The sequence below is a fragment of the Neoarius graeffei genome, chromosome 11, assembly GCF_027579695.1.
Source record: "Neoarius graeffei isolate fNeoGra1 chromosome 11, fNeoGra1.pri, whole genome shotgun sequence".
Lineage (NCBI taxonomy): Eukaryota > Metazoa > Chordata > Actinopteri > Siluriformes > Ariidae > Neoarius > Neoarius graeffei.
In genome coordinates this window covers 56,329,426-56,617,783 of record NC_083579.1, presented here as the reverse complement: position 1 = coordinate 56,617,783, position 288,358 = coordinate 56,329,426, and the positions used below count along the sequence as shown (strand labels likewise).

General features: G+C 40.5%; 3 protein-coding genes across 9 annotated transcripts; 1 reads left to right on the top strand and 2 right to left on the bottom strand.

Moving 5' to 3' along the window:
• Positions 1 to 39,837: 39,837 nt before the first annotated feature.
• On the bottom strand, positions 39,838 to 41,253 carry nkx2.4a (NK2 homeobox 4a). 2 transcript variants are annotated; one of them, XM_060933080.1, is made up of 3 exons: positions 40,884 to 41,253; positions 40,094 to 40,523; positions 39,838 to 40,000 (listed from the first exon to the last, which is right to left on the bottom strand). In XM_060933080.1, exons 1-3 carry the CDS (start codon positions 41,251 to 41,253, stop codon positions 39,838 to 39,840), a joined length of 963 nt encoding a protein of 320 aa, XP_060789063.1. The 2 variants fall into 2 exon arrangements, with proteins under 2 accessions (XP_060789063.1, XP_060789062.1); XM_060933079.1 differs by having other exon boundaries at positions 39,838 to 40,523.
• A 38,898-nt stretch (positions 41,254 to 80,151) lies between these two features.
• nkx2.2a (NK2 homeobox 2a) lies at positions 80,152 to 201,759 on the bottom strand. Of its 6 annotated transcripts, none has more exons than XM_060934300.1 (8): positions 200,323 to 201,759; positions 91,495 to 91,582; positions 91,082 to 91,364; positions 90,814 to 90,893; positions 88,939 to 89,100; positions 87,159 to 87,391; positions 82,145 to 82,459; positions 80,152 to 81,567 (listed from the first exon to the last, which is right to left on the bottom strand). In XM_060934300.1, exons 7-8 carry the CDS (start codon positions 82,398 to 82,400, stop codon positions 81,017 to 81,019), a joined length of 807 nt encoding a protein of 268 aa, XP_060790283.1. In that variant the 5' UTR covers positions 82,401 to 82,459; positions 87,159 to 87,391; positions 88,939 to 89,100; positions 90,814 to 90,893; positions 91,082 to 91,364; positions 91,495 to 91,582; positions 200,323 to 201,759; the 3' UTR covers positions 80,152 to 81,016. The 6 variants fall into 6 exon arrangements, with proteins under 6 accessions (XP_060790283.1, XP_060790286.1, XP_060790285.1 ...); XM_060934303.1 differs by having other exon boundaries at positions 91,534 to 91,582; XM_060934302.1 differs by lacking the exon at positions 91,495 to 91,582 and having other exon boundaries at positions 200,323 to 200,688; positions 201,519 to 201,759.
• Positions 201,622 to 206,289, top strand: pax1a (paired box 1a). Its single transcript, XM_060934297.1, has 5 exons — positions 201,622 to 202,121; positions 202,550 to 203,179; positions 204,004 to 204,137; positions 204,374 to 204,566; positions 205,705 to 206,289. The coding sequence occupies exons 1-5, from the start codon at positions 202,118 to 202,120 to the stop codon at positions 205,794 to 205,796; spliced, it is 1,053 nt and encodes a 350-aa protein (XP_060790280.1). The 5' UTR covers positions 201,622 to 202,117; the 3' UTR covers positions 205,797 to 206,289.
• The last annotated feature ends 82,069 nt before the right edge of the window (positions 206,290 to 288,358 follow it).

Below are 288,358 nucleotides of genomic sequence, written 5' to 3'. Positions count from 1 at the left end.
CTCCCTTCCTCTGCTCTCCCTCTCCTCTTATAGGGTGCAGTCACTGGGGAAGACACACAAACACAGGTTAATTCCCATCAGGTGCAGTGATTCTGCCACTTACCTTCCCTGACTCCGCCCTCCATTCACAGACCGCCGCTTGACCATGCCCCCGCTGCCACAGTGTACAAATGACGTTTTGCATGTTTTAGGGATTCAGTCTAATTTAATTGTCATGTAGTGACCGGGGAAGAATACAGGGTAAAGCCCTAATTGATTTTCAACCCCTTTGGCATAGATTTTTACACCCGATGCCCTTCCTGACGCAGCCCTTCCTGACGCAACCCTCCCCAGCCTTTCTGGGCTTGGGACCAGCACTAAGTATGCACTGGCTTGTGCAACCCCGGTGGCTGGGTATTTTTACCTAATCTGCATGTCTTGGACTGTAGGGGAAACCGGAGCACCCGGAGGAAACCCACACAGACACGGTGAGAACATGCAAACTCCACACAGAAAGGCCCCTGTTGGCCGTGGGGTTCAAACCCAGAACCTGTGAGACGACAGTGCTTACCAGTATACCACCATGTCACCCAAATCTGTTCATGGTCCTCTCTCCAGGATTGAAAACCAGCCTTGAAGAGTTGATGATGAAAAGTAGTCTAATCGAGAGGTTGTATATTTCATCATTTATTATAGATTATTTATGTAGGCTATTAAATAGTAACATAAATGCCTATGCTGTGAGTGATAAGCTCAATGTACCAGTAATTTTCAGATTCAGAAATGTACATTTATAATACAAGAGAAATATTAACAGCTAATCCAACAGTGTGTTATATTTGTATACTAGTTTTTTTTTTCCCTTTCCCCTCCTGAGCCTGCTAATCAGTGATAATAACTGCAGCCGTTTTAATGGACCTGAAATAACAGTACACACTAATCACCACATATTGATATCCGGAACAGTTTCCACTACCATCAATATTCATCACCTGTGACTTGCATCTGCATGAGTAGGATTGTTGCCTGCTTCGCAATATGTCTCTGTCTCCAAGTTAATTTGGTCTTGTGTTAATATAATTAGCATACGCAAAGGCTTAGAATCCTATAATAATATAAAAGCACTGGCATTCAGTCCATCAGTAGGATTCCATTAGTCAGGTTTTAGATGACCTTATGATGCTGAACCTGCTAAAGTAGGACTCCACACTCATTAGCAGTAATGGCTGTAGGTAGCCTTGACCCTTGAGTACTGCACATACCAAAACCTGCATGCATCATTTGGAGTTTGCCAAAAAGCTCCCCTCACATAATATCTGAGTTAAGGATCATGTCAACAGATACTTATGTGCTGAAAGATAGCACTGGGTGAGAGTAACATTGTGCTGATCTCTAAAAACACAATCAGCTCTTTTTAATGGACCTTTCCCTCCAAGCAGTTTAGTCTTCATTTGCTATAACCTTCCTCCACTGAACAGTTGCAACAGACACAAGGATAAATTTATGATTGTGCTGATCAAATTAAGTTGTTTTTAGTATCATCGATATACATCAGCATTTTTGTGAGCCCTTGTAGAGCCCAAAACCCAGGGCTAGTATGGATCTATTCTCTAATGTATTTGTTTGTGAATCCGTTGACTACATTTATTTTTGTTTCATAATGACAAATTATTCATTCCTACTATACCTTTTTACTGCTTATGGGAACTGAAGATGAAAAGGAATCAGGGATGCTAATTTTACCAGAAGCACAGTTGCCAAGAATGTACAAATCAATGTCCGATAGCTAGTGAGCTAGCCTACATGCTATAAAGTGAGTGTGGAGTCTTCAGGATCTATTTCTACTAGCAGAGCAAAAATAAACAGAACATTTGGCCATATTGTGTCACTTTGCCTGAAATGTCACAAAATATTAATTTATTAGATTAGATTAGATTAGATTAGATAGAACTTTATTGATCCCTTTGGGCGGGTTCCCTCAGGGAAATTAAAAATTAAAATGTCTTCGTAAGAAGAGCAGAAAAGTAAAAAGGTGGAAAAAAGAGGTTTAAAGAGCTAAAAACTACAGAGCTACTGGAGAGGCAGCCGTCTCACACAGCGCCACACTACTACCTTCCTTCTTGTTTATAGAACTGTTGTATGAAAGCAATATTTCACATGCAATTGTGCTATTAGACTGAATATCAGGCATGGTATGCCTACTTCACTCAGCCTGCAGGCTTATTCCTATTGCCAAATCATAGCCATGTCGATATTCAGTATAACTGTACTCTTGCTTATGTGATATTGCTAAACTATTTTATAAATACAGCTGACCCAGTGTCATCTGTCTCCATCCATAATGTTTTACTGACACTGTTGTACATTTGGACCTTAGGTTGTCTGTTAATATAAATTAAACAGTGGTATAGATGGAACGCGTGCTATGTGGATCACTATGTGTGTGGTCACTATATATTTACACAACGTCGCTGGTTTGAAGTCTGGGTAATTTAATAATTTGTTACTTGCTGTTTCACTGTTCATTTATTTAATTCTCAATTAAAACCTGTTTACGCATTTCTCAGGACCTCATGTATTTGATATGTGGTGTGTTTGATGTTATATTTGTAAAAACATCTTCAAAGATTCTTTCAAGGTTCACTGGATCATTAAGGCCTTCCAAAAAGGATTCTACTCTGAACCCTTTCTCAAGCGTTCTGTAGTGGTGCTTGAAATGTGTAAGCCTTTTAGATTTTTCTATATTTCTGCATAAATATAACCTAAAACATTAGATTTTCGCACAATTTCTAAAAGTAAATAAAGAGAACCCAGTTAAACAAATGGGAAAATTGTATCCTTGGTCATTTATTTATTGAGGAAAATGATCCAATATTACATATTTATGGGTGGAAAAGGTTTGTGAACCTCTAGGATTAGGAGTTATTTTGAAGGTAAAATTAGAACCTGATGTTTTCAATTGATGGGATCACTATCGGGTGCAAGTGGACGCCCTGTTTTATTTAAAGAACAGGGAACTATAATTTCCACATGTTTGTGGAAATGTATCATGGCACAAACAAAGGAGATTTCTGAGGACCTCAGAAAAAGGCTGGAAAGTTTACAAAACCATTTCTAAAGAGTATGGATTCCACCAATCCGTAGTCAGACAGATTGTGTACAAATGGATGAAATTCAAGACCATTGTTATCCTCCTGAGGAGTGGTCGACCAACAAAGATCATTCCAAGAGCAAAGTGTATAATAGATCTGGTTCCCCCCTTTTTTTATAACCCTGTGTAGCGAGAATAGCGTGTGGGTGGAGCACAGAGGACGGCAGGACAGAGATCAAGGTTTACAGAAGGCTTTATTGCCGAACTTTTCAGTCTAACAATATCAACTGACAGTCAGAGACACGCACACACACACACTATCGTCTCTGCTCGGGAAGAAGCTCCCTTCCGCTCTCCCTTTCCCTCCTTAAGTAGGGCGCGGTTTACTGGGGAAAACACACACAAAACACAGGTTAATTACCCTCAGGTGTCGCGATTCTGCCACTTACCTTCCCCGACTCGGCCCCCCTGTCACAGAGCGGCGCTTGACCACGCCCCCGCTGCCACATACCCCCACCGCCCGACTCAGGCCGGGCGCCTGTCCGGCCTGCAGCCGACTCCCCCCCCCCCCCCCTTGACGGGAGAGGAAGTCCGCCACGACCATCTGCGCCCCCGGCCTGTGGACCACCTTGAAGTTGAAGGGTTGGAGTGCCAGATACCAACGGGTGATCCGCGCGTTGGCATCCTTCATGCGGTGGAGCCACTGGAGGGGTGCGTGGTCCGAACAGAGGGTGAAAGAGCGCCCCAGCAGGTAGTAACGGAGGGCGAGGACCGCCCACTTGATCGCCAGGCACTCTTTCTCAATGGTGCTGTAGCGCCCCTCACACACTGACAGCTTTCGGCTGATGTATAAGACGGGGCGATCCTCTCCCTCCACCTGCTGGGACAAAACGGCTCCCAGCCCTCTGTCCGACGCATCCGTCTGCAACAAAAAAGGGAGAGAGAAGTCAGGGGAGTGCAAAAGTGGCCCCCCACACAGTGCAGCCTTTACCTCAGAGAAAGCCCGCTGGCACTGCTCCGTCCACTGGACCGGATCTGGCGCCCCCTTTTTAGTGAGGTCAGTCAGCGGGCTGGTGACGTCCGAATAATTAGGTATAAACCTACGATAATAGCCAGCCAGCCCCAGGAACTGTCTCACCCCCTTTTTGGTCTTGGGCCTCGGGCAGGCCGCAATCGCTGCTGTCTTATTAATTTGGGGACGCACCTGCCCGTTACCCAAGTGGAAGCCCAGATACCGTACTTCCACCCGTCCAATCGCACACTTCTTCGGGTTGGCAGTGAGCCCCGCCCGCCTCAGCGACCTAAGGATGGCCCTCAGGTGTTGCAGGTGCCGCTGCCAGTCATTACTATAAATAATGATGTCGTCTAGGTAAGCGGCCGCGTAGGTGGCGTGGGGCCGGAGGACCCGGTCCATCAGCCGCTGAAACGTAGCGGGCGCCCCAAACAGCCCAAACGGAAGTGTGACGAACTGGTGTAAGCCGAACGGTGTGGAAAAGGCCGTTTTTTCCCGGGATAATGGAGTTAAGGGGATCTGCCAATATCCCTTCGTCAAATCCAATGTCGAGTAAAAGCGAGCCGTGCCTAGTCGATCGAGCAGTTCATCAATACGAGGCATTGGGTACGCGTCGAATTTAGACACCGCGTTGACTTTTCTATAGTCCACACAGAACCGGACAGAGCCGTCGGCCTTAGGAACCAAGACCACCGGGCTGCTCCAGTCACTGTGGGACTCCTCGACGATGCCCATTTCGAGCATGGCCTGAAGTTCTTCCCGAACCACCTTTTTTTGTGTTTGGGTAATCTATAAGGACGGCTGCGCACTACCACCCCCGGGGGCGTCTCTATGTGGTGTTCTATGAGGTTAGTGCGACCGGGCAGGGGCGAGAACACATCTGAAAACTCGGCCTGCAACTGGGCGACCTTCGTGAGTTGGGTCGGGGAGAGGTGGTCTCCACAGGGGACCGGAGAGGTACGAGATGCCAATGTCCCTTTTTGGACCTCCGGCCCCAGCTCCGCCTTCTCCGGAACTACCGACACCAATGCCACGGGGACCTCCTCGTTCCAGAGTTTTAGCAGATTGAGGTGGTAGATCTGTAGTGCCCCCTCCCTGTCCGTTTGCCTAACCTCATAGTCGACGTCCCCCACTCGCCGTGTGACCTCAAAGGGTCCTTGCCACTTGGCGATTAATTTGGAGCTTGACGTGGGCAACAGGACGAGTACCTTATCTCCCGGAGTGAACTCTCTAAGGCGCGTGCCCTTGTTGTACAGGCGGGTTTGCCATTCCTGGGCCTGCCGCAAATTCTCCTGAGTTAGGTGGGTGAGCGTGTGGAGTTTTGCGCGCAGATCCATAACGTACTGAATCTCGTTTTTGCTCTGTGAAGGTCCCTCCTCCCAATTTTCCCGCAGTACATCTAAGATGCCACGCGGCTTACGCCCATATAATAATTCAAACGGGGAGAACCCCGTGGAGGCTTGGGGGACCTCTCGCACTGCAAACAGCAAGGGTTCGAGCTACTTATCCCAGTTACGTGCGTCCTCACTTACGAATTTTTTGATAATATTCTTGAGGGTGCGATTGAACTGTTCAATTAAACCGTCCGTCTGTGGGTGATAAACGCTGGTGCGGATCGGCTTAATACCCAGTAGCCCATACAGTTCGCTCAGTGTTCGTGACATAAACGAGGTGCCCTGGTCAGTCAGAATCTCTTTCGGGATTCCAATCCAGGAGATGACGTGGAAGAGGGCCTCTGCAATACTGCGTGCTGAGATATTGCGAAGAGGCACCGCTTCCAGGTATCGCGTTGCATAGTCCACCAGAACCAATATAAAGCGGTACCCTCGTGTTGACCGGTCTAATGGCCCGACGAGATCCATCCCAATTCTTTCGAACGGGGTCTCGATTAATGGTAGGGGGCGCAAGGGCGCTTTTGGAATGGCCGCTGGATTTACTAACTGGCATTCGCGGCACGCCGTACACCACTTACGGATGTCGCTGCGAATCCCCGGCCAATAGAATCGGGCCATTATCCGGGCGAGTGTCTTATCCTGCCCGAGGTGTCCAGCCATGGGATTAAAGTGAGCCGCCTGGAATACCAATTCCCGGCGGCTCTTTGGAATTAACAACTGGGTGACCCGCTCTTTCGTCTGAGTGTCCTGCGTCACTCGGTATAACCTATCCTTCAAAATAGAAAAATAGGGGAAGGATGGGGTGGCGTTCGGCTGGAGCGTTTGACCATCGATTACTCTCACTTGGTCAAACGCGTGTCGCAGAGTCTCGTCTCACGATTGTTCCAGTGGGAAATCTGCGAGGGATTCCCCAATAGAAAGAGGAGGGGCCGGGGGCTCCTCACTCTGTCGCGGAGATGACGTAGACGGCTCTGCGACCGCAGCTCCAGCCAAAGCAACACCGGGACCCTCCCCTATCAACCGGCAGGACCCACTCTTTACTAGACGTGCCATCAAACCCCGAAATCCCGGCCAATCAGTCCCCAAGATCAAAGAGTGGGTAAGGCGAGGATTAACCGCCGCCTTCACTATTGATTTTTCCCCTCTGAAATGTATGTGGACCGACACCAACGGGTAGCTGTGAAGATCCCCGTGCACACACAACACCTTCACCCCTTGTGCTCCCCCCAATGCCTCGTCTTGCACCAGGCTTTGGCGGATCGAGGTCTGATTGCAGCCTGAATCCACCAACGCCTGATATGTAGCCCCTTGTACACTTACCGGTATGCGATACGCTCCGGCCCGATTGAGGGTAGCCTCTGGCGCGTCGGGGATCCGCACCCCCACCCCCACCTCCATCGCTGCACACTGTTGCTGCAGGTAGCCCGGTTCCCCGCCGCGCCAGCAAACCGGCCCGGGCCTTCCGTCTGCAGCTGTGTTCTGAGGCTCACTCACCTGAGGGGGGGGAGAGACAGACACAGAAGGATGAAACGGGAGGGCACCACGGGTGCAGCGGGCCGGCTGGGGTGGAGCCGGCCCCCGCCTCCGTGGTGGGGGAATGGGGCGAGGACGGGAGGAGGGGGGGGAGAAAGAGAGAGAGGAGAGAGAAGACGATGTCGTTGGTTGTCCTGCCGCCGGAACAGCCGCCAGATGATCCTCCGCCAGTCCTACGGCCTGATCCAGCGACGCCGGGCGGTGGCACTGGACCCACTCCGCGGTTCCGACTGGTAAGCGGGTGATGAACTGTTCCAGCGCCACCTGGTCGATGATTCCCTCGGCGTCGCGATCTTCAGCCCTCAGCCACCGCCAGCAGGCGTCCCGGAGCTGCTGGCCGAACGCGAACGGGCTGCCGACTTCCTCCATCTGCAGCGTGCAGAAGCGCTGGCGCTGCTGCTCCGGCGTGCGCCCCACGCGCTGGAGGACAGCCCGGCGAAGGTCGGCGTAGGCGGGGATCGGCGGGGAGCTGTAGTGCGGCCAGCTGCGCCTCTCCCGTCAGGAGGGGGAGGAGGCGCACCGCGCGCTGCTCCATCGGCCACCCCGAGGCTTCGGCGACCTGCTCGAACAACGTGATGAAAGCCTCGGGGTCGTCCTGCGGGCCCATCTTAGTTAAGGTGAGGGGAGACGGGCCCGCGGCCGGGGCGCTGGTGGACCCCGCCGACGCGAGGAGATGCCGGAACGCCTCTCGATCTTCCTGCTGAGCCCGCACCAGGGCTTCGAAGCGGCGCTCCTGCTCTTTCCGGAGCGTGACGAGTGCCTGGTGCTGGCTCTGCTAAGCCGTGGCGAGGGCGTGGACCAAGTCCGCGAACGGGGAGGATTCCATGGGGCTGCAGGACTGATGCTCCACCTTCCCGGGTTTCAGCACCACTGTAGCGAGAATAGCGTGTGGGTGGAGCACAGAGGACGGCAGGACAGAGATCAAGGTTTACAGAAGGCTTTATTGCCGAACTTTTCAGTCTAACAATATCAACCGCCAGTCAGAGACACACACGCACGCACACACACCATCGTCTCTGCTCGGGAAGAAGCTCCCTTCCGCCCTCCCTTTCCCTCCTTAAGTAGGGCGCGGTTTACTGGGGAAAACACACACAAAACACAGGTTAATTACCCTCAGGTGTCGCGATTCTGCCACTTACCTTCCCCGACTCCGCCCCCCGTCACAGAGCGGCGCTTGACCACGCCCCCGCTGCCACACCCTGATTCCAAAAAAGTTGGGACACTGTGTAAAACATATAAATAAAAACAGAATGTGAAGATTTGCAAATCATGGAAACCCTATATTTCACTGAAAATAGTACAAAGACAACATAAATGTTGAAACTGAGAAATTTTACTTGGTTAATTGGCAACAGGTCAGTAACATGATTGGGTATAAAAAGAGCATCCCAGAGAAACGGAGTCTCTCAGAAGTAAAGATGGGGAGCGGTTCACCACTCTGTGAAAGACTGCTTGGGCAAACAGTTCAACAATTTAAGAATAAGTTCCTCAATGTAATATTGTAAAGAATGTGGGGCTCATATGATCTATGGTATATCATTAAAAGATTCAGAGAATCTGGAAAAATCTCTGTGTGCAAGAGACAAGGCTGAAACCTGACACTGGATACCTGTGATCTTCAGGCCCTCAGGCAATACTGCATTAAAAGCAGATATGTCTGTAGTGGAAATCACCATATGGGCTCAGGAACACTTCAGAAAACCATCATCTGTGAAAACAGTTCATTACTGAGTCCACAAATGCAAGTTAAAACCAGATATAAACAATATCCAGAAACACCGCCAACCTCTCTGGGCCCGAGCTCTTTTATGATGGACTGAGGCGAAGTGGAAAATTGTCCTGAGGTCTGACGAATCAAAAGTAGAAATTCTTTTTAGAAATCATGGACATCACGTCCTCCAGGCTAAAGAGGAGAGGGACCATCCAGCTTGTTATCAGTGCACAGTTCAAAAGCCAGCATCTGTGATGGTATGAAGGTGCATTAGTGCACATGACATGGGTAGCTTGTACACCTGGGAAGGTATCATTAATGCTGAATGATCGATATACATTTCAGAGTAATATGCTGCCATCCAAGCAAAATCGTTTTCAGAGAAGGCCTTCCTTCTTTCAGCAAGACAATGCCAAACCGCTTTCTGCACATATTAAAACTGCATGGCTCTGCAGTAAGAGTCCGGATGTTAAACTGGCCTGCCTGCAGTCCAGACCTGTCTTCCATTTAAAACATTTGGTGCATTATGAAGTGCAAAATACGACAAAGGAGACCCCACACTGTTGAGCAAATGAAATTGTATATCAGGCAAGAATGGGACAACATTTCACTTTCAAAACTACAGAAACTGGTCTCCTCAGTTCCCAAATGTTTAGTGTTGATAAAAGTAGAGGTGATGCAACACAGTGGTAAACGTACCCCTGTCGCAACTTTTTTGAAACGTGTTGCTGACATCAAATTCAAAACGAGCATATATTTTTCAAAAAACAAAATTTCTCAGTTTCAACATTTGATATGTTGTCTTTGTACTATTTTCAATGAAATATAGTGTTTCCTTGATTTGCAAATTATCGTACTCTGTTTTTATTTACAGTTTACACAGTGTCCCAACTTTTTTGGAATTGGGGTTGTAGTTAGGTCAATCAGTGTGCTAATGATATCCAAAAAAATTAGGAACAAACCTCCTCTAATAGCCAGCCAGCCCCAAGAACTGCCTCAGCCCCTTTCTGATCTTTGGTCTCAGACAGGTTGCAATCACTACAGTCTTATCAATTTGGGGACGCACCTGCCTGTGAGCCAAGTGGAAACCCAGATAACATATTTACACCCACCCAGTTGCACACTTGCTTGGGTTTGCTGTGAGTCCTACTCATCTCAATAATAATAATAATAATAATAATAATAATGTATTTACATAGGGAAAGGTGGGGGAAGCAGATTAATCAATAAAAGAGGAAGAGTAGTGTTCATGGAAGAAAAAAGTCTTTTATTCAGACTTGAATGTAGAGAAAGAAGAGCAGCCACCGAGAGTTTGAAGAAGAGAATTCCAGAGTTTGGAGCCATAGAAGAAGAACAACAACTTTATTCATCACACATACACTTGTGAAATTCCTCTCTGCATTTAACCCATCTGAAGTAGTGAACACACACATGCACGCGTGTGCACACACATACCCAGAGCAGTGGGCAGCTATGCTACAGTGCTGGGGAAGCAGTCACTCAAGGGCACCTCAGCCCAAGGCTGCCTCATGTTAACCTAACCACATGTCTTTGAACTGTGGGGGGAAACTGGAGGAAACCCACATAGACACAGGGAGAACATGCAAACTCCACATGGAAAGGCCCCCATCGGCTGCTGGGCTTGAACCTTCTTGCTGTGAGGCGACAGTGCTAACCATGACACCACCGTGCTGCCTCAATAGCACTGAAGGACTCCCCTGCCTCCCAGTTTGGAAAGTCTGGTGTGTGGGACAGCAAAGAGATTACTGGTAGAAGATCTGAGAAAGCAATGGGCACAGTGAGGGGTCAGGAGCTCACTCAGGTAGAGAGGAGCAAGCTTATACAGGGCTTTGAAGGTGAGAAGCAAGATTTTGAACTTAATATGGGACTAAACTGGTAGCCAGAGTAATTGAGAGAGGATGGGAGTGAAGGAAGCAGAGCACTTGGTATAGGTGAGAACTCTAGCTGTCTCAGGACAGCCCTCAGATGCTGTAAATGCTGCTGCCAATCATTACTGTAAATGATGTCATCTAAATAGGCAGCAGCATATGCACTATGTCGGCGCTGGATTCTATCCATGAGTTGTTGAAATGTCTCTGGAGCTCCAAACAGAAGGGTGACAAACTGGTGTAACCCAAAGAGAGTGGAAAAAGCTGTTCCCCCCCCCCAGGACAGTGGAGTCAAGGGAATCTGCCAATATCCCTTAGTGACATCCAGTGTCAAAAGTGTGCCACACCTAACAAATTGAGCAGTTCATCAATGTGAGGCATCAGATACATGTCAAATTTAGACACCACATTGAAATTTTTTCTAAAGTCCACACAGAACCGGACCAACTTGTCTGTTTTGAGGACTAAAACCACTGGGCTGCTCCAATCGTAGTGTGACTCCTTGATTTACCCCCATGTTGAGCATAGTTTTAAGTTCATCTCAAACTACATTTTTTTTTGTTTGTGTGTGTGTGTTCAGGGAGTATGGGCGGCTGTGTGCAAAGAGCAAAAAGTAAGAACATATCAGAAAATTTCTCCTGCAACCTGTGCTTTCTGGGATGGTGAGAGGTAGTCTCCACAGGGGACCAGGGTAAATTGGGCCACACTTTTTGGACTTGCCTGCAGTCCCAGCTCTTCCCTCTCGGGAATCACTGTTGCCAGAGCCACAGGCATCTCCTCAAGTTTCCATGGTTTTAGGAGATTGAGGTGGTAAATTTGAAGTGCATCGCTTCTTTCTGTTCAACTGACTTCATAGTCAGTGTCTCTGACTTGCCATGTGACCTCAAAGGGTCCTTGCCACTTTGCAAGTAATTTGGACCTCAATGTAGATAGTAAAATGAGCACTTTATCTCCCCTTGCAAATTCCTGTACCCGAGCCCTCTTATTATACAGCTGGGAAATTATTATTATTATTATTATTATTATTATTATTATTATGTATGTTCTGCTGGGAAACCTTGGGTCCTTGCTTTCATGTGGCTGTTACTTTGACATGTACCACCTACCTGAACATTGTTGCAGACCAGGTATACCCTTCCATGGCAACAGCATTCCCTAATGGCAGTGGCCTCTTTCAGCAGGATAATGCCACACTGCAAAAATTGTTCAGAAATGGTTTGAGGAACATGAAAAAGAGTTCAAGCTGTTGACTTGGCCTCCAAATTCCCCAGATCTCAATCTGATCAAGCATCTGTGGGATGTGCTGGACAAGCAAATCCGATTCATGGAGGCCCACCTCACAATTTATAGGACTTAAAGGATCCGCTACTAACGTCTTGGCGCCAGATACCACAGTACACCTTCAGAGGTCTTGTGGAGTCCATGCTTCAATGGGTCAGAGCTGTTTTGTCGACACAAGGGGCACACTACTCGATATTAGGCAGGTGGTTTTAATGTTATAGTTGATTGGTGTAGAATAAAGCCTTAAAGGTATATTGTTGGTCCTTAAAATCCAACTTTAAATTGCTTTTAATGGTATACATCTCATCATCTCATTATCTCTAGCTGCTTTATCCTGTTCTACAGGGTCGCAGGCAAGCTGGAGCCTATCCCAGCTGACTACGGGCGAAAGGCGGGGTACACCCTGGACAAGTCGCCAGGTCATCACAGGGCTGACGCATAGACACAGACAACCATTCACATTCACACCTACGGTCAATTTAGAGTCACCAGTTAACCTAACCTGCATGTCTTTGGACTGTGGGGGAAACCGGAGCACCCGGAGGAAACCCACGCGGACATGGGGAGAACATGCAAACTCCGCACAGAAAGGCCCTCGCCGGCCACGGGGCTCGAACCCGGACCTTCTTGCTGTGAGGCGACAGCGCTAACCACTACACCACCATGCCGCCCTAATGGTATACAATTTTTGTGTTTTCAGGTGAAAGATAGATACTCCAGTTAGAAAAGATGGTACAACCCCAGCAACGTGGAAAAAGTACAAATTGGTATTTCTAAGAGTGTATTTGTATATAAATAGCCAAATAGATCGTGTTGGCTTATATAAGATGTTTATTTTTTTAATGATTTTTTTTGGCTTATATGCTTGTGTAAATGTGTGCTCCACATATGCAAAATTACCAAACATTAATCCAGCCTTGACGTATGTCGAGGGCTTGACTGGTGGGAAGAAAGGATGACAGATATACGCTGGGGCTCATATGATAACGACAAATTTTAATTCAAATTTGATAGCATCTCTGCTGCATGCACTCCTTTGTGTCCCTTTCCAATGAAACCCAAGCATTCTGGTCTTTAGCAGCAGCAAGTCATCCAATAAAGAAAGGAAGACCCAGATGAAAGCAAGTAGAGAAGTTAAACACGCTCATTAACAATAATATGCCAGCATTGTGCTTTTGCATATTGCATGTTTATGTAATTTATTCTCGCTTGTTGGGCAAGTTGAAGTTTGAAGTGTGTACCTTCCATTCTTCCCCTCTCTACTTTTATTATTTTTTTTTTTACCAAGGAATAATGATTTAAAACAAGGTCATTTGATCTTCTGTTTCAATGGGCCTTAATTAAGTATTCATTCATGCAGCTATGGTTTCTCTGACAGTGTTTCTGATGGAGTGTAGTGAAGACATAAAAGCATAGCTTTTTGTTATTCAAGTCCTTATGAGGTTTTGGTCGACTCAGACACGTAGACAGGAAAACGGTTCCCTTCACAAACGTAAGTCATACTCTGAAAATTTTGCTAAGTCGGATGATTTGATGTAATGACTTAATGAATGGTTTTGGTTGCTCAGAGGTATTTCCTCATTTGCTGCTTATTTTTAATCACGTTTACAAGAATGCATATGCTCATTTTACTCATTACTTATATATTCTATGATATTCTATAAAGACAATGAGATCTGGTTTTAAAGAAGTAGCATTCAGACCTGGGGTGAGACTGGTGCATAAGGATAGAAGACTAAAAAGATGAACCAAAAAGATGAGAGAATATTTTGGAGAATATTCTAGCCTTCGTAAGTTGTGTAAGCTGTGTAATATTCTAGCGTGTGTACGCTGTCTAAGTGTAGTCTATGCACCATAATTAAGACACTATGTCCAATCGCAGATCCAGCCAGTAAAATATTACTTGATTCGGGAAGAATCTGAACAAGCCAGAGGACAATGGGTACATTTGCACATGAATGTTTCATGTGAAAGCAGAGTGAGGGTGGAGGAAGGCCTGCATGGTCTCTGTGTCTGCTCTATTCTATGTCTAGGTGAGACTCCAAGGACACGCTGTGAGCCGCGATTCAGTACACATGCTGATTATGGACATGGTTGAGACTTTCTTACCCAGAGAAGGCACACAAACCACCTGATGCCCCATATTCTAACATAATCATGTTTAGTGTACAGCTACATTAATTATTTCATTCATTCATTCAAGTACATTCACTTTCCACTTTATTAGGAACACCTGCTCATTTATGCAGTTATCCAATCTGCCAATAATGTGGCTGTAGTTTAATGCATATAATCATGCAAATACAGGTCAAGAGCATCAATTAATGTACACATCAAACAGAATAGTAGAAAAATGTGATCTCAGTTATTTTTACGATGGCATGGTTGTTGGTGCCAGATGGACGGATCTGAGTATTTCAGAAACTCCTGATCTCCTGGGAGTTTTACACACAATGGTGCAATGCAAAGTCTCTAGAATTTACATAATAGTGTAAAAAACATACAAACAAAACAACGTATAGTGAGAGGCAGTTCTGCTGGCACAAAATCCTTGTTAATGGGAGAATTGAGTACAGAATGGCCTTACTGGTTCGAGCCAACAGGACGTGTACAATGACCACTCACTCATTGTAACCTTGATGGAGGTGAACATTAAAGCACCTCAGAATGCCCAGTACACCAAACTTCGAAGCAAATCGCATTTGGTTCAGTTTCTATTGGCCAAGAATAGGAATCTGAGGCTACAATGGGCACAGGTTGACCAAATCCACCTGAAAAAAATCTCTATGGTCTGAATAAGAGATTTCACTATGGACCAAGCTCTAATTTTCAGCAAGTTGCAAAGATAAACTGTGAGTCCAAGCAAATGGTTTGTGATTACTCACATTGCATAGATCATGTAAGGTAGCTCCACTCTACACCTCTGGGCCCCTGTGTTTAATGCACAAAATCAAATTATAATTAACCACATTTAAGTTGGAGCAGCAAGTCCCTCCTTATAGGTTTTCCTGTGATCTCTCCATGTTTTTCCCTCTCATGCCCATGGAGTAATTAATATGGGGAGGCATCATGCTCAGCAAATTCCTATGAGATGGGCTTGCGAAAGCTGTTAAGGCCAAGAGGCTGAATTAGTATTCATGCAGGTTTCCTGCTACAAGTCTCCTCTCCCACTGGGACTGTGGGCTAGATTGGGTAGACAGACAGTGTTCATCCTTGATTATGTGAGCAGAATGCCACTGAGCAGCATGAACATGGAGGGGGAAAACATTTCTTGGGCAGCAAATCAATTTCTGTGATATGCTAAATGGAACAGTAGTGTAATTTTGTTTTTAAACCCACAGACATCGGGGAAAGATGAGAGACAGTGTGGCTATTTGCCTTCAGTAAAGTTTGTGTGTGTGTGTGTGTATATATAATATCCTGTGTATGTGTGTATATATATACCCACACCCTGCCTACCCCCCCCCCCCCCCCCCCAAAAAAAAAGTAGCCATTTGGATTTATGTAAGCAAATACTTAAGAGCCTTAATATGTTTCAGCTGTCAACAATTCTTTTAATTCTAACTGATGCAGTGAGTAGCTTCTCGTTTCTTTAACAACCATGTTGGAAGATGTATCCCATGGTTGTAGAAAAAATGCTGCTGTGTTTCAGAAGGGCCAAATTATTGGCCTGCATCAAGCAAAGAAAACAACAAAGGAGATTGCTGAAATTACTAGAATTGGTGGGTTGCATTCGACATCACATCTGCCTTATTAGATATGCAAGACATGAAGTGGTGGTCAGCTAAGCTCACTGTTCATAAAGCGTTACTATCGCTGGGGTGCCTTGCTAGTCGTTAAAATGCCCTATGTTTGCGTTGTTTTGGGCTGCTCGAATTGAACAAACTGTGAAACTGATAAGTTTTATTCTGGGTTCCATGTGAAGAGAAAAAGGGTGAAAGAGCAAATAATTTTTACTGAAAGATGACAAGAAAGGTGGCTCTTGAACCTTTCACTGCTATCAAAGGGAGCCAAGTTGAAGAACATTCAAGTTTGCAGTGATCACTTTGTGAAAGGTTTGTAAATTCCTCTGATTTATTTCCTATGGATTCACAAATCACTTTTCTCGCCTTTTTCTGTTATTTCATGATGTTTTGAAGTTCGGAAGATGCTTAAGTCCTTGGATGTTTTTTTTTTGTTTGTTTGCTGTTTGTTTGATTGTATTCGCCATATTGTAAACTAACATATATGTTTTCACTTTATCAGGATGTCTTAGAAATCTTTTCAAGGGCAATGATGTAGATTGGGCTCATACACTGAACTAGATATATAAGATAATTGACATGATCCATGTTAGCACAAAATCAGAGCTCACAAGGTAACAGCACGAAACTGCTTACTCGGCCATGCAGTTACAGTGAACTGTGATAACTTCTCTGTCCTTTTTCACCAATACCCAGGTCTTTAAAGGGGTTTCTTTGTGAATTATTTACCTGGAAGAGAAGAGCAGGGAGGAACAAGAATCGAGTGGCTGTGGTTCGTTTGCACCCGATACTAAAACTTGTGTCCTAGCAACCATCACAAAGACGTGTACAAAAAGCCCAAAAATGCCTCCTGACCCGGGCATAAACGATACGGGATTTATCTTGTAGTGTCTTGATCCCCAGGTCTTTAACCCAGCCATGTATTTTTAAAAAAAAATTTACGCTTCCATGCTCTTCCAGGTTTTCATCCGTTTGTCCGTGTAGAACGATGTCTGCAGCACCAGGTAGTTTGAGATATCACGGAACTCAATGGATGGATAATTTGCCAACTCATAGTAAAAATCCTTTTTTGATAATGTGTAAGGATCTATCCCATTGCAAAGATCAACTTTCTGAAGGTATCTTGACCATGCATTGGCCTCTAAACTGCATAAATAATCGGGGATGGTTTCACTAGTTCTTTGCGTAACGGCAGGCAAATTGGTTTGCCTGACCACCATGTCATTCATTGGAAGTAAACTCGCAAGCAAAAGTCACATGACTGAATAGGACCTATTGGGTTAAGAAATTTCCAATGCATTATGCAAAACCTGGAAGGCTAGTGGTGAACTGTCAACATTGAGTAAGAAATGTGGTCAGAAAAAAATCTTGACTGACCATGATCCGAGACCACTTAAACACTTGAAGTCGAACTGTAAAAAAAAAAAAAAAAATTGACAGTAGAAATCATGGCTACATTTAATAGTGAAAGTAGGCGCATTTCCACGCACACAATGCAACAAGAACTCGCAGGATTGGGAATAAACAGCTGTGTGTCCATAGGAAAACCATTGCTAGTGAGGCTAATTGGATGAAAAGGCTTCAATTTGTTAGGGAGCATAAAGATTGGACACGAGAGGAATAGAAAAAGGTCATGTGGTCTTATGAGTCTAGATTTACCCTATTCCAGAGTGATGGATATGTCAGGGTAAGAAGGGAAGCACATCATGTGATGCACCCATCATGCATAGTGGCCACTGTACGCGCCTCTGGAGGCAGCGTTATGATCAGTGGCTGCTTCAGTTGGTCAGCTCGAGGCTCAGCAACATGAGGGGGCAATAAAATGAAGTCAGCTGGCAACCTGAATGTACTGAATGACCAGGTATTCCTTCAATACTCTTTTTCTTTTTTTTTCCCCCTTGATGGTACAAGCATAAAATTAGGGCTCAGATTGTGAAAGAGTGATTCAGGAAGCAAGAGGAATCATTTTCACACATGAATTGGCCACCACATAGTCATGACCTTAATCTCAGTGAAAGTCTTTGGGATGTGCTGGAGAAGACTTTAGACTTGCTGAATTGAACAGTGAATGAATGCCATAAACAAAGCTAAAGGTGGTCCAACAAAATATTAGTGCATGTATGACTTTTTTTTGGCCCGGGTGTGTGTGTGTATATCGTCTCATCTCATCATCTAAGGGACATACATTCACACCTATATATGTAGGTGTGAATGTATGTTTGTCTCTATGTGTCAGCCCTGCAATGATTTGGCGACTTGTCCAGGGTGTACCCCGCCTCTCGCCCATAGTCAGCTGGGATAGGCTCCAGCTTGCCCACAACCTTGCACAGGATCAGTGATTACAGATAATATATGTATGTATATGTGTGTGTGCGTGTGTTATGCTTTTCAGGTAATAATTGATAGCTTTAATGTATATTTATTCTGGAAATTATTTGAAACCATGTACAACCCCGATTCCAAAAAAGTTGGGACAAAGTACAAATTGTAAATAAAAATGGAATGCAATAATTTACAAATCTCAAAAACTGATATTGTATTCACAATAGAACATAACATATCAAATGTCGAAAGTGAGACATTTTGAAATTTCATGCCAAATATTGGCTCATTTGAAATTTCATGACAGCAACACATCTCAAAAAAGTTTGGACAGGGGCAATAAGAGGCTGGAAAAGTTAAAGGTACAAAAAAGGAACAGCTGGAGGACCAAATTGCAACTCATTAGCTCAATTGGCAATAGGTCATTAACATGACTGGGTATAAAAAGAGCATCTTGGAGTGGCAGCGGCTCTCAGAAGTAAAGATGGGAAGAGGATCACCAATCCCCCTAATTCTGCGCCGACAAATAATGGAGCAGTATCAGAAAGGAGTTTAGACAGTGTAAAATTGCAAAGAGTTTGAACATATCATCTACAGTGCATAATATCATCAAAAGATTCAGAGAATCTGGAAGAATCTCTGTGCGTAAGGGTCAAGGCCGGAAAACCATACTGGGTGCCTGTGATCTTCGGGCCCTTAGACGGCACTGCATCACATACAGGCATGCTTTTGTATTGGAAATCACAAAATGGGCTCAGGAATATTTCCAGAGAACATTATCTGTGAACACAATTCACCGTGCCATCCGCCGTTGCCAGCTAAAACTCTATAGTTCAAAGAAGAAGCCGCATCTAAACATGATCCAGAAGCGCAGACGTCTTCTCTGGGCCAAGGCTCATTTAAAATGGACTGTGGCAAAGTGGAAAACTGTTCTGTGGTCAGACGAATCAAAATTTGAAGTTCTTTATGGAAATCAGGGACGCCGTGTCATTCAGACTAAAGAGGAGAAGGACGACCCAAGTTGTTATCAGCGCTCAGTTCAGAAGCCTGCATCTCTGATGGTATGGAGTTGCATTAGTGTGCATGGGCATGGGCAGCTTACACATCTGGAAAGACACCATCAATGCTGAAAGGTATATCCAGGTTCTAGAGCAACATATGCTTCCATCCAGATGACATCTCTTTCAGGGAAGACCTTGCATTTTCCAACATGACAATGCCAAACCACATACTGCATCAATTACAGCATCATGGCTGCGTAGAAGAAGGGTCCGGGTACTGAACTGGCCAGCCTGCAGTCCAGATCTTTCACCCATAGAAAACATTTGGCGCATCATAAAACGGAAGATACGACAAAAAAGACCTAAGACAGTTGAGCAACTAGAATCCTACATTAGACAAGAATGGGTTAACATTCCTATCCCTAAACTTGAGCAACTTGTCTCCTCAGTCCCCAGACGTTTACAGACTGTTGTAAAGAGAAAAGGGGATGTCTCACAGTGGTAAACATGGCCTTGTCCCAACTTTTTTGAGATGTGGTGTTGTCATGAAATTTAAAATCACCTAATTTTTCTCTTTAAATGATACATTTTCTCAGTTTAAACATTTGATATGTCATCTATGTTCTATTCTGAATAAACTATGGAATTTTGAAACTTCCACATCATTGCATTCAGTTTTTATTTACAATTTGTACTTTGTCCCAACTTTTTTGGAATCGGGGTTGTAATATAACGTTGCACATGAGAAATGCCGTGGTGTACCAAAAACTTTTGTTTACAAACTGACAGCTGAGTGTACTATACTATAGCATTTGCTGTTTATGATGAGTTTCACTTCATCTTTATGCAACAAGAGCATATATGCTGTGATTTAATGTATACTACTGCACACTCTCCATTTATATGTGCCTGCAATTCTATCTGTTTGAAATATGTAGCTTTTAAATTTCATACCTTATTATATTAATGTGATTATATTAATAGGTTGTATGTGAACCTACATTGTTCACATACCTTAGGTGCTCACTTTGCTTGTTTACTAGAAAAAACTGCCGAGTTGTGCCCATGGACTTCTACTTATTATACAAAGTATACAATGCAGACAGAGAAAATCTGAAAATGGCCAAAATACCCAACTGCTGTAGTTCTCTGGGCCATTTTGAATTATAGCTTCAGCTGTAACTAATCCTTTACTGTGGTATAATTTTGGTATATACGTGTGGTTTTAACAAGTTTCATGATTATATATTAGAACTTAATTAGGGCGCTGTAGCATGACTGCCCACTGCTCTGGGTGTATGTGTGTGCTTATTGCTCACGCATGTATGTATGTGTGTTCACTGCTTCACACAGGTTAAATGCAGAGAGGAATTTCACAAGTGTACGTGTGATGAATAAACAACTACTTCTTCTTAATACAACTGCTTGAAGACTGCAGGCTGACCTAAACAAGTTACAGTGTCTTCTCAAATTCTCTTCTACGAGCATTGTTTTTCATTTGACCCTAGGTGCTGTCCTGTCAAGAAGCCCAGCTCCAGATCATGAGTTTTGACTTGCCATCAAATAATTAAGCCAGTGCAGTGCCTTATTCGAGCCTGTTCGGCAGTCTGTCAGAAACTAATTCGCTACTCGGTGCACACAGGGCCACAGCACTGGCACCTTATGCTCTATGATTGAAGGCAATCTCAAGGGATGGACAGAATTATTCATCATCTCATCCTGCGGATAGAGGCAAAATCATCTGTCTTGTTTCTCTCTGGCTGCCACAGATCCACTGACTCACTGCTTAAACAGCATTAAAATGATCAGGAGTGGTCATGCTTTTCACCCAGAAGACAAGCCCAATCTGTTTTTGTCTACTCTTCAATGCCTGTGTGTGTCTATCTCCTCTTTCCTCCCATTTCCTATATGTGCCTATCTCCTTTTACCCCCTGTGTCTGTTTCCCTAATCTACATGTTCGCATATTCAAACCCAGTTCATAACCTGCTGTTACCTCCATAACATTTCACTTCATCCCACTTTGTCTGTCTTGCCTCCGGGAATACAAATGTTTATAGACTGTTGGCTGCAGGCTCCATCTGGGCCAGCAGAAGTCACATTACGGTAATCTCTGCCTGGATTAAATCTGTTGTTCATGGAGATGTTAACAAAGGTGATAAAACAAGATTAGTCAAGACACACAGTGTGGGAATTGTAGAGTGTGTTCTTATTAGCATGCACTGTGCTCTGAAGAGGAGAGCAGGCACAGAGCTCCTCATGGGGGGAACAGGGTTCAGCCATTAGCATGAATGGGAAATGCTAATGCTGAGCCTTAGACACCTGCTCCCCAACAGCAGCCCTGTTTAGGTACTGATGAGGCAAGGGAAGACAGTCCAACTCAGATCAACACTAGGATATAAATAAAGCCGTACTGATATTTAAAGCAGCAGATGACATTTTGGCAACTGCAACAATTTACTCAGTTGACTTAAAAAGGCTATGCTTAATTACTGAACTTTAAAATCCCAAGTCATGTTTTATTGTTGATACAAAGTATAGAATCAGTCACGGGAATTTGGTCACACTTTACAATAAGATTCATTGTTAAACCAGAATCTGTACAAAATCAAATCATGAGTAAATGTACATTTATTCATTTATCCATTTACATTTATTAATTTGGCATCTTTATCCAAACTGACTTGCAATTGAGCTGAGCACAGGAGAGTCAAGGGCCCAGCAATGACACCTTGCCAGTACTGGGAGTCAAACTCACACACTTCCAATCACTGTAAACGTTTTGAAATAAATAACATTTTATGCTTTATTACTAATAAATAGAAGATTGTTCACCATTTCCTCCATTGGACCTGGAATTTTTTTTAAAACATGATAGTAATTTTGCAAGAATAATTTTGCATTGTATTTTCAAAATCTTAACCATCACTAACTGACAGTACTTATTTCACAGATCATTACACGTCCAGTTTACAGTAGCAGTCAAAAGTTTAGACACCCCTACTCATTCAGAGGTTTTTGTGTATTTTGACAGTTTTCTACATTGTAGAACAATACTGAAGACATCAAAATGATAAAATAATATATGGAATTATCTGGTAAACAAAAAAAAGTGTTAAAAAGAACAAAATATCTTTCACATTTTAGATTCTTCCCAATAGCCACCGTTTAGCTTGATGATGCTTTGCACACTATTGGCATTATCTTAACCAGCTTCATGAGGTAGTCACCTGGAATGCTTTTCAATTAATAGGTGTGTCTCGTCAAAAGTTAATTAGTGCAATTTCTTGCCTTCTTAATGAGTTTGAGATCAAAGAGTAAACAGTAAATACTAAAAATACAGTAAATAGCCCTATTCCACAACTGTAATAATCCATATTATGTCAAGAACCGCTCAACTAAGTAAAAAAGAAACAACTTCCATCATTACCTTAAGACATGAAGTGTCTTTTAATTAATTGAAATAAAGAAAAAACATTGAATTAGAAGGTATATCAAAACTTTTGACTGGTACTGTACATTCGCAAGGCTTTGGTTCCTTTCTAGCCTGAAATTAACTATGTCTTATTCTGTGAGTAAAACATCAGATTTTGCTTCATGTCATTGCACCTAGGACAGATTATGTGGTCAGTTGATTTTGGTGACTGATATCCATTATTTTTTTTATCAGTTGACCAAGTCAGATTAATCTTTCTGTATAGAGTCACCAAATGGACTGGCATGCACATAGCAGCAATATGTGACATGAAAGAAAAGCCATTTACAAAAAAAATGTCAGCAAATTCAAATCCTGCAGGAGCAAAAAGTAACAAACTACGTTTACAACACTGACTTCACTAAAGAATTCTACATGCAGCAGAAAAGCATTTGCCCTATCATCTGGACTTTATGAGTTTGAATTGATGCCACAGTTATCCATACCCAGGAGTCCAAGAGAGAAAACTGGCCATGTTCTCTGAGTGGGAATAATGGCATACTCTTCCCCTGTCAGTGACAGAGACACGAGCCAATCATGGGTGTCTGGGGGCTCGTGCATATGCATGCGGATGAGGGAAAATATGTTACACCTCCCCGTGACATAGTATGAGCAGCACTTCGAAAAGGTGTGATTGGCTGGCTTCACATGTCTCAGAGGAAGCATGGCAGCTTTCTTAAGATAGATATTTAGGCACTGCCTAAAAGTGGAGCTCCTGATGAATTTACAAGCAAAATATTTACAAGGGCACAAAATCAACCTGAATAGAATCAGGATATTATAGCATATGAACCATTGAGTTGTGTAGTGTAGTGTATTTCATGTTAATAAATTGCTGCATTGTCTTGTGACAGTGATACTAATAATGAGATACGCATCACAGTTATGAATACATGTTTATTCCTTTCTTTGACACCGCATGCCATGCGCCAGAAACAACACCGTGGCATTTATTATGGTGTGACTCTACTTGGTGCCTGGTGTTCAGCAGTAAACCAGCACTTTCTCTTTATATCTTTACTATATAGTTACGACCAAATATCAAACTTGATATGTCAACAGTTGTCTGGTTACATCTTTCACATGTTGGAGCTCGGAGCGCGCAGCCGCAGATTGCAAAGTGCGTGCACCTGTTCCTGATTAGAGTGCAATCACAGCATATACATTTAAGGACTCTCAGTAACACACAGACTTTGCGAAAGCCTTGTATTTTGTATCACTTTTCTGTTTTTGACCCTGTTTGTGGTTTTGGACTTTAAGTATTGTATTCCCTCTGATATCCTGTCTGTGCCTCACTGGCCCATTGCCTGTTTTTCGACTCTGCCTTTGTCTACGTTTTAGATGTTTGTTAGGTTGCTTTCAATAAAACTCCTCCTGCACTTACATCCATCTACCACCCTTACATGACAGAAACTGTCAACTGTCCAACAAGCTAGTGAACTAATAAAACTGTTTTTATTAGTTTCATATGAAACTGTCATGAATATTTTTCGTAAAATGTCTTAGTAAATAATCTCACATTATTTTTAAAAGTAAATTAAAAATAACCAATGGATAAAACCCCTCCATTTTATGTAAATAAAGATACAAATTTTGTTGTCCAGTGGTCAAGTGTTTATGAGATAGCCTTGCACTTACAGTCGGGTTCCCAGTGGTGGTATATCGTTCATCATTCATACATACGTATTTAAAGATGTCATACAGTCAAAGCCACCAAAAATCAGGTCAGTGCATTTCTACAAGTATGGGGCTCCATGCACGCAAGGAGCTCCTCTATGATAGGCAAGGCTTGACTGAGGTTTATTACATTTAGAAATTCCAGTACCATGGTTCAAGCAAGCCTGCAAGCTATAAATAAAATTTTACATACAGGACTTTTATATTAATGAGTAAGTTTTATGGCTTTTCAATTCCCAACATCTTATAAAATTCAAAAATTTGGTGTGATCACTTGTAAAGATATAATAATTTGTTTACGTAATTTCTTTGCAATCCTGCTCTTAAATAAAGAGCTACATGAAGGCTTCGTTCCTAGCCCTAATTAAGCACCACTGTGTCAACTGAAGTATCCAGGAGGAGAAACTAATCTGTATATGTGATAAGTAGCTCTTTAGAAAGAGGCTGGTAGTAACTGGTATCAGATTCTGATGAAAAAAAAAAAAACCAGACAATTTGATTATCAGTATTTTTTTTATATCCTTGTACATAATACTACACTGTTCTCCTTGTCCTCAGTAGGACATCCATATATCATTCCCTTAAGAGAGGCAATAAGACTCCTTCTGGAGGAAATTGATGGCTTTTCTATCTTATGTGGAGTATGAGAAGTTGACAAAACACTAATTATCCAAACAGTTTATATACCATACATTCAGACTGCTATGAAACTTGAGAGCACTTGTTCCCCTTTTTGAAAGCACAATACAGCAAAACAGCATGGCAGGCTGTGGAGTGGTCACATGCTCTTCACACACCTTTATGAGTGAGTTTTCCCCTTTTGATGAACAAAGTCTCTAAGTCAACAGGGAGCAGGGTCAATGACTACATTGCTTTATAATGCAACACAAGAGGTGGGATAGGAGAGTAGCTCTTAAAGAACAACAGCAAAACCTCCATCACCCATGTGTATAGCTTACAGTAGCTGTGATTATCATGATGCCTGGCTAGTTAGATGCCCTCGAACAACATTACGTAAAGCAAAAAGGTATAAAATTATATGTATACACAATTAACAAAACCTGATACATCAAGAAATATCAATGATCTACAGTACCAGACAAAAGTCTGGACACACCTTCTAATTCAGTGGTTTTTCATTATTTTTGTTCATTAAAAGACACTTCATTTCTTAAAGTAATGATGGCTGTCGTTTCTCTTTACTTAGTTGGGTGGTTCTTGATATAATATGGATCACTAAAGTTGTGGAATAGGGCTATTTATTGTATTTTTATTATTTATTACTTACTGTTTGATCTCAAACACATTAAGGAGGCAAGAAATTGCACTAATAAACTTTTGATGAGGCAATTGAAAAACATTCCAGGTGACAAACTCATGAAGCTGGTTAAGATAATGCCAATAGTGTGCAAAGTGCCATCAAGATAAACGCTGGCTACTCTGAAGAATCTAAAATATGAAACATTTTGGGTTTCTTTAACACGTTTTTGTTTACCGCGTAATTCCATATATGTTCCATTTGTTATTTCATATTTTTTTATATCTTCAATATTGTTGTACAATGTAGAAAATAATCAAAATGCAGAAAACCCTATGAATGAGTAGGTGTGTCCAAACTTTTGACTGGTACATTTCCCAGAAGTCATTGCGGTGCTTGTTGATCAGTGTTGTCACAGAGTGAACCGTGACCTTTATGAGCTGTGCACCTAGTGCGCAGTCAGTCATCTGCTGGCACTTTAACATCTAAGCTGACTTGCTGCTAGTGTCGCTGCTCAACGTCATGGAATGAACTGTGACCAGTGTTTACCTGGTTTTAAAAAAAATCATTTAATATTGGCACAGTAATTTCTCAAAATCAAATGGCAATCCAAGCCCAAGCTTCCATAAACCACTGAGACATTCAAAATACTATGGATTTGCTTTAATTGGCTAATGTAGACTATGATTTATTTTTGTTTACATGTGAAACAGTGTTATACAGCCATGAACATGCAGTAATAGTGGAGATTTAGAAATCTAGTTGCATTTGATAGACAAATCAAAAATATCAAAGACACCAACCATAAAACAAAGAGAGTACAGATATTATATATGTACTATTAGCATTGGGTGTTGTTAAGAATGGTCAAACAGGTAAAGAACCATGTTTCCATTGAGATAAAATCATAGACCTTATTCTTATGATCCATGAAAAAAAAAATCTATCTCCCTCTAACCCAAAATTTTATTGATTGACTGGCTGAATTAAATATACAATTGTTTGAAATGAACAGCATGTAAGATTTGAAAGTTCCGTCAGTACTGTGGATGGGAAAAGCGGAATTAGAGAATCATTCTAATTTGAGACAAATTGCTCCGTTCATTCATCTGCCACCCCATCTACATAAAACTGCTCCAAGGCCACTCATTTTGATCTGTAATGCATGTTTATATTGTGCTGGGTGTCGTAGAGTGCAGTGTTTTGAAGCGCTTCCTTTATGACCGGTGCTGAATAGAGACTCGTATGGTTTATTTTACTTGGCAGTGAGAAAAAAATTGGGAATAGCTTGGTCCTCAAGTGTGAGTGTCTGTCTGTTCATGCAAGCATCTCCACCTTTTATTAATGTAGGACACATTTACAAGTGCAGCAATATGTGCTATTCAGCTGATTCAAAAGACCATCAAGCGATGTTGAAGCAAAGGAAGGCCAAACCACATTCATTTAGTTGCTACTCTGACTACCTGCTGTACAGATCTCTACATAATATAGGATTAATCTCTTTCAACACTTTGTGTGTGTTTGCATGGTGTAAAAACTGAACACCTTCTCTCTTTTTCATTTTGCCTTCTTTTTTTTTTATTTTAACTCGGCGACCTGATACTTTGTTCGAAACTTAGCAAAGTGCTCTTTTCCTTGAACCCCTTAATGAACTTAATCAGTCTTAACAGAGACTCTCAGATTTCCTCAGATGTCTTAACGGAGGAAACTATGTGAACCTATGTGAGGAAGAGATGGGTGGAATTAATGACATTCTGCACTGGTATCCGAAGTTCCCTAAAGGCCACAATGTCTCATCTCATCTCATTATCTCTAGCCGCTTTATCCTTCTACAGGGTCGCAGGCAAGCTGGAGCCTATCCCAGCTGACCACGGGCGAAAGGCGGGGTACACCCTGGACAAGTCGCCAGGTCATCACAGGGCTGACACATAGACACAGACAACCATTCACACTCACATTCACACATACGGTCAATTTAGAGTCACCTGTTAACCTAACCTGCATGTCTTTGGACTGTGGGGGAAACCGGAGCACCCGGAGGAAACCCACGCGGACACGGGGAGAACATGCAAACTCCACACAGAAAGGCCCTCGCCGGCCCCGGGGCTCGAACCCAGGACCTTCTTGCTGTGAGGCGACAGCGCTAACCACTACACCACCGTGCCGCCCAGGCCACAATGTGACTATGATTTATTTTTGTTTACATGTGAGACAGTGTTATACAGCCATGAACATGCAGTAATAGTAGAGATTTAGAAATCTAGTTGCATTTGATAGACAAATCAAAAATATCAAAGACACCAACCATAAAACAAAGAGAGTACAGATATTATATATGTACTATTAGCATTGGGTGTTGTTAAGAATGGTCAAACAGGTAAAGAACCACGTTTCCATTGAGATAAAATCATAGACCTTATTCTTATGATCCATGAAAAAAAAATCTATCTCCCTCTAACCCAAAATTTTATTGATTGACTGGCTGAATTAAATATACAATTGTTTGAAATGAACAGCATGTAAGATTTGAAAGTTCCGTCAGTGCTGTGGATGACTACATGGGAAAAGCGGAATTAGAGAATCATTCTAATTTGAGACAAATTGCTCCGTTCATTCATCTGCCACCCCATCTACATAAAACTGCTCCAAGGCCACTCATTTTGATCTGTAATGCATGTTTATATTGTGCTGGGTGTCGTAGAGTGCAGTGTTTTGAAGCGCTTCCTTTATGACCGGTGCTGAATAGAGACTCGTATGGTTTATTTTACTTGGCAGTGAGAAAAAAATTGGGAATAGCTTGGTCCTCAAGTGTGAGTGTCTGTCTGTTCATGCAAGCATCTCCACCTTTTATTAATGTAGGACACATTTACAAGTGCAGCAATGTGTGCTATTCAGCTGATTCAAAAGACCATCAAGCGATGTTGAAGCAAAGGAAGGCACATTCATTTAGTTGCTACTCTGACTACCTGCTGTACAGATCTCTACATAATATAGGATTAATCTCTTTCAACACTTTGTGTGTGTGTGTTTGCATGGTGTAAAAACTGAACACCTTCTTTCTTTTTCATTTTGCCTTCTTTTTTTTTTTAATTTTAACTCGGCGACCTGATACTTTGTTCGAAACTTAGCAAAGTGCTCTTTTCCTTGAACCCCTTAATGAACTTAATCAGTCTTAACAGAGACTCTCAGATTTCCTCAGATGTCTTAACGGAGGAAACTATGTGAACCTATGTGAGGAAGAGATGGGTGGAATTAATGACATTCTGCACTGGTATCTGAAGTTCCCTAAAGGCCACAATGTGAATTCAATCTTGAACATTCCTGATCTGTGAATAATCAACACAATGTTTTTACTATTGGGAGTGTAGCGGTCTGGGCAACCAGAAATCACATTTTGTCATCTTCATCTCATCTCATTATCTCTAGCTGCTTTATCCTGTTCTACAGGGTCGCAGGCAAGCTGGAGCCTATCCCAGCTGACTACGGGCGAAAGGCGGGGTACACCCTGGACAAGTCGCCAGGTCATCACAGGGCTGACACATAGACACAGACAACCATTCACACTCACATTCACACCTACGGTCAATTTAGAGTCACCAGTTAACCTAGCCTGCATGTCTTTGGACTGTGGGGGAAACCGGAGCACCCGGAGGAAACCCACGCGGACACGGGGAGAACATGCAAACTCCACACAGAAAGGCCCTCGCCGGCCACGGGGCTCGAACCCGGACCTTCTTGCTGTGAGGCGACAGCGCTAACCACTACACCACCGTGCCGCCCATTTTGTCATCTTGTAAAATGTAAAATTCCTCTGCACTACATAACTTCTTATATACTATGGTATCTACATAAAAATAAAGCATGCCTTTGTGTCTATTAAGTAATGTACTACTGTTTCTGACTGATTTTCTCTCTACATTTTCACACTTGAATTCAAGTCATACTGGTATATCTCCCAAAACCACACTTTTCTTGAGTTATGAATTTGTTGAGCTGTCCAAACCTCCTGATGTGCCATTATGTCTTGATTTCATGAGACCAGAGGGAAAAGCCAAATTCCATTTATCTACCTAAATGGCCATTATCTTAGTTTAGCACTTCTCCAGAGGTCAGATCAGGCTCAGTGGGGAATTAAATATGGTAATGTGGGCAATGGCTCTGGAAGGGCAATGCGGTCAATCAAAGGCTACCTTACATCTCTCAGCGCCGACATTGGGTGTTCCTCTCCATAATTCCCTGATTTGACTTTGATGTGGCAATTTGTGCCTGATGAATAATTGTCTGGTTTGCTGATAACTTGTGGGAGTCAAGAGCATTCTGGTGGCACTCAATGCAAATGGGATTTTTGGGGTAAGCGAATCATGACAGTGTTCTCCATATATCTGCCATGTGATTCTGTGGATAAACTTACCAATTAGAGCTGTTTGAAGAAGCCATTTTTGATTAGTGCAATCAGTAAACAGCATAGTCTCTCCATGATTGTCCTTGTGATTAGATGAGTTGTCACTTGAGAAGTTGCTGGAGATTTTAATTTACGGCCTTACAGTCTTGAAAAGTACAGTAATTACCTTATGTGTATTCTGCAGCTCCGATTAGCTGCAAAAAAAAATTAGAAGAAGAAGAAGAGGACTAGAAGAAGGATGCAAGACCTTTTTTTGCATGTGGTGATGAGAAAAAGAAAATATTAATATTAATGTTCATATTTTTTACACTAGTAATTTAATATACTGCATAACACAGCCAACTGTAGTCTTTTGTGTAAATTAAGGATGTACATTCAATGTACCTGAGATACACATAATTCTGTAAATTAAGGTTCTTATAGAAGTAGAATTAATACACAAAGTTCCATGAAAATGCTTTAAAAAGAAAGAAAAACAAATAGCATGTGGACCCTAATCCCGAAATAGTTCCACGTTTGTTACCAAAAAACTGTGATTCACTTAAAATTCAGTGTTGCAAAGCAGCATGATTTCCTCAAATAATTTTTTTACGCTAATTCTCAAGTAGAATCATGAAAGGTGAGAAGAACTGGAATGGTAAGCAATAATGACACTCTCAGCACCATTTGATCAGGTAAAATGTTCAGTTTTCATGAGGGATTTACAATCAGTGAGCACCCAACACCTACTGCTGATTGAGTCTAATCAATACTGTTAGGGACTGTGTGTCTTGTGAAAGTAAGGGAGAGTGAACAAGAGCACAGATCCAGGATTAGGACTGGCTGATTAGGGCGGCTTTAATGTGCTGTTGTGATTATGTTGCTGCCTAAAGGATGCTAATTAACCATGAAGTGTGGCTGGACTGAGGACTTTTGGGAAATATGAGGAACTAGCTGCAATGTATCTTGCCCCTGTTTCCCTGCATTTTCATCTAACTCTACCAATGGTTCCAGGAAGGATGTCATGAAGAGGGAAGTAAATGTAAGTTAACTTTCTCTGTCAGAGACCCCTTGTGGAGCAGGATGAATGTGTCCTTTCTCCCTCTTGCCAGAACTAACCTCTGTGACCAGCGGCTTAAATCAGGCCAAACAAACACTCCAGCGTCTGCTGTGACCAAGAGGCCAGCCGGCTGTAACACACCTTTGTCCCATGCGCCTTCCTGGCCTAATTGGTTACATTTGCATGATGTACATGCATCATATTAAGCAGATTATGTATAATACTTCAGGGAACAGGCCTGAAAAATGATACGGAGGACCAAGTGCACAGACATGAAATTCAGGCAAACATGAAAAGGCAGACACCTACAACTGTGTACATGATAGATGGACAGATAGAAGGACTGACAGACAGATAGACAAATACATAGATAGATAGATGTGAACTCAGAATATACCAAATAGTGCACTGTCTCTTCAAGTCTATTGCACACATACTATCTCTGAGTGTCTGACCCCCTGGTAACACAGGAGGGGTAGCAGGAGCAAGAACGTGGGATTTGGGGTGTAATCCTGTTTGTCTTCGGGGGGGAACATGGACCGCAGGCTATTGATTCTAAGCAACAGTCTAGAAATTTATTAAGATGAACAACAGGCATCTAATTGTAATGCCTTCTTTGGAGTACCATGTCTATTGATGAGTGGTTAAGAGGAGACAGGTTGCCACAAGATGATAATTGGAAAGAAAGTGGGTGGTCTTTCTCTGCTCTTTGGGTTTGTGTAGTACGTGTATTCGGTTTGCTCTGCCTAGTTTGTACAGGGATAGCACAATGACAAACGTGCTGAAATGCTTAGGTTCATCTGCGCTTAATGAAGCAAGTGTTTGTCACTTAATTTTTCAGTCTTAATTAGGCTGATTAAACATATTAGTGGACTGATCCCTTGGGTAAACGTAAGGACATTACTGTGATATTAACAATGTTATGCCGAAGCTAATATAAATATGTTCACGAACCAAATTGATATAATGAGCAGGGAAAAATGTTTTTTTTTTTTTTTTGCTATCCTCTCCATAATCTTTCATTATGACAATATTTTTCATGCAGTTGTTTCACATTTCTGTACTGGTATTTGTATATCAGGTTATAAATATTGGTGCTTCAATAGACATGACATTTTTAGCATTGTTTCTGCAAATGTTTGTAATTGCGCACACACACACACACACACACACACACACACATATATATATATATATATATATATATATATATATATATATATATATATATATATATATATATATTAGGGTGCGGCGGCACGGTGGTGTAGTGGTTAGCGCTGTCGCCTCACAGCAAGAAGGTCCGGGTTCGAGCCCCATGGCCGGCGAGGGCCTTTCTGTGCGGAGTTTGCATGTTCTCCCTGTGTCCGCGTGGGTTTCCTCCGGGTGCTCCGGTTTCCCCCACAGTCCAAAGACATGCAGGTTAGGTTAACTGGTGACTCTAAATTGACCGTAGGTGTGAATGTGAGTGTGAATGGTTGTCTGTGTCTATGTGTCAGCCCTGTGATGACCTGGCGACTTGTCCAGGGTGTACCCCGCCTCTCGCCCGTAGTCAGCTGGGATAGGCTCCAGCTTGCCTGCGACCCTGTAGAAGGATAAAGCGGCTAGAGATAATGAGATGAGATGAGATGAGATGAGATGAGATATTAGGGTGCATCAGTTGCCCCCTAAAAATGAAAAGTTCCTCTGATCATGATGCATTTTTGTTTTTATGTTCCTTTTGGTAAGAAAACACACTGGGTGAAATATTTTGACAAAATTCAAAAGTTTAATGGTGGCACCAGGAGCTCAAAGTTATGGAAAAAGCTGCTATTTTATGACTTTTATCACAAAATTTCAATCACTTTTCATGAAACATTATGGCACCTTATAGAGTATACCAAATATCTTAGATACTGTAGTAGACAGTATGTCTAGAATGTCTAAAAATATTTGGAGGTTTATTTTAGGGTGTCATTAGCATTATCTATCAATGTTATAACCCTGGTTTTAAGCTTGCCGCCTATGCGTATGCTAGCCCCTATTCAATGCAAATGTTCTTAACATGATCTCTGGGTCACAAGAAATCAATAAATGAAGTCCAACATTGTGATTCAAACCTTACACAAAAACATAAAATAAGCGTTTTTTGGCAAAAAAAAATTAACCTCATGGTGCCACCATTAGACTTTTGAATATGGTCAAAAAATTTTACAGGATGTCTTTATTGGTGAAAAGGAGCACCCAAACAAAAATGCATCAGATTTTATGAAAGTGAGAGCAACTGATGCACCCTAATAGTGTCTGTCTGTCTGTATGTATATAATGTGTGTGTTTTGTGACTGTGAAAGTGTGCATCTGTGAGCGTGTCCCAGCAAGCACCTACGCGTGGATATATAATGGGTTCACATAATGAAGCAGAACCTGAACATATGCAACTTCATTCATTTCTCTCACATGTCTGAAGTGGTCACACACAAACAATCCATGCTATTGGCTGGATCCATTTGAACCACCATCCAGCCTGGCTCCTATAAACAAACAAGACCCAGCCTTGCAGCTGGCCATTGCCTTGGCAACATGAGATTGGGACAGAGCTGTGGACTAGTTAGAAAATGTAGCATTGTGAAAGCATAGCAGAGACCTGAAATACTTGAGCACTTTACAATACAGCCCATTCAAGGCCGATTTCAATTTTGGGGAGTGAATACAACTTAGACACTTGTGTCTCTTGAGAATGCTATTGTTATCTGGGACATTTCAAGGTTGTCAAATGTTCCTGGCTGTTTTATTAAAATTGAATGCAAAGCCTGTGCATAGATATCAAAGGTAAATGGCTTTTAAAATATGTTGCTCTTTAGTTGAAAACCAGTTAGAAAGAAATGGAATGGTAATAACACTCTTTAATGGGAAGCTTATGGTATAAATAAAACCAAACGCTGCATGTAACCAGAAACTTGGAGGGGTTTTTTTTTTGCATGTTTGTTTGTTTCAGAGCATCCTTCTACTTTGCGGTGTGATTTGTAGTTTGCAGAATGATTGGAAAAATATATATTCTACATCAACTTTTCTGCTATCGCTCGATCTTTAAAAACACAGCTACATCCGCTATCTGCATTTTTTAAACCAGGTGTGCAGTTACTGATGAATTTTGGTCAGAAATGTAGGCCTACTTTTGGAAATTACTGTATTAAAGTTAGGCTATGGGTTCTTGAAATCGCACAAAAACTGAAAAATAAGGTCATTAACTGGTTATTAACCTTATTTGTTAAAACGTTTTCACTCTGGAACAATTTAAATTGATTTTGTTTGCGTAGTTATTATGTTCTGTGAAAAATTTCCTCACTATTTGATTTTCAATTTTGCTCCCTGTCATGATATAATGAACAGGGAAAATCTGACTTTTTTTTTGCTATCTTCTCCATAATCTTTCATTATGACAATATTTTTCATGCAGTTGTTTCGCTGAATGAAAACTGATTAACAACATGATTAGCTAAAGCCAAAGGTCTGTGCTTCTGACTGTGTGTTTCTTGGACTATTATGGTAAGCAACTGAATTCTTCATCTTTCTCAAAAAGCAATGTTGTATTAATATCTGGTACACAGGAATATAATATATACTCCCATTATCCTATTTCATTCAAACAAACATTGTGGCATTGTGAAATTCTTGTATTTCCATTGTTGGTTCATTAATGTACTGTAAGTTGTTCAGTTGCAAATGAGCTGAAAAAAGAAAAGAAGAGAAACAGGACACTGCTCAAAAATGATGTGTGCAAACCTACATGCATAGACCAAAATACCAAACACGAGTGAAGTAACAAATAGTCTGCTGAAAAAACAAATTTCTAAAATGTAGCACTTCGCAAAATATTCCTAAACGATCGCTAAGCTATTCACTCACTGTGCCTCTTCCATGTAGGTCCAATATGGTCCCTAATATACTTTATATTGGTTGTTTAAAGGTAAACAAATTTCTCTTAAGGGATGTTTGCTAAACATAATGAGGCATAAGTAATGGTGTACAGCCATAATTATAGCTAGCCAAAACCCAGCAGGTAGGGACAGACCAGCCATTGATTCTTGCTGCAGACCTCTTCAAGTACTAATCAGCTTCTTTGGTTTGGCAACTCAGGCCCTGCAAAGCCATTGTGGGCTTGTGTCACTCTAGGTCAGTAGTTATTAGTGGCAACTGAAAACAGTTTCTTTAACTACTTACGGGATGCCTGAATAAGATGCATGGGGAGCTTGGAGGGGGGATTACAGGCTGGCCAGTGCAGTGCAGGCAAGCACTGAGAAGAATGTGACATGGTTTGGTAATAAGGGATGCTTCTCTCTCTCTCTCTCTCTCTCTCTCTCTCTCTCTCTCTCTCTCTCTCTTTCATATTGTAAATGTGAAGGAGTACAGACTAAAGGAGTTTGAACTGCCTTCACAATATTGCAGAATTATACAGTTGGAGCTTTGGACAAGTGTGATTGTGTGTGTGTGTGTGTGTGTGTGTGTGTGTGTGTGTGTGTGTGTGTGTGTGTGTGTGTGTGTGTGTGTGTCCTATAGTTCTCACCAATGACATGCCTCCATTTACTTATTTTTATGGAAATCTATTAGAGTGAAGATTACTGTCTGAGTCCTCTGACATTCTTCAAATATTTTTCATTCTGCTGGCGGATGATTATTTGCTGGTCATTTCCACTAGGTTTAAATAACTAGAATTAGAAAAGTTTGTTTTACATGGCATACAATCTCATCATCTTATGGCTTCTCATAACCTCATGATAAAATGACCTTACACACAACGGAACAACAGTGCCATATATTGCGCATGGTTTAGCACAAAACTGCCTCACATAAAATCTGTTGGCGAGGTGGCGGTGTGGTATAATTACAATTATCAAAGGATCTTGAAGAAAAATAAACTGCAGTGGAGGGAGAAGTTAACAGTAATCACTTCTGGTATTTAGAAAACAAAAAACAAACAAACAAAAACCCTTAACAACTTCAACAACAATTAAAAATGATTAACAACATTAACAGATTGTTAACAGCAGTTTTATAGTTCATGTATGACCTAGGCTGATTTAGGCAGCTCAGAATTCAAATATCTTTTAGCTATAAATATCTTCAGACCTTCTCAATTGGTGGTAACAGAAGTGGCTCTTACGTTTGGGAACGTAGAGCCTCTGGCCTGCTTCAGTGAGTTTGTGGGGGTGGGGAGGTTTATGCTTGCTTATTCTTGCTTAGGAAAAAAAAAGAAACCTGTCAAATTATGACAAACGACTCAGTGTCTCAGTCAGCGATTTTATATAAAATAATTGCAGACATGAAAACAAAATGGCTCAGATGTATTTAATTGTGTAATAACACCTGCTAAGAAGTAATTCAGCATTGTAGTATGCTTAATTCACTTCTGATAGAATATTCCAATTTGCAAAACAAAATAAGCAATTATGATAATGAAAAATCAATGGCCCGTTTCTGTCATACATCTTTTACCTTTTTATGAGAATAGGCTCCTTGTATTTCAAGCTTGCATAGAACCTATAGCATTCATTATCCACAAACTATATGTAATAGATGTCTACAGTTTCTGTTTTATTCTCTAGATTGTCTTGTTGTTTTGCCTATAAATAATATGGAATCATTGTTCCTATCATTTTGAAAATTATTTCATGAGCTTTGCATTTGTTCCCACAAAAACTGTAATGCTGACATCAGGCAGCCTACTCCAATTAGTGCTGGCCAGGTTGCTAGGTCACCATCGTCAATTGAAAGACACATCAATAGAACTTGAAAAGGTTTCTCTGCGATCAGACCTTCTGACATATTAAGTAGAATAATGGCAGGAAAAAAATACACACAAGGCCTCCAGCCTGGATTCAAATTACTCGCTGTTAAGAATTCGTTTGGATCCTGCAATTAGCAGCAAAGAATGGCAGAAAAAAATTCTAGGGCAGAGTAGAAATGGAGAGTAGAAATAGTCTCTTTGAACCTTTATATTTGTATTTTTCAAGTGTTGGAAAAATCATTTAAAAAAAATCCCTTGCACTTATGTCATAGACATCTACACTGTATGATAGTAAAATTGTGATATGTATAATTTTTACTCATCTTCTGTAAGATGTCTAAGTCCTTCTGCAGGTTGTAAATGTTTTAGTGACTGTTAGGATGATGACCAGAGAATTCAGTCTTCAGCCATTACGGTGAACTCAGAATACACAATATAATATCGTTTTGAAATTAATCGGATATAATTACTGTTTATCAGATGTAATATTTATTAATATAGAATATAGGTAACAATTAAAAGTCTGCATTACATAGTTGCAAATTCAGCATTAATTACAACAGGAGTAAAACTTTCTTTTGTATATTGCTGTTATTATTATCATTACCAAAGTATCCTATTAGCAATCACGATAGTGTGATTTATAAAACAATAATGACAAATGCTATGAAAATGGGCTGGTGAAATCAATGGTTTACTACAAATATCACAAGCGTGGCATTATACGTTGATGTCTCAAGATTCGTCACTGTTTAGAGGGTTTTGAGAGTCCTTATACCATGCCACTAAAGATTCAGAATAATGAGGCCAGAACAAGGTCATAATCTATCATTTAAATCCAGCCACTGTCCTCAGCACCATATTATTTGGACACAATTTGTACATGCATTCAATCTTCCAAAGCCCACTTAAAGGAATATCATAATCAGGTGGCAACAGGTTAAAACATGATTTTAAAATACGTTGGACAACAGAACCATTACCACACAGCAGCACTGTCTATATAACCTTTACTAACCTGTTACTAATAATGACAGCATAACCTTGTGACAGCAATAGTTTTCTATCAGGAGAAAGCGAGATGTCCTGTAATAATTTCCTAATGGGTGATAATCATTCTCAAAACATTCTCAGTAATAACTGAGCTTCAGGGCTGTAGTCAAGGCTGAATAGAGCCTTGCATGATAATTGGTTAAAAACAAACAAACAAACAAACAAACAAACAAACAAACAAACAATAATAATAATAATAATAATTATTATTATTATTATTATTATTATTATTATTATTACGTAATTAACTGAAATATTATGAGTTATCTAATAAGGTTATTTAGAATTATGTTGCATTATAATTTATAATAAGTATGAAAACGTTCACGATGTGCTAGCTGCACATTGTTCAGAACATTACAGTACAGTAAAAATGATCTGTGCTGAATAAACACTTGAACTGCTGAAATTAACACCTACAATGTTTATGAAAAACATCCAGCTGGACAGGACCACTATTATTATAAATGAATACCTGTCTTTTTAATAGTCTGGGCCCTTCGACCGAGGATACTCTTCTCTACTCTTCATTCACAATAACTGTTCAGTAGTTATAGTAGTGATCATGCTAGTTCAATAGTCTAAATGAAAGGCCTTTTGCTATTGATAAAAAGCCTTTACAGCAATGCCTGTCTGCAAACAGCCTTCTGTATTAATTCCTCGGTCATTTTAATTTCGCTCCTGTTTCGCTCTAAATGGCAAAGTAATTTGACCATCCGTGAGAACACAGCGTGAAAACAGGGGAGATAAAACACAATAAATAGACTTAGCAAAAAAAAAAAAAATAATAATAATAATAAATAAATAAATAAAATTTCCTCCATCCTCTTCACATAACTCTATAACATTACAATTAAAACCAGCAAGCAAAAATAGCCTGTCTTTTTGTGTCAGGTGTGTCATATCCACGCTTTTATTAATAACAAAAATAAAAATGAGCCTCGATCATACTCCCATATACTGTGGACAGGGTTCATATAGATAAAAAGAAATAATGTAAAATGAGTGCGGTTATTCTGGCTCCTGGCAATATATTTTTGTGTCACTTAAAAAAAAAGAGATGTTATAGACAATAATATCGTATTGTGAAATAAAAGTGAGACATTTCAAGTCAGTTCAACAGCCTGAACAATCCTCATACTGGTTAAAAAAGCGATGCAGTCTTTAAAAAGAATGAGGGGAAAAATGAAATTGCATGAAGTATATATATATATATATATATATATATATATATATATATATATATATATATATATATATATATATATATATAAACCCGACTATTAATTTGTCGCATTTTTTCACAATTCAACTGAGTTTTAATCTTTTTAATTTGATTTCTGAAAACAGCTTATGTCGCAATTGTTTTTGTAAAAAAAAAAAAAACCCGAGACGTACATGGACATGTTAAATCATGTTTAAAACGCAAATCCTTAGAAAGCTTAGAAAGTACATTGCAGCTATAAGCTCATACCATATTATACTACTGTAAATGATGTGACACGTCCATCGACCCTACTGTCCGTCCTGCTGATGCTCAGTGTTAACATGGGCCTCATGAAAACTCACTCCAAATTAATTCCCGGAGAATGACTTGTACTTCAATCGATTTATTGTCAACGTTCAATTGGTTTGAAACATATACAGCAGCCATAGTGTATGTGTTTGTCTTAACTTACAAAAAGGAAATAAAATAAACAGCCAAACAAAATTGTAATTTATATTACAGGTAAACAGAAAATTAAGTGTTAGCCAAATATACAGTCCCTACTTTTCATTAATCTAAAAGGATACATTAGCTTACAATAGTCATATCAGGTTGAGTTCAATTGTTCATCGCAGGAGGTTCGTTGTAAAGATCAGGTCACTCGGGGATCTTGTGTAGATCATAAGTTCGTACCTGACGCCCATTTTCTGTTTTTGTCCCACTGCTGTGCGGCGACCTTGTTCAACAACAGGTAGGTACTCTTCTACATCGATTATAAAGGGGTGTCAAAACCACACAGAATAAGGCTAGAAATGACATCTTGTCCTTCATTGGCAGAAGTGTTTAATGTAGAAAAAAATCATGCCCTGGGTAAAAGAAAAGGTGGCTTGACCCAAAGCCTTGTTTTATCCACATTCTCACACCGATGTCTACTTTTGGCCTCGTGTTCACGTCAAAGATAGAGTTTGTATATTTAAAAAAAAAATAAAATAAAATGATGAATCAGTCCTACCACGTCCTGCCATAAAGCAGGTTTGATGTGACCATGTTGCTAGTGTAATCTACAGACGTGTCTATCTGTCCCATGTTGTTTAGTGAGGAGTGGAGGGATGGAGGACTGGGTGACATTTCCTCAAGGTCTTGGGCCTGTACCAGGGCTCCCACCTGCTGACTCTGGTGCTGATTTATAGAGTTACTTGTGGCAGGAAGTACGACCCCAGAGCTGTTCTGTTGTTGCTGATGTTGTTGCTGCTGCTGCATTTGCTGTTGGCTGGGTGTCGGAGTGTTAGAGCCGTTCTGGCATGGCTTGCCATCCTTGACCAGCACGGGTACAGCCACCCGCCTGGGTGACTGCTGCTGCTGGCACATGTTATTCTCCTGCTGCAGCTGCTGCGCCGCCTTGTCCTTGGCCTGCCGCTTCATTTTGTAGCGGTGGTTCTGAAACCAGATCTTCACTTGAGTGGGAGTCAGGTGGATCATACTGGCCAGATGCTCCCGTTCGGGTGCTGATAGGTACTTCTGCTGTTTAAACCTTCTCTCGAGCTCGTAGACTTGGGCTTGAGAGAAGAGGACACGTCGCTTCCGCCTGGGCGCCGCGTGCAGCGGGGTCATGGCTTTGGTCGCATCCGCCATGCCGCTCAGCGTTCCCATTCCGCTCATGTTCATACCTGTGGAAGGTCCCATGAATCTAGAAACTTAAACATATACATAAACACGTACGGCCGTTCAGTCACCAATAGAACCAGGATAAATGTCATTTTAAATTGGCTATCGTTGCCTATTTAACTTAATGCAATATAAATACAGAATAAATAAATACGTGGACATTTATATTTAATAAGTACCTCATCAAGTGCAATTCATGACATATTTTGTAATAGCTGAAAAAAATGCCAATGGGGCGATATATCACAATATAAATCGAAATTACGTTTGTGCGTAAAACTCATCCATAGTCTAAAAGCGCGAGTCAACTTGTATATGGTTCAAAAATATAGTGTTTATTTAATCTAACAAGTCAATTGATTTCTCAAGGAAAAAAAAAAGCTACTTACTTGTTGAATATCTTGGGTCGGGGTTGGCGCCGTACCACCCGGTTGCCGCCGCACTGCTCCTCATAGTTTCTTGGTAAGAGGGCAGATCGCCCATGTTGGCAATGCTTCCGTTGCAGTAGCTGCCCATGGCGCTGTGGGAGAACTGGGAGACGGTATGGGGCATGTGGTAGGTACTGGCCATCGTGGCGTTGTGGCCCATCGAGTGTTGTTGCATGCCCGTCTGGGACACCTGAGGTTGCCGGTAAGCTCCCAACGGAGACGCCAGGTTCCCAGATCCCTCCATGCCACTAAACTTCTTGTACGTCTCTTCTATGGGGCTGAGAATGTCTGTCACTGAGAAAGGTGTCGTGTGCTTTGGGCTCAGCGACATGGTTCAGAAAAGCGAGGCGGGGATGCGCGTGGTGGAGCCGCTCGGCCGCGTCGTTCTCGCGCGCGTCGACGTAAGAGAGCGCTCGCAGTAGTTGCCTGAGATCCGATTGATCGCCTTCGAGGAGGAGGCGAGCCCTGGCCACTCTCATCTTGGGTTTATTGTAGCCAGGCGCCAGGTTTACGACAAACACGAGGGGCGGAGCGATGGCCCGCACCAGCAAACAATAGTCATTGACATCTCGGCTAGATAATTGAAGGGAAAAAATGCTTTTAGTTTCATATTAAGTTAAGCCTCCTGCGTTGGTTAAAATGTCTCCCCTTCCCACAATTCCTTTTTTTTTTGTAGCAGCAGTATCATCATTTAAATGAGTGTTCCCTTCTCTGAGCTTCTGTTTTCATTCCACCAAGCGGATCAGCACTACTTTTTCCCGACGCTTAGTTGCTCGGCGTCAACAGGGAATTCCATACTTTTCCCCCCAAGTTTGAGAGCACTTTGACGAGACATAAGCGCCACCGAGCACTAGCAAAGAGGCACAATGAAGGCCTCTCCATTGTATGACCTAATTTATGCGCCTTGAGCATCATTTTGCACCACCAGAGAGGGGCTCTTCCAAATTAGCTCAAGGTAAAAAAAAAAAAGAAGAAGAAGAAAAAACATAATAATAAAAAATTCTGATCACAAAAAAGCGGCACTGGAAATCATATGTAAGATACTTTCTATACACACAATTTCTGCTAAGCACACTGAACACTGACTTTAGAGTTTTCTAGATTTATGAAGTTTATCACTCACAGTTCTGTCACTGCAATCCGATATGATGGGCTACTGGGCCTATATTCTTCACTGCAATGCATGTCTTCTTTAGAAAACTGCATTTATTTATTTCCAGTGTCTTTTGCTGGCAAATGTAATGAATGTGTTGTTTTATTTATGTTGTTTATATAGTCGAAATCAGCCTTGAGTGAGAAACGAATAAAAATGTATGTAGAGCAGTTTGCACTGCTCTGTGTAACTGTGTAAACTGCACTATTTATTTTTAATTATTTTAGGTGGCGTATGTATATTCTACAGGAGGAATGAAAGACAATTTATATTTAAAAAAAAAAAAGCCACGCTGGATGTTTTATAGGGGTCAGGGAGAAGTATAAATTCATACATAACCAGTCTTTTAACCAAAACGTTTGTAAAAGCCAACATTAATGAAAATAGTTTGTCTTAATCAAAGAATTTGCTTTAATTTTTAAAAGTTACTATTTTAGATGAAAAGGTTTAAATATATAGCAACAAAGCAAAGATTTTAACAGATAAGTAATGCATGCACGATAGATTTATGTTTAAAGGTCAGATGTGCAGTTTGATTTGCATATTATGGCTCAAGACAAAAACAAACAAACAAACAAACAAACAAACAAACAAACAAACAAACAAACAAACAAACAAACAAACAAACAAACAAACTTTAACACCGCAATGCGCAGACCAGACGGACGCGTTGATATATATATATATATATATATATATATATATATATATATATATATATATATATATATATATATATATATATATATATATTTGACACACACTGTCAGAAAGAAAGAAAGAAAGAAAGAAAGAAAGAAAGAAAGAAAGAAAGAAAGAAAGAAAGAAAGAAAAAGAAGCTAAAACTTAGCTCTTAACATATCAATCAAATACTTTAAAAGCAGTATTTCCTACTCATATATTTGACTTGTGAAAGTTTAAGCCCCCCCAGTATGCCAGCTTTCAAACACATTAAAACAGCATTTGGCGATTATCCGATGTGTTTTGTTAGGTCGTAGCCTAATTTAAGACACCAACTAGCCTTGTTAGACTGCACTGATGTTGCGTAGTCGCTTGCTGAAACTTGGCTGGCATGTGTGTGCCTCCGCCATTAGGTAAATGAGGCCGGCCACTCAACCTTGTGCAATATTAAGACAGAGAGCGCGACCGCGGGCCAAGCGCGCGCGCCTCACTGCAGCTCACCAGGAAGACACCAGTGGTGAGCGATCAGGATTTGGACTCTGCTTAAGAAAAAAAGTTCCTACTTCATTCAGGACCAGATCTCCCGAATAAAGAAAAGCAGAAAGGACTGGAATGTTAGAGGATCACGTTATCAGAGGTATTCAAACAAATTGGTTTGTCATGTTGTCCCTGTCATATAGAGATCTCTTAGAGAAAAAAAAAAGAAAAAGAAACGATAACTAACCTGTCGGAAATGACCTGCTTTGTATTCAAGCACAGGTTTCTTGATGGTTCATGGACTGCTCTGTAGACTATGACCTTGCCTATGCGTGGGTGTATCTGTGTGTGGGGGTGTGCGTGAGCGTGCTGTATGCGTGAAGATAGTTGCAATGGAAACACACTCCTGAACAGAAACCTACACACACATACATATACATATATTCGTGTTTAGCTTAAAGACTGTAACTTCATACTGTAAAATCGATTCACGTCTGTGCGGCGCTTAATTTCAGTATTGTGAGATGTGTGGATAAGACTTTGGTGAAGACAGTCCTGGGTGGCAGAATTATGTGTTTATAAATCAGTGTGATAGGCCTGTTTCTTTACCTAAAGCTTATTAATTAAAGTGTAACTTGTAGTTGCCTAGTATATGTAGTCAAACTTAAGTTATGCACTGATGTAGTCCTGATTCAGTGCCTCATTTAGCAGGATTAAAAGGAGTATGTGAAACCACTAAGATTGACTTTATTAATCTGGCTATAGGTTCAAACCAGTAAATAGAGGCTACTAAAACAGCATGTTTACTTTGGAGACGCGAAAAAAGCTATCCGTGGATTTCCTGAGAGAGCTGTTTGGTTTGACCTTGAGGTGGTTATCGAGATATTGTATGATCGTCTCAAGATCCTTTCCCTTCCAAAGCTCACAAAGGCGGCAGAAATGTTAAGCGCTATTGGCCAGACATCAAAATAAAAGTGTCGTATTCATCAAATATGCTCTTTTTTATCCGAGATGCACTTAGTCTTTGATAGTGGATGTCTGACAGATCACAACGTAATGCATTCACAGTTAAAAAAAAAAAAGTCTCGTTTTAAGGAAAGTCAGCAATATGCTGCAGAGAGAAAGGGCGAACTCGCGTGTTCTCTGGAGTGCCTGATGTGGCTTTAACAGGCGGATGAAGCACTGAGGGGTCCCTGAGGGCCAAGAGCTCCGAGTGAGAGCGCAGCTCCTCAGCCACCATTTCACCCAGTCAGCGCGGAACAAAGTGGCCGGAGAGACGGAATCGGGTTACTGACAGCGCAGGAGCCTCAACTACCAGAGAAGCCTGTAGTGTGTAAACATCAGTGAGCAAACGGATGGCACAGAAAAGTGCGACTGAATATACTGTGTGCGGTTACATTCTGGAGAGAATGTGCGTAAAATTCAACTTTTAAACAGCTCGAGCTCTCCAAGGCGCATCACGGGTCGCTTAACAGAGCGTAAGCCATGACTCTAACAGCGATGATTAATTCTTCCTCCTCGTTTAAGCAGAACACCCACGACATACAATAACTTTTCAAGATGTACTTCTTCGATTTTAATTACACAATCGTGCACCGAACCACGAAGGCGCACGTTCAAGGGCTAGCATGCAATTTGTGCCAAGCGCAACGAGGATGCGGAACCAAAGATCCAGCCAACACACGGGCTCTTTGTTCTGTTCATTTAGAGAACAATTTACATAAATTAAGATCATCATATCAAATATGTTACCTTTGTAATTGCAGGAAAGCCGTAGGATGCCAGGTCCCGTTGGGTGGAAGGCTAAAGTTGCCTACTTGGAGTGTTTTAAAAAAATAATAAAAATCCGCATTTATCTTGTTAAGCGCCTTAATGTAAACAGCTCGAGGAACATTTGCCCACAGATCAGGTTAAAATGGTGCAGCTCTGGAGACATTGATGTTTAATGTAGACACTTTATTGGTAAAAACAGTAAACACACCACCATTATTATTATTATTAGCAGTAGTAGTAGTAACACATTGTTATATATATATATATATATATATATATATATATATATATATATATATATATATATATATATATATATATATGTGTGTGTGTGTGTGTGTGTGTGTGTGTGTGTGTGTGTAAGGTATGTGTATATTGGTTATAAATGCAGATTATTTAACAATAGCATCACAATTTACTCTAAATGTTATCCGTCTAATATAATCACAGGCCTGGATGTACCAAAATGACATCCAGAACACAAAACACTCGCATCAGGATATCGGTACATTGAGTTTTGAAATTGTTCAGAAATCAATCCTTTCTGGCTTAATAAACATCGCAGGTTTAAATATTACAATAGTCTAATACATTTGGATTTGTAAAGGTCACCTTTGTTCTTAATTATGTTTATTTCAGCCTGTTTCTTATATGCAAAGCGACAAATAACTAACTCTTAATAATAATAATAATAATAATAATAATAATAATAATAATAATAATAATAAACTGAGATCTGTTTTGAACACAGCTCTTTTATTTATAACCTAGGTATGTTTTTCTCTCTTTTTTTTAGTTTAATTAATGTTAGCGACCATTACGCTTATATTAACAGCACTCTTCAAATTAAGCGCAGAATGATCTATTAGAGCTAAAGAGCATGTGTATAGATATACATTCCTCAACTTGACGTCTTATTTAATATTTTATCCATTTTACAGTGAATTCAAGTGTGAGATTGTGTTTGGTTCTTTGGCATGCTCACAGATGCATGTGATGCAGTAACGGCAGTGAGCAGGACACATGTGTTTAAAGACAACCCCATGAGTAGCTCTTCTTTTCCTCCAGCTCTTCTTTCTCATCGCCCATCATGTTTACTTCACGTTTGTAAACAGGTTTTAATACACAGTGTTCCATGCGCAGAAGGTATCTCTACACCAGTTTGCAAATAAATCCATCTGAAGAGACTCTCGGTTATTTAAGTATTTTTTTTAAATGCAAAATTCTTTCTTTTAACTGGCTTTTCCTCAGAGAATATTTCTGATGAAGCCAATGCTCACAGATTATTTGTGACCCATTTGGGGCCAGAGCCTGCAGGTGCTTGTCGCAGCTCCTTAAGCGCTACATACCCGCTGTGAAGAAGGTGAAAGGTCCCTCCAAGAGCACTAAGTATCTGACAGGCCTCTCCAAAACCGTATTCTTCAGCCCAAGTTTTCATTCACATGCAATTAATGGAGCTCGATAGACGAAATGATGCTAATAGGTAGCAAAAACACAGCGATCTACAGGAAGGAGCATCTAAAGCAGCGTTTAGTTTTTATCTGTTTTTGTGTGCGTGTCTTACTGCATGATAGCTTTCCGTGAAATGTGAAGCAAACGGAATCTGAGAATGGATTTTGTGATTCTTTTCTTATTGCGAGGAGGGAAGTGTATTAACCATGATGGCGAATTTGAGAGGAATGTGTATGAGCCTTTACTCGGATGCTGTGAATGAATGTGAGTATTGAAACTTAATGACGAACAAACAGGGAAAAAAGAGGAAAATAGATACAGTAGTGATAACCATCCATACGCTATTTTAAAACAATGCGATAATAAAATATCTGATAATATTATCATCATTGCACAGCTAGGATATCTCTTAGAGTATATGACTTAGATGATTTTGGTCTATATGTTAATTATGAGAGTCATTCGGAGTTTAAACTGGAAAATTATATCTACAGCAAACTTTGTGTGTGGTGTGTGTGTGTGTGTGTGGGGGGGGGGGGGGGGGGGGCAACTGATGATTACTTTAAGGAGAACTAACATATTCCTTTAATCCGGTTCAGTAAAACCAGCGAGAAAAGTTTATTATTATTATTATTATTATTATTATTATTATTATTATTATTATTATTATTCCTTTAGTCCCATTGATATACGATATCTTTCCTGCCAGAGAGTCCTGGTCAGATCAGCTTTGAATACTATTATAGTAAGAGACATAAAGAAGTCCAGCATGTGTTTAAATTGAAGAACATCAAATTAAAACATGCTAAGTTTCCTATAAATAACGCAACACTCACAGAGATCTGGACATAAATCAGATCATTATTATTTTTATTCTCAGTCTCTGAAAGCAGACTGTTTTAGAAAAGAGAAGATTAAAAAAAAACTTTACAAGAGACTCACAAGAGACATTTTCCCCTTCATTACACAATCAATCACAAATTCTCCAAGACAAATACTGATTTACAAACTTAACTACCATGTTAATAACTTCCCTTACAGGATATCTGTTTAATATCTGAGCACTGTACATAAAGAAAGTCTTTCTTTCTTTCTTTCTTTCTTTCTTTCTTTCTTTCTTTCTTTCTTTCTTTCTTTCTTTCTTGATCACTATCACTTCTAGACCAGTTTGAAGGAAAATAAATGCTAAATTAAGGAGTTTCTCACAATCATTTAGGAACATTTGAGTATTATTGTCCTCCCCTCACCAATTTGTACTCAAGGTGTGACAATTTTATAAAATCAGAAAGAAAGGATTGAATGTGATATAATAATTCCAAGATATGTTTGAAGCTTCATAAACCCCCCAATATGCCTGTTTGATTTATGAACAGTGAATGTTCTTTGAACAAAAATAGTTTTGCTAGTGCTTATCATGTCTGATGAAAAATCCCTTCTCTGATTCACTCATTAGGATCAGCAAGTTTAACATTTTGAGCAACCAAGTAAGAAAATCATCTGCTGCTGCGATTAGCCTGCTGCTTCTGCTGGACATTTTGCCCAACAGGATAATTAGCTCTCCTCTTTGTTATAGTCTTAATCCAAATACTTCAGGAACAAAAAGAAAATGCAGGGGTCAGGATTTGATTTAAATTTGTATTTAAAAATAGGCCCAAAAGCAATAACAGTGTAATGCTAGCACATAAAATATTATGTATGTTTGTTTATAACTGATTTTTGTCTGCTGAGTGTTTTAACCTTATAATAAGCTAAACATTGAGAATGAGATGTCATATTTTACAGTAATATTGTATATATGCTTGAAATTAAATTTATATTCTGACCACAACTTTTACACTTTTAACCTTTTGCATCATGTAATACACAAGAGATAAAGTCCTATAAATTATGGGTTGTCTCATAAAATATCGAAAATATACAAAAATGATACAATCAATTTAACAACAATTTCTTATGTAAGTCTTAAAGACGTATAAAATATGCACACTGTTTTTCTAAATCATGATCCTAATAATAAACACCAGAAATGATTATACACTGACACTGACTACATAATTCTCTGTAGAATACTTTAGAGCCTTGAAAATTGAGGAACAATATGATCATCACTTGTATTGTCCTGTTAAAGAGAATACTGGGGATGAAAGGAGCAATATATAACCTAAGCAATTTGACAAAGTGGTATAGCCAGATCTTTTGCACCCCCTCTCTTTTCATCTGATCTGATCTGATTACCCAGTAATTTCCCTCCGTATTATCTTCTGCACAGACACATTTCTGCTAATTGTATGGCTCTTTTGTTTTAGTTAAAGATGAGCTCTGAAATAAATGTAGAAGAATGGACAACAAAAAGAAGATGCTTATTGTTTCACAAGACAAGTACGTGCGAGTAACTGTTGCAGAATTACCACATCTGCCCCAGCATTCGAGCTAAACAGTACATGGACGATATAGAAATATTAGTGGTTGCAATCATGTAGGGTTTTTTTTTTAACATAATGGATGCATTCCCAAAACAAATACATAAATGAATGAATGCATCATTATTATTTGTTTACTAATAGCTATAAGGTGTGATTCAAGCATGGTGAGGTAGATAAATAGAAAAACAAATAAACATTTGCTATTTTAAAGAGGGAAAGCATTACGATTTCACCAAGTGGGAATATAGAGGATCAGATATATGGCATCTCAATCACAATGGTTGCTATTATAAGTTATATTATCCTTTAGAAGATCTTTTGTATAAATTACATTTAATTTTAAATCAGTCCAGGAAATGATGAGAAATGTGACTGCAGCACTGAATAAGTAGCCACAGGAGTAGGCTAAATAGTGGAAGCTGTTTCAATTCCCTGCACACTATGTGAGATAGAAGTAAAATTAATAATTGCGGTAGCAGTAATTACAGGCAGTTATGGTGCTTATTACATTAATAATGGACCAATATTACTTGCACTACAAATGCTATGTAATACAAGCAAGTCATGGATAATGTAATCAGTTCCTTAAACTCTCACCGCTCATCAGTGGATCCAGTCTCACATTCCTCACTCTCAGTATGATATCTTTTTCCAAGTTTTCAATAAAGAATTCATAGCAGTTAGTGAATAATATACTTGAAGATGCAAAAACCAAATAAACTGGAACTTAAATGAGTTTGATGAAGTTATTATACAGGGGGCTGCAAAAGTAGGTATACAGTAATGGAAAACAAAACATTAGTATTAAATGAAACCTAGCACCACTATTATAATACTAGTAATACTGGAATAATCCTTACTGTATACCTACTTTTGCAGCCCCCTGTATTCTAATTTGTGCTACAAATACCAAGTTCTCCCAACTCAATCAAATACAATGCAAAATAAATAAAATGTTTTGGTGTCATCAGATTTGATTTTATCATTTGCACTTTATAATTTGAATCATGGAAAATATTTCCACATTATTTGCTGAAAGCCCACAAAAACCCAATATGGTTATTGACCTAACATCATTATAATAATCAGTATGTAATGTAATATTTTGCTAGAATTAATTGAGTTTTAGTATGTAGTGGTATCTGCTAGGTGTTCTCCTCCCCTCAGACCAAAGTGATCAGTTTGAACAAACTCTCCAAAGCAAAGAAATATGCTTTGCAAATTAGTGACAAAATGTACGATGTTATATTAAAAAGTTGGAAGAATATCATTAAGATTTTTAAAGAAATTATGCTCACACTGCTGCATCAAGTATAATAATAATAATAATAATAATAATAATAATAATAATAATAATAATAATAATAAATACAGTAGAAATGTAGCTTGTATTGTCACTGTGCAACTTAATAGCAAAGTTGTTGAGAGTCCTGTGATGTTTAATCAACCATTCAGTACAGTCTGAGCACGGTATAAACATTTATTTTACCTGTGCTGCTTATATTTGATATTCTGCATTGATTTAGTGCCAAACCAAAACTGATTGCAGTGGTTTTATAACCACTTTTATACAAAACTAAATTTTAATTATGCTTAGCTTCATTGAAATTTAACAGGCTAAACTCTCACAGAGAAATAACTAAGAAGCATTCAGTGACAGAGTTAAAACAACTTAACAACTTAAAATCAGTTGCTTATCAAAATGATACCATATGATCAGTGACAGGTATGTAAAGCTCATCACTTACCTGATAAAACAGTATATATTAAAAATTAAGTAAAATATACATGCAATTAATTTTATAACTGCGCTACATAAAACAACCAATGATGTCATTATGTATTAACAAAAGTGTTTTATTTCTTTGCTGTTATTTTGTTACTTTAATTTGCACCATATTAACTTCATCTCGACAGATGCAGGTGTTACAAAACAGAGCAGCATATAAACCCTTTTTCACAGCTTTCTCTCTTGTTTTTCTGTAAACAGATTTTCTCTATTTGTTGTGTATTGTAAGTCCTAATAAACTTTTAAGTGCATGGTAATTGTCATAACTAAGAGATAAAAATGAATATTTTTTCATGCTTTGATTTTCTAGAAAGATGTTATTTTGGTAGAAAAAGCGGTGTTATGCACTTGTGAAAGAATGAGTTGTAATTCAGTGTGTGTGTGTGTGTGTGTGTGTGTGCATGAGAGAGAGAGAGACTCTAGGTCATTTTTAAATTTTTAAAATTCACTGTATGTTTGAACTAATGATTCCTTAAATAAATGCTTTGAAGACTAGAAGGATTGGGGGGGGGGGTTGTTAATCAGTGTAATGTATTATGAAAGATCACAGTTATGCACTTAAATTACAGGAATTATGGAGAACTATACCGTTCCTAAAAATGAGCAAAACTGATTGCATAAAATAAGCATTACATGCAATAATTCAAAATGAATAGATGATGCTCCTTCTCATTAGAGCTCACTCGCTCAATTTCAGTAACAATTTTATCCTGATCAGGGTCACAGTGGGTCTGAAGCCTATCCCAGGAATACTGGGATGAGGTGGTAATACATCCTGGATCGCAGGGCACCATGCACACACCTATCTTAACCAATCCATTTACCAACCTGCTTTTCGGCACTGGGAGGAAACCGGAGAACCCAGTGGAACCCACATAAACACGGACAGAATATACACAGAAACTCCACGCAGACAATAACCTGAGCTCAGGATCAAACCTGGGACCCTGGAGTTGTGAGGTGGCAATGGTACACTCTCAGTAACTGTGTGCTCCATCAGTAGAGCTACTTTTTAAAAATAATAGTATTATCTCTCAAAACTATATGTGACAAAATTAAACAGGTCCCTAAGAAACATATTCAATAAATTCAGACAAATTGTCTTTCATGAAAAGCATATGATATTTCATTTGTTCTCAGACACCATGAATTCTCTCGCTCCATTTAGTCATGTCCAGTTTGGGGTATAAATATAGGGTATACCCCCTTTACATAACCATGGGGAAAGCTAGAGACATGTCACAAAAGGGAAACAGATCTAGCCTACGTAACCAGGTTAAAAAAAAAAATAATTTAGCAGAATTTGGACCCTAACCAAAAGTTTCACTTGTCGGAAACGGAAATTTGCCAAGAAGTGGATCCATGAACACACCATCTTGCCACACAGTGAGAAGTAAGGAGATGGAAGGAAAACAGATGATCACAGCATTTAAATTACATAGTTTAGTTAATTATTATGATATTTTAGTTTAAAAATCAACTGTGGAAAAAAAATTCATAACAACTAGCTGTTTGGAAGGTTTGTAAGAAAGAAGCTCCTTCCTGAGAGCATCTTGGAAAGCACCTGTTCTTCAACAAGCATCATTACAACTACAATTGGCGTTGTGTGTTGAGGTCAGATGAGACCAAAATCTGAGGTCATGGAGCGCATCAGCATGTTTGGTGATAAAAAGGGATTGTGTACAAGAAAGAGCACCTGATACCCAATGTAATATATGGCTCTTGTCTTTTTTTTTTATAGCATCATGAATTGCAGTTAAAAAGCTGACTACTTCTGCCAAGAGGTTCAGACATAGAGCTTTCAACTAGAGGAACCAAACACACTCCCAAATTAACCCAGAAAGAATTAGAGAAAAACATACATATAGTATCTCAATCTCTGGATTTGAACCCGACTGAAAACCTGTGGCCTTGTGCAAGTCCATATGCACAAACCTGTGAATCTAATAGAGCTTAAAAATAGTGCATGGAGGAATGGACCAAAATCCCTCTACAAGTTTGTCTAACATTTCAGGAAGAGATATGGTGCTATTGTTCTCTCCAAAACAGGCATCACACAATATTAATTGTAAGGGTGCCTACTTACGTTTAAATACAACTACACAGAGTATCCCTGTATATGTGAGCTCAAATGTCACTCACTGCATGTGTTATTTCTTCTGTAGGTTATTTTTTTTAAATGTTAAACAATATGAAAACCTACATTAATACATAAATCATATTCTGACGGCACCAACCCCATTGTTAGAACTGGTCACGTACATTCACTGGCCACTTTATTAGAAATACCTCTGCACCTGTTTGTGTAGCCAATCATCAGCCAATCATGTTGCAGCAGCACAGTGTATAAAATCACACAGATGAAGGTCAAAAACTTCAGTTAATGGTCACATCAGATGGAGAAAAAAGTGATTTCCTGCTAGATGTAGATGTAGGTTTGAGTATTTCAGAAACTGTTCTCCTGCTGAGATTTTTATGCACAGTATATACAGTTTACCCAGAAAGGTTAAAAAAAAAAAAAACATCCAGCAACTCTGTGGGTGGAAATGCCTTGTTAATGAGAGAGGTCAGAGTAGAATGGCCAGGGTTGTTACAGCTGATAGGAAGGTTTTGGCAGGGGTGAGGGATATGATAAAAATATAATATAGTAATACTTGAAGGCATTTCTATGATAGACTATATGCATCACAGGATACAAGCTTGCTCACAAACTGCCAACAGTACAGTAGAGTATTGCATTTAAAAGCTGTTTGCTAGCACTTTATTTGCCTACAAAAATGTCCCATCTTTATAACAAACAAAATAATAAATAGATAAGTAGGAAAAACAAATAAACGGTAACTGTAAACTGTAGTAAGCAGAAAAGAATCTGAGAACACACAACATGCTGAACTTTGAGGCAGATAGGCTAAGAGCAGAAGACCACATCTGGTTCCACCACTGTCAGCCAAGAACAGGAATGTGAAGCTACAGTCAGTGTTGTAGTCGAGTCACTGAACCTTGAGTCCAAGTCCAGTCTCGAGTCCTCAGTGTTCAAGTCCAAGTCAAGTCCAAGTGATTAAAGAAAATTTTGAGTCGAATCGAGTCCACTATTGATCTGAGTTGAGTCTGAGAACAAGATTCCAACGGCACCATTTGACGGTGGCTGTTGCTGCCTTTATATGAAATTGTCTCTGCTACCATGTTGTACTAACGTTACTGCTCAACTGCCCCATTTTAGTTAATAGGCTACAGATAAAAAGCTTGTTCATCACTCAGCAAACCCCACTATCAACAGGGCAAATAACAGGAGAGAGGGTTAACACTCTCTAGTTCATCAGTCAGCAACCAAGCCCCGCTATCAACAGAGCAATGAACACAGCTTGTCACTTACTTCTCTGGGTGGAGTCTTGCCAAATGATGATTGAAGTTCGAGGTTGTCCCTGTCTTCTCCTCGATAGTTCTTCTATATATGGAACACATAGCAGTGCATTTTTTCCCACTGCACGAGAAGCCTGTATAAGCAAAGAGGACAATCCTAGGGGCTTCTCTCCAGGCATTTTAGCACCATTAACGTTAGTTTGTTCCTGAACATGACGTATGAACAGGTGAATGTGCATTCTTTGCATGAAATTAGTATAAGAATTAATGTAGATATAAATATCTGATGCTAAATTATTATGGCATGTTACAAAAAATAAAGAAAAAATTTGAGTCCTCGTCTCCAATTTATGAGTCTGAATGCAGTTAATGCACGAGTCCGAGTCATTAGTGCTCAAGTCCAAGTCAAGTCATGAGTCCTTAAAAGTAGGGCATAAGTCGGACTGGTGTCCCAGTCCTGGACTCAAGTACTACAAGCCTGGCTACAGTGGGCACAGACTCCATGAAACTGGAAAGGTGAAGATTGGAAAAGATCAGGCAATGCTTTGTGTTCATCTTCATGATTTTATGCATTGTGCTGTTGCTACATGATTGGCTAAACAGATAATTGCATGAATGAGTCAGTGTACAAGTAGTCATAAAGTAGTTAGTGATATTTTACACACACACACACACACACACACACACACACACACACACACACACACACACACACACACACACACCTCAAACAATTAGAATATCTTGAAAAACTTCAGTATTTACCATCAATTATTTATGAAAGTGAAATTTTAATATATTCTAGACTCATTACATGTTAGCTAAAATGTTTCAAGCATGTTTTCTATTTTAACTTTCATAATTATGGCCTAGAGTCCAAAAAATTTAAAAACATGTCAAATTATTCACATATTTCATTTCGAGTTTGAGTAAAGCAGTATAAATACCATGTATCTCTCCATCTAGTTCAGTACCCACAGCCACAATCATGGGGAAGACTGCTGATTTGACAGCTGTCCAGAAGACAATCATCGACACCCTCCACAAGGATGGTAAGCCACAGAAGGTCACTGCTGAAAAGGCTGGCTGGAAAAGGTGCACAAGCAACAGGGATGACCGCAGCCTTGAGAGGATTGTCAAGAAAAGTTGATTCAAGAACTTGGAAGAGCTTCAGAAGGAGTGGACTGAGGCTGGTGTCAGTGAATCAAGCACTACCAAGCACAGACATCTTCAGGAAAGGGGCTACAACTGTCACAAAGTGGTCCAAGGAAGGACAACCAGTGAACCGACAACAGGGTCATGGGGGTCAAAGGCTCACTGATTCCCATGGGGCACGAAGGCTAGCCCATATCGTCCAATCCTACAGACCAACTACTGTAGCACTAACTGCTGAAAAAGTTAATACTGGCTAAAACAGCAAAGTGTCAACATGAACTTTTTCAGCAGTTTGTGCTACAGTAGCTCTTCTGTGGGACTGAATCATATGGACTAGCCTTCGTGCTCCATGAGAATCACTGAGCCTTCGACACCCATGACCCTGTCGCCAGTTCACTGGTTGTCCTTGAACCACTTTTGGTAGGTACTAACCACTGCATACCGGGAACACCCCACAAGATGTACCATTTTGGAGATGCACAGACCCAGTCATCTGGTCATCACAATTTGGTCCTTGTAAAATTTGCTCAGATCCTTACACCTGCCCATTTTTCCTGCTTCCAACACATCAACTTCAAGAACTGACTGTTCTCTTGCTGCCTAATATATCTCATCCCTTGACAGGTGCCACTGTAATGAGATAATCAGGTGTTATTTACATCACATTTCAGTGGTCAAAATATTATGGCTGATCGGTGCATGTATTATTGCATACATATGTGCATATGGGGTGGCATGATGCAGTGGGTAGTATTGCCACCTCAGAGCTCCAGGGTTCAAAATTTGATGCATTATGCTGAAACTCATAGATGTTTTACATACGTATATCCAAGCAGGGCCAGCTGATGTAGATGGGCTAGTAGGGCTAAACCCACCATCTGTGTGTGTGTGTGTGTGTGTGTGTGTGTGTGTGTGTTGGGGGGGAGTTGGGGGCATAAAAAAAATGAAGCCTTTTATTTCCTTTCAACAACTGGCTTAAAGTGGCTTAATTTTTTAAAAACATTATTTACTTTTGGGAAACCAAGAACAACTGCACCACCAACAGTTGTGAATAAAAATACACAGAATGTCATAAAGTAGAAGCTGTGGTTGATTCTTTCTAATTAAGCCTGTAGATTCACCCAACCTATCATGCACAAAGGTGCTAAATTATTACACTTGACTAACAACACCTAGTTTTGTCTCATCTCATCTCATTATCTCTAGCCGCTTTATCCTGTTCTACAGGGTCGCAGGCAAGCTGGAGCTTATCCCAGCTGACTATGGGCGAAAGGCGGGGTACACCCTGGACAAGTCGCCAGGTCATCACAGGGCTGACACATAGACACAGACAACCATTCACACTCACATTCACACCTACGGTCAATTTAGAGTCACCAGTTAACCTAACCTGCATGTCTTTGGACTGTGGGGGAAACCGGAGCACCCAGAGGAAACCCATGCGGACACGGGGAGAACATGCAAACTCCGCACAGAAAGGCCCTCGCTGGCCACAGGGCTTGAACCCGGACCATCTTGCTGTGAGGTGACAGTGCTAACCACTACACCACCGTGCCGCCTCAGTTTTGTCTGGATTTTGGTTTATTTATTTTAGACCAAGCAATGTTTGAGAGGGTACACATGAAATTCAACAGTGGGTGTAATACACTGATCAGCCATAACAATAAAACCACCTGCTCAATATTGTTTAGGACTCCCTTGTGCTGGCAAAACAAAACAACTCCAACCCCTCAACCCATGCAGTCCACAAGATCTCTGAAGGTATGCTGTGGTATCCAGCACAGACCTTAGCAGTAGGTCCTTTAAATCCTGCAAGTTGTGATGTGGACATCCACATGAAAGCTGAAACCCAAGGTTTCCCAGCAGAATATTGCCCAAAGCATCACACTGCTTCTGCTGGCTTGCTTTCTTCCCATAGTGCATCTTGGTGCCATCTCTTCTCCAGATAAGTGATGTGCATGCACCCAACTGTCCAGATGATGTAAAGGAAAATGTGATTATTCAGACCAGACCACATTCTTTCATTGCTCCATGGACCAGTTCTGATGCTCACATGCCCAGTGTAGGCATTTCGAACATATCTAGTTTCCGAACATATCTTGGTTTTCAACATATCTAGTTTCCGTTCAAGGGTGGTGGTGGTCTTCCAATATTCTGACTTGGAGAGCAGGATGCTCAGGATATTGCTCTTGAAGAGCCTGACCTTGATATTGATACTGAGATAGGCTGATCTCCAGACAGCTTGCATTATTCCAAAAGCTTGGTTGGCTTTGCTGATCCTGCTGTGGACTTCTGATGAGCAGTCTCCATCTGCAGTTATCTTGCTTCTCTGGTAGACAAATCCCTCCATGTTCTTCATTGTTGTCTGTCGCTGGGTCCTCTGCTCTGCTGGTCATTCTCATCACCTAGGTTTTCTCTGTGTTGATTTTCAGGCCTATGGAGCTTGGGGTTTCTGCAGGACATCTGTTATGCTCTATAGTATAATGCAGCTGAAAACTTTGCTGGAGAGGGAGAGAAGAGTGATTTCACTTCAGTTGGTGCCGTTGCTCAGGTCTCCTTTCTTTGACAGCTTAATGATAATGCTGGTCTTCCAGTGTTTTGGAAATTCTTCAATTTCCCATATCACTAGAAAATTCTTGCAAATAATCTCTGCTGTTGTTTGATCTTCTGCCTTCAGCATCCCGGCACAAACTCTGTCCTCTCCAGGTGTCTTGCCATTCTCAAGTTAGGTGATGGCTTATTTTACTTGTTGTATGGTAAATTGATCTCTAAATTGATGTCCCAGGTCTTCCTCAGCTTCAGGGATATCCACCAATGCAATCTTTCAGTTTCTTGGTGATCTGGTACAGTCTTCATATCACTCTTTTCTGCAACTGTTTCTGCTGTTACTACTAACTGTTTTACAAACTGTCTGTTTTCCTTTTGTGCTAATGATTTCACTTTTCTATCTTTTTTCTCTGTAGTCATTTGCTATCCTCTCTTTCAGTCATGGAGATTTGGTGTCAAGCATCATCATCTTTATCTGTCTTCTCTATTCTATTGTCTCCCAGGCGATCTGAGAGCTTCACTCAGCTTTCTTACTCTTTCTATAGCCAAGAATCTTCTCCCTTGCTTCTTTCTGTGTAGTGTTGAAGTTGTCAATGGAGAGCGCAGTTTTTACTTGAACAATGCTGAATTTGTTGAGTTCCAGATTGAGCTGTTGCTTGATCCTGGGGTTTGCCAGCTTGCTGAGATCCAGGCACTGGTTCTTTCTATCCCCAAGATGTGCTGTACACAGTTTTATGGTGATCTTGGCCACCAGAATGTTGTGATCACTGCCAAAATCAGCATGTCACTTCGCTCATACATCTTGCAGGGAGTGCCTCCACTTGCCATTGATGATGTTGTGGTAAATCTGGCTCTGGGTTCTGCCATCTGGTGAAGTCCATGTAAGCTTGTGGATGTCCTTCTGAGGGAACAGGACACCACCAATTCACACAGATTGATCAGCCTCTCTCCATTGTCAGCAATGCTTCCCATTCCATGTCTCCCCATGCTCCTCTCTCTTCTTATGTTGTCTTTTCCTATGCTGGTATTGAAGTTCCCAGTCAGGAATAATACATATTGTGTGGGTGTTTCTCTGATGGTTGCCTGGAGAATTACATAGAAAATATCCTTTTCTTCTTTTTCAATGCCTTCTATAGGGACCTGGCCTCCAATGACTGACATCTTAAAGCCAAACAAAACCCAAAAAGTAAACTCATTCACACTGACAGATAATATCCATACAAGACATGTTTGAGTATTTACTTGTTCATATTTGTACCTGTATACTGTGTACAGATTTTATTTTAAAAGAAAAATAATGTCTCTGGGTACTGCCATCTTACTCTATCTGAGATTCAAATATTGGGCTTAGAGTACAAATCATGACATCACCTACACACTACATGACTTACCGAGGCTAGTGGATCTCATAGACACATCGCTTCTAAATTGCTGTAAACAACCCTAAAGATATCTGAATGTCAAGCATTTGGGTGTAAAAATAAGCCTGATCATTTTATGTGGCATGCTTTTGTTGGTTTTTATTCACTGAGAAAAGCAATCTTTTTAGATGGCAAGAATTGTGTTGCTATGGCAATGTGAATGTTTATTAGTATCAGTGTCGGTACTGCATACACATTATCTAGCAGTGAGATTTAAACTTCATAAAAGTGAAGTCGGTTGATTCGTGTATTTTCTTATCAGTAAAAATCACATGGCTACAGAATATTTCTGATTAGATTTTTAGAATTAGAAGGCTTTATTTGTCACATATACATTACAGCACAGTGAAATTATTTCTCTGTATTTAACCCATCTGAAGCAGTGAAAATGCACACACACACACACACACACACACACACACACACACACACACACACACACACACACACACACACACACAGAGAGAGAGAGAGAGAGAGAGAGAGCACAGTGGCACCCGGCAATCTTTTTAGAATTAGAAGCCTTTATTTGATGGCTCTGTGTAATGAAGGTAAATGGTGTTCTTGTGTGCCGTTAACATCATGACTGGATATCTGGTTTCAGTGCAAATGGTTGCAGCCAGGGAAGCCTATTTTTAGCAATATCATAACTTTTAAAATGAATAAATTGCTGTTATAAAGTTTTATTTTTTATTTAAATGTGTGGAAGGCGCATCAGGGCACTTGCTGTGATTGGCAAACGGTGTTTATTTTTGGGTTTTGCTTGACTTTAATGAATCTTGAGTTGAATCTTGCATCATACAGATTTTTTTTAACTGGTTTTCAGTGGTGGATGGTGTTAGTTTTGCTCTTGTTGACAATAAGACCTTCTCCTTCTCAATGATTGTTCTCTTGTCTACTGGATCAGATATCAATTTCACCGCAGTTCAGTTTCTTACCGACACCAGTCTATCATGCCTCTGTCACACCAAGGAAGCTCAGGTTGTACTGGTTCTGCTCGCTGATTGCTTGTACCAGCTTTCCTGTCTGGAACAAGGTACTGAAATTCCAGCATCAAACTCTGGTCCAGGATCTTGGTGTCAGGAGGTCCACTGTCAGATTGGAAATGCCCTTACAGCTTACATCCTTCATAATCCAGTTGCCTGATCTGTTTCACTCCTATTCCCAAGGCTTGTACCTTGCTCCCTTCTTGTCATTTCCATAGCAGTGTAGGTTTTATGGGATGGGATTGCTAGCCCCATGCCCGCCTCCTTTATCTTGACATAGCCCTCAAGGGCATCACTGGTGGAGTTCCTTTCTATTATAGCCAGCATTAATTTTTTCAGCAATTTGTCATCAGTACATTCACTCTTCTGTGGGATTGGACCAATCGAGCTAGCCTTAGTTCCTCACACACATAAGTGAACCTTGGCTGCTCATGACCCCATCACTGTTTTATAAGTTGTCCTTCCTTGGACCACTTTTGGTAGGTACTAACCACTGCATACGAGGAATACCCCACAAGACCTGACATTTTGGAGATGCTCATTTAGCCATCACAATCTGGCCCTTGTCAAAATTGCTAGATCCTTACACTTGCTCTTTTTTTCTGCTTCCAACACATCAGCTTCAAGAACTGACTGTTCACTTGCTGCCTAATATATGCCACTTCTTGGGAGGTGCCACTTTAATGAGATCATCAATGTTACTAACTTCACCTGTCAGTGGTTGTAATGCTATGGCTGCTATGCGTATACAGTACATGAATGAAGTAATGAGACTATCAGGAATTTTTCAAAATTTCTTGGGAGGAACTAGAATACTCTAAATATTTAGTATATTTAGAGTATTTCTAGTTCCTCCAACGGAAATTTGAAAAATCCCAAAAAGCAAATGCAAACACTGTTGTATCAACGCATAAATTACAAAGGTGTGACACACAAGTTTTGTGTAATTTGAAGATAGAACTAATGACAAGTACAGCTTTTCTGTTTAAAAAACTTGCTACTGGGAAAAGACACAGGATGATTATAATCTTAACACTTAAAAAAGCATTTATGAATGGTACTGCCTAACTAGCTTTCAATGAGTGTTCCGGCGTGCATGTTCAATAGTTTTATGCACACAAGACCCTGTGATATACAGTAAGGGTCAACTAAATGGTTTCATTATAGCAATGAAGAGTTAGTAATGAAGTAATTATAATACAACAAAACTCTTTACATTATTCATACATCATAATAATTTAATAATAAATGATTGGTAGTAGTAGAGGGTGGCACAGTGGTTAGTACTTTTGCCTCACAGCAAGAAAATTCTGGGTTCGAGCCCAGCGGCTGATGGGGACCTTTCTGTGTGGAGTTTGCATGTTCTCCCCGTGTCCGCGTGAGTTTCCTCCGGGTGCTCCAGTTTCCCCCACAGTCCAAAGACATGCAGGTTAGGCTAATTGGTGGCTCTAAATTGACCATAGATGTGAATGTAAGTGTGAATGGCTGTTTGTCTCTGTGTGTCAGCCCTGTGATGACCGGGCAACCTGTCCAGGGTGAACCCCACCTCTCGCCCATACACTCTAAAAAATAAAGGTGCTTCAGTGGTTCTTCAAATCTCTGGATGGTTCCACGGAGAGTCAAAACTCTGTGATGAACCATTACATTATGTGGAAGGTTCTTCACATTGGAAATGGTTCTTCAGAGCCTGGCATTCTCTTACCATTTGCTGGTCAATGCACATAGGCTATGTTTACACAAATCTGTCTTCACTGCTCAAACCAATGGTTTAAATGGTTCTTTAAAGAACTGTTGCATGAACGGTTCTTTGAAGCCCTGAAAAAAGGTTCTTCTATGGCATTGCCCTGAAGAACCGGTACTGGCCCCATTATTTTTTAGAGTGTAGTCAGCTGGGATAGGCTCCAGCTTGCTCGCGACCCTGCACAGGATAAACAGCTACAGATAATGGATAGATGGAGTTGCTGATAGCTAAGTAGGATTTGTAGCCACCCTATTCAATATCTCACACAAAAAAAGTTGACTCTTGTGGAGTGATACATGCTATTTAACTCAATGGGAGAAGAAATATTACTATAACACTGTTTTACCACAGTGTAGATATTGATTTTGTTTTTAAAGCAACTTGAGTAAAATTGACTGCATTGCAGGGCTATAGACACCCATGTAGGATTAAAAAGTTAAAACACATTAACCCCCCCCCACACACACACACACAATGCTCACTTTGCACTTGTCTTGTCCTCTTGTAATATCCTGGTAAAACTTGAACTCTTCAATTTGAACTGCATTCTGTATTTTTACACTAAAAATGTATTTTTGCACTAAAATGAACATTTGCATATCATTGCGCAATGCCCCTTTGCACCTGTCTTTGTCTTGTCATTTAACTTAGATAGCTATATGTTTAGATAGCTAAATGTCTACTTTTATTTATATATATATATATATATATATATATATATATATATATATATATATATATATATATATATATACCTTGTTTTGCAATTTTCTACTTTCTCTATAAAAGCACCATGGGGACCCTGAAGGAAACAGCATTTCAATGCACTGTATACTTGTATATGGATGTACTGATAAAGCTCTCTTGAATCTTGAAGGTAATAAAATTTATAAACTATTTATAAAATAAATATATTCTTGCCTTTGTTTTTGTGTATGTATGATGAAGCATACTGTTTGAAGCCTTTCTCCAGCTTGCTAGAAGGGGCTTTGTGAGTATTCTTGTGTATCTGATGAATGCCATCAATGTTCATCTTTGGGAACTCATGCAGACATTGACTGTAAATTAGTGACATTGGAAGTGCAGTGAAAGAATCAGAAATGCAGGAATAGTATAAAGAAAAAGAATGCAGACATGTTTGTGCAACGAGCCCATTACTCATTGGAGATCCATCCAGGAGTATGTCCTTTGAAATCAATTCCTCCTCTTCTGTAAAAGCTGTGACAAAATACTTCATCCTATGTGTGATGTAGGTATCATGCCGCCATTTTATCTCTTTAAGAAACTACATTTCCCATCAGCCTACTTCCGCGTTGACCTACGTCACGCCGGGGCGGGATCATCTACGTCATCATACAAGGAAGCATAAAACAGTGGGACAACGCCGCCATCTTTGTCTCTCGCGTCCGGACTTCAACGAGTCTAGATGCACAAAAGGGACGCTCTCCACCAGAAAGACGTCTTCTTTCTTGCAAGAGCCATCACTCAGCGCGATTTTCTTTCTTACCCTTGGCAAAGGTAAACTCTAGAGTCGCACGATCTTTAAACTCAACCTGAGTTACAACCGGTTTACTTGCCTTAGAAGTGACGTCACGACTGCAGCCCAGGCAGTTAAAAGTTAAGAAGCGATTGAATCCTTTTTAACTCAAAAGCGCTGTGCATCTTATTCTGATCAGAGACTTTTCCTCACGAACGCTGAGGTTCGGACCAAGAATCCTCTGCTTTCCACGGGAACCACCCAAGTGCTCCGCTGGACCCGAAAGTTTCTACGCCTCCATCACGAGCGGCTCACGTGCTCCCACGGCGAGGCCCGAGACTACACCGGCGAATAGTTCTTCATATCTTGCTAAAGGCAGGATTAAGTAAGATTTTGGCATTTGGGCATAATTAGGATAGTCTTAGGAATTTGCTTTTTATTTGAAATAGTGTGAATTTAAACCCAGGTTTATCTGTTACACTGTTAGACACGCAGCGTGTTGATTTATTTTGGTTCTATGTTCTCTAAATTGTTTAATAGATAGGCTGTGCATGCTTCTCTCACTCTCTTATTCTGACTAACACTAATTTCTTTATCATACATTTTGACCTTATCAAGGTTTCAGTGAGTTTGGTAATGTTATGAGTGTGGAATCTTTTTGTTACTGAGAAAACACGTGCTCAACAGGCCTGACCAGGCCTGATACACTTTAGATAGCTTCCCTTTGTCTTTAGCAACACGTGCTCAGTAGGCCTCATAAGGCCTAACAAACACACTTTAGCTAGGCCATAGGGCCTTTAGCAAACACACACTAGCAACACAAGGCTAATCTAGGCCTCCACCACGTGTAGTTAGCTACACGAGGCTAAACACATGGTCAAGTCCTACACACACACACACACACACACACAAGTAAAGATTAGCAACAGAGCTAACCTATTGTTCTACTTGGATAACATTCCTTTGTTTTAGCTAGCAACAAGCTAGGCCGTACACACACCACACATAAACACACATGTATATACACCTCACTGCTTGTATATATTGATTATCCATTTTTATCTTTGTATAATAAATTCATTTATCAAAGCTGTGTGTATTCATCTTGTTGGTGAACAATATGTGAAGTCCCCAATCTTCTCAAAGAATTCAAAAGGGTGCATATGTTATGTAATATGGTAAGTGATCTTAACAATTTGGAAATATACCATAATTTAGCTGTTTGGTAATTTATTATTAAGCACCAGGATTAATGGTATGATTCACTAAACGATTCATTGAACGATTCACTAAATGATTCATTGAACGATTCACTAAATGATTCACTGAACGATTCATTGAACGATTCACTGAATGAGACTGATTCTATGGTATGATTCAATTCAAACGAGTCAAATTAAACGATTCAATGGGATTGATTCATTTCAATTATCACATCACATCACATTATCTCTAGCCGCTTTATCCTTCTACAGGGTCGCAGGCAAGCTGGAGCCTATCCCAGCTGACTACGGGCGAAAGGCGGGGTACACCCTGGACAAGTCGCCAGGTCATCACAGGGCTGACACATAGACACAGACAACCATTCACACTCACATTCACACCTACGGTCAATTTAGAGTCACCAGTTAACCTAACCTGCATGTCTTTGGACTGTGGGGGAAACCGGAGCACCCGGAGGAAACCCACGCGGACACGGGGAGAACATGCAAACTCCGCACAGAAAGGCCCTCGCCGGCCCCAGGGCTCGAACCCAGGACCTTCTTGCTGTGAGGCGACAGCGCTAACCACTACACCACCGTGCCGCCCCATTTCAATTATTGACCTTCAAAATTTAATGAGACTGATTTAACGAGATTGATCACTTAATAGCTATAATTAACTGATTGCACCCACAGTGAGCTTATAGCAGCCCAACATTACATAACTTACTGTAAACCATAAATTTAATATAATCTTTAAAATGTTCTTACAAATGACGCTATTTGTCATTTATTACAAAAAGCCATCTAAAGCCATATTTTCACCACATAATGCCAGCTAGCATACTTTTTGTCAACTGGCTAACACTATCAAACCAAATAAGAAACATGATAAATAATAATTACTTATATAATGTCTGGTTAATGCAGAAATATAATTTTGAAAACATTAGTATGAATAAATTTATAAATTGACATAAATGTGAAAAAAAACCTTACATTTTTGGAAGCCTGTGCTGAATTTTTAAAATGTATTTATTTTATTTTATTTTTTGTTACTTCAGACTTTTGCTGTTTGCCACTCTGTGTCAACAACTGTAATGGAAAATTTGAGAAAATGAATGCTGATGCAATGTGCCTGCTCCATTTTAGGTCCACATCCCAAACCAGCATAAGGATTTACCCCATTTGAGTAGGACTCAACTAGCCAACAAGTTAAACCCAGCAACTGAGTTGTAAAGATAACCCAGCATTTTTAGAGTGTAGGCCTGATGTGAAGGTGTGATTTGCTCATTTAATCTATTTGGGAAAAAAAACAATCAAGCGTTCCCAGCTCACAAGTTTTGGTTCTCAGATTTGCATTCTGGGAGCATATAATTTTGGTTCCTGAATTTTTCTGGGAATCAATTAAGTCCTTGTTTAGTTTCTTAGGAAAGTTTTCTTTTTGGACTTCTAAACTTCATGCTTCCTTGTGTATTATGCTTCACAGACTGTTCCCCAAAGATTCACATAAGTTTTAAATAGCCTTCTGGTAATGCGCCGTAGTGCTGAGAATATTCCCCTAAAGTTCAGGTAATATTTAAATAATTTGAACCTTTCTGGAATCTTGACAGATAGTTTGGAGAATGTTGTGTTTTAAATTTCCTAAAATATTTAGGAATTTGTGTCTGAATCCACCAAGCAAGTGGTGCTGCTGGAGCTAACAGTCGCATGGGAAGATTGCTTAGATGAAGGCTTCAAAAGGAAGCTCTCCAAGTACATGAAACTGGTCAGCAATTGTGAGCAGTCAGGATGGAGAGCCAGGTGTCTCCCAGTGAAATTCAGCTGCAGGGGATTCATGGCCTGTTCTCTAGCCAGAGCCTTCAATAGTTTGGGCATTGAAAGCGACAGGAAGAAGAGAACTATCTGCAGGACCATCAAAGCAGCTGAGAGAGCCTCAAGATGGCTGTGGATCAAAAGAGGAGAGTCATGGGGACAGAGTAACTACACAGCAAATTCCTCAGTGTTGAATTAACACTTTCAGAGTTAATTTGGGTCCAATTGGACCTATATAAACACTCTGGGTGTTAATTCAACACTGGGGATTTTGCTGTGTAGAGCTGTCTGGACATATGCTGGGGTCTGATCAACCCTGGTGGGGTCACCTGGAGGAGAGCATATGATGTTGAAAGACCTGAAACACCTGATGATCCCAGGGACATCACTGAAGGTGTGTCTGAGACATCAGCAGATGTATGTTTACTACATGGGAACAGTGCTTAACCAAAATACAGATGTTCCTGGAATGTTGTGAAATGGTTCCCCAAAAAATAAGCAAAGGGAAACAAAATGTTAATGTTAGGGAAATGTTCTGTGTTTGCTGGATTCATTTAGGAATGTTTGTACAATAACACAAAACCATGCACTGTATATTCAATTTCAGCAGTGGATTATGACCATAGCTTTTGGTGTGGCAGGACAACATAAATAACCACATATAATTCCCCAGAAAAAGAACAGTTCAAAGAAATCCTTGAAAGTCCAATAATGAGTGTATGTAAACTTCTGACTGCAACTGTAGCCTGAAAACAAAACAAATGATTTAGACATACCTTTGTGCAACTGTTTCGATACAGCAAGTGTGATTCCTGTCACCAGTGAGGCACACAGAAGAGGTGAGATCATTAACAAGTGTTGCCAGATTTCAGCAGATTACAAGCCCAACTATATATGAAAAACCACACAAGACTTGAAACTAGCTCAAAAAATTCCAGCAGTATAAAAGGGAGAGGTTTTTCATCTTTTTCTCAGCCTTTGTGTCAGAAACAAGGATACCATGGTGCATACAGTATGCATTTCTAATGTACAAGTATTACCCATGCCATAATTCCACTTACCTTCTTAGAATCTTTGCGATATACATTAAATGGCCAAAAGTTTGTGGACACCTGACCATTGTATTCATATGTACTAGTTGAACATCCCACTCCAGATTTAGTTTAATGCCCCCTTTGATGCTATAATAACCTCCAGTCTTCTGGGAAGGTTTTTACTAAATTTTGGAGCATTGCTGTGGGATTTGCACATTCAGCCAAAAGAGCATTAGTGAGGTTGGATACTGATGTCAAGTGTGGAGGCCTAGGGCACAGTTAGCATTCCAGTTCATCCTAAAGATGTTCAGTGGGGTTGAGGTCAGTGTTCTGTACAGACCACTTAATTTTTTCCACACCAACTTTAGCAAACCATATCTTTATTGACTTCACATTGTGCACAGGGACATTGTCATGCTGGAACCTATTTGGGCCGTTTAGTTCCAGTGAAGGGAAACTGTGATACCACACCATACAAAAACATTCTGTACAATTGTGTGCTTCCAACTTTGTGGCATAGTTTGGGGGACTGCCCATATGATGATGTTTGATAAGCAGGTCTCTACAAACATTTGACCAGATAGTGTAAGACTTTCCATCACATGACAGTGACTAAACAATGAAGATGGAGGGAACACATGCTGCCTCTGAAACATGCAAAGCCAGCCTGTACATGCTTTTAAAGGAACAGTCCACCGTACTTCCATAATGAAATATGCTCTTATCTGAATTGAGACGAGCTGCTCCGTACCTGTCCGAGCTTTGCGCGACCTCCCAGTCAGTCAGATGCAGTCAGACGCGCTGTCACTCCTGTTAGCAATGTAGCTAGGCTCAGTATGGCCAATGGTATTTTTTGGGGCTGTAGTTAGATGCAACCAAACTCTTCCACGTTTTTCCTGTTTACATAGGTTTATATGACCAGTGACATGAAACAAGTTCAGTTACACAAATTGAAACGTAGCGATTTTCTATGCTATGGAAAGTCCGCACTATAATGACAGGCGTACTAACACCTTCTGCGCGCTTTGGCAGCGCATTGATATCTGAGCTCCGTATCAATGCACTGCCGAAGCGCGCAGAAGGTGTTAGTACACCTGTCATTATAGTGCGGACTTTCCATAGCATAGAAAATCGCTACGTTTCAATTTTTTTTAACTGAACTTGTTTCATATCACTGGTCATATAAACCTATGTAAACAGGAAAAACGCGGAAGAGTTTGGTCGCATCTAACTACAGCCCCAAAAAATACCATTGGCCATACTGAGCCTAGCTACATTGCTAACAGGAGTGACAGCGCGTCTGACTGCGTCTGACTGACTGGGAGGTCGCGCAAAGCTCGGACAGGTACGGAGCAGCTCGTCTCAATTCAGATAAGAGCATATTTCATTATGGAAGTACGGTGGACTGTTCCTTTAAGCTTCTACTCATGCCATGATACAGGACTGCATAAAATACTCAGAGGAAAGTGCAATCTTCCCTGTTCAGCATCCATGAGCTTACAGATGGCTATAGGTAATGTTGCACTGACCAACATTGTTATTTTGACTACTGGCCAAGAATAGCTGTTGTGAATAGAATAGCTGTTGTGAATGAGGACTTTATAGAGAGGAACAATAGTTGAATGGCTGATATTATCCCTATGGACAAGCTTCCACTGGGGCATATATTAGTAAACTGTGATATTTCACCAGGTAGATTCCAATCCAGTTGACTAATGCTACTAATACCTGTATGTAGAGCCATGTGTAATGGTAAGGTAAGGATAATGAAACTTATTTGATTCCAGGTCATCACAGGGCTAACACATAGAGACAACCAGCCATTCACACTCACACCTACGGTCAATTTAGAGTCACCAGTTAACCTAACCTGCATGCCTTTGGGAGGAAACCGGAACACCCAGAGGAAACCCACACAGACACAAGGAGAACATGCAAAGTCCACACAGAATGGACCTCATTGGCTGCTGGGCTCAAACCCAGGACCTTCTTGCTCGGCGGCGACAGTGCTAACCACTACACCACCGTGCTGCCCTCCCCTGTGCACAGAGAGAGCTAAATAAAGACATGAGTTCTTCCACATGGCAAACTAAGTGGCCCAAGCACTAACCTCAACCCCACCAAACACCTTTAGAATGAATTGAAATGCCAGCTGTGGACAAAAACTTCTGGTCTCATCAGTGCCCAACATCAATAATGCTTTTGTGGCTGAATGGGTACAAATCCACATGGCCACTTTCCAAATCTAGTGGAAAACGTTCTCAGAAGAGTGGAGGCTGTTTAACAGCAATTGGGGGTTTCAACTCTGTGTTAATGTCCATGATTTTAGAATGGGGACATATGGATGTGATGGCCAGATGTCCACATACTTTTGGTCATAGTATATATTTGTCACAATATATGATTTTTCTTTTTTATTTGTCATGCAGTTACATAGAACAAGTCTAACTGAATTCTTTGAAACTGTTATTTTCAAGCAGTCAATTGGTATTAGTCTGAACTCAAATAAACATTTTAGAAATCCATTGACTGCGATGACCTGGTGACTTGTCCAGGGTGTACCCCGCCGCTCGCCCACAGTCAGCTGGGATAGGCTCCAGCTTGCCTGCGACCCTGTACAGGATAAGTGGCTACAGAAGATAGATGAATGGATGGAAATCTATTGGCACCAACAATAGTGGTGAATGAAACTTCAACATACAAAATGACTGTGTGCATGAGGGTTTCATTTTCAGAAATGAAAAGGATTTCAAGAGAAATGCAACATGGCAAAGCAAAATTGTGCAGATTTTATAAGTGCACTTTATTAGTGGCCAGCATTAAAATAATCTACAGTGGTGCTTGAAAGTCTGTGAACCCTTTAGAATTTTCTATATTTCTGCATTAATATGACCTAAAGCATCATCAGATTTTCACACAAGTCCTAAAAGTAGATCAAGAGAACCCAGTTAAACAAATGAGACAAAAATATCATACTTGGTCATTTATTTATTGAGGAAAATGATCCAATATTACATATCTGTGAGTGGCAAAAGTATGTGAACCTTTGCTTTCGGTATCTGGTGTGATCCTCTTGTGCAGCAATAACTGTAACTAAATGTTTCTGGTAACTGTTGATCAGTCCTGCACACCAGCTTGGAGGAATTTTAGCCCATTCCTCCGTACAGAACAGCTTCAAGTCTGGGATGTTGGTGGGTTTCCTCACATGAACTGCTCGCTTCAGGTCCTTCCACAACATTTCGATTGGATTAAGGTCAGGACTTTGACTTGGCCATTCCAAAACATTAACTTTATTCTTCTTTAACCATTCTTTGGTAGAGCAACTTGTGTGCTTAGGCTCGTTGTCTTGCTGCATGACCAACCTTCTCTTGAGATTCAGTTCATGGACAGATGTCCTGACATTTTCCTTTAGAATTCGCTGGTATAATTCAGAATTCATTGTTCCATCAATGATGGCAAGCCATCCTGGCCCAGATGCAGCAAAACAGGCCCAAACCATGATACTACCACCACCATGTTTCACAGATTGGATAAGTTTCTTATGCTGGAATGCAGTGTTTTCCTTTCTCCAAACATAACGCTTCTCATTTAAACCAAAAAGTTCTATTTTGGTCTCATCTGTCCACAAAACATTTTTCCAATAGCCTTCTGGCTTGTCCACATGATCTTTAGCAACCTGCAGACGAGCAGCAATGTTCTTTTTGGAGAGCAGTGGCTTTCTCCTTGCAACCCTGCCATGCACACCATTGTTGTTCAGTGTTCTCCTGATGGTGGACTCATGAACATTAACATTAACCAATGTGAGAAAGGCCTTCAGTTGCTTAGAAGTTACCCTGGGGCCCTTTGTGACCTTGCCGACAATGATACGCCTTACTCTTGGAGTGATCTTTGTTGGTGGACCACTCCTGGGGAGGGTAACAATGGTCTTGAATTTCCTCCATTTGTACACAATCTGTCTGACTGTGGATTGGTGGAGTCCAAACTCTTTAGAGATGGTTTTGTAACCTTTTCCAGCCTGATGAGCATCAACAACGCTTTTTCTGAGGTCCTTAGAAATCTTCTTTGTTGGTGGCATGATACACTTCCACAAACATCTGTTGTGAAGATCAGACTTTGATAGATCCCTGTTCTTGAAATAAAACAGGGTGCCCACTCACACCTGATTGTCATCCCATTAATTGAAAACATCTGACTCTAATTTCACCTTCAAATTAACTGCTAATCCTAGAGGTTCACATACTTTTGCCACTCACAGATATGTAATATTGGATCATTTTCCTCAATAAATAAATGACCAAGTATAATATTTTTGTCTCATTTGTTTAACTGGGTTCTCTTGATCTACTTTTAGGACTTGTGTGAAAATCTGATGATGTTTTAGGTCATATTTATGCAGAAATATAGAAAATTCTAAAGGGTTCACAAACTTTCAAGCACCACTGTAACTGCATTCAGAGTATTTCTATGAACATGACCTTTAGAGCTTAAACAATAAACATCTTTCAACAACCTATGCCATTTCTGTGCGTAATTGAAATAAGTCTTTTTACATGAGAGTAAAATAGAAAAATCACTGTCAGTGAAACATCAGACTTACCTCTGTATTGGAGTTCAGATCTACAGATACAGAAGTTTCTTCTCATTTTCATGGCTAGTGTGGTCTTGAGTCATTCGCTGAGTCACTTGTTTGATCATATACAGGTGGGTAACAAATTAAAAGGAAAACTGGGGATATATTATGTTGTCATGAGCATTTTGCTGGCATGGTTTTTGTCCACATGTCCTCTTAGAAAGAAAGGTCACTGCAAAAGCACACAAGATCATGACCAAGGTTTCATTGAATGGTTTGGTGAGTATGAATCGCCTGAGCTTGATCATCTGGGCTCAGTGCAAATGAATACCTCACATCACACACATCACATTATCTCTAGCCGCTTTTATCCTTCTACAGGGTCGCAGGCAAGCTGGAGCCTATCCCAGCTGACTACGGGCGAAAGGCGGGGTACACCCTGGACAAGTCGCCAGGTCATCACAGGGCTGACACATAGACACAGACAACCATTCACACTCACATTCACACCTACGGTCAATTTAGAGTCACCAGTTAACCTAAGCTGCATGTCTTTGGACTGTGGGGGAAACCGGAGCACCCGGAGGAAACCCACGCGGACACGGGGAGAACATGCAAACTCCACACAGAAAGGCCCTCGCCGGCCCCGGGGCTCGAACCCAGGACCTTCTTGCTGTGAGGCGACAGCGCTAACCACTACACCACCGTGCCGCCCCAAATGAATACCTATGGGAGATTTTTGATCTTCGTGTGAGACAGTGTCTTCATCACCATCATCAAAACCCCACTGATGGAATATCTTTTGGAAGAACAGTTTTCATCCCTCCAGTACACTTCCAGGGAATCTATGCCAAGATGTACTACAGCTGTTCTGGCAGCTCCTGGTGGTCCAACATCTTAAGACACTTTATGTTGTTTTTTTCTCCTTTATCACTTGTCTGTATGCACCTTTGTACATCCATGTACAGTATATGCCTCAAATATAAACTAATGTAAAAAAAATAATTTATGCATTTCTAAAGAGTACTTCTCTTCCAGACAGGTTAAATGAAGCTGATCTGGGAATTTTCCAAAAGCATTGCAGCACAAAGATCATCACATTGAACACTTTCTCTACCAGTTAAGAGCATCATAATATTATGATGCTTCTACAACTGAATGTACCACCCAAAATTGATGAAACTCATTATACATGCAGAATACAATGAAAAGACATAAAAAGACAATAATATGGAAGGATAGTGTTCTGTGAGATAATGCCTTTGAGTTTTCTAAGCATTTTAGCACTCACAACACAAGCAGATTACAAATGAAGAGCTGGTAGAAAATGCAAACCATATTATCTACCAGTGACTGGTCTATGGTTTAATCCATCCATCCATCATCCATAACCGCTTATCCTGTGCAGGGTCATGGGCAAGCTGGAGCCTATCCCAGCTGACTATGGGCAAGAGGCGGGGTACACCCTGGACAGGTCACCAAATCATCGCAGGGCTGTCTACGGTTTAATCTTTATTAATATTATAAGGTTATTATATTGAAATTTTATTTATATTATTCAATTTGAAACTATTACTTCAAGTCTCTAACCATGAACTTACAACTGATTTTTTATAAAATCTATGAAAAGTTATGATATGACAAATAGCAAAAGCAGACAGATTGGAACAAAGGTGTGAGGCTGGAAAGACTGTGATATAAGGAGAACCAGAGATGGGTGAGATGAGAGAATGGAATTGGTAACGAACCCCTGTTAATGTGCACAGGATAATTTGTAAGACATTTCTAATATTTTGTCAAATAAACTTTCTCATTAATTCTCAAACATTCAGCTATCCATTATCTATACTGCTTATCTGTCAGGATTTCAGGGGAAGCTGGAACAAATCCCAACTGACTTCGGGCGAGAGGCAAGGTACATCCTGGGCAGATCGCCAATCTATTGCAGGGCTAACAGAGAGACAAACAACCTTTCACACTCGCATTCACACCGATGTTATATACTGTATTTTACAAGCACCATGAGTCCCAGTTCTACAAACCATGGACCAAATCAGTTCTGAGTCAGATGAGGTTCACAATCAGGATCAGGAAGGGGTTAGTGTTATTTTTTTAACCACTCAAGCCTTTATTCATTGCTGATCCAAATAAATTTTATACACTTAATCTTCTGGCTAAACTCCATCAGATACCCACATCAAAGTGGATATTAGTAAACCATCCTGGTTAATATACATCAGGATTAAATAAGGATAAAAATGGCTGGACTGATGAACTGTTGAGAATATCCATTACCAGCTCAACACCAGTTTGAACAAAATAAAACAAAACAAAAGTGGCCATGCATGAGCAATAGTCAGTTACAACTGCCATTTTTAAAAGTTGTAGATTCTCATCCAAAGGGACCTTTTTCAGTGAATTGCAGGTTAACCTTAATGTTTCTCTCTTATAAAGAAAAACTATTTTTTGAATAATTAATTTTCACCATGCTTGTGTTATGAATACATAAAAAAGTTTGTTTTTGCAAATGTTTTGAATAACATGAATTCCATCATCTAGCTTTGTTACACAGTGACTTTTTAGATATTCTTTTTCATGTAGGCCTGCTTAAAAAAAATTCATTTTCCAGATATTTTTATTCAAAGCAACATACAGTTCAGCTGAGCTTGATGAGCTAAGAGCCCTCCTCAAAGGCCTAGAGGTTGTTCTCTGGAAGTCCTGGGACTCAACTTTCTATCATAATTTCTAATCAGTGGTATAGAACCTACCCTCTGACCTAGTAACGACACCTAAGATGTGTCAATGAAAACGCTATGCAATTTTATGTTAAACTAACAAAAGAGCAAATGTGTCACACATTACAGGACAACAGAATAGAATATGTTACAATTGCCATGTATATGATGTTAACTTGTGTTTTTGGATTGATATTGATGAAATGAAAGAAGCCACACAAACTATTTGCTCAAAAATTGCATGTAACCCTTGGCTTTAAAGCACTTGATTCAAAAATGTTTTTATTATTACAAGAAAATAATTATTCTTCGATAACTGCTTCTAGTTTCCAGACTTACACTGAAGATCCAAACATTTGACATATGAACCACAAAGTGTCTGATCAAAATGTTTTTCCTAATCCAGACTGAGCCACTGATTTAAGAACACTGACTTCACTGAATGTTAAATACAAACCCATGTAGTCACTAGTCACAAGTCAGTGAGGTCCAGTGTGTGTACTTTGTGTCTATGCATGGACCACAGAACAGACAAGGAGGCTTGAGAGATCACTGGAGCTTGAGGTTGTTGTGACGGTGGAGACAAGAGCTCTCCACCAGTCTGACATCCATGATTCAACCAAGTATACATACCAAATGCCCCACAAACTGCTAAATCTCATTTTAAGCTTTGCAAAGACCATGGCGTTTAAAAAATAAATAAATAAATAAATAAATAAAATGCTTGGATGAAATTTCTAAATTGAAAATCTAAATATCTGCATCATGGATTTTTGGCTGTATCATTATTTTCTCAAGACAAACATGAATAATATGAATAATACCTTCTCCAAAGCATTCAGAACTACAGCTTTTTAAACTTTCTATTTTCCTCTGTCTGATACCTGGTGTAGTTGTTACTTGGCTATTGAACTATATCATTTTGGTTGTTGGTTATTATATTGTTGGTGGAAATTGCTTGTACAGGTCATGAGACCAAATGGAGTAGGCCTAAGTGCAACAAGAACATGATTAAACACATCAAATCCCACTGAAATTATGAAATATGAGCTTTAATTTGGCCTAATTAAAAATGGTTGTAAATAATTAGTGTGACAAGAGCGCCACCTTGCTTAAAACAAAACCACAATGAGCATCAATTTTCCAAAATTCGAGGACACCGTTCAGACGGAAACACAGACATCAGAGTTTGGCACCATAGGTGTTTATTTAGTACCAGGCCTATAACACGAGCTAAAACACACACACACACACACACACACACACACAAATCCTCAAGGAGGCTTTTCTATGGGGTTTCAAAACATCTTTTTTTTTTTTTTTACATCTTATTTAAACGGCTAGTCTTTGAAAGGATATAAACAAAATCCTGATGAATATGAAGTGTAACTGAATTGAATTTTGGTATTTTTTTTGGAAATTTTAATTATGGTATTTATGGTGCATAATTGGACTGTCATTGCCTTCAGAGTAAAGATTTGAAGGTACCTTCAAATGCAGACGCAACCTTCTGCATCCAGGCTGCTAAAGCTACAGAAGGTTTCCACTGGAGGCTCGGCACAGTGGTGTAAGTGGTTAGCACTGTCGCCTCACAGCAAGAAGGTTTTGGGTTCGAGCCCAGTGGCTGGCGAGGGCCTTTCTGTGTGGAGTTTGCATGCTCTCCCTGTGTCTGCATGGGTTTCCTCCAGGTGCTCCGGTTTCCCCCACAGTCCAAAGACATGCGGTTAGGTTAATATGGGACGGCCTTGGGCTGAGGTGCCCTTGAGCGAGGCCTCTAACTCCCAACTGCTCCCTGGGTGCTGTTAGCATGGCTGCCCACTGCTCTGGGTATGTGCGTGTGCTCATTGCTCACATGTGTGTGTTCACTGCTTCAGATGGGTTAAATGCAGAGAGTAATTTCAGAAGTGTGTGATGAATAAAGTTGTGCTTTCTTTCTTTCTTTCTAAATCCAGCGACAAAGATGACAGTTTAAATCCCTTTTTCCTGAAAGGGCACGAACCTGTATGAATGGTCCTTTTTGCCATTCTTGATTTTTCTCTTACAAATAGCAGTTGTGAGAGCATGAGGAAGGTGAAGCCACCTTTAAGTCTAAGAGAAATGTTTGGACAAAGTACAGGCTTGTGGTTTCATGAGCCAATTGCGCCTCTCTGTGGTTCTTCACCGCTTTTTCACTGCTGTTTCGTCCCACATTTAAGATCACTGGTCAGTTAGTACGCAATCACTGTGGGCTGGATTGCTTTTAACTTGTAGAGAGTCGTTCACAGTCAAACTGTAGCTTAATAGTACCGTTTTAAAAACACACCGAAAACGATTTATAGTGCTTTAAGGCAAAGTGCTGGACTGGTTGCGAGACTGTAATGAGGCGCTGGAGTGAGTGCGCTCCTTGTGAAGGACTCTGTCGCCATCTCGTGGTTCTCTGCTCCACATGGCCTTCTTTATTATCCTCAAATTGTTCTATGAAAATATCTGGTTTGTGGCGCTGGGGTCAATGTAATCTGGATCTTCGGAGAGGCAATAAAATAGTAGATTACTTCCTTGAAATAAAAGTCCCTCTTATTACGGCACTGAGAACGCTCGTTATTTGGAGATGTGCGCGATAAAAATGATTTATGTTGCCGTTCAAACGCTCCCGATTACCGAGATCCAATGAACTCATTTCCTGAAAAAATCCATTTTTGAGGCATGAAATGGTATTATCCATGGGTTAGATAGAGCGCAGACATATTGTCATTTGTTTGCCTTTTTGTTACCAAGTTTCTCTAAGACTTTGTAGCTCTGTAACTGAAGCCAATTTCAGTGAACACAGTGTTTCTAAAGCGATGACACAGAGCTGGATTATTTTTCCATCACAGTGGTGTGATGTAGTGGATGTGTGCTGCATGGTGGGTATTTGCGTAATGTTGATTTGACACAAATCGCCCTCTGCTTAGAAATAATATTTAGTAGATTTTTTCCCTACAATACCCTTAAATACAAAACGTTTTAAGATAATTTTTCAATTAAAAATAAATACAAATGTCACGATATTTTAATAGACATTTTAGTGACCTCATTTAAAAACGTTTAAAATAAATAAATAAATAAATATCAGTGCAATCTGAACACATAACTACCACTTACACACACACACACACACACACACACACACACACACACACACACACATATATATATATATATATATATATATATATATATATATATATATATATATATATATAATTATCTGTAGCCGCTTTATATATATATATATATATATATATATATATATATATATATATATATATATATATATATATATATGCGCAAATTTCTTTTGCCATTTTTTTTAAATCACATGCTCACATGTTTTGCGTTCGTTTCTGTGTTATAAAAAATCTTTCTCTGCCATGGGCCTGGTCATGAAGAAGTAAAATTAGGCATAATATTTCAGTGTATAATCTCGTCGACATTCAAAAAAATTCTTTCCATAGTGGTAAAAAAGTTCAGAAAACACCAGTGACATTGCGAGACTAAAGGCAGGGCATAAAACGCATCAAGTCTGGTGTTTTAAATAGTTTTGCAGGAGTATCACCCAAGACTTTGCAGGACAGACAATAATCGTCCTCTTTCACTAGGCAGAAGAGAGGCCAGAGAGGCTAAAGGGAATGAGAGAACTGTTGTTAGCAGTGCTATATCAAGGAAGAAGGACTCCCTGTTATCTGTGAATAGCTTTGCCTCTTTCCCGAATAGATATAGCACGAATTTTTAATTCGTTTTTCTTTGAGAGACAACAATGCTGTGTTTGAAAGCCGGACACAATTTGGGTTTTGTGAAGGATCCCTTTCTCTTCTCGTGGGCCCAGCTGTCCATATGGAAGAGAACGTGTACAACAAGGACCACAATGGCACCAACAGACAGGCTCACAAAAAAAGAAACAAGGATGTATCTCCCTGATTCGGGATGCACTGCCCGAGATAAAGGGATTGAATAGTACCAAGAAACTCCGACACACACACCCACACACCCACCCCTACACCCCTGTTAAAATGCACGCCTCTAACATCCACAACAACCAACCCCATGCTTTGTGCTCTTTTTCTGTCGTGTACAGTATATTGTGTAACGATAGACTGCTCTGTCGCACTGGGTCACTCTGTCGACTATTAGATCAGCACGACTAGATCTAGCAATATTTTACGCATTGATGGATCATTTTGCGTCAGAATGTCAATATGATAAATTATACTTATTGTTAAAAATAAGTTTAAAAATGGCAAGCAATGTTTACCAGTTCATTGCATAAAGCAGACTATAAATTACAGCATTTATTTTGAATTTGTCTTTGCAAAGTGAGCAAACCTATATAAATATATGCAACCCTAATATATTTGTCTGTATTTGTTTAACCTTGAATAATTTGTAAACCATATTTTGTCATTTAGGGGGAAAAATGCACGTCATATAGTATTAATAGAATCATGTGCAGGGAATATTCTTTTAAAAAAAGGAGAGATAACATAAAATATCACTCAATCACTAGTAAAGTTGGTCGCTAAAAATGTCACGACGTGTTTAAGGTTTAACGGAGATAAAAACGCGTGCTATATCAACAAATCTGGCGATTTAGCGCGCAATAAAACTTGGTGCCATCAGAATCCCTTCGTTAGGGGAAAAGGCCCTGGTCCCATGACACGGACTTCTGTAAATAATTAGCACTGTGTGTCAATCCACCAGTTTGTTTAATGATAGTGGGGTCGCTCTAACATCTGCTGTTATTTGCGGGGAAAACAAGCCAAGTAAGATTTTTCTATTCGATACACCAGCTACTTCAGATACTGACCTAGACAATAATCCTCCGTGTGGAGAAAGAATCTTACGCTCTCTCTCTTTCTGTTCTTTTTTTCAGGGCAATAGGTTATTTAATTACGCTCTCTGAAGTGATCGAAAAACTACTTTAAACTGATTTTTTAAAAGTTAATTCTGTGTTGAAAACAGTCACAAAGAATTATCTTATGTATTCATATGGATTTAATATTGGACATAGTGCATATCAAACATGCAGTATTACTTATATAATTAGCCAACAGCACAAACCACACTATAGTACTAAAGTACTATCTAAAGCGATTTCATTGCCTCAGTATAAAGCTTCAAAAGCGAAAGCAGAGTAACAGAAGAAAGTAATTCAAGCATGATTTATTTTTCTTGTAAATGTGCCATTTCAGCGCTCGGGTTGTGGAGTACCGCACAGAACACAAGAGAGCTAGAGGATGAAAGGCTGCTTAAAGCCTGAAGCCCTCTTATATTAAGTAAGTGGATTTTTACCCCATTTCACAAGTGACTTTAGCCTTCTTATTAATGAAGTGTCCATACATATAAATTCAGAAAGTGGAGGCAATTAATGCCCTTTATGAAAGCAGAGCGGAACAAATTTATACATACCCATGCGACTTTGTTCGAAAGTAGCCTTTCTATAAAAGACTCATGAAAACATTCCATAAAAAGCCAAGTATGATCGGGGTTTTTTTTCGTTCATGAAGGAGTCCCTCTATGAAAATCACGATGAAACTAAAATAGTATGCAGTGTATCCAGTCCGTCCTTCCGTCAAAAACAAACGCAATCCAAAGCGACATTTCTGAAACACAGGATTTTATTAAAAGTCTTATATATATATAAAAAAAAAAATTGGGGGGTAGCCTATTTCTCATCAACGCTCTTTGCAACGGCTGTCAACATTTTATAGAGATATTTATCCATAACTGTTGTTCCATTTTTGCACCTTCCTGGGAATATATCTATAATCTTCATAACTAGGTGAGCGTCCAAATATATCTGCATTGCATACACTTACCACAGATATTTACAAAGAAAAAAGAAACCAAATAAAATAAGCTAAAAGTTGCCAATGTTTTATTCATGGCCATAAATATATTCGGTCCATCGTAAAAGCTAGAAATAAAATTTTCTATAATTATAAAGTGGTCTTGTACGTGCTTATAACACGAGGGACAAAAAGGAAAAAAAAACATTTCTACAACACACAATTTTTTTTTTTTTTACAAAATTTCACAAGAGCTTCAACATTCTCGGATCTGGGAGAAAAGGGCTGGACCCGGTTTTCTGAACGAAAACAAATGTAAACACGGCACACACATCAGCCCCGGAAATGAATGAAACGACGAGAATGGGTCGAGCTGCGAAAACCAGTCTTTTCTTTATTTTCGTTGGAAAATAAAAAACTCTAACGAGGTCTTTGAAACGCAGCCCTGAAGGAAAAAAATCAAACAAAGAAGAAGAAGAAAAAAAACGTCACTACGGCTTCACCAAGTCCACTGTTGCGTTTGCACCAAGTGCGCCGTGGGGAAGTGCGGCGTGGCGGCGGCGCTGTAATGCGCATTATACTGCATGTGCTGCAGAGACTGAGCGCTGTAAGCAGAAAACGGGATGCCCGCCTGAAACGTGGCCGCCAGGTCCTGAGTTTTTAGCGCGTGGCACGGTTTGCCGTCCCTGACTAATACGGGCACGGCCACGCGTCGCGGAGAAGGAAGGTGGCTCACTTCCATACCTTTCTCCGCGCGGGCTCGCTTCATCTTATAGCGATGGTTCTGAAACCAGATCTTCACTTGAGTGGGCGTGAGACGGATCAGGCTGGCCAGGTGCTCCCGCTCGGGGGCTGAGAGGTAGCGCTGCTGTCGGAAACGGCGTTCCAGCTCGTACGTCTGCGCTTTGGAGAACAGCACTCGCCGCTTGCGCTTCTTACCGGAGTCGCTGCCGCTGCTCGAAGTTTCCTTGTCGTTGTCGGGTGACTCGTCTGCCGACGGCTCTGGAGATTTAGCGGACGAGTCCTGAGAGGTTGCAGATAGACCGTGCACTGCGGAGAAAAATGAATAGTCAGTATAACTAATTATATACACGCATTTATAAGATATGGTATTCAATCACAAAACGACCAAGCTCAACATTTCAGAAAACAATTGAAAATAAACAGAAAATAAATAAATAAATAAATAAATAAATAAATAAGCTACACTGACAATTTAATTCAAAATCCCCCAGACGAACAGCTAGCAATAGCAAAAGCTAACAGAGATTTCACTTTCCTGTGCAAAATCAAAACTGGTCACTGACTATATGGTCCGATTAATTACACAGAAATATATAGTATTTTATAGACAACAGTTGTTCATAAAATGCAAAGTAATCTACACTACTGACAGGACAGAAATAAAGGCTACATAGGGAATTCGCAGCACAGGAGAGTGACGCCTTAAGACAAGTGCATCAGTAAAGATGGGCAGACAAAATAACACACAGGCTCCAAGAATGTTAGGAAAATCTGATATTATATGCTACACAATTTAAAACGCTCATTAAATACAACTGGGGATGGGAATGAACTATTAAAGCTGGTGCAGGAAATGAACTTGGAATTCTTGAGCAGTACTTACATGAGTATTGAATGGTGTCGGTAGTTGCAAGCCACCTGGTGTATGGATTGTCAGTGTTATCGTAAAAAGGGTTCTTTAAAGGCAGGTTTTGGACGTTCTCTATCGGGCTTTGCACCAGCACTCCAGGTGTTTTAGTCGACTCCGAGCCCTCCGTATCCTCCTCAGTGCCAGTGATAGATCCTTCCTCGTCGTTTGTGTCAGGGAGGTCCAAAATGTCCTTCACCGAAAAACCCGTCTTTGTGTTGGTCAACGACATGTTCTGGGACGGCGGATGCAGTTAATGCCGGAAAGTTGCTGCACCACTTTGGCAATCCGCTGTTTAAAGGGAAAGAATCACAAATGCACAAGCGAGGTTTGGTGAACGCTGAGAATCAATGCCGAGAATCAGCACGAAGCACAGTGAAGACGACTCATGGGGCTCGGTCGATAAGCATTGCCTGAAAAAAAGTAGCGGAGGAATCAGTTCTGTAAGTCCAGGAAGAGCGGCTTCATGGATATCGCGCTCCGGCTGGGTGTTAGGGGGAAATAAGCCATTACCGGACTGATCAGTCCATATAAGGTTGGTCTCAACACATGAACCTGCAGTGAAAAAGCATTAAAAACGCAAAAGGTTGGCCACGTGTGGGCGGGTCTTGGGAGTCAAGTGGATGAAGACAGTGTTTGCCGATGTGAAATTGTGGGTTTTGGGGAGATCCGAGCCTATACCATTGGTGCTTCACAACATGATGAGTGGTATAACGTGTCAATTAATTACAAAGATGGGGAGGGCCTTTTTACACCCTATTTACATACAAAGGACCTCCAAGTAGCTTTATACACGGCGCAGAGCAACTTGAAAGCGCGCTTTTGCAAAGCGTCCGAGAAAAAAAAGTTTTGCAAAAAATTCATATATATATATATATATATATATATATATATATATATATATATATATATATATATATATATATATATATATATATGAGAACCATTGGACAATAAAGGTTTATTTTTACCCACTTTTCTGCATATATTTTGGCGTTTATTTCACTACTCAAACTATTTGAGATCGTCTCAGCTGGCAAAAAGGATAATTTATGTAAAACATCTAGGTCAATATTTTAGTTAAGGATTAAGATGAAGAGCTTTCACTAGACATGATTAAGTCATCAAACACCCCTGCAATAGAAACACTTGGGAAATTATTATTATTATTATTATTATTATTATTATTATCATTATTATTATTATTGACAGTGAGTGATTACCGTGTCAGAGATGATAACGCAACGCATTATTGAGTTATTATCTCAATAAAATGACTCCGAATTCTTATCAAATACTCTTTGCAATCTAAGGTCTCTTCACAGCAATCAAAAGGCATATCTAAAGGTTGAAATATTAAGGGTTTTATTTTCTTCCTCCCTTCTCATTGCATTTTGCTCAACGCAAATACAGAGCAGGCAAATTATTCCTCTTTCTTCCCCTCGCCTTTATTAGGCTTCACTTTTACTGGTTCTTTTCGTTGCCCTAGCTTACAGAAAAGCAAAGCATTATTGTTGATCAGTGTCTTTTCCTCTCGGTCTTTACCCCTCCCGTCTCTCTTTTCTTTTTGCTTGTGTGCCTCCTATCTCGTATGTGATGTGAGTGACAATGTTGCACGTTTTGAGCCAGTTCTCTGCTCATCCTGGGTGGTCGAACCCGGGCAAACACAAATACAAACCGATTGCTAAGCTGCAGACAATGGAGGAAATGTAGACAAATGTCCGGCTCCTGTTGGAAGCCTTTGTCCGGTCGCAGTTTTTGCATTTATTTAAGGCCCAAAATAATAGATGATTGACGCCCCTGTACAATACATTCTAACTGTTTGGAATAAATCTGAGGTTGTTTCTAGTTGTCATGGCATTCAACTGCATTCACTGAACTCTCTCTTCATTCATTTCTGAGCCCCTTCGCGATATTAAAGAAAGTCCTTAATTTTTCCTCTCTCTCTCTCTCTCTCTCTCTCTCTCTCGTATATAAAAGCACGGTTGATAAAAATGAAATAGAAACTTAATAATAATAATAATAATAATAATAATAATAATAATAATAATAATATCTTTACTTAGCTGCTATAGACCCATAGATAAATAGCTAATGTAAAATATCTATTTGAAATCTCTCAGTACTTGTTTATGAAATAAAAAAGGACTCCAATATGCCTACTTTTTTCTAGCCTATTCTGTTTGTCCTGTAATCAGTTACCTGAAATGTAAATGCTTCACTAGAGTTTTGCTTGGAATTAATCATGCAGCGACATATGCAGGACAATGGCAGCATTGAACTGACCGGGCCTGGAGCAAAGTCGAACACTAAGCGCTTTCGCAAGGTCACTCTCAGCATTGTCGCCGGAATAAAGCTACACAGGCATACACACGTACCGTGCTTAGTATGAAAAGAAGCGCATGTTTAGAACATAACCTAGCTCACAATAAAATTAACAGAATCACATCTACACACCTGCTGTTTTTAGTTCAGTAAATTATCCTTTTATGATGTCAGGAGATTTGCCCGGTATGAATTGTATTCAGAAGAGAAGATGCATTTATGAGTCTAACAGCAGATGATTTCTGGAGCCTAAAATCAGTCTTGCGTCACGGACACTGCGCGCTCTAACGGATGACGGAAGCAGCGCTCGTGCGCGGGGTGCGGCCACTCACTTATTTGAACAACTCAAGCGAGGAGGAGTTCGGCAAGTAGAAGTAAATGTGCACAGGCTAAGTGGCCATACTTCACTTCAAGAGCCATGCCTCATGTTTACCTGTTTACATTTACAGGTATAGCTCTGGGAACACACTCCCACAAAGCGTCCCGCAATTTAGCTCACTTGTTCGACTCGTCTTAATCCTGATGAGTGTTTTCAACAATGTTTACATCGCGACCGCTCTCTATATACTGCTCAGCTGTCCTCCATCCAAACATAAGATACCAGACAAGAAAATAAGCACATACACACACATATATATATATATATATATATATATATATATATATATATATATATATATATATATATGTGTGTGTGTACATATTCATTCATACACAGACAGACGGTGCCTTTTACACTACTTTTATACAATCTACTTTACTGTTGTTATTATTATATGAATGATTAGCTTTTTCTTGTGTGTGTGTGTGTGTGTGTGTGTGTGTGTGTGTGTGTGTGTGTGTGTGTGTGTGGAGAGTGAGAGAGATCAGTCCGAACGGCATCACCTTCTTGCAGCCAAAATCTTCTTAATCGTTTGGCGCCAAATTGGAAACTATTTCAAGTCCATTTTGAAGGCCTAAAAATGGGAGCGAGTTCAATATGAGCGAATATGATGTGCTTAATAATAAACACAATAAGTACATTTATATTAATAAATCAGGAAGTCTAAATCAGCTGGATTTTTCTAAATGCAATCCACGCAATAAATAAATAAATAGACCTAGTCCGGTTCATTTTGCAGGGAACACCTATAGGCCTATTAGGGGAAATGAATCAGCCTCAGCGTGGATAAAGTGCGGCACAATGAGAACAAACAGCATAAAGGGGAGGAAAAGGGGAGGTTGCACACTAATTAATTTCTTGCAACAACAAAAATGTCACAAGAATTAGTAGATAATTCACATCAACTCTGCCCAAATTTTAAGAGCACTACTGTGAGGCAGGGAAAGACCTTCATATATTTGATTAAAAAGTAAATCTCATGTTTGCTGCATGCAGTCAGTCAGGACGCCGGAGGGAAGTGTGAAGCCTATAATGAGGTTGATCATTTTTCTTGCTTTAATCGCTGAATTTCAGCGTGTTCTCATGCCTCAGGCGAGTATTTAGGCTTTGATAATATAACCTCGTTTCCCCCTAGGTGCTCATGACAAATGTGTAAACTGACAAGGCGACTGCATGTGCCTTCCCTCTGATTAAAAGGCCATGAAGTGACGAATGCTGCTCTGAAGCCCGGCGGAGTGTGGATTTAAGCAATCGCCCCAAGAAACCGGCCCGGAGCGTAAAGCAGTTTGCTGTTTGATTCAGGAAATCCAGGCACCTTTTGGCTACAGACGTTGTGCTTTTATTCGTCTGTAACCGTCTCCTGATTAAACGTGTCACAAAGAGATTAGTTCAGTGCCCGTGGCTCGGGGAGATGCCTGTTATTTGTTCAGCTACTAGTTTATTTGTAACGGTGAATTTTCTGGCGATAAATTTGCCTCTTCGGCACCTTTATCGCCGCACCCGAAACAAATTGGTTTAAGGATTATCATTTTCATCACTCATGTTTTCAATATCCTAATGCCTGAAGGGAATGCCTTCGAGTCTGTTTGAAATTAATTACAGAGTTTCTTTTAACAAGCGCTGCTTGGTTCATGTACGTGGGGATTTCTAACATACTTGGATTCATCGTGAGTTTCTTAGCTAGAATCCAGCCAAGCAGAAAACGCACACACCCTTTTACTCACACCAGTATACACGGGAAGCATCTGGCAGTTCTTTCTCATAGAGAGAGAGAGATGGACAGTGTTTTCACATGGCCCAGTTCCCTCATCTCTGATACTCCAGCGAACTCTACTGACAGAACTGAGCATTGTCCTCAGTACAGTGGCCCTTCTTTTACTACTACTACTACTACTACTACTAATGCATAGTTTATTGTGGACCTGCATGATCAATTTACTTTTTAACTAACACACACTGCTGGGGAAACTGGCTGTTTTTAAGGGTTCACTAGATAATTCCTAAAAAGCGGTCTACTTGAACTCTGTCTGAGAAACAGTTTGGTATAGGGTCCATATAGAATCTTTAAAGTTTCCCAGTGAAGAACAGGAATCGAATAATCCAAATATTCTAAGAGTGAAGTAGTATATTTCTACATTTCTTTATTGGACAGTGTATCCTCTTAATACGGGTTTAATAGGCATACATTTTTAATATGCGACATAACCTTTCCATCATCGCAGTCACAAAGTGAGAGGATCAGGAGAGAGAGAGAGAGAGAGAGAGAGAGGTAAAAGTGCTCACCTGGCAGCTTATGGAAGGAGGGTGAGTGGTGCAGCCAGAGTTAAGACACTATGCCGTTAATGAAATATCTCCAAATGGAAGTCAGGAGTGCACACGCCTCGATAAGCCTGATGTGCTTTTTATACCCGGCCAGCAAGTGCTGCTTTCCTCTTATTGTCCAAGTGCGTTTGCATAGCTGGCCAAGTGGCACTGCTGTAGCTGCCTCGCTAACACTGCACCATGTTTGTTTTCCCCTGCAATGACGTGAGGCAAAATATTGGCCATATGTTCATCGACAATAAATTGGTCATGAGAGCAAACACAGCCGCCTCCTCTCCGGGCTTTTAGCTGCATGCAAGGCACAAAAACGCCAAATCTGTCGTTTCTACACAAGTTTCTGGATTTCTTCGTTTCAGAACGAATTCTGTGGCAGATCCTAGAAACGACTTCACACTATATGGATTAATCCAGTTATAGCTGATTACCTTGCAGTGCATTTACATTTGCTCATTTGGTCGATATGTTGTTTAATAAATCGTTTGGTTATCAAGGGCTTATACAGTCAAAAAAGGCAGATGTGGCCTGTTATTTTGGGAGAAAACAGTTTAAGATATCATGAGGCAAGTAGGTCAGAGTTGTTGACCTCTCAACTAGAAGAGTTCTAAACGGTGCATTAAGCTTTAACAAAAATGTGCGTTTAAACTACCAGATAACAGAAACGATTTGATGTAGTATTTATACAACATCAGTATAACATTAATACAGTATCCTAATATAACCTACAGCATTAGGCTAGACATGCAAAATGTTTCAACCTTACAGCAGCCTCGGGGATGTCTTTTATTTTTGTGTAACAGACGTGTTGTACTCATAATAAGATAAACCAAGTACCATTTTAGCGTGTGAATATTAGGCCTATGGCAGTTTTGATGCCAAAATACCATTTGCTCACACCCATCCCGGCCTCCTGCCATCCTATTAGGGCATTTCAGGCAAATAAGTGAAAATGAAAATATTGGAGTTCTTGAGTGTTTTTTATTTTTATTTTTTCAAATTAACATTTTAATTAATGATATGTCCATGTTTTTACGTGTCGAAAAGATTTTACTGCTAAACAAATATGATGATACATTCATTTATATATAAATATGTTACCTTTAAAGAAAGTAGCATAATCTAAACTGGATGCCTCATAACACAGATAAAACGGGAACGTCTTAAAATATTTGTGCTCACATTTAACGAGAGCGATAATTATTCATTAGGCTATTATTGTAAAAAATTAATTTTAATTCTGTCTGTCGAAAAAGTCTTCACAATAACCACCATTTAACACTATTTATTTATCTATTTATTTATTTATAGGCTTTGTAGGGAGGGAGGGTGTGTGTGTGTGTGTGTGAGAGAGAGAGAGAGAGAGAGAGAGAGAGAGAAGAGCCATGGAGAGCTAACCCTCTCTTCTTCGCTAACTGAGGAGGGCAGCTTGAATGGGCAATTTTACTGTGTGCAGTCTGGAGTCCTCCTATTATAATGATAGTGTTGCCAAGTAATGCAGAAGCAAGAAGCAGTCAATGAAGAATATATTACTGATAGGTTTTGCAGGTCTCCACTTTACTGATGAAAGACTTAGATTAGTTCAGCACTATCTCACTTCTTAGAGAATACTGCTAAGACACGCCGAACACAAATAAATAAAACGGCCTCATTACAGCATTCAAATTTCACATTAACCTAGAGTAGCGGGTAAGACCTGCAATGTATTCATGCAGGTCCTAGTCAGTAAAAAATCCTTTCCACTCACCCTAGTATGTGAATCCTCTTGTGCCGTGGGAGTTCCATTAAATCTACTCAGAGGGCCAACTAAAAGACCTTCAGAAAGACGATGGGGAAGACAGACCCTTGTGGTCAAGCTATTAGGACTCATCCCTGCCCAAAGCCTGATGACTGAGACACTTCAGATGAGCTGGACAAGCACACAGAGCACATAAAGACACCAATGGCATACCATTCTTCAATCTATCAGTTCAAGTTTTGATACATCAGCCACTCAAAGGAAGACACTCGTGAAGAAGGAATGCTCCTCCACAACATAACCGAGAGCTTTGTGCATTCTCATCCAAGGATGCACTCTGAGGGAAAAATGTTCAATTAACACCCAGGTGCCCTTAAGCATTTTAGTGTGAGAAAGATTCCTGATCTTGGGACTTGTTCACATTTTACTTTTTGGTTAGTATGATGACCATGTTATTGACTTAAAAGGCACCATTTTATATTGCTGAGTGAAACACATTTAAGGACAGCTATGATTAAATGGTGCTTCAAGATGCCAGGTCACATGCATAAGGAATTTGCAGCACATTGGGCAAGGATTTTAAAAGAAAGGCTCGATTCTCTGAACCAGAAAAAAGCGGTGAATTTAAAATCCAGCTTGATGCTGGAAGAGCAGTAATGCTGGCGAGGCCAAATCCAGAGAAGGCTCAATACCGTTCTGATGCCAGTGGGCCAATCAGGTAATGGCTACTAAAGTAAAAGACTTGTCAATGTCTAAATATTTTCTTGTTATAAGCAAAAGCAAAAGAAAACAACTTTGCCAAGAAGTTACCACTCAGTGTAGACTACTAAGAAGGTTATATTTCACAGTTATGGAAACTGTGCTGTAAAGTTATGGTGAATTAAATGGTGGTCTCTAGACCCAAAGGCAAAAATGAAAATGTGTTTTGAAAGTATGGGCTTTTTACTGCTATCAACTGTGTAATCAGTACAAACAAACGTAAATTGTATTTCCAAAGCCTGGTGATGAGGAAAACCTTGCTGCATTCACTTGTCACCATAAGCCTGTTCATAAAAACCCTTTCTAAGAATTAGAACAGATAATTCATAAAATCTCTCACATTTTAATCCTGCAAACAAGCCCAGTTCACTGGGGTTGCTGAGAAAGTACAGTTTAGAAATAACAGAATTATTTCTAATATTCACAGTGAACAAAATAGAAACAGATGCATATAAATGTCAAAACAGCCATAGGTCATATCATCAATAACAAATTTATCAGCCAAATGGCACTACAAAGATATATTCATGACCAAAAGCCAGTGCTCTTGACTAGAGCAACAGTCCAAAACACTGCAATGAAGAAGCATTTATTTTTAAGCAAGATCTGATTTTTTTTTCAGTGTGGTATTCAAGAAGGGTAGATTATAAACTGAATTTATACAAGGACAATGGCACCAAAACCTCATATAAATAAACAATGGTTCATTTACAGACAACTGAGACAAGCACTTGAAATTTTCCATGATTACAGATTTGTGCAGATTATTTGCAAAACAGGGAAAATTGATATGAATGTGTGGAAGGCTTAGCCACTGATTAGGTGTCCTGCAATCACTCTTAAGAAGCTCAATTCTGATGCACAGTTGTGTAGAAATCAAAACTAAACAGCACTTAGCTCATGCGCATCACCAAACTACAGACAGAGCAAGCGAAGTCAAGAAGGTCCAAATCAACCAAATATCCAATTAAACAACAAACTGACATGTTTACACATACAATTTTATATGACTGTTATTGTGCTGCAACCTCAAAGATGAACACTGATTATAGCAGGTTCTCCTCCTATGGCTTCCTTGAGATGTTTTTTGTTTCTTTTCTGGTGGCAGGGATAGGCTGTACATACCATTTCTGAATATTGCATCCTCTCTTGACAGAATGCTGGACTCTCCCAGCCCATCATGGGAAACCAATCATGCGACAGACCTAAAGGATAATGGAGCAAAAGAGACAATTTTTGCAAACATATACCGTAAGTACAGCAATACTTGCTTGTATGTATTCAAATAGTTAAAGAGTACTTCTACTGTATGGTTCCTTCCACCATACCGGTCTTTTTCTGCAGTTTAGGTAGTGGTAAATGTTGCAAATAAAGTTTTGACTGCCAGTCATACCTCCTGGAGTCGCTGACATGTCTCTTTTTTGCCACATCGCATAGTAAACCAGGCCAGACCTGGCGTTGGTGGTACTCAACATCTTCACTGCTCTCCTTAAACAGTGAACAGTTTGGCTTCCACGAACCTGCCGATCTGTCTGCACAACTGTCCTTCACACACCATGTGCAAACCTCCAGGCTGTGAGCAGCTACCCTGGCAATATGATATCACTGTGCCCATGGTCCAAATATGTAGGCTGTCCAAAGATAGTCATGGAACTTATGCTTCTATATTATACAGCCTATAAAAATAAAAGCAAACAAATTTCATTTCAGATTAAAATTATTTTTGCTACATCACTCTAGTAGTGGCACAATAAGAAGACTTTAAGTAGCCATCCTTCACACCATCAAAGCATAACAAGGGCTTACTTCACATTTCAAAAGGAGCTTTCATTCCATTTCACTCACTTTCACGTCTGATGTACTTGAATATATCAGTCTTGTTTCAAAGTCCTTTCTAACAAAGAATCAAATGCATGGAGAGTATTTAGACTTAAAAGATGCAACAAGATAATCCAAGCTTCCTTTTAATTTTCATTTTTAGAGCTCAGAAAGATGAGCAAAGAATTAAACCAGTTTAAAGAGATCATAGAAGCCTTCACTGATTGAGATGCTGATAATTTTCTCCAATAATCCTTCCCTGGTAATGAACATTAGCTCTGCATAATTTTGTTGAATAAGGACTGACTAGACAACTGATTTATATTAGAATAATTTTCCATTAGAGGTCCTCTACTTATCAAAATATTTAAAAAAAAATTCATTGTGAATTACATGCACACAAGAGGAGATAAATCCTTCCCTCCCCCATGTCTTAAGTACCTGATATCATGACTTTAAAAACATCATGATTCATGAGGATGTGTCTATAATATTCTTCCTGTGGATTATGTGTGCGTATATGTCTCCGTCGGGTCTGCTTGTTAGGCAGCCAGAGCGTACTGGCTTTTGAATTGAGGTTGAGCTAGTGTTCTACTCCAGGTAGGCCGGCCATACAAAGAGATGAGACCTCAGTATTAAAATGGCTGTAACACTCACCTTGAACCAGACATCACCCCAGCAAGACAAACATTACCCATCTGCTTTTTCTGAAGCCTTTTAATTAACACATCGAAAATAAAAGCAGAGAAGAACAGCAAGAAATTCAATGCGTCTTCTACAGATGGGCAGACAAATTTTAGGATAATTGTGCAGTAGATATACTCTTTATATTGGACCTATGATGGCAATTAGCACGTTTTGTGGAGAGGGGAAAACTTTCATCTAAAGCGGTCAAGATGACAATTTGTGATGATTGATTGAAGTCCATCTGTGAAGGGAATCAAATTTGCTGTCCATTCTTCAGTAGTGAAAGGGTGCTTTTATAAGGTGATATCAATTGAAGAATAAAATGTAAAGGACCTATGAAGAACTCATCTTCAAGTAACCTTAATTGACCATCTCTTTTTAACAATGCGCGCACACACACACACACACACACACACACACACACACACACACACACACACACACACACACACACACACACACACTCCACAATGAAGGCAAAACCCCTATCCAAATATGCCATTTGGCATGTAGCAAAGCACAGATTAGATTTAATTAATAAAATAAAAATGAATGAAAATAAAAGCTTCTCAGCATTTATATACCAATCAGCTTAATGCCACTATACAACATCGCAATGTAATATTCACAAAATAAACATATTATACACACTATAATAATGAGATGCATCATGTAATTATAGCACACAAATAGAAATGTGATTCCTTATATTTTTAAAAGATTATACTTATGTGCAAAATCAAGTGGTCTGGTAATACTAGAGAAAGACAAAGTGAGCAAGTGAGAACAGGTCAGAGAACATGTGAGCCACACTCTGATCTGGAGAGCCAGAGATGGGCTTTTACTGAGTCAAATTTGATCGAAACAGACTCAATTAAATTGAAAGCTGGCCTATATTGTCTGACTCCAATTGACACAGATATGTCAAAAACAAATGCTTGCCCTTCGAACAAATAAACAAGAATTAGTTGCATTAAAAGCCAACACATTTTAGGACACAAGGTCTACATTTCTTTTGCATTTTGAGCTGTTTTAGGTGACTGTAGCCTGATCATATAACATGATATCAGATGATATATTTAAGGGTTTTTCCACACAGATGTACATGTGTAAAAAGTAAACATTCTTGTGTATCTCTGCCCTGTATAACCACATTTTCTCAATGTTCTCCTCTGGAGTAAAGTGACTCCAGAGTCACCATAAAGACTTTTGCTTGGCCTCCTGCCTGGATCTTGCCTTTGCTGCCATCTAGTGGTGGAAGCCTCACTGAGTGCAGCTCACACTTCTCAGCCCAAGTACAGTAAAAGTACTGTATGCAGCACCACGCCTCACAGCTAATTATTGCCTTTATTTCTCCCAGACCACAAATAGACACATTTTCAACGGGTGCCATGTAATGGGCCATTATTAGAATAAATTGGGGTAATGGCATGGGTTTGTGACCCCCTTGGTGCGATGGGCCTCTCCATATGGTCACACCTGCCGAGAAAAGGTAATGTTCATCACTGACACCTTCCAGGGCATAGATAGAAAAGCAAACCAAAATGGCTGTGAAGGTCAGGGCTGGTGGGCTACTTTGGGTCAGTCACATCCCAAATTCAGCAATTTGCGAAAGCCACACTCTTGTGGTTGCCAGGCTACCATCTAATAAAGGTGGCGAAGCATGGCATCAGGGAAAACAGAAGTAAGATGTTGACTTTGAGATAAGTACCTCTTGAAATGAAACAGCACCATCACATCACATTCTAAACAACATTTTCAGAGGTGAACCTTAAATTGCCTGCAAGCAGGAGGGGAGAAAAAAGTCTTTGTGTTGTGCATCTCTCCTAGTCACCCACATTTGCATAGCATTTGGGTTAGTTAAGGGCAATTAATTACTAATGTTTTAATTACAGCACATGAATGGGATAATATAATTCTTGCTGGTTTTAGGTTTATTTCTAGTGCATGGAGTGTATGCATATGCTTAATGTGCAGGTACTTGTAGGTCTTCTTATTAAAGTAAACAAAAGATAATTATATGTTCCCTTACAAAACAGTGGTTTGGCAAGTACTTAGAAAGTCATTGTTGAAATGGTAACAAGAGGATATGGTCTTTCACACATAATGTAACAGTGACTTTAAACACTACAGTATACACTCTAACTGGTTCCGCCTCCCCACAGTTTTCACTTGTTTGTACAGTGTCAATAGTCAAGAAAACTGTTTTGCTGCATTTATATATAACTGGAAATCGCACTTAACATGAAGGTACTTGCACAACTGTTTTGTTTGAGAAACAGCTCACACTATAGATATGGAGAGCATCCGATAGTGAGTATATTCAGTTGCTGAAAAGGAAAAAAAAAAACCTTACACCATCACTTTTAGTACTGCTTCGAGTTTTTTTTATGCGTTTCTCATTTTCATATACTACTGCAGTGATCTTCCAAAATAACAATCAATATTAGCTGGTTCAAATGGATATTCTGTATATATTTTACGACTGATCAGCTTCATAATAATGAGTGCATCACTCAAGACTAAATGTACTGATAAGTAATGAAAATCCTGTGGATTATTTGGAAAACATTGATCACATAAAGAAGATCTGCTACTAGGTAAAACATCCATAATGGAATTCATGAGTTGACATGGCAGTTTACTTTCATAAAACTAATTTTCAATTTGATATTGAACAACAAAAAATGATGTGCAGGTTTTGTGCAGTTTGCTGGGCTGGAATCACTTCCAATAGCTGTTAGCTAACTTTTGCGAATGCTAGTAATGTGTCCAGTTGTTTTCCAGACCAGTACCCTTAAACAACAACAGCTTATAGGCTAGACAATAATTGTTTCATACACTTTCCATGTTCTCTGAAAAAACTGTTAGCATGGCTAGGCATTTATTATTAGGACATGCTAAAAGCAGCTACCTCTGCTGATAACATTAGCTAATTAGCTGTGGTGTTACTTCAGCATCAGCAGTTAACATTGTAGTGCTGCATTAAATCCTTCAGTTTTGCAGCATGCTGCACTCAAGTTATATAGCATGGAGGTAGAGGAGTGGGCACTGAAAAATATTTTATCTCATCTCATCCCATTATCTCTAGCCGCTTTATCCTGTTCTACAGGGTCACAGGCAAGCTGGAGCCTATCCCAGCTGACTATGGGCGAGAGGCAGGTTCACCCTGGAAAAGTCACCAGGTCATCGCAGGGCTGACACACACAACCATTCACACCTACGACCAATTTAGAGCCACCAATTAGCCTAACCTGCATGTCTTTGGACTGTGGGGGAAACCGGAGCATGACTATGGGCAAGAGGCGAGGTACACCCTGGACAAGTCACCAGGTCATCGCAGGGCTGACGTGTAGAGACAAACAACCATTCACACTCACACCTACAGTCAATTTAGAGCCACAAATTAGCCTAAGCTGCATGTCTTTGGACTGTGGGGGAAACTGAAGCACCCGGAGGAAACCCACGCAGACACGGGGAAAACATGCAGACTCCACACAGAAAGGCCCTCATCAACTGCTGGGCTCGAACCCAGGACCTTCTTGCTGTGAGGCAACAGTGCTTACCACTACACCACCATGCCGCCCTAACAAACTAATGAAACACAAAAGTACAAGATTAAACTGGTAAACCCTTTCATGATTAGATGTTAATGAGTTGGTTACAATCGGTCATAGACGCTCTACATATTCACATGCCTGTTTTCTATGCACAGAGAGAGCAATCCCCTAGAATATAGCAATGTTGATTATAAAACTCTAACCTCATCTGATCTACTGAACTTGTGTTAAACTAAATAGTTGTTGACTATTTTTCTTCATTAGTTCCCATTCAACAACACAATACAATACATTGCTTTAATGTAATCACACAACACATTTTCAAGATGGAGAATGTGACCAGCAGATAAAGGTAACTGAAATCAGTATTAATTTCATGTTACCAATGACATGTAGTAAACAAACTGAAAGCCCTTTCAGATGCCTAACTGTTTAATTTTCATTCTTTTGAATGATAAATGAGGAACTGCTTGCAATTCACCTTTTTATGTAATAAAATTATAAATGTTTTAATAATTTCTTACTGTAACATGCTTAGACTACAGCATGTAGGACGTCTGTATGATTCATGATCGGCCTCTGCGCTACAGTTAGTTTGTTAGATTAACCTGAAGGACAGACAGACTGCTCATAGTGTGGGGAGTGGTAGTAAACCAAATCGTGTTTGGACGAATGCAAGTGATGAGGCATATCACATGGTCTTTTTCTGATTTTAGACTGTCCAGTTTGGGTGAGCCTGTGCCTATTCTAGCCCCAGATTCTGCCTCAAGGTTCGACCTGTTGAGCTTTCAGAGAAACTTTTCTGCTTAGCACAGTTGTAAAGAGTGGTAGTTTGGGTGACAGTAGCCTTCTTGTCAGCTCAGAATAGTCTAGCCATTCTTCTCTGATGTCTCTCATTAATGTAGCTTTTCTGCTGTTCAGTGTATGTTTTTTATACTGTTGTATGTGAAAAATCACAGGAGATCAGCAGTTTCAGAACTATTCAAACCAGCCAGTCTGACCCAAACAACCATATCACGGTCACTGAGTCATGGTCACTGTGATCAGTGGCATTTGTTATTCATTGTGTTGAGGCCACATGATTGCATGTATGATATATCAACAGGTGTTCCTAATAAAGTGATCATGGCCAGTGAGTATATAAATACAGTGGTGCTTGAAAGTTTGTGAACCCTTTAGAATTTTCTATATTTCTGCATAAATATGACCTAAAACATCACCAGATTTTCACACAAGTCCTAAAAGTAGATAAAGAGAACCCAGTTAAACAAATGAGACAAAAATATTATACTTGGTCATTTATTTATTGAGGAAAATGATCCAATATTACATATCTGTGAGTGGCAATGTGAACCTTTGCTTTCAGTATCTGGTATGACCCCTTTGTGCAGCAATAACTGCAATGAAACATTTCCGGTAACTGTTGATCAGTCCTGCACACCGGCTTGGAGGAATTTTAGTCCATTCCTCTGTACAGAACAGCTTCAACTCTGGGATGTTGGTGGGTTTCCTCACATGAACTGTTCACTTCAGGTCTTTCCATAACATTTCAATTGGATTAAGGTCAGGACTTTGACTTGGCCATTCCAAAAAATTAACTTTATTCTTCTTTAACCATTCTTTGGTAGAACGACTTGTGTGCTTAGGGTCATTGTCTTGTTGCATGACCCACCTTCGCTTGAGATTTAGTTCATGGACAGATGTCCTGATATTTTCCTTTAGAATTCACTGGTATAATTCAGAATTCATTGTTCCATCAATGATGGCAAGCCGTCTTGGCCCAGATGCAGCAAAACAGGCCCAAACTATGATACTACCACCACCATGTTTCACAGATGGGATAAGGTTCTTATGCTGGAATGCAGTGTCTTCCTTTCTCCAAACATAACGGTTCTCATTTCAACCAAAAAGTTCTATTTTGGTCTCATCCATCCACAAAACATTTTTCCAATAGCCTTCTGGCTTGTCCATGTGATCTTTAGCAAACTGCAGACAAGCAGCAATGTTCTTTTTGGAGAGCAGTGGCTTTCTCCTTGCAACCCTGCCATGCACACCATTGTTGTTCAGTGTTCTCCTGATGATGGACTCATGAACATTAACATTAGCCAATGTGAGAGAGGCCTTCAGTTGCTTAGAAGTTACCCTGGGGTCCTTTGTGACCTCGCCAACTATTACACGCCTTGCTCTTGGAGTGATCTTTGTTGGTCGACCACTCCTGGGGAGGGTAACAATGGTCTTGATTTTCCTCCATTTGTACACAATCTGTCTGACTGTGGATTGGTGGAGTCCAAACTCTTTAGAGATGGTTTTGTAACCTTTTCCAGCCCGATGAGCATCAACAACACTTTCTGAGGTCCTCAGAAATCTCCTTTGTTTGTGCCATGATACACTTCCACAAACGTGTTGTGAAGATCAGACTTTGATAGATCCCTGTTCTTTAAATAAAACAGGATGCCCACTCATACCTGATTGTCATCCCATTGATTGAAAACATCTGACTCTAATTTCACCTTCAAATTAACTGCTAATCCGAGAGGTTCACATACCTTTGCCACTCACAGATATGTAATATTGGATAATTTTCCTCAATAAATAAATGACCAAGTATAATATTTTTGTCTCATTTGTTTAACTGGGTTCTCTTTATCTACTTTTAGGACTTGTGTGAAAATCTGATGATGTTTTAGGTCATATTTATGCAGAAATATAGAACATTCTAAAGGGTTCACAAACATTCAAGCACCACTGTATCTCATATGCATCCTACCCGAGATATTCAAGGTTCCCCCCCAGCTATATTTCAGATCTATATGAAACGCTGCTTGCTTGCTTGCTTATTTATTTTTTATTTAATTTTATTTTTTTGCATTGTTGATGTGCGATATGCCCATGATTCAGCAACAGAAAATCAGTGATGCCAAGAGGCTCCTGCTGGAAACTGATGCTGTGTTTTGAACATCCACTTGCCCAGTATATAGTCCACTAGACAGTGAATCAGCCATTTTGTAGTGCTGATCTAATTCTCAACTGTAGTGAACTATACAGTGAATTTACAAAATCTTCATGAGGCACACCAAAATTTAATGTACAGAAGTTGTACCCTACATTAGTCGACTTAGACTGTCATGCACTGTGGCCTGCCACATGAGTTGTAGAGGTTTATTAAAAGTTTTTGTAAAACATTTATTTTAATTTATTTTATTATTTCAATGTTATGAAGAGATACGTCAATTACAACGTGTACTTAACCAAAAATAACAGCGTTGTTGTCCATGTTCTGGGATTTGTTTATGTGACAGAGATAATTATGAATATCTGGCACATAAATGTCACAGTGGGGCGGCACGGTGGTGTAGTGGTTAGCACTGTCGCCTCACAACAAGAAGGTCCGGGTTCAGGCCCTGTGGCCGGTGAGGACCTTTCTGTGCGGAGATTGCATGTTCTCCCCGTGTCCATGTGGGTTTCCTCCGGGTGCTCTGGTTTCCCCCACAGTCCAAAGACATGCAGGTTAGATTAACTGGTGACTCTAAATTGACCGTAGGTGTGAATGTGAGTGTGAATGGTTGTCTGTGTCTATGTGTCAGCCCTGTGATGACCTGGCGACTTTTCCAGGGTGTACCCCGCCTTTCGCCCGTAGTCAGCTGGGATAGGCTCCAGCTTGCCTACGACCCTGTAGAACAGGATAAAGCGGCTAGAGATAATGAGATGAGATGAGATACTTTGTGGGGCGGCACGGTGGTGTAGTGGTTAGCACTGTCACCTCACAGCAAGATGGACCTGGGTTCAAGCCCAGCAGCTGATGAGGGCCTTTCTGTGTGGAGTTTGCATGTTCTCCCCGTGTCTGCGTGGGTTTCCTCCGGGTGCTTCAGTTTCCCCCACAGTCCAAAGACATGCAGGTTAGGCTAATTTGTGGCTCTAAATTGACTGTAGGTGTGAGTGTGAATGGTTGTTTGTCTCTATGCGTCAGCCCTGCGATGACCTGGTGACTTGTCCAGGGTGTACCCCGCCTCTCGCCCATAGTCAGCTACAGATAATGGATGGATTATACTTTGTGACAAAAGTGGTACATAATTTAAACGTGAAAATAAAGTATGCCATAAATTTCATGCATTTTTTTCAAGTGCTTCTCCTACATAAAGCAGTACAAGGGTCATTTAGCCAAAAAGTTCAGGAAAAATGTTTTGATAAACTCAAAGGTGCCATAGAATGGAAATCTGTATTTACTTTGGAAATGCAGTTAACAAATGAAGAGTTCTGTACATAGAACTGACTTACTGTACTTGGAACCTCAAACACTGTTGTCCTTCAAATGCAAATCCAACATTTGCAAAAGAGGATGTTAAAACCGGCCAATTCCAGAATCCTGGAGTGTTTCATAACAGTTAAGACTCATTAATATTCATGTCCCAAAATACACCAGGCCACGTACTAGCCAAGGTTATATTGCTTCTGGTGCCAGTGGCTGCCTAGCCAGTAGCTCTGTCCTAAATGTCCTTTGGGATCAATAATGTATGTATGTATGTATGTATGTATGTATGTGTGTGTGTATGTGTGTTTGTATGTATGTATCTTTTTATATGTCCATCATGGACCTACATAGCCAAAACTTCAACAGTTCAGCAGGTTTTGTAAACAACAAAAGAAAGATAAATTCACCCGGGGAATCATCAGCTGTCTTCCCACAAAAAAGCAATGCCAAGTTGGAGAGCTCACATGACTCCAGAGACGTGGCTTTTGACTGGAATGAACTCTTACACATTGGACTTAATTAATCTTCCAGACTTTGCATGTAAAACTGTGCGTCAACTCAAAACAAAACAAAACAAAACAAAACAAAACAAAACAAAACCCCAGCAAACAAACATATCAAATTGAAGCTGAGAGCTTGTAGGACAGATGGCATCATGCTTGCACATCTTTGGAGACATGGCTTTCGACCAGTGCTCCCTGACATACTTGTCTCCAGTGTGTGCTCACAAAATGTACAAATTGAAACTGCTGGTAAGAAAGACAAAAGGACTTTTCAATAACATCTGTTTTCTGCTTCAGTGAGACATAGTTAAATAAAACTACTCCCAATGCTGTGGTGGAGCTCCCCAGCTTTTCACAGTACAGAGTGGACTGTAACGCCACTCTCAGTCAGAAAACCAAAAGTGGAGGTAAGTACATAGCTATGTTGTGTGATTTTATCCACTTTCTGATTATTGAAGCCAGATCATCTTAAATTGAAAGGTTCACAGTTAGCTAACTCGTTTAATGCACTTTGTGTTGTTGAGATCAAAAGCAAGTAACTAATACTGTACGTTACCTACTAGCAATCTCCAAGTAGTTAGCATAGCTAACTAGACAGTATCCTTGTGTCTGAAATCGTTCACTTGTTCACTACTCCCTACTCCCTATATAGGGAATTACTATATAGAGGACTATATAGTGAGCTCATTGGTAAAATGAAAAAAAAAACACTTTCAGACACTAGTCTGTCATACTGGTATTTACGCTATTGCTGTTGCATAATTAAAACGTGCCAGATCAGTCGGCTGGTGGGTTTTCAAAATAATAAATACAGGCATTAATTTTTGTGATAAATACATATTATACTGAACGTATTTCCCACATTAAAGGAGAACTGAAGGCAAATTTTTTATTATTAAAATTCTATTTCTCTCATTTTATTAAATATAGGAATGCATTTTTGATTGCTATTTTGTCACTGCTATAGCAAGTTATGAGTGTTTGAAATATGCTATGTAATATATCAGTCCATATGTCAAAGCAATGACCATAAATGAGATTCGTTGAGACCTGTGCGAGACATCGTAGGACGGAAGTAAAACGTACAGAGGAAATCAAAGTGACCAACATCTGCCAACATTGTCAAAAGATGCACGTGCCTTCTTTCGAATGCTGATGTAATCAAGCCAGAAGTTCTGTTTGTTCTGATAGCAATCAGGAAAATTTTTTAAAAAGTAGGCAGTAATCGTCATTTAAACTTGTTTTTGTGCAATATTTCATTTGGAAAACAGTTTTCAAAATGGCAGCACTGACACCTGGCTGACACTTCACATTTCGAAATCTCGCACAAGTCTCATGAAGATGGCGTAGATAAGCGACGCCTGCCATAGACCAAACAAATTAAATTCAACATGGCTAAAATCCGAATAGGCTGATAAGTATAATATCTCATCTCATTCTCATCTCATTATCTCTAGCCGCTTTATCCTGTTCTACAGGGTCGCAGACAAGCTGGAGCCTATCCCAGCTGACTACGGGCGAAAGGCGGGGTACACCCTGGACAAGTCGCCAGGTCATCACAGGGCTGACACATAGACACAGACAACCATTCACACTCACATTCACACCTACGGTCAATTTAGAGTCACCAGTTAACCTAACCTGCATGTCTTTGGGCTGTGGGGGAAACCAGAGCACCCGGAGGAAACCCACGCGGACACGGGGAGAACATGCAAACTCCGCACAGAAAGGCCCCACGGGGCTCGAACCCGGACCTTCTTGCTGTGAGGCGACAGCGCTAACCACTACACCACCGTGCCGCCTGATAAGTATAATATTTAATTGTAATTAGTTGCCAATACGAGTCATGATATAAAGTTACTAAAACCGAAAACGTAATTGAATAACACGTTAATTAAGAAATAAAGCACATTTAAAAATGACTTCAGTTCTCCTTTAATCAATACAAAGTACCTGCATCTTTCAGTTTTTTAAATCAAGGATGAATACTTTCTTCTTTGCCGCTGCCTTTAGTTAAATCAAATTTGACACTTTTAATTTGATTTCTTTCAGCAGAACTGCAATGCATGATGGGATATATTGCTTTGGTTAGTGACCATCAGTTGTACACTACTTTTCGTGATGTATTGTGGGATACTTTGAGTGCACTCTATAGGGTGTAAATAATCCTCACTAAGGTTTCGGACAGCACTACAAAATGGTGTCCCCATTATATAGTGCCCTATATAGTGAGTAGGGAGCGATTTCGGACACAGGGTTATGACTACCTAGCTTATGTACACAGAGGATCATTTTATTTTCCTGCTTGTGTCCCATTCAAATAAATAACCTGCGTTATCATATAAATCTACGGTCATGTTAGAGTCAGACGGTGCTTCTGAGCGGCACTTCCATGTCACATTTCCGGACTGCATTTCTCAGAGCGCATCACGGTGGCCACGTCCATTATCTCGCCCTAATGATGCACACCTGCTGCAAACCAGCCAATCAGAACAGAGCTCATCAACATATTAAATGATCTCACCAAAAAAAAAAGGAAAGCAGCTTGTTTCATTCTAGGGACAAATCATAGGGTTGTAAAATGGCATACAAAACTGAATTTGAACATTTTTTGCTGTGACCAAAGTCAGATATCTTCTATTTAGACATCAGAGAACAAATTAAAATACTGAATAAATTAATTCTATAGCACCTTAAAGTGCATATCCTGGACCCAATTCGTTTTTTTTTTTTAATATGAAAGAATGTCCCTTTACAGACTCATCCAGAAGGGTAATTTTGCACAAGGCCATCTGTCTACAGCAGAAAAAAATAAAATAACAAAACGCGTCTGGAAAAATCCCAAGGGAGTCTGGAGCCAGATTTGTAACGTCACCTGTGGAAGCGCCAGCAGGCTGCGCGAGCTTGCATGGTTTCAGTGCACAGCCTGTGTAGACCAAGTTTAGCAGCTAGTGATTTTGCATTGAAATATGGAATTGTCACCTGAGCGCAATGTGGGAAACAATGAGTACTAATCCCATCAAGATTGGTGTTGCTACACCCTCCTACAATACATCTGTTAACCATTTTAATAATTACATGATAACATTGAAGAAATTTCCCCTCTATGCTGCACCTTGTCGCCTATAGCAATATAGGAGGGGTGGTCACATGGCCACTCCTGGTTGAGGGGCTTGAGTGCATTAACGACTCTGAGAGCTATGTCAGCGGGGGCGTATGCCCCTGGCAGGTCTTACCAAGCCGAACAGGTCGAAGATGAGATGCCAGACTAACGCAGCAACTGGCCCTCCGGGTTCTGGGGGTTGGGGCATGGGGCTTACAACCTCTTCCCCATCCAAAAACCTTTGTTGTAACCGAAATCGCTACTAATTTAAACGAAACCCCTGGAGATGGACAGATGGGAGGGAAATGCCCCAGCACTGGGTTGATTATGGATGTCAGCCAAAGCCGAAGGGACGCTGGCAACCAGAATGGTGATTGCACGAACTTCATGGACCTCCAGACCACCCTAAATATAGGTGCATGGAACATGCGCACAATGTTTGAGTGCTCAAAGACCGCACAGGTGGTGGCAGAATTTTGTAGGTTTAAGTTAGATGTTTTAGGAGTGAGTGAAGTGAGATGGACAGGTTTTGGAGAGAAGAAATTAATATCTGGTGAGACAGTTCTCTACTCTGGTGAAGTGAATGATATACATAGGTATGGTGTTGCACTGATGCTAACTCCTAGAGCTAGAAGGGCTCTTGTGGCTTGGAGACCAAACAACGAAAGGATGATGTATGCGAGATTCAAAGGCAAATACTGCCATCTTTCAATCATACAATGTTATGCACCAACGAATGAGGCTGACGATACAAAGAAGGAAGAATTTTATATGGAGCTACAACAGGTGAAGGATACTGTACAGCGGCAGGATGTTCTGATAGTGATGGGTGACTTCAATGCGAAAGTTGGTGTAGACAACAACAACTTCGAAGACGTTATGGGAAGACATGGAACAGGTGAACGGAACAACAATGGAGATCATCTGAGAGACTTCTGCTTGACCAATGATATGATCATCGGTGGGACTCTCTTTCCTTATAAAGAGATACATAAGTTAACATGGAAGTCACCAACTGGACACATGAACCAGATAGACCATGTGATGATCAACCAGAAATGGAGACGGAGTGTACAAGATACAAGAGTGTTTCGATCAGCTGATGCAGGCAGTGACCATTTTATGCTCATTGCCAAAGTGAAACATAAACTATGCAGTAAACGTCCACCGAAGAAGTCTACAAAGAAGTGGAATGTAGGTAAGCTGAGATTGGAAGACACCAGGAAGGAGTTCAGCCTTAAGATCAAAAACAGATTCCAGGCTCTTCAACTGGATGAAGATCCTAACAATTTGTGGGAAAACATGAAGAAGATCTACCATCAATCCGCTGAAGAGGTACGTAATAGGTGAAGAAGACAGATGCTGCCCAGCCAAGTGGATGTCTCGAAACACTTGGAGTCTTATCGATCTTCGAAAGAAAATACATCTGAAGAAACAGCATACATGGTTAGAAAGACTGAAGAATGCACTTAATGTGGAATACTGTGAAGTGAATAAAAGAGTGAAGAAAAGTGCCAGGAAAGATAAAAGAGAGTACTATGAGCTTATAGCACAGATTGCACAGGGAGCTGCCAATATGGGTAACATGGCAAAAGTTTACGAGATAACCAGAGAATTAAGTGGAAGAAAAGTTATGCAGGACTCAGCGCTGCGAAATGATGATGGAAATATTGTAACTGATCAGAAGAGATTATCTCAGATGTGGACCAGCCACTTCAACAGAATACTAAACCTTCTCGATCCACAAAGTACCTTCAACTTTGAAGTCGCAGACCAACAACTCCTGGACATAGATGACAAACCCCCAACTCTTAATGAAATTGAGGAGGCAATAACAACGTTGTCTTCTGGTAAAGCCCATGGAAATGACAGCATACCTGGAGAGTTCTTCAAATGCTCAGCAGAACATAGTATTGAGATGCTTGATAGATTATACAGAGCGGTATGGACACGTAAGAAGATTCCAGGTGATTGGAGAGAGGGTACAATAGTAAAGCTCCCCAAAAAGGGAGATCTAACTGATCCGAATAACTGGAGAGGTATTACTCTGCTATTGACATCTGGGAAAATTCTATTGAAGATTCTCCACAATCGCATACTCAAAGTGTTGGATGACAAATTGGACGATGCACAAGCAGGTTTTAGATCAGGGAGAGGATGCACAGATAACATCTTTACCATCAGAAATGTGACTGAATCGTGCAAGGAATGGAGGTCTTCACTTTACCTAAACTTCATCGACTTCAAAAAGGCTTTTGATAGTGTAACAGTTCTAACGAAGGGTGGAGCACAGAGGACGGCAGGACAGAGATCAGGTTTGTAAACAAGGCTTTTATTGCCACACTTTTCAGTGAGATATCAGTGACTAACACAGACACACACACACAACCGGCATCTGGTTCGGGGATGAGCCCTCTGCTCTTGCTCTCCCTCCTTAAGTAGGGCACAGTCACTCAGTACGTTTACATGCACATCCAAATCGAGCTGCTGTCGGTAATCAAGCAAAGGGTCCCAGCAGGGGTGCCAGAGAAATCCAATCCTACATGCACGCAAGGAAATCGAGCTATTGTGTGAGGTGCATTGTGCACCCGAGCCACAGGTGGCGCTACACGCCCCATCGTGTTGGTACACTTCCGGTTGTCATCATGAAGAAGAGCTATTCAAGCGTATAAACGAAGTTATCAGTTCCGTGTTCACAAGAAGTGTTTGTAGTTTGTATGTACGAACAGAAGTGTTCCTAATAAAATGGCCACTAAGTTGAAGTTGATCTGTAATGGTGAACATATTAACTGTTAGCCTGCTAACATGCTAATAACTTACCAACTAATTAGACTGAATAGACTGTTGCCTTAAAAATTATATATATATATATATATATATATATATATATATATATATATATACAGGGTACGATTTGTCAAAAAACCAGAAGGGGGATGTTTGTTTGTTTTTTAATCATGAAACGTCACAAAATTAAGGTAACAATAGGCTAACAGCTCAATAACATCCAATGATATCAAATGAATAACACTAAATGAAAACGAACACTAAACCAGAGATAGTAAATTCGTCTTCCTATCTCTCTGACTAAATACACGAACACTAACACACAACAAAGTTCGCATTGCTTGTCGCGTTGCTGTGATGTTTCTCTACCTCCGGATTAAATGGACAGTGACTCGAAAATCGCTAAAATACATGAATACTAAATGAACAGTTTGCTCTGATGGCGCAGTTCATGTGGCCTTTTCTGCTTTCCCGTCGGTGCGCTATCCGCCGCGTTTCGCTCTTCTTTAATCCACATTTCTGCGAATTTCTCAGCAGGGAAGGAATGCACGTCTGGCCCATTGACAGCGAGGAAAAGAAGGTTGTTCAGTGTGGATACATTCATTCTGTTGTGCTCATCAGTAAGGATGTGATTCATGGCGCTAAATCCATGTTCACACTCTGGATATTGTTATTATCTACAATGTATCTATTTGCTGGGGACGTTCGTGAACATCAAAGCTGCCACTTCGGGTCATTTTGAAAGTGAGTGCAATGTAGACCATAGAAAACTGTGTCACAACATGCCTGTCATGTCAACTTTTTTTTTGGTTTGTTTGTTTGTTTTATTGACGGGGTTGCCTTTACACAAGGCAATACTATTAAAATAATATAATATCCCTCACAGGCCCCCCTGTCAGTGCCAGGCCCTTAGAATCATCCTAACTTCCCCCCCCCCTAGCGGCGCCCCTGGGTGCATACATGCCCAGACACAAGTGTTCCTAATAAAGTGGCGGCTAAGGTGAAGTGTCATGCCGACCGAGGCTGTTTTTTTTTTTTCGACCGAGGCTGTTGTGTTTCCCGCTTGTGGTCTCGTCACTCGTCACTTCTGGAAGGGGCAGTGCTGAAGTAAGTAGCTCGACTACGTAGCTTGATAGGGTTTACATGCACTAAGTAGCTCGGCAAAAATCGCATAATCTAGGTCGTGTAGCTCGATTACGAGAAATCAAGTTCGGTTCAATTTCAGCCTAGCTAAGGTGTTTCCATGCCATTTAGAACTTCGATTTCAGTCAAGCAACGGCAGAAATTCGATTTTCTCTATGTGCATGTAAACGCACTGACTTGGAAGACACACAAACGCAGGTTAATTGACATCAGGTGTAGTGATTCTGCCACTTACCTTCCCTGACTCCGCCCTCCTGTCACAGACCGGCGCTTGACCACGCCCCCACTGCCACATACCCCCACCGCCCGACTCAGGCCGGGTGGCAGTCCGGCCTGCAGCCGACTCCCCCCCCCGACGGGAGAGGAAGTCCGCCACGACCATCTGCGCCCCCGGCCTGTGGACCACCTTGAAATTAAAGGGTTGGAGTGCCAGATACCAATGGGTGATCCGCGCGTTGGGATCCTTCATGCGGTGGAGCCACTGGAGGGGTGCGTGGTCCGAACAGAGGGTTAAAGGGCGCCCCAGCAGGTAGTAACGGAGGGTGAGGACCGCCCACTTGATTGCCAGACACTCTTTTTCTATTGTGCTGTAGCGCCCCTCACGCACTGACAGCTTCCTACTGATGTATAGGACTGGACGGTCCTCCCCCTCCACCTCCTGGGACAAAACAGCCCCCAGCCCTCTGTCCGACGCATCTGTCTGTAATATAAAGGGGAGAGAAAAGTCAGGGGAGTGTAAAAGTGGCCCCCCACACAGTGCGGCCTTTACCTCAGAAAAAGCCCGCTGGCACTGCTCCGTCCACTGGACCGGATCTGGTGCCCCCTTTTTAGTTAGATCAGTCAGCGGGCTGGTGACGTCCGAATAATTAGGTATAAACCTCTGATAATAGCCAGCCAGCCCCAGGAACTGTCTCAACCCCTTTTTGGTCTTGGGCCTTGGGCAGGCTGCAATTGCTGCAGTCTTGTTAATTTGGGGACGCACCTGCCCGTTGCCCAAGTGGAAGCCCAGATACCGTACTTCCACCCGCCCAATCGCACACTTCTTCGGGTTGGCTGTGAGACCCGCTCACCTCAGTGACCTAAGGACGGCCCTCAGATGTTCAAGATGCCTCGGCCAGTCATTACTATAGATGATAATGTCATCGAGGTAGGCGGCTGCATAGGTGGCGTGGGGGCGGAGGACACTGTCCATCAGCCGCTGAAACGTAGCGGGCACCCCAAACAGCCCGAACAGAAGTGTGACGAATTGGTATAAACCGAACGGTGTGGAAAAGGCCGTTTTTTTTCGGGATAGTGGAGTCAAGGGGATCTGCCAATATCCCTTCATTAAATCCAGCGTTGAATAAAAATGAGCAGTGCCTAGTCGATCGAGCAACTCATCAATACGAGGCATTGGGTACGCGTCGAATTTAGACACCGCGTTGACTTTTCTATAGTCTACACAGAACCGGACCGACCCGTCGGCCTTAGGTACCAAGACCACCGGGCTGCTCCAGTCACTGTGAGACTCCTTGATGATGCCCATTTCGAGCATGGCCTCGAGTTCTTCCCGAATCACTTTTTTCTTGTGTTCGGGTAGCCTGTAAGGGCGGCTACGCACTACCACCCCCGGGGGCGTCTCAATGTGGTGCTCTATGAGGTTGGTGCGGCTGGGCAGGGGCGAGAACACGTCCGAAAACTCGGTCTGCAACTGGGCAACCTCCGCGAGTTGGGTCGGGGAGAGGTCTCCACAGGGGACCGGAGAGGTACGTGATGCCAATGTTCCCTTTTGATCCTCCAGCCCCAGTTCCGCCTTCTCCGGAACCACCGACACCAACGCCACGGGGACCTCCTTGTTCCAGAGTTTGAGTAGGTTGAGGTGGTAAACCTGTAGCGTCCCACCCCTGTCCGTTCGCCTCACCTCATAGTCGATGTCCCCGACTCGCCATGTGACCTCAAAGGGTCCTTGCCACTTGGTGACTAATTTAGAGCTCGATGTGGGCAACAGTACAAGTACTTTATCTCCCTGATCCAGCGATGCCGGGCAGTGGCACTGGACCCACTCCGCGGTTCCTGCTGGCAAGCGAGCGACGAATTGCTCCAGTACCACCTGGTCGATGATCCCCTCAGCGTCGCGGTTGTCGGCCCTCAACCACCACCAGCAGGCGTCCTGGAGTTGCTGGCCAAACGCGAACGGCCGGCCGACTTCCTCCAAGCGCAAAGCGCGGAAGCACTGACGCTGCTGCTCAGGGGTGCGCCCCACACGCTGGAGGACGGCCTGGCGGAGGTCTGCGTAGGCCAGCCAGCAGTCGGCGGGGAGCTGTAGCGCGGCCAGCTGCGCCTCTCCCGTTAGCAGGGGGAGGAGGCGCGCCGCGCGCTGCTCCATCGGCCACCCCGAGGTCTCCGCGACTTACTCGAAGAGCGTGATAAATGCCTCGGGGTCGTCCTGCGGGCCCATCTTGGTTAGGGTGAGGGGGGACGGGCCCGCGGTGGGAGCGCTGGTGGACCCCGCCGATGCAAGGAGGTGCCGGAACGCCTCACAATCTTCTGTTCCTTTCGGAGGGTGACTAGCGCCTGGTGCTGGCTTTGCTGGGCCGTGGCGAGGGCGTGGACCAGTTCAGCGAACGGGGAGGACTCCATGGGGCTGATCGGCTGCTGCGCTCCACGTCCCGGGTTTCAGCACCACCGTAATGGTTCTAACGAAGGGTGGAGCACAGAGGACGGCAGGACAGAGATCCGGTTCTTAAACAAGACTTTTATTGCCACACTTTTCAGTGAGACATCAGTGACTAACACAGACACACACACACAACCGGCGTCTGGTTCGGGGATGAGCCCTCTGCTCTCGCTCTCCCTCCTTAAGTAGGGCGCGGTCACTGGGAAGACACACACAAACGCAGGTTAATTGACATCAGATGTAGTGATTCTGCCACTTACCTTCCCTGACTCCGCCCTCCTGTCACAGACCGGCGCTTGACCACGCCCCCACTGCCACAGATAGCCTCCACAGAGATAGTCTCTGGAACATCCTAGCATCGTATGGCATTCCGAAGAAACTTGTCACCGTCATCAAACTCTTCTACGAGAACTACCAATGTTGTCTGAATAGCTAATCAGATAAATGGTTCTCTGTCAGGTCAGGTGTTCGACAAGGATGCCCACTTTCACCACTATTGTTTATTATTGCTGTAGATTATCTTATGCAGCAAGTTATCAAGGATAAACCCAGAGGGATACGTTGGAACTTCAACACCCAGCTACACTACCTAGCTTATGCAGATAACATCTGCTTGTTCAGTTCTACAAAGTCAGCCATGGAATCAGTAACAGTCAGATTGGCAGAATTAGCAGAGAAGATTGGATTGATGATTAACTTCCAGAAGACGAAGCTCATGAGAGTGCAGACCAGACAAAGTGGTGATTGGATCATTGCCAATGGTAACAAGATTGAATGTGTGAATCAATTAACTTATCTAGGAGGAGAGTTGACTAATGATGGAGGAGCTGCTGTCGATGTGTGGACACGAGTGAGGAAGGCGAATGGCGCATTTCACCATTTGAATAGAATATGGAAGTCTGCTGTTATTTCTCGCAACACCAAGCTGAAGATCTTTATGTCGAATGTAATGTCGGTGCTGATGTATGGTTGTGAGTCCTGGAGACTGACAACTGGAGATAGTCACATCCTCAGTGTCTTTCAGCAAAGGTGCTTGAGACGAATCCTTTATGTCTACTGGCAACAACACATCACCAGTGGAAGAGTTCTGGAATTTTCTGGACACAAGAGTGTGACAACTCTTGTTGAGGAGTGACGATGGAAATTCCTAGGCCATACCCTTCATAGACCCAAAACTATCCCCTACACCAGCATTTCTTGGGCTCCAGAAGGAAAGCGACGTGTGGGCCGTCTGAAGGAAACCTGGCGCCGTAGTGTCCTGAAGAAGATGAAGGTTGCCGGAATCAAAACATGGAATGAGGCCCAGATGATGGCGAAAGACCGGATGAAATGTAGGGGTATTGGGCAATTGGTCACGACATCATGTTCCAGACGGAACTCGACTACATAAGCAAGTTGAAGAAATTTGCAGAAAACCACCAGGTTGTTTTCTCATAAACAAACTAACGCTGACATAGGATTCAGAAGGAGGCATCCTGCACGTGACGTCATGAAAAGCAATGTTTCCCGGGAAATCCAAATGGGGCAATTCCATGTAAATGTCAACCTCACCATGCAAAAATAAAGCAACATGTAATACATCAAAACCACTCCCAGAGATATCACCTAGGCCTGTATTTTACAGATGTGAATAAGTTGAACCAATTTGTAACCAACCTAATATGTCACTGTCAGTCTTTCTTTCTTATAATGTAAAACCCAAGCTAAAATCAACTTTGATCATGTACAATTCTATATTATTGCCACAAGCCACAGAAATGTATGCTAAAATCCACAAAACAGCAAAACAATAGCCATCCTAAATATTATTTAAGAACTTTGATAGTTTTAGCTGATATTTAGAGAGTTTTTCAAAGGGTTATGGTGGTTAAATTGCTGATTTTCTAAACATATGCCATGTCTATTTCAGACGCATCACATCCATAACGGAATTTCGTCACATCCATAATGCTGACTTTTCCTTCCGAAACTCTGCATGAAATACAAAATATTTTAAACAAAGATTTTTTAATATTCACCTTGGACCCCTCTATCAAACGGATATCTCCATTTCGACATTAGGTTTACGATTTCACAGAGTTTGATAAAAATGTACAGTCACCCAAGAAAAGTGATACTTTTTCTGTCACATCCATAACGCATCTTTTATTGGCATTTTCTGGCATGCCCTAGATGTACTATGGGAATTGTTCTTGTTCTATCACTTCTCCAGTATGGTACAGCCTTAAAATATGCAACACCTGTTTAAATACTGGGAGACAATAAAACATGCACTGGGTCATTTGTTGCCATTTTGAGTTCAAGTGTCACGTCCATAACGCTGGAATTGCTCAATGCCAAGTTTTTTCAGAGGCGGACCAATTCGCCTCAAATGGCTTGATTTCAACTGAATTTTTCTGGTATTGCGCAAGGTAAAAAAAATTGCACAAAATACAAAATGTGACAGATATTTGACCAAAGTTTAATATAAAATAGGAGAATTACATTGATCTTGCTCCTGAATTTACCCCTGATATGGACTTTAAAATTAGGTGACTATAGCTTGAGCAATCATCATCTTTTAATTAAAATAGACAAATATTACAAACATTGGCAGCACAATGATTCAGAACTCCTTCATTCACAATCTAGAGTGGAGGCAGGGGGTAATATTCTGAGCAAAAACTCATACAGGATAGACTGAAAAAAGTAACCTATAGAATTTACCCAATAAATCTGAGGTAACAATTTGCATTGACTTATTTGGGGTATATTTAGGCCGAATCCCATTTCACCCCTTGGACCAACCCCTTGGCCCTTCCCCTCCATTTTGCGCGTTCACGTGAAGGGGTAGGGGTATCCCAATCCCAGTTAACGCGGAGGGGTAGGGGAAGGGGGAGGGCTTCTGTACCCCTCCAAACGGAGATTTTCCTGGAGCTGACTCCGAACGAAGGGGTTTGAGTGATTTCCCACAATGCCATGCGGATTTCAGCGAGATTTCATGCGGATTTCAGAAAGATGGCGGTTCCCGCGGCGAAAGATTGTCATAAATGTATTTTCTCCATTATTTACGTGTTTTAAGTTGTTATCCAGAGGAAACACGCCACTTGATTCGCTTTCGAGCTGAGAATGAGCAGCGATTTCTGAAATCCAAGCTGCTGCTAAAAAGCTTTGGGAGTGAGTATTGTTTTCGGTTGCTTGACTGCGTACGTTTTGTTCTGTTATTCTCGCTTTTATTGTTTACATGAGTGTTCTGACACCTCATTCTTTCGGATGTGGTGCACGAAGCGCCAAAGATATCCCATTCAGTGGTGTTAGTTAACAAATCACACCCTGCCAGCAGAGATTTCTGGTTCTGCCTCTGGCTCTGACTGTAGCGGCTGGTCGCAGCCAATGACGCATTTGGTCGCGTTTTGCTAACGTAAATGCTGACGGAGGTACGCGATGACGTATGCGATCGTTGAAGGGCTATCCCAATACGTAGGGGTTGAATTTCAAGCCCTATCCCTTGTAGCTCAGTTTCAAGGGGAAGGGCCAAGGGGAAGGAGGAGGGGAAGGGGGAGGGGTAGGGGTAGAAATTAGAATTGGGATTGGGCCTTAATTCCATATATTGAGTATAAAATAACTGAAATAAAAAGCTATGAAATACTTAAATAAATTGGGTAAAATTTACCTCACATTTATGTATCTATTCAACAGCTACTTTCTCATTGAAATTGGGTAAAATTCTCTCTTGTTTGCTAGTAAGTAATACCTGATAATTACTAATCAAAGGTAATTAATATCACTTAGTAACCATTACTTATTCGGAGAAGGTAAGATGTACCCCCCAAAAAAAGACTTTCAGATGGTTCATCATCTCAATGTTTTTAATCCATAAAATCATCATCATCATCAAAAAAAAAAAACAGAATAAAGTGCAGTACAACAGCTTCACACAACATTTCAAGTAATGAACCTGTTTTATAACTCACTAACTAACAGCTTCAAATGTTGTTTCTGGACTGACCAAATCTGCAGTCCAGGTGCATTTATACAACAAATAACTGAACCGCCTTGTTTATATGCAGCAATGATGCACCAAATGATCAAAAAACACAAAATAAAGTGCAGTACAACAGCTTCACACAACATTTCAAGGAATGACCTGTTTTATAACTCACTAAACTAACAGCCGGAGAGAGGAAGATGGCGGTCCGAGAGTTCCCTGTCCCGCTCACTCAAATGCGCGGTCTGACGCATGCACAATTTGGAGCACAGGACTCACGGCTTTGGGGTATATTTTACCGTATTTTTCCATGTAACGGTTGTTACTGTTAATAAATAGGTAGCATATGTATAATTTACCCATTACTTTATAATTCCTTGGCTGACTGCAATAATCGAGGAAATTTTATCTGGTTTACATAGATTATATTTACCACTCTCCAAAATCACTTCTTACAGTGTATACCACCTTTCGATTTCGTAAAATCAGTGAAATTTACTTCCCTCTGAAATTTGGTCATTGTGATACGTTTATTTCTGCAAAATCAAAAAAAACCAAAAAACCATCAACAACAACAAAAAAAACCCAGGCCATTCTGTGGCTGGGAAATAATTTAATTTGAGGGCATTCCTTAGCAAATAATGTGCATGAAATCACTCGCTTCACGCAGTCAAGCAGACAGAGGAAGTCTGGTGTGCGCATGTGCAGGTTTACCTTCTTCTTTTCCTTCTTCTTTTGGGTTTTACGGCAGCTGGCATCCAGTGGTGCATTACTGCCATCTACAGGTTTACCTTGACAGTACACTGACAGTTACATGATTCTGTCACTAAACGAACAGCTGATCACACCGAGGTGCTCGCTGACTGCCAATATTTATTAGTTTAGTCCTGCATTTCCTTTCCTTTGCAACATAACATCTTTTCTTCTTGCTTTCTGTTACTGTAGTCAGTCTTTCATGTTTCATTCGCGTCCTCCATTTTCCTCTCCTGTTTCAAATTTGTATCCCACAATATGTCTGTGAAGGTTCTCAGTCATCCAGGTCATCATAAACCATAGGTGCTAAAGAAGGCAACTGGACTTGCTTGAAATTCTTGAAGATGTTTCACCTCTCATCCGAAAGGCTTCTTTAGTTATGTCTGATTAGTGGGGAGTTCCAGGTATTTATCCTCTAGAGATGCTAAAGAAGGCAACTGGACTTGCTTGAAATTCACCTACAATGCAGTCCTTGGCACACTTCCTAGAAAAATGAATACACATCCACATCAAGACTCAGCTGACTTCAATGGCTCTCAATGGCAGAGAGAGCCAGTGACCTACAGATCACCCTAACGACCCTCTAGGCTGCTAACACCGTCCACACCCGGCCTCCAGTGACCCTAACACCTACAGGATGACTGAGAGGGTCAACGACCCATGTGACCTCAACGACTCTCCCTAGGTTTGCTTTTGGTCCACTAGAGGATAAATACCTGGAACTCCTCACTAGTCAGACAGAAATGAAGAAGCCTTTCGGATGAGAGGTGAAGAATTTCAAATAAGTCCAGTTGCCTTCTTTAGCACCTACGGTGTATCCCACAATGCCTTGCGCAAATGGGGAAAGCTCACCACGTGATGCATGACATAGTATCTTGAATTGGGTCATGGCGAGGCAAGAAAAAAATAGCTGAGAATTGAGGGCCACGTGGCCCTAAATTCATTAATTGTTCTATTTAAAAAAAAAAACCTAATAAAATTGGAAGTCTGTGATTCGAATTCAGTAGCTTTCAGTCCACTAAACAAAAATAATTGGGTGTCAGGGAAAATTATTTTTATGACCTACACTTGAAAAATCTGGAAGGTAGTCTACCTTTAAAGTCATATATTTACTCGGGAAAAAAAAAAACCTCAGATATTCTCTGAGATTATAAAGTCATAAATTTGTGAGGGAAAAAAAAATCAGGCGGCATGGTGGTGTAGTGGTTAGCGCTGTCGCCTCACAGCAAGAAGGTCCGGGTTCGAGCCCCGTGGCCGGCGAGGGCCTTTCTGTGCGGAGTTTGCATGTTCTCCCTGTGTCCGTGTGGGTTTCCTCCGGGTGCTCCGGTTTCCCCCACAGTCCAAAGACATGCAGGTTAGGTTAACTGGTGACTCTAAATTGACCGTAGGTGTGAATGTGAGTGTGAATGGTTGTCTGTGTCTATGTGTCAGCCCTGTGATGACCTGGCGACTTGTCCAGGGTGTACCCCGCCTTTCGCCCGTAGTCAGCTGGGATAGGCTCCAGCTTGCCTGCGACCCTGTAGAAGGATAAAGCGGCTAGAGATAATGAGATGAGATGAAAAAAAAAATCAGAAAGTCCAAGATTAAGAAGTCACAAATTTACAAGAAAATAAATTCTCATGCTTCCTGGCTGGAGTGCATTCTTGAAATATAGAAGAAAATCTCTGAGTGCATTATTCTTTTATATTGTGCGATAAAGGAGGAAAGACTGCATTTCCTGTAACTTGGCTCAGCCATTTCAAAGTAACTGGGATTTGGGCAGATGAGAAGAATCCACACACAAAGTAAAAGGAAACTGTTCTTACACAATAATTATATATTTATAAACAGCTAAGACAAAAAAGGACACAGATAAAATACCTGGATGATGTAAACATTCATCTCCCATTGCATCCAGAAATTGCAGCAATCAATCATCTGCTTTTATCACCTACAATTAGGTTAATTGGCAACAGGTCAGTAACATGACTGGATATAAAAAGAGCATCCCAGAGAGGCGGAGTCTCTCAAAAGTAAAGATGGGGAGGGGTTCACCGCTCTGTGAAAGACTGTGTGGGCAAACAGTGCAACAATTTAAGAATAATGTTCCTCAATATGAAATTGCAAAGAAATTGGGGATCACATCATCTCTGGTACATAATATCATTACAATATTCAGAGAATCTGGAGAAATCTCTGTATGCAAGAGACAAGGCTGAAAACTGACATTGGATGCCTGTGATCTTCAGGCCCTCATGTGATACTGCATTAAAAGCAGACACATGTCTGTAGTGGAAATCACTGTCTGGGCTCAGGGACACTTCAGAAAACCATTGTGTGTGAAAACAGTTCATTACTGCATCCACAAATGCAAGTTAAAACCAAATATAAACAATATCCAGAAACACTGCCAACCTCTCTGGGCCCGAGCTCTTTTATGATGGACTGAGGCGAAGTGGAAAATTATCCAGAGGTCTGATGAATCAAAAGTAGAAATTCTTTTTTGGAAATCATGGACACCACGGGGGCAGCACGGTGGTGTAGTGGTTAGCGCTGTCGCCTCACAGCAAGAAGGTCCAGGTTCGAGCCCCGTGGCCGGCGAAGGCCTTTCTGTGCGGAGTTTGCATGTTCTCCCCGTGTCCGCGTGGGTTTCCCCCGGGTGCTCCGGTTTCCCCCACAGTCCAAAGACATGCAGGTTAGGTTAACTGGTGACTCTAAATTGACTGTAGGTGTGAATGGTTGTCTGTGTCTATGGCCAAGTTTACATTAGACCATATCTGTCTCATTTTCTTCGCAGATGCACTGTCCGTTTACATTAAAACGCCTGGAAACGCCGGGAAACGGGAATCCGCCAGGGTCCACGTATTCAATCCAGATCGTGTCTGGTCCGGTGCTGTGTAAACATTGAGAATACGCGGATACGTGGATACGCTGTGCTGAGCTCTAGCTGGCGTCGTCATTGGACAACGTCACTGTGACATCCACCTTCCTGATTCGCTGGCGTTGGTCATGTGACGCAACTGCTGAAAAACGGCGTGGACTTCCGCCTTGTATCACCTTTCATTAAAGAGTAAAAAAGTATGAAAATACTGCAAATACTGCCCATTGTGTAGTTATGATTGTCTTTAGGCTTGCCATCCTTCCACTTGCAAGTGGTAAGTGACGCGCATGCCCGACATGCACTGAGATCACACACACAGCGGCTCAGTCCCAAATCACTGCTCGTGCGCTCCACTCGCGCGCTCTGTGAGCTGCGCAGGGCCGGAGTGCGCACCCTCCAGAGGGCACTCGCTGTTCAGGGCGGAGTGATTTGGAGTGCAGGATGCCTGCGGAGCCGAGCGTATCCATGTATTGGCGTTGCTGTGTGCACACTAATCGTTTTAAAAACGTTAATCTGATGATCTGCTGATACGGTCTAATGTAAACACCACCTATGTGTCAGCCCTGTGATGACCTGGGGACTTGTCCAGGGTGTACCCCACCTTTCGCCTGTAGTCAGCTGGGATAGGCTCCAGCTTGCCTGCGACCCTGTAGAACAGGATAAAGCAGCTAGAGATAATGAGATGAGATGAGATGAGATGAGATGGCCACCACGTCCTACAGGCTAAAGAGGAGAGGGACCATCCAGCTTATTATGAGTGCACAGTTCAAAAGCCAGCATCTGTGATGGCATGAGGGTGCATTAGTGCACATGACATGGGTAGCTTGTACATATGGGAAGGTATCATTAATGCTGAATGATATATACACGTTTCAAAGCAATATGCTGCCATCCAGACAAAATTGTTTTCAGGGAAGGCCTTCCTTCTTTCAGCAAAACAATGCCAAACTGTTTTCTGCACATATTAAAACTACATGGCTCTGTAGTAAAAAAAGAGTCTGGATGCTAAACTGGCCTGCCTGCAATCCAGACCTGTCTCCCATTTAAAAAATTTGGTGCATTATGAAGTGCAAAATACGACAAAGGAGACCCCAAACTGTTGAACAGCTGAAACTGTATATCAGACAAGAATGGGACAACATTTCTCTTTCAAAACTTCAGCAACTGTTCTCCTCAGTTCTCAAATGTTTACAGTGTTTTTAAAAGTAGAAGTGATGTAACAGTAGTAAGCATGCCCCTGTCCCAACATTTTTGAAACATGTTGCTGACATCAAATTCAAAATGAACATATATTTTTCAAAAAACAATAAAATTTCTCAGTTTCAACATTTGATATGTTGTCTTTGTACTATTTTCCATGAAATATAGGGTTTCCAAGATTTGCAAATTATCACATTCTGTTTTTATTTACAGTTTACACCACATCCCAACTCTTTTGGAATTAGGGTTGTACATACACCATACCACTAAAATCTGCTTTGACCTTATTGAGGGTCAAAACTACATGGTTTAGTGTCTTAAAAATCACAGAATTGTCAAACAGCACCATATAAAATCACTGCAGCTGCTACTCAACTGTCATCTAGCCCTCCAGTACTGTCCACATTGAGGGCCCTAGTGTGCTGTACAATTCTTTTCAGCACTGGTCATCAAAGCAAGCCCAGTTTAAAAGGGCGCAGTTTTTTTCCCCAAGATCTTTTCAAGAAACTGATTGTGTTGTTGGTGTGGTTACCATACATTCTGCATGAAAAACTGCACTAAGCACTGGAGAAGCTTGAGAGATTCTAGCACAATTTCACAAGCAGTGCTCTAAGCCAACATACCATACAGTTCAGTGAATTTGTTTTAGCGCAAAATATTTCAGTGGTTGCGTTTGGAGTGTCATTTAGGATATAAATGCATGTATATTGTTTATTCATCTTTAGAGTGTAGTCTAGTAGTCATACTGTATGTCTGTGGATAAATAACAATAAAAAAAAATACAGCTTGTTAAATATTTTCAGAAAAAAAAGTTACCTGATTATCTCCAAATTGAACAGAACTGATGTGCTATAGTCAGATGCATTGGAGAAAAAATGGCAGGGGTGTTGCAATATGTTGACAGAGAGTTCATAAATGTGTTCATAAATTCTTCCCATAGCTGCGCTCTTCTCACCTGAGGTCATCAGTACAGTGTACGGATTTAGAATGTTCATCAGGACAGAGATTCCACGAAACTCAGAAAGAAAGAAGTACTGGGCCTGAGCGTGTTTTTTTTTTTTTTTTGTTACTTTAATGTGGACGGACTTGTATGAACCGTGTCAAACAAAGAAAAGCCTTTTTTTATCATCATGGAAATGCATTAGATATGACACATTTACCAAACGTTGGATGCCGTGGATAAAGTTTGTTGATAATTAGAGAAATAGAACCAACTAAGTTTGTTAGAAAATATTGCAGGCAGGTACAAACAGTGGGTGGGATTGGTTAAACATTCCGCAGTATAGGGTGAGATTGGGATTAAAAAAGAAAAAAAAAGCACCAGTCCTACACATACCTCTATACTGAGTGACCAAGGAGCTGCAATTAAGGTGAAGAAAACACATAAAGTAAAAACTATGTACATAAAAAGGGGCCAATGAACAATAAGCAGGGCAAGGCCTATTCAGAACCTTGATCCTCAAGCAGGACTAGAGGTCTTCTCCAAGCACTGAGAGGGATTGTGTATAAGGAACTTTGGGTGGGGTGAGTAAGGCTTGTGTCGGGTGAGGACTATAAGTGTCCAGAGAAGAGGCCGCTGCGTGTTGCTAGGATGTATCAAAGTGGCCATGAAGGGCCCAACTCTTGTTCTATGCAACAATTGAGGTGTCAGGCAATTATCATGTATGACATCTCAAGGATTGTTGCTGGGGGTTGCTAGAAGCTGCCTCTTAACATAGAATAGCATACACACGAAAGGATTCTACTAATACACATTCGTGTCTTTTTAATTAATTATATAGCTCTAGCTAAATTGTCAGTTTCTGTCGAAGCCTGTAGAAAAAAAAAAGGTCTCTAGTGAACTGGAGATCAACCTATGTATTTTCACAAGTGTTTGTGGCTAATCTTCACAAAATATAATCTGCTGAATCTCTGCTCATGACCATGGGAATGATTTACCATGCACATTCAACCTGTGGTCTATAATTAAGGCCATCCAAGCGTATGAGTCAATCCTAACTAAGAAGAAACAGACCTTTAATACCTCTTATGCTTCTTACTGATAATTGCCTTTTAACCACAATACCACCACCTGACATTCCCAGCATTGAGAAACAGAACACTGTCAACCTCTAGTTCTCTACCTTTAATCTGCTCTTATTCAGGGTTACGCAGGGTCTCCTTCACTTCAGGTAGGGACACTTGCCCTCCATGTCCCCTCTGTCCAAGCAACCCAGCTGCTTAGTTCAGTTCATAATACCGCCATCCTCATCTGGCACCCAGGTATCAAAGAAAAAGTGGTCCTTCTCTCTTGTTTCTTCATCAAACGGTCCCGCATTAGCATTTTCTCATTAGTCAAACACTTTTATCATTCAAATTTGTAGATTATCACTTGTCCTAGAGATGAACATAGGTTGCCCTTGACAACAAAATGGCAGACATGGCTCTCTGCAGCACTGAAGCCACCTGATGTGATCCAGCACCAACAGCGCCATTGTTGCATATGAAAAAACAAAAAACAAAACAAAACAAAAAACAAATTCTTTGAAAATGAAGCCTAGGAGCCTGTGTGGAATTTTAAGCACTGCACTCTCAGCTTGGTCTGCGTTATATAAAAATTGCTTTAGTCCTCGAATAACCTAAGAAAAGTTCATCAAAAAAAGCTTTAATTTTTATGCCATATTTGTTGTGCCTCTTCTTTTTTTAATATTATAAATGTTTTACTGCATTCAATGTTTTTACCTGCTGCCATAGACAATAAATCCCTAGCGATGTAAATTAAACAAAAAAAATCTATATATGAACTATATTTCTTTATAACCAAAAAATAATAAACACGTTCACTTCAGCAATGTTTAAAGCCTACATGAAGGCCGAGGTTATGGCACAGTCCACACTGTGACAAGCACCGAGGAAAACACCAGCAACTGATTGATGGTGCAGTGGCAATTGCTTTCTCATTAAATCACATGAATGCATCTGTCTTCACACACAGCCATATATCAGTGGTGGATGTACATGGGGTAGGGCCCAACAACTGTTGCTTTCATTCAAACAACTGGTACATTATACTGCAACAAATATATATTTTATATTTTTTCCCATTTGCACACTTTTATTAACTGGGAATATTCACTTCAAAATGAACAGCACATTATTAAGTCTTCTAGTGGCTCTTAGGTTTTTTCCCCTTATCAGAGGTTTGTATCAGCGTGCAATTCATCTCTAGCCATTCTTCACTCAGAATATGTTTTATATGAGGCCCCATTTATCATCTCCTGTCAGCCCTTAAAGGAGGCATTATTCGCTCTAGAGTTATAAAGTGGAATCATTAAACAGTTTTTCATTTAATCTGATGCAATAACGGCCTCCCGTTTATTGGATTGTGAAAAAGAAAATAGTAAATACAATTGTCTGTCAAGATGAGGCCAGATAGCAGACTTTGCCTTGCTTCCAGCTGTGCACAACTGAAATGAAATTAGGAGGAGTGTAGAGGCTCGACGTGATCAGATTGGCTTGACTCTCAAAGCGAAGGAGATGAGGTAGAGCAGGCAAAGCGGTGATGAGTACAGCAAAACCACTATGAATCACATAAACATGCAACCTCTATGCCTTTTTCCCAGTGACTTCAGTCAAATCAAATGCACATCTTTTCAGGGAAAGGAGAATGATTTAACACCCTGCTATCACACACATTCACATAATGTTTTGTGTTTGGTGAACTCCATTTAATGTGCATCTCAAAAGCGCTGCCCTAACATAAGGCAAATGACTGCAATAAATGAATATAAAGAACTGAAAAAATGGCTGGATAGACTGGTGCCCATGGCAATGACCCATGGTAGGAAAAACAGCAAGCTACTGGGAAAAAAAACAAAAACATTGTCTTTCACTGAATCAACTTCATTCATGAATCATATTTTACTTCATGTGTTTTTTTCTTTAAAAAAGGATAAAAGATTCTCAACTCAACCTTCAGTGACCTCAAATGACAGAAAGGCCAAAATAAGTAAAAAAGAATGATTTAACCTGAATGGGCAAAAGAAATAGCAATGGAAAAAAAGACTGGTAGTAAATTAGTTCAGAGGTTTATTTATTTAACTTACACAAAGTTCCAAAACAGAGATAAGACAATGCATTTCTGAATTAGATTTCATAAACATCTAAACAGTTCATGATTTACCATGCACCCTGCTGTCTTTGGAGCAAAAAAATGGGAAAAGCCTGCCACCCTCTGGCTAATCAGATCACAGACATGCCAAAACTTAAAGGTTTTAAGATTAAGATGGACATATGTAAAAAGAACAGTTTTCTGCTGGGGTTTTCTTATCTATCCACCATAAATGTAGGCCTATATCATTCCAGCTTCTATGAAAGCTATATTGCTGACTAGGAATGCTAATAAACACATGGAAGTGTGATTTTAAATTGGTAAATGTTAAAATAAGGAGTTAAATGTTAAAATTACTTTCAAGTAAGAAACCAAGTTAATAGAAGTTATTTGTAGAGAAATAATAGATGTAAAGTCATTCAGTCTTTGACCTACTGACATGTCAGTAGGTCAAAGACTGAATGACTTTACATCTATTATTTCTCTACAAATAACTTCTATTAACTTGGTTTCTTACTTGAAAGTAATTTTAACATTTAACTCCTTATTTTAACATTTACCAATTTAAAATCACACTTCCATGTGTTTATTAGCATTCCTAGTCAGCAATATAGCTTTCATAGAAGCTGGAATGATATAGGCCTACGTTTATGGTGGATAGATAAGAAAACCCCAGCAGAAAACTGTTCTTTTTACATATATATATCCATTTAGAGGCATGTAGACGTTTTTCCTCCTTTCATCCTTTTGCAAGCATGGCCTTGTGAATGCTTTGGTAGAGATAGATTGTGCTTTCATTGTGTGTAGAATACAGTGAAGAACCGATCACACATACAGAATACCGTATGAAGGTCAGCTCCAGCTCTGGTCTCCATTTACAGCTCTTCTCACAACACAACGCTTTGATAACGTGTAATCCCATTGCCTAGCCTGCACTGCCAGCTACTGGTGGTGGAAAGGAAACTTAATCTCAGACATTATAGGGTCTATGCAGAGGAAAAATTTTGACCTTTATTATTAACCTAATATTAACTTAATTTTCACAATTGAGAAAAAAAAGTGAGAAAATTATGTCCATTCATTCATCCATCTTTTATGTTGCTTATCCAATGAAGGATCACCGATGAGCTGGAGCTGATATTGGATAAAAATCAGAGTACCCCTTATTAAAAAGCAGTATACTTCAAGTTAATTTTATTCAGTATACTTAAGTATATTTCCTTAAGTATACTTTTGTGTACCAAGTATACTGATATCAATGTACTTACAGTATACTTGTAAGTAAACTAATCTAATATTTCTTGGGACTAAATTGGCCCACTATTAGTTTATAAAAAGTATACTTTAAGTGTAAGAGAAGTAAATTCTGAGTATACAACTAGTATTTTTTATTTTGTACTGCAAGCATACCACAAGTAAACTTATATACTAATAGTTTACTAGTTCTATACTTGTCATCCACTCTTTAGTTTACAAAAGCATACTTCATAGTACAACTCCGATTCCAAAAAAGTTGGGACAAAGTACAAATTGTAAATAAAAACGGAATGCAATGATGTGGAAGTTTCAAAATTCCATATTTTATTCAGAATAGAACATAGATGACATATCAAATGTTTAAACTGAGAAAATGTATCATTTAAAGAGAAAAATTAGGTGATTTTAAATTTCATGACAACAGCACATCTCAAAAAAGTTGGGACAAGGCCATGTTTACCACTGTGAGACATCCCCTTTTCTCTTTACAACAGTCTGTAAACATCTGGGGACTGAGGAGACAAGTTGCTCAAGTTTAGGGATAGGAATGTTAACCCATTCTTGTCTAATGTAGGATTCTAGTTGCTCAACTGTCTTAGGTCTTTTTTGTTGTATCTTCCGTTTTATGATGCGGCAAATGTTTTCTATGGGTGAAAGATCTGGACTGCAGGCTGGCCAGTTCAGTACCTGGACCCTTCTTCTACGCAGCCATGATGCTGTAATTGATGCAGTATGTGGTTTGGCATTGTCATGTTGGAAAATGCAAGGTCTTCCCCGAAAGAGACATCATCTGCATGGGAGCATATGTTGCTCTAGAACCTGGATATACCTTTCAGCATTGATGGTGTCTTTCCAGATGTATAAGCTGCCCATGCCACACGCAATAATGCAACCCCATACCATCAGAGATGCAGGCTTCTGAACTGAGCGCTGATAACAACTTGGGTCGTCCTTCTCCTCTTTAGTCTGAATGACACGGCGTCCCTGATTTCCATAAAGAACTTCAAATTTTGATTCGTCTGACCACAGAACAGTTTTCCACTTTGCCACAGTCCATTTTAAATGAGCCTTGGCCCAGAGAAGACGTCTGCGCTTCTGGATCATGTTTAGATACGGCTTCTTCTTTGAACTATAGAGTTTTAGCTGGCAACGGTGGATGGCACGGTGAATTGTGTTCACAGATAATGTTCTCTGGAAATATTCCTGAGCCCATTTTGTGATTTCCAAAACAGAAGCATGCCTGTATGTGATGCAGTGCCATCTAAGGGCCCGAAGATCACGGGCACCCAGTATGGTTTTCCGGCCTTGACCCTTACGCACAGAGATTCTTCCAGATTCTCTGAATCTTTTGATGATTTTATGCACTATAGATGATGATATGTTCAAACTCTTTGCAATTTTACACTGTCGAACTCCTTTCTGATATTGCTCCACTATTTGTCGGCGCAGAATTAGGGGGATTGGTGAGCCTCTTCCCATCTTTACTTCTGAGAGCCACTGCCACTCCAAGATGCTCTTTTTATACCCAGTCATGTTAATGACCTGTTGCCAATTGATCTAATGAGTTGCAATTTGGTCCTCCAGCTGTTCCTTTTTTGTACCTTTAACTTTTCCAGCCTCTTATTGTCCCTGTCCCAACTTTTTTGAGATGTGTTGCTGTCATGAAATTTCAAATGAGCCAATATTTGGCATGAAATTTCAAAATGTCTCACTTTCGACATTTGATATGTTGTCTATGTTCTATTGTGAATACAATATCAGTTTTTGAGATTTGTAAATTATTGCATTCCGTTTTTATTTACAATTTGTACTTTGTCCCAACTTTTTTGGAATCGGGGTTGTATACTGGAAGTATACTATGAGTTTACTTGTTTTATACTTCTAGTCCACTTTTTAGTTTACTAAAGTATACTTTGTAGTATACTGGAAATATACTATTGGTTTACTCATTACACACTTCTCATCCACTTTTTAGTTTATAAAAGTATACTTTATAGCATATTGGAAATATACTATTAGTTACTGGTTATATACAGTACATCTAGTCTACTTTTTAGTTTTGAAATATACTGCAATTACCCTTCTAGGTATACTATTAGTTTTCTAGTCCTAACCCTTACCTCATACACACTACCAGTAGATAACTTAAGTGTTGTTTTTTTTTTTTACCATAAAGTACAATGAAGTTATAAAGGTAAGAATTCACAAAATAACAGCAGATACTCAGGATTAAGAACATGATAGTTTTCTTTAAAAGTCAAAACCTACTACAGGGCAAGTATACTTAAAACATAAGGCACAAATATTTTAATAATTTATTACACTTTTGTTAAGTATATCTTGATCAAAAGTTTAAGAATAAGCTTAATATACTTAGGCTTTTCTATATACTTTTCAATATAAGCCAAGTATACTTATGTATAACTTTATTAAGTATATCTCTGATAAGTAAATAAAAAGTAAACTGAAAGCATACACTCTTATTTTTAGTTTAAAATAAGTATACCAGAAGCACACTTGAATAAACTTCTTTTTTGTAAGGGACACCTTGGTCATGTCGCCAATCAGTGATGGGGTGAACACAGAATGAGAGCAAGACAGACATTCGCACTTATGAGCAATTTAGAGTAGCCAGTTGACCTCATCCATGTGTCTTTGGATTGTCAGAGGAACCCAGAGCACTTGAAGGAAACCCACGCTGGCACGAGGAGAACATGCAAATTCCACAGAAAGGGCCCAGTCGACTGGTAGGTTTGAACCAGGAATCTGCTTGCTGTGAGGGGACAGTACTAGCCACTGCACCACCAGGCCAAGCAAACAAATTATCTTTACTTTGGTCATGATCGTTTGAAGACAGACACTTGCTTACAAAATTACATCTATCCTGTTTTTTCTGCATTGTGATTCAGTTGTAATGTATATTATTGTAACCAGTAACATGGGAGTGTTAGCGCTGCACACTGCTTGACCATGAAGCACACAAGATAACCTCAGAGTCTGGCCAATAACCGGCAGTGTAGCTTTATGATAAGTTACATTCATCCAAACGTGCAACCTATTAACATTGTTCAATAAGGAATTTCTGTCAGGGGATATAAAAATTATTTGTCCAGGGAGATTACAAGTCACACATATAAGGCTATGCAAAGTATTTTCAAAACACAGAAGCCGTTTCCAGTGTCCACACCGATAAACTTAGATAAACATGGTCTGACTTACAAATCCACAACAGTTCTACTTTACTGCTAGATATCTACACATAAACATGTACAGGCCAGAGCAGAATATACATGACAGGGGCTGAAATCTTACAGGACCCTAATTTCTGTGTCTGTCTGTGATCACAAACATAATACCATAGTTTGGCTGGGATTCATTTTTTCTTTTCTGCTGTATTTATAATCATACCCAAGGACAAGTACATTACAAGTCACAAAGTGACCTTTGCATTTGAATGTCACCTATATTATGGCATCCCTAATATATTATGTGCATCAAAGGTGTAAGGTTTCTCGACTTTTGTTCAGGTACAGTGGTGCTTGAAAGTTTGTGAACCCTTTAGAATTTTCTAAATTTCTGCATAAATATGATCAAAAACATCATCAGATTTTCACACAAGTCCTAAAAGTAGATAAAGAGAACCCAGTTAAACAAATGAGACAAAAATATTATACTTGGTCATTTATTTATGGAGAAAAATGATCCAATATTACATATCTGTGAGTGGCAAAAGTATGTGAACCTTTGCTTTCAGTGTCTGGTGTGACCCTCTTGTGCAGCAATAACTGCAACTCAACGTTTGCGGTAACTGTCGATCAGTCCTGTACACCGGCTTGGAGGAATTTTAGCCCATTCCTCCGTACAGAACAACTTCAACTCTGGGATGTTGGTGGGTTTCCTCACATGAACTGCTCGCTTCAGGTCCTTCCACAACATTTCAATTGGATTAAGGTCAGGATTTTGACTTGGCCATTTTTAAAACATTAACTTTATTCTTCTTTAATCATTCTTTGGTAGAATGACTTGTGTGCTTAGGGTCATTGTCTTGCTGCATGACTCATCTTCTCTTGAGATTCAGTTCATGGACAGATGTCCTGACATTTTCCTTTAGAATTCGCTGGTATAATTCAGAATTCATTGTTCCATCAATGATGGCAAGCCGTCCTGGCCCAGATGCAGCAAAACAGGCCCAAACCATGATACTACCACCACCATGTTTCACAGATGGGATAAGGTTCTTATGCTGGAATGCAGTGTTTTCCTTTCTCCAAATATAATGCTTCTCATTTAAACCAAAAATTTCTATTTTGATCTCATCCATCCACAAAACATTTTTCTAATAGCCTTCTGGCTTGCCCACATGATCTTTAGCAAACTGCAGATGAGCAGCAATGTTCTTTTGGAGAGCAGTGGCTTTCTCCTTGCAACCCTGCCATGCACACCATTGTTGTTCAGTGTTCTCCTGATGATGGACTCATGAACATTAACCTTAGCCAATGTGAGAGAGGCCTTCAGTTGCTTAGAAGTTACCCTGGGGTCCTTTGTGACCTCGCCGACTATTACACACCTTGCTCTTGGAGTGATCTTTGTTGGTTGACCACTCCTGGGGAGGGTAACAATGGTCTTTAATCTCCTCCATTTGTACACAATCTGTCTGACTGTGGATTGGTGGAGTCCAAACTCTTTAGAGATGGCTTTGTAAGCTTTTCCAGCCTGATGAGCATCAACAACGGTTTTTCTGAGGTCCTCAGAAATCTCCTTTGTTCATGCCATGATACACTTCCACAAACATGTGTTGTGAAGATCAGACTTTGATAGATCCCTGTTCTTGAAATAAAACAGGGTGCCCACTCACACCTGATTGTCATCCCATTGATTGAAAACACCAGACTCTAATTTCACCTTCAAATTAACTGCTAATCCTAGAGGTTCACATACTTTTGCCACTCACAGATATGTAATATTGGATCCTTTTCCTCAATAAATAAATGACCAAGTATAATATTTTTGTCTCATTTGTTTAACTGGGTTCTCTTTATCTACTTTTAGGACTTCTGTGAAAATCTGATGATGTTTTGGGTCATATTTATGCAGAAATATAGAAAATTCTAAAGGGTTCACAAACTTTCAAGCACCACTGTATGCAAGGTGCACCTTCACTCAGGATGAAGTTGCAAACATAAAACAAAACAAAATGATTTATAGATGAACTTATAGATTAGTATTCACCAAATGCAGAAGAAGCTTTAAACTATATGGAGGGATGGCAGATGCACAAAAAGACATATTCAAAGCTTAAATCAAGTTTTAAAAAAAATGTTTTGACAAACAAGCACGCACATGAAAATGAGCATTTAAGCTTGTGTGGATTATATGAAGGTGGCACAGTGGTGTAGTGGTTAGCACTGTCGCCTCACAGCAAGAAGGTTCTGGGTTTGAGCCCAGTGGCTGATGGGGGTCTTTCTGTGTGGAGTTTGCATGTTCTCCCCGTGTCTGCATGGGTTTCCTCTGGGTACTCTGGTTTCCCCCACAGTTCAAAGACATGCAGGTTAGGCTAATTGGTGGCTGGGATAGTCAACTGGGATAGGCTCCAGCTTGCCCATGACCCTGTACAGGATAAGCAGTTACAGATAATGGATGGATGGATTATATGAATTTAAGAGCGTTTCTAGTGTGAAATAACCAGTAGTGCCAATAGACCCTTTTCAGTCACGTGACCTTCGTAAACGCGACCGCCATTTTGGACATGTAGTAGACTTCAGCTCGAATCGGTTTGAATGCGAGGAAGGCGACAAACATAAAATAAAAAGGAGCGAGATGCAGAAAACTGTATTTACTAGTTTACTGTAATTATGATCTGGCAGCTACTTACACCGGATCCAGTGTAAATAGCTGCCACGAGCTAGCTGCCGGAGCCGCCGGCCGCGAGCTAGCTGCCGGAGCCGCGAGCTAGCTGCCGGAGCCTCCCTCCCTGGCCGGAGCCGCGAGCTAGCGCGCGCGCTCTCCCTCCCCGGCCGGAGCCGCGAGCTAGCGCGCGCGCTCTCCCTCCCCGGTCGGCTGCGAGCTAGCGCGCGCGTGCTCCGGAACCTCGGACGTTGGCTCTGGCAGCTATTTACACTGGATCCGGTGTAAATAGCTGTCAGATCATAATTACAGTAAACTAGAATGGAATGTTAACAGCAATGTAATGCCTTTTCTGGCTAATTTTATTCGTCTTACCTCCAACAAAGTGGTCACTACACAAGCGTTGGTATGCCGCTATCCATCTTCTCCGTCGGTCAGCATCTACCGGGATCCGATAAAATGATAACCCTTGCCTTGTTTGTTGATGGTTACTACATCCAGGTGCACAACAATATAGTGGCATGATGGAAGTCTTGCTGAAAATAAACACTTTCTTTACTGCCGTTCCTCAATGTTGGCTGTGGTAAACTACTGGTAGTACATGTCCAAAATGGCGGCCGCGTTTGTTGTGACGTCACGTGAAAAGGGTCCATAGGGCGAGCTATGTGAAAATGATTGTTTCAGTAGTCAGTGCTGATTGGTCAATCAACTAACTGCTACAGCAATTAGCTCCTGATTTTATCCCCAGTGTACACAGTGTGGCCCCACTCATGGGATAGGCTCTGATTCCAGCACATCACTCACCAGGATAAACTGATCACTGAAGATGGACTGATTGATGAATTCATCAATCAGTCCATCCTGAGTGACGGTGCACCTTACATGAATCAGACTGGCCCAGGACAGTATAGGGAGCGGAAGATGCATTGTATGCCAATGATTGGGCAGCAAATTGTTTTTCCAAACCTTGTGATGTAGATTATTTGCTTCTGGGCAGAGGCGATTCTAGAGTCTGTTGTGCCCCCAAGCAAAAATTTCCAGGGGGCCCTTCTGACCAGTGTTCATCACCAATATGTTATAAATAATCTGACACCAACGAAAAATGTATGAAATCAAAGTTTTTTAAATTCCAAATGTGAAAATACAATGGTAAAGAACAATAAAAACAATAAAAAGCAAAAATAAATAAGCCCTCGGGCCCCAACTCTCGGGGGGGACCCTGGGCCATGGGACCCCAAGCAGTTGCCTGCCTTGCCTGTTCACAAGCTGCGCATCTGCTTCTGGGGGAATTAAAAAAAATATTACCTAACCCATAATGACTTGGCAAATAAAAGCAGGATAAACAACAATTTATTTCCTACACTCAGGAGAATTCCCTCTTCCAGTGGTAAAATAAAGACATTAAAACACATTTTCCCATGTGAAATGTGACCCAACCATCACAATTAGCATGCTGTGAACTATAACATTAGACTAACTTCAATGGCAAGATTTTAAGTCATGAGTGCTGAAGGTTCTTGCTTGCATTTTGCACCACTTACCTTTTCCAAACATAACCCTTACTGTCAGCCAGCTCTCCATCCTTTTCATCTGCTTTTCTTCTTTCTTTCTTTTAAAATAATTTCTTGCCTTCTCAGTCTCCTACTTTGTTTTGCACAGTAATCGCGCTGTAATGTTAATGTTAACTGCCTGAGACATCAAACGCTTCCTGTACTTCGTTTAATTACTTTTTATTGGCTATTGGCTGCTATAGTGAAAAACAGAATTAACCAATTGGAATCCAGCACTTTTCCAAGTAGTGCTGGGTTTATAAGGTCATGGGGCTCTGCCATTTCCGCCGATTTACTAGCAGCTTGTTCGAACTATTTTCAGTGGAACTCTTATGAAGGTATTTTTTCTGTGTATTTATGTTAATATTATTTATTTAAAGTTATTAATGTGGCAAGACTGATGACAGTAAATCATATTTCTGCTACTGCCTGGCATCCACCCAAATGCACAAGCCCGTTACACTTCAGTTTAGGCGTAATTTTGCAGATCAGTTGGTAATTCTATTTTACTTTTGGAGGGGCCCACTGTGTGTGTGTGTGTGTTTGATGAGGGCAGAGGGTTGTTACATTACACAGACAACATTTGCCTATAATAATCGAGTTACTGTAGCTATATAATTTACCGACCCCATGCAACAGCATCAGCAGGAATGGGGTCTTCCCAATTCTCCCAGTTACTAACTCTGATAGTCAGCTGGACAAGTGAAGCTTTTCAGAAAGGTGACAAATTAAGGTATAGAACAAATAAACTAAGTGCCTTGGTATGATGTTAAACTGCCACATCAGGACCGCCAGAGGAAGGAAAACTGTTCTTCCATGAAAACCGTTCTTCCATGAAAACCATCCTTCCTGATCAAAGTATTTACAAGTCGATCCAAAATCTCACATGGGTATTAATTTTAGTTGACATCTTTTAACTGCAAAGGCATATGATTTACATAAATTTTATACTTATTTAATTCCATCTCATTCAGTGAGCCCTCATGTCCAGTTAAAGGTGGGGTATGAGATTTTGGAATAACGGTTCCCGCAAGCCATATTTTGAAAAGAAACACGCCCGCCCTCGCCATGCTCCCACCCCCTGCGTCTCCACCCCTCCTCCCCTTTATAAAGCCTGAGAAAATCAGCCTTTATAATGGGTGTCTATTGCGTTACACCCCAGTGGAGCAGAGTGTAGAGAGCTTGGAAAAATAGCTCAAACTTTCTCATTTAAACTGTTTTTTCAGCCCCAATTTTCACTCCACACACATAATTTTTTCAAAAGTAGTAGCCACACTTGTGCTGATTCACAATATGTGTCTACCTACACGATAGGACTTGCAGTTTTTGAATGAGAAGCCTGAAAGTGAAGAGAGGACAGCTGCGCAGCCACATAGACTGCCATTATAAACTTGGCAGAAAAGTCACTCATTTTTAACTAGCTCTAGTGACCTCATTTTTTACACTACAGACAAAAAAATTACATCAGTGTGTTCAGGAGATCCTTGTGGCACTCACTGTGAAAGAATTTTGTGAATATCTCCTTCCGTTTTCGTGTAAATCCCCGTTGTTTGTAGGGAGCGCACTGAGAAAATCCTGCGCTCTGTGTGACACTCTGCTCGCTCTCTCACACACACACAGAAAGGACGGGCTGCTCGCGGACTTCAGTCTGATTGACGTGTCAGTATCCAATCATTTTGAGGTGGTCCCTCGATATGATTGGATGGCGTTTTTCCTTTATTTTACACTGTAGACTGGATTAAAATATTTCGTTTTTGGGTCAAACCTTCTATTGTACTGCTTGCAGCATGGGTGTGAGGAGCTTTTCAAGCAATATGGTAAAAAATACTCCTGAAAAAAATCTCATACCCCACCTTTAATGATAATATTGTCATCCTGGAAAGACCACTTCCCTTAGGTTAGAAGTGTTCATTATAGGATAAAGGTGATCACTGAGAATAACTTTGTATTGAATGGCAGTTGATCAATTGGCAACCATTTGCTCAAGTGGATCCAACCCATGCCACCAAACTGTCTACTTTAAAAATATCCACCCATCTGTCCAGTATCTGGGGCTCTTACCATATGTCTTTTTACAAAACAGCTGCCTTTTTTTCCCTTCCTGCCTCCAGCTTAACAGCAGAGCAAAAGAGCGCATTCTTCTATAATATAATATAAGAAAGATTTGTAACTGTGTTTGAACAAGGAACAACCCGACATGTTCAGTTACGGGCCTGCTGGGTTGTTAGCAAGTTTCCTAAAATCATATTTATTAATCTGTAAATAACAGCACACAGCAATTCAGGCTTGTTAGCTGGATAGCATTAGTAGGGAAGCTAATAAGTCGGAGTCTACACAAATATATTCTTAAAATTATTTTAGAAATCCTGATGAGTTGGCTCATGTTAGATGCAGAGTAATGATAAAATGTATAAAACATCAGTTCATGCAACGTAGCCAATGTGGCCCAGGGAGCTTAAAAATGAGGGAAAAATATTTTGTGACTATATGGTTTTTCAGATGATTCAATAAAGCAATATTTCACAAAATTGATATGGAAACATGTTTTTCACATTTAAGCCATGTGCATGACATGAAGAGCAAATGGAAGCACTAACAATGTAAGAGGTATTGTGAGAGGAGAAAACCCAGGTTTAATGGTATAACATCACTTAATAAGAGCACAGACCATTCACAATTGTGTTTTGTTGAACTTAAAAAAAAAACAACAACCTCATCTATTGTGTGCAGAACTGCAATGGAAACTTGGCTACTGAGGCTACGTTTACACTAGACCGTATCTGTCTCGTTTTCTTCGCGGATGCACTGTCCGTTTACATTAACCCCCCTGAAAAAGCGGGGAAACGGGAATCCGCCAGCGTCCACGTATTCAATCTAGATCGTATCAGCTCCGGTGCTGTGTAAACATTGAGAATACGCGAATACGCTGTGCTGAGCTCTAGCTGGCGTCTCATTGGACAACGTCACTGTGACATCCACCTTCCTGATTCGCTGGCGTTGGTCATGTGACGCGACTGCTGAAAAACGGCGCAGACTTCCGCCTTGTATCACCTTTCATTAAAGAGTATAAAAGTATGAAAATACTGCAAATACTGATGCAAATACTGCCCATTGTATAGTTATGATTGTCTTTAGGCTTGCCATCCTTCCACTTGCAAGTAATAAGTGATATGCGCTGGGATCTCACACACAGCGGCTCAGTCCCGAATCGTGGCTTGTTCACTTCACTCGCGCGCTCTGTGAGCTGCGCAGGGCCGGAGTGCACACCCTCCAGAGGGCACTCGCTGTTCAGGGCGGAGTGATTTGGAGCGCAGGATGCCTGCGGAGCCGAGCGTATCCGCGTATTGGTGTTGCTGTGTGCACGGCTAACGGTTTTAGTGTAAACGCGAATCGTTTTAAGAACGTTAATCTGATGATCCGCTGATTCGACGTAATGTAAACGTAGCCTGAGATGAACAACCATTCACACTCACAGTCACACCTATGGGCAATTTAGAATAGCCAGTTGACCTCATCCACATGTCTTTTTGCTGTAAAGCACCCAGAGGAAACCCACGCAGGCACGGGGAGAACCTGCAAACTCTACACAACCCATGTTTCCATTAACCTGCTTAATGTGCAAGTTGAAAAAGCAAAAAAAAAAAGTGTAATGGAAATACAATTTTTGAAAAAAACTCAAATTTTCAAAAACGTTTAGGTGCTCACGTGAGGTGCTTTTCCAGACAATTTGATAAAGCAATATTTCCCAAAATTGAAATGGAAACACATTTTTCATACTGAAGTCACATGAAAACCTTTCTGAAAAAAGAGAGCTCTGTGAGAGCTATTGCGAGAAGAAAAACCCCATCTTTAATCGCATAACATTGCTTTTTGGAAACCGGCCATTTGCAATTGTGTTTTGTATAAATTTTTTAAAAGATCACATTTATTTTGCGGGCGGCATGGTGGTGTAGTGGTTAGCGCTGTCGCCTCACAGCAAGAAGGTCCTGGGTTCAAGCCCCGGGGCCGGCGAGGGCCTTTCTGTGTGGAGTTTGCATGTTCTCCCCGTGTCCGCGTGGGTTTCCTCCGGGTGCTCCGGTTTCCCCCACAGTCCAAAGACATGCAGGTTAGGTTAACTGGTGACTCTAAATTGACCGTAGGTGTGAATGTGAGTGTGAATGGTTGTCTGTGTCTATGTGTCAGCCCTGTGATGACCTGGCGACTTGTCCAGGGTGTACCCCGCCTTTCGCCCGTAGTCAGCTGGGATAGGCTCCAGCTTGCCTGCGACCCTGTTGAAGGATAAAGCGGCTAAAGATGATGAGATGACATTTATTTTGCAAAAAAACCCTACAGTGGTAATCCAAGTACTGAAAGACCCCAATTGGCTATGAGATTCAAACCCAGAACCTTCTTTCTGTAAGATGACAGTGCTAACCACTGCATCATCATGCTGCCCCTGTTTTAACATGGGTGAAATGAACAGCCCATCCTTTTGGATTAGACTGAACAGCATGTGTTCTGCTCTTCTGTTCAGCTGCTATCTAGCCATGTGGTTAAAAAAAAGTGCACACCACACCAGCACTTGTCGCGAATATTGAAGGATGATTCATTTAACCACATCACATTTGTCCACATCTGTGTCAACCAGCACACCAGGGTTCATTGCAACCCTACTACAATACCTCACTAATATCTCTTACCTGATAAGAGTGCACTTTCCACTACAATTTCCAACTCTACATACTTATGTCTTATATAGAGAGCGTGCACGTGACGTCACGAGGTCACGTGATATTTGTTTATCTGCCATCTTGGACAGCATGACCGCGCATAGAACTTAGACGAACCCGTTCTAATTATCAAGTGTGTGGGAGTAGATCTTTCGAGAATGGTTATATCTTGTTCAGCATTTGGTTGTATCAATAGACAGGGCCAAAAGGAGGGCCTGTCATTTTATAGATTCCACGCAGACGAGGAGAGACGCGCAAAATGGGTGTCCGCTGTGCGAAGAGAAAACTGGTACCCCAGTTCTACCAGCCGAATTTGTAGTGAACACTTCATATCAGGTAGGTGTAATCTTCTAATTCAGTACTCCTAGTACATCTGTTAAGTTGATTTTCGGATTGATAGCGGTGATTTGTGATTTTTTTTTCAGACAAAAACATACATATTTACAACCCTGTCATTATCTGGAACTGAGTTTAGATTTCGAACATTCTTACGATAAAACGTCCTGCATAGTCTCTTTATGATAAACGTCTTAATGCCACTTACCTGTGAGGTTATCAAGTAGACATTCTTCTTTGGAACCTTCCAGAGGTATAGTTGGGATAGCCATCCCGCAACAAAATATTTATAAGCTTCCAGGCTCTTGTAAGCTTTGAGGGCTTTGCCAGTGTAACACGATTCACGATTAACAAGAAAATTGTAAATGTCGTGGTAGGCCAGATCGGGCAAATCGCCGGCACCGCAGCTCCGAATTTCCCTGAACAAGGATTACGGCAAGTTGTAGAGTAGAGTGGGGTAATACGCCCCCGTGGGGTAATACGCCCCGGCCTGTTTTACCCAAAATAACCACCAGATGGCGCAAAGTTACATTTCTATTGTTGCTATGGACTGGCTTGACAACGGGGATATACAAATATCCACTGTGGATCGCATATCAGCAATGCAGCGGAGAGAAATCAAATTTCATGGTAAGTGATATAATTTTCAGATATCAGTAAAACTGTATTTAGATAGCTGCTATTTCGTCAGATATCACAGCTGTGTATGTGGTATGAGCAGACAAGTCAGTACGTAAAAAAAATACATTAGGTATAAAAAGTTGAATCACATTTTGAAAGTAAGACCCTTTTTTGTAAAAGTGTAGTCTGTGGGGTAAAACGCCCCCTTAATGGCGGGGTAAATGGCCCCCAGGGGGCATCGTTTCCTTTTATCATAATTACTGTATTTCATACATTTCTGAATAGCAGATACATAGTTTTTAATAACATCTCGCTTACCTGGTTGAGTAAAGCAAGTAATCTGAACTTAATATTAAAAATAATTGAAATTAAAAAAAAATTGAAATTAAAATGCGAAATATAATAAAATAATGCATCTATTCATTAATTCAGGGATATTTTCTTGTTTCTTTCACATTATAGGCTTAAGTAAACACTTTTGCTATCCAAACAGCTTTTTTTGAGTGAGGGGGCCTGTTGCCCCACCTCAGGGGGCCTTTTACCCCACTGGGGGGGGGGGGGTAAAAGGCCCCCTTGGCACAATGTTTGTTTTTGTTAAAAAAAAAATTAAGTATTAACTTTAGGCAAACTTTAGGTGGCATTATTGTTCATGTCACTATTATCAAAAACTATGATTAAAACTAAACACATGGTTCATTTCAACTTGGAGAAAAACTGAATTTTCCTTAAGGGGGGCTTTTTCCCCCACTCTACTCTACGGATCTGCAATCCCCAACCTGGAACACTTTTCCACGTAACGCTGCCTCACGTCAGCTTCAAGATGCTGAACAAACTTAGACAAGTAATTGCGCGATGTAGATGGGGTATTTTCCGAATTTTCTTGGGGATTACTCCCTGGATCCATTACGCTCGCGCAAGATAAACAATCCTGAAGCCGTCCAATATGACGGAGTAAACACGGACGGGTCACGTGACTGCACATCCTCTATAGCAGTGATTCTCAACCGGGGGTCCACGGACCCCTAGTGGTCCGTGGTGTAATTGCAAGGGGTCCGTGAAAATAAAATATCTTAAAAAAAAAATTGTTCAAATGTGACTGAGACCTTTATCTAGCTAAACTACAGAGTTGTATAATATATAAAATATAAGATATATAAAAATATTTTCAGGAAGCTGATGTGGCAAAACTCATTAACTTGCAAGGTTCCGGTTGGTGCTCAAAATTAAGCTAATGTTACAAACCTCACTACACCACACCCAAGTGTCACTGACTGAAACTTTTTTGACCTGTACCCCAATAATGAGAATTTTTTCAGTCACTTAGATCTTTTCTGTTGCCAGCTTGATTCAAAATTGCTTAGCATTATTATACACGCCACAGAGCATGGCATGTTGTTCATTACTTAATTGTATCATGCACTACACTTGTCCAAAAGCATCTGCACTTGTAATGTTTCTTCACTCATTGATTTTAGTTTGTTTCCTTTAATTTGTCACCAATCTGTATATCATGCAAAATTTCCAAACCTGAGTGAAGAGAGCATAATGTCACATGCAAAAAAAAAAAAGGCTTATTAGGCCTATGTCTGTTGGGTGAGGTTCAGTCTTTCGTTATGCTCATCCTTATTGTTCTTAAGTATTCAGCTTTCTCGTCATGGGTAACGTGTTGTTCCAGTCATGTCCAGAAGGTGGTGCACTGGTTCCAGAAGATGTTGGACTGGGTAGACCTCTGCTCACTCATTGAACTCAGGGTCAGAGGTAAGTCTTAGGTCTTGGATATGACATTTGAAAAATATTAAACCAAATAAATTGTTAAGTACTGTCAGCAGAACATGACATTAATGAGTATAAAGTGTGTGTATATATATATATATATATATATATATATATATATATATATATATATATATATATGAGCAATTGCGCGCTCCGATTGGCAACTCTGCTACTCGGCTATCAGGTCATGTACCATGAGTAGAAAAAAATAAAATGGCGGCACGTGTTGCTGAACCAACTGAGGACGAAATAAAAATTCTATTCAAAAACAAAACCATAAAAAACACAAAAAAGCAACAAAATATGTAATGAAAGTATTTGATAGTCAGAATGTATCTTTTTATTTTTCAAGAATTATTATTACAGCATTTTTCACAAATTGCTACTGTCATTTCACAGGTTTATTTACATTCTTCATCTTTAAGAATTAAACATTGTTGAATTTTTTTAGACTGGTTCAAATGCTCAAAGAAGTTTGAAAATTACAGAACTGAAATGTCCAAGGAAGAATTAAATAAATGTCTAAAGCTATTCTATACCTTGGCATGACAACAAGATGGCACTTTCTACAAAAAAAAAGTCAATTCATATAGCCATCAATAGGTTTTTAAGAAGTCTGCCTAATTTTGTATAAAGTTTTTAGATATTTAGTAAATTTGCAAAAACTAAAAATGTTCTGTTTCTCAAAATCCAGTGAATGTGGATAGAATAAAATAGTTATGCCACTCAAGCTCGTCGTACATGGCTTATAGGCCAACGAGGCACATATCAGCTCATGCACGACTCGAACACACACACACACACACACATATATATATATAAAAAATTCATTAATATATATATATATATATATATATATATATATATATATATATATAAAATTCATTAATATATATATATATATATATATAAAATTCATTAATATATATATATATATATATATATACACAGACGGACACACATGAGTTTATTTCGTATGCCATTATATAACTAAATCATAGCATTCATTTAAAATTTTTAAAATGCATAGTGAAGTTGTGTAAATTAAGATATCCACCTTTGTCATCTACTTCAGAACAAAATTCAATTTACTGCACTTCACCGTAGTCATCATAATATAACTCGGTCCAGAAACACTGCTGAATGAAACCAGAATGACCTGGTACATCTGCAGGTTTAATATTTGTAAGCAAATTACTGCAGTTTTTTTTTTTTTCATTTTTTTTCAATGTTTCCAAAATAATTTATGAGGAATAACAAAAACACAGTGACATTTATTCTCATCATCATTAACCTGCAGTACTAAAGTAATATAATTTCATTGCAATGCCAAAAGTTCATATCCTACTGTCTGACCAACTCTGTGCTCTCAACCCTACTTGTGTACAGTCCAGTGCAAAAGTTTGCATACCTTTATGGATGAAGACATTTATGGAGTTTGTCTGACATTTGTTTATTATCACAAGTACAAAACTTCATTCAAAATTTTCTATTAATTTTGCCTTATATTTTGGATTTGTGTCTTGCGGCAGAACATGCTTATATTTTATTTGTAAAACTTTTAAGTTGTAAAATATATGTCGAATTTTCATTTTCCCTATTCAAAAAAGGGGAGGGGGGGCATTTGCCATCAACTGTACAAACACAAACATCAATATCTGTATTAAAACACAAGTGACAGAGATGAGCACAAAACATATGTGCATTCATTTTAATGTGATGGAACAGACAAATGTCTGCTGTCTCACAAGAAAAAAATTAACAAGTTTATCAGATAAGGAACTTGGAGGCACAAGATGATTATAATATGCACAAATATTTTTACCCTTTACCGTGGATTCTTTAAAGCCTCATTTTGCAATTAGCCTAAATCATGTTTTCACTGGTGCCTCACCAATCTCATCCCACTTCTGTTGCTTTCACCTCAACTGGATATGAGAGAGGCAGACATTCCAAGAAATGAGGGAATCATTCAGGGGCACTTTTACTCCAACTGCCAGTCACTCCTTAACTGTACTGCAACTAATCAGTCAGACAGTTTGAAATGTTGTAGTCCAAAGATATAAACTTTAATATGAAGGGTCCCCCCCGGGAGTACATTCATCTATATATTTATCAGGTACAATATTTATAATATGTAATAAAGTTAAAAATATAATATTTAATTTATTGACTAATTGTAGACAAAAAATGACCATTGGGTTTTAAAGCACATCTGATTTCATGCTTGGAAAAAATGTTTGATGTAATAAAAAAAAAAAAAAAACTTTTTTGAGTTACTATAAAATGAGAAAGGGTGGCACGGTGGTGTAGTGGTTAGCACTGTCACCTCACAGCCAGAAGGTTCTGGGTTTGAGCCCAGTAGCCGATGGGGGCCTTTCTGTGTGGAGTTTGCATGTTCTCCCCGGGTCTGCATGAGTTTCCTCAGGGTGCTCCAGTTTCCCCTATAGTCCAAAGACATGCAGGTTAGGCTAATTGGTGGCTCTAAATTGACTGTTTGTGTGAATGTGAGTGTGAATGGTTGTTTGTCTCTATGTATCAGCCCTGCGATGATCTGGCAACTTGTCCAGGGTGTACCCCACCTCTTGCCCATAGTCAGCTGGGATAGGCTCCAACTTTCCTGCGACCCTTCACAGGGTAAGCGGTTACGGAAAATGGATGGACGGATGGATATAAAATGAGAAATAAGAGCTATTAAAGGAATGGCATTTAGCAGATGCGCTTATCCATAGCAATGTATTAAAGCACCTAATGGGATGTTTCAGAGAAAGAAAAGCTTGTTTTGGCTCTTATCCAAATGGGGTAAAGGAAAGATCGGCTTCAGATAGGGTGAATCATCCTCAGAGTAAAGGTGGACAGTGACAAATTCTTTTCTAACTTCAAATCAAACATGCTTCCTCAAGAATGCTAATAATGTCATGCTTGATTTAGTCTGAATCTCTAGAGACAGCTTGTATCATTTACAACCTGTTCAGTGAGTTCTAGACATTAAGCTACCCAGAAGTCCTTTAAGATGTAGGCCTACTCTAAACTAATCCACTGAATAGGAGAAGAAATAAAAATGAATATGCCTATGAAAAGTTCAGAGTAGGTTAGGGAAAAATACAACCATGATTTGCAATAAAATATTTTAGTTGTAATTACACACACACACACACACACACACACACACACACACACACACACACACACACACACACACACACGAGTGCAAGTTTTAAATCCCCCTCTCACCCACTTCTGAAGGAATTCTGATCAATCCTGATCAAGGAAACACCATCTAATCGCACAATATTTTGTTTTGGTCCTGTGGAATCTCAGTCCTGGTGCACATTTCTAATGCATGTTATACACAGAAGTATTTGAGAATACAGTAAATTCAATATCTGTTGCTTTTATTGTAGTGTCCACTATGCAATATGATTCTACACCTAAATTTGTTCTAGTCTTAAAAGTCGTCTATTTAAAAATGTACATCAGCTGCATGTTCCACAATGGTGCTATCACTGGACTATCATTTTGTTGGGTAACTAGCTAGCTAGCTGAAATCTGTAAAGAAAAAGATAACCTTGCATCAGTGTGAAATATCTTTAAATTGCAGTGTCAGCCCTGCTTTTTATTTATCTGTGAAGGTTCTCATTCTTCCATGTCATCGTAAACCGTAGGTGCTAAAGAAGGCAACTGGACTTGCTTGAAAAGGCAACTGGACTTGCTTGAAAGCAAGCAAGTCCAGTTGCCTTCTTTAGCGTCTGCTTTTTATTATTCTTATTTTTATCCTACTGGCACAACACTGACACTTTTGCAACACTCTTGGCAGAAGGTGCTAATAAAAAAATTATATCTCTGATTGATTATAAATATAAATTGATGATTAGAGGGGTTCACCATAAAACCTGCACTAAAAGGAACTGCCCTGCCAATTTCATGCACATGGGAGTAACCCTGACAATTAGCAACATAATTCTCCTAGCCATATTAGTTCACTGTCACTCAAGAGGTCTTGTATGATTGCTTTCAGGAACTAATTAAGCCAGCCAGGGTATGTGCTGAGGGCGGCACGGTGGTGTAGTGGTTAGCACTGTCACCTCACAGCAAGAAGGTTCTGGGTTCAAGCCCAGTGGCCGATAGGAGCCTTTCTGTGTGGAGTTTGCATGTTCTCCCCATGTCCACGTGGGTTTCCTCCAGGTGCTCCGGTTTCCCCCACAGTCCAAAGACATGCAGATTAGGCTAACTGTTGGCTCTAAATAGACCGTAGGTGTGAATGTGAGTGTGAATGGTTGTTTGTCTCTATGTGTCAGCCCTGTGATGACCTGGCGACTTGTCCAGGGTGTACCCCACGTCTCACCCATAGTCAGCTGGGATAGGCTCCAGCTTGCCCGCGACCCTGCACAGGATAAGCGGTTACGGATAATGGATGGATGGGTATGTGCTGACTGTATATTGAGGATACAGTCTTTCGTCCTTACTGATCTTCCATCCTGCATTACATAGGAGAGCCCTGAAAATTGTAGGTTTGAAAGTAATCCCACACAAACCAAATGTCCCACATTTCATTGATCATAGGGATAAATTAGAATAAAATTATTTGCTGTTAGATAGATAGATAGATAGATAGATAGATAGATAGATAGATAGATCAATCGATTGATGCTCAGTAATCACATAGATTAAAAATGCTCTTTTGGGGGAAGAAGGTATATTTTCATTTAAATAGGTGGTAAAGAAAGACTGGGGCTCTAAACTTTCTCCTCATAAATTTTAGACATCTTATAAGCATCATGTCTTCATTATTACATGCATCATATTTATATCAGTTTGTAAGTGCTATAGGCTCCTGTATTTACACAACATGTTGCACCTGCTGTCTTTTAAGGCAATTAAAATGTATTTACTGCATTTAGTTGCATGTTTTGTTTAGTTGCATGGTATTATTTTGGGCAGAAACAAGTGGTAAATGTGGGCCAGAACTGAGCCATCACTCTTTTGTTATGTGGGTGTCTCACACTTGCAAAAATGGCTCTGTCCTGTGAATGACCAACACTGATCTGCTCACCCTCTGCTCTGCATTTAATTGCCCATTAGTATGTTGACTGTTGATTTAAGTGGACATATAAGGTGTAGACAGGTACATCTGCTTCCTAGTCTCAGGTGCTTCGGCATCTTCAAAATCAGGCAGCACAAAAACTGATTCTTCAAATTTTCAATCAGATCCATCATTACAAAGCTACTCAGTCTCGAAATCTTTCAGTCTTTCCCAGCTGCTATAGTTATTCATCTTAAACTAATAGAAACTTAATTTATCTACTTAGAAAGTTAATATCCGTGAGATATATGGGAACATGTTCCACAGACCAGGCTTGTAATACTAGAGTCCAGGACTTGAACTCAAGTCCAACTCATGCCCTAATTTTAAGGACTCATGGCTTGACTTGGACTCGTGCATTAACTGCATTCGGACTCATAAATTGGAGATGAGGACTCAAATTTTTTCTTTATTTTTGTAACATACCATAATACTGTAATTTGGCGTAAGATATTTATGTCTACATTAATTTTTATACTAATTTCATGCAAGAGAATGCACATTTACCTTTTCATGTGTCATGTTCAGGAATAACCTAATACTAATGGTGCTAAAATGCCTGGAGAGAAGCCCCTAGGATTGTCCATTTTGCTTATACAGACTTCTCATGCGGGCGGCACGGTGGTGTAGTGGTTAATGCTGTCACCTCACAGCAAGAAGGTCCGGGTTCGAGCCCTGTGGTCGGCGAGGGCCTTTCTGTGCGGAGTTTGCATGTTCTCCCCGTGTCCGCGTGGGTTTCCTCCGGGTGCTCCGGTTTCCCCCACAGTCCAAAGACATGCAGGTTAGGTTAACTGGTGACTCTAAATTGACCATAGGTGTGAATGGTTGTCTGTGTCTATGTGTCAGCCCTGTGATGACCTGGCGACTTGTCCAGGGTGTACCCCGCCTTTCGCCCGTAGTCAGCTGGGATAGGCTCCAGCTTGCCTGCGACCCTATAGAACAGGATAAAGCGGCTAGAGATAATGAGATGAGACTTCTCATGCAGTGTGAAAAAATGAACTGCTATGTGTTCTATATGTAGAAGAACTATCGAGGAGATGATGGGGACAACCTCGAACTTCAATCGTCATTTGGCAAGACTCCACCCAGAGAAGGAAGTGACCTGCTACGTATGTTCATTGCTCTGTTGATAGCGGGGCTTGCTTGCTGAGTGATGAACAAGCTTTTTATCTGTAGCCTATTAACTAAAATGAGGCAGTCAAGCAGTAACGTTAGTCCAACATGGTAGCAGAGACAGTTTCACATAAAGGCAGCAACAGCCACCGTCAAATGGTGCATTTGGAGACTTGTTCACGGACTTGACTCGGATCAATAGTGGACTCGACTGTTTTCTTTAATGACTTGGACTTAACTCAGACTTGAACACTGGGGACTCGAGACTGGACTTGGACTCGAGGTTTAGTGACTTGACTACAACACTGCCACAGACACAAAAAACAACTGTATAAATCTGTCAACATGACCTGTTGGTTAGATAATACTTTGTAATGAAATAATGCAGTTTGCCTTATTACTTTTCTAGCAAAATGTGTGAATTTTCTGAATGAAGTATATGAGTCAGGGTTCTAACTAGACCAAAATATCAGTGTAGTGGCATCAGTCATAACGGTGCCCACCTTAGGCCCCCGAAAGCTCACAGGCTCTACATGCTTGGAGATGCATTCTTGTGCATTTCCTGGCACTTACAGGCCTCCCTGAAAGTCACTCTTTTTTGGTAATATTAATGACATTTTTTTTGTGTGCCAAAGTTGCTGAGATTGTTTTTGATTGAAGACTTATTATAATTAATATTCAACTATGTTAGTGACATATTTATGGAACAAGAATAAAACAACCAGTTGATGTTCACCCAGTGTCAGCTTTATTTTCAGTTTCAGCCATTCAATTACAATACAATTGCTATCTAGATCTAACTCATATCATATCCTCCCCCACTGACCATCACTCAGATGGGTTCAATGCACCGTATTGCGTCATAAAAATTTTTTGCTGGGGGACTGGCATGTATGGCATGTAAACGCCTCTTACAACGGATGGCACTTTACCATGAACACGGCATAAGGAAGGAGGTAAACCGGACTAGCATGATCAGTGACAATCTCCACACAGAACTACTCGGGCAGTATATGTGATGGTGAATATGTGAATTGTGTATTTTTAAGTAGTTTAAGGTCTTGTGAATGAGGGCAAAGGACTAAATTTGTCTTTGCAGTAGAGTGGCTTAATTTGTCCATTCTCATTTGAATGAATAATGTACATTATGTTATTCCTGCTTTTTTTTAAGTGAAATGTAGTGTACATGGTTCATATTAAATTAATTATTAAAAGAAAAATGATTAACACAAACTGGAATTGAATTGTACCCACATCTATAAGGGAGTGACTAATTAGACTGGTTTTGGTGGGTGTGTGGGGTGTGTGTGAGAGAGAGAGACTTAAAGTTCAGCATGTTTGTTCTGACTTGAAAAAAGCGTGTTGAATTCTGCTACCTGAATGAATGAGATTTTCACTTTCATTTCTCTGTGATATATCATCTATCACTCAAACAGTGGAAATTCCCTTGTCTTTCTGTATCACTTCTGAGCATTTATCAATGTACTGTAATGTGGAATCAGAAGGCACTAAATACAGTAAAACTGCTTTAAAATGAGTGTGGTGTGCTTTACAGAGCATCAGCTTTTATCCTGATCTTCCTTGTAAATGAACAGTTATTGTCATGTATTGCCCGCCTAACAAAAGATAGCGACACAAAAAACAGAATTATTAATCATTTGTATATAAACACCTATTCACCTAAAAGAAAATGTGTCTTGAATCTTACTTTCTACTGAGAAAAGATGTTTTTAATGGGGCAAAATATATACATGGATAACATAAGTAGCCTAAATAGGTACATGACTTTTCTGGGATGAGATCAATTATTAGCACAGATTTGCATCTTTATTCATTTATTCATTTATTTATTTAAAAATCCAAACTTAACAGAGCATTTACCTTAAAAACAGAAGCAGCTCAAATGTGTATATTTGTTGGCAATATTTGCCAATGTTGGTAACTTTTCTCCACAAACTGAAATTGCATTTATTCAGCATTGCCTGCCACAAGGTTGAAGGTTCATGAAGCCTTGTGTAACTTCACAAACAAGCCAGCATTATGCAGACATGGAGCTTAACTTATACAGCTTTCAACGAAATCATCGAAATGACAGACGACCAGTGGCACAAGTTTGTGGGTATTTCAGGAAGTCAGTAGACCTCTTGTGTGAAATATCAAGTCAAGGATTTTGCTGATCACCCAAAACAAACCCACACCCTGGACCAACTGGCACTCACACAAGGGCAGAAATAAGGGATCGTATTTACAGATATCTGGCTGCTGGGTGTAAATATGGTGAGATTTTAAAATAATATTTGAAAAACCACAGGTGTAATTTCAATAAACATATTAGCTAAATGTCAAAGTTATAATCATGTCTTTTATTAAGTTTTCTTTCCCATTCATATCTGTCCTTTTGGCCAAACAGATCTGTCACATTCTGTCCCATGCCAACAGTTCCATGACTGTTCAATCATTATCTCATCTCATCTCATTATCTCTAGCCGCTTTATCCTGTTCTACAGGGTCGCAGGCAAGCTGGAGCCTATCCCAGCTGACTACGGGTGAAAGGCGGGGTACACCCTGGACAAGTTGCCAGGTCATCACAGGGCTGACACATAGACACAGACAACCATTCACACTCACATTCACACCTACAGTCAATTTAGAGTCACCAGTTAACCTAACCTGCATGTCTTTGGACTGTGGGGGAAACCGGAGCACCCGGAGGAAACCCATGTGGACACGAGGAGAACATGCAAACTCCACACAGAAAGGCCCTTGCCGGCCACGGGGCTTGAACCTGGACCTTCTTGCTGTGAGGCGACAGCGCTAGACCACATAGCCAATTCCCTAAAATACTTATTTAAGAATCACAATGATGTAAAAATCTTATTAATTCTTACCTTAGAGATCTTGAAGCTATAATTGCCAGAAACAGCTTTGCACTGTACCAACACTGGTAATTTGTGGTGTCAGGATTATTTCTTCCCTTCAATTTTGTTTGTTAAATGTATCTTTGTTTATGCTTATAAATACATGCATGAATGAGTACATACAATTTTATGTTTCCATGTGTCTGAATACATTTGCCACTCACTGTTGTATTAGAGGAATTAGGAGAGATAATTTACATGGTCTTGAATAACCACTGCTGGTCACACTGACAGATATGGAGTTTGCCTGCTCAGTGTTTTTCCTAAGCCCATTGATTGTTGAATAGCTAAACTGCTAAAAGCATATACTACCTCTATATGTAACATAAAAGGCATGTCTGTGGCCTTGATGATATGTAGGTGGAAAATTAAATCTTGAGAATTCCAGTGAAGAAGCTATGATGTGCACATAGACAACAGATAAAGGTGCAGTGATACAAAGCAGCTAGCTTATTTGCAATGATTCAAAACCTGAACTCTAGAGACAAGAGAAAATTTTAAACCTAAGTACATATATAGTCACAAATTAAAGAAATAAAAACACAAAAAGCAAATAATGCAAGGCAAGTGCAAAGTAAGGTGCTATTTTAGATACTGCTTGAAGAGTTGTGGAAGGAATAGAGACACTTGACTTTTCAGAGTGAGAGAGGAAGCTCATTCTACCACCAAAGTACACTGTCAGAAATAGGGGTAGAGTAAGAGTCCATTTCTGTCCCTCAAGGTACAATCTACACTAATGTACCCCCTAGGGCTCATTATTGGATTTCAAGGTAACTATGTGTACCTTTTTAGGGCCAAAAAGGTATATATACAGCATGTAGCGAGACCAGCAAGAATAGAGTTACAGTACTCATGTCTATATAGAGGATATTACATGGTTGCATGAAGATATGAAGTTTATCTTCGAGTGGTGAATATATTTATGAGTGAGTAAAGCGAATGAGTGAAACTATTTTCAACATGAGAAGTTAACTTCACATCTTTATGCTACAGTGTAGTGTTCTTTATATGATATGGACACATCCACAAAAAATCAAGTTAACCAAAAGAATTTTCATTTTGAACCATTCGCCATTTTGACAACACATGTCCAGTCAGCAGGAAAACATTGGGAGTGACGTTATCTGAATGAAATATCAGAAATTATTATATATACTGAGGGTGCCTCACAGCAAAAAGGTCCTGGGTTCGAGCCCAGCGGCCGGTGAGGGCCTTTCTGTATGGAGTTTGCATGTTCTCCCCGTGTCTGTGTGGATTTCCTCCGGGCGCTCCAGTTTCCCCCAAAGACATACAGGTTAGGCTAATTGGTGGCTCTAAATTGACCATAGGTGAGAATCAGAATCACTTTTATTGCCAGGTATGTGAACACACATGAGGAATTTGACTCTGGTTTCACTTAGCTCTCTTAGTACAAACAGATAAAAAAGCGTAGACAAAAACAAACAAAAAAAGCTATGTACTGTACATGTAGAGGATTAAATATATGTATAGACAAGGAAATTTAATTTTTTGGTGCAAAATGGTGCATAGTGCAAGGATGACTTAGTAAATATAAATATACAGTGTGCACAGAATGACGGTATGAGTGTGCAGATATTTCACAGTTGATGTTACTGATGTTTGAGTCTGGTTTTAGCTGTTCATCACAGAGACAGCCTGAGGGAAAAAACTGTTCTTGTGTCTGGTTGTTTTTGCGTACAGTGTTCTGTAGCGTCTCCCAGAGGGGAGAAGTTTAAACAATTTGTGACCAGGGTGTAATGGGTCTGCAGAGATGTTACCTGCCTGTTTCCTGACTCTGGACAGATACAGGTCTTGGATGGAGGGCAGGCTGACACCAATAATTTTCTCTGCAGACCTTATTGTCCGTTGCAGTCTGTTCTTGTCCTGCTTGGTGACCGATCCAAACCAAACAATGATGGAAGAGCAGAGAACAGACTGAATGATGGCAGAGTAGAATTGTGTCAGCAGCTCCTTAGACAGGTTGAGCTTCCTGAGCTGGCGCAGAAAGTACAACCTCTGCTGGGCCTTTTTGATGATGGTGACTGTGTTGGTCTCCCACTTCAGGTCCCGGGAGATTGTGGAGCCCAGAAACCTGATGGTTTCAACAGCAGTCACAGTGTTGTTGGTGATGGTGATGGGCGGCAGGGTGGGGGGGCTCCTCCTAAAGTCCACTGTCATCTCCACAGTTTTGAGCATGTTCAGCTCCAGATTGTTCTGACCGCACCAACAGACCAGCCGTTCAACCTCCCGTCTGTATGCAGACTCGTCACCATCTCGGATGAGACCGATGACCATTGTGTCATCTGCAAATTTCAGGAGTTTAACAGACGGATTTCTTGAGGTGCAGTCGTTGGTGTAAAGGGAGAATAGCAGTGGGGAGAGCACACACCCCTGGGGGGCGCCAGTGCTGATAGTCCGGGTGCTGGATGTGACGCTCCCCAGCCTCACTTGCTGCTTCCTGTCAGTCAGGAAGTTTATAATCCACTGGCAGGTGGAGGAGGGCACAGTGAGCTGGGTGAGCTGGGTGAGCTTGGTGTGGAGGATGTCTGGAACGATCGTGTTGAACATGGAACTGAAGTCCACGAACAGGATCCTGGCGTACGTCCCTGCAGAGTCAAGGTGTTGCAGAATGTAGTGCAGTCCCATATTGATTGCATCATCCGCTGACCTGTTTGCCCAGCAGGCAAACTGCAGGGGGTCCAGCAGGGGGTCTGTGATGTCCTTCAGGTGTGACAACACCAGTCTCTCGAAGGACTTCATGACTACAGATGTGAGGGCTACAGGCCTGTAGTCATTCAGTCCTGTGATGGTGGTTTTCTTGGGAACCAGGATTATTGTGGAGCGTTTGAAGCATGAGGAGACTTCACACAGCTCCAGGGATCTATTGAAGATCTGGGTGAAGATGGGGGCCAGCCGATCAGCACAGACCTTCAGACAGGAGGGTGACACACTGTCTGGGCTGGGTGCCTTCCTGATCTTCTGTCTGCGAAAAAGCTGACAAACATCTTCTTCACAGATCTTGAATGCTGGTGTGGGGTCAGAGGCGAGAGGAGGCAGAATAGCAGGGGATGTAAATAGGTCTTTAATGTCTGGGGGGGGAGGTGTGAGTGTGAGAGGGGAATGTGAGTGTGAATGGTTGTTTGTCTATGTGTCAGCCCTGTGATGATTTGGCAACTTGTCCAGGGTGTACCCCACCTCTCACCCATAGTCAGCTGGGATAGGCTCCAGCTTGCCTGCAACCCTGTAGAACAGGATAAGCGGCTACAGATAATGGATGGATTATACATATGGGCCACTTTTTCCATGGAATAAAAACATGCATTCTGTTCCCTTCTAGTGGGTTTATTTATGGCATGCAATATTGTTAGCATATTGCTTATCTTTCAAGTATTATGCCACTCTCCCCAATGGAGAATGAGCGTGCAGTATTGTTGTAATATTGCACATTGTCAAGACAACACGATGTCACACGTCAAAGCTCATGCGAAGATCCAATGACAAAACTTTTCTGCTGCGCATGCACACATCATTTCTTTGTTGGCCAGGAGAGAGAGAAGATGGGGTTAATTCAGTGCTTAGTTTAAGCACAAAATAAATAAACTGGAAACTGAAACTAAAGATGTGCTGAACACCTGAAAGGCAACCAAAACTTCATTATATATTCTTCACGCATATTTACAAGAGGAAAACATACCAACAGACATCAAAACTGGAAAAGAGACACGGCAGAGATGTAAAACTTCTGCACTAGTGAGTGACTGTGACAGTTTGTACACAAAAATGGCCGTGAGGTTTGCTTCATTAAAAGCGGAAGATTTAAAGAGAGCGACGTGCTGAACACTCGAAAGGCTACCAAAACGTCACTGGATATTCTTCACGCATATTTACAAGAGAAAAACATACCAACGGACATTGAAAAACTGGAAAAGACAGCAATAGCGGAAATATTGTCAAAGTTCTACTTTGAGATTAGGAAAAGTGACAGAGACTTTTACAAGAGGACTTCACTGAGCAAAGCCCTTTTGTTTCGGACAACTATAATGTAACAATTAACTACGACCAAAAGTAACTGTGAACTTGAACTGTCAACCTGTATATAGCTTGTATATAAGTTGGGTTGTTGTTCAGGCTTTTTGGTCTTGGACCATTTTTATTGCTAGAACTTTGACTTTGTACATGTACATTGGATTGACAAAACATTGAATTACATTCAATCAGAATCAGCATTCAATATTGGTAAGTGCGCCCCCTCTTAACTATTTGTAAATCTAGAATTCTTTCATCGAATGTGTATGTATAATAATAAAAATATTGGCTGGCTTTTTTCATGATACATCAGATATATTCCATTCAGGAGCCGCACTCACTTTCTAGCATTTTGGCTTGTCTTCAACTCGTTCAATATCATGCTAGCTGAATAGAATATATCTGATATAGAGTGGTGCTTGAAAGTTTGTGAACCCTTTAGAATTTTCTATATTTCTGCATAAATATGACCTAAAACAACATCAGATTTTCACACAAGTCCTAAAAGTAGATAAAGAGGAACCCAGTTAAACAAATGAGACAAAAATATTATACTTGGTCATTTATATATTGAGGAAAATTATCCAATATTACATATCTGTGAGTGGCAAAAGTATGTGAACCTCTAGGATTATCAGTTAATTTGAAAGTAAAATTAGAATCAGGTGTTTTCAATCAATGGGATGACAATCAGGTGTGAGTGGGCACCCTGTTTTATTTAAAGAACAGGGATCTATCAAAGTCTGATCTTCACAACACATGTTTGTGGAAGTGTATCATGGCACAAACAAAGGAGATTTCTGAGGACCTCAGAAAAAGCATTGTTGATGCTCATCAGGCTAGAAAAGGTTACAAAACCATCTCTAAAGAGTTTGGACTCCACCAATCCACAGTCAGACAGATTGTGTACAAATAGAGGAAATTCAAGACCATTGTTACCCTCCCCAGGAGTGGTTGACCAACAAAGATCACTCCAAGAGCAAGGCGTGTAATAGTCGGCGAGGTCACAAGGATCCCAGGCAGTGGCGGCTGCTGGTTTTTAAAACAGGGGAAGCCCATTTTACGCATTCATCGTAAAACCTGTAGGCCGGATATCAAAGCATAGAAAGGTGTGCCCCATTAGCATAGTGAACTAGACAACCCTACCTAGTGGCAGAAAGTATTTTTGCTTGTACATTTCGGCTACATTCACACTGCAGGCTGAAGTGACTCAAATCCGATCTTTTCGCCCATATGTGACCTGTATCCGATCTTTTATTGACAATATGAACGACACAGATCCGATTTTTTCAAATCCGACCCAGGCCGTTTGGATATGTGGTCCTAATTCCGATTCCTATCCGCTCTTTTCATATGCGACTTCAGTCTGAACCGCCAGGTTGCATTCATCCGACTTACACGTCATCAGCAAGCCACAAACGTCACTATTCTGCGCTGAAGTAGGCGGCGGGTCTCTCAAAAAAAGTTACAACAACATGGCGCATAATCACGGGCGCAGATAGAGGGGGGGACTCGTCCCACCCAGATTTAAATTCACCTCGTTCGGTCCCCCCCACTTATAGGGAGGAAAAAATGTCTATGCTGTCTTTCTTTGCATAAGGCAAACCTCACGGAAAAATCAAAAGACTAATTACCATTCGGTTTATTGAGGTGCACAGCAGTGTATACATAGTTGCAACAACTCACATAAAACAAAGACTGATATTCGGTTGGTTGAGCTGCGCAGACTGCACAGGTTGCGAGCTCGAGCTTGGTTGCTATGGTTACTAACAACAAGTTTGACAGGCATATCGGGGTTGGGGTTGGTTTGCTGGCAGCTTTGTCCCCCCCAGTTCAAAAAACGTATCTGCGCCCCTGCGCATGACATCAATGTGAGGGACGCTTCGGGCTGTGAAGGTTCTGAATCTTCTCAATGGAAGGACGCAGAGGTTAGGGAGCTGATTTCCATTTGGGGGGATGCAGCTATTCAAGCTAGATTGGATGGGTCATACCGCAACCGGGCGGTTTTACTTCCGTAAACACTGGCCATGCTCACTGCGTGTGACGTCGTCGTATCCTGCAATGCGCATGCGGAACACTTTTAGGTCGCTTTTCGTTCATACTGAGGATCACATACAAGTCGCATATATTTGTTAATGTGAACGACCTCACAAAAAAATCGGATTTCACAAAAAAATCGGAATTGAGCATTAAGCCTTGCAGTGTGAACGTAGCGTTCATGTTATAGTCTGGCTTGCCAGGCTAGTGCCTCATATCCTTAATCAAAAATATCAAACATCCAAAAATCACTAGCTATTCAACAAAGAGCCTTGAACATCATACCCTGATATGCAACACAGAGTCTTTAACACAACACCCAGCTGTGCAACATATCCTTGAACATCTTCTGCAACACAGTCTGGAAATTCATAACCAGGTAGGCTATGCAACACACAGAACCTTGAATATTATACCCAGGTATAACCTATAACACAGAGCCCACCATTCTCTTAACATTACTGAACAATATACACACTTCAGATTCATGAACATTATATGATGCACACTATTTATACACAAATTCTGCCCTCCTCTCCTTTTCCAGAAAATGGTCTGTGACCCTGTCATACTAGCTGGTTGTGCTTTCCAGAGACTTCACCAATTTCTGTTAGCAGCTAGCACTGCAGATCCCAATAAGGCTCAAGCTAGCCTACAACCAAATTGAACTACAAATGAAATAAATGAGTGAATTCGCGAATGATCAAACTGATAGAATGGATGAAAGTTAACGGAGCACAACGAGTAATATTTACATTTATTTACAGAGTAATGTACAGAGACATCAATGAGAAGAAACGTTTATATGAAAAGAAAGTCGGACAGCACTTTGGCACATGACTACACTTTCTCAACATCCGCTGGGGACTGACTGATCATACTTCCGTGTTCCTCGCCAACGCCGAAGTACAGAGCCTGCCCTCCTCATGTCTTTCAAACACTACCTCCAATAATCCTTCATCAGCCCGGCTTCTTGTCCCTCCCACTGTCTCGTTTAGTCCCAGAGAAGCCCGGCTTCCCTGGAAGTGACGATTTTGTCGATTTTAACCAATAACAACTAGCCGAAATTGGCTGTTCAGAGCCCTCTCATAGACTGCAATGGATACCCGGCTGCCAGCCATAGAGCCCATTGAAATAAGAAAGGTTACAGCCAGTGTTGCCAGATTGGGCGGTTTTAAGTGCATTTTGGCGGGTTTTGAACATATTTTGGCTGGAAAACGTCAGCAGTATCTGGCAATGCTGGTTACAGCCTGGCAGCAAAGGTGATTCTCGTAGCGAACTGCAAGTTCGTCAGACATCACTCAAATAAGTTACAGGATAGTTATGAACGTAAATACAATCTTGGGCATATGTTATGCAAGTTATTGTTTTAATGAGAATTCAACGTCGTAGATGCCGCAGTTTGGGGAGAGAATTTTAGGGGAAGCTCGGCTTCCCTTGTTGTCTCTGAGAAATCGCCCCTGATCCCAGGGTAACTTCTAAGCAACTGAAGGCCTCTCTCACATTGGCTAATGTTAATGTTCATGAGTCCACCATCAGGAGAACACTGAACAACAATGATGTGCATGGCAGGGTTGCAAGGAGAAAGCCACTGCTCTCCAAAAAGAAAATTGCTGCTCGTCTGCAGTTTGCTAAAGATCATGTGGACAAGCCAGAAGGCTACTGGAAAAATGTTTCATGGATGGATGAGACCAAAATAGAACTTTCTGATTTAAATGAGAAGCATTATGTTTGGAGAAAGGAAAACACTGCATTCCAACATAAGAACCTTATCCCATCTGTGAAACATGGTGGTGGTAGTATCATGGTTTGGGCCTGTTTTGCTGCATCTGGGCCAGGACAGCTTGCCATCATTGATGGAACAATGAATTCTGAATTATACCAGTGAATTCTAAAGGAAAATGTCAGGGCATCTGTCCACGAACTGAATCTCAAGAGAAGGTGGGTCATGCAGCAAGACAATGACCTTAAGCACACAAATCATTCTACCAAAGAATGGTTAAAGAAGAATAAAGTTAATGTTTTGGAATGGCCAAGTCAAAGTCCTGACCTTAATCCAATCAAAATGTTGTGGAAGGACCTGAAGCGAGCAGTTCATGTGAGGAAACCCACCAACATCCCAGAGTTGAAGCTGTTCTGTATGGAGGAATGGGCTAAAATTCCTCCAAGCTGGTGTGCAGGACTGATCAACAGTTACCGGAAACATTTCATTGCAGTTATTGCTGCACAAGGGGGTCACACCAGATACTGAAAGCAAAGGTTCACATACTTTTGCCACTCACAGAAATGTAATAGTGGATCATTTTCCCCAATAAATAAATGACCAAGTATAATATTTTTGTCTCATTTGTTTAACTGGGTTCTCTTTATCTACTTTTAGGACTTGTGTGAAAATCTGATGATGTTTTCGGTCATATTTATGCGGAAATATAGAAAGGGTTCACAAACTTTCAAGCACCATTGTACCACTCAAAGCCAGCCAATAGTATTTAAATATGTCACTCAGATACGCAATGTATTTTGTATGAAAAATGCTTGTTTTTCAACATGAGAGGATAAACTTCATATCTTCATTTCATGGAACAGACAGGAGAGGAGATCAAATGCGCTCAAAACCACAGTTTATTAATAATAGGGGAAAAGGGAGTTGGGAGAACGTGTGAAGTCCAGTGGCAGGAGAACTGAGCAGCAGGGATGGCTGGAGGTGACATCTGAGGTCTCCCATCCAAGGACTGACCAGGCCCAACCCTGCTTAGCAGCTGAGATCCAACAGGATCTGGCGTAGTCAGAGAGCTGTGGCTGTAGGCTCATAGAGCTTGGGTTTCAGGCAGTCTCCCAGCGAGCAGTCCCTCAGCAGGCAGGAGTTAGAGAGCAAAACCAGGTAGATGGAGAGGCAGGCTAGCAGCAGGGCTGAGCGAGCTGGAGATCAGGCGAAGGTACAAGAGGGGCAGTCAAGAGGCAGAGTCAATGGGACAGAAGGCAGATCAGGATGCTGGGGCTGGAGAGCAGACAGAGTCAAACGGAGCAGAACAATTTCAGGAGTCAGAGTAGTAGGAACACAGAGCAGGTAATCAGGCTAAGAGTTGCAGACGATCTGACACAGAAGCTTGGGAGGACTGCAGCTTAAATACACACGGGGGGAAACAGGTGATCGGTAACAGCCAATGACAGCCACTGGGAGTTAATAAGAGGAAGTGAGTGCGGGCATGGCCGGTAATGCTGAGTGGAGATGTTACCTGAAGAGAGAAACCCACAGGTAGGACCATGACAGAACCCCCCCCCTCAAGGGATGGCCCCAGAAGTCCCTAGCCACAGATCACCAAAGACGGGCAGGAGGAGGGGGAATACCGGTGGAGGGTTAGAACTCCTCAGATTGGTCAGTGTCCATAGCCTCCGCACCCTCTTCACCGTCAGAAGAATCGTCATCCCAGGACCCACGCCCAGGATTCGGTTCGGTGTCAGGCTCAGGCGTTGGAGCAGGAGCAGGGTCTGGGAGTGGATCCACATGGTGAGAACCCCTACATCGGCCCCGTCGGATGGAGGGCTGGTCGGGGTGTAGCCGATGGAAGTCGGCGATGAGGGCCAGATCCAGAATCCTTCCAGCAGGAACCCACATCCTCTCCTCAGGACCATAGCCCTCCCAATCCACCAGGTATTGGAGGCCCCTGTGTTGTGACTTCAGCAGTCGCCAGACGGAGTAGACCGGGCCACCGTCGATGAGACGAGGAGGAGGAGGTGCAGCTGGGACCAGCGGGCTCTCATGTACTGGCTTGATCTTAGAGACGTGGAAGGTGGGGTGCACTCTCATGGACTTGGGCAGTCGGAGCCGGACAGCAGACTGGCTGATTATCCTCTGGACAGGGAATGGTCCGACGAACCGAGGTGCTAGCTTACGAGACTCCACCTGGAGGGGCAGGTCCTTGGAGGGAGCAGAGCTGGCAGGTGGAGTACGGGGGGTTAGAGTGGTGGCTTGTAAGCAGGTCTGGTGGCAGTCCTTGCCCCATTCTCTTATCGCGCCAGTGGCCCAGTCGAGGTGAGGACTGTGTTGGCGGAGCCATGGATAGCCCAGGATGAGAGGTTGGTCAGGGGAACGGAGCAGGTGAAACTGGATGGTTTCGTGGTGGTTGCCTGACAGAGTCATCGGGACGGGGCAGTGAGGCGGGCAACGGTGCCAAGGAGATGGCCATCCAGCGCCCTGGCTGGAATGGGAGAGGATAAGTGAAGGCTTTGCAGACCCAACTGATGCGCAAGCTCTGTGTCCATGATGTTAGCCTCAGCGCCAGAGTCAACCAGGGCGGTCAGGGTGTGGGTGGAATCCAACAGACGAAGATGAACTTGGAGCATAGGTTTTTGGCTGGTGGAGGACTGGATGCTCATTGAGCCCAGCCGGACCCCTCCCATGTCCAGTGCGCTCGTCGCTTTTACTGGGCAAGATGCAGCATGGTAACCGTCACCCCCACAGTACAGGCACAGATTGGAGGTGATCCGACGCTGGCGCTCTGCCGGGCTGAGGGAAGCACGGCCGATCTCCATGGGCTCTGCCTGGTCCAGAAGGCTCGGCGGAGAAGCAGCAGGAGACGTAGAAGGGGCTGGGTTACTCCATGCACTGGTGACTGACTGAGTCTGGCGGGCCGTCTCTTGTCGACGGGTCTGGACCCGGCGGTCAATGTGGACGGCCAGGGCAATGGCCTCATCGAGTGTCGATGGTTGTTCGTGTGAGACCAATTCATCCTTAATGTAGTCGGCCAGGCTGTGCAGAAAGGCGTTCACCAGCGCCTGCGTGCCCCACTTGCTGCGCCGGGCCAAGGTCCGGAAATCGATCGAGTAGTCAGCCACTGTTTGTCTGCCTTGGCGAATACTCATCAGTCCTCCGGATGCCTCTACTGACGATGAGCCCAGGTCGAAGACCTTAGTCATTTCCGCTGAAAACAAGGTGAAGGAGGCACACGCCAGTGTCCGGCGTTCATACTCAGCAGTCCCCCACAGGCGGGCACGGCCAGTCAGACGAGTGATGACGAAAGCCACCTTCGCTGCCTCCGACGCGAAGGTTCTGGGCTGCAGGTCGAACAGCAACCGGCAACTGGTCAGGAAGGCACAGACTTGGGAGGGGTCACCATCAAAACGCTCCAGACTGCCGACCTTGGGTTTCAGAGCCTCGAGTGTAGCAGGAGCACCTCCCGGAGCTGGCACGTCAGTGGCGGGTATGACGGGGCTGATGCAATGAGGGACTGCGGTGGTTGGGCGGTGAGCAGCTGGAGTGCTTGGTCCAATCTTTGTTGCTGCTGCTGGAGCTGTTGCTGCTGACCAAGCTGGATCAGGGCTGCAATGTCGGCAGACATCCGACTGACATCATCTTCGATGCGCTGAAGCCGGTCTAGGGCAGAGGGTTCAGGCACTGACTCCATGTTGTGGTCAGATTGTTCTGTCACGGAACAGACAGGAGAGGAGCTCAAATGCGCTCAAAACCACAGTTTATTAATAATAGGGAGTTGGGAGAATGTGTGTGGGTGAAGTCCAGTGGCAAGAGAGCTGAGCAGCAGGGATGGCTGGAGGTGACATCTGAGGTCTCCCATCCAAAGACTGACCAGGCCTGACCCTGCTTAGCTTCTGAGACCCAACAGGATCTGGCGTAGTCAGAGAGCTGTGGCTGTAGGCTCATAGAACTTGGGTTTCAGGCAGTCTCCCAGCGAGCAGTCCCTCAGCAGGCAGGAGTTAGAGAGCAAAACCAGGTAGATGGAGAGGCAGGCTAGCAGCAGGGCTGAGCGAGCTGGAGATCAGGCGAAGGTACAAGAGGGGCAGGCAAGAGGCAGAGTCAACGGGACAGAAGGCAGATCAGGATACCGGGGCTAGAGAGCAGACAGAGTCAAACAGAGCAGAACAATTTCAGGAGTCAGAGTAGTAGGAACACAGAGCAGGTAATCAGGCTAAGAGTTGCAGATGATCTGACACAGAAGCTTGAGAGGACTGCAGCTTAAATACACATGGGGGGAAACAGGTGATTGGTAACAGCCAATGACAGCCACTGGGAGTTAATAATAAGAAGTGAGTGCGGGCGTGGCTGGTAATGCTGAGTGGAGATGTTACCTGAAGAGAGAAACCCACAGGTAGGACCATGACACTTCAAGCCAACGTGTGATTTTCTTTTTTTTATATAAACACATTCACAAACAAAAAGTACCCAAATTTATCAAAACAATTCATCAATTTCCTCACGAGTGACATATAGAGATTTATTTCACAGTTTTGGATCTCCATGTCCCAGATGTAGCTCATATGAAAATTACGAGTGGAGCCTTTCTCAGTAAAACACTCATTCCCATATAATAAATATATGTTATTTACCAGCTGGGAGGTCCGTATCGTGAAATACCGTGACTGAGGTCTTGAAAGTACTGAGCAAGGCCCTCTGGGCCGAGGTCACGGTATTTCACCATACGGACTGACCTTAAGCTGGTAAATAATATATTTATTTTTTTCTTTACCAAATTGTAACAGAAAACGAGAGTGCCCGAAAGGGAAAACCGAGCCGAGCCACCATTAATGCAAATTGCTTCCTCTTTAGTATACAAGTGCACTTCCATGGCAGGAAAAAAACTACATTTTGCCGCCTATGTAGTCCCCTATTTATACAAAACTGAGTCATTCAGGATTCAGCCGTGTTTTTGCTCGACCAAAGTTATGCAGTATTATGACTTTTATATTGCAATAAATAAAGCCATTTGGTGAAACTTTGAAGAAGAGGTTTACTGGTTACTGGTTTAAAGTTTTGAAGAAGAGGTTTACTGGTTACTGGTTTAAAGTTTTTACCTAACGTAATATTATGTATTAGGATAACATGGTCCAAAATGGGCCTCATTAACTAATGAGATCAAACTGTTAGCAAGTTAGAGGTTTTTAGCTTTCTCCTGAAATGTTTTCTTTTATTTCTTCTTCCTCAGGGTAGTAAAACTCGCTTTCGCTGTGAACACTGTAATTATCACTATCCATGCTGTAAAATTAATGCTATTCTCCTGAGAAATGCTGGCAAAAATTTATAAGATTTTTGATAATCTTATAAATAAATCTTATTTAAAAAATGTTGACAAAAAATGCTACTATGTTTGTTGTGAACGAGCGAGTCGCCAGAGGTCCATAACCGGGGTTCGTAACTGGGGTCCGTACCATAGGATATGGACCCGATCGCCAGCCAATCAGAGCACAGGATTTGGACCGCGAAAAAAATTAAAATGATTATTCAACAGTTAGTTCCGGTCCACTAATTTGATTGGTCTAGCAGCATTCCAAGAGTGCTTATATTTAGCATAACTGCACTGGGACATCACTCTGCTTGTCTGTGTTTACTACATAAAATATTCCACATCCTATTTTGAAATGGTTACTACAGTAGTATTAGCAATATTGTCAGCAGACATGGCAAACAGTATTTTTCAGGCATATAATTTTTGATATAAAATCTGAAAGCTTGTAAGATGAAGATGAAAACGAAGAAAGGATGCCAATTTGCCCAGAAGCAGCTTTAACTGGAATGTACAAATCACTGTGAGCTAGCTGGCCAAAATGCTAGAAAGTGAGTGTGGCTCCTTCAGTATCTATTTCCATTTGCAGAACAAAAATAAATAGAACATGTTCATATTGTGTCCAAAATGTCAGTTATTCAATATTAGTTTCTTGTTTATAAATCTGATGTATAAAAGCAAAATCACACGGGCAAGAGTGTGGTTAAACTGAATATCAGCACAGTTGTGATTACCTATGGCACTATCCCTATGGGTTTGTGCCTACGGCCAAATCACAGCCATGCTAGTATTAAGTATAACCACACACTTGCTCATGCAGTATTGCTTAATTAGAGCTTGTATAGGCAGTTGAGCAGGTTCTGTGGCCAGAGAGGTTGTATGCTTTCTGTTATTGTACAGAAGAAACCTGCAAGCTCTGATTGCTGATGTGATGTCATCGGAGAAGTCAGGTCAGTCATCTCAAATCAGTTTTATCAAGATTGAGATTCAGATGATGTGTCTTAATCCAGGAAGATATATCAAAAAGGCAGTTTGATAGCTTATGAGCAACATGAAAATTTGAAAGATAAGTAAAGCTATGTGTTATTGGTGCTGCAGTGATAAGTGAAGCCATGAGATGTGATCACTCAGCTCAGTGATTTATTTCAATGGGAGAACAAAAGTGAACCTGACCCCTGAGGAACAGCAATCGTAAGCTTGTAAGTCCTAACAACCACGTAAGAGTGCAGTTCTCTATCCCCAAATCAGCAAGAGTGAAAATGATCTGGTAAATCCCAGTGCCATAATCAGAAGACAGGTCAAGCACAATCTACAATCAGGTACAATCAAACTGTATTGTACTCCAACCCTCCAGTCCTGGAGTTGGGTACTCCAACAATATTTCACTGATGATTTTCAAATTATATCTGTTAAGTTTCAAATTATATCTGTATAACTGCCACCTTATTGTGGTGGAGGGGTTTGTGTGCTTGAATGATCCTAGGAGCTATGTTGTCGGGGGCATTATGCCCCTGTCAGGGTTTCCCAAGGCAGACAGGTCCTAGGTGACAGGCCAGACTAAGAGCAGTTCACCAAAACCCCTATGGAGAAAAATCTGAGGACCGTGACGTCGCCTGGGATGACGCAGCCGGGGCCCCACCCTGGAGCCAGGCTGGGGGTTGGGGCTCGTATGCGAGCGCTTGGTGGCCGGGCCTTTGCCCATGGGGCCTGGCCGGGCTCAGCCCGAAGAGGTGACGTGGGCCCGACCTCCTGTGGGTTCACCACCCACAGAGGTAGCAGTAGGGGACTGGTGCAATGTGGATTGGGTGGCAGTCGAAGGCAGGGGCCTCGACGACCTGATCCCCAGACACAGCGGCTGGCTGTTGGGACATGGAATGTCACTTCGCTGGGGGGGAAAGAGCCTGAGCTTGTGCGGGAGGTTGAGAGGTACCGGCTAGAGATAGTTGGGCTCACCTCCACGCACAGCTTGGGCTCTGGAACCCAGCTCCTCGAGAGGGGCTGGACTCTCCACTTCTCTGGAGTCACCCGTGGTGAGCGGCGGCGGGCTGGTGTGGGCTTGCTTATAGCTCCCCAGCTCAGCCGTCATGTGTTGGAGTTTACCCCAGTGAACGAGAGGGTCACCTCTCTGTGCCTTCGGATTGGGGAGAGAGCTCTTGCTGTTGTTTGTGCCTACGGCCCAAATAGCAGTATAGAGTATCCGGCCTTCTTGGAGTCCCTGGGAGAGGTACTGAGGAGTGCTCAGACTGGGGACTCCATTGTGCTACTGGGGGACTTCAATGCTCACGTGGGCGACGACAGTGACACCTGGAGGGGCGTGGTTGGGAGGAACGGCCTCCCCGATCTGAACCCGAGTGGTGTTTTGTTATTGGACTTCTGTGCTAGTCACGGTTTGTCCATAACGAACACCATGTTCGAGCATAGGGGTGTCCATAAGTGCACGTGGCACCAAGACACCTTAGGTCGGAGGTCGATGATCGACTTTGTAGTCGTTTCATCTGATCTCCGGCCCTATGTCTTGGACACTCGGGTGAAGAGAGGGGCTGAGCTGTCAACTGATCACCACCTGGTGGTGAGTTGGATCCACTGGTGGAGGAGGAAGCTGGACAGACCTGGCAGGCCCAAACGTATGGTGAGGGTCTGCTGGGAACGTCTGGCCGAGCACTCTGTTGGGGAGGTCTTTAACTCCCACCTCCGGGAGAGCTTTTCCCAGCTTCCGAGGGAGGCGGGGGACATTGAGTCTGAGTGGACCATGTTCTCTACCTCCATTGTGGACGCAGCTGTTCGGAACTGTGGCCGCAAGGTCTCCGGTGCCTGTCGTGGCGGCAATCCCCGAACCCGGTGGTGGACACCAGAAGTAAGGGATGCTGTCAAGCTGAAGAAGGAGTCCTATCGGGCCATGTTAACCTCCAGGACTCCCGAGGCAGCTGACAGGTATCGGCAGGCCAGGCGTGCTGCAGCTCGGGCAGTTGCGGAGGCAAAAACTCGGAACTGGGAGGAGTTTGGGGAGGCCATGGAGAAGGACTATCGGTCGGCCTCGAAGAAATTCTGGCAAACCGTCCGGCGCCTCAGGAGGGGGAAGCAGTACTCTGCCAACACTGTTTACAGTGCGGGTGGGGAGCTGTTGACCTCGACTGGGGACATTGTCGGGCGGTGGAAGGAATACTTTGAGGATCTCCTCAATCCTACCGTCATGTCTTCCACTGAGGAGACTGAGGCTGATGACTCAGAGGTGGACTCGTCCATTACCCAAGCTGAAGTCACTGAGGTGGTTTGCAAGCTCCTCGGTGGCAAGGCACCGGGGGTGGATGAGATCCGCCCTGAGTATCTCAAGTCTCTGGATGTTGTGGGGTTGTCTTGGTTGACACGCCTCTGCAACATCGCGTGGCGGTCAGGGACAGTGCCTCTGGAGTGGCAGACTGGGGTGGTGGTCCCTCTTTTTAAGAAAGGGGACCGGAGAGTGTGCTCCAATTATAGGGGAATCACACTTCTCAGCCTCCCGGGGAAGGTTTACTCCAGGGTACTGGAGAGGAGAATTCGACCGATAGTCGAACCTCGGATCCAGGAGGAACAATGCGGTTTTCGTCCTGGTCGCGGAACACTGGACCAGCTCTATACCCTTCATAGGGTGCTCGAGGGTTCATGGGAGTTTGCCCAAGCAGTCCACATGTGCTTTGTGGATCTGGAGAAGGCATTTGACCGTGTCCCCCGTAGTATTCTGTGGGGGGTGCTTCGGGAGTATGGGGTTCGGGGCTCTTTGCTAAGGGCTGTCCGGTCCCTGTACGAACGGAGCAGGAGTCTGGTTCGCATTGCCGGCAGTAAGTCAGACCTGTTCCCAGTGCATGTTGGACTCCGGCAGGGCTGCCCTTTGTCACCGGTTCTGTTCATAATTTTTATTGACAGAATTTCTAGGTGCAGCCAGGGGTCAGAAGGAATCCTGTTTGGGAACCACAGGATTTCATCTCTGCTTTTTGCGGATGATGTTGTCCTGTTGGCTTCTTCAAACCAGGACCTTCAGCATGCACTGGGGCGGTTTGCAGTCGAGTGTGAAGCGGCTGGGATGAGAATCAGCACCTCCAAGTCCGAGGCCATGGTTCTCGACCGGAAAAGGGTGGCTTGCCCTCTCCACGTTGGTGGAGAAGTTCTGCCTCAAGTGGAGGAGTTTAAGTATCTCGGGATCTTGTTCACGAGTGAGGGAAGGATGGAGCGTAAGATCGACAGGCGGATCGGTGCAGCCTCCGCAGTGATGCGGTCGCTTTACCGGTCCGTTGTGGTGAAGAAGGAGCTGAGCCAAAAGGCGAAGCTCTCAATTTACCGGTCGATCTACGTTCCGACTCTCACCTATGGTCATGAGCTTTGGGTAATGACCGAAAGGACAAGATCGCGGATACAAGCGGCCGAAATGAGTTTCCTTCGCAGGGTGGCTGGGAGCTCCCTTAGAGATAGGGTGAGAAGCACAGTCACTCGGGAGGAGCTCGGAGTAGAGCCGCTGCTGCTCCACATCGAGAGGAATCAGCTGAGGTGGCTCGGGCATCTTTTTTGGATGCCTCCTGGACGCCTCCCTCGGGAGGTGTTCCAGGCATGTCCCCCCGGGAGGAGGCCCCGGGGAAGACCCAGGACACGCTGGAGGGACTATGTCTCTCGGCTGGCCTGGGAACGCCTCAGTGTTCTTCCCGAGGAGCTGGCCGAGGTGTCTGGGGAAAGGGAAGTTTGGGCTTCCCTGCTTAGACTGCTGCCTCCGCGACCCGGTCCCGGATAAAGCAGAAGAAGACGAGATGAGACGAGGTTATTTTTGTTTTCTAGTATTCAAAGATTTATTATTACAACCTCAGCTCAGAAAAAGTTGAGACAGGATGGAAAATACATGTAAAAGAAGAAAGCAGTGATTTCTAAATTTACTTTGACTTATTTCATTGCAGATAGTATGGACCAGAGGTGGGACAAAGTCACTAATGTGCAAGTCACAAGTAAGTCTCAAGTCCTACCACTCAAGTCCGAGTCAAGTCACAAGTCAAGGCACTTTTGACCAAGTCAAGTCCAAGTCCAAGTCCTACCCAAGCCAAGTCGAGTCCAAGTCCAAGTCTCATTTTTTTCCAAGTCCCTAACAAGTCACCATTTATTCTACAGGCAATCAACACATTTTTGATCACAAATGTATTACCTCTCCACACTGCAGTGTATGTCCTCCTTTGCCAGTCACCTTGGATAAAAATGTCTGCTAAATGTAATGTAATGTCAATGATTCATAGAGGCAGCACAAGTAACTACAGTACACCCATTCTTTTCCATTTTAAAATGTTTAAGAGCTTGTGCCCCAAGACAATCAAAGAATCTCAGAGGAGACAATGATTAGTTAGTTAACGTTAGTAAAGCATCCTAAATTTTCAGTGAGTTTAGTTTGAGTGAGTCAGTGTACATCTGAGGCTAAGGGTGTGAGAATGAGTGAAAGTATGACCATTTCCTTAAATTTTTTATTGGAAAATTAGTGAGAAATTAAAACAAAATTCTAAACAAAACTAGTACTGGTACTGTGTAACAAAAATCATTTTCTTTTCATTTCATTCATGTCATTTTTCACATAAAAATGCTTTTCATGTGCATTTTAAGACATGAAACTCAAAGTCCAAGCTAACAGATGATCTGTGTACTTTTAGAATCAAAGAATGGTTTTCCTTCTGAAGTTAGGCACTGTCCCAACATACATGACATGCCTTTAACACAATACAACGTGACTTGAGTACGTTTGTGTGTGTGAGAGAGACCAACTAACTGACAAAAAATTCCGGAAATATCTGTTCTCCACTACTGAGAGAGGATGTTGCATCCAATGACCAAATCTGTTAGTACTGAATTTGTGATGGCTTTTTGTTGTGGGTGGGTAGCATTGTACTGTCTATCTTTTGCAGTAAGGAATCCAGAAATGGACGGCTGCTCTGTCTCACTTGGGATGATCTTGTTCTTCAGATATTCTGCAAATCTAAACAAGGAAAAAAAAAAATGTAAAATTAGTAGGCCTACTTGTTTTCTGTTTTTAATCTTGTAGACATTAACATGTTTTTTATCATTTTCAATATCAAAGTCTGAGTTCATTTAATCCGAACATTTGTTTATACACAGTATAATGTTTAATACAAGCCAGCCAGGATGTTCCCTTAAGCAGTTTAGCTAGACCACAATGCATTCACTAAACACTCGCTAAAATACCGGTAGCCTCAGTAAACACAGAATGTTGTGACGATGTAGCCAGAATCAGAGTCCTCTAGGGCTCTGGCCAGAATGTGAGAATGAAGCCCTGGCAACATTCTAGAGAGCCGTATAATAAAGTAGAATAAACAGTTGTTGTGAATTTCAGAATGTTCAGCGGAATCCTCCAGATCCAAGTTGCGTGCTTTTGGCGAATTTGGTTTCTCACCAGAGACTAATAAATGCACTGGTAAAGCCACGCTATGTAGAGGCATTGTGTGCCCTGTCGTTTGGGTAAAAGACTGTGGGATAATGCTTCGCATCGGAGTAGGCTACACTCCAATCTGTCGGGATGTACTGCGCTATAAAATGTCAGCTGAGCTTACATTTTACATAGCCCAAATGGCCCATTATTCACATTGCCTACATGACACCAGAGAGAGGAAGAGAATAGAATTGAATGTCTCTGATGACGCGTAATCCCAGCACTAATAACACACATCGCACAGCGTCCACGACTTGGTGCAGTACGTAGCAAACAGTTAAACGCCTGGTTTAACTTGCATTGCTGGTCATCTCGTCTCAGTGGTTTAAATGCCTTTCATGACAAGCACTGACTTTCCCATTGCAAAGAGTGAACTTCTGTTTTACATACTTAGTTTGCAGCCTGGGTAACTGTTTATTTGATTTAAGTTTTATCCTTTGCTGTCCGGTTCTTATCATAAGTCTGTGTCGTTCTGACCAGAGCCTTTATAACAATCTTGTAAACGTTCTCTGCTCTGACCAAATCACCACCTTCTGGCTATGCCTTCCCAATGTGTGTTAACAGTCTAGCCCACATAATCTAACACTAGACTGAACACAAAAGCAATCCAATAAAAAAAAAAAATCTTCACTATTTTATATTCAGCAAAGCAAAACAAATCCTTGACAGCGTTAATACATTAACACATTCCACTTCTAGCCACCAACTAGCCTGTACAGATTCTTGCTACCTGGCTTTGTTACTTACTTGTCCTTATGCAGCCTCAGGTGACGAGCGAAGTTTGATGTGGGTGACTGGCTGTCCGAAATTGTGGCTCCACATGTTCTGCACGTAGCAATGCGTTTGTCATCTGTATTGGAGTATTCTTTAAATCCAAAGGAAATTACGCGGGGAATCATGTTTTTATCCGTCCGTTCATCATTCAGCGTCCTCGTTGCCCATCACCGTTTGGTTTTTCATTTGAACCAGTTGAAGTGCTTGAGCAGGGCCGGAGTGGGCCCTGTTTTCACTCCGGGAGTTTAATTCACATTCAGGCCACTTTGAAATGGAGGAAGAATTTGAGTACATTAAGAAAGATAAAACAAATAACTTCTTTCACAATGCTTTTTATTTGGTTTAAATTCAGGTAGTGACAATGTATGTTGTTCGTCGTTCTCTGCATTACTTTAGGGTTAATAAAACTTCCATTACGCGGTAGTTTAATGACCACAAACGTAATGCAGAGACCGACGAACGATTTCATCTAGTATGAGACGGGGCTCCACTTAAAATTGGATGGTGTGTGGCCGCGTGTCTAATCCGCAGATACATTTATCTGTGTCACCAACATGTCCCAAAGTTCCTTAGTGAAAATATTTGAAAACACATCCAAAGGACATGCATCTTCAGAAATCGGCATCTTCGGCCCGGGTGTGGGAATGAACTTTTCCGTCGGGGGCGAAATCCAGCTGACTGCCACTCCAAATAGCAAAGCAGCGAGTATGGCTGATTGTTTCGCGTTATTTAAGACGAATTACACAACACATTTTTAGTCACATAGTCTTAAAATAACGAAAGCACCCATCTCGCGTGCATTTGAAGCAATGCTTGTGCATTACATGCCGCATACGCCTCGAAAATAATGGCAAATCAACAATGCTGGGTACTCAGCAACCGGCAGATAAAGCGTGAGGGCGCATTAGGCAACTCAAAAATGGTTAAATGAAATGTAGGCTAAAGCAAGTGTTCGATTCTGCTTAGAATATTGGCATACACCTCTTCTAAGTTATATATTTAACAACAATTATTTAACATCAAATTTATGACTTCTAGGCCTGTGTGTTCATAACCACAATGTGCGCACGCCTGTGGAAATGCACGGTGTGACAGCGAGATGAAATAGGCTGGATGAGGAAATAACGTGCAACAGCACATTTGGGACCTGTTCATCTAAAATTGTTAATAACCGGGATGTAAAGCAATGTCCGGTTCTTCTTAGAATTAAGACATACACCACATCTATACCGTGTAAATTGCGAGATTTCACATGACATCAAAAAGCTGAATTGACATCGCAAACTATCGACACATTATAGGCCTAGCATAGACTGATAAAATCGACAAACAGGGTTATCATACTCCATATCTTTCGTAACCTACCAGCTGGTCTTGAGAACGTATCTGTCAATTTGGCACATTTTGCTGCCACCTTTTTTAAGCTTCGCCCTTTCGGTTCCACCTGGCCTCTTTCTGCCCTCCATCACTGACGCGCGCTGTTTCGCGCCAATGTTGTTTAAGTTCCCCGCAATACAGAGGAGGCGTCTTGGACCAAACCAACTGCAATAGAGGGGAGGGGAGAATTTCCTTATTTGGTAGCGCCTATTTAATCTGCTGCGATGCTGTCGGCGTCTGGGCAGCCATATGAAAATGCAGAGTGCAGTTGAATTGATGATTAATGCAAGAATAAGATCAGTGACCAAAATTAGTGAAAATTATTTTCCCCATGCTCCAAGCAGGCCACCATTGATGGTTTGGGCCGGGGATGGTCCCGGCTAAATATAGGGCCACCCCGGCATTGTGCTTGAGTGACACCTAGTGCTAGTGGATTGAGCTGCCGTAGCCTAGGACAAGGAGCTACACCGCATTCAAATAATAATGAGTGTACTTGGATTCAAAATCGGGGGGGAAGAATATTTATACCTGATACGCCAAGTCATTGCAAGCTAAAACTGTCAAGTCCAAGTCAAGTCTCGAGTCAACAGCGTGCAAGTCCGAGTCGAGTTGCAAGTCATTCCTCATCTAGGGATTTCAAGTCTCAAGTCATCAAAATGGTGACTCGAGTCTGACTCGAGTCCAAGTCACATGACTCGAGTCCACATGTCTGGTATGGACCCAAGATATTTCATGTTTTGTCTAGTGAGTTTCATCTCATTTGTTAAAGGTCCCATGGCATGGTGGTTTGTTGATGCTTTAAACGGGCTCATGGAGGTTTCCGGATGTTATATCCGCAGCCTTTCTCGAAATGAACCCTCGGCACGTAGATATAGCCTCCTGGGAGAAAGCCCCATTTCAGCGCTTTTCCCAGTGCGTCGTTTTGCTAATGAGAAGCAGGAGGCGGGGAAGGGTAGAGGGTGGGGGCGGGTCTTATCATTAATATTCATGACATGTAAACATGTTACGTCTGATTGGCTAACAGCACTGTGACGCTACCTCCAGTGGGTCAGAACAAGCGGATTTGGGTGTCTTACTATGGCGAGAGAGAAGAACAAACCGCGAAGGGAAAAATACCGCGTGCTGACATCATTAAGGTGCGACGCGAGGAAATAAAATAAATTCAACAAATGTTTGGGTTTTTACTGAACAAACAAACAAATAAAATGAACGAGTGACTTAAAAAAAAGAATGTGGGTGTCTTTGTAAAAACTGTTTTGATTGGCTATTATAACAGAGCATGCTGCATGCTTTTTGGTTTTGTAGCGCAGAGTACCTGGCTAACTGCAGGAAGCGGTTAGCTGCACAGCTAATGTAGCCATTGCAAGGCTAACGTGGCACCGATTTTAAAACATGGCAAAACATAAGCTCATAAGTTACAGTCAATTTCCACACTAAACTCAGTTTAACAGAGCATGCTGCATACTTTTTGGTTTTGTAGCGCAGAGTACCTGGCTAACTGCAGGAAGCGGTTAGCTGCACAGCTAATGTAGCCATTGCAAGGCTAACGTGGCACCGATTTTAAAACACAGCAAAACGACTTAACAGTTATACACTTACTTGTTCGGTGTTTGTGGCTGATGTGGCAGGGATGCTTGGTACGGACCCAGGCTTCAGTGACAGTTGATGTGCAAAACCTGCCCTGTACTGTCCCAAGTTGTGGAAACATTCATCAGGAAAATGCTTCCGACAAACATACACCGTCTTAGGTAGACTCGACGGCGTATTATTGGAGTAAATAAAATTAAGCCACTGCGTCTTCAGGGGCTCTCCTGTCGGCAGTAAAAACAGACTCCTTTCTGTGTTGTCACATCTATGTACAGCGCAACTTCCATGTTTGGTGGCAACTTTTGAGCTGGGTGGGCAATCCATACAGTGGGTGGGAATCCAGAGGGGGGGCGTGGGGATCATCTCCCTTGCTGACGTAGGCAAGGGAAGAGTTTATCAATGCGCCGTTTTGACGCGCCATTCTCAAATGTTGGGCATAGTTTAGTTTACACATTATGAAATTTCTAGCCACTGGGGTGACTTAAGAAGGTCAGAGGAACTCATTTTAATGTTAAAAAACCTCAGAAAGTGAAAATTTCATGCCATGGGACCTTTAATATACATCGATTCCTGCATTTCAGGCCTGCAACACATTCCAAAAAATTGAGAAGGGAGCAATTTAGGGCTATTCCTGAAGTAATGCAATTAAATAATGATGTGATTTGAAACAGGTGATGTCAACAGGTGACTGTAATCATGATTTGGTACAAAATCAGTATCCAGAAAAGGACTAGTCTTTGAGGAGCAAAGATGGGCTGAATATCTCCAGTTTGTCTACAAATGCATGAGAAAATTATTGGAGTGTTTAAAAACAGTGTTTCTCAAAGAAAGAAAGGAAAGAATGTGAATACATCACCCTCTATAGTGCATAATGTCATTAAAAAAATTCAAGGAATCTGGAGGAATTTCGGTGCATAAAGGGCAAGAGCGCAAGCCTAAGCTGAACACCCATCATCTCCAATCCCTTAGACGGCACTGTGTCAAGAATTATCATTCATCTATAGCTCAAGACTACTTTGGCAAAACTTCACCAAGCACTACAATATGGAGTTACCTCCACAAATGCCAGTTAAAATTTGACTGTGCAAAAAGGAAGCATTATGTCAGCTGTGTCCAGAAGCACTGTTGACTTTTCTGGGCTTGGGAGCAGCTGGAATGGACCATCACACAGTGGAATCATGTGTTGTGGTCAGATGAATCAGTATTCCAGGTCTTTTTTGTAAGAAATGGATGCCATGTGCTCCGGACAAAGACGAAAAGGACCATCCCAACTGTTACCAACAACAAGTACAAAAGCCAGGGTCTGTCATGGTATGGGGTTGTGTCAGTGCCCTTGGCAAAGGTAATTTACACTTCTGTGATGGAAGCATTTATGCAGAAAAGTACATTAAGATTTTGGAGCAACATATTCTGCCTTCAAGATGACAATTTTTCCAGGGATATTTCAACAAGACAATGCAAGACCATATTCTACACACATTACAAAGGCATGGCTGTGGACGGGGAGGGTGCATGTCCACTCTGTCCCCAAAAGAGAATGTGTGGGAAATTTTGAAACAAAAATGACAGTGAGGACCCTGTACTGTTGCACACCTTAAGAGCTGTTTGCAGGAAGAATGGGACAAAATAACACCCAAAATGCTTTATCACTTGGTGTCTTCAGTCTCTAAACATCTTTTAAGTGTTATGAAAGTGGTAAATATGTAACAGAGTATATTACATTATCTTTATTTTGTTTGTATTTTGTTTTATACAGCAGTCTCACATAACATTTTGTTAAGGGCCTTGAGGAAATTGGTTCCGGGGGAAAAGTGACCAAGGGGGAGGAGAAAAGAGGAAAACGGGGGAGTTGAGAAAAAAGACGTGAGAGGAGTGAAGTTGTATGCAAGTGTTCGGTCTGCGATAAACTGAATTTCTGTAAACCACCTGTAGCCCGTTTATTCCACGCCCCGGTAAGGAGGATGGGAGTTTCCATGCACTTGCGCCAACTTTTAGGGTTACAGACTGGTGGCAGTGGTGTTTCGTTGTTATTGGAAGATTTGTTTTTTTTTTTCGACCGAGCAGTGGGCTAAGATACTGCGGCTAGCTGAGTTTGACAGTGAGTGCATTTTGGATGAACATTGCTAATCGCTGAGTGTTTATGCAAGTCACAACGTTTATCAGCTGCTAGTCTTCTGATCTCAGGCGACGAAACATGAGCTCCGATGAGGAAGTTGTGCTGTTTGCCCCACAAAATGCATCTACAACTGAAGCGAATAGGAGCGAGGACGCTGCTAATGTTAGGCTGGATGAGTCTACTACTGGGGACCAGCATACGTCCAGGGTAATTCATTACAGAGTCGAACTCCGTCCATGCTTCCACGGTGACGGTAAGGACAAAGAAAGTTTTTCTCTGTGGAAAGCCAGATTAGAGCTCGCTGTATGAGTGTGTCCTGCATCTCAGCAACAGGATTTAGCTTCTATTTTGCCAACTAGGCTAAGCGGCGATGCCTTAGCTTACTGGTTATCACTGCCACCTGCCACACAGAAGGACTATGATGCGTGTGTTTCCCGACTGACTGATGTTTTTGGCGGCAAGCAGTTTTTGCAACATTTTCAGACTTTTGTGAATGCCCGGCAGTGCATGCCGAAGGAGCCACTCGAAGTTTTTGCTGCAGAGATAACTAGGCTAGTTTTTGAAGCGTTTCCAAATTACAGAAAGCCGGCTATAACTATGGAGTGGTTCAGATGATTTGTTGCTGGACTAGACCCAGTTTTGCAAGTGAAGTGCCACGAACATGGGGCTACCACGTTGGAGGAGGCCCTAGCAGTGGCGTGTAAGTGGGAGCGAGCACAAGAGGCACTTCGGCTTGCACAACCACAGAATGCAGCCACCACTATTTCAAGTTCTAACACCGGCTCACAACCAGTTGCACACCTCACAGCAATGATGTCCACCAAAGCAGTGGCATCCTCAGACCAAACCCCTGATGTATTATCAGCCATCAAACAACTGTCAGCGGAAGTCCAGACATTGAGGTTGGCGGTGACCAACTTAAAACTGCACAAGTCTTCACCATCCAGGCATGAGGACTTCAGGCAGCACCAGCACTCACCAGAGTGGTCCCCTCATCAGTGGGGAAGAGCAGCTTCATGCTTCTCTCCACATGCATCACCGCAGAGATATCAACATTATGCTAGGTCACCAAGGCGTAGCTTCTCGCCGGAGCAGGGGTATTCTCACCGCCATCAATCCCCAGACCAAAGGGGACAACGCTACCCCAGCTCACCCCCATCTTCGCCACATCAAGGACCCTGGCGTTTCTCTAGTAGCCGGGATGGCTACTACAGCCATCAGAGCCCGGACGACCGTCGTTATGGCAGTCCACCACCACATCGTCCTACATGAATGAAGGCATCAGGATACTCCAGTGGGTCATCGTATCGGAGAGCACACAGCCCAGCAGGTGCCAGGGATCGATGAGAACCATCCTACGAACAACACCGTGTCAGCTTCACCATGGAGGACAGTGACCTACAGGGAAATGAATGGTAGCAGGTACTGAGGCCCAAGTGTCTGCTGCTGTTAAGAAAGGGCCCAAACAACAAACTGAACTGGTAACACATAACAACAGTCCTACTCCATTTGTTTTTGCTGTCATTGAGAACACTGCCATTGAAGTATTTATGGACACAGGATCAGAAATTTCTTTGATTAGTGAATCCTTGAGAATGTCTATTCCCTCTCTGATGAGGAAACCTATGCAGAAGTCCTACATTTTAGCTAAATCTGTTACTGGTGAATATCTTGACACTCTTGGTATACTTACCATTTCCATCAGACTAGGTAAGGAGGTTTTCAATCACAGTGTCCATGTTGTTAGGAATTCCACTCAGGCAGCTATATTGGGTTGGGATTTTCTATGCAAACACCATGCCATTGTGAATCTGAGGGATAATAGCTTAGGCTTCTGGGATTGGTCCGTACCACTTTTATGTGCATCACAAAAAGCCCCGCTGAAATGTAGTGCAATTACATTAGCCTCTCTCACTGTACCTGCCATGTCTGAAATGAATGTGTTTGCAAAAATACAGCCCTCTATAGGACAGCCAGAGCTCTTGTGTAACTACACTGGGGTTCTGGAGCCGGATGCCGTTACATTCCCCGGTCTCTTTGTGGCACGTTTGGTTGCCCCTGTTACAAAAGGTGTAGCATGGATTCATGTCATGAATCCAACCTAAGATGACTGTTATGTATCAGGTAGCACAAGACTGGGGGACTTTCATTCTCTAGTTCAGCAGAAAGGGGAAGAGTTTTCTTTGATTGATGCTACAGTAGTTCAGGTGCAGTCCCAGGCAGAGCGACACTCCGCCCAACTGCCTGTTAAGCTCAACCACACAGCTCTGAACAGTGAGCAGATACAGCAGTTGGAGAGGTTGCTCAGCCAGTACTCTGATGTGTTTAGTTCTCATGAACATGACTTTGGGCATACTAACTGGGTTTGTCATAGCATACACACAGGTGATGCCCCACCTATAAGACAGAGAGCTTACCACACCTCTGCCCACTTGAGATCTGAAATAGACCAGCAAGTTCAACAGCTCCTTTCACAAGATGCTATTGAAGAAAGTTGCAGCCCTTGAGCTTCGCCGGTGGTGCTAGTGAAAAAGAAGGACGGCACATACCGATTTTGCATATACTTTCAAAAACTGAACGTAGTCACAGTCAAAGACTCCTACCCATTACCATGTCTGGCAGATGCCCTGGATAGCTTGTCTGGGGCATGCTGGTTCAGCAGCATTGATTTAGTCAGTGGTTATTGGCAAGTTGAGTTAGATGAGCACGACAAGGAGAAAACTGCATTTAACACAGGCAGTGCTTTGTATCAGTTCAAAGTTATGCCCATGGGTCTCACGAACTCTCCCCCTATGTTCCAAAGACTCATGGAGCTAATTCTTCAGGGATTACACTGGAAAGTGTGTCTCATTTATTTGGATGATGTGCTAGTATTTAGCAGAACCTTTTCTGAACATTTGAGTGGTTTGGAGGAAGTTTTCAAACATTTCCGTTCAGCTGGGCTCAAATTAAGCCCCCGCAAATGCCATCTAGCATGCAAGGAAGTTTCTTTTCTGAGACATGTAGTGTCCAGTGAGGGTCTTCAACCAGATGCCAAAAACCTTGAAAAGGTTCGTAGCTGGCCTACCCCATGGACCACCACAGAGGTGCAAGCATTTGTGTGGCTGTGTTCATACTACCGGAGATTTGTTAAAAATTTCTCAGTCCTAGCTGCCCCACTTCATGATCTGGCTCAAAAGGGTGCGGTGTTTCATTGGTCCACTCAGTGTGATGATGCCTTTCAATCCCTCAAACATGCCTTGACCAGCCCTCCTATCGTGGCTCATCCTATATTCACCCAGCCTTTCTTGTTATATACTGATGCGTCGCAGGATTGTATAGGTGCTGTATTGGCTCAAAGCCAGGATAGGAAAGAACACGTGATTGCATATGCAAGTCACACGTTGACATCAGCAGAAAGGAAGTGGTCTACCTGTGACCGAGAATTATGGGCCATAGTCTGGTCTGTGCATCACTTCAAACATTTTCTGTCAGGCACATCATTCACAGTCATCACTGATCATAAACCCCTTTTGAATTTGAGGAAAGCCACTGTAGATAATGACCCCACTGGTCGTCGTGCACACTGGCTGTTTGAGTTGGATGTTTATGACTTTTCTGTCATTCACTGGGAGGGAAAGCAGCATGCCAATGCTGACTCACTGTCTAGAAGGCCTAGCTCACCAGAAATGGTTACTAAGGCTGTTCAGTGTGTCATTGGGAGTGGTGCGTCTCTGGCCACAGTCCCATCTACAAATGAATAGCAGAGTGACCTATCCCCTAGCTTACCTGACACCCAGGCTACACTGGCCATCGATATGGCAGAGCTGCAGGCCCAACAACAGGCAGACGTCTGTCTTTGCACGACTCTGTCTTGGCTATGGAAGGATAGACATAAGCCACCACTGGGTCAGCTAAAGCAATCACCGCCAGTCCTGTGGAAGTTGTGGCATGAATTTTCCAAATTAGTGGTGCATAATGGAATTCTGTGTCGTGTGGTGAGACCATCTCCCCATTCGCCCACCTCATATCAGGTCGTACTTCCAGAGGCCCTCATTCCCATAGCTTTGAAATGGTTGCATGGTGACAAGTTTTGTGGACACTTAGGGGCTGAACGTACCCTGTTGAGAGTGAGACAGATCTGTTATTGGCCGTATATGTCGAGAGATATTCACAAATTCTGCACTGAATGCTTACCATGTCAATCCCGCAGCTCTCCCACACCACATGAAAGGGCTCCATTGCAGTCCATTCATGCTGAAAGGCCATTCCAGAAAATCACGGCAGACATAACAGAGCTGCCTGTGACTACACAGGGGAACAGGTACATCTTAGCTGTGGTAGACTTTTCCACCCACTTTGCTAATTTATATCCTATGAAGGATATAGGATATAAACAACCTACAGTTGCTCAGTGCCTATTTGAGCACTATATTCGTCAACATGGGGTTCCAGAGTCAATACATACTGATCAAGGCAGACAGTTTGAGTCTGACATTGTCAAACACCTGTGTGCATCCTTGGGTATTGAAAAGACCAGGACTTCACCATATCATGCACAGTCAGATGGTATGGTTGAGAGACTGAATAGGACATTGAAGGACCAGCTCGTTAAATATATTTACCAAAGTGGGGTGAATGGGATAGGTACTTGTCACAAGTAGAATTAGCATACAACTCGAGTATGCACTCTAGCACTGGCTACTCTCCATTTTTCCTTGATCATGGCAGAGAACCACACCTACCTGTTCATGTGTCTTTGAACTGGAACCTTGCACTGTCAGCAACAGCTCCCAGTACACCTGGAGCTTATGCATGAGATCTTTGCATGTGTCATTCACATGTCTTTAGTGATGCCACAGATAGATCTGTTGCTGCTAAATCAAGGCAGAAAGGGCAGTATGATAAAAGGGTGTAATTTCATCCACACCAAGAGGGGGACTTGGTTCTATTGGATGACCCTGCTCAAAAACACAACAAACTAGCTCCTAGATGGAAGGGCCCATATAAGATCTTGAAGCGTTTTGACAAAGAAGACAGTCTTGGGGTGACCTATGAAATAACAGACCCCAAAAGCCCTCAGTCATGTATGTGCCTGATATGTGCCTGATCAGGCTGTTGCTCAGGCTGATTCAACAGAGGGTGAGATGCAACCAAGCTCTCCTGTCTCTACACAGTCCACCCCTTTCTCTACACCCCCATTCTGCCCCTCTAAGGCTACATCCACACGACAACGGCAACGAGATGTTATTTAAAAATATATCGCGTCCAAATGGGCAACAATCAGTAAAATATCAGGTCCATATGGCAACGCAACGCTTGCTGAAAATGATGCAATACACATGCCACACCTCTAGGGGCGCTGTAAGACAGTCCCTTCGGAGACACCAGAACAATAGAAGAAGTAAGGACACATGCGCATAATGCGCGAGACTTCATATTAGCCACAAAGTCAGGAAAATCTGTTTGTAAAGTTATATTATAATGACCAAATACAATGAAAAGTATTTTTCCAGTCTCACCTGTGAAAGGTAATCCCATGTGATCTCGTTTGGACAGCAAACCTGTTGGTACAGTTAAACGCAGCTAATCTTTATTCTCCGCTTTGACCTCTCCAATATGGCGGCGAGGATGACGTATGATTCTACGCGGAAGGCGGCGTCTTTAATGGTCCGGAATAAATTGAATACTACACATTGATGGATTAATTTGTTTCTCACCTGTGAAAGGTAATCCCATGTGATCTCGTTTGGACGGTAAACCTGTTGGTACAGTTAAAGGCAGCACATGAATCTTTATTCTCCGCTTTGACCTATCCAATATGGCGGCGAGGATGACGTATGATTCTACGCGGAAGGCGGCGTCTTTAATGGTCCGGAATAAATTGGATTAATTTGTTCCTCTACGCCCTTTTTGAGGAATGTATTGTCGGACTTAAATCAACATCTGAAGAGGTGAGATCGCTCTTTTTTTCCCTATTTTTGCTGGCGGGATAGCACCATTACACAATAAATATTCACAGTGAAAATATTTTGTAAGCGCGTTTCATGAACCAAGTTATAGGATTTGTTGACAACTCGCATCGCAATGAGAAGATCATTGGCACTACTGGTGTTAAGAATCAGACCATTTCATAAATGAATATTTTGCTGTAGAGCTGCAGTGTTTGTACAATTGCATGTTTTTGCTTCACTATTACTGTCACTATTCTGCTTCTTGCATTACTACTGTGAACTAACACTGAACATAATAATAATAATAATAATAATAATAATAATAATAATATCCAAGCTCGTGTTTCACTCTCACTAGTGCTCTGTAAGGCTTTTTCCTGGTGATATCCTGGTGATATTCGTTACACTTCTACCCGGCGTGAAGCACTCACAGTCATGTGGTTGTGACATCATCGTAAACAAATCTGTTCTACTCATCCAGACGACTTCACAATGGCAACGTTGCCAGATCTTTCCACTCTGGAACCTGTTCTCAAAAAGGTTGCGTTTTGGGCACCCAAAACGCCGGTGCCGTGTGGACGCCAGGCCTAAACGATAAGCAATTGTATCGGAGTCACCTGAATCCGTTGCCGTGTGGACAGGGCCTAAATCTCCACCTAAGGACTTGTTGCAGAGGGCTGAGTCTTTTGTTCTTGATGCCCCACTTAAAACTACCCGTAGTTTTTGTTGGTACCTCATATAGTGAAGGCTATTTCAGGGGGAAGAGTCTTTTCTTACAAAGCCCCACAGTTATGGAACAGCCTTCCCAGTAGTGTTCAAGACTCAGACACAGTCTCAGTGTTTAAGTCTAGGCTGAAAACATATCTTTAGTTTTTTTTATTAGGTAAAGGAGTTGATCTGGAGGGTCCTCAGGCATAGAGTGTTTTGGTAAATTGGGATGTATAGATGCTGCCCCCCCCCCCCCCCCCCACACACACACACATACACGTTCACTCCAGTTTGTTGATGGTGTAGTGGCTGGCTGCTTTATGTCCCAGGGCTTCCTCATGTCTTTGTTACCTTCTCTTCCCTCTGTCTGTGTGTCTCTGTTGAGTTTCATGTCAATCCTGAGACACCAGTGATGCTGACCTCTTCTGCTCTTCGGACTTGCCTGATCCATCCTGATGCCCTATGTTTGGCTGGAATCTCATCACATTGCTCCTGTGGAGGACGGCCCCAATATGGACGATCGAAAGTCGCACTTAGAAGATGGACACTTACAGTAATGCATCTATGGCTGAGGACTACTATTGACATGATAAATTTAGGACTGCAGTTGTCATGAACAGTTGATAACTTCAACAAAACAGACTTCATGCTATATCTATAATGATTTTCCTGGTTATGCCGTTATACTTTGTGACTATATAGGACACTCATAGAAGCAAATTATTTATAATCATGCTATCTGTTATCATAAAAATGAGGATGGGTTCCCTTTTGAGTCTGGTTCCTCTCAAGGTTTCTTCCTCATGTCATCTGAGGGAGTTTTTCCCTTACCACTGTTACCACAGGCTTGCTCATTGGGGATAAATCAGGGATAAAATTAGCTCATGTTTAAAGTCTTTAATTTTCTATAAAGCTGCTTTGTGACAATGTCTGTCATTAAAAGCGTTATACAAATAAACCTGACTTGAATACATGGAATAAAAAATGTAAAGTGTGGAAATGGGGAAGATGGGGAGGAGTCAGACAGAGACTTAAGCATCTGAATCGCCACCATATACCCTCCCCTAGATCCTATTCTGCAATGCCCAGTCCATCAGGAACAAGGTCAATGAGATCCAAGCTAATGTCACTCATCTAGAGAAATTCAGAGATGCACAAGTTATGGCTTTCACCGAGACCTGGCTTACTCCCACGGACCTGGATACTGATTTAATTCTTGATGGTTTTGGTGCACCAGCGAGGCTTGACAGGGATGTTAACATCACAGGGAAATCTCAAGGGGGATGGGTTTGTCATTGTCAATCACTGGTGGTTTAAGCACATCACTGTTAAAGAGACTGTGTGTACTGCAGACATTGAGATACTGTCTGTCTCTGTGCACCCCTTCTACATCCCTGTGAATTTCCACAAATATTTGTTACTGTTGTGTACATACACCATAGAGCCAACACAAAATTAAAAAAAAACCCAAGAAGACAGTCATCTATATCCCCCGCCCTATATAGCTACCAACTATATACCAAGTTTCAAGATATTATTTGTCACATTTTTCAAGTTCTGCTGCAGGAAACCAACCCTACCTCTTTACACTCAGTGCGTTTACATGCACATAGAGAGAATCGAATTTCTGCCATTGCTCGACTGAAATCGAAGTTCAAAATGCCATCTACTGTATACACCTTAATTCAGCTGAAATTGAACCGAACTTGATTTCTCGGAATCGAGCTACACGACCTAGATTATGCGATTTCTGCCGAGCTACTTAGTGCATGTATACCCTATTGAGCTACGTATTCGAGCTACTCACTTCAGCACTGCCCCTTCCGGAAGTGACGAGACCACAAGCGGGAAACACAACAGTCTCGGTCGGCATGACAATGAATCATGACAACGGCATGAATCTTTTCTTTTTGTGGCATTGTTTGCACTGTTAAAATTTAGCTCACTTACTGTATCACCAAATACATCTGTACAGCTGTTTCATAGCTGTGAATTGTGTACATAAACAAGTCATTGTATTTGTGTGTATATACAGTGGGGCAAAAAAGTATTTAGTCAGTCACCAATTGTGCAAGTTCTCCCACTTAAAAAGATGAGAGAGGCCTGTAATTTTCATCATAGGTATACCTCAACTATGAGAGACAAAATGAGAAAAAAAAATCCAGAAAATCACATTGTCTGATTTTTAAAGAATTTATTTGCAAATTATGGTGGAAAATAAGTATTTGGCCAATAACAAAAGTTCATCTCAATACTTTGTTATATACCCTTTGTTGGCAATGACAGAGGTCAAATGTTTTCTGTAAGTCTTCACAAGGTTTTCACACACTGTTGCTGGTATTTTGGCCCATTCCTCCATGCAGATCTCCTCTAGAGCAGTGATGTTTTGGGGCTGTCGCTGGGCAACACTGACTTTCAACTCCCTCCAAAGATTTTCTATGGGGTTGAGATCTGGAGACTGGCTAGGCCACTCCAGGACCTTGAAATGCTTCTTACGAAGCCACTCCTTCGTTGCCCGGGCGGTGTGTTTGGGATCATTGTCATGCTGAAAGACCCAGCCACATTTCATCTTCAATGCCCTTGCTGATGGAAGGAGGTTTTCACTCAAAATCTCACGATACATGGCCCCATTCATTCTTTCCTTTACACGGATCAGTCGTCCTGGTCCCTTTGCAGAAAAACAGCCCCAAAGCATGATGTTTCCACCCCCATGCTTCACAGTAGGTATGGTGTTCTTTGGATGCAACTCAGCATACTTTCTCCTCCAAACACGACAAGTTGAGTTTTTACCAAAAAGTTCTATTTTGGTTTCATCTGACCATATGACATTCTCCCAATCCTCTTCTGGATCATCCAAATGCTCTCTAGCAAACTTCAGATGGGCCTGGACATGTACTGGCTTAAGCAGGGGGACACGTCTGGCACTGCAGGATTTGAGTCCCTGGCGGCATAGTGTGTTACTGATGGTAGCCTTTGTTACTTTGGTCCCAGCTCTCTGCAGGTCATTCACTAGGTCCCCCCGTGTGGTTCTGGGATTTTTGCTCACCGTTCTTGTGATCATTTTGACCCCACGGGGTGAGATCTTGCATGGAGCCCCAGATCGAGGGAGATTATCAGTGGTTTTGTATGTCTTCCATTTTCTAATAATTGCTCCCACAGTTGATTTCTTCACACCAAGCTGCTTACCTATCACAGATTTAGTCTTCCCAGCCTGGTACAGTCTACAATTTTGTTTCTGGTGTCCTTTGACAGCTCTTTGGTTTTGGCCATAGTGGAGTTTGGAGTGTGACTGTTTGAGGTTGTGGACAGGTGTCTTTTATACTGATAATGAGTTCAAACAGGTGCCATTAATACAGGTAACAAGTGGAGGACAGAGGAGCCTCTTAAAGAAGTTGTTATAGGTCTGTGAGAGCCAGAAATTTTGCTTGTTTGTAGGTGACCAAATACTTATTTTACTGAGGAATTTACCAATTAATTCATTAAAAATCCTACAATGTGATTTCCTGGATTCTTTCCCCTCATTCTGTCTCTCATAGTTGAAGTGTACCTATGATGAAAATTACAGGCCTCTCTCATCTTTTTAAGTGGGAGAACTTGCACAATTGGTGGCTGACTAAATACTTTTTTGCCCCACTGTATATATATATATATATATATATATATATATATATATATATATATATATATATATATATATATATGTGTGTGTGTGTGTATATAATGTCCAACATCTGAAGAATGTCAATAAAAACAAACAACTGAACTTTTTGTGTGTTTATTAAGACATAAGTTAAATTGTAAGCAAAAAAAAAAATTGTAAGCAAAAAATGGACTTTAGAAAAATATACAATTGTGCAAAATAAGTTGTATTACAAAACAGTGGTCTGTGCAGGACAGTTTGTAGCCATACAGTCTGTTAGAGCAAGCCTAACAGCTTGAGCACGGAACTTGTGAACACGGAACTGCCAGTGTTGCCAGATTGGGTGGTTTTAAGTGCATTTTGGCAGATTTGAACATGTTTTGGGCTGGAAAACGTCAGCAGTATCTGGCAACACTGCTGATAACTTTGTTTATATGCTTGAATAGCTCTTCTTCATGACGACAACCGGAAGTGTACCAACACGATGGGGTGTGTAGCGCCACCTGTGGCTCGGGTGCACAATGTACCTCACACAATAGCTCGATTTCCTTGTGTGCATGTAGGATTGGATTTCTCTGGCACCCCTGCTGGGACCCTTAGCTCGATTACCGACAGTAGCTCGATTTGGATGTGCATGTAAACGCACTGACTGACTTCAGCAGCCCATGGCATAAGCCAAACGGACTGTTGGTCCAGGTGAGCTAAAAATTAAAATTTCTCACATTTCTTAGTATCAAAAGGCACATATACATTACTTCATCAACACAGATGCCAACTTTCAAGACCATACCACTCATAGTTTCCAAGTTCTGCTCCGGAAACAAAACCTACCCCTAAGACTAACCTGAGAGACTAAGTCTGAAATTGTTTCCATGGAAATATCTCATCTCATCTCATCTCATTATCTCTAGCCGCTTTATCCTGTTCTACAGGGTCGCAGGCAAGCTGGAGCCTATCCCAGCTGACTACGGGCAAAAGGCAGGGTACACCCTGGACAAGTTGCCAGGTCATCACAGGGCTGACACATAGACACAGACAACCATTCACACCTACGGTCAATTTAGAGTCACCAGTTAACCTAACCTGCATGTCTTTGGACTGTGGGGGAAACCGGAGCACACCCACACAGAACATGTAAACTCCACACAGAAAGGCCCTCACCGGCCACAGGGCTCGAACCTGGACCTTCTTGCTGTGAGGCGACAGTGCTAACCACTACACCACCGTGCCACCTCCATGGAAACATGAAAATTTTAAATTTCTCAAATTTCCTAGTATGAAACAGCACACCCACATTACCTTGTTAACATGTATACCAAGTTTCAAATCTGTATCATGAATAGTTTTGGATATATGCTCTGGAAATGAACATTGCTCTTATAAACTAAGTCAAAATCTATTTTTATGTAAAAATTTGAAAAATACTTTTTTTCAAAAATCCAAAATAGCAAAAGGCACCAGTTCACATGTTGCTTGATATACACTACCGTTCAAAAGTTTGGGGTCACCCAGACAATTTTGTGTTTTCCATGAAAAGTCACACTTTTATTTACCACCATAAGTTGTAAAATGAATAGAAAATATAGTCAAGACATTTTTCTGGCCATTTTGAGCATTTAATCAACCCCACAAATGTGATGCTCCAGAAACTCAATCTGCTCAAAGGAAGGTCAGTTTTATAGCTTCTCTAAAGAGCTAAACTGTTTTCAGCTGTGCTAACATGATTGTACAAGGGTTTTCTAATCATCCATTAGCCTTCTGAGGCAATGAGCAAACACATTGTACCATTGGAACACTGGAGTGATAGTTGCTGGAAATGGGCCTTTATACACCTATGTAGATATTGCACCAAAAACCAGACATTTAGTAGAATTTAGCTAGAATAGTCATTTACCACATTAGCAATGTATAGAGTGTATTTCTGATTAGTTTAAAGTGATCTTCATTGAAAAGAACAGTGCTTTTCTTTCAAAAATAAGGAAATTTCAAAGTGACCCCAAACTTTTGAATGGTAGTGTACATACAAAGTTTCATGAAGATATTTTCAGTAGTTTTAAAGATAGTGCCCAGAAGTGAAAACGTGACCAGATGGATGGACAGACGGATGGATGGAACCCATTTCTATATCCCCCACCAAACTTTGTTTGGGTGGGGGATAAAGAAAAATGCAGTGACAATTATCCAGAAGGTTACACAAAAGCTTCAGTCCCTTTCTCCTGATGCCCCTTCGCTCATTCTTGGTGATTTCAATCATTGTAATTTGAAATCACTGAACAACTTTTATCAGTATGCATCCTGTTCTACCAGACTGAACAAAATTATCGATTTATGTTATGGTTCAATCAAAAGTGCATACAAGTCTGTAGCTTTGTCCCCTTTCAGCTCTTCTGGTCATTACACTATCCTTCTTATTCAAACCTACAAACCACTTCTTGAACAGAGTAGCCACCAGAGAAGTGGAGATGTGGACGCAATTGAGGAACTCAAGGGAGCCGTTGAGAGCCAGTGGCGTGCACAGACATTTTGGGGGGCAAGTGCTCTGGGGGGAAAAAAGGGCACTTTTTTGCGCATGTGGAACACCTTATTATAAAAGTCTGAGATTTAACCCTCCTCTTGTGTTCGGGTCGCCACTGACCCGTTTTAATTTTTAAAGGTGTAAAACAACCACTTAATGTTAATTTATTACATCAAGGCTTTTTGACTTTGCCAGGAATCTCTAGTTGAACAAAATAGAAAAAGAAATTTTTGTTTTCCTAAATCTGAAAATGGTCTAGCAAAAAATATAATACTTATGTGCAGTGGGCTACTTCACGACAAAATAATTACAGCTTGGGCTTAGAGGGCAAACAATACATTTTCACTCGATTCATGTGTTACCTGGCTGGTGGGGCAGGGGAAGAGCTGACTGACTGCCCGATGTGTTGTCTGCGCTACAACAAGGCCGTGGCTTCCAGGACGCTATGCTGCTGCAACCTCACATTGATTGCACTGCACGCTTGTTCACGTGACAGAGCAAGAGAGACAGAGGTCCGGTGTGTGTGTGGAGGGGGCACACATCAGGACATTATTTTCACACACGCTTTTAATGCCGCGGCTTTTCTAAAAGATCATGTCGACATTGGCCTCAGTAAACTGTAAAAAAAAAATTCAAAAGGGCACTTTTTTGGACAGAGGGTAGAGAGGCAGGTGCTTGAGCACCACCTCGTGTCTATCTGTGCACGCCACTGTTGAGAGCACAGAATGTTTTTAACAACTCTACTTATGATTTAGATGAGAGGGCAGAGGTGATATCATCATACATTCTATATCTAAAACATTCAATCATTTCAACCAAACAAGTAAAGATGTTTCCAAGTAATAAATCCTGATTAAATGAAGCAGTGAAGGATGCACTGCATAGGAAACATAATGCCTTTCTACATGGTAGGGATAAAGTAGAAGCTAAGAAGGAGGCTACATATGAAATTAAGAGAGCTATACTCTAATATAAAAGTATAATCAAGGGCAAATTCTATAGCAATGACCTAAAGGCAGTGTGGAACGGTATGAAAGCCATGACAAGCCAAGATAAGAAGAGCAATAAGCCAGTCACCACTGCTAGAATGTTTCTGTTTATCCTGATACAGTAAGTTAAGTGGTTTTTCACCAATATACAATGTTGGCTCATTGTCACAACTCATAGCCACGAGGAGTTGGGGCTCTTTGACAACCTGGCTTACACATCCTGCAAAATGTGGTTCACAGAGTCTGCTTTACTAGACATGTATACATAAACATTGAGAATTTTGTCCCATGTGCCAGAATCACTGTGCTTGCCAGAGAGAGAGCACAAGTTTCAGAATTACAAAATCAGCATGGCCAAATGGACCAAACAAAACTTTTAGATCATTGCATCCTAGTTCTGTGTTCCAACACCAACAAAGGTTCTGTCTGCCTTTTGTGGGCTCTAGGCAAGGAGAATCATTCAGACCCACTTGGGTGATGAGGCTCCCAGAAAAAGAAAGAAAGCACAACTTTATTCATCACACACTTGTGAAATTCTTCTCTTCATTTAATCTATCTGAAGCAGTGAACACACACATGCACATACATGTGAGCAATCAGCACACACACATACCCAGAGCAGTGGGCAGCCATGCTAACAGCAGTTGGGAGTTAGGTGCCTCGCTCAAGGGCACCTCAGCCCAAGGCTGTCCCATATTAACCTAACCGCATGTCTTTGAACTGTGGGGGAAACTGGAGCGCCCGGAGGAAACCCATGCAGACACGGGGAGAACATGCAAACTCCGCACAGAAAGGCCCCCGCCGGCTACTGGACTCGAACCCAGAACCTTCTTGCTGTGAGGTGACCGTGCTAACCACTTACACCACCGTGCCACCCAAAGAAGTGGTGTCTCGGATCTGGTAAAGGTTTGGCAAAGGAAGGGTGGACCTCTTCAATGCCATTTCAACTCATTGCTGATTGTGGTTCTCTCTGCTGGAGCTATACAGCTGTGGGTGCAATCAGTTAATTATTGAAATTAAGTGATCAATCTCATTAAATCAGTCTCATTAAATTTGAAGGTTAATAATTAAAATGAATCAATTCCATTAAATCGTTTTACTTTGACTCATTTGAATTGAATCATACCATAGAATCAGTCTCATTTGAATTGAATCATTTAGTGAATCGTTCAATGAATCATTTAGTGAATCGTTCAATGAATCATTTAGTGAATCGTTCAATGAATCATTTAGTGAATCATTTAGTGAATCATACCATTAATCCTGGTGCTTAATAATAAATTACCAAACAGCTAAATTATGGTATATTTCCAAATTATTACGATCACTTACCATATTACATAACTTATATGCACCTTTTTGAATTATTCGAGAGATTGGGGACTTCATATATCGTTCACCAACAAGATGAATACACACAGCTTTGATAATAAATGGATTTATTATAACAAAGACAAAAATGGATAATCAATATATACAAATATGAGGTGTGTATACATGTGTGTGTTTATGTGTGGTGTGTGTATGGCCTAGCTTGTTGCTAGCTAAAACAAAGGAATGTTATCTAAATAGAACAAAGGATTAGCTCTGTTGCTAATGTGTGCTTGTGTGTGGGGGGGAAGGACTTGACCATGTGTTTAGCCTCGTGTAGCTAACTACACGTGGTGGAGGCCTAGATTAGCCTTGTGTTGCTAGTGTGTGTTTGTGAAAGGCCCTATGGCCTAGCTAAAGTGTGTTTGTTAGGCCTTATGAGGCCTACTGAGCACGTGTTGCTAAAGACAAAGGGAAGCTGTAGCTAACCCACTAGCTCATAACCATACTGAATCCACTGAAATCTTGATGAGATCAAGATGTATGATAATGAAATTAAAATGTTAGTAAGAATAAAAGAGAGAGAAGCATGTGCAGCCTATCTATTAAACAATTGAGAGAACATAGAACCAAAATAAATCAACACGCTGCATGTCTAACAGTGTAACAGATAAACCTGCGTTTAAATTCACACTATTCCAATAAAAGTAAATTCCTAAGACTATCCTAATTATGCCCAAATGCCAAAATCTTACTTAATCCTGCCTTTAGCAAGATATGAAGAACTATTCGCCGGTGTAGTTTCGGGCCTTGCCGTGGGAGCACGTGAGCCGCTCGTGATGGAGACGTAGAAAACTTTCGGGTCCAGCGGAGCACTTGGGTGTTTCCCGTGGAAAGCAGAGGATTCTTGGTCCGAACCTCAGCGTTCGTGAGGAAAAGTCTCTGATCAGAATAAGATGCACAGCGCTTTTGAGTTAAAAAGGATTCAATCGCTTCTTAACTTTTAACTGCCTGGGCTGCAGTCGTGACGTCACTTCTTATACGAAGACACCGGTTGTAACTCAGGTTGAGTTTAAGGATCGCGCTATTCTGGACTTTTACCTTGGCCAGTGGTTAGGCACAGAACGCGCTGGATGGTGAATCTTGCAAGAAAGAAGTGTTTTCGGGTTGGAGAGCATCTCTTTTGTGCATCTAGCTTCCTTGAAAACCGGACGCGAGAGACAAAATGGCGGAGCTTCCGCTTGGATTTATGCGTGCATGGCGGACTGACGTAGATGATCCCGCCCCAGCATGACGTAGGTCAACGCGGAAGTAGGCTGATGGGAAATGTAGTTTCTTAAAGAGACAAAATGGCGGCATGATACCTACACAGCCCAGTGGGACAGGACACACTGGCCTCACTATCTACTGCATGCCTTCCATGTCTATGGCTGATTCTTTCCAAATTGCACATAATTTTCATGACCCCAATTAGGCCTTGCGTACCAGTGCTGCTTTTACTAGTGGTCAGAAAACCCTGGTGGTTTACTCATTGAGCAGATCTTCTATACCAAATGAACACAGCAGTTTGGTCATCCCAGCCAGAATACTTGTGACTGTGACTTTGGCCTCTTGTTAGTGTGGATTGATGACTGCAAACTAACAGTCCAGGAAACACACTTAAAGATTCCCTTAAAACACTTGTTTGTCCTTAAGTAGGAGCTGTTCCATGAATAGTGTGCATCTCTTTGAATGGAACTTTTCTTCAAAAACTGCTAGACCTCTTCATGGGCATGTCTTAGAGGCATGTTACTCCGGGGAGTCTGAATATCTACCAGGGCCACTGTGTATTTACTCCAGTTATATTCCAGTTAGTCCTAAGGTGTGTTGGTACCTCTTAACATTGTAACATGCATTATCCAGAAATGACATTTTGATAGAAAAGAATTATGTGTTTAGCTTGTTTTTTCTACAAATTGTACAACAATGGCTAATTATAGCTTTTCATCATGTAAGACAGGCCAGCCCATCACAGGGTACCATGCACACATACAGTCACACATCTGGGGGCAAGTTAGGGAAGCCATACCACCTACCAGCCTTTTCTGGAAAGTGGGATATAACTGGAGAACCCACAGAAAATCTCATTTGTGGAAAAATCTGTTTAACTCAGATTTTTCAATGTGATTTTTAAAATTTATTTTACCTGACAAAATCGCTGGAGCGATTCAATTCAAATAAATTCCACAAAAATGTTTTAGAATGTTTATAATGGGGCGGCACGGTGGCGTAGTGGTTAGCGTTGTCGCCTCACAGCAAGAAGGTCCTGGGTTCGAGCCCCGGGGCCGGCGAGGGCTTTTCTGTGTGGAGTTTGCATGTTCTCCCCGTGTCCGCGTGGGTTTCCTCCGGGTGCTCCGGTTTCCCCCACAGTCCAAAGACATGCAGGTTAGGTTAACTGGTGACTCTAAATTGACCGTAGGTGTGAATGTGAGTGTGAATGGTTGTCTGTGTCTATGTGTCAGCCCTGTGATGACCTGGCGACTTGTCCAGGGTGTACCCCGCCTTTCGCCCATAGTCAGCTGGGATAGGCTCCAGCTTGCCTGCGACCCTGTAGAAGGATAAAGCGGCTAGAGATAATGAGATGAGATGTTTATAATGACATTGAGAGCTGTCTTAAAGGGATTGAGACGGACGATTCAGGTAACTAATTATCTATCTAACAGTCTACTGGGAAAGTATATTTTGTTTAGAGCACATTTTAAAGGTTCTGGTTGTTAATATTGGGTGGCACAGTGATTGGCACTGCCACCTCACAGCAAGAAGGTTCTGGGTTCGAACCTGCCAGGCGACTGGGGCCTTTGTGTGTGGAACTTGCATGACCTCTCCATGCTTGTGTGGGTTTGTTCCAGGCATTCTGGTTTCATCCCATCATGAATGGTTATTCATCTCTTTGTTAGCACTGCAGGAGATTGGTGACTCTCGCTAGAAGTCAGCTGGGATTGGCTTCAGCTCCTCTTACCCAATTATTTAATAATCACACTATCTGTTGTCACTCAAATGAGTCTGGTTCCTCTCAAGGTTTCTTTCTCATATCATCTCAGGGAGTTTTTCCTTACCACCGTCACGTAAGACTTGCTCATTAGGAACAAATTTATAAATTCACATGTTTAAAATATATATCCAGAATTTAGATATTTCTGTAAAGCTGCTATTGTTCAAAGTGCTATATGAATAAAATTTAATTGAATATATTGATTAGGTTATGTCAGAAAGATATTATGCTCTGTGAAAACTTAGCATATTCTGCTTTTTGGCTTTTCATCAATTCTCATTCGGATTTAAAAAATATAAAAATCTTTAAAACTAGGGCTTGTGGTGATGCCTTTTCCTGACCTGATCATAACCAGTTTTAGCACGTTATTGTATTCTTATGATGCTGCCACCTCTTGGCTCAAGTGATCATTACATCATAAAACTTCCTTTAATTGCTGGGATCTTTGACTGATGCGAGACATCTGAGAAATGAGTGAAGATATAAAATCAGTCAGAAATTCAAAACCTCAGAAAAGAATCCTAAGGAGTGGTTGGACTATACCACTAAAGAACTTGCATGATCAAAAATAACAGTGTGAATACTGGATATTTAAATACAGCAATAATGTTGCTGAGAACACACACACACACACACACACACACACACACACATATATATATATATATATATATATATATATATATATATATATATATATATATATATATATATATATATAATTTTTTTAAGCATCTCATGCTACTTAGAAATCCTTTTTCACTATCTTTATATTTCACTTTAGAAGACTGGGTATAAAACAGCATAGACAATAGAGACTTTATGTTAAATCTTAGTAAAGCTAGGGGTCCACACAGCATTCTTACTTGGTTCTTAAGGCAACAGACAGATCAGCTAACAGCAGTTATCACCTATTTAGTGAACCTTTCCTATCAGGTAGGCATTGGTTCTGACTCAGATATCTAGATATCAGATTAGATCTCTCCTTCTGCATGAGTGTAAGGTGGTGTTTACATTAGACCGTATCAGCGGATCATCAGATTAACGTTTTTAAAACGATTAGTGTGCACACAGCAACGCCAATACACGGATACGCTCAGCTCCGCAGGCATCCTGCGCTCCAAATCACTCCGCCCTGAACAGTGAGTGCCCTCTGGAGGGTGCGCACTCCGGCCCTGCGCAGCTCACAGAGCGCGTGAGTGGAGCGCACGAGCAGTGATTTGGGACTGAGCCGCTGTGTGTGTGATCTCAGTGCATGTCGGGCATGCGCGTCACTTACCACTTGCAAGTGGAAGGATGGCAAGCCTAAAGGCAATCATAACTACACAATGGGCAGTATTTGCATCAGTATTTGCAGTATTTTCATACTTTTATACTCTTTAATGAAAGGTGATACAAGGCGGAAGTCCGCGCCGTTTTTCAGCAGTCGCGTCACATGACCAACGCCAGCGAATCAGGAAGGTGGATGTCACAGTGACGTTGTCCAATGACGACGCCAGCTAGAGCTCAGCACAGCGTATCCGCGTATTCTCAATGTTTACACAGCACCGGACCAGACACGATCTGGATTGAATACGTGGACCCTGGCGGATTCCCGTTTCCCGGCGTTTCCCGGCGTTTTAATGTAAACGGATAGTGCATCCGCGAAGAAAACGAGACAGATACGGTCTAATGTAAACTTGGCCTAAGAGGTGTTCAAGCAGCCACATGCAGCTTCCCCCCCCCCCCCCCCCATACACTTTTTCTGATTTGAAGTACCTTTTCAGTGAAATGAAGACACTATGGTTCAAATCAGTTCAATTAAACCAATTAAATAATAATATATTTGTCTTACAGAAAAAAAAATCTGTTTCCTTAAAAGAAAAGAAAACTACCAAACATAATGGCTGGAATGTTATGGAAGTATATAAACTTAGATAAACACAAAATGATTGTGAAATATTACAACCCCAATTCCAAAAATGCTGGAACACTGTGTAAAATGTAAATAAAAACAGGATGTGAATATTTGCAAATCGTACAACGACAATATATAAAATGCTGAAACAGTGAAATATTATTATTTTTTGAAAAATATATGCTTGTTTTAAATATAGTGCCAGCAACATGTTACCAGAACATTGGCATAAGGGGCAACAAAAGACTGGAAAATTTGTGTAATGTTAAAATAAATAAATAAATCAGGTTAATTGGCAACAGGTCAGTAACATGATTGGGTATAAAAAGAGAAACCCAGAGAGGTTGAATCTCTCAGAATTAAAGATGGGGAGGGATTCAGCGCTCTGTGAAAGACTACATTGGCAAAATGTGCAACAATTTAAGAATAACTTTCCTCAAATTAAAACTGCAAAAAATTTCAGAATCACATAATCTATGGTACATAATTTCATTAAAAGAATCAGAGAATCCAGAGAAATCTCTGTACACAAGGGACAAGGCAGAAAACCAACACTGAATGCCTGTGATCTTCAGGTCCTCAAGTGACAAATTAAAACCAGACACGATTCTTTAGTGGAAATTGCTGCATGGCCTCAGGAACACTTCTGAAAACCATCATCTGTGAAATCAGTTCATCACTGCATCCACAAATGCAAGTTAAAACCATATATAAATAATATCCAGAAACCCTACCACCTTCTTTGGGCTCGAGTTCATTCACAATGGACTGAGGCAAAGTGGAAAACTGTCCTGTGGGCTGACTAATCGAAATTTGAAATTCTTTTTAGAAATCATGGACACTACGTCTTCCAGGCTAAAGAGGAGAGGGACCATCCGGCTTATTATCAGCATACAGTTCAAAAGCCAGCATCTGTGATGGTATGGAGTGCATTAGTGCACATGGTATAGGTAGTTTGCACATCTGGGAAGGCATTATTAATGCTAAATGAAATATACAGGTTTTGGAGAAACGTGCTGCCATCCAGATGATATCTTTTTCAGGGTAGTCTTTGCTTATTTCAGCAATTCTGCATGTATTACAACTGCATGGTTTCATAGTAAAAGAATCCGGGTGCTAAACTGGCCTGCCTGCAGTCCAGACCTGTCTCCCATTGAAAACATCTGGTCCATACAAAGTATGACAAAGAAGACCCTGAACTGTTGAGCAAATTAAATTGTATTTTAGACAAGAATGGGGCACCATTTCTCTTTCAAAACTACAGCAACTGGTCTTCTCAGTTCCCAAACATTTACAGTGTTAAAAGTAGAGGTGATGCAATACAGCGGTATGCATGCCCCTGTCACAACTGTTTTTGAAATGTGTTGCTGGCATCAAATTCAAAATGAATTTTTGACAAATTCAAAAATATTTTAAAAAATGATCAGCTTCAACATTTTTATATGTTGTCTTTGTATTATTTTCAATGAAATATAAGGTTTCCATGATTTGCAAATTATTACATTCTGTTTTTATTTGTTTTACACAATGTCCCAAACTTTTTTTGGAAATGAGGTTGTATTATGTGTCCTACAGAGGTAAAGTTAATGACTTGGGTATGGCATTTGTGGTGTCACACACATGGACCTCATTAATTTTTATTTATTTTAAAATCTAAACATATTTGAGTGTTTTATACAAATTTTGTCTACACATAGAAATCTGCTATAATGTCATAGAATTACACAGGTAGATACAGCATTAAAATGGCCTCCATGTATTTCGAACAGGTTCTACCAGTGGGACCTCATCTTAAGACTTGCTACTGGGAAGCAGCCTCATATCTGCTAAGGTGGCTTTTCCAGGTAAGTGCAATGGAGGTTTTGCTGGTATTTCTGAGAATATGACAAAGAACATGTACAAATTACATGCAAATAATTTAACAGACCTGTCTTATAACTCACCCATGCACTCATTCAGTCAACTTTAGCATGCAAAAGGTTATCCAAAAAACAGCTTTGATTCAGGTATAGCTTTTCAGTGCCTCATCATTGTAAAGGAGGAAACTGACCTGATCCCAGACCAGCAGAATCTGAAGAATGGGGGGTATTGAGTAGATGTCGGTACACAAGAAATGTGTCTGTACAACAGTGACCTTGTTTCCCATGCAAGGGTTGAGAAAAAAAATTTATTAAAAAAAGAATGTCTCCCTTTTACAATGTCTGAGGTCTTTTGTGTGGTTTTTGAGATGTGGCTGATTGAAAATTTTGCTCACACTCGGCAACTTGCACATATTTAGCCTTTCTATGTGCACCTAACACACTGTCAAACACACAGGACACCTTCGGTGTTGAACAGTTAAACCAATGTCTACACCCACTCAAAATGAGCTGCTAGAAAGTATGCTGGATGACTGTTGTCCATTCTCAACTGCCTATTAAGGGGTTATTTTAAAAATTCATAACATAATTCAAGCATACAACATAACTCAAGTGTGATAGCCTTTTGACTTAATTTTGTTTGAGGCTGTGACATTGTTAATGGCATCCTGTCTCACCAAAATGTACAGTCACGAGTCATGCATGCAAGCCTATAAAAACCTTATACACACCTTACTTGAAGCTACATTCAAAGCTGCTGCCACTGTAGTATGAAAACAGTGCTTATGTAATGTTTATAAGGTACACTTCATATAAAGCTTAATAATGCATCATTTCTAAGCTCTGTGAAGTTGACAAACTGGTGTTTCTCTATTCTGTCTTCAGGATGTCCTCAAGATACTGCTTGGTAAAAAATTGTCCCTAAAAACATTAGAGGCTACTCCTTCAGAAGTAATGCGCATTGTGATGATGCACCTATCAAGCTCTGTGGCTGGTGCAGACACATTACTCCGCACTTAACACATGAATTATATTTTAGTTGTTGCTTCTGCAAATAATCAGACTCTCACTGATCACAAAAGCAAATCTACAACTGTGTCACTTCTTTCAGAAAGAAAGAAAGCTGACATGCTTGATAATGCTGGTGCAGCTTTTACAACACTATCATTTCTCTCTCTCTCTCTCTCTCTCTCTCTCTCTCTCTCTCTCTCTCTCTCTCTCTCTCTCTCAAGGTTTACCAAACATCATGAAATCATTTGAAATGGACACATGGAAAAAAGCTACTGTGTGTTACCCCAGGAACTGTGTTGCAGAACATTCACCATTAACGCCTTTCCAAAGAGCAGGTTGGTTATTTATTTATTTATTTATTTATTTATATAGGGGGAACATTTTGTAAAGGTCGTATGTGTTTGACCCAGCTGCTGAGAGCCCTCTTTCCCTAAAACTCTCTCATTTCAGCTTTCTCCCCCCACAGACTTCATTTCATATAAGTGTTATAAGTTTCATTGTCTACCTGTTGGTCGGTTAGGGATACAGACGTTGCTGAGGGAAACCTTTCTTAACATTTACGATTTATAGAGTGGTGTGATCTCTGTGCACTTTAGTGAGAAGCGAGGGTCGAGCCTTGATACTATATAAATAGCGTTTTCTGCGATTTGATATGGATTTTTGCTCATCTATTGTCCTCAGTGCAAGGTCAGGTTTATAGACTAAGCAACAAAGTAGACAGTTACTAGCACTTCCTCCCACCGCCATGTGCTTCAGTGTTTGTCTTACAACTTTTCGGGCTTTTTTTTCGCTTAGGAGGAACATGGAGCAGGATTGTATGCCTCTGGATAAAAGTGTTTAAATAATGTTGATGCAAAAAACAAACAAACAAACAAACAAACAAACAAACAAATTATTATTATTATTATTATTATTATTATTATTATTATTATTATTATTATTAACAACAACAACAACAATAATAATAATAATAATAATAATAATAATAATAATAATAATAATAATAATGGACATTTTAGTGTGATGATAATACTGGTAAAATTCGATTGAATAACGTACAGGTCAGACACAGCCGTGGTTTCTTTCTTTCTTTCTTTCTTTCTTTCTTTCTTTCTTTCTTTCTTTCTTTTTCTGTTCCTCTCCTCACGATTCTCCCGCCAGCACGCAACCCAGGCTTGGGCTAATAATTTCCATACATCGCAGCGAGATCACAAAACTCACAAACACTAAATCAAAACCGGGGACACAACGCGTCTTCAATAACACACTATGGACCATTGAGAGGAACAGAAAGAAAATTAAAACCATATCACGTAGGAAATGCAATCTGTTATTACCAATTCTGATTACCGCAGTGTTATTTGTGAGAAGGACAGACAAATTGCATCGTCTCGTTGATGTAAAACGGATATGTGTGTCGCAAAATATCGAGACAACCGAATATTAATCATCAATCATTAATATTCTCTCTCTCTCTCTCTCTCTCTCTCTCTCTCTCTCTCTCTCTTTCTTTGTGTGTGTGTGTGTGTGTGTGTGTGTGTGTGTGTGTGTGTGTGTGTGTGTGTGTGTGTGTGTGTGAAAGGACTTTCCTCCTTTTTAAAACAGTAGAAAAACACCAATGAGAACATATTGAGAAGAAATAGGGCCACTGTACAGAATAACCTATTTTACTGTGAAAGAGTCCAGTTGAATTGTAATGTTTTCCAGTCATGACCTTTTTTTTTTTAAGATCCAACTGGGCCAGCCATATTTTAACACAAAGCAAAGCCAGTGTATATACGAACAACTTAGGGTCCTATAACACCTCTGAATGCACACACCAGGAAACAGGTCAAATGATGCACCCAATAACAATCGTAATTAATTATTAGAAATTATTTATAGAAACTAGGTGGATGTTTCAGTGGCATTAACGACTCAAGTATTCGGAAGTCAGTTTAAATGTGACTGTCGATGATAATAAACTCTCCGTGTTCAGAGTCTAACATGTAATTCATCCACACGACCATCTCCAGGGCTGATTTATTTCTGTTTCAGTCCAGTCCTTGAGCAGCCTCATGTCCATTGAGAGTCATTCGCTTTAAATCCAACATAGATAACACCGAGGATCCCCGGAGACAGGTAATATAAACAGGCCCCGAAACAAGGTGACGTGGTGTTTAAACAGCTTGGATAACGCTGATGCTTGGGTAATAGATAGGCTGGACAATATCTATAGGCCTGCAAATAGCCTGTAATGAAAGTGAAAGGCATTCGTGTGCGACATTTTAATAATAATATCATACCGAATATTTGTATCGTCGCCAAACTTTGGAATTACTGCTTGTTTGTACTTTAGCGGGGAGAAATGAAAAGTATTTTAAACATTTAACTATATTCATTGAGTTCTGCCAACCACGAGATAGGACATGTAGCTACATGATACATGTAGGCTATTCTGGAAAAACAAAAACGCGAATATATAATAACGTTTCATTCATATTAATTCAGTATTGGATTCTGTTGTCTGTGATTAAATAAATATCACGATGGTGAGACACCATATCATGAGAGGCATGTATGTGTATGTTCATATAAAACTGTGCAAAAGTACACAGTAGGCACCTTATTTTTTCATACAAACTTTGTTATAGATTTCTATTTTATGACTTCTACATTATCGAGTCAGTACAAAAAGATTTTAGAGTCCAAACGTTCGTTTTCCAGCACAAAATTAAATGTTACAGAAAAATATGTTTGTATCTGAGCAGCATATTACATAATAGACCACTTTTCAGAATAAAAAAGAAAACATAATGAAGACTACTGGATTCTGGGGCAAAATTAAGAAGCAAGTGTGACAATCAAAGTGTCCAGAAGAACTGTGGCTGGTTCTGCAAGATGCTCAGTAAAACCTACAGCTTTTACACTCATTATAAAATTGCACTCATTGTACCTGAGACTACTATTTTTTTAAAGCAAAGGGTCGTCTCACACCAAATATTGACTTTATTTCATTTATTATGGCTTATTGCTGTTTATAGTATTTCTTTAAAAAAAAACTATTGAAACATTTCATTATTTTTAAGCCGAATTTTGCACAGTACTGTGTGTGTGTGTGTGTGTATATATATATATATATATATATATATATATATATATATATATATATATATATATATATATATAATTTTAGTGTTGTAATGCCAGTCAGCATGGAATAATAAGGGTTTATTATTATTATTATTATTATTATTATTATTATTATTATTATTAATAATGCTTTTTATGCTACATTTTGTTTTCTTTGAAAGTTCAACGTTTATAGCAATTTCCTAAACGTTTACAAAATAGCAAATTGTTGCAGCTGTTATCTATGATTTAATGAACATTATTCATTGAACATTAAAAGTCAATGAACATTATTCAGTCAGCCATAATTAAGTTGTTTCTCAAAATGTCTGTGGAAAATCATGCAATTTCCTAATATTATAAAAATATTAATTAAATATTAATAAAAATATTTCCTTGTTCTAAATAAATAAATAAATAAATAAATAGAAATTAATTCATTCATTCAAATTCCATGAAAATAACATCAAAAGGTCTTTATATGTCTCACATATCCAGATAACTAAAAATAGATGTGTTTGATAGTCTATTCATCGCTGTTACCTTTACAGAGCACCCCAGCAAGCCGAATAAGACGGAGCCATGGGCTGCTCGGCAGTGATGTACGTTATTATGTAGCCTTTAAGCCTCATGAAAATTGCCATTTTGGAAGAAATGTGCATTGGTACCTGAATCTGCTGCAGTCCACCTTCAAACCCATTTTACGATCAGCTTCTTTTTTGCACCATTCCTTAGTGTGTTGGTGCTCGGGTCAATCCCTTCTGCCTTCACCTGGTGTCTCCGGAATTTTGAGCAGGGTTGTCATTTCTTTTTTATCCAGATGGGGGAGACTGTCGAATTCTGGGGATCCACACTGCTGGTTTTGGATGACCATTAACGTGTTCAGAAAATTCAGCATGTTGTGATAAGCATGTATCGAGCAAATGTCCTTGGATTTGTAGGAACATTATCTTTAAAGACTTGAAAGAGAGATATAGCACGCCGACTATTCATGCCTCCTTCATGACGTTCCGGTCAAATGCCACTGGATGGCCCTGCAGAATGAATGACTGTTTAAGCCTTTTATGCTTTCCATCCATTTATCTCACCTTACCTAACGCTGTTTTAATACTTTACTTTTAGATCGGCGGATGAACACCCTCTTCAGAGTCTGTGCTCTCTAACACTGCATGCAGCAGAGACACTACTTTTCGACCTGATGCTTTCCATGTGTAAATGACCTTTTGTGAGCTTTGGTCACGTCAGATAGTGACACGGCCTCTTATTATTACCAATGGGTCGACTGTTAACTTTTATAAGTGACATTTTGCAAGCTCATAAACTGTACCTTCTTTACATCCTCAGGAAACACTGAGAACATGCTGTGATAACGCAACCTCTTGGAATTTAGTATAGTCTATAGGTCGTACCCTACTTATAATGACAAAGATATTGATTACATGGGTTTAAATTGAGAGTACACATACATTGCTACAGGCCAGTTAAAATATCATTGAGTGCAATTTCCACAGCGTAATTAACTACGCCAGTTTCATAAACAAACGCATAACATATGGGTTGCGTGCATAGGCCCAAGTCAGGTTAAATACAAATGTGAAGGGGAAAATAAAATCCATCCAAAATGATTAAAAATCTACAAGCAGTCTGTAGAGTTAGTCTGTAGATATAGATTTAGATTTAGATGTTGTCTATTGGTGCCCATGTCTGAATAGCTCTTTCGGCATTGCGAGCTCCAAGTAGCTTATTTTATAATGCCTGTTTCAAAATGCTGTAAAAAAAATTGGATGGCAATTAATGCCAAGTTTGTACCAATGTAGGTTTTTTCCTTGTATAAAAAGCAAACAATCACAATTAAAGTGCTTACCCTATTAGTGCCAGTGTAACCTATTGCCCTCTATATTGGCATTTTTTATTAACTTCTTGTTCCTTAGTTCTCCACCGTGAATAGTCATTGCCGTTACAGAAAACACTACTACAGACTTACTGCCACGTTTGAGAGTTATTTTCTCCATATTAAACAGTTTTGGCGTTATTTGGGGCACAGGGCGCACGGAGCTCTGTGCTCAAGTTCCCCCTTTAATCGGAATTAGTCTGTTCCAGAGGTTAAATTACGCAGACGGGACGGCTCGCGCGAGGAGCAGCCTATCCCAAGTCGCGCCGACCAATAAGATCAGCCCATAGCTCAGCGCGTAACCGGAGCCATTGACGTGGAGGATGCGTCAAATTAATTCGAGCAAACTTCTGCCTACTGGATCAGACAAATTTCGCCTTTAAAGAACGAAGAACCGCTTTAAAACTTCGTTCGAAGAAATTCTAAAGTCTTGCTTCTTGGAGAAAAGAGAAGCGATCTCCGGATATTTGCAGTCTGATTTGGAGCTCTCTAACACTGCATGCAGCAGAGACGGTGCGTTCGGCCATTGAGGGGAAACGGTGTCAAGGAAAGCATCCCATCACCACAGGCAAATGGGTGAGCCTTCATTCACATCAGCATGCTTCAGTGGGAGAGATATGATAGAAGCAGGACATGTTTTGTATGCTTGAATAACACCAGAAATGACCGTAAATTCGGCAGGACGCGTCCCCCCCCCCCCCCCCCCTTTTTTTTAATCTCCATGTAGCCTATGCAAGCACCTACCATTAGCATGTTGTCTGTGAACGCTATTGCAATAGCCAACAAAAGACTGATCACTTATGCTTTAGTTAAATTCAACAAATGTCTTATTGGTCAGGTGTTACATAATGAGACTTGGCGCTTTCTTTGTCTTGCACAGTTCTTTGAAAGTAAATGGGTTGCACTGAATGAGCATCACTCTTTAGCCTGCTGTTGGGCAAATCCATAGTATTTAATAATATTTGAAAAGCTATATTAATGTTTTGTCCTGCTTTCTCCCACAGAGCAAACCTATGGAGAGGTGAACCAGTTAGGAGGGGTTTTTGTTAACGGCCGACCTCTTCCCAACGCCATCCGACTAAGAATCGTGGAGTTAGCCCAGCTCGGGATCCGTCCATGCGACATCAGCCGTCAACTCCGCGTTTCTCATGGCTGTGTGAGTAAGATCTTGGCGAGATACAACGAAACCGGCTCCATTTTGCCCGGTGCGATCGGAGGGAGCAAGCCGCGGGTTACGACACCAAACGTGGTCAAGAGCATACGGGAATACAAGCAAGGAGACCCGGGGATTTTTGCCTGGGAGATACGGGACCGACTTCTAGCAGATGGAGTATGTGACAAATACAACGTGCCCTCTGTCAGCTCCATCAGCCGGATTTTACGGAACAAGATTGGTAACCTCTCCCAGCCCAACCAGTACGAAAGTGGCAAACAAGCTGCGTCACAGCCGAGTCTCTCTTACAATCATTTATATCCGTACACATACCCCAATGCGATGTCCCCTACTGGGACCAAAATGAGTAATTCTGCCGGTGTCCCGGTCACAGGAGGACATGTTAGCATACCGCGAGGCTGGCCTTCAGCTCACACCGTCAGCAACATTTTGGGCATACGAGCTTTCATGGACCCCACAGGTGAGACTAAACCCATCTTACTGAATACCAAACTATTGCACTTCATCAGGCTTACTATCTTCTCAACAGCTTTTAATATGTTGCACAACGTCCAGATATTTCTCTTTATAAAATAAATATCTACATTATAGCTGACGGACTGAAAATAAAACCAATTAGCGTAGTTCGGCATTATTTCTCTTAGGCCTCGCGATAGGCCTCGATCAACAAGATCATCTCTCACCAACGGATTAGCAGGATCTAGCTTGTATGTCCGGGTCATGTTGCAACATTTAAAACTTTTGCAAAATAAGCACATCTGTATGAAATTGTTCCTTCCAAACAATTGTAAAACTCGATCATAGCCTTAAGAACCTTCATCATAATCAGCCTGTTGTGTCTCCGCAGTTAATCGGAGAATTAATTTACGCACATTTTCTTCGAGAACGATTTTAAGTGGGACTTCTTTTTTTTTCACAGATGCATTTATAATTCCAGATAATATAATACATATTGTATGCCTATATACAAAATTAATAATAAAAAATAATACCAATAAATATAACCGAATATAATATACCATGTAGATGTATAAAATAAATATAAGAAGCTAATTATATTCAGGAAATCATATTCGACGGTGAATTCTTGGACGGAGTGCTGTATCAGATTTGATATGGATATTTATCTATTTATCATGTTTTATATCATTCTTTCACATTTTCTCAGATTCATATTTATAGTCCAGTGTTATCATTTAGCACAATTATTCATTTCATTTAACGCCAAATGTCATCCAAGATTAAAATATGGTTTTATTTGAAATGTGTGTTATTTACCTATAGCCATTCCTGGTACTGAAGGCTACACCCCGAAAATGGAGGATTGGGGTAGTGTGAACCGAGCAGCTTTTCCTTCCACACATGGAGTCAATGGAATAGATAAATCTTCCATTGAGACGGACATAAAATACCCTCAGGTAACAGCTTTTTCACGCAGTCAGTATATTTGACCAAACTGCAACTCATTATGGATAATTTGTATTGTGGCCTACTTGAGCTGTTTTTCATTATTGTAGGGTGATTGCATAATCAATCATAATGATGTTCATTAGGCTCTTGTGTGTGTGTGTGTGTGTGTGTGTGTGTGTGTGTGTGTGTGTGTGTGTGTGTGTGTGTGTGCCTGAATGTTTGCGCTATTTTCCTGTTTCCATAGCCTTCATCGACTCTGTCTAGTTACGTTGCGCCGTGTGCCTATTCTCCCTCGAATCAGTATGGTGTGTATAGTGGTGCAGCAGGCAGCTATGTGAGCCCCGGGCACCACTGGCAGGCTCAGGGATCGAGTGCTATGACCATCCATTCAGGGGAAATCCACTCTGCCATGTCCTTCAAACACACAGCCCGAGACGGTAGGCATGATGCTGTTTGAGATTACTTTGCTAATGCGAGTAAATCCACACTCACGTTTAACATATTAGAGAGCTGGATTTAGTCATTTTATAAAGCCTAATGCTGATCATAAGATCCGGAAGACACAGCAGCTTGAGACAGAATTCAATGCATAATATATTATCGACTGCATTGATTGCACTTTGTTTAATTTCCATAGACATTTTTAATTTATTATTATTATTATTATTATTATTATTATTATTATTATTAGGGTTAGGACACATGAGATTTGTCTATGATAAAATGATATTTTCAGCTCGAATAGGCTACTTTTGGGGGTGCACATTTATTATTATTATTATTATTATTATTATTATTATTATTATTATTATTATTATTATTATTAAAATAAAAATAAATTATAGTGGCGTGTTTTTTTAATTTACCGAAATTAAAAAAAAATTACCATAGTTCACTCGTTTTTTAAGAAACAGAATTGGAACAGAATTTTTAAGAAACTGCACTGGCAATGCGCCTGTAACCTTATAATGCTTAATGTAATTGAATTGTATCGAGATGGGAACAAGGCAGGTATTACGCTTTATTCGAGCACTGAAAGTCACTAGTAGACTCGCGCTGCTTGAGAATAATTTGCAAGGGGTTTGGTGTGGAATTGAAAAAAAAAAGTTCATGTTAGGTCACTTTGCAGTGTTATGTTCTCAGTTGGAGTTTGCGGTGTAGCTTACGTCATATGATCTAAGTGACATCATGAAAATATAACAGTTTACGGACATTATTATTCTCAGGTTTATAATTATGATGATGATTATTTAAGAAAGCCTTGCTGATTTTGAAGTCATATCCTGTTTACAGAAAAATTGACAGATTTTACAAGTTTTTATTTTTGTTTATTCAGTTGGCTAATTGAACTGCTTTAGAATACTGAAAATTTTTTTTCATTTTTATTATATTTTTTATAGATATTCCAACATTTTTTAAAACCCAGTTAACTGATCCGCAAAGTAATACGCATCTCTGCAAATGCTTCAAATTGATATTGTGCTCATTATAAGCTTTCACTACAGATGTGCAGTATTAGAACAATAATTTCAGCCTGTTTGCTGTCTAAATATACCTCCTGTTTGTACTTCGCAGGAGACAGAAAACCCCCGAGTCCCCTAAGTAAGCAGCAGCACGAGGTGCTGAGCAGCATACACGGACTCAGCCTTCCTACGTCATCATCATAGCCCTGGATATTTTGTGTGGAGCTTGCAGCCTAACTTTTGGCAATATACATTTGCCCATTTCACGAACAGTAAGTTCAAACGCTACTTTCCCCCACGATCGGAAAAGCAATTTGCCATGCATTCTTATTTTCGGAAACAACATGAATGTAATGTTTTACTTTTATTGCAACTGCGCTTTGTGCTGCGTTGAATGTTAGTTGGTTGTTTTGTCTTTTGTCCCTCAAAATTTGTGTATGTTTGCGCTATTTATATAAACAAAAACGACTACATTGCAAAATGCAAAACGAATTCTTGCCTTTGTCCAGAACATCTTGACAGCTGTGTAACGTTATTTGTTACATGTCGTCTTTCACTTGGGAAATAAATTGCAGTACCTTAATCATAGTTAAATATGTGAACTGAGTAATTGTTGGTGTAAATATTATAAATTCTTTAGTTATATATTTTTATAAATTCTTGTGTAAATAAGCTGAATAAAGGCATTGTACAAGTACATTGCTATCCACTATGTCCTCATTGTGTCCGCATATACTTTGAGTAATATAAATGGTTTTAGTCTCTCTCTCTCTCTCTCTCTTTCAAATTCTAGCTTTAGTGTTGTGTCGTATGTGTACTATCGAGTCCATCAGGCCCTGGGTTGGTGGTATCCCAGAATATCGTACAACGACCACAATTAGGTGCAAAAGTGCTGTTAAAACTCAGAGTTGTTTTTCCCCCCTAAAACAGTTCTGTGCAGTATGCATGGGTGATAAACACTACTTTGCTTTCCTCTGAACTGCTACCATGCTTAATGGCGCCTAGCAGCGTTTGGCGCCTTATATGATGCTATCTTGGCTTATTCTGGAATAATGCCACGAGTCAGTAAAATATCGAATATCAACGCGATTGACTCAAGTCTAATATGTGTGCAAAATTGCAAAATTTTGGAATGTAACTATCGGCCACAATTTTCTGAGACATATTTGACTTTTTTTTTTTTTTTGACAGATCCCTGACTGTCAAAATGAACATTGATGATCGGAAATTAAATTTCCGATAACTATTTCGATACGAGATAATATAATTATAACAGTGTGCAAAATAGCCTAACACAATAGCTCGTGTAGAATAAGTGTGTCCTAAACATCGAATAGTAACTCATATAAATCCTTTTACATTTTTAACAGTCGTTTTCAATTTTTCTTTCTGTTCATAAACATATTGCTTTTCCCACTTTTTGTTGAATTTTTCTCAGTTTTATTCGTGATTTAATATAGCCTTCTGTTCAAGCCTGTTCCAACTCTATTTAGCAGTGAATAGAGTTCAAGACAGAGTTTTCCAGTTTTAACTGGCATTTTGTTTTGTTCCGATTTTCAAAGGTCCTGGATTATTTTCTATATATTTTTTGTATTGTTTTTATATTTTGTAAAGTAATACAAGTGGACTCTTCGAACTCCTTGTACTGGGCCTAACTGCAGGGGCGGAGCCAGAGATTTTGTTTTGCTGGTGTTATGGGGTCGCTTGACTTTTCAGTGAAGGTGCTCTGAAATTTTGGGTTACCCGTTAATTTTCCTCCACAGGTTAATGAATTCTGCAAAGGAGGTTAGACATTCGGTTCCTTTGTTTGCCTGGAAGCAGGATTACACAAAAAACTATCGGCCCGATTTTCATGAAACTTGGTGGAAAGGTGTAGCATGGGCCACAGAAGAACTCATTACATTCTGGAGCGGATCCGACTCACAGGGCGGCTCGCCAGTTTCACTTTCGTTAACGTTGCAGCCTTTGGCCTTGGCGGAGGTCTGCGCTCTCCGCGTGCACTTCTCATTTCTACTGAAACAACCCTGACACACACACACACACACACACACACACACACACACACACACACACACACACACACACACACACACACACACAGTACCCGTTCTGCGACAATACCGTACTGTGTTAAACACAAGGCGAGATTTCAGCTCACGGGATACAGATGTAAGGTTCAAAAGCCGGCCTGCGTAACCACACCTCTGAATAGAACATTCCACACAATGATGGCATGGACAGGGCTTGCACACAAGCAAAAGACACACAGGTTTGTTCTCATTTCAGCTTCAGGTTCTGAGATCACAGACCCATGCTGTCAGTTACCAACACCCTGTCTAATGAATCGACAGTATTCCCTTCCATAGGCCTAATGTTATATGAATGAGCTTCGCTTAGAAATAACTATAAAGAGTCAGAATTTGCGCCCCACCCGCCAAATGCATTAAATTTTATAACTGGCAACAGAGGAAAAAAATAATCATGCACTTATATTTTCATAACAAAACAATGCGTCTGTTAATTGAATCTCCACATGTGGACGTTTATGAAGTTGAAAAACGACCCATTGTGATATCACTAATGATGCACTAATGTTTTTTTTAATTGCGCATGGCTAATAGGACGTGTTTTTTTTTTTTAATTGCGCATGGCTAATAGGACGTGAAAGTAAAGTCAAGAGTTCAGTGCCTGCTGCGCCCATTGGTTGAATCAGATCACCTGTGTTGGCTTTCTGCCTTTAGTCTAAAAATAATCTTTTTTTAAATTTATTTATTTTTCATATTACAAATGATAGTATTTATACACTAAAAAGTAAAAGTTCTAAATAAACCATATAAATTTCTTGGGGGTTCTAAGAGGGTGCTATGGCTATCCTAGGAGTAGCATCAACACCCCCAAGCCCCTCTCTGGCTCCGCCCATGATCCGAAATGTCCTTTAAATTGCTAAGGCCAGCGATAAGATATTCCCTTCTTTAGTGTCATGACACTTTGTTGTAATGTATGCAGAATACACGAGTCGATTTTTCCACCTGCACTGCTGGATGGGAATTTTCCTTTTCCTGTTAAATTTGATTGGGATTAGTAATGCGGTTGGCTGTCACATGCTATGTAGAAAAGCAGTTTTATGGTTATGCTGACGTAATGTATTAGTTTCTGTGCTTTTTAATGCAGAGTAATGCGGGCAGATTACTGATGTCTGTGAGAGCCCCAGTGAAACCTTTTCATTTCTGGGAACTTGTTTACATGTCCTGCGTATTGGTTAGAGAACTGGATATTTTCACCGAAAATAATTTGGTTCCTTATTCGATTTTCAAACGGCTTTAAATGTTAGAATTTTAAAAGTTGTGTTCCGTGTGCCCTTCCCTGACAGAAGACAGAATCCATGCATTTAGGCCTTTTAGCCTACTTGAGCAATAGCTGTAGTTTATTCATATTTTAATCTTTAAAGTTACGTTGTGTTAATACAGGATTTGCTAATAACAGCAAAGTATGGTCACATTTGCTTATTTTACACACACACACACACACACACACACACACACACACACACACACACACACACACACACACACACACACACACACACACACGTACAAACTTTACACAGATTATTTAACCTACCGTTAAGACACTGAGGTCAGACTGGCTTTCATTAGTTTCAGCTTCCAAATAGTTAAATCGACAACCTGGTTATATAACATTATTATTATTACTATTATTATTATTATTATTATTATTATTATTATTATTATTATTATTATTATTATTATCAACTAACTGTTCACATCTGGATATAATATAGATGGATACAGGCGGATACAATATGTTGTCCAATTATAAAATAAAATAGATAGCTTCTTCTGTCGACCGTAATTGGAGAGAGAGAGAGAGAGAGAGAGAGAGAGAGAGTTATGAAAATACTAGACAATGATAGTAATATTGAAAACAGCACAGTTTAATTGACATTCGTGCCTCTGTTAACTTACACGGCAGGTGGTTAATGAAGGAGTGAAATTTATCAGTCAGTACTCTGACGAATGAGTGCAGAAAAACGTTCTTCCGTTTTCGTTGTTTGTAATCCCGCCCTTTTCTTTATATATATATATATATATATATATATATATATATATATATATATATATATATATATATAAATTTCAATTTATATATTTATGAATTTATGAATTTATGAATTTCAATTTCATAATAATTTCATTCTATATATATATATATATATATATATATATATATATATATATATATATATATATATATATATATATATGAACTACCTCACAGTCATAGTGTCCTTCAACAGTCATTCATGTAAATACCATTTTACTTATGCAATGCCAGACAAAGGTATATAATAAAGATTATATAATAATTTCATTTATTTTAATTTCATTTCATCACTGTAGAGTATTTCAGCTAAATGTTTGATCCTTGTCCTGAAAGTTCTCATAAACATCTGTCTATATATATATATATATATAAAGAATATATATATAAAAAACTGTTCACATCTGGATATAATATAGGTGGATACAGGCGGATACAATACGTTGTCCAATTATAAAATAAAATTGATAGCTTTTATATATAAAGCCACGTAGTATAAACTGTCACCTAGTTCTTTATTATTATTATTATTATTATTATTATTATTATTATTATTATTATTATTATTATTATTCATTATCATCTCCTTTTTCCATTGCCTTTATAATCACCATGGCAAGAAAGATTCGGCACTTATTTAGTTACCAAGAAAGTTTTTTTTTTTTGCTTTTATCATTAATCAGTCTATTCGTTATGAAGATATCAAATAAATAGTCAGAATCCTATCACAATCAAAAACTTCTCTGTTTAAACGTCTCGGGCATTTATTTATTAAAAAAAAGAATATTGTTAATGAATCGAAAATCTAAATAGTACAATAAGTAAAAATTAATGATTGAATGAAAATTAGTTTTAATAATAATAATAATAATAATAATAATAATAATAATAATAATTATCAGTGGTTTGAGCTACCATTATCACCAGTATAATTCTTCCTGTTTGCAGGTCAAATCATTCTTCATTATGGAGCGTTATGGAGCCTCATGCTCTTACCGCTGACAGACTGAGTGTCTGGAGTGTTTTTGACAGGCTATTTGTGATGTGTGCTTTATCCTTACCCGAACTTTCACAGAGGCACTTAAAGTTTCAAATGTCTTACTTTACATGAACTACCTCACAGTCATAGTGTCCTTCAACAGTCATTCATGTAAATACCATTTTACTTATGCAATGCCAGACAAAGGTATATAATAAAGATTATATAATAATTTCATTTATTTTAATTTCATTTCATCACTGTAGAGTATTTCAGCTAAATGTTTGATCCTTGTCCTGAAAGTTCTCATAAACATCTGTCTATTTGTTTGGTTTATGTACACCCTTATTAATCTGACATATTAAGCAGATGTATTGCCAGTGAGCCTTATTTTGTGTCTGGTAAGGTTACCATCTTGTAGTAAGTATTCATTTGTGTACTTTCCCCTTTAATTGAACGTATTGTGTGAAATAAAGCAGTTACCTTGTGAGGAATGTTCCTCTCAGTGCCAGAAGGAAGGATAAGAAAGCTTTCTGCACAAATTCCTTTAGACATAATCTTTGATGCATCTTGCAGTTGCTTGAGTGTCATTCTCTTATTAGTGACAAGAGAAGGCAAGATAAGTGCAATAGTGATACTATGACTATCACTAAAAGAACTGCACAGAGGCACAGAAATAACAAATCAAATGTTCATCAAATGTTATGTGGTTCTCATTTGTAAATGCTGAAACTGACAGGAAACTCATATGCCAGTGTCTACTGTCCTATAAATACTGCAACTACATCTAAAATAATGTCCTATCTATTATTGAACCTCAGTCCTATATAGATATGGGCCCTGAGTGTTTATTACATAACATCTGTAAGATTTTGTGAGAAATGCTCAGAACAGATACTTCTTAACAACTGTTGGAATTTACTGCATTGACTTACAATTTTGGCCAAATCTTCACAAACTTTTAATGAGCTCCATCCATGCAAGAGGCATACTATTCACGTCATAGTGTGGTTTTATATCATAGGTGCATTTGTCATTCTCTTCTCTATGTCAGAGTCAATGCAGGAAAAAAATGCAGTTTAACAAGTAAAGCATAATGGAAAGTATTTTACCTAAAGTACAACACCAAGAAAAATAGTCAAACCTAGGAACAATCAGAACAATAGGAAAACTAAACCCAATGTGTTTCTTGTATGTATTTCACAAAGTTAGTTGGTTTTAAAAGTTATATATTGAATATAATTTTTGTAAACATTTATGTAAATTACTTTGGGGTATCTGAAATGTTCATTGCAATGTAACTAAGAAGGTAACCAACTGGCATGATAGCATGGGCACCATGAGCATGCATGCATGCATTCATGCATAAATAAATATTTTTTCTTTTATTGTCTAGGGATACATAATTAAGATGGAAATTAGGGATGTATCATAAAACATGCTTTTTAAAATAGTAATAATCTCTATGTACATATGACCCCTTTGATTGGGTTCATCACATTTCAGTTAGAGCCTTTTTCCCTCAAGGCTCTAAAGCACAAATAAAATTATACATTTGAAAAAGTCTTAAATTTGAAGCTTGGATATGACCTGTGCCAGAAGAACATCCAAGAAAATGACAACATTTGAAGAAACCCTGGATAGGAGATTTTTTTAAGCTCTAAAAACCCAGTGAAAGGGAAATCCTCTTACTTTATCCAACTATCTTTCATTCTACTTCCTGATGCTTTTATGAATAAAGAGATTTATGTGCAGCGATCAGCCAATGTAATGTACAATCACTAAGTGAGAGAGAATGTTTTGGTGTTCAAGGCCATTTGGGAGCTGCAAGCTTAAACAGATACTAATGGTGATGAAACAAAATTCAACTGTTAAGCCAAACAATGAGAAGAGCTATGCCTTTACAACATCTGAAGTGGACTTCAGCATTTAGTGGTCGCTTTCGTGTTTGAATCATTTGTCATTGTCTCCTGTGTGTAAGGTAAAAGTTGCACTGATTCTTAAGAGACAAGAGCTCATCTTATACTTATGACAAGTCATTTCCACATTAAATGGTTTTGGGAATTGTACACTTGTCTGAATTCCTGGCTTAAACCTCATTATGTTTCACAGGCCTACTCTTTGCAATCTAGTGACGAATAAAATTGATGGAAGACCAAAATACTGACTCAATTTGCACTGAGAAAAGGCAAACAAATAGTAGTTATAATTTGAATGCTTGCCAGTTTGGTTGTTCATCCCAAAACTGGTTTACATGTTAAAGTAATACAAAACTAAATTCCCAGTTTTAGTTTATACAAATAAATGTTTACATATTTATAATTTTAGAGTGATTTTTTTAAAAGCAAATTAAGACAAATATACCACTGTGAAATCCTAGTAACCCTTTATATTTATCTTTTGTTATATACAATTATGTCCTGTGTATTTTTGTCAACATTGTTTTATACATTGCAGCATGGCATAAACACCACCATGTTCCATATACAGAATCAGAATCATGATTTATTGGCTACATTAATTAGAGTTTGCAAGGAACTTGATTTAGTTGTAGAGCTTTTGATGTGCTTATAGACATTACACATTACTATAACAAACAGTGGTGCTTGAAAGTTTGTGAACCCTTTAGAATTTTCTATATTTCTGCATAAATATGACCTAAAACATCATCAGATTTTCACACAAGTCCTAAAAGTAGATAAAGAGAACCTAGTTAAACAAATGAGACAAAATTATACTTGGTCATTTATTTATTGAGGAAAATGATCCAATATTACATATCTGTGAGTGGCAAAAGTATGTGAACCTTTGCTTTTAGTATCTGGTGTGACCCCCTTGTGCAGCAATAACTGCAGCTAAATGTTTCTGGTAACTGTTGATCAGTCCTGCATACCAGCTTGGAGGAATTTTAGCCCATTCCTCCATACAGAACAGCTTCACCTCTGGGATGTTGGTGGGTTTCCTTACATGAACTGCTTACTTCAGGTCCTTCCACAACATTTTGATTGGATTAATGTCAGGACTTTGACTTGGCCATTCCAAAACATTAACTTTATTCTTCTTTAACCATTCTTTGGTAGAACAACTTGTGTGCTTAGGGTCATTGTCTTGCTGCATGACCCACCATCTTTTGAGAATCAGTTCATGGACAGATGTCCTGACATTTTCCTTTAGAATTTGCTGGTATAATTCAGAATTCATTGTTCCATCAATGATGGCAAGCCATCCTGGCCCAGATGCAGCAAAACAGGCCTAAAGCATGATACTACCACCACCATGTTTCACAGATGGGATAAGGTTCTTATGCTGGAATGCACGTTTTCCTTTCTCCAAACATAACGCTTCTCATTTAAACCAAAAAGTTCTATTTTGGTCTCATCCATCCACAAAACATTTTTCCAATAGCCTTCTGGCTTGTCCACATGATCTTTAGCAAACTGCAGATGAGCAGCAATGTTCTTTTTGGAGAGCAGTGGCTTTCTCCTTGCAACCCTGCCATGCACACCATTGTAGTTCAGTCCTGATGGTGGACTCATGAAGATTAACATTAGCCAATGTGAAAGAGGCCTTCAGTTGCTTAGAAGTTACCCTGGGGTCCTTTGTGACCTCACTGACTATTACACACCTTGCTCTTGGAGTGATCTTTGTTGGTCGACCACTCCTGGGGAGGGCAACAATGGTCTTGAATTTCCTCCATTTATACACAGTCTGTCTGACTGTGGATTGGTGGAGTCCAAACTCTTTAGAGATGGTTTTGTAACCTTTTCCAGCCTGATGAGAATCAACAACGCTTTTTCTGAGGCCCTCAGAAATGTCCTTTGTTCGTGCCATGATACACTTCCACAAACATGTGTTGTGAAGATCAGACTTTGATAGATCCCTGTTCTTTAAATAAAACAGGGTGCCCACTCACACCTGATTGTCATCCCATTGATTGAAAACACCTGACTCTAATTTCACCTTCAAATTAACTGCTAACCCTAGAGGTTCACATACTTTTGCCACTAACAGATATGTAATATTGGATCATTTTCCTCAATAAATAAATGACCAAGTATAATATTTTTGTCTCATTTGTTTAACTGGGCCCTCTTTATCTACTTTTATGACTTGTGTGAAAATCTGATGTTGTTTTAGGTCATATTTATGCAGAAATATAGAAAATTCTAAAGGGTTCACAAATTTTCAAGCACGACTGTAACAAGGACATAGACAACACTGGCAATATAACACACATTTGCTATGAACTGAAGTAGATATTGTGTTAAATTTTTGTACTGTGTGCAAAAAAAAAGAATTGTACACAGATAAACATGGCACAGAAAATGTACTGCATCTTAAACACAAAACCCAATGCAGTCAGTGACACACTGATCATGTTTGCGAGGCAATGAATGGTTCATATGTCAATTATATACTTCACAATATACACAATATACTTCACAATAATTTAGGAAACTAAATTTTCATATTATTTATAGTAACATTGTTGATTCCACTATCCATGGTGTATTCCTGCCCAGTTTTCTTGGGATAGACTGTGGATTTATCATGACCCTGACCAGGATAAAGTAATTACTGAGGATGAATGAATGGGATGAAGTGGAGCCAAATTTGTAGGAAAAATACATTTCCGTGGATTTCATACAAATGAAGTGGTAAGAAACTTTAAGACTGCTAACCCTGCATCCAGCTCTAACCCAAACCATTCATAGCTAAGTTAGGATGTAAATTTTTATGGAATAATAGGCAGGGCACTGTGGTGATACAACAACAACAACAATAATAATAATAATAATAATAATAATAATAATCTCATCTCATCTCATTATCTCTAGCCGCTTTATCCTTCTACAGGGTCGCAGGCAAGCTGGAGCCTATCCCAGCTGACTACGGGCGAAAGGCGGGGTACACCCTGGACAAGTCGCCAGGTCATATAATAATAATAATAATAATAATAATAATAATAATAATAATAATAATAAACTGTTACCCATCACCAAATATATTAAAGAATTAATATTATCTATCACTGGCAGTATGACACTAACTACTGGGCAGGAAGTCTTCTGCACTGTTTGCATGCGTACAGAAAGGCAGAGAGTTTCACTGCTGAAGATAATAAATGGCTCCCTCCCATGTTCCAACTTGCCATGGAAACTCACCACATTAACCAGCCACTTTGAAAATTGAGGCGGACAGACAAGACGATGACATTCATCTTCTCCAATTAAAACATAGCATTTCATGTCGTCTCTGCCTTCTCATGCTCTGCGGCCTCAAACACACTGATCCATGGATGGATTTGTTTTGCAGATGTAGTGAGACCATAGATGTACAATAGCCACCAGTTCCCTGTGAATGTAGATGGCTAAAACAGCTTGAAATATTTGAGATGTTTGCATACATATTAGAAATGGTAATTTTTAGGACACAACCATCAAAACTTTTGATAAATAGCATCACAACTCAATGTTTCTGTGTTGTATCAGCATCAAGTATGTAAATAGCAACAAATTGCCATGTTGCATATACTCAGTTAATAGAAAATATGTATCCTAGAGAGAGAGAGAGAGAGAGAGAGAGAGAGAGAGAGAGAGAAATTCTTATGTCTTTGTCTGTGGCTTTTACTGTAATATTTTCTCTGTGTGTGGTGAAGATATCTTAGGAAGGATCTAGACAGTGGCTAGTGCAAAACCCCCCATAATTTTCAGCAACTAGAGAATTAATCTTCTGCCTAGATGGCCATCTGTGATTTATTTGAATGTGCTGTGCTTCATGCTGTGTCAGACATGGCTGCCAATACTATTGAGCTGTACGGAATGGGATTTAACTGTCTCTCTCAAGTCAGTGTTTGGCTCTGGTTCTTATGAGGTGATAATAAGACAATGACTTCTCTCAGAAATATATCCCTATGCTTCACCACTCTCCTGTCTATTGGCTTTAGAGATGGGATTTTACCGTATTCTAATATTCACAAAATGAAACAAGATATTCTTAGGATATTAGGTTTTAAACAAACATTTATCCCTGTGTCACTATATACCATATATATATATATATATATATATATATATATATATATATATGTGTGTGTGTGTGTGTGTGTGTGTGTGTGTGTGTGTGCGTGTGTGTGTGTAAACATACAGCATATATACATATAATGTGAAACTTTCTAACCATTTCCTTACACTAGAGATAACAGTGTCCAATTACTGAATTGAACCTCATTAAACACTCTAAGTAAATATGTTAAAAAAAAGTTGTCTCATGGTGATGGAAGCAGTGCGTAAACACAAGTGGTGCACCCATACATTAGCAGGAGATAATGCAGAAGTAACCTGGATGCTAGGACCAACATGAACATACACACAAACACAAAGTCAAAACCTATTCACCAAAACAGCAGAGCAAAACAGCATAACCTATTATTATTATTATTATTATTATTATTATTATTATTATTATTATTATTATTATTATTATTAAGCAGTTGGCATCAACTGAAGAGGCCCAAGCATGTTTAAGCTTTACACAGGTTTATTGCACATTACTACTGCCAACAAATATTTTACACTTCTGTTAACTTTTTTTTTCAAAAAATTTCACACAGTTTCTACAACATTATATATGTACCAAATTAAGATTTTTTTTATAGTTTTTAAAATTACTGTATTTATTTTTCACACAATCCCAAACACCAGCAATTTCCATAACCCATTTTTCAGGTTTGTACTCTCTAAAAGCTGATAAGACAAACTCAAATTCAAAACAAAGAGGATAACAATTTTCTAATATATATTATTCCAAATATCCAACTAGAATATGAATGTTATAAACACAAAATACTATATCTATTTTTTAGGATGATGCTTCCACTACCGTGCTTCACTGTGGGTATGGTGTTCTTTGGGTAACAAGTTCTCTTATTTTTGTGGCAAATATATCTTTTAGAATTATGCCCAAAAGTCTACCTTCTCAACAAAAGTCTCATCAAACCGTAAGACATTTTGCCGTGTGATTTGGACTGATTTTTGCAACTTGGATTTTTTTTATTTATTTATTTGCATGTGTGAAGATTACAAGAGATTTTACATGCAGGGAGTGACCAGTACTTACCAGATATTCCTGCAACTCATTTAATGTTGCTATAGGTCTCATGGCAGCCTCCCTGATAAGTTTTCCTCATGTCCTTTCATCAATTTAGGAGGGATGTCCTGTTCTTGGTAATCTTACTGTGGGAGCCTATTTTCTCCACTTGTTGATGTCCTTCACAGTGGTCCATGGCACAGCTAATGTTTTGGAAATTCTTTTGTGCACCTGTCCTGATTAATACCTTTTAAAAATAAGATGTCATGATTTTTAAGCTCTTTGAAGACCAAAAAGTTGAGCATAGTTGCATGCTACATTATAAAAGGGCATGCACACTTGTGCAACTAGGGTATTGTAAGGCCCCCCCCCCCCCAAAAAAAACAAAAAAAACCTCTTGTTTTTTTATTTGTATTTTGATGGTTGCTGTAGCACCTTATAGACAGAAAAAGATGTCATCTTTTATTTAAAAAATTTTATATATATATATATATATATATATATATATATAGGGGCGGCACGGTGGTGTAGTGGTTAGCGCTGTCGCCTCACAGCAAGAAGGTCCTGGGTTCAAGCCCCGGGGCCGGCGAGGGCCTTTCTGTGTGGAGTTTGCATGTTCTCCCCGTGTCCGCGTGGGTTTCCTCCGGGTGCTCCGGTTTCCCCCACAGTCCAAAGACATGCAGGTTAGGTTAACTGGTGACTCTAAATTGACCGTAGGTGTGAGTGTGAATGGTTGTCTGTGTCTATGTGTCAGCCCTGTGATGACCTGGCGACTTGTCCAGGGTGTACCCCGCCTTTCGCCCGTAGTCAGCTGGGATGGGCTCCAGCTTGCCTGCGACCCTGTAGAAGGATGAAGCGGCTAGAGATAATGAGATGAGATATATATATATATATATATATATATATATAATCTTGGTTTGGGAGTTGGGTGGTGACCAGTCTACACAACAGTTTAAAAATCATGTGTAATTCTATATATGGTGATGTATTCTGAAAGGTGTTTATTTAGCATTCTTGGAAGGAGTCTCCAGTGTCAGTACTTTGTTACAGTCTATGATAAAGCTGTACCTTTCCATTTTCTGACATGGGAAACTCTTCAGATCAGAGGGCTCTTTTGTGGTTTATCAGAAATATGACAAGCTGAAAAAAAAAAAAGAAACTGGCTGGTGAGGGAACACTTGTTTATACCTGTTATAATGTAAGTGATAACATGGACTACCATTTCCACAGCCATACCACAACATTAAAGGTAACTATAAACAGATATCAAGTATATTTGTTAAGCTTCCTTTTTTTAAGTTAATATTTTGTTGACATAGCAGTAGTGTCTAATAGTGATGTAGGGATTGTTTGACCCCAAAATACATTGCTGCTGTAATCATGTTTCTATTGGCCTTCCAACATGTTGACTTAATGTTGTTGCAGACATAATGGTGTTTTTAAGGTTTATTATATTTCTTAGTATTAGATTTAAATCAATATTTGTATTAGTGCAATTTAAGAATAGCTCCAAGTCATTTAACATATTTTAAGGGAACAAAAAGTCACTAAAATGCACTTATTACAGATTTTCACAGATGCCTACACATTATTATTCCACACTGGTGGACTTTATCAATAACAATAAAGGTCACTGAAAAAAAATCTCCTTACATACTTTAGTAAAGCATTTTACAAAGTGCTCCACCTAAGCTCAGATTTCATGATAACCTCCAAGTCAATATCTTTGGGAAAATAAAACATAAAACTTTTGCAAATCAAAGAAAGAAAACTGTGTACAACAGCAAAAATCCAAAAGCGTTTCTCTAGCCACATTCTCCACATGAAGAGACATATGAAGCCAAATTGTCTATTTTTATAGACAATATAATGCAAAGTGAAAGAGACAAACCTTTGTATCTAGACATGTGCATAATTGTTTAATGAAGGAAATGGCTCCAGGGTTCAGCCAATTAGCTTTTAAACAGGACAACTGGACATCAATGCACATGTAATGTACCCATTACTGAGGGCCACTAACTGAGAATGTTGGTGTAAGCAGAATAAGCAGAAGAGTACATTTATAGTTCTTTAGAGATGGAGAAAGTTAGGTGGTAAGAAAGAGGAGGAGGAAATTCTCTCTAGATGGTAGCCTAAAAAAAAAAACCCTCAACTTAAATTCAGGTTATGCTAGTTGACCGTGTTATAAGCTGTGGTTTGAACAGCAGCAACATAATTTGAGAAAACAACATTCTATATCTGAAAAGCAATGCTCTGGCATCATCATTTCTTTGTAAATTGATTAATATCTTTTGTTTGCTCATCTGTATGTTCCAGTTAATGTCAATTCATTCATTCATTGTACAAACTCCATTTCCAGAGAAGTTAGGATATTTTCCAAAATGCAATAAAAACAAAAATCTGTCATTTGGTAATTCACATGAACCTTTATTTAACTGATAAAAGTACAAAGAAAATATTTTCAACTTAATTGTATTTTGTAAATGTAAACAAAGTTAGAATTTGATGCCTGCAACAAACTCGCAAAAACTTGGGACAGAGGCATTATTCCCATTGTATTACATCACTTTTCTTTTAAATAACCCTTTTTAATCATATGGGATCTGAGGATACTAACTGTTACAGTTTTGCAATTGGAATTTGTCTCAATTCTTACTTAAAACAAACCTTCAGTTGCTCAACCATCTGTGGCTGCCATTGTCTGAGTCTCCTCTTCATGATACATCATACATTCTCAATAGGAGACAGATCTGGACTAGCAGTAGGCCAGTCAAGCGCATGCACTCTGTCTATGAAACCACACTGTTGTAGCCCGTGCAGAATGAGACCTGGCATTGTTCTGCTGAAATAAGCATGGACTTCCTGGGAAGAGACATTGCCTTGATGAATACGTCTCTCTAAAATCCCAATATACACCTCCACATCAATGGTACCTTCACAGACATGCAACTCACCCATACCGTGGGCACTGATGCACCCCCATGTTGACTTTTGCACCTTTCTCTGATAACAAACTGGATGGTCGTGTTCACCTTTGGCACAGAGACCTCGACATCCAGTTTTCCTGAAAACAAGCTGAAATGTGGACTCAGCTGACCACAGCACACGTTTCCACTGTCTTTTGGTCCATCTGAGAAGAGTCTGGGCCCAGAGAAATCGGTGGCATTTCTGCTGATGAATGGCTTCCTCCTTGCGTAATACAGTTCCGGGTTGCATTTCTGGACACAGCAGCAGACTGTGTTAAGCTACAATGGTTTTTCGAAGTACTCCTGAGCCCATGTGGCTATATTTGTCACATTAGCATGACAGTTTCTCAGGCAGTGCTGCCTGAGGGCTCGAAGGTCATGCACATTCATCAGTGGTTTCCAACCTTGCCCTTTATGCACTGAGATGTCTCTGAATTCACTGACTCTTTTCACAATATTATATACTGTAGATTTTGAAAGACCTTAATTCCCTGCAATCTTGCACTGAGAAATATTCATTTTGAATTGACTAACAGTTCTCTCATGAATTTTGGCACAAAGAGGTGAACTACGACCCATTCTTGCTTGCAAAGACTGAGTCTCTGGTGCATGCTCCTTTTATATCCAATCATGATACCATCACCTGTTACCAATTAACTTGGTTATTGTGAATCTTCCAAAATGGTGTTACTTGAATATCCTATCAACTTTTCAGTCTTATTTTGCCTCTGTCCCAACTTTTTTTTGAGTGTGTTGCGCATATCAAATTCTAATTTTGTTTATATTTCCAAAATACAAATTGGTCGGTAAAGCTATTGAAAATCTTTTCTTTGTACTTTTGTCAGTTAAATAAAGGTTCTAATGAATTACCAAATTACATATTTTTGTTTTTATTGCATTTTGGAAAATATCCCAACTTTTCTGGAAATGGAGTTTGTACATATGTTGTTACTTGCAAACCCTAAAAGTACAAATTAAAGAAATATATTGGTAAATAATACATTACTTTTATAGTTTGTTGCAGAAATTCATGTGAAAATGTAACTGGCTTTTGGGTGTGAATGTATTTTATTTCAAGGAGAGTGTTCATGGTTTTGGAGGCAGCATTTGCTTACAATATAAATGTGTTGGAGCTTTTGAGAGCTGAAATGTAGCCAGTGGTTAAATTGAGATTTAGGAAGTTGGAGTCTTACTTATTTCAGCAGGTGCCAAGAATGTGGGAACAGTATTGCTCAAGTTATGTGTTTTTCTAAGGAGGTCTCAACACTGATATGGTGGAAATATGATTAAAACATACTTTTGATAAATCTGTTTCTATTTTACAGGATTAATATATTTTTATGTACAGGATTTAAGTACATAAAAACATGTTCTCCTTCTATTTTGGCAAACAAATTATATGGCAAAAGCCTCTCTTAATATATGAATTACTTTTTTTAGTCAGTTAATATTTGTTTGATTATTCGTCTCTGACTCAACTCTTAACTTTGAATTGAATCATATGATTAGTAAGTTTAATCATATGTTTGTAAACATATCTTTTGACTTAAGCAGCCAGTCAAATCTAATTAAAAAAAAAGTAGGTTCACATGAAACCTGCCTTCTGTAAAAAGACGTTTCATTTAGCTATCAAGCTCAGTGGTGAATCTCTTTGGAAACCATGCAAACAAGGCAAACTGTCTAGCTAACTGGCTACATATATGACAAAATACATACTCCAGATAACATCGTAGCAGGAAAAACATCAATAGTGTAGCCTAGTCAAAGGTTAAGGCATCATTAACCTAATTTACGCAGAAGGATGAAACAACTATGAATAAGCAGAAATGAATCCAAGAAAACCATGTTCAAAGAATGCATTTTGTGTCAAGAAAAAAATGTGATTTTTTTTTTTGTATTTTTTAAATTTTAAATTATTTTTTAAATATTTGTGTGTGTGTGTGTGTGTGTGTGTGTGTGTGTGTGTGTGTGTGTGTGTGTGATGTATACCACACCAGAAAACAAATTCTGGTGTGGTACACATCGTGCAATTGTTTCAAGAATTTTGATTAAAAAAGGAATGTGGGGGAAAAAAGACTGTAATTGTAAAAACTAATTGTAATTAATATTATCTATTAGTCACTACTTAGATTTTTTAAAAATATGACTTAATGTCTCTCCATGATTGCCTGAAGGATATTAAAAGTTGGATGGTAATTAACTTCCTTCAGCTAAATAAAGCAAGACAGAAGTTATTGTGTTTGGACTCGCTATTCCTTTCCTGGTTACAACTTGTGCTCTCTCTCTGCACATATACATAACCGTATAAAAATCTTGGTGTCGTCTTTGATTTTGACTTATAATTTTGCAAACAAATTGATTCTGTTGTCTGTGCAAGCTTTTTCCAACTTACAGCCATTCACAAGTTGGAATCGTTACTTACATTTATGGATTTGGAGATCGTCATCCATGCCGTCATTTTGTCCCATCTTTACTACTGTAATTTTCTTTATTTAGGGCTCAGTCAGTCATCCCTCTTGCACCTTCAACTGGTTCAAAACTCTTCTGCTCACTTCTTGACTGGTATTAGAAAGAGAGACAGTTTAAGTCATTGCATCTTTTCATTGGCAACCAGTGAAGTTGTGAATTAACTTTACTGTCTTACTGTTTGTTTTAAGGCATTACATGGATTAGCACAGCTTTAACTTTAGAATTAATCTGTCCCTTCATTATATCAAGGTCTCTTGATCAGTTAGTGAAGCTCTTCTGAATGTCCCACAATCCCGGTTAATGTCACAGGGTGACTGTGTTTATTCAGATACAGCCCCAAAACTGTAGAATAATTGACCTCTCTCAGTCAGGTCTTCCCCAAATCTCAGCACATTTAAGGCCTGTTTAAAAATCCATCTTTACTTTCTGGCCTAGATGTATGGTGATACAGTGATGTGTGTGTGTGTGTATTTAAATGCATTTTTTATTTATTTAATTTTTTAAAACTGTATTCAAGCTTGTATCTGTCTTATTATTATTATTATTATTATTATTATTATCCATCCATCCATCCATCCATCCATCCATCCATCCATCCATCCATCCATTATCTGTAGTCGCTTATCCTGTTCAGGGTCACAGCTAGGCAAGCTGGAGCCTATCCCAGCTGACTATGGGCGAGAGGCGGGGTACACCCTGGACAAGTTGCCAGGTCATCTCATTATTATTATTATTATTATTATTATTATTATCCATCCATCCATTATCTGTAGCCGCTTATCCTGTCCTACAGGGTCGCAGGCAAGCTGGAGCCTATCCCAGCTGACTATGGGTGAGAGGCGGGGTACACCCTGGACAAGTCGCCAGGTCATCGCATTATTATTATTATTATTATTCATCTCATCTCATTATCTCTAGCCGCTTTATCCTGTTCTACAGGGTCGCAGGCAAGCTGGAGCCTATCCCAGCTGACTATGGGCGAGAGGCGGGGTACACCCTGGACAAGTCGCCAGGTAATCGCATTATTATTATTATTATTATTATTATTATTATCTCATCTCATCTCATTATCTCTAGCCGCTTTATCCTTCTACAGGGTCGCAGGCAAGCTGGAGCCTATCCCAGCTGACTACGGGCGAAAGGCGGGGTACACCCTGGACAAGTCACCAGGTCATCACAGGGCTGACACATAGACACAGACAACCATTCACACTCACATTCACACCTACGGTCAATTTAGAGTCACCAGTTAACCTAACCTGCATGTCTTTGGACTGTGGGGGAAACTGGAGCACCCGGAGGAAACCCACGCGGACACGGGGAGAACATGCAAACTCCGCACAGAAAGGCCCTCGCTGGCCACGGGGCTCAAACCCAGACCTTCTTGCTGTGAGGCGACAGCGCTAACCACTACTCCACCGTGCCGCCCCATTATTATTATTATTATTATTATTATTATTATCTTTTTACAACTTTGTTTATAATCATTATTTTATTAGCTTGGGTGATTTTGGGCAGCATGGTGGTGCAGTGGTTAGCACTGTTACCTCACAGCAAGAAGGTTCTGGGTTTGAACGCGTCAGTTGACCATGACCTTTCTGTGTGGAGTTTGCATGTTGTGCTTGTGTGGGTTTCCTCTGGGTGCTCCAGTTTCCTCCCTCAATCCAAAGACATTTGGATTAGGTCAACTGGATAACTCTAAATTGGCCACTGGTAAGAATGTGCGTGTGATTGGTTATCTGTCTCTCTCTGTTAGCCCTGCAATAGATTGGTGACCCGTCCAGGGTGTACCCTGCCTCTCTCTCAGTATCAGTGGGGATTGGCTCCAGCTCACCCACAAGCTGCAATGGATAAACAGTACAGAGAACAGAGGTGGACAGTAAAGAAGTTCACTTACATGAGTACTGTACTTAAGTACACTTTTTGAGTATCTGTACTTTACTTGAGTATTTTTTTGGAAACTTATGACTTTAACTTCACTACATTTGAAAGACAGACAAATATCGTACTTTTTACTCCACTACATTTCTATCCAGGTCCTTGTTACTCGTTACTATGAAGCAGCTTTGAAAGTGGATGTTTTTTGTTTTCTTTTATAAAACATGATTGGTTTTTCGCAGGTGACATTGAGACAGCCAATCAGTAATCACTAGGGTCACATCACATCCATAGACTGTATAAAATCAAGTTCAATTTCTCAGCAGTGTTATTTGAACATATTATTGATGGCAGAATGGAAGGAGGAGTTTTTTCTGGAGAATGCACACACCCATGCCCATACCTAGAACCCATGTTTCAGTTTTCAGAAAGGATTAAAGATTTGTTTTGTTTTAAATGTTTATTTTGTTTGCCTAAAACGAACCACATCATGACCTACAAAAACACGCTGTCCAACCTGCGGAAGCATATTGAGGTCTGTAAATGTTTTATTCCGAGAAAATAAACTTTAGCATAATCTTGCCAAATAAGCAGAATGTAGAAATCTTTCTTTTCTAGTAACATTAGCTACCCAATATGATTTCAAGTTTGAAAAGAGTTTGTTAACATGTCAGGTGGAGCTTCAGCTCTACAGGTTCTACAAACTAGTCAGTAAATCCAGTCAGTTACTTCAGAGGCATTAGGTTTTGTAAGCATTGTGGCAATAATACAACAATGCATTGACAGAAAATGTACTTTTAATACTTAAAGCATATACGCAGAGCCATGGCCTCACTTTCGTTTATAAATGCCTTGAGACCTCAAGAATGGCACAGGAATAGTTTTAAGCGTTAACAATAAATCTAATATAGTAATTTTTACGATTAAAGTGGTTTATATAGGTAGCAGTCTGAGTGAATGACCTTGACGTCCGTAACGTCACAACAGGAAGTCTATCGGTCTCATCGCCACTTCCGCTATACTAAAACACAGAGCTGACTGCAACTCTGATCCTCCATTTTGAGCTAATTTATCGCCATGCCACGTAGATGTGTTGCTGGCCAGTACAGCAACATGACAGAAGGTGGATTTACGTTGCATTCATGGCCCAAGAATGTTCAAACTACAAAGATTTGGACGCGTTTTGCAAGAAGTTCACGGGCACATTGGGCACCTATGAAGTGGTCTCTCCTCTGCTCTGCACATTTTACTGAAGACTCATACGAGACCTCTGATCTGTTGAGGAGCGTTGGCTATAAGCCTGTTTTGAAAGAGGGTGCGGTACCAACACTTAAATAAAAAGAAAACTACAAGAAAAGGAAAGTTTTTATTTTATTTATTTATTTTTTTAAAAGGAAAGTGAATTCAGTTGCACCAGTCCTCCTGGAGTGAGCTGAGGGTTGTTGCTAAAACCCAGGATGGAATGGGATGAGACATATCGCTCGGGCAGTGACCTCCTCGCGGTTGTTGCTAAAACTGGTGACGTCCTGTTCCGTCCCGGGTTTTAGTAATTGCCTGAGCCCAGCAGTAATGGCGGAGTACACAGTATGAAGAAAAGTAATGAGTGTAGCAGCTGTCTTATTTCTAAACTGGATATTGCTGTCATCTCGCCCTTACGTGGAAGAAGTGAATGAACGGAGAACTGAACGAACAACTGAAAATTAGATTGTTTCAAAACAATCAGCCACAAGATCGGCCTTCAAGAAGTGAGAACATATATGGGTAAGCTCCAACTCTCATTAGGATAAAAAACAACACATTGTTTACCTGCATTTAGATTAATACATGTAACTTGTGTGGTGTGTTTAAGTTACCGGTATAAGATTATTTAATTTGCTTCAGAATGTGATTGTCTCAGTTCATCTGATTATTTAATTAGCCTTTTACATTTTATCAGTGAAAATGCATGCATGTACATGTATGTTGTATAAGTTATAACACCCATCCTGTTTTAATGAGAGTCAACCCACAATCAATGAAGCCAAATCAGTCTTAGTTGAGCAAGTCAGTAATGGTATTTCTTACTTTCACCATAAATTTTTATTGATATGACTTTGGTCTATAGCTGTAAAAGGCCTCGGCCTTAAAACCAGTTCCTGCTGTAACGTCACGCACTCAGGGCTGGCTGGCTCAGCAGGGCAGCTCAAATGCCAATTTTGCAGTTGAATTTAACTATCAAAAATATATATTTTTTTATTCCCATTTATGCAGCATACAAGAGTCAAGGATGGAGATACTATCCACTCAGAAATTTATTTAAAAATAAAGGTTCTGCGTATTTCCTTTAAGTATTTTTAAAAGCAAGTACTTCAGTACTTTAACGTAAGTAAAAATTTGACTGGACAACTTTCACTTGTATCGGAGTAACATTTAACCAGTGGGATCTGTACTTTGACTTAAGTAATAAACTTGGGTACTTTGTCCACCTTTGATAGAGAATGAATGGATGATTTTATTTGTGCTTCTATACAGCACTTTGGTGAACATTTGCTGTTTTTAAATGTGCTTTACAAATAATAAACTTGATTTTTTTCTTTATATTTATCAGGGGATACAAATTCATTCACAATATATTAATCAAATATAATCCTGACAACTCTTAGGCAAGACAGCCTAGCGTTCAAAACAACTTGATAGATTACTAAATGGTGACGTGCCACATGCATATACTGGTCTGACAAAGGTGAGGCGTACATATCTGTTTTCACTGACACCCACCATAACACAAAATACTGTAAGAGGAACATTCTCATCAGGATGTGAATGACAGACAAAAACAGGTTATCATTAATCATTCTGTTGACAGCCCATCATTCATCTTTCCTCCCAATTTAGCAAAAGTCAGTTGATTTATGCTTCAGGCAATATCACATCTGCAGTACAATAGACAAATATATTACAACTTATTGTTTTTTATAAATATATTTAATCATATCATATAGTATTATATCACATTGTATCATATCATATCTTTTTATATTGTATCAAATTGTATCATATCATCTTATATCATATGACAGTCATGTACCGTATAAGTTCAAACATTGGTTTAAAACATCTATCAAACAATGTATCACCTAGGCTTATACAAGGATGTCTTTTTGGGTCTTGGAATGGGGGTAAGTGTGGTCAGCTGCTGAGAAGCTCTGAGGTTATTTTATCCACCTGATTTACTTCGTTTAATCTTCCACTCCATCTCACCACTTCTGTCTACTTCATCCTAATCATTTGTCATGTACCACGATACAAACAGAAGGACAATGTTTTAAGCAAGAGAATGGAAAAACAGTTTTATGATGTATTTAAGGTTGGGCTTTAGTTGAATTTCCACTGTGCAGAAAAATGGTGACTGAACATGTGAAGCTGCAACACAGTTCCAGACAATGTTTACTTACTTCAATATTTTATGGGTACATATATAATTTCTTGAATATTAATAAACCTTTCCAGGAACCTACATTCTTCGACAATGGTTCTTTCAGGGATCATTGGATAATTAATGGCTCTTAGCATAAAAAAAATTATATTTGGAATCCATTCTGAGTTGGAAACATTCTGTAACAGGGTTCCCCTACATGGATAAAAAAAAGGTAAATTTAAAGGAAATTTTTCTAAAAATGTTAAATGATCTGTACACATTATAGTTGTGTTAAAGGAGAACTGAAGTCATTTTTAAACTTGCTTTATTTCTTAATTAACGTTATTCAATTACGTTTTCGGTTTTAGTAACCTTATATCGTGACTCATATTGGTGACTAATTGCAATTAATCATTATACTTATCAGCCTATTTGGTTTTTAGCCATGTTGAATTTAGTTCATTTGGTCCACGGCAGATGTCACTTATCCATGCAACCTTCACGAGACTTGTGCAAGACTTCGAAACGTGAAGTGTCAGACAGGTGTCAGTGCCGCCATTTTGAAAACTGTTTTCCAAACAAAATATTGCACAAAAACAAGTTTAAATGACGATTACTGCCTACTTTTTTCAAACTTTCCTGATTGCTTTCAGAACAAACAAAACTTCCAGCTTGATTACATCAGCATTCAAAAGAGGGCGCGCGCGTCTTTTGACAACGTTGGCAGATGTTGGTCACTTTGATTTACGCTGTGCATTTTACTTCCGTCCTACGACGTCTCACACAGGTCTCAACGAATCTCATTTACAGCCATTGCTTTGACATATGGACTGATATATTACATAGCATATTTCAAACACTCATAACTTGCTATAGCAGTGACAAAATAGCTATCAAAAATGCATTCCTATATTTAATAAAATGAGAGAAATAGAATTTTGATAATAAAAAGTTTGCCTTCAGTTCTCCTTTAATCTGTTGTACCACTTGTGTGAATCTTTACATCTGTAACAGGAATCTCAGTCAAACTGTTTGGTAAAACTTTCTAATGATCAACTTATTTGAAACAAACCCCTTTCCATAATATTCCCGTTTCACTTCCAGTCTACTTTCAGTGTAATAACACTGAACCTTTATAAGTGTTATTTTTCAAAAAAGCCAGAATCTGATAGTTTGCCCATGTTATTAATGAATTGTTCTTCAAAGTAGAGTGGCGTATTTGAGAAGCTCATTAGCTTCTTGATGTTAACAGGGATGTAACATGATCCAAGAGCAAATACTTTTATTTAAATGGATGCACAACGTTTCTGGGGCCAAACGTTGCTATTGTGTTAGCAATCACTTGATCAGTCTATGCAAACAAGGCCTGGAACATCCTCTTTGCCTGGCCTTTCTCTGCTGATCAAGATCTGCACTGTGGTTTGTCTGAACTGTTGCTGATTCTTCCCTTTAGTACTTTTAGCTGCCTGGTTTTAACCAGCACCACAATTAGTGTCACCTCACTATTTCACATTTAATACCTTGTAGGATAGTTTTATAGCATTCTCCATCTCACACATCATATATACACAGGGGGCTGCAAAAATAGGTATACAGTGATGAAAAACAAAATGTTCACACTAAATGTTATTTTATTGATTATACAAACATATCAATAATAACATATCAATAATAAACATATTAATCCCTCAAATGTACAAACTGTTTGCCCCTGGCATTCACACACGCCACTAGTTGAGTGTGGACACCCAAGCACACTCTGGCACAAAGGTCTTTATCAGCATCAATTTCCTGGCGAGCCTTCCATATAAACTGAATCATGGCATCAACAGAACGTGGCTTGTGTGCAAAAACCCTATCTTTTAATTAATTCTAGTATTAAATGAAACCTAGAACTACTATTATAATACTGGAATAATCCTTACTGTATACCTACTTTTGTAGTCCCCTGTATTTTGTGTGGGTGTGTGTGTGTGTGCGTGCATGCGCGCACACGCATATTCCTAGCAACTCTTTATCGTTGGCTTGCAAATGATGGTTAATTGTCTTTTTTTTCCCCAGGTGAACAAAAGCTGTATGTCAGCTCCTCTTATGCTCTGTGACTCAGATGTCTGTTTTTAGTCTCACAGGGTACTATCAGTTTCTGGCCAACAAGGTTTCCTGGTCCTCAGAGGAAATTCTATGGCACCGGACTTCAGACAGCCCTCCATCTCCTTTTACTGCCCCCAAGAAGTAAAGCAAACAAACAGCAGGGAATTGATGCTATTTGTTGGTCCAGAGTGTCAACAGGTGACTCCTCCAGTTTTACACACCCATGGTGCCATTATGGGCCACCTGCAAAAGTGTGCACCATGAGGAAGGAATGCAAGATGGATCCAAATTAACTTTAGTACTTTGGAAATGATTTATATCTAGTATGAAATACAACCATATTGGACACTGAATGTGTCCATTAAAGTCCAGGACTAGGCTTAATCTTAATCTTCGAACCATTGCACTGAGATCTTTATTCATTTCATAGTTCTACATCAGACAATCATTGTATTTTACATAATTGCCTTTAATGTTTTTTTGTGAGACTTACTAAAATTGTGTCATAAAGAAAGCTGCAATGATAATAACTCCAACTAAGGCTTGCACCTCTGTCCACACCTTCCTCCCCCACCACTAAAAGTGTCTTCTCTACTTTCATCATATGGAAATAATAGAGAGGTCAAGTAAATACCCCTTCTTGTGGGTGTTGATGGGAGGGGATAAAGGAAGATGGATGTCTCTGGTGTCCACATTGCAGGTGCTTGCTTTTAGGGCTGAATGTTGTCTGCAAGCAGTTTCTCATTATGAGCTGGAGAGCAGGACAGCCTTCAAGTCTCCTGCATACATACATTGTGCTTTGGACTGTGTAATTTAGGAGCCTAATTTTAGGAGGAGGCAAATCAGATTTTATTCAAAGCAGATCTGAGTCAAATGGAGATTCACCGCACTGTGGCCAGACTTCAAAACCAGCTCATTACTCGCTCTTTTTCATGTCCAGAGTGCTGCAAATCTTTTCCTTCAGAAAAGAGGCAAAAAGATTAGTCATTTGAAGTCTTCCTGTTGAGTTATCCTTGCCACACACAGGAATACAGAAAAACTGAAAGGTTTGAATTTACAAAGCGGTCATTATATAGCACATAGCAAGGTTTTGAAAAAAAGTTTTAGAAGTGGTAGTATGATATAAACAGAGATACATACCATAGATGCAACAATGTTCACTAAAGATGCGTACTTTGCCAAAATACACACATGTGTATTTTATTTATCATGGGTTGCTTGAATGAAAATGGCTTATATGATCAGCAAAACAGTTTGAATTTCTATTTATCATATCATTGGTAGCAGCTTGCAATCCATAGTGATACACATGGAAGCAAACAGAACTTTAGCATACAAGTATTATAGTTGTCTACTTTTAAGCTGGGTTACAGAAACCTTGATAAAACATTACACATTGAAATCAGTGTTTTAATGTTACAATGTCTACTTTTAATTTAGTGTATACTATATGGAAATAAAGTCATTAGCAGAAGTTATGCAAAAAAAAGTAGATGATATATTTTGCATGGACAATGTCAGTCAGGGTAAACTTTCAAGGCTTGGGAAGAATATCAGTTGTGGCGTGACTATTCAGCAAGTTAAAATTCTTCAAACTTTAAAGGGAATGTCAGAAGTGAACATGAACAGAACTTGCCATGACATCTTTGCTATACTGAGTTGTTTACTGCTTGTGAAAATGAGTAGACTAGGATACAATGCAGCTACAAAGAGCAATGTTCTGGGTCTAGATTGATACACAATTCCCCATAAAACATCTGTAAAGAATTTAGGCCTTACTGTTAAAATTCAAATGGAAAACCCTGGCTCTGGGGTCAGAAAGAAACAAGTCCTAAGTCACAGGGATCTTCCTTAAAGTGGTATTTCATCCTAAAACAACAGCAGACTCAGTGAATAGAGCTCCAGACAAAAATGGTGATTTTATTTGACTGGACTCGCGCAATAAAATTATTATCAGTGTCTGCACTTCATGAAATACAAGGAAGTACACAGGGACAACAACTTCATTTTAAGGGAAGGAAGTTCTTAGAAGCATTCATTGGACCATTGTAATACAGTATATTACAGCCTTATTCAAAATACAACCGATCTGTTAACAGTTTAGCCTCAGCAATTAACATATTATTTAGTGTAAGTATACATACACAAACAGAACACAATAACAACTGGCTAAATGGTCAGTTTGAACTTACATTGTGATTCAGACTGGTATAGTCCAAAGAAATAATTATGTTAATTAAAGATCCAATAACCAAAACCCTCCAAAACTTGATCCACAAAATAAATTAGTTGCTGCAACATGGTAGCTACATACAGTATATCCAAAATACACAAGGCCAAGCAGAATTGAGGTGGTCCAATCACCATGAGGAATACATTTTCAATGTCTGATCTTGAAATCATTTGGTGTGTGGCAGGCAGAAAAGTCAGATAATGAGGCCTTTTCACTTGACATGCTAACAAACTGAGAACATTTAATTCCTTATTGGCCACATTCTGATCTTTTGTTGTGCTGAGATGACAACAGCACATCTTGTTTAGATACGTTGCTTCTTTGATTTTATAATGCGTACCTTGGTATGTAATCTTCAGCAGTATAAGGTAGATCGGAGTATTTGCTATATTACAGACTCTGACAAACCCTTTGCACCCCTCCCCCTCCATCCAAGATAATGATCTTTAATGAATGGTTTTGCGCAGTGGGGATTTTTGACTGATAGTGATCATATCAAAGAGAGTAGGGTTCAGCTCTTGAAAACCAATCAGGGCATTCCATCTTAACCATCTGGACGTCTTCCATAATGCCACACACTCCCTGATTATTCATGTAATGGACCTACACCAAAACTAGACTCGGCACCACCCAAGCATTCTTTACCCCCCCCCCCCCCCATTACATGATTGAGATGGCTTGTTGCTAGGCTGTTCTTTTGCGTTCTCTTTGTTCTGATCTCAGGTGGAGATAAAATTTGTTGTAAGTGAATGTGCAAATGTATGCATGTATGAATGCTTGTAGATTTTGTGTGCGCGTGTGTGTGTGTGTGCGTGTGCGTGTGTGTGTGTGTGTGTCAGCGAGCATGTTTGAATATGTGCATATATGGATCTAAAAAAAAAACCTCTGCTAGAGACTGCTAGAGTTAGAAAACACACACAGACACACACACACACACACTACAGCAGTGGTAATAGCAGTTGATATAGTAAATGATGTTTAATAGCTGTTGAGGCAGTTAAGTCATTCTGTGGTGGCTTGGTTAGGAAAGACTTTTCTTTGAAGATTACATACAGTCTAAGTACAATCAATCAGACAATCTGTCCTGCTGTGTTATGAGTCGAAGAGTGATTATGTCATCTCATTTGATAAGCAGTAATGAAGTGTATTCTGGTTGTAGCATTCTTTCTCTTAGAATGCATGAATACAATCATTATGCTTGTCAAAGTATGATAGAGTTAACTTTACTATGATTTCTCATAGTGAGATTTATTACGTATCAAACATGCATTATGTAATAAGATAATTGTAACATCATTCTTAACATGTCATATGAATTACTGACATGAAATTCAGTTACATGGCCTGCATTGTACATACTCTTTGCTGTGCAGCTTAACCCTGTTTATTCATTTCTATAAGAATGCAGATTCAGAAGCACAAATAAACAAATGAAAAAATATAAAATGTAATTTAATTTGCATGTAGGAATCAGAATGATGTATCTTCTCATAGTTATGCCAAAAGATGATGTTAATATCGCCGAATTCTTTACTTTAACGTGGCTGCAAATAGATTTGCTATGAAAACACTGTATTCCATTCACCCATTTCTGTTCAAAATTCTTTTATGCTTGTGGGAATCATCTCAGGAGTAAGAGAAGAGAATTAACAGAGACTATTTGCCTGTTTCAACATGTCTCTTCCATATGTCTAGGAAGCTTTTGAGGCCATTAGCACAATCTTTCCCATCTAAACACTTGTATGGCTGAATTCTAGAAAGCATTTGTTTGTTGTTTTGGAGAAGTTGCATTATTGTTTTTATCATGTCTTTATGACTATGTATGAATCAAAGGTTCTCAGGAAAAAGGAATAACATCAAAGCAAACTCTTACATTGAGAAAGGGCAGGGAAAGTCATATTCACCCTATGATATCTGGTCAAGAGCAAGTCTGCTAATCCTCCCAGTGAACAATGTGATCTGCCTGCCAGTCGAATGACCTGTTTTCTTTCTTTCAAAGCTTAAACAATCCTAAAAGCTTCCTACCTGAATCCTTTAACTAAATACTCTGAGGTACCCTCTTGATATTCTAGAACTCCATTATTTACCTGAAGATTTTAGGGATTAGTTTATCCAAGCCATTCTTACTGAAAGACTGAGAAATGGCTTTTACACACTTCACCTGCTAAAGTTTTAAGTGACACCATCATATTTTTTTAGGAATTCTGAACACTTTGTTTTTCATTTGAAACCTTTCCAAATCTTAATCAATTCTGGAAATTGGCCTCGTAACAAATGAAAAATACAGATTGCATCCCGAGAAATACTTAAAATATGTGCAGTAGCTATACGCATACAGCATTTTCACTTCTTATAATTTTCCTTTGACTCTGCTGTAGTAGCCAGCCTCTATCTCGACTCAACCACAAGCTCTTTAGAGCTGGTTGTATAAAGAGTGAATGTTTCAAATGAGGGTACATTGATGGTGTGCAGTGAATAGTGCTATCTCTATCTATACAAGGTATCCATATGGGTGGTACAAAGTGGTCTTCAATTGTCAGTGTTGAAATTCCAAAGTATGGATTTTTGTTTTTGCATAAAGTGGCTGTGAAGTTTTGCATACCACAGACTGGTACCACAGACTCAGGCCACTGACCATTGTACACATTCCATTTTATTTGATTTTATAAATCTGCTAGTATATTGTTGCCAGTTTTAATATATATTTACATACATGGAATATGGCTACCCACATTTTGCAGTCTTTGACTATCTGATGGATGATGATTATTTATTCAACTTAACATCTATCTCTTGAAGGAAGGACAATAGAAAGCTTATGTGCAGCCACTGACCCTTACAGCCAAGCCAGTATAGAAAGTCTCTTTGCAGGAAGTTAGCCGTTGTCTCAGAGTGTTTGTCTAAGCTGGTTTACCTAAGCTTACCATGTTGGTTCACACACCTACTCAAAACACATCCTGATGTGCACTTTGTGATATGCAATTTTAACAGTAATTGGAAAACCTTTCATGGTATAAATGTATTTTTCTAATGAAGAATACTTCCTCAGCACTGGATATTGTAGACATGTAAGATGTAAATAAGTCAGCATTCTGCAGATAGATATTTTAAAGTCATTTTTTCTTCATTCATTGTTGCTTATTTCATACTTCATTGCTATTTGTAAACAATAAAATCTTAAAACTGCAATTTCATAATGGAAGTCAGAAAAGTTTGCTCAGAGCTCTTTAAAACTTGGAAAAGGAATTCAAGGATCACTATGAACATACCATAAAGCTAAAGTGAAATGTCTTTCCCAAATTGCACAGAATGGCTTTGACGTGACTGCATGGTCATTAAATAAAATAAGTTGTGTTACAGAAATTAGAGAGTCATATGGCAGAGTTCCTTCACATAAGGAACTGAGTCAAAGATTGGGAGATGCATTTCCCTTCCTCTACACTGAGTGGCAGGAGATCTGTTGTGAATATTTTTCTCTTGTGGTTGGTCTTTCTCTCCAAGGCCATTTACTTTAATGCATCTCAGCTGCCTTCAGTCCCATTGTAACAGAAACCAAGGGCACAAAATCCATGAGTTTAGCCCTGGTGCTGTTTCTTATAAGGCAAGAATATCTGGTATGAGTTGAAGTATAATTTCTGGTTTAGTGTGTTGAGTAACATTTCCTCATTGTAGCTGGTGTCCTCCAGTCATATCCAAACTTTGACAATTTCTAATTCTGTATATTTGCAAAGGCAGACTTTTTTATGCTTCAGTCTGTCTGACATGCCACTGCACTGCATGGGGTATTCCACAACATGACTGATGGGGAAAATCTCCCATTCCTGTTGCACATATTGCAACCTCAAGTAAGAACATATTTTGATCTCATGTTTTAATCTGGGGAAAAAGAGAGCACTGGTGTTTGTTTTTGTTTTATTTGAGAGTTGTCCAACCCTACTCACATCGTGACCTATGGCACCATTACTCATCTTGAAAACCTTAAATATACACACCTTTATAAACCAGGCTCTGCTTTTCAAAATATATAGAAATGATGGGCTGCCTCCTCTCTGCTACATCTAACAGCTTTTCACATTTGACATTAATGAAAAGGAATTTTGTTGTCCAGAGATTCCACTCAAAGTTCTCTTGCTCCTCCAGTGGCCACATCCATATGTGCTTATTCCAGCTGATGAATCTCCCTTATGAATCAGAGCTACATCTCAGGCCAGCCCTGAATGTATGTGTTGGACTGGGCCACACATTTCTGGAGACCACACAGGTTTCCTGCCTGACGGCCAACTCTCTCTCTGCTGCCCTCCATCTTCGTCTCTACATGTCTCCATGGAGATGAGGTCATAAGTTCAACATCAGCAGGAAATATGGACATGACAGAAGCTTACAAACCTGCAAAATTCCCTCCAACTCAAATAGATGGTGAAAGACAATTATCCTCATTGCCTTCATTCATCATTTATGAAAATCCTTTCATGTGTTCTTCTAATGTATAACTAGACGATAGGATTTCAATAAGAGTTCATAGTTAAATTTCCCTTTAGGGGAAAAGGAAAAAGAATATGTCTTCAAAATAATGAAATGAAACCTTTCTAAATAATTACTGTTTTGATTATTATTATTATTATTATAGTATAATTATACTGTACTGTATACATCTGTGCAGTTTTTAAGGTTGTTCCAAGCTTCTTAGAGAACTGCTGTACTTACTATTATGATGTGTTTATCAGAAATGTGGGCTATTACTTGCTATGGTTCATTATCTAATTGTACTTAAAATAAAACATTGGAAAGTTATATTGGACTCAGTGCAGTTGGCTTAAAATAGACGCAAAAATCTATAAATTGTAAATTGCCTAAGAGTTTTGAACAGCACTGTGCATATGAAGAAACAGTATGACACATGCGTGCATTTCTGTTATTTTCCTTGTGAGGACGTTCCATAATTCTTAATGAAACTAATTAATGTTATGCAACCCTTAAACCTAAGCTACACCTAAACCTCAGTAAGCAAAAGGAAAAAATGTTGGTTCTTTCAGGGTTTTTTTTAAATAAAAGCTGCATTTAGCAAAAAAAAGGACCATCTACCCCACATGCGCAAGCAAGCAGCACCCCACCCCCCACCCCACACACATGTATAACTACTGAAATATCCTACTCCCAATGGATAGAGTTGGCTGTTCATGACTTTTTCATCTTCATCCCTAACATGTGCTTTCAACCTGTTGTCTTGGCTGTGTTATTGAAGCCACACTGGAGAGAAGCCTCAGTGTGGATGAAATGACCCTTAACCTGTCGCTTCCCTACACAGCTCCCTTTTCCATCATATCCTCATACAAATATACAGAAAGGCAGATTATTTCATTACCTGTGGAGCCACCATTGGGACCAAAATGAGAAAATATTAGGCAGCAGGAGTACCAGGAACAAAAGTGAATACAGCAGAAGGACACAATGAACATGGTAGACAGAGAGAGGAGTGGGGGTGGGGGGTGGGGGCATAGGAGAGAGATGGTGATCTCATCTGAAGCGCTGAAATCTTGCTGTTGTAAATGAGTTTATCATACCACCATGGTCGGCCATAAATGACCTCAGCAGACATGCTTTCGTAGTAAGCTAAACCAATAAGAATGTGCAGGAAGGAAAACAGAGCCTGCAGTGAAGAGCACTACTTCTGCACCATAAATACTGCTGGCTTTAACCTCCGACATGTGTGGTGAGAGGTAGTGTGCCGGTTTGTGTGTGGGATTGTGTAAGTTGAGGCGACGCCTCGTAGCAGTACATCTGTAGGCATGGAGGACGGCTCCCTCTGCTGTGGAAAGGGACTTCCATACGTACTTGCATTTCCAGTGGGCTTCTAACCTAGAACAGATGTCCACAGTAAACTGCACTGACCCGCAGAGGCCCCTCCAGTGCGGCTAGGCTCTGGACGCCGGGCTATGAAGAGCTGGGACACTCAACACCTGATCAAACTGTGAGCTTTACAATAAGGAGGTGTAAAACTTTCTCCCTGTGTACTCCAGAGCCAGAGGCCTTTCTGAAACAGCAATATATTAAAGTCTAATTGGGTAGAGCAACAGACTACAGGCTCCCGCGGGAGGGTTATGCAGGCTGTTACAACCTGCCTTGCGTTACAAGGTATGTTGGCATGGAATGACCTTCCTATGATCAACTCCCTATTCTAATCTCTGAAAACATCTGAAGCTGGACGTGTGCATGAGCTACTTTATCATGCAATTATCTCACTTGCATTTTCCGCAGACTGCAGCTGGAAGTGACAAATTAAATGTTGCATTAAATCTTCTTATTGACTCTCCTCTTGTTCATTTGTAAGTGACAGAAATACATGTAGAAGTATGTAAAATGAGTGTGCAATACAAAGCAAAAATATCTGTGTTATTTAAGCACAAAACAAATGGTAGAAATTATGTTATCAGCCACAACTGTCCCAGCACTGCTCGGAAGGAAAAAAATAAAGTGGAGTCCAGTCTGAGGTCAAGTCTCTCAGAAGGTGGTACTCTGGTGAACTACAATATTCTGATAGCGATCGTGAATGGCACATTTATAAAAGACACAAACAAATGGAACCAATGCAAGCCCATCCAGTCCTTTTAGTTTTAATGGTGGTCTTCTTAGATCAGGCAGTGAAGCGGGGTAAAGACCTGTTCACATGCTATTAAACAATATCCAGGTCAGATAGGAGTGTAATCTACTCAGTATGGATAGAGTTTATTTTGTCAGGAAAGCTAAAACAATCAAAACTAATATTTACAGAGGAAATGCAGCCAAATAGCCAGTCTGTTTCCCAGAACTTTGACTAGCAAATTAATTTGAACTTCAAATTACAGCCTATTCCTCCTGTCCTTGCTTCAAATGCTATACATAGGCCTACTCTTATGTTGAAAATAGTTTGTTTTTGTTTATTTTGTTAATGAAACAAACCATTGTTCTATAAACCAGGTTAATTATAGCACCGGATTAATTACAGCAATGAACATAACACAATTTGTGGTAAGATTTAAAATTGTAACATCCAAACTTTTCACTCAGCCACACTGAGCAACATGCAGAAGTGTAGGCTATCAAGGTCATTAAAAAGGACAAGAAGGCACTTTGCCAGGTCAGTCCTTCCATATCACTCTGTTGATTCGCTTTATACACCTTGGTGGTCCCATTGTTGGACACTATTAAACCAGCATTATTTTTCTTCCCCTTGACCCCTGGTGATGGCCCCTCTACAGCAATGCCCTCTCCTGGATCACAGCAGCTGGGTGTATTTAGGAAGCAGGAAGCAGCTGTCAGGAATGACTGCTGCATGCATGACTATCCCAGGCCTGACCTGTTTGTTTTTAAAATGGACATGATTCTGCCAGTGTATTGCAGCAATGCCCGAGCCTGCTTACCAGACACTTCACATACTGCTCTCTAGAAATTAACTGTAATGTGTGTGTGAAAAACAACAAGAGATATGAAGGACCTTATGCACTCTCTACACAACCTGCCACACTAATTACACTATCAAATGCTTGAACTATGACTTCTCAACTTATATGCAATATATACAGTTGAAAAGCTGTAATTTTATATGAATGGAGTCCAATAGATGAGCTATACCAATATACTGTATTCATAACTTCTCACAGACATTGAACCAAATAATTTAAAAAATTGAATCAAATAAATTCTTACAAACTAGCAATATGCTTATTCACTATAACTAAAGACAATTGACTTCAGACTAATAGACAGTATGAGACCTAATTTATGAATATATCTTCGTCTAGACATTATCTATTAAGTGAGATAGAAATGTGTGAGAAACTATGGGTCCAAACATTGTACCAGAAAACATTTAAGTGTTTCATTGGAAAGGAAATAGGCAGTAATGCTGAGAGACTACATCCACTAAAGACTACATCTACGACAATAATTTTCATTTGGTTTTCATTTGGCCCTTTCTGTGTCTCACTAGCACACCTCAGGCCTCAGCTCAAGTGGATCGTTTGACTCTTAACCTGCCATGAAGAATGTCTAATGAGAGGAGAAAATCAAACCGTGGGGTAACTGGACACTCTACTGTACACTGTAAAGCCCGTCTGTCTACCCAGCCCCCAAAAAAACTTCATTGCCTGATCAAAAGATAGCCAAAGCTCTTTAAAATTCCTCACCTACCGTTAAATTTAATGCAGCACTCATTAGGAGAAATAAAACAGATTAATGCAGGTGCAATTAAATGTGAGCCATTGGTTCAGAAGACACAAAGATATAGACATGTTTGCCTTTTCATTGCATTCACTCCACTCTAAACATACAAAACAATAGACATGTTCCTACAGGAGAGGGACTTGGGAAGTATCTTAGATATGGGTTAAAAGAGGCTTTGTTGGAATTTACTTACTGTGAATTATTCTATAAAGATCTACAGTCCAATGGGTAAATGTTTGTTTCTGTAATGAGTTATGGACATTATAAAATATTGAAGAGAAAACTTCTGAAACCCAAAGGCCCACTTGAGTTGATATCTATGTCAGTTTTTCACAGAACCCCAACACATTACTGTATATTACCAGCAGGCCAGAAGATTTGTTTCAAGAAAAGGAAGTAACACAGTCTCATTATGGGGCTAATTTTAGTCTCAGGAAAAGATGTTTAGGGAGACTTGGCTCAGGCCTGAAAAGCTGAAGTGCCCATTCTTAATTCCCAGTTGTGGAACAGAAGTCATTTTGGTTCTTGTCTGAACTCAAAAGAAACAATTTTTAGCATATACAGGCCAACTTCAAAAGTGCCTTATCGCTACCGACATCAAACATGAGTGATTCCACATGAAAAGGCAGCTGAGCTTTTACTGTAATTAGGGAAATAATTATTCCATTTATATTGTACAAATAAATCAGAAAAGACCCTGTTTGAAAGGCAGTTGCAAAATCCAGCTTGAACCCCTTGCTGAGACTCTCACAACTCTGCACTCAACACACGAGACACTTTAAACCTGGCAGGCACAGTAAGAACGAGAGCGAGAGTGCAAGAGTAAACTCTACCAAATGGGTACTAAACTTGACGGTTGATTAATCACAGATGAGACAAGGGAGTAGGGCACTTAGACGCAAGGTTGCACTGGAGCACTTTTGAGAGATGGAAGGTGAGCGCTCATGCTTTGGCGCCATGGCTCCTATAAAACTCTGCTCACTTTTGTGTAGCCTCCGCCAGTTAAAGGTATCAGAGCATTTCACCACTTCAGGTCATGGACAAGAAAAAAAGAAGATAATAATAATAATAATCTGATTTATTATATTAATGGGATTTATTGTAGCAGCGCAGGATCAAAGCCTGCCAACGCGTGTTTACCACCACTACATCATAAATGATGACGCAGATCCTATGTGCAGAGTATGTGGATCTTTTCAAGAGACAGTCAATCATATTATTTCAGGATGTCCAGTGTTGGCTAAAACTACATAACTAGGCATAATAATGTTGCTGCCTATATCCATCAAAATATCCTCAAACAGTACAATACTGAAACTAAAGAAAGCTGGTATGAACATCAACCAAAAACAGTGGAAGAAAACAACATGGTCACGATTCTTTGGGACATGCCAATCATGACTGACAGAGTCTTAAGCAACAACAGGCCTGATATCACCATCAAAGACCATAGCACCAAACAATGTACCCTGATTGATATCACCATTCCATCAGACAAAAATGTGTCAACGAAAGAATTTGAAAAGTTAGCAAAATACAAAGATCTGGAAATCAAAGTGTCTAGAATGTGGGGTATGAAGACTAAAATGACCCCAGTCGTAATTGGAGCACTTGGGGTGATAAAAAAGGGACTGAGTGAGTACCTTGGAAGAATACCAGGAGGTAGTGAGATCAACCGAATTAAGAAAATAGCGTTGTTGGGAACTGCACATATCCTATGGAAAATGCTTTCTATTACATGATCGACAGTTATTCCCCAGGTGTATGGTATATACCCAGATATAACTTGTATAGAAATGAAACCAATGAACCCTATAATAATAATAATAATAATAATAATAATAATAAGCAGCGGACGGCACGGTGGTGTAGTGGTTAGCGCTGTCGCCTCACAGCAAGAAGGTCCGGGTTCGAGCCCCGTGGCCGGCAAGGGCCTTTCTGTGCGGAGTTTGCATGTTCTCCCCGCGTCCACGTGGATTTCCTCCGGGTGCTCCGGTTTCCCCCACAGTCCAAAGACATGCAGGTTAGGCTAACTGGTGACTCTAAATTGAGCGTAGGTGTGAATGTGAGTGTGAGTGGTTGTCTGTGTCTATGTGTCAGCTCTGTGATGACCTGGTGACTTGTCCAGGGTGTACCCTGCCTTTCGCCTGTAGTCAGCTGGGATAGGCTCCAGCTTGCCTGCAACCCTGTAGAACAGGCTAAAGTGGCTAGAGATAATGAGATGAGATGAGATGAGATGAGATGAGATGAGATGAGATGAGATGAGATGAGATGAGATAATAAGCAGCACGGTGGTGTAGTGGTTTCCTCCGGGTGCTCCAGTTTCCCCCACAGTCCAAAGGCATGCAGGTTAGGCTAATTGGTGGCTCTAAATTGACCATAGGTGTGAATGTGAATGGTTGTTTATCTCTATATGTCAGCCTTGTGATGATCTGGTGACTTGTCCAGGGTGTACTCCACCTCTTGCCCATAGTCAGCTGGGATAGGCTCCAGTTTGCCCGCAACCCTGTAGAACAGGATAAAGTGGCTAGAGATAATGAGATGAGATAATAAACAACGTCACGGTGGTGTAGTGGTTAGCTCTGTCACCTCACAGCAAGAAGGTCCCGGGTTGGAGCCCAGCAGCTGACGAGGGCCTTTCTGTGTGGAGTTTGCATGTTCTCCCCATGTCTGTGTGGGTTTCCTCTGGGTGCTCCGGTTTCCCCCACAGTCCAAAGACATGCAGGTTAGGCTAATTGGTGGCTCTAAATTGACCGTAGGTGTGAATGTGAGTGTGAATGGCTGTTTGTCTCTGTGTCAGCCCTGCGATGATCTGGCGACTTGTCCAGGGTGTACCCCGCCTCTTGCCCATAGTCAGCTAGGACAGGCTCCAGCTTGCCCCTGACCCTGCACAAGATAAGCGGTTACAGATAATGGATGGATAATAATTGCACAGAAAAAATGTGATTACTAGTACTAAATCAAATGAATTGTTTTGTACAGTATTCAGAAACCTTACAATTTTTTTTTACAAAAAAAATCTATTTTTCTGGCACATCAGTAGAAAACATGACATGTCTCGAAACCTGGATGAGCACAAAGAATTTTGCACTAGCATATATATGCACATGACCTCCTTATGTCCTAGACATATTATTGCTTTGCTGGTTACTATTGGCTGCTCAGTTGTAGCATCAGTGCACAGTGTTTGCTACATACTGCACATGATATGTGCTCTGACAAGCTGGGCCAGACCACCCAGTCATGCCGTGTTGAAACACAGTCTGGCAGTGGTCATTAAAGTGTTTCCTCAGGTCACTCAAAAGCTGTGAACTGTGGAGCAGTTGGAAGTCATCCAGCAGTCCCAGACTAACACTGATTGATAATATTTCTGTTCAGCCACCACTTTCTGTTGTGATTATTTCTGTGATGTGTGTGGTGGTGGCAGCAGGGTGTATGTGTATGTTCTGTAATTATCCCATCATATGCATGCCATTTATATTACAATAACTAAGGCAGGCAGATTTGACATTAATGTGTTCCACAGAACTATGCTCCTGGGAGCCACCAACAGGAAAAGTCTGCAATTAAGCAACATGAATACATCCGAAAGCTTTAGACTTATGTTACTTTTGCCTCGGGTGAGTCATGTTTCTGTACATGCAACAGAATCCGTTTAATATGATTATGCTTTGTGCGTGTGTGTGTGTGTGTCTTCATGTTTTTTTTGGTACTGTATTGCATGTATACTGTAAGAGTTTGTAGTGCATTAGTATATTTGTCACATTGACTGTTTTTTATGAATATATTTTTATCAAAGGTGTTGATGTTTCGTGTGATATATCAATTTGCATCCACTGTAATGAATGATGGTCTGTTGGCTTACCAGGGATTCTCATACCATTGTACTCGCTCTGTATTTCTCTTATATGTTCAGCTGCTTTAGCTGAACAATAAGAGTAAAATAAATGCCTCATTGTTAACATGTGTGAGAGTTTATGTTGGTCACTAGTCCTGCTCTGATTGTTCCAGCATTGTGTAGAATTGCAGTGTGTCTTGGGTTGGACTTGAACAAGTGGTCAGCACCAGAGCTTATAAATCTCCTGCCTGCCCAGACATGCAGTGACTTACAGGAGCCCAGGGAGAGGGCCTCACTGGAATGAGACAGCTTGTCAAGATATTCCAAAATATCTTACATGTAAATACTTTCAATCCATAGCAACAGCAAACAGGGCTGTCTGAATGCTTTCAATGATACTTTCACGAAAAGACTGTGCACTATTTGGAGATTAAGAAGAAGTAAATAATAATAATTTTGCAGTTTTAAAAAATGATTAGATGTGTTTTGTTTTGTTTTTTGTTTTTTTACATGACAGTGACTAGAACAGATCCATGGTTGCTATAAATTAAAAGTGTTGTTTCAATAAAGGTATTTGGACAGGACTTAAGGCATTAAGCGTCAAGTAGGTAACTCCTTTACGTGTTTTGTCTGGGAGCGTGATGAATAGGAATCATCTGCAGTATTTATATGATTTTTGCACTGATAGTGACAGATTGTTTGCATAGCACAAAAAACTCCAGAGTTGAACAGTAACTGGAATGAAAGCTGCTGCTGGTGTGCCACCCAGTTCCTCAATACAGGTGCAGTCAAATGTGTCAGTGAAAAAGAGTTCTTGATGTCACCTTTGAACTTCTGTGATTGAAAAAGAAAGGGAAACTCTGAACAAACAGCCTAAAATTATTCATAAAAATATTCACAATACGGGCGGCACGGTGGTGTAGTGGTTAGTGCTGTCGCCTCACAGCAAGAAGGTCCTGGGTTCGAGCCCTGGGGCCAGCGAGGGCCTTTCTGTGTGGAGTTTGCATGTTCTCCCCGTGTCCGCGTGGGTTTCCTCCGGGTGCTCCGGTTTCCCCCCACAGTCCAAAGACATGCAGGTTAGGTTAACTGGTGACTCTAAATTGACCGTAGGTGTGAATGTGAATGGTTGTCTGTGTCTATGTGTCAGCCCTGTGATGACCTGGTGACTTGTCCAGGGTGTACCCCGCCTTTCACCCGTAGTCAGCTGGGATAGGCTCCAGCTTGCCTGCGACCCTGTAGAAGGATAAAGCGGCTAGAGATAATGAGATGTATTCACAATACATCATATAACCATAATTAAGCATGCATTACTAATACAGGTTAACTCATAAACTCCCACAGTACAATAAATGGGGCTGGGAAACAACCCTAAATGTATTTTTTCCCCCAAAAAGCTATTAAACCCCATTATAAATGTGTGTATCATCCATCAAGGCATCGTTCACAGCAAATGAATGAAAATAACTAATAACTAATGCTTCTTCGGACCACCACATTCTTTCAGACTGCTGCTCATGTCTTTAGAGGAAACAGTTAACTGTCCTGTTTTGTAAACCCACAACCAGCAATACAAGTAATGCCTCATAGTATCCCAGCCATGGATGACTGTGGCATTGTTGGGATTCCAGTCCTTTGCCTCTCTTCAAGTGGGTAAAATCTTTGTACTTGATAAATGAAATACCAGAAAGCAAAGGAATAAAATGGTAAAATAATATTAGAAAGAAAGAACTTTAAAATCAATTAAATGTAAAATTAAAAAAAAAAACATTTATGTGAAATAACAAGGAAATCCAGATTTTTTTTAAATATAGAACATACACAGATGGAAAGTAAGATAAATCATATGGAGGATTTCTTGTGAGTAAAGCTTGCTGATCCCATTAGTTACAGATGTCTACTCATATGAAGTATTGATTTAAAGGAATGATTTTTATGTATCATAATCAGGAACATTAGTTATATATATGATTGTCTGACTTAGCTGATTGCTGGAGAGTGTGTGAAGGGGTATTAGAACTTGTGAAACAGTGGAATGCGGTTGCCTAATGGCCGCCTATCAGGCAGGGCAGATATGTGAAAGGGAGAGAGGACCTTTCTTCCTCCAATATAGATTCTCTCCTCCTCAAAATAACTTATATATATATATATATATATATATATATATATATATATATATATATATATATATATATATATATATATATATAAATAAAACAGTTATTACACAAAACCAAGTCGTACATGAGCTGATAGCCGATGAGGCGTGTAGCACCACATCAGCTATAAGCCATGTACGATGAGATTGAGTGGAATAACTGTTTTATTCTATCCACATTCACTGTACTTTGAGAAACAGAGCATTTTTATGTTTAGCAAATTCGATAAATAAAAACTTTATACAAAACGTCAGACAAAATCATTTTAGAATCTAAACAAACCAGCGAAATAACAGTGGCAAGTTGTGAAAAATGCTATAATAATAATTCTTAAAAAATAAAAAAAGACACGTTCTTAACATCAAATACTTTTATTCCATATTTTGCTGCTTTTTTATTTTTGGGGGTTTTGTTTTCAAGTAGAGTTTTTATTTCATCCTTGGTTGGTTCAGCAACAAAACTATATTCTTTTAGCTGTTTCTGTTTCTTTTAAGACCTGGTGACTTGTCCAGGGTGTACCCCGCCTCTCGCCCATAGTCAGCTAGGATAGGATCCAGCTTGCCTGTGACCCTGCACAGGATAAGCGGTTACGGATAATGGATGGATGGATGTTTCTTTTAAATACTTGATAACAAAGCTGCCATTTTGTTTTTCTCTACTTACAGTATATGAGCTGATATCCTAATAGTAGAGTAGCCAATTAGAGTGTGCAATTGCTTGTATCCAGTGAATGTAGATATATTAAAAATATATATAATATGGAAACAAGTGTTTTACTGGGAAATACACCACTCGTATTTTCATATGAGCTACATCCGGGACATGGAGATCCAAAACCGTGACATAAATTTCTATGTCACTCATGAGGAAATCGACAAATTCTTTCGATAAATTTGGGTACTTTTTGTTTGTGAATGTGTCTGTATAATGAAAAGAAGATCGCACACTGAATTGAAGATATGAAGCTTATCTTCTCATTTTGAAAAACTCATAATTTTCATATGAAATACATTGCTAATCTGAGAGACGTATTTCCTGATATTTCTCTCCGATTATGTCACTCCCAGTGTTTTCCCACTGACTGGACGTATTGTCTAAATGGTGAGCCAGTTCAAACTTAAAATTTTTTTGATTAACTTGCATTTTTTGTTGTTGTTGGGTTTTGCTTTTGTGTGTGCGCGCGCGTGTGTGTCAATATAATATAAACTGCACAGTGGTGTGGTGCGAAGATATGAAGCTTATCTTCTCATTCTGAAAATATTTTCACTCATTCGCTTTGCTCACTTGTGAATATGTTCAACACTCAAAGATAAACTTCATATCTTCACACAACTGTGTAATATTCTCTATATATGATATTCCCTCAGAGCTACATGTAAACAAGCAGGTGAGAGTGTGTGCATGGTGCCACTGGCATCCTATCTAGGGTATTATTCTTGCTCACACCCAGTATTCTCAGGATAAGTTCCAGATCTATCACAACTAAGACCCAGATAAAGTGCTTACTGAAGATGAATTAATGGCTTATTATTGCTCTTTTGTGCAACATACTGGATTTCTTGGTATTTTCCAGCTTATTCATACCAAATCCACGAAGGCCGTGGCTGGATGACTAAAAAACCCCACAAAGACAGAATATTACACTTTAGTTTTCTTGGTTGCCTTTTAATTGCTTTATTGAATAATAATTGTTAATTTATGTTTGCTCCAGTATGTCACCAAAATGAATCACTCTATTAGCTAACCTTTAAACTGAAGGTAGTATGGATTTTTTTGACATAATAACTTCAGGGCAATTTTTGGCCAAACCACAAAAGCAAACTAAATATCAAATAATTGGGAAAAAAACAAACAAACAAACAAACAAACTACACACACACACACACACATTTATTTTTGAATATATTTTAAGTGAAAGTCTTTGGAATGTGCTGGAGAAGACTTTGCGGAGTGCTTCAACACTTCCATCATCAACTCTGGATGGAAATAAATATTGTGACATTGCCTAAGGTTGTTGAACCAATGCCATGGTGATTGCATGTTTTGTGTATATATATATATAAATTTTTTTAATGTATTTATTTAGGCTAGTGGCCTCGTGGTTAGTGTGTCTGCCTCTTGATCAAGAGATCATGAGTTCTACTCACAGTTGGGTCATACCAAAGATCAGCATAAAAATGGTGCCATCAGGCAAGGCATGCTGCAATACAGATGCGAGTGGAGAGTCAAACTCTCACGGTTACCAGAGGACTAGCCCCCCACTGTAACCTAGCTATGTCATATAGGCGAGAGGCCGAGGGCTACAAAACGGAGATTGGCGCCGCCAAATGCGGCATGAATGGTGTGGGAAGGACTTTGACTTTTTGATATTCACACACACACACACACACACACACACACACACACACATACATACATACACATATAAACCTTGTTATGAAGGCACAGAGAAGCTACCAGCTGTAGTCAATCATGATCACTAACAGGAAGTTAAGAGGCCTCGGCCTTGGCAAGATAAGAGACATTTTGGAAGTTTCAGCACCTCTGAATTAATAATCTAAGTGAGCGTATATAAATTTTTGACCATATATGTATAATTTTGACCCTGTGTTGATTTCAGAAAACCCAAAGAAAATTAAAACTTGCACACCAAATTCTAGTGTTTTTTTTAATTAAAGATGTATGCTGTACATTCTAAGAAATTACTGAAAGCGTACATTCTAAGCTGTACGTTCAAAGAAATTACTGAAAGCCCAAATATTGGCATGACATTCATATCCAAGATGACATTCATGTCACTGTATGTAAACTTCTGGCCACAACTGAAAATATATACGTGTGTGTGTGTGTGTGTTTCCCAATTATTTATAAATTAGTTTAAAACTTAGTTTTCTATCTCATATCGAAAACTAAAACATATAAAATGGCTTGAATGTATCCTAAATATGCCAAAGAGCAACACATCTGGCAGATGTGTGCACTGTAAAAGACCAGTGTGTCAGAAGCAATGATTCTGTTTAAAAATAATCTTGCGTATATTTCTTTTAAGCCTGCTTTTAAGAAACAAATGTAAATTTCCAATGTGAATTCACATTTCCAATGACACACACACACACACACACACACACACTAAAAGTATGGTCCTGCTCTGTTCTTAAATAAAGGTCTATTGCAGAGAAGTACCCATGGCGCCACACTGTAATTTTCACTACCTGTCTATTAGTGTTCTGGCTTCCATAGAAATGGGAGCCAGAGGTGGAGTCTGGATTTTAGATGTAGTTCTGATAGCACTGAGCAATGAAAACATTTTTGATTCCACTTGGCACCACCGTGCTTAAATTCAGTGGAACTATGACTGGCTCTATGGGGCTGATCATGCAGATACTTGCCGTTTTCATAAAAAAAATGAGTCTGATTATGTCCAAGATTATTTTTTAAAAGCCTGAGCAGTCCTCATGATTGTCTGTAGTCCTTTGTAAGATTAGATTTTGTCCACGTGTGAGGCCTGAACGCATTAAACTAAACTGATTTTGAGGTTTGTTCATTTTTGTTTTAATTTGTGGATATTAGAAAATTCACTGATTTATTTATATATATATATATATATATATATATATATATATATATATATATGTATGTATGTTTGTGGAAAAGATGTTACTGTGTTTCAGAAGGCTCAAATTATTGGTTTGAATCAAGCAAACAGCTAAGAAGATTGCATCCAATTACTGGGAACTATCTAACATTGTTCAAACCTGGAAAGATAATACTGAACCATCGACTGTGTGGAGAAAATGTGGATGGAAAAAAAATCTTGACTGACTGATCAGAGATCACTTAAATGGTTGGTGAAGTCGAATCTTTTAAAAAATATATATATCGACAGTTGAATTCACAGCTACATTTAATAGTGAAAGTAAGAGCATTTCCACATGCACACTATGACAAGAATTCACAGGATTGGGACTAAACAGTTGTGTCGTCATAAGAAAACCACTTGTTAGTGAGGCTAATCAGATGAAAAGGTATACAATTGCTGGGGAGCATAAAGATTGAACTCTGGAGCAATGGAAAAAGGTCATGTGGTCTGACAAGTCCAGATTTACCCTATTCCTGAATGATAGGTGTGTCAGGGTAGGAAGGGAGCACGTGAAGCGATGCACCCATCATCCATCATGGCCACTGTACAAGCCTCTGGAGGCAGTATTATGATCTGGGGTTCGTTCAGTTGGTCAGGTCAAGGCTCAGCAACATTATTACCTCCGCCAAGGAGGTTATGTTTTCGGTAGCATTGGTTTGTTTGTTGGTTTGTCTGTTAGCAACATTACGGAAAAAGTTATGAATGGATTGCTCTGAAATTTTTTCCAGAGGTGTGACTGGGCACAAGTAACAATCCATTAAATTTTGGCGGTGATCTGGATCACCGTCTGGATCCCGGAATTTTTTAAATGATTCTTGGCAGAGGTCTGCGCTCTCCGAGTGCTTTTCTAGTGTGGCAATAAAATGACATTAGTTGTCTTCCTGAGTGTACTGGTTATCACATCAGTGGATTTTGTTTTCTTCTCTGATGGCATAGTCATATTCCAGAACAAAAATGCAAGGATTCATCAGGCTCAAATTGTTAATGAGGGGTTCAGGAAGCATGAGGAATCATTTTCACACCTGAATTGGCCACCACAGAGTCCTGACCTTGACCCCAATGAAAGGCTTTGGGATGTGCTGGAGAAGACTTTGTGGAGTGCTTCAACACTTCCGTCATCAATACAAGATCTCATCTCATTATCTCTAGCCGCTTTATCCTTCTACAGGGTCGCAGGCAAGCTGGAGCCCATCCCAGCTGACCACGGGCGAAAGGCGGGGTACACCCTGGACAAGTCGCCAGGTCATCACAGGGCTGACACATAGACACAGACAACCATTCACACTCACATTCACACCTACGGTCAATTTAGAGTCACCAGTTAACCTAACCTGCATGTCTTTGGACTGTGGGGGAAACCGGAGCACCCGGAGGAAACCCACGCGGACACGGGGAGAACATGCAAACTCCACACAGAAAGGCCCTCGCCGGCCCCGGGGCTCGAACCCAGGACCTTCTTGCTGTGAGGCGACAGCGCTAACCACTACACCACCATGCCGCCCCATCAATACAAGATCTCAGAGAAAAATTAAAGCAACTCTGGATGGAAATAAATATTGTGACATTGCCTAAGGTTGTTGAAACAATGCCATGGTGAATGCATGTTGTAATCAAAGCTAAAGGTGGCCTAATAAACTATTAGAGTGTGTGACTTGTGTTGGTCAGGCAGTGTATTTGGCTATTGTTCTGATGAGTTGGATAGTTTGCACATGGGTTACCACAGTACTGCCTCTTCCGTATTATTATAATAGTATTAAACTCTCCTATTGTTCTACCGACTATTATTCTTCTAGAAAAAACATTCACCTAAAATATTCTTTAGACATGTTACGTGTCTGATGTCAGCAGTGTGTCGTGAGTAAAGCAGTATAGCCCTGGTGTGCAGATACAGAGGGCATGAGGAATTATCAAGCAACTACCCGCAGTGTGGGCTCTGTGATAGTGTGCCCTCTTTTCACCTTCCCCTGTACAGCTAGGTGTGAGAAACACCTACCAGCATTCACCTTGCATTTGTAAGCTAAGTTCTGCAGAGAGATAGTGGCCGACAGAAGCTGAGGGCCGATATAAATTACTTGCTGATGAGGACGATAAACCATGTCATAACAGCTCTCTGCTTGCAAGTGCCAAAGAGCGATAGTCTCATGTCTCTCCCTAGGATGCTATGTCACTTTTGATCAAATCACTATCTGGATGTGGTCAACTTGCAGCAGAGGATTTATTTACATACACTGAATATCCATGAGCCATTCCCTGGCTCAGTTGCCATGAACTTAAGCCTGACTGGGATGTAGGAAATCGTAAACTAGGAGCAGAATCTGACAGCAAAAGAGGGAGAAAAGCCAGACCATACATTTCTGTTTGATTTGGTAGATATCCTAAGACCTTTTCCAAAAGACCACAAAATGGAGGCTTCATAAGAAATCCATTACTCATGAGAGCTATATTTTGCCACTCAACAATTCCTGGCTTAACAAATGTAGAACAGCTGTCACTGTTGATTAGTAATAGAAAAGATTTCTTTCATCAAAATATCTTGCACATATTATGCATTCTTTTTGAGCCATGTATTTAATTTGAGACTTGTTGAAGTCCCAGTTGTCATAAAGTTCATAATCCCAAATTAATCTCATCTCATTATCTCTAGCCGCTTTATCCTTCTACAGGGTCGCAGGCAAGCTGGAGCCTATCCCAGCTGACTACGGGCGAAAGGCGGGGTACACCCTGGACAAGTCGCCAGGTCATCACAGGGCTGACACATAGACACAGACAAACATTCACACTCACATTCACACCTACGGTCAATTTAGAGTCACCAGTTAACCTAACCTGCATGTCTTTGGACTGTGGGGGAAACCGGAGCACCCGGAGGAAACCCACGTGGACACGGGGAGAACATGCAAACTCCGCACAAAAAGGCCCTCGCCGGCCACGGGGCTCAAACCTGGACCTTCTTGCTGTGAGGCAACAGCGCTAACCACTACACCACCGTGCCGCCCTCAAATTAATTACCAAATTTATTTATTTTTCTGTCTGTTTAACATATTGTTGGTGTTTATAATAATGAAAATATTATTATTATTATTATTAGTAGTAGTAGTAGTAGTAGTAGTAGTAGTATTGCTACAAACTACAGGATGTGTCTTATGAATATTAAAATCTTACCCAACAGTGCTGTAAAGAATTAGGGCTCCTTAAAAGGAAGTGTTTATGCACACATGAAAGAAAACTTTCACAAACCTAAACACAGAATTGTTTTCTTTACATAGCCAGATAGTTAAACACATAATGACTGCGATAAGTCTGCTTTATCAACCAGCAGAAAGGCTTTGAGGATAAGCCCTGCGTGGATGCTAATTAAGACGATACAGTCAGGCTGAGCTTGGAGAAATCAACTTCATGTTTAATTGCTTAAACCGGCATGATAAAATCCTCCATAAATGACCCTGCCAGACTGATTTAGTGTTTTAACACTGTGTAAAGAATTCTATTATATCTATTTATATATAATATTGCACAAGAAGAAAAAAAGTATTCACCCTCATTCTTGCACTAGTGGAAATCTCCGTCTTGTAGGTCAGTCTCTCCTATCTCAATCATCAGCATTACAGATGAAAGCATAAACGTCTTCTCAGAACAGTCTCAATTGCCTCAATTAAATAAGTGTGGTTGTAAGATTAAAACTCCCCCACCTCAACAAAAGAGAGTGAAGCATTAAATAATCCTACAATTAGAAACAATCAAAGCTAATGTTTGATGTTGTTGTTGCACAAAATCCCAACAATACATCTCAGGCCAGGAATGGTGTTTTGGACCGACCTGGTAGGCGCCAGACCGCCTAGACTTCGACCAATGTGGTCATATCCTCATGCCACCAACATACTCTTGGCAGATTTCACACATAACCTTTGTGTTCCCACCTTAATACTGTAAATGTAATGCACGTTCTTAGTTTCCACATCAATATTATTTTCTGCAGTTGAGAAATGTGATTACTATCTGCCAGGCAACAAAGAACACATTATTCTAATTTGTCTACTAATTTCTCTACCTAGGAATCCTAACAAACGAGGGAAAAAAGTTAAATTTCATAAGGACAATGCTGTAAGTAAGGTACAATTCTGTAAATAGCTGCAGTAATTTTGCCCCAGTTTTATTGTTTATATGTGGTAAAATGCCGTATTATTTTTACACTAATTTATTGCCCACTTGAGTTGCCTGTGTAATATTTTAAAATGATTGATTGAATGGTTACATTCCTACTCTAACAATACTTATATTAGTAAGGTAAACTGAATTTAAAATTAAAATTGTATTGATACTATTGCAAACTAATAATACAGTAAGTTATTGTAGTATTACAGCATTCGACTCGTTTTTCTGAACTGTGAAATTACAACATCTAGAGGAAACACCTTACCCATTTTATTCTTTTTTCATTTATTTTTTTCCAAGAATGAGAACATATTAAATTAGGTTTTGGTGTCTTATGCTTAATTAATCAGCATAATTTATACCACAGCTACTTATTAATTAGTAACACTATGCTACAGCTGTACTGATGCATGCTGTGTTAAATATTCTCTCCTAACCATTCTCCAGCAACAAATATTACTCCAGTTGGTGGAAATTACAGAAGCAAATAAACAGTCTTATGATTTTCCCATCCCAAATTAGCAACACACATGATACAATCCATCTTAGTATTTACTGTAATTCTAATTAGGCTTTGATAGTAAGCAGATGCAGGAAATACCAATATTTTTGAAGCATGTATTCATGTCAAAGAATGGCAGATTATTAAGTATAGAAATGTATAGCCTGGTTTTGATCCAATGTTTGCCAAGGGATTTATTCAATAACCAATCAGATAATTCAAGATCACTGATGAATGGTATTGCATCAGGCCACCATACATGCATATCACTGAATTCTGAGACCAGATTAACAAAGGACTAGTTTCGGAAAGATGTAGAAGATGACTGTACAGTCTGTGGAACTGGATGTTTGCCTGATTAGACAAAGTGGTGGATGAGGTTTATTTTTCCAAAGGTTGAACAGCTTTAATCATAGGGTCGGACTCTTTGGGATTTGCTTTTGCTACTTTAGAGAGAGCTTCGGAGGTATTTTCTCTGTGTTTACACAAACTGACCAGTTACTCGGGTGGCTTACTTTAGTGGCAACATGTGGTTCACAGTGGTTTAATAATGCCGTCCACGTAATTGTGTAATTGAGTTATTTAAAGCCTATGTTTGCATTTACTGAAGCCATATCAAATGCTTTAAGTTGTACACTGGCCAGTTCTAGACCACTATGCCATAGACAACTGCAGATTTACAAATTTAAAAATAAAATGTTAAATCTGCTTGAATATTTCTTGACTTGCAGCTAAATTATTAACTGCAAACATGAATAAAACATGAATAAAAGAAAAAATATATATAAATTCATTGGTATACTATATAACTATATAGCCACTATACTATATAGCAAATGTATACTGTAAAATTAAAAGAATGTATACTGGTTAAATTAAAAGAAACCACTTTATGCACTGAGAGTGATTTAGCTCTTCAGAATCTATTTAACGCGTAACCTAATTATGAACTATGGCAGAAGTGTAAAAGAAGTATATGCAATTGCCTGGAAGGCCCACATGGCCTGCTTAACCACAAGCAGACCATGGCGAAGCTCTCACAACAGATATTTGTGAAGCCAATAGGCAAGTAAGAGGGCTGCAAGTTTAGGTTATGTTACCTGAAATGAGAACGTGCTGTTTGGAGCCTTTCATGTGCTCAGTTCAAATATCCTGCACTGCTTCGCTGGATGATATGCATGAAAACCTGTTTGGCTGATGATGTCACCAGAGCGTAATCTAATTGTTCTTTTAGCGCCTTGCTATAGGGCACTTTTACTTCCTGTAGGATACAAAGTTCAACACCCAGTCAGTCACACAAACATACACCCATGCAGACACATAACACACATAATAATTTTCCCCTTTGCCCATTACCAGTGCCCTTTTAAAGTTGGTAAGTGGTATTATATTGTCTGTTTATTTCTAATGTACTTAGCTTTGAGAAATGTAGAGCCTTTCAGACTGGAAACTGAGTCCAGCTGAGTTGGTATAAACTGCATCTTGTGTATAACTTACATATAAAGGGAGAGAAACTGGAGTGACCCACATTGAAATTCTCATACTGGAGCAGGAAAGACAGCAGAACATATGAGTAAGGCATATTTGGAAAGAGCAGGACCAGACCTGTGTTCTACTATCAGGGTAATCTAGCAGTGAACCATAAAGAGGCAGTACTGTTCACAACTATCAGTCACCCTCATGACATATTGATGATGACACATTTCTTCACCCTTTTTACAAGTCACCCTGACACAATGAATGTACAGATCACATAACCAGCTGGGAAGTAATGCTGATTTAACAGCCGTGTTTTATGCAGAAATTAAGCTATGTATCATGAAAAAAAGATGAAGTGATTTAAAGAGCTAAGATATCCCAAACTGTCAAAAAAGAAATGGGCTCACCATTGTTTAAAAGTCTGTTGACATATAGACATAGTTGTCAAAGCTAGGTTTTTTCTTCCTATAGTTTTAGAAACTTTAAAACTAGCTTGGACTCCAAATTAATCCTTCATGCAAAATGTAACCTAATCTTTCATGCTTAACAAGGGTATATTTCATGGTTAATGCATGACCACTTAAATAGTTCACCTCTCCTTATTCAAATCACATTTCCTCGACTGGAACAATGGCTACCCATTCATTACCCATTCACAAAAATAAAAGCCAAAGGCATAGCATGATCTATTACATTAAGGGAGGAAAAAAGATTCTTCAATGGAGCTTTCTGAAAGTTGATCCATTTTTGAGGTTTTGTCAAAGTTGCAACCGGTGTGAGCCTCAATGTCCAATAGGATTTAAGCATATGGACCCTTCTGAAACTCCCCCTCACTCTCAGCTCTAATCTCTGTAGCCCTCTTCCACACTAACAAGGTGTGGCACTGGTAAAATTTAGTTGCAATTTAGAGGGCTTAAACTGCCCTAACTGTATCTGCACTTGATCTGGCATTGATTTTGATCATTTTGAACATGATCTGAGCAGTCAGCCTGGTTTTCATTTTCCCAGTATGCATGATGGTCAGAGTTGGCTTGTTTTATTGGAAACCTTGTTCTTATATTCCTGCCTGGGACCTTTTGACCTTGTCTGTCTCCGAGGACTCATGGATAAGGGGAAAAACAAGGAAAGCTGCTTCCCTGTCTTGTGAAAATAGTTTTATGAAAATGGAGGTGTTGTCGGTCATGATCTATCATATTCTTTGAAAACAACCTGACTGAATCGGCTTTCTAATGCTCCATGTAGGGGTTAGTTTAAAATCTCAGGAATACTGAAATACTACATCTGGGTGTCATTGTAAGTTAGCTCTTCAGTTTTTAATATCAGTCCTTACTAATAGAAAAAAAAGAATAAATTGGAAGATGTAGATACATAACTGATTTATTATAAGTTTATTATATATCTCATAAGGAGCACAGCAGGAGATGAACCTCTCCATGTCCTGCTGCTTCTCTCATTTATTTGATCAACTACAAAGGAAACATCAGTAATGGGAGAAAGTTTAGATTTTAATGCTTTCTATAAAGAAAGAGAAACAGGCAAATGTCCTGTTGTTATTGTAGCCTGTGTGGATACCCAGCAGTAGTGCCTCACTTGTAAAATGAGTTGTATATAAATTGGATATGACACTGTGTAGCTTGGAAGAAGCCCACAAACCCAAACTCTCTCTTTTTATGTCTTTTAAAAAGTTGGTGATATTTATAGTGAGGAGGTATAGGTTAGATTCCTGTTGCTGTTTTATTATCCCCCACCCAAACGAAGTTTGGCAGGGGATATAGAAATGGGTTCTGTCCGTCTATCCGTCCGTCAGACTGTCCGTCCGTCCAGTCATGTTTTTGTTTCTGGGCCATATCTTTAAAATTACTGAAGATATCTTCATGAAACGTTGCATACATATCAAGCAACATGTGAACTGGTGCCTTTTGCTATTTTGGGTTTTTGAAAAAAATAAGTATTTTTCAAATTTTTACATAAAAAATAGATTTTGACTTAGTTTCTAAGAGCAATGTTTGTTTCCGGAGCATATATCCAAAACTGTTCATGATACGGATTTGAAACTTGGTATACATGTTAACAAGGTGATCTAGATGTGCCTTTTCATACTAAGAAATTTGAGAAATTTTAATTTTTCATGTTTCCATGGAAACAATTTCAGACTTAATCTCTCAGGTTAGTCTTAGGGGTAGGTTTTGTTTCCAGAGCAGAACTTGAAAACTATGAGTGGTATGGTCTTGAAAGTTGGTATATGTGTTGATTAAGTAATGTATATGTGTGTTTTGATAGAAAGAAATGTGAGAAATTTAAATTTTTAACTCACCTGGACCAAAGGTCCATTGGGCTTATGCCATGGGCTGCTGAGGTCAGTGTAAAGAGGTAGGGTTGGTTTCCTGCAGCAGAACTTGAAAAATGTGGCAAATAATATCTTGAAACTTGGTATATAGTTGGTATATAGGGCAGAGGATATAGATGACTCTGTCTTCTTGTTTTTTCTTTAATCAGCACATGAAAACATGCTCAGTTTTGACCCAGAAAGCTGCAGTTTACTGTATGGACTGAGAAAAACTGCATTCATTCAGTCATAATAAATTGCTACCTTTATATCCACAAGCAATAATCACCAAACACAAAACTGCCTCTGAACCTCTAAAATCAGAGCAGAGGTGAAACAGGGTGTGCCACATTATATTTGCAGGTGGGCATCCACCAGAATATAACATAACTGCTAGAGCAGTGTCTTAATAGTTCTGGAGCACAGTCATTCGACTGCTTCTGTGGTGCTCCGAATGGCATATGGATCTTACAAAAAATGTATAAAATTTAGTTTGTAAATATAAAGTGGCACAGTGGTGCAGCAAGTAGCATTGCCACATCACAGCTCCAGGGTCCTATGTTCAATCCTGACCACAGGTTACTGTCTGCACGGAGTTTTCTGTGTCCTCACAGGATTCCTCTGGCTTTTTCCCACCTTCCAAAATAATGACAATAGGTGGATTGTCTACACAAATTTCCCAAGGTGTGTATGAGTGTGGGAAAGTGTGTGTATGATAACCTGTGATAGACTGGGATGCCATCCAGGGTGTATTCCCACCTCATGCTGAGTGGTCCCGAGATAGACTTCATAGTCCCCATGATCCTGTTACTGATGAATGAATGATATTGTAGAGAGACCCTGATGTGAGCAGGCGGCAGGTGGTGTAGTGGTTAGCGCTGTCGCCTCACAGCAAAAAGGTCCGGGTTTGAGCCCCGTGGCCGGCGAGGGCCTTTCTATGCAGAGTTTGCATGTTGTCTGTGTGGGTTTCCTCCGGGTGCTCTGGTTTCCCCCAAAGGCATGCAGGTTAGGTTAACTGGCGACTCTAAATTGACCGTAGGTGTGAATGTGAGTGTGAATGGTTGTCTGTGTCTATGTGTCAGCCCTGTGATGACCTGGTGACTTGTCCAGGGTGTACCCCGCCTTTCGCCCGTAGTCAGCTGGGATAGGCTCCAGCTTGCCTGCGACCCTGTAGAACAGGATAAAGCGGCTAGGGATGATGAGATGAGATGACCCTGATGTGGGTAGAGCACAGAAGCATGGCAAGCAGTTGTTTGCATCTTAATTATTATCTTTATTGTTGCTTTTCAGCAAACAACTCAAACTCTCTCTCACGCACGTGCGCGTGCACACACACACACAGGCTACTATCAAGCCCCTGGCGCCGACCTCCCCTTCTCACTCTCCTTTTATAGGGTGGGGTCACTAGAGGAGACACACAAACACACTTTAATTGACAACAGGTGTAGCAATACGACCACTCACCTTCCCTGACTCCGCCCTCCATTCACAGACTGATGCTCGGCCATGCCCCCACTGCCACATACCCCCACCGCCCTACTCAGGCTGGGGAGCTGTCCAGCCTGCAGCGGACTCCCGCCCTTGACAGGACAGGAAGTCCGCCACCACCATCTGCGCACCACCTCAAATTTAAATGGCTGGAGGGCAAGATACCAACGGGTGATCCGCACGTTGGCATCCTTCATGCGGTGGAGCCACTGGAGGGGCGCGTGGTCCAAACAGAGGGTGAAAGGGTGTCCCAGTAGGTAGTACTGGAGGGTGAGGACTGCCCACTTGATGGCTAGGCACTCTTTCTCTATTGTCCTGTACCTGCCTTCCTGCATTGACAGCTTCTGGCTAAGGTACAGCACAGGACGCTCCTCCACCTTCTGGGACAGAACGGCCCCCAGCCATCTGTCCAATGCGTCTGTCTGTAAAATAAAGGGGAGGGAAAAGTCAGGGGAGTGTAACAGTGGCCCCCCACACAGTGCAGCCTTTACCCTAGAGAAAGCCTGTTGGCATTGCTCCATCCACTGGACTGGATCTGGTGCTCCCTTTTTAGTGAGATCAATCAGTGGGCTGGTGAGGTCCGAATAATTAGATATGAACCTACGATAGTAGCCAGCCAGCCCCAGCAACTGTCTCACCCCCTTTTTGGTCTTGGGCCTCGGGCAGGCCGCAATCACTGCCATCTTATTAATTTGGGGACGCACCTGCCCATGGCCTAAATGGAAACCCAGATACGGTACTTCCACCCGCCCAATTGCACACTTCTTTGGGTTAGCTGTGAGACCCACCCGCCTCAGCAACTTTCAGACAGCCCTAAGGTGTTCAATGTGCAGCGGGCTAGTCATTATTGTAGATGATAATATCATCGAGATACGTGGCTGCGTAGGTGGTGTGGGGGCGGAGGACCCTGTCCATAAGCTGCTGGAACGTAGTGGGAGCCCCAAACAACCCAAAAGGAAGTGTGACGAATTGGTGTAAGCCAAGCGGTGTGGAAAAGGCCATTTTCTCTCGGGATAGAGGAGTCAAGGGGATCTGCCAATATCCCTTAGTTAAATCCAGTGTCAAATAAAAATGAGCAGTGCCTAATCGATCGAGCAGCTCGTCAATGCGAGGCATTGGGTACGTGTCAAATTTAGACACCGCATTGACTTTCCTATAGTCCACACAGAACTGGCCCAACCCATCGGTCTTGGGGACCAGGACCACTGGGCTGCTCCAGTCACTGTGGGACTCCTTGGTTATGCCCATTTCGAGCATGGCCTCGAGTTCATCCCGGACCACCTTTTTTTTGTGTTCGGGCAGCCGGTAGGGGTGGCTGCGCACTACCACTCCTGGGGGCGTCTCGATGTGGTGTTCTATGAGGTGGGTGTGGCCGGGCAGGGGTGAAAACATCAGAAAATTCTTTCTGCAACTGGGCTACCTCCGCGAGTTGGGCCGGGGAGAGGTGGTCTCCACAGGGGACCAGAGTGGTGGGCGATGTCTCATCTCATTATCTCTAGCTGCTTTATCTTGTTCTACAGGGTCGCAGGCAAGCTGGAGCCTATCCCAGCTGACTACAGGCGATAGGCGGGGTACACCCTGGACAAGTCATCAGGTCATCACAGGGGTGGGCAATGTCAATTTTCTTTTTTGAACCTCTGCCTTCTCCGGGATTACTGACACCAATGCCATGGGGACCTCCTCATTCCAACGTTTTAATAGATTGAGGTGGTAAATTTGCAATGCCCCACCCCTGTCTATTCGCCTCACCTCATAGTTGATGTCTTCAACTCGCCATGTGACCTCAAAGGGCCCTTGCCACTTGGCGATCAATTTGGAGCTTGACATGGGCAGTAATATGAGTACTTTGTCTCCCAGTGTGAACTCCCTAAGGCATGCGCCCCTGTCGTACAGTCAGACTTGACGTTCTTGCCCCTGCCGCAAATTCTCCTGGGTTAAGTGTGTGTGTGTGTGGAGTTTGGTGTGCAGGTCAAGAACGTATTGAATTTTATTCTTACTAGGTGAAGGTCCCCCCTTCCAGTTTTCACATAGCACGTCCAAAATGTCACACGGCTTACGCCCATATAATAATTCAAACAGTGAAAAACCTGTGGAGGCTTGCAGGACCTCTCATACAGCAAATAACAGGTGCTTGAGCCACTTATCCCAATTACATGCATTTTTGCTTACAAACTTCCGAATTATATTTTTGAGAGTTTGATTAAAACGTTCCACTAAGCCATCAGTTTGTGGGTGATAGACACTGGTGCGGATAGGCTTAATCCCCAGTAACCCATACAGCTCACGCAGTGTGCGTGACATGAATGTAGTGCCTTGGTCTGTCAGGATTTCTTTCGGAATCCTGACCCGGGAGATAAAGCGGAAGAGCGCTTCCACAATACTGCATTCTGAGATATTGAGGAGAGGCACTGCTTCTGAATATCGCATTGCATAGTCCACCAAAACTAAAATAAAGCAATAGCTCCGTGCTTATCGATCTAATGGCCTAACAAGATCCATCCCAATTCTTTCAAAAGGGGTCTCAATTAAGGGGAGAAGGCACAAAGGCACTTTTGGAGTGGCCGCAGAATTTACTAATTGGCATTTGCAGCACGCCGCACACCACCGACGGACATCCCTGCGAATCCCTGGCCAATAGAACCGGGCCATTATTCAGGCTAGTGTTTTATCCTGCCCTGAGTGTCCAACCATGGGATTAAAGTGAGCTGCCTGGAATATGAGTTCCCGGCGGCTCTTTGGAATTAATAGCTGTGTTATCTTTTCGCCAGTTTGAGTGTCCTGCGTCACTCGGTATAACCTATACTTAATAATAGCAAAGTAGGGGAAGGCCGGCGTCGCATTTGGCTGGAGAATTTGACCATCGATTACTCTCACTTGGTCAAATGCATGCTGCAGAGTCCCATCTCGCGGCTGCTTTAATGGGGAAATCCCCAAAGGAATCCCCGAGAGAGGGAGGAGGGGCGGGGCGCTCCTCGTATCGCCCTGACGCGGTGCTGACGTAGATGGCTCTGTGACAGCTTCTCCCGCCAGTGCTACTCCGGGGCTTTCCCCAGCCAGATTACTATGTGCGTCATTAACTCCTTAAAACCCGGCCAATCAGTCCCCAAAATCAGCGAGTGGGTGAGACGAGGGTTAACCACTGCCTTTACACTATGCTTTTCCCCTCAAAATAGAATGTGGACAGACTCTAAAGGGTAGTTGTGAACATCCCTGTGCACACACAACACCTTCACCACTTGTGCTCTCTCCAATGCCTCACCTTGCACCAGGCTTTGGTGGATTGAGGTCTGGTTACAACCGGAATCCACCAAAGCCTGGTACGTATCCCCTTGGACATTTACCGGTATACGATACGCTCCGGCCTGATCGAGGGCGGTTTCTGGTTCGTCGGGGACCTGGACCACCACGCCCACCTCCATCGCGGAGCACTGATGTTGGAGATTTCCCGGCTCCCCACAGCGCCAGCACACCGGCCCAGGCTCTTCCTCTGCACCGGTGTTATGGACATCACTCACCTGGGGAGTAGGAGACACAGACAAGGAAGGGGGAAACGGGAGGACACCATGGGTGCGCCGGGCTGGCTGGACGGGAGCCGGCCCCTGCCTCCGCGGTGGGGGAATGGGGCGAGGACGGGAAGCAGAGGGAGAGGGAGAGAGAGAAGAGACAGGAGAAGAGGAGACACCTTCCTGTCATCGGAACGGCCACCATGTGGTCCTCTGCCAGCTCGATAGCTTGGTCCAGCGACGCTGGGCGATGACACTGGACCCACGCCACCATTCCTTCTGGAAGTCATGTGACTAATTGCTCCAGTGTCACCAGGTCGATCACTCCCTCGGCGTTGCAGTCGTCTGCCCTCAGTCACCGCCGGCAGGCGTCCCGGAGTTGTTGTCCGAATGCGAACGGTCGGCCGACCTCCTCCAAGCACAGCGAGCGGAAGCACTGCTGTTGTTGCTCTGGGGAGCGGCCGACATGCTGGAGGATAGCTCGTCGGGGGTCCACGTACACGAGCCGGCTGTCGGCGGGAAGCTGCAGCTCGGCCAGCTGCGCCTCACCTGTCAGCAGGGGGAGGAGGCGTGCTGTGCGCTGGTCGACCGACCAACCCCACGCCTCCGCTGCTTGCTCAAAGAGCACGAGGAAGGCTTCCGGATTGTCGTGCGGACCCATCTTTGTTAGGGTGAGGTGGGGAGGGTCTGCTCCGGTGGTGGTCGTGGACCCCGCCGATACGAGCAGGTGCCAGAACATCTGGTGGTCTTCCTGTTGGGCCAGCACCAAGGCTTTGAACCATTGTTCTTGCTCCTTTCGGAGGGCGACCAGCACTTGGTGCTGTTTCTGCTGGGCTGTGGCAAGGGCATGGATCAAGTCCTTGAACGGAGAGGACTCCATGGGTCTGTTCCCTTCTGCATTCTCCCGGGTTTCGGCACCACTGTAGAGAGACCCTGATGTGGGTGGAGCACAGAAGCACGGCAGGCAGTTGTTTGCATCTTAATTATTATCTTTGTTGTTGCTTTTCAGCACACAACTCAAACTCTCTCTCACGCACACGCACACAGGCACGCACACACGCACACGCACACAGTACTATCAAGCCCCTGGCGTCGACCTCCCCTTCTCACTCTCCTTTTATAGGGCACGGTCACTGGAAGAGACACACAAACACATGTTAATTGACAACAGGTGTAGCGATACGACCAGTCACCTTCCCTGACTCCACCCTCCATTCACAGACTGACACTCGGCCATGCCCCCGCTGCCACGGATATGCAATTATACATATAAATTTGTTGGATACAACTAAAAAGCTACAACTATAACACTAACCCTGATCTACCTAACCTTTTAGAATTTTTACACAAGTTGGTATGTATTAATTCTTATGAATGTGTAATGTACAATGCCCTCCACAATTATTGGCACCCCTTGTAAAGATTAGTTGGGGGAGGGTTAGAAAAAATCCATCTTTTGGTGAAGTAGCTTCATCTTACACTGAAAAAAAATGAGAGAAATCTAAGATTTAATTGGAATAAAGTTATTCAAAGAAAAACAAATCTTTCATCAAGAAATAATTATTTTCAACAAAAACACATGTGCCACTATTATTGGCACCCCTGCATTTAATACTTTGTACAGCCTCCCTTTGTTAGTTAAACTGTACCGAGTCTCTCTTATAACATTGTATAAGGTTGAAGACACAGAGCAGGGCATCTGAGACCATTCCTCTTTACACAATCTCTCCAGATCATCCAGGGTTCGAGGCCCTCTCTTGTGCTCTCTCCTCTTCAGCTCACCTCACAGGTTTTCAATGGGGTTCAGGTTAGGGGACTGAGGTGGCCATGGCAGAAGCTTGATTCTGTGCTCAGCTAACCATTTTTATGTGGATTTGGACATATGCTTCAGATCATTGTCCTGCTGGAAGATCCAATGACAACCCAGTTTTAGATTCCTGACAGAGGCAGCCAGATTTTGATTTAAAATGTCCTGGTATTTCATGGAGTCAATGATGCCATGTACCCTAACAAGGGCCTTTGGAGGAAAAACAGCCCCAAAACATCACAGAATGCCCACCATATTTTACAGTTGGGATCGGGTTCTTTTCATTATAGCCATCCTTCTTTTTATGCCAAACCCACCTTGAGTGTTTATTGCCAACATGCTCCATTTCTGTTACATCAGGCCATAGAACATGGTTCCAGTCAAGGTTGTAGTAGCATTTCACAAACTTCAGGTGCTTATGTTTGTCATTAACTGACAGAAAAGGCTTTTTTAATGGCATACCTTCCAAATAATCTGTTGGCATGGAGGTGGTATCTGATGGTAGTTTTAGAGACTTGGAAACTCCAAGATTTTACTTTTTCTTGTTATTCACCAACAGTGATCCTTGGAGATTTTTTGCCTCTCTTGCCATCCTGCAGTCTAACATTTGTTAGTGGCAACCCAACAAGAGGGAGTCCACAAAGTCTAAAATTGGTTATGAATATATTTCATGAATATATTACATAAAATATTCACCAATACAAGCTTTCATATCCATGAAATATCTACATGGTTAAGGTTAAGCTTTTTCTGTAAAGATGCTAAATGATAATGTCTGTTGGTAAAAGTGCTATACAAATAAACTTGACTTAACTGCACAGAAGAGACTCTTGTCTTGACATTTGGAAATATTTGGGTAAAAAGGAAGCATTCTGTTTTGATTTAGAGCATTAATATATTGTATTTGACACAAGGAACTGTCTGAGAAGACCAAAGGCATGAGGTAGGTTTTAAAAAAGAATCTTATGTTTGGGCCCTTGATTAGTTTCAGATTACCCTCCTCCTTGTAATAAGCAAGATTTGATAGTTCCATCCAAGACAACGTCTCTGTAGTTTCACCGAGCCATTAATGTGGATGTAATCATAGGGTTCTTCTGAAAGATTCCGCCCTGCATGGGAATGGCTCCCTAGTAAAATCCTTGCCTCTTTCAAAGTCCAAGTGTGACTTACAAATGGCTGACAAATAGTAAGTGACGGACAACATGAGAGATGGCCAATCCACCACACTACACACACTAGCAAATTCTCATTATGAAATCCGTTGGCAAACCACAGTGAACAACACTTGGCATTCTGATTTTCCTTTGACAAAGGATTTTCCGAAACAAAACCTACATCTCAAGCTAGGTCCCATTAATAATATCTTATAGTAGCCTGTGTACAAAGGAAACAAGTAAAACTGTGAAAGGAGAATGGAGATTAAAAAATAAATAACTGAGCTTGGCTGCGAACGTTCTGGCCAACTACTGCAAAATCACTTCATGAACTGGATGAATTCCACCATATGACAAGCGAATGACTTGATATACCAAAACATAAGATGACTTATCACTACATGATCAAGTAACAGCCTAATTTCTGAGTCTAAGCTCTCAGTGCTAAATTCAGTGCACCCTGTCTTCTCAGCAGAACATGCTGAGAACTGCCTGCACAAACACAAAAGGCAGAATAGCTAATGTATCTCATTTGAACGCATGGCTGCTCCTCTATAGGAATATTTTCTCACACTAACAACAGTTAGAGGAGGTGAGACTGTGTCAAAGTGACTGGCGCCGCCTTTTACCTGGGTAACTTTACACCAGCATCTGGCCTGCTGGACCTCAAAGGCACGTGCAGATAAACAAAAACAGGATTTAAGGCTTTTTTTGTGTATGCTGAAGGCAAAAACATCACACAGATAGATTAATAACCTATAAATTTGACACAAATCCCCTAATTTAGGCCTACTGTATCACCTGGTAAAGTGTACATGACATTTAACTGAAAATATTTTTTTCTAATATTTCACATATTTAAAAATTTCTTGCATGCAACGTGCTTGCAAAATATGTACCATTATGTGACATTGCAAATTTGTGTGATAGGAATTTTTCTATTCTGTTTTCCAAATTAGCATAATAATTATAGTGACTATTACACTCTGTAGATTCAAACTATTTATACTTTATACAAACTTTCATATAATACTATTAATTATGAGAACTGAATCATTTTTGTGCAGGGTCTGTGCCTAAATATGTGTACACTGATACACATGGTACACATGATACACAAAAAAGTGGAATGAACATGGGCTTATGGATGTGTGTGGGTTTGCTACCATTGATATGCACACTTGCACTGTGTGTGTGTGTGTGTGTGTGTGTGTGTGTGTGTGTGTGTGTGTGTGTGTGTGTGTGCATATGCTGCTGGCCTCTGGTTACCCACAAAAAATTTAAATGTTCACAGACAGAGAAGCAGTGGGTAACACTGGGCCAGAATTACCCAGCCTGCTGAGTCTCAGTGAGTGTGACTCCACTTGCTGAAAGAGCACATAGAGCTCAGACGTGCTGGATGTGGTTCGGTTACACTCTTACATTACCACACAGCTCATGAATGGAAATAAAAAATAACTCCCAATAGACAAGTTCACAAATATTGTTACACTGCAGGGTATATGATGTCGATCTGAGATCAAGCTAGTAATTTATACGTGCGTAATTCTGTAGATCACTCTTCTCTCATCAATGGGAGAATAGCATTTTTCCTCTAATTTTCTACATTGTTGAATTGTTTTCTGTACAGGACGGCGCCTTCTGTGTTCTCTCTAAGGGTTGATGTTTTGTTTATTTAGCTGCAAATGAACCATTTAAATCAATTAATTGTTTCCAGTTATACTTCAGAGGCTTTTATAAGAGTAATTAAGATAATGACATGAAAGAAAAGAACGTAAACTTATAAAACATTGGCTTCTATAAATGATCTTTAAAATCTTTGATATGTAAATATTTGGAGAATTATAGCACATAATTCAGCCAATAAAAGACAATGAGATACAATTATTAAACATTTTAAGGAAGAATGAGTATTTCCTTAAATTCCTTTTTCTCAAAAACTTGAATCTAAGTTAAAGTTTAAATTAAAACTACTCTAAATTCTGGTATAGAACTTTAGAAAGAAAGAATAGTGATCTCTCTCTCTGCTGTGTGTGTGTGTGTGTGTGTGTGTGTGTGTGTGTGTGTGTGTGTGTGTGTGAGAGAAAATATAAGCACACACGCACAAAAAAAATCTGAATGCCAGCCTGTGCCCTATTGCCCAACCACACAGAATCCAGCAGCAATAGTGCCATCTGCTGGAGAGAATTCACATGCTCACCTGCTCTCACCTTAAAGCAGTCAGCTGTTGTAGGATTTAAAATATATCCATCCATCCATCCATCCATCATCTGTAGCTGCTTATCCTGTTCTACAGGGTCATAGGCAAGCTGGAGTCTATCTCAGCTGACTATGGGTGAGAGGCGGGGTACACCTAGGACAAGTCGCCAGGTCATCGCACGGCTGACACAGGGACAAACAACCATTCACACTCATGGTCAATTTAGAGCCACCAATTAACCTAATCTGCATGTCTTTGGTGGAAACCAAAGCACTGGGAGGAAACCCATGGAGACACGGGGAGAACATGCAAACTCCACACAGAAAGGCCCTCACCGGCTGCTGGGCTCGAATCCAGGACCTTCTTGCTGTGAGGCGACATTACACCACCGTGCCGCCCCAATTTAAAATATAAAATACACCAAACCTTTGGTTCTCAACAAACGAGAATAATGTTAAAACTTTAATTTTTGTTTTATTAGCAGCAGCTTATTACTTACGCATGCTGAACAAAAATGAATAATTTCCTGGCCTAAACAAAAGTACCTCAAGAACACCACTCATCCCCCCCATCCCCCTCACCACCACCACCCCGAATTTCAGCATTTTTATGTTTATTAAAGGCATGGAATATATTTCCAAACCTTGAAATGACATCTTAAAATGACAGACAAGTAGAATAAACCTCTAGAATAAAAAAAGAGGTGTGCTGGAATTAGATTATCTAATATTATTTCAGCAGATTATAATAGCTCTCATCATCTTTACAAAAGATTTTATGTACTCGGTCATTCTCAGGTACTAGATTTCATTATTTCAGGGTATCTCATGTCATCTCATTATCTCTAGCCGCTTTATCCTGTTCTACAGGGTCGCAGGCAAGCTGGAGCCTATCCCAGCTGACTACGGGCGAAAGGCGGGGTACACCCTGGACAAGTCGCCAGGTCATCACAGGGCTGACACATAGACACAGACAACCATTCACACTCACATTCACACCTATGGTCAATTTAGAGTCACCAGTTAACCTAACCTGCATGTCTTTGGACTGTGGGGGAAACCGGAGCACCCGGAGGAAACCCACGCGGACACGGGGAGAACATGCAAACTCCACACAGAAAGGCCCTCGCCGGCCACGGGGCTCGAACCCGGACCTTCTTGCTGTGAGGCAACAGCGCTAACCACTACACCACCGTGCCGCCCTATTTCAGGGTATTTCATTTTTAATCTTATTTTCTTTCTCTTCATGCATGCTCTGTAGGCAAGATTGAAATCACAATATCAGATCAAATTTTCAGAAAATGCTGCATCAACTTTGTCACAATATTAATGTTAATATTCAGAAGCCAAAAATAATTTCATAATTTTACTTTAATAGCATACTATCATCATTATTTATTCTTAATTAGATTGAAACAAAAATCTAATCTTGTAATCTATTGACTTGCATTGTCAAAGTTGAGTTTAGTTAGATTCAGCCACGTGCATGAGACCATTGCCATGGTCTAGTCTGCTTGGGTGGCTCGAGCTTCTGCCAGGCCCACCAAGTAACTTTGCTTTAACCATGAGGATAAACTCAGTCTGGGTGTGAGAACTAAACACTTGAACTTTGGCTGATGTATAAGATGATGATTTATGGTCAGTTTTGTGTTGCTCTGTAGTTATTAAACTGTCATGATGGTTTGCTGCACACATCCTTAGATAGGAATCTGAATCTGTCAGGAAACTAGAAACAAAATAGAATATTGTCTAGCATCGAGTACATCATACTTTGTGTTAACCCCTGTTTTTCAGCATTGTAAGCTTGACTCCAGTTTTGTAATGAATATTTAAAAAAAACATTAATATTACAAAGATGTATGATTGTGTACCCTCATCTGTAATTTCCACTCATATACAGCACACACACACACACACACCTCCTATGAAGAATCACCAAGTATATAACTGCCTTTTGTCTTTAGTTTGTCTATTTCCCTAAATATTAAACACTCAGAGCAGTTTTTATCCAAGTGCTATTAGAGAACTAAACTCTTAGAACTGATCTTTTGGAGTGTACAATATGATCAGTCCTGTGTAATATGCACTTTATTTACTGTTCTTGTGATTGTCCCCTATTTATGGCTTTACCTCACTTTTTATGTCTTATGGTGTTTTATTATTATTATTATTATTATTATTATTATTATTATTATCCTTTTATGTGTTTATGTTTTTGTTTTCATGTCTTTGTTTTTTATGACCTATTTATGTTTTTATGTCTTTTTATATGATCCACTAGAGGAATAGAATTTCATTGTATATTGTGCAATGACAAATAAAAGGAAATTGAATTGAAATTGAATTGAATTGAGAGGAATATCGGTTTCATTAGATATTTATAAATATATATTAAAAAGTAAATACAGTGACTTAGTAATGAATAAAACATGAGGGTTAACCAATTAAAGTCCCAGATTATTATTCAATTACTCAATCTATAGCATATTATTCATAAGATATTATGAATTATTCAAGAAACACTCCCCAAACAATAATAATAATAATAATAATAAATTTTAATGGTTCCTTGGCTGCTAACATTGTCATAGAAAAAAAAATTTAATGTTCTTATACAGAACCATACACATCAGGTTCCTTGAGGAAATGTGACATTTTGTGTGCATTAATCTCACTTCTATGAGAGCAGCGTCTGAGAGTATAAATTGTATACCTACCTATATCGTCATGACATGGTATGGTAGTATGTAGCTTTGGTCACAGACATTCACGACTCAGGCTTGTTTAGTATTACAAAAAAAATTTATGAGAATTAAGTAACTTTCATGTTTGCATCAATGTGACTGTCACAGTAAATGAGTACCAGATATAAAAGAGAAAAACCTTCCAAGAACGTGTATGTCAGCCCGCCAGCTCTCGCTGTGACTGTCTGATCAGGCAGCAGTACCCATGCATCGTCGACTTGCTGCAGTGTAACTGTGTTCATCCTGCATGTTCATAAAGAGCACATAACCTCTTTCACAGAATGAACTAGGTCACCAAACTTTAACTACTCTGGTTGAAGGGAAAAGAGTTGCTCTGCTGTAATCTCACAGAGCACTGCTCCAAGCCAGACTGTGGGCTTAATGTAATGGCTTTCCTTTAGGTTCTGTGCATCTCTGGGGCTGTTACACACAAACACTGTACTTGGATAGTTAAAAGGCAGGGCAGAAGACAAAACTCCTAGTTCTTTTCAAGGTTTTTGTTTGTTTGTTTGTTTTTTAATAATCTGTATTGTTATCTAATCTGTGCATTTTTTTCTACAGCCTGTCAAAAAAGTTTGACAAGACCCAGATAGTGTTAGGATGCTATCTAAAACCCACAGCAGAAGTTAAAAAGAGTATTAGGCTATCATCTTTTATGTATTAGCCTTCCACCAAATTAGAGAATAAATATATGCCTTACCTGTTCAGCGGGGGGGGGGGGGGGGGGGTTAAAACTCCATCAGATCTGGTTCTTTTTTCCTGTTATAGTGTAGTAGTGGACTCTCTCTCTCACTCTTGCTCTTGTTTTCTTTGTTTTTACTTTCTCACAGTCTCTTATTCGCTCTTTCTCTCTTTCCTGATTGTCTGTGCCTCCTGACAGTTATTGTGTTGTCTGACTTTTTTTTTTTTGTCCGAAGTTGTGGTATGATAGCGTTTGATATATCTGAGCTGGTGTCAGGAACGTTATATCATATAGTACTGTAAGTGTCTCCCTTGACTCAGTGAAAGGGTTATTCTTGTTTTTTCTTTTTTAAGAATTGAATTGATTGCTTCAAATCAAATAGGTCTTAAAAACAGTTCTGTATCAGCAACCTGTGTCATGTTAGGAAACTTAAGTGTGGTGCACTCAAAATCAGTACTTAAATATCAGTTCAGTATGCTTAAGCATGTAAGTTATATTAAGTATACATTAAGTTATATTCAGTATGCTTAAGCATGTGCGTTATATTAAGTATACATTAACAAATCTAAGCATTCATATTGCCCAAGAAAATGTCAAGAAAAATCAGCTTCTTTACTATTTCAAGTAAGCTGAATAAGTATCATTGGCTAAAACAAAACCAGAGATAATGTTTTGATGGAACATGTTGAGGTTGTTTTGTTCATTATATAAAAATATATTTATATAGTAAACAACCATGGTGGCACAGCAGGTAGCACTGCTGCTTCATAGCTCCAGGGTCCCTGTTCAAACCTGGTACCATGTGATATACTGCCATCCAATCTGGCATATATTCACACCAATTGCCCAGCGTTCTTGGGATAAGCTCCATATCCACAGGGACCCTGCACATATACAATTACACCTGAGGTTGTGACATATGCCTGCTTTGAAGGTTACAAGTTTAATTACTCGTCATTTATTTGGGCTAAAATGAACAAGTTTTGCCAAAATTAACTTGTTCTTTTTCAGTAAGATGATTAATTACTTTTATGTAAATACAAGAGAGAACATTAGTCTAACTTGGGCTAATGTTGTCATCATTTGAATGGCACACATAAAGAATCGTTTTTCAAACTGTAAAGAAATATTTAAGGAAAAAAGTAAAAAAGTTTTTAAAAAGTTATTTGATGGAAATGGTTCTCTATAAAAGAATTATGTTCACAAAAGAACCTTTGGAGAATCCTTTTTGAAGAAGATTGTAACCCAGATGCCAAATGAGACATATCACTGTATGAAATATAGTCAGTGCTATGAAATATAGTACCATTTTCTCATGCCATGAATTTCCTACACCTGTTTTTTTTTTTTACCTCATTTTCTCCCAGTTTGCTCATTTGCAAGTTCCCTCCCACTAGTTAGATCTAGCCTATCACATGACAGCTACCAACTAGGGAAAGTCCTCATCAAACTAATTTTTAGCTACAGTGCCTATCCTTAAGTTTGAGAGAATACACATGGGTTTTGTCAATGAGGACACACACTGGACACATACCAAGTCCTCCGTTTCAGTAAATGTAGCTGGTTGTTATTGCAAGTTGTTTTCAGTCCATGCATTTCCTCTCTCCAGGAGGAGCATGAGGCTAATCACAATATATAAAGTCAGGGCCAGGAAACCACCCTGCCCCTCTGCAGCTTGGCCTGTCTTCACTAAGCCAATAAGCTAGCCTGTAAACTCAACCGCTTCCCCAGAGGTAGCGTCATGGCAGAACGTTTCTACAGACACTTGGTGTGTGTGTGTGTGTGTGTGTGTGTGTGTGTGTTTTCAGAATGAATCTTTCCTCAACACCCACTGCTAAAACAAAAAACAAATACACACACACACACACACACACCAATTTCATAGAGACTCTGTGACATCATTCACCCAAATATCTGATTTAGAATCCTGGAACCTCTTATTGTATATTTTATTTGGCTGCCAGGCTATCCCATGGCATCCATGTCTTTATTATGACTATTGAATCTAGAAACTCCAAAACTCACAAATGTCCAATGACCGAATGTTCCAAAGATGTACCAGTATACTGAACACACCATATATCTCCTGTTGCTCACTTATCTCAAATAGAAATAGATTTTGTTGAATTGTTTGATAAATTTGACCCAAGTTTTTCCAGTGGGTCTTATTGGAGCGCCTACTGTTTTTCTGCCTGTTGGTGGCCTGGGCTCTAATCATCCACATCTCCCAAGGAGGCCATAAATTATTCCGATGAGATGGTGCTTTGTGTTCCTACTGCTGGGACGTGGGGGCGAATTCACAGCGGCGTATTTTCACAAGCCCCGCTCTAAATCATTGTTTTATGACAGCAAGGAAAACTTCTGCACGTTTGTGGTGATGATTTATGCTCATTTGGGTCTGGAGGACACTATAATTCGCAAGTAATGTGAAAACAGATGGATAGAGAGATAGCAAAGGGCAGACTGGACTATACATTCTCACTGCTGCTTACAAATGACATCCATATGCTGCTGATGTCTCTGTCCTCTCTGTGATTCTCTCTGTGATAGGCAGTGGTTTATGTGGTTATAATCAGTCTCTCAGAGACTATCTTAGAAAATTCAGGGGTAGATAATTAGACTAATTGTAATAATTGGACAATTGTCTTGTCAATTGTGCTAAAACCCAATACACAGTGGAAGAAACAAAAAGTATTTTTCCCCATCTTCAATTATGTACATGAAATATAGAAAATACTGAGATCTGCTTTAAAGCCATAAGGACTATACAAAGTCCCAATTATCTCCCATATATAGAAATACAAATTCCTAGCTAGTATTTATCATTAGTATAAATATTGATATTGGGCTATTGATGTTTAGCCATCTCTGTTTGCTAGTCTGTGTAATAGAATCACTGCTGTCCTCTCACCATCAATGAACACAGTATTATATTAGAATAGAGTTCAGCACCTTCCCTTATCAGTACACAGCTAACACGACCTGGAGAGTGATATAGGAAGCCTGATACAGTACTTCTCACCTTAGCAAAACCACAGTGCCCATCAGGCCCTCTGGAGCCAATGACACCACAGACAGGCAAGGTCACTGGCTCCAGACCAGTATTTCTGCACTCTTCTCTCTGTAGTCTGCTTTCCTCTGCCCTGAAATAACTCCAGGGTTGAAGGCCTGGTGGAAAGTTCACCGAACATGCTGGTCCACATTACTGTAAACTCCTCTCAGTCACCCAAACAGCCAAACAGTACTTAAAGCCAGCTCAGCTGGCATACAGCTCTTTTAGTATATTTATATGAACCTAGGTTAGAAATGGTCATCTCTGAACCAATAAATAGAGCAGTGAAACCATATTAGTGTCATACATGCTTAAGACAAATGATTACCAGTTCTGTTGGGTGCACAGCAAAAAGCAGAGCTCAGACAAAAAAATGTATCATGTTAAAAAATTATATACAGTGGTGCTTGAAAGTTTGTGAACCCTTCAGAATTTTCTATATTTCTGCATAAATATGACCTAAAACATCATCAGATTTTCACACAAGTCCTAAAAGTAGATAAAGAGAACCCAGTTAAACAAATGAGACAAAAATATTATACTTGGTCATTTATTTATTGAGAAAAATGATCCAATATTACATATCTGCGAGTGGCAAAAGTGTGTGAACCTTTGCTTTCAGTATCTGGTGTGACCCCCTTGTGCAGCAATAACTGCAACTAAACATTTCCAGTAACTGTTGATCAGTCCTGCACACCGGCTTGGAGAAATTTTAGCCCATTCCTCTGTACAGAACAGCTTCAACTCTAGGATGTTGGTGGGTTTCCTCACATAAACTGCTCGCTTCAGGTCCTTCCACAACATTTCAATTGGATTAAGGTCAGGACTTTGACTTGGCCATTCCAAAACATTAACTTTATTCTTCTTTAACTATTCTTTGGTAGAATGACTTGTGTGCTTAGGGTTGTTGTCTTGCTGCATGACCCACCTTCTCTTGAGATTCAGTTCATGGACAGATGTCCTGACATTTTCCTTTAGAATTCGCTGGTATAATTCAGAATTCATTGTTCCATCAACGATGGCAAGCCGTCCTGGTCCAGATGCAGCAAAACAGGCCCAAACCATGATACGACCACCACCAATGTTTCACAGATGGAATGGTTCTTATGCTGAAATGCAGTGCTTTCCTTTCTCCAAGCATAAAGCTTCTCATTTCAACCAAAAAGTTCTATTTTGGTCTCATCCATCCACAAAACATTTTTCCAATAGCCATCTGGGCTTGTCCACGTGACCTTCAGCAAACTGCAGACGAGCAGCAATGTACTTTTTGTAGAGCAGTGGCTTTCTCCTTGCAACCCTGCCATGCACACCATTGTGGTTCAGTGTTCTCCTGATGGTGGACTCATGAATATTAACATTAGCCAATGTGAGAGAGGCCTTCAGTTGCTTAGAAGTTACCCTGGGGTCCTTTGTGACCTTGTCAACTATTACATGTCTTGCTCTTGGAGTGATCTTTGTTGGTCGACCACTCCTGGGGAGGGTAACAATGGTCTTGAATTTCCTCCATTTGTACACAATCTGTCTGACTGTGGATTGGTGGAGTCCGAACTCTTTAGAGATGGTTTTGTAACCTTTTCCAGCCTGATGAGCATCAACAACGCTTTTTCTGAGGTCATCAGAAATGTCCTTTGTTCGTGCCATGATACACTTCCACAAACATGTGTTGTGAAGATCAGACTTTGATAGATCCCTGTTCTTTAAATAAAACAGGGTGCCCACTCACATCTGATTGTCATCCCATTGATTGAAAACACCTGACTCGAATTTCACCTTCAAATTAACTGCTAATCCTAGAGGTTCACATACTTTTGCCACTCACAGATATGTAACATTGGATCATTTTCCTCAAAAAATAAATGGCCAAGTATAATATTTTTTTCTCATTTGTTTAATTGAGTTCTCTTTATCTACTTTTAGGACTTGGGTGAAAATCTGATGATGTTTTTGATCATATTTATGCAAAAATATAGAAAATTCTAAAGGGTTCACAAACTTTCAAGCACCACTGTGTGTGTGTGTATATATATATATATATATATATATATACACACACACACACACACATATACACACACACACATACATACACACAATTTTTTTTCACACATAATACATGTGGTTAGAATAGGGCTCGGAGATCGCTTTGGAGTGGCTTGTAAGCCAAACTGTTAGCAGGTTAACATGCGACTGAAGCAGGCAGGCATCTTCCTGGAGCACCTGTTCATTACTCGACCTGCTGCTGAGCTGATATTCACAGATAAACAGTGGGATTTTTCAGATTTCATCTCTCATTAGCATCGCACCATCGCAGCAGTGGAAAAGCTCAGAGCAGAGCTTCAAATCTAGGGGCTGCATCGAAGCCTATCTTGAGACCCTGCAGAAGAAACTAGAGGCATCGGCGCCAGAAGAGGCCTGCAAAGAAGCGTGTGTGTTTGTTGCACTTTTTAAGAATTACAAAACATAATACATCTCATCTCTAGCTGCTTTATCCTGTTCTACAGGGTCGCAGGCAAGCTGGAGCCTATCCCAGCTGACTACGGGCGAAAGGCAGGGTACACCCTGGACAAGTCGCCAGGTCATCACAGGGCTGACACATAGACACAGACAACCATTCACACTCACACCTACGGTCAATTTAGAGTCACCAGGTAACCTAACCTGCATGTCTTTGGACTGTGGGGGAAACCAGAGCACCCGGAGGAAACCCACGCGGACACGGGGAGAACATGCAAACGCCACACAGAAAGGCCCCCGCCGGCCACGGGGCTCGAACCCGGACCTTCTTGCTGTGAGGCGACAGCACTAACCACTACACCACCGTGCTGCCCTACATAATATGTGGCTAGGGGGGAAAATATATATATATACACACACACAGTGCCTTGAAAAAGTATTCATACCCCTTGAACTTTTTCACATTTTTCCACCTTACAACCACGAACTTAAGTTTTTTATTGAGATTTTATGTGATAGACCAACACAGAGTAGCACATAATTGTGAAGTGAAACGAAAATGATAAATGGTCTTCAAAATTTTAAACAAATAAAAATCTGAAAAATGTGGTGTGCATTAGTATTCAGCCCCCTGTACTCTGATACCTCTAAATACAATCCAGTGCAATCAATTGCCTTCAGAAGTCATCTAATTAGTTAATAGAGTCCTACTGTGTGTAATTTACTCTCAGCATAAATACACTTGTTCTGTGAAGGCCTCAGTGGTTTGTTAGAGAACACTGAAGAACAAACAGCATCATGAAGACCAAAGAACTCACCAGACAGGTCAGGGATAAAGTTCTGGAGAAGTTTAAAGCAGGGTTAGGTTATAAAAAAAATATCCCAACCTCTGAACATCTCAGGAAGCACTGTTCAATCCATCATTCAAAAATGGAAAAAGTATGGCACAACTGCAAACCTACCAAGACATGGCCGTCCACCTAAACTGACAGAGCGAGCAAGGAGAGCACTGGTCAGAGAAGCAGCCAAGAGGCCCATGATAACTCTGGAGGAGCTGCAGAAATCCACAGCTCAGGTGGGAGAATCTGTGCACAGGACAACTATAAGTCGTACACTCCACAAATCTGGCCTTTTTGGAAGAGTGGCAAGAAGAAAGCCATTGTTGAAAGACAGGCATAAGAAGCCATGTAGGGGACACAGCAAACATGTGGAAGAAGGTGCTTTGGTCAGATGAGACCAAAGTTGAACTTTTTGGCCTAAATGCAAAGCGCTATGTGTGGCGGAAAACTAACACTGCTCATCACCCTGCACACACCATCCCCACTGTGAAACATGGTGGTGGCAGCATCATGCTATGGGGATGCTTTTCTTCAGCAGGGACAGGGAAGCTGGTCAGAGTTCATGGGAAGACGGATAGAGCTAAATACAGGGCAATCCTGGACGAAAACCTGTTGGAGGCTGCAAAAGACTTGAGACTGGGAAGGAGATTCACCTTCCAGCAAGACAATGACCCTAAACATACAGCCAGAGCTACAATGGAATGGTTTAGATCAAAGAATATTCATGTGTTAGAATGGCCCAGTCAAAGTCCAGACCTACTGTAAATCCCATTGAGCATCTGTGGCAAGACTTGAAAATTGCTGTTCATAGATGCTCTCCATCCAATCTGGCTGAGCTTGAGCTATTTTGCAAAGAAGAATGGGCAAAAATTTCAGTGTCTAGATGTGCAAAGCTGGTAGAGACATACCACAAAAGACTTGCAGCTGTAATTGCAGCAAAAGTTGGCTCTACAAAGTATTGACGCAGGTGGGCTGAATACTAATGCACATCACATTTTTATTTGTTTAAAATTTTGAAGACCATTTATCATTTTCGTTTCACTTCACAATTATGTGCTACTCTGTGTTGGTCTATCGCATAAAATCTCAATAAAAAACTTTTAAGTTTGTGGTTGTAAGGTGGAAAAATGTGAAAAAGTTCAAGGGGTATGAATACTTTTTCAAGGCACTGTATATATACAGTGGAGGAAATAATTATTTGATCCCTTGCTGATTTTGTAAGTTTGTCCACTGACAAAGAAATGAACATTCTATAATTTTAACGGTACGTTTATTTTAACTGTGAGAGACAAAACATCAAAAAGAAAATCCAGAAAATGACTTCATATAAAAGATATAAACTGATTTGCATTTCTTTGAGTGAAATAAGTATTTGAACCCTCTAGCAAACAAGACTTAGTATTTGGTGGCGATGACCAGGTTTGCGCACATGTCAGGAGGAATTTTGGTCCACTCCTCTTTGCAGATCATCTCTAGATCATTAAGGTTTTGAGGCTGTCGCTTCACAACTCTGAGCTTCAGCTCCCTCCATAGGTTTTCTAGGGGATTAAGGTCCGGAGACTGGCTAGGCCACTCCATGACCTTAATGTGCTTCTTCTTGAGCCACTCCTTTGTTGCCTTGGCTGTATGTTTTGGGTCATTGTCATGCTGGAAGACCCATCCACAACCCATCTTCAGTGTCCTGGCAGAAGGAAGGAGGTTGTCACTCAGGATTTTACGGTACATGGCCGCGTCCATTCTTCCATTGATGCGGTGAAGTAGTCCTGTGCCCTTAGCAGAGAAACACCCCCAAAGCATAATGTTTCCACCTCCATGCTTGACAGTGGGGATGGTGTTCTTCGGGTCATTGTCAGCATTTTTCTTCTTCCAAACACAGGGAGTTGAGTTAATGCCAAAGAGCTTGATTTTGGTCTCATCTGACCACAGCACCTTCTCCCAATCACTCTCAGAATCATTCAGGTGTTCACTGGCAAACTTCAGACAGGCCTGCATATGTGCCTTCTTGAGCAGGGGGACCTTGCGGGCACTGCAGGATTTTAATCCATTACGGCGTAATGTGTTACCAATGGTTTTCTTGGTGACTGTGGTCCCAGCTGCCTTAAGATCATTAACAAGCTCCTCCCGTGTAGTTCTAGGCTGAGCTCTCACCTTTCTCGTGACCATTGATACCCCATGAGGTGAGATCTTGCGTGGGGCCCCAGACTGAGGTCAATTGATGGTCATTTTGTATTTCTTCCATTTTCGAACTATTGCACCAACAGTTGTCTCCTTCTCACCCAGCTTCTTGCTTATGGTTTTATAGCCCAATCCAGCCTTGTGCAGCTCTACAATCTTGTCCCTGACATCCTTGGACAGCTCTTTGGTCTTGCCCATGTTGGAGAGGTTGGAGTCTGATTGATTGATTGATTCTGTGGACAGGTGTCTTTTATACAGGTGCTAATTTAAGACAGCTGTCTTTAATGCAGGTAACAAGTTGATTAGGAGTGTCTAACTGGTCTGTGGGAGCCAGAACTCTTAATGGTTGGTAGGGGATCAAATACTTATTTCACGCAACGAAATGCAAATCAATTTATATATTTTATAAAATGTGATTTTCTGGATTTTCTTTTTGATATTCTATCTCCCACTGTTAAAATAAACCTACCATTAAAATTATAGAATGTTCATTTCTTTGTCAGTGGACAAACTTACAAAATCAGCAAGGGATCAAATAATTATTTCCTCCACTGTATATAAAATTTTATTCTATCCGCCTTCACTGGATGTGAGCAATCGTGTGATCTGATTGGCAACTTTACTATTAGGCTATCAGCTCATATACCACGAGTAGAGGAAAAACAAAATGGTAGAGAGTGTTGCTGAACCAACCAAGGATAAAATAAAAACTCTACTCAAAAACAAAACCCCCAAAATTATCAAGTATTTAAAAGAAACAGAAATAGCTAAAAGAATATAGTTTTTTGGGGGGGGTTGTTTTTTCTTCCCCCAATAGTGCCTGTTCCACACTCCAGCCCAGCTGGTGGCAGTAATGAACCTTTAAGTTAGTTTGCCAACTGCAAAAAAAACTGAAAGAAAAAGAACACCCCAAAAATATTGAAAAAAACACAAAAACAAAATATGGAATAAAAGTATTTTAAGGTAAGAACGTATCTTTTTTAATTTACAAGTTTTATTATTATCTCATCTCATTATCTCTAGCCGCTTTATCCTTCTACAGGGTCGCAGGCAAGCTGGAGCCTATCCCAGCTGACTACGGGCGAAAGGCGGGGTACACCCTGGACAAGTCGCCAGGTCATCACAGGGCTGACACACAGACAAACATTCACACTCACATTCACACCTACGCTCAATTTAGAGTCACCAGTTAACCTAACCTGCATGTCTTTGGACTGTGGGGGAAACCGGAGCACCCGGAGGAAACCCACGCGGACACGGGGAGAACATGCAAACTCCACACAGAAAGACCCTCGCCGGCCCCGGGGCTCGAACCCGGACCTTCTTGCTGTGAGGCGACAGCGCTAACCACTACACCACCGTGCCACCCTTTTATTATTATTATTATTGCATTTTTCACAAATTGCTACTGTCATTTCGCTGGTTTGTTACATTCTAAGCGAAATGATTTTGTCGGACATTTTGTATAAAGTTTTTATTTATCGAATGTGCAAAAAATAAAAAAGCTGTGCTTCTCAAAATCCAGTGAATGTGGATAGAATAAAACAGTTATTCCACTCAATCTCGTTGTACATGGTTTATAGCTGACTTGGCACTACGTGCCTCGTCAGCTATCAGCTCATGTACGACTCGATTTCATGGAATAACTGTTATTTATATATATATATATATATATATATATATACATATATATATATATATATATATATATACACACACACACACACACACACACACACACACACAGTGGTGCTTGAAAGTTTGTGAACCCTTTAGAATTTTCTATATTTCTGCATAAACATGACCTAAAACATCAAATTTTCACACAAGTCCTAAAAGTAGATAAAGAGGAACCCGGTTAAACAAATGAGACAAAAATATTGTACTTGGTCATTTATTTATTTTAGAAAATGATCCAGTATTACATATCTGCGAGTGGCAAAAGTATGTGAACCTCTAGGATTAGCAGTTAATTTGAAGGTGAAATTAGAGTCAGGTGTTTTCAATCAATGGGATGACAATCAGGTGTGAGTGGGCACCCTGTTTTATTTAAAGAACAGGGATCTATCAAAGTCTGATCTTTACAACACATGTTTGTGGAAGTGTATCATGGCATGAACAAAGGAGATTTCTGACGACCTCATAAAAAGCGTTGTTGATGCTCATCAGGATGGAAAAGGTTACAAAACCATGTCTAAAGAGTTTGGATTCCACCAATCCACAGTCAGACAGATTGTGTACAAATGGAGGAAATTCAAGACCATTGTTACCCTCCCCAGGAGTGGTCGACCAACAAAGATCACTCCAAGAGCAAGGTGTGTAATAGTCGGCGAGGTCACAAAGGACCCCAGGGTAACTTCTAAGCAACTGAAGGTCTCTCTCACATTGGCTAATGTTAATGTTCATGAGTCCACCATCAGGAGAACACCGAACAACAATGGTGTATATGGCAGGGTTGCAAGGAGAAAACCATTGCTCTCCAAAAAGTACATTGCTGCTCATTTGCAGTTTGCTAAAGATCACGTGGACAAGCCAGAAGGCTATTGGAAAAATGTTTTGTGGACGGATGAGACCAAAATAGAACTTTTTGGTTGAAATGAGAAGTGTTATGTTTGGAGAAAGGAAAACACTGCATTCCAGCATAAGAACCATTCCATCTGTGAAACATTGGTGGTGGTAGTATCATGGTTTGGGCCTGTTTTGCTGCATCTGGGCCAGGATGGCTTGCCATCATTGATGGAACAATGAATTCTGAATTATACCAGTGAATTCTAAAGGAAAATGTCAGGACATCTGTCCATGAACTGAATCTCAAGAGAAGGTGGGTCATGCAGCAAGACAACAACCCTAAGCACACAAGTCATTCTACCAAAGAATGGTTAAAGAAGAATAAAGTTAATGTTTTGGAATGGCCAAGTCAAAGTCCTGACCTTAATCCAATCGAAATGTTGTGGAAGGACCTGAAGCAAGCAGTTCATGTGAGGAAACCCACCAACATCCTAGAGTTGAAGCTGTTCTGTACAGAGGAATGGGCTAAAATTCCTCCAAGCCGGTGTGCAGGACTGATCAACAGTTACTGGAAACGTTTAGTTGCAGTTATTGCTGCACAAGGGGGTCACACCAGATACTGAAAGCAAAGGTTCACACACTTTTGCCACTTGCAGATATGTAATATTGGATCATTTTTCTCAATAAATAAATGACCAAGTATAATATTTTTGTCTCATTTGTTAAACTGGGTTCTCTTTATCTACTTTTAGGACTTGTGTGAAAATCTGATGTTTTAAGTCATATTTATGCAGAACACTGATTCTTGGGATTCTGGATAAAACAGGTTTTAATTTTGAAAATAAAAAGTTACTTAAATTACAAAATCTAAAGGTATATCATTATAGGACAAGGCCTTGGCTGTTCAGCAATGTACCGGTACAAGCTCCTCATTTTGTATTTTTTTCATAAAATAGGCATTTTTTCAGCTATTACTTTGTTTTTGTCAACACTGTCAAACACAATAAAAAAGCAAATTATTTTGTATATATTTGGTCTAATATGTATTTAGAGTTTTTAAATAATTGTCTGGCATTCTTAGCACACATACACTGTTAAAAGTTGAATATTCACTTTTATTAAATTTTTATACAGTTTCACGTGGACTCCTTTAAAGATCTAATATTATACAATATTTACTTTCAGCCTCAGGAGACAAAGTAATGTTTTTTTATTTAACAAACTTATTTTTGCATTAAAAGAGACTATTACTTTCATAACTCAACAGCACTGAAGAAACATGTTGTAAGCATATTCATTTAAAGCAAATAAAACTCCCTGTGACGATGGTGACTTTAGAACTGACGGTGGTGACAGTGGCCTCATTACAACATATAATTCCAAATTTCAATTCCAAAGTCAATGGCTTTTTGCTTAACAACTTTATTTAACTATTTGGTCCAAAAAAATAATCCTGAGCAATGTAATAACATTTTTTTAAGGAATATAGGCCTAAGGTACAATTAAGCAATATCATTTTTAAAAGTACTCCATCCCCATATCATCAAATATCAAATCATCATAGTAAGAAATAATGTTATTACCAGTGGGAATAATGTACAATGCATCACTAACATCTTAAACTGTCATCTAGTGCCCCCTACTCATAAAATAATACATTAGATTCTTCTGTAAACTGGACTGTAAACTGTATTGGATGTGAACAGATAAAACAACAAAAACAAGAACAAAACAAACTATATCTGTTATTAACTAAAAACTAAAAAATAATTATTGTGAGCAAACATTCAATAAGAAATTCTGTGTAAATACCACAAAACACTGGGCTGTCTGGGGGAGTTTCTGGGTGATCTGAGACCTTTCTCTTATCGTACGTTCTCTTGATACTTGATGCCTACATTTCCAAGCCTTTCTCTGACTTCTCTTTTCCCTTTCATTCAAGTCATTGATATTTTTAATCTTCCCTTCCTCCACTCTCTTCTTCCATCTTTGCCTTTCGGTACTGAGGTATTCCTTCTTTAGCTCTGCATCACTGTTTATTTTCTCTCTGTGCTTTTTTTGATATTCCCTGTTTCTTCTCCTTTTCTCCTCCACTGATAGCTGCTGCCTAGCCATAACTTCCTAAAATACATAAAGTCAAAGTTGAGTGTAATGACTATGAAATTAAGGGAGATGTTATGAATGCTGGATTTGGTTAAAGGTCATTCCATTTCCATTTGGCTTTAGTCATTGGAGAAGGGACACTGTATACTATGTGCTATATAGGTAGGTAGTAGGTGCACTATGTGCATCCCAAAAGACATAAGCCAAATGAACATGGCATAATAGTGAATTGAGAGAGAGAGAGAGAGAGAGAGAGAGAGAGAGAGAGAGAGAGAGAGAGAGAGAGAGGAAAGGCACTACATCCCCTAAGGGTTGGACAATAGGGAAGAAATACTGTATAGGAGGAATTACATAAATATAAATATAAAAGAGGTTAATGAAACATCACATGTCATATTGGTATTTATTGTGATCAACAATTATGTTCTAGCCTCTGTTGATGGCCATTTGGAGGTTTTTGTCACCACCATCAGACAGAAAACCTGACGGTGGTGACAAAAACCTACTCTTTCACATGATATGCAGGAGTTGTTCACATTAGCCATCTTGTTTTCCCTCTGTTGCTAGCTACTTCAGACCTCTTCTTAAAAAGTATACATTTATGTCATAATCTAATCTAAGATTTTTTAGACAAAAGTGATGGTGTTGACATGCTATGGTTGTGACTGTAGCAGTGTCCAAAAATATGAACAAGTTTAAGAGAAAATACCAAACTTACAGGAGTTTGAGTAATCTGGAAGCATGCAGTACAGCTGAAGGTTTGAAAAGAGGGTCCTCAGGAATATAGTTGACCTTGTAGTTGCCTGATTTTATTGCTTTTTGTACATATCTGACGGTGGTGACGAATATGTGGGACACATTTTGAGCAACCACAAAATAATAGTAAGCATCGTTCAAAACTCACTGTTTGCAGTTTTAAATACATATAACAATGTATTCTTTCATGTAGTAAAGGTATTATTCAATTAAATTATTACTTTTTGTTTTTTTAATCAAGTTGAAATGATTAGCTCCTATCCGAGGACAACTGATTTTGTAGGCAGTGACCAGCATATAATCATTAAATTAATAAAAAATAAACACAATCCTATAAAAGAACCGTACACGTGCAAAGGACCCCCTGATTATAACTTTAATTTTTTTAACTTATGAAAATGATATTAATTTCCAACAGACTTAGCACTTTTCTTAGTGGGACATGTTTTTGCCAGAGTTTCAAGAATCAGTGAGAAATATAGAAAATTCTGAAGGGTTCACAAACTTTCAAGCACCACTGTGTGTGTGTGTGTGTGTATATATATATATATATATATATATATATATATATATATATATATATATTTTTTTTTTTTTTTTTTTTAATTTCACACACTATTTTTTTAATAAAAGCCATTTAATTTCTTAAAGTAATGATGGACTGTTACTTCTCTTTACTTAGCTGATTGGATTACTACAGTTGCAGAATATGGCTACTTACTGTGTTTTTTATTATTTACTGTTTGATCTCAAATACATTAAAAAGGCAAGAAATCCCACCAGTTAACTTTTGACAAGGCACAGCTGTTAATTGAAAAGCATTCCAGGTGACTACCTCATGAAGCTGGTTAAGATAATACCAATAGTGTGCAAAGTGTCATTAAGGTAAAACGCTGGCTACGCTGAAGAATCTAAAATATGAAACATATTTAACACTTGTTTGTTTACCACATAATTCCATATTGGTTCCATATGTTATTTCATTATTTTGATGTCTTCAGTATTGTTCTACAATGTTGAAAACAGTCAAAATAGAGAAAACCAATGAATGAGTAGGTGTGTTGTTTCATTAATCACTTCATTTTTCTGGTGTCTACAAGTGTTGGTATTTCATGACCCATTTATTTCATAGGCCCAATTTTAGTCTTAAAAAATGAGCTGTTGTAAAGCATATCTATAAATTAGCTGAACACTTTTTTCTTGTGAATATCAATGAGTGACCTACTGAATCTTTGGCTTTACCTGAATACCCATAATTTTTTAAAACTAGGATCGCATATCTGTTTGAAAAGAAGACAGACAATTGTAATGATATTTCCTGTGAATATAGGTCAGAAGTAAAGTTCGCCATCCTGTTGGTCTGGCAGTATGACCTGACAAATGTAATAAACTTTCCAGCATGTAGAATGGAATACGGCGCTGCTAAAGCTGCTTAAATCCATAATTTAATCTCTATTGGATTCACCCCAAAACACTCTCAGTCAGGCATACTGATTATTACCATAAACTGCAATTTGTTTCAGGGAACTTCCTACTTACAGTACTACAAAATGAACCAGATAAAACCCCTTGTGTGTCTTCTGTACTGTATGTACAACATATTGTTTTCAAACATTCAAACTGAATGAGTCAAAAAATCAAGAACTGACACTCTGCAGTAATTGGAATAGTTGCATAGACTCACTTTACCTCCATGTGAAACAATAGCACTGTGTGAAAAGCAAGAGCAGTCCCTAGCCAGCACACTGACAGTTACTGACAGTTATATGTGAGTGGACCATTTGGA

Bases quoted from the DNA above. Each gene is read 5' to 3' on its own strand.
- nkx2.4a (XM_060933079.1), bottom strand. From the start codon at position 41,253: ATGTCGCTGAGCCCAAAGCACACGACACCTTTCTCAGTGACAGACATT. The intron at 40,524-40,883 runs GTAAGTAGCTTT...TATATGTTTAAG, and splicing joins CGACCCAAGATATTCAACAA to TTTCTAGATTCATGGGACCT.
- pax1a (XM_060934297.1), top strand. The intron at 203,180-204,003 runs GTGAGACTAAAC...ATTTACCTATAG, and splicing joins AGCTTTCATGGACCCCACAG to CCATTCCTGGTACTGAAGGC. The intron at 204,567-205,704 runs GTAGGCATGATG...TGTACTTCGCAG, and splicing joins CAAACACACAGCCCGAGACG to GAGACAGAAAACCCCCGAGT.
- nkx2.2a (XM_060934300.1), bottom strand. From the start codon at position 82,400: ATGTCGTTGACCAACACAAAGACGGGTTTTTCGGTGAAGGACATTTTG. The intron at 81,568-82,144 runs GTAAGTACTGCT...TTTTCTCCGCAG, and splicing joins CGACACCATTCAATACTCAT to TGCACGGTCTATCTGCAACC.